Source organism: Arvicola amphibius, chromosome 10 (assembly GCF_903992535.2).
Source record: "Arvicola amphibius chromosome 10, mArvAmp1.2, whole genome shotgun sequence".
Lineage (NCBI taxonomy): Eukaryota > Metazoa > Chordata > Mammalia > Rodentia > Cricetidae > Arvicola > Arvicola amphibius.
Genome location: NC_052056.1, coordinates 95723421 through 96000845, shown reverse-complemented (window position 1 = coordinate 96000845; position 277425 = coordinate 95723421). Strand labels below are relative to the sequence as shown.

Genomic DNA, 277425 nt, shown 5'->3' with positions numbered 1-277425 from the left:
CAGCTCTTCCCAGATGCCCAGTCTCCTGCTCCTTTCTCCCAACTGCACTACTGCCCTGCCCACCCCTACCCTTGTTGCCAGAAATCCATGTGTGTGTGGCCTCTCTAGGACAGCACATCCTCCACTTGATGCTGTGCCAGGGTCTCCGTTAGTTCCCAGTTTACACCATATCTCGTGCCTTCCACAGAGGGCGCCTTCATGTCCCCATGTATACCCTCCTCCTCTGGGTCCCCCTACCTCACCTGTATCTAAGACACAGCCCTCACCTCTCCTGCCCCAGTTTCTTTTTCCCCTCCCTCAGTTCTCTCTTCTCCCTCACGTTCTCACCATGATCAGGTCTTCTGGTCGCTTTACCTCCTCTGTGGCATCTGTGACTTCAGCTTCCACACCGAGTGCTCTCAGGCCCAGCCTAGTCACCGTGTGGACGTTACTCTGGCTACCTGTCACCACTGCTGGGCACTCTCATGGTCATTATACAGAATGACAGAGACCAGCAGAATTTAACCCCGCCCCAGGTCATGCTGGTGACCAACAGACCCCACAAGGACCCTTTACCTCCAAGCGTATCTCAAACAGTAGATACATGGCCTCTGCTGGAGTTCACTCTATTGTTTGCCCCCCCTCTTCTATCTTGATTTTGTAGAGCGTGGATATATAGTGTAAGCATACGTGTGTATATGTGTGTGTGCATGCACGCGCATTAATGTGTGTGTGTGTGTGTGTGTGTGTGCTCACGTGCGCACATATACCCCTTTTTAGCTTAGGAAGGCCAGAGTGAGACACTGGGAATCCTCCTCTAGTAAGACCAACTTTATTCCCTTGAGGCAGGGTCTCTCACTGAACCTGGAGCTCACTGTTCTGGGCTAGGCTGAAGGGCTGCCAAGCTGCATTGATCCTCTTGTCCCCATCTCCCATGGTGTTGCGGTTACGGGTGCTCACATGGCCTGAATTACAAATAATGTGTATGATGTCTGAGGAAGGAACAATAAGGTTAATCTCTGGCACACATGCACACATACACACACACACACATGCACGCACGCACACGCACACGCACCATTATGTGTGTGTGTTAAAATTTAATAAAAATAAATATCTAAAAAATAAAATATAAAATTAACAGCCAGATAATAATCAGTTATTAATTGCATTGCCAGTTCTCAGGGTGCCAATGATAAATGGGTTGTCCCTTCCAGGTAACACCCACCCGCCTCTCCCTGGCCAACCACTCCTCATCTTAACCCCTGTACTGGCTCAGGATAAAGTCCACAGCCAGAACTGACCAGGCCGCCTTACGTCTGCGTTTCCTGTGCCTCCTACACGTTTCCCTAAATGGCCTTTTCTGAAATTTCTGTTCTTCTCAGCCTCCTCCCTTTTCCTCCTTTCCTAATTTCTCCTGGCCCTCGACATAACTGTCTGTGCTTGGTAGAAATCTCAACTTAAGGCAGCCGCGCCCATCTCTCCTTCAGTCAGACACACCATGGTTTCTTCTTTAGCAGGACTTCAGATGGTCCCTGAGGCCACATGCATGCTAGACCAGGGCTCTGCCATTGAGTTACACCTCACGGCCACTACGGGTTCTTTCATCAGTATTTTTGAAATTAATTCATTAACTGAATACTTCTGCCCATTGTTTTTAAAATGTTAAAATTAATGATAAATAGACATTTTTTCTTTCCATCTTTTAAGACAGAGTCTCATGTAGCCCAGGTTACCCTCAAACTTGCTATATACCTAAGGATGACCTTGAACTTCTGACCCTCCATCCTCCACTTCCCAAGTGCTGGGGTCACAAGGGTATGTCACCACTCCTGTGTGTAGTGCCTGAGATGGGACTCAGGGCCTCACACATGCTAGGCAATCACTCTACCAACTGAGCTACATCCCCAGATCCCAAAAGAATTGTGTTTATCCAACCAAAATTCCCACATTTAGTGCAAAGAAATCACAACCAGAGAAATATTTGCAACGAGTATTGATTAAAAAAAAAAACCCTGTGATTGGTTTATTATTTTCATTTTTGCAGCCAAATTCAATAATACTTTCTTTTGCAATTTTTGTCTTTCATGTCTAAGCAAAAAGACCCCTGTGACTTATCTCTCTCTCTCTCTCTCTCTCTCTCTCTCTCTCCTCTCTCTGAATGAATGAATGAAAATAGATCTCTCATGCAGTACATCTCAACCACAGTTTCCCCTCCCTTCTCTTCTTCCACCCCAACATCTTCCATCTTCCCTCTCCCCCAGATCCATCCCCCCCCCCCCGTCTGTTTCCTCTTCAGAAAAGAGCAGACCTCCAAGAGACAACAGCCGAACAGGGCAATACAAGATACAACAAGACAAGGCAAAAGCCCTCCTATCGTGATAGACTGGACAAGACAACCCAATAGAAGGAAAAGAGTCCCAAGAGCAGGCAAAAGAGTCAGAGACATACCCACTCCCACTGTTAGGAGTCCCACAAAACCTCCAAGCTAACAGCCATAACGTATACTCAGAGGACCTGGTGCAAACCCTGATCTGGTTTTTAGATTCTCTTGTAGAACAGCATGTATTTCTGGTCTCTCTATCCCATCCTCTTCCACTGTGTCTTCGTTTTGTTGTACTTCCTGTTTGTGTGCACAGGCACATGGGTGTCTCAGTGGCGGCATCAGAGGACTTTGGGATTCGGTTCTCTCCTTCCAACTTGCTTTGAGGCAGGGTCTCCCCCTGTTGTGTCTCCTCACCATGGAGTCCAAGATGGCTGCCCAGACAGCCTCCCTATGATTCTCCCATCTCTGCCTCCTGTCTCCCCAAAGCAGGGCTGCTGTTGCAGATGCTCACCACATCTGGATTTTTATGTGGGTTCTGAGGGACCAAAAGTCACAACAGGTGTTTTAGCTATTAAGTCTGCTTCTTTACTTTTGTTAATTTTTTTAAATTTATGTGTATGTGCATGCCAGTGTGGTTACATATTTACATGCATGTGTCTGTGTGGACATACATGTGGAGGCCCGGTAACAACCTCGGAAACCTTTCCCTGGGTACTTCTTGTCTTTCAATTCTTTCCCTCTTTCTTTCTTTCTTTCTTTCTTTCTTTCTTTCTTTCTTTCTTTCTTCTCTCTCTTTCTTTCTTTTTTCTCTCTTTCCTTTATCTTTCTTCCATCTTCTTTTATGGAGGGGTGTCTTTCTCTGGCCTGGAGCTCACCAAGTGGACAAGGCCAGCTGACAGTGAGCCCCAGATCCTGTCTTCCCTCTGCAGTGCTGGGATTACATGGAGACACACACAGGCCCCTGGGGATGTAACTCGTGGTCTTTGTGCTTCAGAGGTGTTCTTGTAGGAGTTTCTCTTGTTGTGTTAAACACCGTGATCAAAGCACTTGGGGAGGAAAAGGTTTATTGTGGCTTATATGCCCCTATCACATTCCATCATTGAGAGAAGGCTGGGCAGGAATTCCAGGCAGGAACCTGGAAGCAGGAACTGAAACAGAAGCCATGGAGGAGGGCTGCTCACTGGCTTGCTTTCTAGACTTTCTCAGCCTGCTTTGATTGAAGCATCCAGGACCACCAGCCCAGACATGGTAGCACCCACAGTTAGCTGTGCCCTCCCACATCAATCAAATCAAGGAAATGTCCTACAGACTTGCCTATGGGCAATCTGATGGAGGCATTTTCTCAGCTGAGGTTCCCCTTCCCAGATAACTACAGCTTTGTCAAATTGACACAGTAACTAACCAGAGCACAGGGCAAGTGCTTTCTGGACTGAGCCATCTCCTCAGTTGCTGAGCTGCCTTTTCTCCTCTCAGGACTACACTTTCTTAGTGACTCTAACCTTATCCATGACAGTGGCCGATGAGACTCCTTCCTTATCAGTCATTACTCAACCCTGACATCTCCAACAACTTTGTTTTTTGTTTTGTTCTTTTAGGACATTCTGGGAAAGAACGTGGTATATAAGTGTAGATATATACATGTTTGCCTACACTCCCTGTTAAGATTAGGGCAACAAACAAATTCTTTATATAAAAAATTCTGGAACTGAATAGTAATGATGGCTGCTCTATAAAATGGATGCTCTATAAGCCACTGGACCACAAGTTGCTGAGTTCAAATGATATATAGTACATTCCATACATTTATACCTGAAACAGGGTCTCACTATGTAGCCCTAGCTGGCCCAGAACTTGCTATGTAGACTACACAGACCTTGAACTCACAGAGACCTGCCTGTCTCTGCCTCTCGAATGCTGGGATTAGAGGTGTGCTCCACCAGTGAGATAAGAACTGATTTTTTAAGTGGAGTCGTGCAAACCTGTGATCCTAGTGGAAGGTGGAGGTGAAGAGATCAGGAGTCTAAGGTCCTTAGCTACACAGCAAATTCAAGGCCAGTCTGGGCTACATGGATTCCATCTATAAATAAATGTTAAGAGCAGTGGCTTTGTGATTGTGAGGACCAAAGTTCAAATCCCATCACCCACGGAAGAAGCTGGGTGTCCCTGCATATGCTGTGACACCAAGGAGGTGGAGGCAGGAGGATTGCAGAGTTTGTTGGCTTTCAGTCTAGCTGATACTTGAGCCCCCATTTCACAGAGAGATGCTGTCCCTGAGGAAGAGATGGTGAATGTTGCAAGAGGACACAGAAGCCTCTTCTGTCCCCACATAATATTCAGGTGCACATAATATTCAATATCTTGCATTGAGAATTTGTTCAATAACTCACGTCTAAGGAGCAGCCTTGTTCACCCTAGTGGCTACTTCTGTTCTAACAAGGACTGTTACTAGAAAATGACTGTTGAGATCTGTGTGACTTAGAGATGGCTCTCTGTAAGGGATGACAGGAGCGTCTGAGGACTTTCCTACCAGGAAGTAGAGTTGTCATTGCTCACCCGATCTCAGCCTCAGCATCTATTCCCTTCTTCCTGTGTGAGCTTCTAGGAGCTGTTCCCCATCCCGCATTCCCCAAAGGAGACAGGATACCAGACGCTGCAGTTTCTATGGTCTAGGTCTGGAGTGAGACTCACTGCTCTAAACCAAGAAGACAACCAGGCCTCTAAATTATGCTTCTGGGCTATGCTGTTATCAGTCGTTCTGATCCTGGGTGTTGTGGGTCTTTCTCTGAGTTGCAGTTAATTATTTCTTCTGCTGTCCTTGAGAGTCCTGAACTAAAACCATCAGTGAACCGAGGTAAAGGTGAGCATAGGAGTTAAGAATCTTTTTTTTTTTTTTTTTTGGTTTTTCGAGACAGGGTTTCCCTGTAGTTTCTAGAGCCTGTCCTGGAACTAGCTCTTGTAGACCAGGCTGGCCTCGAACTCAGAGATCCGCCTGCCTCTGCCTCCCGAGTGCTGGGAATAAAGGCATGCGCCACCACTGCCCGGCAGGAGTTAAGAATCTTTGAAGTGGGGTAAAACCAGAGCAGCAGCTTGGGCAGGTGATGCTCTACACCTGGACCCTAAGCCCTGACCAAATGCCTGCTGATAAAGATAATTGCAGGAAGGCAGATCTCTGTGCTTACCTAGGAGAGAGGAACAGGCCTGGCAGTGGGAAACTGTTCTGAACTAGGGAATTAATTCCCAAATATGTAACAGAAGGGAAGCCAGCTACAGTGAAAAATCTATAGCAAAGGACAGTAACTTTGTTCACAAATCAAGAATGCCAAAAGCCTTGCCTTTGGGTTTAGCCTTTCGGGGATCCCTTGGTTCCAATAAGCTGCTCCTGAAAAGATGACTGGGCAATTACTGTATGATGTCACAGCTTCCAGCGCTCAGCTTGACCAGATTGGGAAGAGGAACAACGAGGGCCAGTGACAACCCCCCAACTCCGTATTTAGGATTTGACCCATCCTGACCTGAGGTTTAGGCCTAAATAGAAGGCAAGACATAAGCACAGCCAAGCAGTCCCAGTTCCGGTGTGGCCCCGCCCACAGTGAGCCATCATCCTCTGTCTCCAGTCTCTCCTGCAAGGTGACCTGAAGAGATGTCAGAACGGTGTGAACTCTCTTTCTGGGAGATCAGTTCTTTACTGGCTGGCTCCAAGCTTTGCCTTTTCCTTCTCCCAGCTTGAGATTCCTTGGGTGTCTCCAGTTCCTTGGAATCCATTGCTTCAGTATCTGACGGCAAAGAGTGCTGCAGAGGCTTCTCTAGAATCTACATTCCTCCTGGGGAAGTTCATGCTGACTTCCTTTATCTCTTTCCAGCCCCCACGACCACCGCTCCAAGCCCCACCACTGCAACTTCTGAAGACCAGATGAGCAGGAATCAGACCCTGGATCTGGGAACCAGAGTTGGGTTGGCAGTGGCTGCTGCTGTACTCCTGGCTGGAGTTTTGGGATTGACAGTGTTCATCAGGTGGAAGAGGAGGAAAGGTAAGTGGTCCAGACGGCATCCCCATCACACTTCCTGAGTGTTTCCACAGGACAATCTGCACCAGAGTCATGGAAGGGGATTGTTGACAGCTCAGATCCTAGGGCTCAGGCAAGGGCTCAGTCAGTAAAGTTCTTGCCTCATAGCTTGAGGATCCATCACCACAATCCTTGTAGTCCCAGTGCTGAGCAGGAGGGACAAGATCATCCCCGAGGCTGATGACTAGTCCCACTAGCCTAATTGTTGAGCCTCAGGTCACAGTGAAACACCCTGCCTTTATTTTTTTTTTTTTTGTTTTGTTTTTCGAGACAGGGTTTCTCTGTAGCTTTGGAGCCTGTCCTGGAACTAGCTCTTGTAGACCAGGCTGGTCTCGAACTCACAGAGATCCGCCTGCCTCTGCCTCCCGAGTGCTGGGATTAAAGGCGTGCGCCACCACCGCCCGGCTAACACCCTGCCTTTAAAAACAACAAGGTAGACAGCTTTTGAGGAGCTAAGGGTGGCTTCCGGCCTCCCCAGGGCAGATCCCTGATGGCCTGTTCTTGAGTCCAGAGTCAGGCTCTGAGGCTTCTGCTTAAAGTAGCTGGGGTCTTTTGTTGCTGTTGTTTCAGTTTGGTTGACTGCAGGCCTGCACTGCTAATCCCACTGGGAATCTGCTTTAAGCCGGTTCCCCAAGTGAGGCCTCTGAGGTTTCAGTTTGTGAACCACACAGTCCAGTCACATCTCAGTTCTTCTCTGTTGACTCGGTCATTTCGTCATCAGAGGAGAAAGGGCCTGCCCAGGAGGAAGCCAGGGGAGAGGAAAGCAGAAGGGACTGGAAATCGCCTCAGCTCAGCTGTATTGATTGCTCCACTTCCCAAAGTCTGGCTTGAAACTGGAGGATGCTAAGTAGATGAACATCCAGTTTCCCAGTAACTATGGGTGGTGGGGGAGGCGTCCCAAGGGCTGAGTGTTCATTTTAGAAATAGCTGTGGTGTTGACAGACATGGTCAGAGTAGAGACAGGAGGGTCGAGGAGCTCTCAGAGGAAGAGAAATTACATACAATGTCAAAGAATAAATAATGACAGCCAGAGGCAGTGAGATGGCCCAGGAGGTCAAGACACTGTAAATTCTAGAACACACAGAGCCGAAGGAAAGAACTGAGTCCTGTATGTTGTCCTCTAATACACGCACTCCATGGCCAGTGCTCACTCACACACGTGGTGGATAAATAAATATAACACAATTAAAAGTAAAAACAATGACAGCCACTGTAGTCCACACCTTAGTCTGTGCACGGGGGGTGGGGTGGGGGGGCGGGAGAGCAGGAGGATCTTGACTCCATGAGAATTTATCTCAACCCCTCTCCCTTCCACAGAATAGTCAGGAACATGCTGAGAGTCACGCAGGACACTCTCTGGCCTTCCAGGAAAGGGAAACCGTGTCAGGAACTCTTGAGTAGTATGGTGCTGGCGGAGGACGCAGGAGATGACAAGGGGAACCTTGTAAGTCAGGTCCCCGAGCCTCTGGTACCAGAGGCAAAACGAAGAGGCCACCTCAGCGCCCTGCTATAATGACATCAGCTTGTGTGGAAGGTCTCAGATGGGGTTCAAGAGGGTCACTGAGGCAGGTCACTGGGGAGGAAGGTGTTTACTAAGAGTTATCAATGCCATGGACAGTCAGAAAGGTTGACAGCAGCATGGCAGGAGGGCTAAGAGATGTCAGGCCCCACCAACATGGCAGGGGCTCTAGATAGAAAAGGGGGCTCTTTTTATATCCTTCTGAGGATGGAAATGGTTTCACTGCACAAGCCTGAACCAGGAGGGAGGGAGGAGAAGGTGCAGAATGTGTGGCCACTAATGCCCTCTGACATAAGTCACTCCCGAGGAGAGAAACCCTGGGCCTGGATGGAAGTATGTCAGCTGGAGAGTCAGTGTCTCAGGAGTGAATCTGTGAGAGGTGAAGGGTGGTGCTGCAGCCTGAGCAGCTGCTGGACTCTAATCTTACAGTCGTAGGGTGTAGGGAACAGACTGGAGGTGCCAGGCTGTGTCCGTTACCACTGTGGCTGCCCATGGAGACCAATGGCCAGGACAGGAAAATTTCAAGGCAAAAGCTCTCAGACTCTGAGACTAGCCCATGCGGTAGTGCGTGTCCGTAAGTCCAGCGTGTGGAAGGTGCAGCAGGAGGATCAGCATTCAAAGTCCTCCTTGGGGGCAGAAGATCTCAAACAAACAAAAACTCAGTGATTAGACTGGCGCAGGGACCAGAGAACAGGAACATGTCTCGTTTGCTGAAAAACAGTTTGATGAAACCACCATGCCGTATGGGGACTGAAGGAGGAAGTCTGTCTGAGGGGGTGCAATGGCGGTCACTTTCCTCTGCTGTGATAAAAATGTCACCATCAAAAGTACCTTGTGGAAGGAAGAGGTCATTCTTGTAGTGAGGAGCAGCAGGCTGCGTTCCCGCCGCCCGGCTAGCTCAGTCAGTAGAGCATGAGGCTCTTAATCTCAGGGTCGTGGGTTCGAGCCCCACATTGGGCGCCATTCTGTAGTGGGGAGCTGCAGGCTGTGTTCCCACCCAGCTCCCAGCAGCCTGGCTAGCATATGTCCCAAAATAACAACACACAATCTGCATTCATTTAAACACTGCCTGACCCATTAGTTCCAGCCTCTTACTCACATCTTGATTAACCCATATCTAATAATCTGTGTAGCACCACAAAGTGATGCCTTACCAGGAAGATTCTAGCATACGTCTATCTTGGGCTGGAGCTCCATCGCTTCTGTCTCCCTGAGGAGAGGCACAGCGGTCTAACTTCCCAGCATTCTGTTCTGCTACTCCACCCACCTAAGGGCTGGCCTATCAAATGAGCCAGGAAGCTTCTTTATTAACCAATGAAATCAACTCAAACAGAAGACCCTCCCACATCACATTCTCACTTGCGGCTCCAAAGCAAGGTTAATAATGGCGGGGCAGCTGAAGCAAGACACTGAGCAGTCACATCTCAACCACATGCAGAAAACACAGAGAAAAAGGAACTGTGAAGGAACACTACATTCTCTAACGCACCCCCAGTGACACACACCTCTTCCAGAAGGCTGCACCTCCTAAATGTTCCATAACCTCCCCAATATGACTAAGGGTGCAAACAGGTGAGCCTGTGGTTCAGATTCTTCAGTCAAACCTCCACAGGGGTAGACTGAGCAGCTGAGTCTGATATATTTAAGTGCCTGTGTGGATCTGACAAAGCTCTCCTAAAATATAAATAAATAATAAAATGTGTATTTATAAGTCAAAAGAGAAGACACAGAGAGATGGTTCAGGAGTTAAGAATATGTGTTGCTCTTGCAGAGACCCAAGTTCAGTTCCCAGCACCTATGTGGAGCAGGATCACAACCTCCTGTGAGTCTAGCTTCAGGCATCCAGTGCTCTCCTCTGGCCTCCTTGGGTTTGGGAACGCAGCTGGCACACACAATGGCACAGAGAAACATACACAGTCACACACGCACACATACACACACAAATAAAAATAAATATTTTGAACTATAATGTAAAATGCCTGGGGTAAAAGACTAAACTATGGAGCCAAATGACTTGTTTTCCGAAACACAGTGGGTGACATTGTCAAAGGAAAGAGGATGCAGGTGAGCAGAGAACACCTGATTCAGAAAATGGAAAAAAAAAAAAAAACAGTCAAGAAGTCTATATCAGGGGCTGGAGGGACGGTTCCGCAGTTAAGAGCACTGGCTGCTCTTGCAGAGAACCCGAGTTCCGCTCCCAGCACCCACACCAGGCAGTTTACAACCGCCTGTTCCTCCAGCTCCAGGCCTGCCCGAAGCTCTCTGCTGAATCCACAGGCATCTGCTCTCATGTGCATCTACCCCAAAACATGCACACATCATTTTAAAACTCTAAAACCAAAACGAAACAAGACAAAATGTTAAAATCTACAGTAGCATCAAAGGTGTTGGTGTCCAACCTGGGAGCCACATGGTAGAGGGAGCCGACTCCGGCAAGATGGTCTGTGACCGCAACACAAACTGTGGTACACCTCCTACCATATAATAAATAAGCGGCAATAAAAAGTTATAATAATTAAAAGAGCAGAACAAGACACACAGACCAGTAGAGTAAAATACAATCCAGGAGGAGGCGGTTCCTAAGGGCACGAAAAGGAAGCCAGGAGAATGCAGAGTAGACAAGCAGGTGCAGGGTCAGGGGGACTCAAGGTTGGTGAAGGAACAAAGGAGACAGGGGTGGGGCCTGGACCTGGCAGGGACTTGGGGGAGGGGTGCTGTGTAGGACAGCAGCCCAGCAGAGGTAGTCCAGGCTCTTCTCTGGGGTGGTCTCTTTGCTCCCCTGTCCTCTGAAGGAGCTGAACTTAGAGGACAGCTGAGGGGCAGATGGACGATCAGCACGGACGTCACACTGACACTGTCTCCTCCCCCACAGGCCAGAGGACTAAAGCCGAAACCCCAGCCAGGTGAGCGCCATCCTGTCCTCTGCAAGAGCAGCCCACTGAGCCATCTCTCCAGCCCCTTCAAATGGCATTAGAAGAACAATGGAGAACGCACACAGGGCTCTGCACATCTCCCCACCCCTGACTCATCCTGTCTGCTTTCTCCGTGTCCTCCATGACACCATGCTCTTCAGGGCCACCAGCTTCACTGACAAGGGGTGCAGCAGAATCTCAGGGAGTCTCCTTCCCAGAACAGCGCCCACCCCAGGCCTCATGGAGTCTTTCTCCTCTCCTTCCATTTCCTAGGCTTCCCTCTCTGTGGCTCTGTCTCCTCTCAGCCTTGAACATCTGCCTGGATTCTGCCAGCTCTCCCATCTTTCCCTTTCTTCCCTCTGTCTTTCTCTGTGGTCAGTGAGCCCCGCTCCCCAGGAATGCTTTATTCTAGGTCTTCCACATCTCTTTCCCTTTTCTCTTTACCTCCCAACCTCTCTGCCCTTCTCTCCTGTCTTTTCTTCTGCTGTACATGGCCTGCTCTGAGCCTTCTTTTTTTTTTCTGTGAAAGGGTCTCAGAGAGCCCCCGCTGGCCTTGAACTCACCACGGGGGCCAAGGACAACCTTGAACTTCTGATCGTTTTTTTTTTCCTCCACCTCCCAACTGTTGGAATGACAGGCATCACACCACACCTGGTTTATGAGGAGCTGGAGATAAAACCCAGGACCTTATCAATTAACACAAGCACTCTGAGAGCAACATTGCATCCCCAGCATCTCCCTCTTTCCTCTCCCTGTGGCTTCTTTGGCCAGATGCCCTTCCTCCAGTCTGATCTCAGGTCCCTTCTTCCACGAACTTAGCCTGAGCACCTACCCAGAAGATCTGGAATTTTTCTGCCTTTTAGTTTTAATCAAGGTAGTGAGAGAGGACAGTGTTGGTTCTTTCTATTTCTAGTCTCTGTCCCTGCCCAGCGTAAAAGTTTCCTACAATGACTCACCTTCAGCTAGCACTGAGACCTCAGCCAGGCCCCCGTACCAATGCCCTCTCGTTCCTCTTCCAGAGAAGGCCGAACACCAACATGTCCACCGTGAGTCATTGAGGATGGGAGAGGCCACTCAAAGGGAACCAGCTTCTAGTGTGTGGGCATGTGTGCTCGGGTGTGTGCATGCATGCGTGTGCAACACACATGCACATGCACATGTGTGTGTTGTCAGGTGTCATCCACTTTAAATAATTATTTTTATTGTATTTTACTTATTTGTGTGCATGTGTATATATGTATGTGTGGATATGAGTTTGACCCGGCACACATGTGGAAAACAGAAGATAATTTCTGAGAGCTGTCTTTTACCTTCACCTTGTTGGTCCCTGGGATGACATCAGGTTGTCAATCTTAATGGCATGGCCTTCTCCACGAAGTCATTTCACCTGACCCCACTTGGGTTTTGGGCTTTTGTTTTGTTTTGTCTTGTTTGAGACAGGGTCTCACACTGGTCTGGAACTCAACAATTAGACCTGGTTGGTTGGCCAGTGAACATAAGGAGTACCTCTGTCTCTACCTCCTGAGCACTAAGAATACAAGCATGCACCACATCCCCAGTCCTGTGTGTGTTATTACATGTTCTTGTTTTGAATATATATGTGCAGTGCACATGTGCCCTCTGTATAGAAGGCAGAGATCAACGGTGTTCTTTCTCAGTTTCTCTCCATTCTATTTTGTGTTCTTGCATGTATGTTGTGTTTGTTTGTGCACTTGTGCATGTATGAAGAGGCCAGAGGTCTATGTTATGACTCTCCTCAGTTTCTCCCACCTTTATTTAATGTTTATTTTGAGACCTTTATAGTAAGGTCTCTCACTAACTGAAGATCATTGGTTTGGCAGGACTGTGCAGACAACAGCTTCAGGGATCCACCCAACTCCGCCCCCACCCTCCAGGCACATTGTACCCAGAATATTTTGTTGTTGGTTTGGTTTGGTTTTTAAGACAGGGTTTCTCCGTGTTAACATCCGGAGATGTCCTGGAATAAACTTTGTAGACCGGGTTGACCTAAACTCACACAGTGCTGGGTTTAAAGCCTGCACCACCACTGCCTGACTGACTGTACCCAGCATTTTTAACATGGGTCTGTGAGGATCTAAATTTGCATCTTCGTGTTTGGGAAGCAGGCCCTTTGCCAACTGAACCATCTCTCCAGCCTCCACTTCATCTTCTGAGTCAGGGTCTTTCACTGAATCTAGAGCTCATCTCTTAGTCCAGGCTGACCAGTGAACTCCAGGGACTTCTCTGCCTGTCTCTGCTTCTCCAGCATCCAGCTTTATGTGGGTGCTGGGGTCTGAAGTCAGGACGTCATGTTTATGTGATAAGCACTTTACTAACTGGGCCATCTCTCCAGCCCAGCACCTAATGTCTTAATTCTTTCTTCTCCAGCCTCTAATCTGTTGCCCATCTTGTTCTTATGCAGGGAACTCATTGAAAACACTGAAAAATGTGAGAAAGTTGAGCCTGAAGGTAAATTCTGCCAGCTTCCAGTTCCACACTTGGCTCTGCCTTCTTCTCCCAAGACCCCGCACTTACACAAGCATTCCCTCAGTGTTTCACCTGTCCCTCCCTCACCCTGTCCCTCCCTCACCCTGTCCCTCCCATGGAACCAAGGTCCTCACCTCAGGCTTGGAACTCCCAGCCATCTGTCTCCCTTCCTGTCACACACCTTGACTTCAGAACTCTGTGCTCCTTTTTTCTAGGACAATATATGGATCCCAAAGATAATCCCAAGGTAAGCAATTCAGACTCAGGTCTGAAGGAGTTAAAGGGGTGTTGATGGAGGCAGAAGGTTGGAGGTCAGAGGTGTGGGGGGACACTCAGGCTGCAGCTGCTGCTTTATGGAGCCTCAGTTGCACTGCTGCTATCTAATGCCTTGTCCCCCACCCCCGCAGGACAACATCGTGTATGCCTCCATTGCCCTCTCAAGCCCGACCTCTCCAGGAACACCAGGCTGCCCGCCTGTCCATGAGAACCCCCAGGAAGAGACTGTATACTCCATCGTAAAGGCCAAATGAGCGGGTCTGGGCGACCATCTCAGAGTCACCTTTGCTTCTAGTAGGAAGACTCCCAGCTTCCACTGATACTTGTGGAGTCAGACGTTCACAGGTCACAGATACCCAAGGCCAGGACAGAAATTCACATGTCAGGAACTCAGAGAAACTGAGAAACTCCCAGTTCCCTTTTCTAACCTGCTAGGCCCTTTTCATACAAATAAAAAGATCTACAGAATTTGCCTAAATGAATCTAATTAAGGGTCACTAGTGTGACCCGTAACTTCTGGCCTTCTGAGAACCCCTCCTCTATCACTTTTTTCTAGTGGCCCAAGGCAGGGGATGCTCCAAATGCTGGCAGCTGTCCACACGTTGTGCACCCACATCTGTGAGTGTAATAACCACCACACACTGCTATTGGTCCCCATGCACCACCGCACAGGACATCAGCAATAACCCTAGAGAGATGGTGTGAGACAGGGAACTGAACACCAGGTGGTTACGGTGCTTTCCAAAGGTCAAGTCACTCCCAGGAAGGAGAGCCAGGACTCACAGACATGCTGTCCTGGAAGGTCCCCAGGTCTGGGTCTCGCTGCTGTCCCCAGCCTCCTGTCCCCTCCAGAGCAGGCAGTCTGCCATAGAGACAGGAAAGGAAGCACACCTCACAGTAGCCCAGAGACCTGCTTTATTGACATGGGCTGCACAGCTCTGACTAGAACCACTTGGCAGGTCAACAACTTGAATGGCTGCTCAAGAACGTAGGAAGACCAGAGCACACTACTCCTCAAAAAGGGCCGCCAGGAACTCCTCAGAGCCGTCCCTCTGCTGCAAGTCCCCTCTCTCTGTCTCTCCAATGTCTTCCATGAGTTGCTCCAAGTCCAGGTCACTGGAACCATCATCTTCAGGGGGAAAACTTGCTGCCCCCTGTGTCAGGGGCTCCTGAGGTCCAGGACCTTCCTTTCCCAAAGGACCAACCCCATGCTGAGCTGGTGGGGTAGGGCACTCTGATGCAATTTTAATTTCTTTCTCCTCAGGTAAGTTGATTGCTGAGGCCTTGCTTTCAGGAGCCTTAAATTTCTTTTTAGGGCCTAAAGAAAACAAAGTTGAGAGTCCCTTTATGTTAACCTAGCCTGATGTCTTACAACTAGACTTTTTAATTCTTATGCTTAAAGCACCTGAAAGGATAATTGCCATCAGAATGTGGAATACAGGCTTTCGGGTCACACATGTATTCAACATGGGTCCTGAACAAGTTTGAAATCTCTGAGTCTTAGGGCTTTGTATCTGAAATGTCAAGGGGCTGGAAAGACAGCTCAGGAGTTAAAAGAATGTGCTGCTCTTGAAGAAGACTGGGTTTCAATCCCAAGGCTCACACAGTGGCTCACAACCACCTGTAACTCCAGTTCCAGAGAATATGACACCCTCTTCTGGCCTCTGTGAGCACCAAGCATACATGTGGTGCACAGGCATATATGCAAGCAAAACACCCATACACATAAAATTTTATAAAAAAAAAATAGATGTCAGAAATCTAAGGCCCATTCCATGAGATGGAACCCATACCTGGCACTGTTAAAGGGTCCAAGAACCTGTGTGTAGACAGATCTTAGGCCCTAAGTGAAAATCCAGTACCATTATTCTACTTAATGCACATGGAATTACCACACACCTCTACCCAAGGCTCAAGGATATTTGAGAAAGAAGGGCAAATACAAAAGGTTATTTTCTGAACACAACAGGGCAGTTGCACATATGAACTGTGATTGTGACAGCAGGCATAAGATCTGTGCAAACTTAAGCCAGATACACATCCAATATGGAAAGGGCCTGAACTCTTACTACTGGCTGAAAAGCTACTGGCATTTTTAAAATAAGATTTATTTTTATTTTATGTGTGTGGGTGTTTTGCCAGTGCCCAGGGGGGTCAGAAGAGGGTATGAGATCCCCAGAAACTAGAGTCATGAATGGTTGTGAGCCATCGTGTTTAAGTGTCAGGAACTGGGTCCTCTGGAAGACCAGCCAGTGCTTGATTGAGCTTGATATCTGATGAGAGAGGGAAAGTCAGTTGTCTTTAGTGGTATGACTGACCCCTGATAAGTCAACCACACTCCAAGCCAGGCCCCACTCCCAAGACTGGCTAACTGGAATTGATGGGGTGAGGGGAAGAAGAAAACTCATGTTTGTGAGATTAGGAAGAGAAGGAGGAAGAGTGTAGATATAGGAGAAGTCAAAGGGCGAACACGATCAAAGTACACTGTATGAAATTCTCAAGCTGGGCAGTGCTAACACATTCCCTTTAATCCCAGCACTCAGGAGGCAAAGGCAAGGCACGTGTATCTCTGTGAGTTCAAGGTCAGCCTGGTCTACACAGTGAGTTCCTGGTCAGCTAGGGCTACACAGTGAGACCCTGTCTCAAAAAAAGAAAAAAGAAAAAAAAGAAACCCATGTGGTAGAAGGATAGAACTGACTCCCAAAAGGAGAGCTCTGCACCATGGCATATACACATGCACACACACACACAAACGGTTCAATGTAAAATGCCAAACATCTAGTCATGGAACCACTGAAAGGTGTAGCAGGAACATCATGGCCTGGAACTCAGAGAGCTGCCTGCCTCTGCCTCTTGAGTGATGGGATTAAAGGTTTTCCGTACTATAACCGACCACAATTAAGTTTATAAAGAATGTTCTAGGTTCAATCTTTCATTCAGAATTTCATTTATCCTCCTTCTCCTCTTTCTCTCTTCTTTCGGCATTTTTGAAAAAGAGTCCCACTCTGTAGCCCAAGCTAGTCTCGAACTCATATATAACACAGGACAGTCTCAGCGTCACAAGCCTCCTACTGCAACACAAACACATGAAGAATTGTAGAACTGCTCAGAAATAACCCAGGGAGGAGAGATGCAGACAAGGACTTTAGTCCCCACAGCCTTCAAGTCTCTGAGCCATACCTGGATGGTCCAGGTCTGAATTCTCCTGTTCTTCTTTCCCTCCCAATATGGGTCCAGGAGGGACTGTGGACTCATTGCCTGGAGACTTCTTCACAGTCTTCTCTTTTGGAGTCCCATCTCGTCCTCCTGCTGGGCCTGTATAAGCCCCAGGCCCAAGCATAAAAAAATGTGTTGATATCTTAGCAAGGCAGATGGTGGCCATGCATTTAGCCTCTGCCTTGTTCACATCTCTGGCCCATTCTCAGTCTAGCAGGCTTCCTCAGTGGCTTCCGGTTCTACCCATCTTGACATTGCTGCCCCAGAGTTTTCTCCTCATTATGGTTCTCCTCAGAACCACCCTTCTCCAAGAAATCAACCTTGGTGACCAGCACGGCTGCTGGAAAACACTTGCTCTTGACTTCTGTGGGACTTGTAGTGATATTTCATATGTATTTTAATAAATAAAGGTTGCCTGAAGATCAGAGAGTAAAACAGCCACCCTGGTCAGCCTTAAAGACCAGGCAGTGGTGACACACACCTTAATTCCAGTAGCCACACTAGTTTGCCATAGAAACCAGGCAGTAGTGGTTCATGACTTTAATCCCAAAACTAGAGAGGAATATAAGATGGGAGGAGACAACTCTCAGTCAGACTCATTCTGATGATTCCTGGAGGCAGGATCACCATTTCAGACTGAGGTAGAGGTAAGAGCAAGCTGCTATCTGTTTTGCTTTTCTGACCTTCAGGTTGAACCCCAATATCTGTCTCTGGGTTTTTATTAATTGTGCTACAGGGACTTGCCCCTTTTTGGCTGTCTTCCTTACCTCTTGACTTGGTTTTTTTGGTCTGTATTTTAGCTGGCTTGGGTCTAGGCAAAGTTGGGGTCTTCAAAAGGGAAAGAACAGAAAAAGATAAGTTGAAACACAAAACTCTTTCTAAAAACCGAGGAGGCATTTAGTCATGTGATTCCCATGCCAACACGAAGAACTGAGTTCAATCTCCAGAACACACATTTTTAAAAAAGCTGTGTATTGAGTCCGATGTCAGCCTGATCTACAAAGTGAGTTCCAGGACCCAGGACTGTTACCCAGAGAACCCTGTCTCGAAAAACAAACAAACAAAAAAGGTACGTGTAATGAGGCACATTAGTAATCCCAGTACCAGGGATATGAAAACAGGTGCATCCTTGGGGCTTGTTAGCCAACCTACTAAATGGACAAGCTCCAGACCAATGTCAAATACCAAGGTGGATGGCACTGAAGATGACACCTGAGATTAACCTGTGGCCTCCACATGCAGTTGCACATACATGTGTGCACACCTACATGCACATGCACCTGCACACACTTTCTCTTTTGTGTAGAGGAGGGCTAGATAGTAATAGTAGGCTTCAGAAAATCAGATGAGGTTTGATTGCAGCCTTGTACAATTTAAATCTATAGCAGGACAGAGAAATTATGTGGTCACCTTCCTATTCTCAATGCAAAGACTGAATGCATAAGAAGAAGGAAATAAAGCTGGGGCGGGGAGAGATAAACTAAAGACTGAGACAGCTCAGTGGCTCCAAGCCTGACAACTTGAATTCAACTGGAGGGACTCACGAGGTAGAAAAGGAGAACCAACTCCCTCAAATTGTTCTCAGGAATGCATTCACACGCCCAAGAAAAATTTTTTACCAAAAAAAAAAAAAGGTAAACTAAAAGAGAAAGTGAAAATGTGTGTTTCAAAGTAAGGCTAAGAAAATGGGTGACATTCCATACAGAAGAAAGGAGTGGGAAAGGCAACTAGAGGTTTCCTGAAACTACATGAAGGACCAAAGAAACACAGCACAAACTGAGACTGTGATCAAGGAGTCCCACAATGCGGAAGGAAAGTTTCCCTTCATGGAGATCCTCAGGGTGAGGCCAGGGTCAGTTCCCGAGGCTGGGTGGTTCACAGGGACCGCGAATCTATGCCCCACATCCCTTCAGGAACCCCAGGAGAAACGTCACAAGAATGTCCTCTGAACCAGTATCTAAAGCTTTACTTTCTTCTCTTCTTTCTCCTCCTTCTTCTCTTCTGAGTCCTCTTTCTCCAGACAAGACTCGGGGCTGTTAGACTCATGGAGAGCCAGATCTACAAGAGGGAAAGGATAGACTATGTGTCCAAGAAGCACTAGGTGAGGTAGAGGTGATTCCAGAAAATCCATCTTCCAACTCTGCCTCTGAGTCCTTGGGATGGTTCCCATGTCACCCCAGTCCCACTCATCACTACTTACACCCTGTCTTACCCTCTCCTCACCCATCCGTCCAGGTACAGTCACAAGACCTCCCACCCTACACTCCTACCTTTCCCTTCCCTGGTGCTGTCAGATCCATTGTATCGACTCAGGAAACCAAACAAGTTAACCCGCTCCTGAGGAACCAAGAAACAACAGTGTCACCCACCACCCTCCCAGGCCCAGCTTTTGCCCTGTCTTCTAGATTCCAGTTATGACAAAATTTGCATTCATTTTCCAATCCACTTTCACTTGAAATATTACATTAGCTTTATCTGAACTTTTAATGGAGATTAATTATAACCTCTTTTCTAGTTTATTCATGAAGGAGAAAGTAACTAGAAAAGAGAAATTCACGTTATTCTCTACCCTACCCCTGCTCCTTCCAGAGGAATTTGAGAGAAAAACTGTTTGGGCTGAGAGAAGACACCCCCGTCCATGGATGGGGAAAGGAGTGGCTGGGCTAGGGATCAGGGAAACCTGGCATGAAGGAAAGGGGGAGCTCTAAGACAAGAGCTGCAATGGGGAAGGCGACCAGTTCCCTGTCGCGGCAACAGAAGGAGTGGGCTCCCTTTGGATCCAATGGGACCCAGCATGTAGGCTGAGCACTCGCTCACCTGAATATTGATCTGTTCTGCCTTGTGAGCCATTGTTATGGCTGCCTCCAATTTCTGGCTGTAGTCCTTGTTCCTGCATTTTTTCTAAAATAGAAGGTTAGAATTCATAATAAATACATCTTAAAAATAGTCAACATAGAAATTTTCAAATAACTAGTAATTCCTGAAATCCTTCAACTTAGGGCTAGAAAGATGGCTCATCAGTTAAATAATACTCTTCCAGAGGACCAAAGTTAAGTTCTCAGCATCCACATCAGGCAACTAACAACCATCTAAACTCCAGCCTCGGGTGATCAGAAGCTTTGGACATGCATGCATGTGCACATACCACAATTAAAAATAAAACCTTTTTAAAAAAATAATAATAATATTAGAAGAGTGACCACAGCATATCACTACCCACCAGACATTATCTCTTTTTTTCTTTCCTTTTTTTTGAGACAGGATCACACACTGTAGCTCAGTCTGGCCTGGCACTCACTATAGTCTATTGGCCTCAAACTCACAGCAACTCCCTAGCCTCAGCTTTCTGCATGCTGAATTATAAATGTGAATCACCACACCTGACTTAGACATTATCTTAGCTACGAGTGCTTAGCTGTCAGTTCTGGGTACTGACAGGATACTCTGTTCTTAATCTTTTGGGGCTCAGAAACAATACTCTCCTTCCCAGGAAACCTCTGACATTTCGGTGCCCTCTCTGCAGAGGATCACACAGGAATTTGAAGGAAAAGAAGACCCAAGTTCAGGTGACTTTGCTTTTCAGCTTCTTACAAGTTCCTCTGAGCCCACAGTTTAATGCTCATAGTTCAGTTGAATAGGAGACATACAACAAACATCTCTTCTCCAAGCTCCACGATTCCAAAGATCATCTTGTTAGGTTACAGGATCTCTGCTCACTTTGAGTTAATTAAACCCAAAATGATTAGAGGGATTATATATGCTTCTCAGTTAGGGAAAACTAAAGACAAGGTTTGGAGACAATTATTTGGTTGTCACAACTAGAAGAGGGCAAGACATAGGGTAGAGGATGCTGCAGTGTCCAGGGATCTTGCTAATACCTGCATGCAGAACAAATGTAGCTAATACCTACAAGCAGAACAAGTGCAGCTAACACCTGCAAGCAGAACAGGTGCAGCTAACACCTGCAAGCAGAATAGATGCAGCTAACACCTGCAAGCAGAATAGATGCAGCTAACACCTGCATGCAGAATAGATGCAGCTAACACCTGCAAGCAGAATAGATGCAGCTAACACCTGCAAGCAGAACAGGTGCAGCTAACACTTGTATACAGAATAGGTACAAGCGGGCTGGAGAGATAGCTCAGAGGTTAAGAGAGAGCACTGACTATTCTTCCAGAGGTCCTGAGTTCAATTCCCAGCAACCACATGGTAGCTCACAACCATCCATAATGAGAGCTGGTTCCTCATTCTGGCCTGTAAGCATACATGCAGGCAGAACATTGTATATGACATAAATGTTTTTTTTAAAAAAAAAAAAAAGAATAGGTACAAGCTATTATCTGGACCAAGATGCCCATAGTGCTGGGAATGTAAAACTCTGGGTTAACCTGGGCCTAACAGCTGCAACTCACAAACTGACTCAGAACATGGTATGGTGGGGCTTACCCATAATCCCAGGATTTAGGAGGCTGAGGATAGGAGGATCAGAAGTTCGAGGTCATTCTTGACTACATAGTGAATTCCAGGCCAGCCTGGGATATGAGACCTTCTCTAAAAAAGCAGAAAAAACTCAAAAAAAAAACAAAAAACACCTGTTCCCTGTATCATAACAGATGACCAGTTTGCTCACCACTTTGGGTAGCTCCAGGGACAGTTCCTGGAAGTTCTTCAGCATGCTGACTGAAATCCATGCACGAGAAACTGTTTCTCCAAAATATGTCACATGGTACTTGGACTGTAACAAAAGATAAGACTTGAATTCCTGCCCTCCTCTCAGCTTTTCCCTTGTCAGAAATGGTAGAGAAATATGGAGGTGGGAAGTCACAGGGAAGATGCTGGAGCTCATATCCTCCCTGAGCGCTGGCTCACCTACCCTGTTCACTCCACTGTTCCTCTACTCTGACCTCAGGGATCCCAGGAAACACATACTGGACAAAACAAAGATGCCCTCCTAGGCAGCAAATGGATCTCAACACAAGTTCATTTCTCTATGTGTCTATCTTCCTCCATATCTGTCACTCCTAAGTGTCTGCTTCCATGTGTCTACTAGACAAATCTAACTCTAAACATGTTAGGGTGGCTATGCCACTGCTCGGACCAAAACCAGGAAACTCACCGGCAGGGAATCAAGATGAGATGCAAAAAGAAAATACTCCCCCAGGTCAGGATCAGGTTCTATCATGCCTGGCCACCTGGGGACAAGGAATGGAACGGAGAGAAAGGGGTTACAATCAGAACACAACCTCACCATCATGCACACATGGAAAAGAGCAAGATGCTTTGTAAAAGACCCAAAAGCTATATTCCGTTAGTCCCTACTGGTGCTCACTACCAAATGACTGACATAACTTCCACCAGTATACAAAAGAGCTTAGTCATCCTAGCAAGCCTGTGGACAGAACCAGAAATAGGCTAACCTTCTCTTTATTTTGCATGTTTCTCACATCTCAACATATTTAAATATCTTGAAGCAGGGCTTGGTGGCAGATGGCTTACAACCCAAGTACTAGGGAAGCTTAGGCAAGATTTCAAGCTCGAGGCCAGCATTGTTTCAAAAACAAAGCAGAACAGAAACAAGAAATTGCTTTAGGTCCTCCCTTTTTTCACTCATGGCAGCAGCATCAGACCCATTTTTTCCAGAGATCCCACTCCTACCCAGGAACATAGAGTCTTCCAAAGCCCTCCAGCCCAGTCCTGTCTTTCCCTTCCCTGATGCTCTTTCTAATGAAGGTACCACATCTATGACAAGACTGCCATATCCTCTCCTCCCCTCATGACTCTACCACTCCCAAGTTCAGGAAAGATGTTCTCTGTTATGGTGCCCTACCAGGGGTAACCGTGTTGCTTGGCCCAGATGATGGATCCTGGAATGTAGGAGGCATAGGCCACATCGCTCTCACACCCTGTCCAGGTCTCCTCAGGAATATCACAGCGATTATAATTCAGGTCTGCCAAAAGAGGAGACTAGAAATGAGAGGCTCAAAGGGTGTAACTAGGATGGAGTCCATAGAGGGCAAAGGGAAGTGGTACGGGCTGCAGGTGGGAGAGACTAGAAACCCCGTAGAGGAAATGCAGCTAGAGCCAAGAGGAGTGCTGCCTCCCAAAACAGATTCCTGCTCACATCCCAGAGTGACTCTGCCCCCTCTGTGGAGCAGTGTGGGGTTGTTTCTCGTCTGTAAAATAAGTACACTGGACAAGATGGTCCTAATCTGTCCAAACCATTTCAAACATTCTAGAATGAATGCTAAAATCATTGGGTCTCTCTTACTTGCTTCTTCCCACATGCCATATATCCCTCTCTACCCACAATCCAACACCAACATTCCAGGAGGCACTGGTACAATCAGGCAAAGCTGACATACGTGGAATTCACTCGGTGTACACATAAAGTTTCCCAAGCTACCTATGCCTTCCTCCCACAGAACAGTAAGATCCTCTCTCCCAGTCCCCACAAGGACCCCTCAATGCCAGCTACATCTAAGTTGTACCTAAATGAAAGGAGACATGCTGGGGAAGAAAGGGAGAAGCAATAAAAAACTGGGGGAAAAACATTTCCCTTCCTTTGTACCTGGATTCTGGTCACAAGACCAATTATCTGGGAGCACTGAGGGATCAATGTTTCCACGTAGCTGCCTCCATTTCTCACACTTTGGAAAGGAACACTGGACCCAGATGAGACACTGGCCTGTGAGAGGAGACAAACTAAAGTAAGACAAACAAAGCTCTTCCTTCTTCAATCCAACTAAATTCAATATAACTTTCTCTATGGCCCCTGGATCGTGTCTCAGCCATAATAACTAGTCGAGTCTGAATTAAAGCGGCAGAGTGAGAGCTCAGGGAAAACAGCCTAACTTGGTGACAGAGCTGGCCTTAGAATTCAAGCCTTACACTGCAGTCTCTCTCTACCAGGCACAAGTGATGCTCTTCCTGTACTGACACCAAACAGAAAGGCTGCTTTAGCCCAGCAGTTCAGAGCATGTACTGTTTTCCCAGTGTTTAGTTCCCAGCACCCACATGGGACAGCTCACAAATGCCTTAACTTCCCCTCCCGGAGATCTGACACTCCCTTTGGGCCTCCATAGGCATTTGCTCATGTGCACAACGCCCCACACTCTGACACTCACATACACAATATTAAAACTTAAAAAAAATTTAAGGGGGCTGGAGAGATGGCTCAGTGGTTAAGAGCACTGCCTGCTCTTCCAAAGGTCCTGAGTTCAATTCCCAGCAACCACATGGTGGCTCACAACCATCTGCAATGGGGTCTGGTGCCCTCTTCTGGCCTGCAGGCATATACACAGACAGAATATTGTATACATAATAAATAAATATTTTTAAAAAAAAGAAAAAAATTTAAGGTTGCCGTAGGGCTGGAAGTGTACCTCGGTGTTCTGTAGAATACTTTCTTAACATTTGCAAAGCCCCAGGAATCCATCCTTGTTATTACAAAGATACAGAAAGCTTGGGGCTAGGAAGCTGCTTCCTTGAAAGCAGGAGAACTGAGTTAGATCAAAACACTCACACTATCCATGTAAAAATGCTGGACACAGTGATGGGTGCTTGTAACCGTGGCAGTGAAGAGACAGAGACAGGCGAATCCCTAGGGCTCACTAGCTAACTACCCAAGTCTATTTGGTAAATTCCAGACCAGTGAGAGACCCTGGGTCTAACTCTGACATCACACTAACATTCCCTAAATACTGATCAGCACCTCTTCTGTGCACAGTATCTGTAATTGTAATTCTTACCCAAATCTCAACTATTTATCTTTCTGTTATCAAATTACAACCTTGTGGGGCTGAACAGATATCATCAATGATGAGGGCTGGAGAGATGGCTCAGCAGGTAAAGAGCACTGACTGCTCTTCCTGAGGACTCAGGTTCAATTCCCAACACCCACATGGCAGCTCACAACTGTCTGTAAATCAGTTCCAAGGGATCTTACACCTTTACACCAACGCACATAAAATAAAGTTAAATCATAAAAATCCTTAAAAATATATAAATAAAAAAGATATCTCAATGATTAAGATCAGAGCACATACCACCCGTACAGAGGACCCCAGTTCAGTTCCCAGCATCCACCTAGGGCATCTCACAACTGCATGTAACCCCAGCCCTAAGGATTGTCTTAGTCAGGGTTACTGTTACTATGCTGAAACACCATGACAAAAACAACATGGGGAAGAAAGGGCTTATCTAGCTTACCTTCCATATCACAGCTTATCATTAAAGGAAGTCATTAGAAGAACTCAAACAGGTTGGAACCTGGAGGCAGGAGCTAATGCAGAAACCATGGAGGGGTGCTGCTTACTGTCTTGCTTATCATGGCTTGCTCAGCCTGCTTTCTTATAGAACCCAAGACCACAAGCCCAGGGGTGGCACCACTGACATTGAGTTGCCCCCCCCCCATCAATCACTGATTGAGAAAATGCCCTACAGGCAGGCTTGCCTGCAGCACATTTTATAGAAGTATTATCTCAAATTAGGTTCCCTCCTCTCTGTGTCAAGTTGACATAAAAATAGAGAGCACAGGATTCTACTTCCTCATTGGCCTCAAAAGCCACTGCACTCATGTGCACAAATCCACATATAGACACACATACATAAACATAATTAAAAATAAAATAAATCTTTAAAAAAATGACCAAGTTGCATCCTTTAGGACCAATGCCCTGAGTTCATTCTCCTCCACAAGATACAAGTCTGGGCCCAGCACCCTTCTCTTAACCATTTACTCTGCTCCTCACAAAGGCCATGGCTTCCTTTTATTCATTACTTTTCAAACCTCCACTTATATCTACTCAAGGTTTCCAATATGTTCTATGAAACTTCACAAACTTGAGAAACAGCTATTCACACATCATCATGCCAGTGTGTGTGTGTGCATGTACACACGTGTGTGTACATGCATGTGTGTGTGTGCACGAGCATGTGTAGAAAGAGAGGTCAGAAGTTGATGATCAACATCTTCCCCTATTGTACCCCATCTTATTATTTTGGGGGGTATGTGATTTGGGGTTTATGAGTGTATGTGTGTGCATGTATGTACACAGATGCACATGAAGCAAAGAAGTTTTACTTGCTTATTATTTGGGCGGGGTGAGTGAGGCAAGGTTTCACTGTGTAGCTGGCTGGCCTCAAGCTCACAGTGCCTCTGTCTCCCAAGTGCCCCGGCTAAAAGCATATACCACCATGCCTCGTAACATTGTTACTTTTAATTGTGTTAACGTAGGAGTGTGTGTGTGTGTGTGTGTGTGTGTGTGTGTGTGTGTGTGTGTGTGTGGAGTGCAGTGCTCATGGAGAAAGACATGGCCATTGGATCCTCTGGAGATGAAGTTAAAGTCAGTCGTGAGACACCTGACCTGGGTGCTCTGAACTGAACTCAAGTCCTACAAGAGCAGTAAACCACTAAGACATCTCTCTGGCCCCCTTCACCTTATTTATAAGGCAGGATTTCTCTGAACCTGGAGTTTCCTGATTCTGACAGGGATCTTCCTGCCTCTGCTCCCTACGCATTAGGCTTACAGGCACACGTCACTGCACCTTGCTTTTTCATGTGGGTATTAATAAAGGCTCAAACTCAGATCCTCACGCTCGATCGTCAAGCACTTGACTGGCCGAGCCATCTCCATGGCTCTCTATCTTCATCCTGATCCCTGGACACTAATGGCACCGCCCCACTCAACCGCAGCATCAGATGACTCAGTGGAGTCTGTTCCTTCTCACACTCCCCACATCTCTCCAGGTAGAAGGTAGGGCAATCATCTTTACTCCCACCAGCACTACGCCTCTCCTGCAGAAACCCTCTGTCTCTGAGGTGCCCTCCACTAGGCACTATCTTGCCCTATTGTCTCCTTGCAAAGACGGTGGCATCCTGCTCAGTTTTTACCTCCCCACTTCAAGCCTTCAGTTCTGATGACAACAGCGTCACAGGACTGCCTCACAAGCACCCCACTGGTTTCTTGGCCTGTTCCACACACCTCCTCAGCAGCCTACTCCCACTTCTGCATGACCCTGCCAATCATGTCAGAGCACACACAGCCTCTGAGTCATATGTCCTGATATCCTCTGACCACCCTTTCCTCTCCACCTCGCTTGCTGGAAGAGTCCTGCAGCTCTTGCTTCATCTCAGTCTCCAGCCCACCAGGCTGCCCCATCCAATCCAAAACCAGGAGGCCCTGAGTCTGATCTCCAGCGTCATGTGAAATCTAGGTACAGCAGTGAACACCTTTAAGCCCAATGCTAGAAGGATAACGGCAGGATCCCTGGAGTCCATTGGCCAATCAGCCTCACTGAATCAGTGATGTCCAGGTTCAGTGAGAGAGACCTTATCTCAAAATATACGATCGAGTGTGACTGAGGAAGACACCTAAGGTTCATCTCTAGCCTACACATTCACACGCATGCACACCCACACAAGCACACACATGCACACATACATATAAACAAAAAAGATTTAATATCATCAAACAATGTTTCACCTGTAAGTTTGCTGTGTTAAATTTTTACCTACTGCCAATTTTTACCTTAAAACATCTTCAAACACAGGGATATACCTCACCCATGTCTAATCATATTCCACAAAATTATTGCTTAGACTTACATTTGGGTCCTTTCAAAACATCATACATATACATACTATGTATGAAACATTTCTTTAGTATTTTATCCAAAAACAAAGTACTGGAGGCTGGAGAAATGGCTCAGTGGTTATGAGCACTTGTTTTTCCAGAGGGTCTGGGTTCAATTCCCAGCACCGACATGATGGCTCACAATTATCTATAACTACAGTTCAAGAAGAGTTGACCTCTTCTGTCTTTGCCAGCACAGGCATGGTCACAGTGCACAGACACACATGCAGGCAAAGTACCCACACACATAAAATTTAAAACTAGACAAAAAAATTCTAGTTGGGCATGATATGTTCATTAGAAATGACAGTTGCTGGGGCTGCAGTGAAAAAAGCTCAGTCAGTTGAGTGTTTGCCTAAAACAAAACAAAGCAAAACCAAACAAACAAACAAACAAAAATCACCAATACAATTGCCCCTAATGGTCAGGTATTTACAGAGGTGACCTGGCAAGACTAGAAAAGAGAGCTTCAGTCTTAAAGAAAACTGTCTACACTCCAATGGAAAGCCACACGTACAAGAGTTTTCTGCACTTGACAAGTTTCAAAACCCCAAGAGAGAACAAAAGGTTGTGAGGGTAGGAAAGTAGAGGTGGATCAGGAGGTGTTGAGGGAAGAGTGAATATGATAAAAATACATTATAAAATTCTCAAAGAACTAATAAAATGAGAGGGGGAATCTGTTTGCTGCTCACCACGTGCAAGTGTGTGGCTGCATGGCGGTGGAGACTGTGCAACCAGCACCCATTCAGAGCGCTCCGATGACTGCTCATTCCTGAAAGGCTAGCTCCCTGTCCCCTGGGATACCTCATCTCCTGTGTCCTCGCATCTTCCTGGCAGTCTCCTTCTCAGTTTCCTTCACTCACTTCTTTTTGTTCTCCATCCAGTCTCAAAAAGTCAGGGTTCCAAAGCTCAGCCAAAGGTTTTCTCTCCTCACACCGCACTTTCCTCTAACCCAAGCTCATCCACCCCACAGTTCTGAAATCCACTTTTCATATTTGACAATACACAATCGTATACTTTTGGCTTCTGTTATGAATTAAGTGCCACTTTGCTCTTTGACACCTGTATTATGTCTTGTATACACCTGTATAGTACTATCATATGATAAAACTATACTGTACTGATTAATGTTTGTGGTGCTGAGGACAAAGCCCAGCACCGTGTACATGCTGAGCACAAGCTCCCCCACTGAGCTTCTCTCCCAGGCCTAACTCTATATAGATGTCTCATACGGGTCTCAAATTTTTGCACCCAAACCAGAATGTTTAATATTCTCCTACGGGGGGCTGGAGAGATGGCTCAGTGGTTAAGAGCACTGGCTTCTTTCCAAAGGTCCTGAGTTCAATTCCCAGCAACCACATGGTGGCTCACAACCATCTGTAGTGAGATCTGGCACCCTCCTCAGGTGTGCGGGCATACATGGAGGCAGAATGTTGTATACATAAAAATAAATCTTAATATATATATATATTCTCCCACAGTTTCTTCTGCTCCTTTCCCATTTCCTCTGTCGTAACTGATTGTGCCAGAGACAATCTTTTTTGATATTTTTCTCTCTTATACTCTCTGCCAATTATTAATCATTACCTAGTTCTTATGATTTTATCTCTAAAATATTATAAAACCATACACTTCTATCTCTGTTTTCATAGTCCTAATCCAAGATGACACTATACATTCTCATACTGGCATTCATTTATTAATGGGTTTGTCCTCCTTCATACTTGATCATTTTCAAACATTAATTTGAAGATGTCGTTCACCTGGATACAGCCCACCAATGGCTTCTCACTGCCCTTGGGATACAATTTTTACTACATACTATTTTCCTTTCAAAGATTTTATTTTTATATTTATATATATGTGTACATATATGCATTGTGTGTTTACACATGAGAGTAGATGCCCATGAAGGGCAGAAGAGGGCATCAGATCCCCTACAGCTAGAATTATGAGTGGTTGAGAGCAACCTGACCTGGGTGCTGAGAATCACACTCAGGTCCTCTGCAAGTGCTGAACCATCTCTCTTGTCTATGGTATTTTCTTTTATTGAGTTACTGCCTATCTCTATTGTGGAATATTGTTTTAACTAGGTAAAGATGTGTTACATTTGTTTATGTCGCATTTGTTTAACAATGTAAGGATGTGTGTTTAATTATAAAGATGTATTTGTTTCATCTTGCCTGCCTAAGGCACCTGATTGGTCTAATAAAAAGCTGAATGGCCAATACCTAGGCAGGAGAAAGGATAGGCAGGGCTGTGGAGCAGAGAGAATAAATAGGAGAAATCTAGGCTCTAGAGAGGAGGAGAGAATGAGGGAAACACCTGGGGCCAGCCAGCTGCCAACCAAACAGATACAAGCCGTGAAAGTAAGATATACAGAAGGAAATAAAGTTAAAAAGCCCCAAGGCAAAATGTAAATAAACAGGTTAATTTAAGTTAAAAGAGATAGCCAGAAAGGAGCCTAAGCTAGACCAAACATTCAAAACTAATAATAAGCCTCCATGATTTAGGAGCTGGTTGATGACTCAAAAAGCGTGGTACAATTTTATTTTTATTTTATTGAGTTATTGCCTATCTCTTTCCATTTTACCAAAGCTACTCCCCATACCTCCTACCCCCGATCTCAGAACTCCAATAAGAATATAACAAATCCTATCTTACCTAAAACATTTTCCTACCCTCCTCTAGACAGTTTTCAGGTTTTAGCTCAAGCACAGTTTCCTGCGGAATGCTTTCCCTGGCTGGCCTGATCTTACTTAGGGCTCCACTGTTGCCTTTCGTGACATGATGTTCTTTTTCTTCACCACAAGTATTACAGATTGTATTTATGATAGTCGGTCTCTTTCTACATCCTAGACCAGGAGAGCTCTCCTCCTCTCCTCGGCAACTGCAAGAAACAGAACAAACTTCTTAGTTCTCCTTTTGAGAAATAATCTATTCAGATCTTTCCTTTAGGTGATTTAAGCCCTACACAAGCTGATTGCCTGAAAAGATCGCACTTCCAGCTCCTCCTTTACCATGCAATTGCATCAAGTCCAGGTTGACTACCGAGCTGGTGCTTGCATAGTCTTTCTAGAGTGTCTCTCTAAGTATATGCCAACCAATTTATGCTTTTATGATTAAAACAATATGTAAATACAGGGATGGGGGATGACTCAGTCAGTAAAATACTTTTCTTTGCAAGTTCAATCTCCAGAATCCATGTAAAAAGAAAAGGAGCACAGGGCTGGTGAGACAACTCAGTGCATAAGCAAACCTGCCTCCAAGCCTGATGATCTATGTTTGATCCCTGAGATCCATTCCACATGGCAGAAAGAGAGAACCAACTCTTGCAAGTTGTCTGTGACCTCCACACATGTCAAGAGCATGTATACACACACACACACACACACACACACACACAAACAGTAACCTAAAGTTTCATTAAATTCTGGGCACAGGGGCAACTATTTGTAATCAGCATTGAGGAGACGGGGCAGAGGGATTCCTAGGGCTCATTGGCCTGCCAACCTAAGCCTACTTTGGGAGCTCCAGGCTAATGAGAGCCCATGTCTCAAAAAATGACAGGTAACTCCTGAGGAACAACAGCTGAGGTTGCTTCTGGCCTACACGCACATATGAATAAGCATGTTCCTGTACACACATGAATAAATACAACACGAATACACATATGTACACACATATTAAAATTTAAACTATGGCTTGGCAGTGGTGGTGCATGCCTTTAATCCCAGCTCTCAGGAGGATCTCTGTGATTTCGAGGCCAGCCTGGTCTACAGAACTAGTTCCAGGACAGTTAGGAATGTTACACAGTGAAATCTGGTCTCGAAAAAATAGAAAACAGAAATTTATTTATTTATTTTGGTTTTTCGAGACAAGGTTTCTCTGTAGCTTTGGGGCCTGTCCTGGAACTAGCTCTTGGAGACCAGGCTGGCATTGAACTCACAGATATCCACCTGCCTCTGCCTCCCGAGTGCTGGGATTAGAGGCGTGCACCACCACTGCCCAGTGAAAACAAAAATTTTCATACATACATTATCATATACATACATTATCAGACACTGGATGAATTTTTATTCCACTGGTCCTTATACTTACCATTCTAAGTTGCTGTTTATTTTGGGGGACATAATCTCAATATGTATCTTTGGCTGATCTGGAGTTTACTATATAGACCAGGCTGGCCTCCAACTCAAGAGATCTGCCTGTCTCTGCCTGAGTGCTGAGATTAAAGACATGGACCACCACACTCAGCTCACTTTTATTTTAATGTATGTGAGCTTGTTTTCTTCCAAATTATTATTTATTTTTAAACTTACTGATAAATTATGTGATCTATTTCTTATAACCCAATTTCTCAAGGTCATCATTATTTAAAACATCTATTATTTATCTGACACACTAAATTGTAGTTTCTATGACAGAAGGAGTATCAGATTGGTTAACCTTTTTTTTTTCTTTTGGGGGGGTGTTTGCTTTGTTTTGTGTTTTTGTTTTTGTTTTAAGATAAGGTTTCTCTGTGTAGCCTTGGCTGTACTGGAACTCACTTTGACCTGAATGAAATTCACAGAGATCCACCTACCTCTGCCTCCCGAGTGCTGGGATTAAAGGTGTATGCCACCATACCCAGCCCAGTTCATCATTTCTTTTTATTTGATATTTTGTTTTATCTTTGTGTATAAATATGAGTACAAGCATGCTATGGCACATATGTAAATGCAGGCCATGTACATGCCACAACATGTATGTAGAGGTCAGAAGACAACTTCACCTTCTTTGAGACAGTCTCTCATTTCTTTTCCTTTCAGTGTATGCCAGGCTAAGTGGCTGGTAAGCTTGCAGAGATTCACCTGTCTCCACCTCCTACCTCCCTGTAGGTACACTTCATTTACATGTGTGTGCTATTGTGTCCAGTTCTATGTGAACTCCAGGGATTTAAACTTAAACCTTCATACTTGTTTGGAAAACATTTTATCAACTGATCCACCTCCTTCGCCCTTGTGCATCATTTCTTGCACCTATACTGGGCACATCATATAGGTCACTAATAACTGCTATGAAAGAGTAAGTTGGTAAAGTAACTCAGTGGCAGACTGCATGGTTAGCACATACACAGCCTTGGGTTCAATCTCAACCCAATAACAGAGAAGAAATGAGCTCCTGTCTATTCCACCCTTACCTTTGTTCCATCAAAGACTTCAGCCTTCCAGATGAATAAATCTCTGGCTCTTCCCAGGCTATCTCTTCATCCCTCTGCCTATAGATACATTTTCTTTGGCATATAAATATGTTTGAGTGTCTGCCTTCCACTGGGGTCATTGCTCTTATTTGCCTGTGTTATTATCGCTGTATTGTTTTTCTACTTTTCACTGTGGTGGTGTTGGTGAAAACATACCCAGGCCTTTGTACAAACTAGGAAACTATTCTACCACTGAGCTGCCTTCCTAGACCTCTCTCTTATAAACCACGCATGGCAGGATCCGGGATTTAAGGGCATCCTCAACTACATGGTAAGTTCAAAGCTAACCTGGACTACATGGAACAGTCTCAAAAAAAAGGAAGGTATGAAAAGAAAAACCATACCATAGCTCTCACTTCACTCCCTTTTATCGACCTTTTCCCCACCTCTTACTTTTTAAGTCTAAACTAATGGTGGTGGTGGTGGTGTTTCTGTGTGTACGCATGTATACATGTGTACACAAGCATGTGGAGGCTACAGGTCAACACTGGCTATCTTCTTTTAAGATTTATTTATTATGTATACAGTCATCTGCATGCATGTATGCCTACAGGCCAGAAGACAGTACCACATCTTATTATAGTTAGTTGTGAGCTACCATGTGGTTGCTAGGAATTGAACTCAGGACCTCTGGAAGAGCAACTAATGCTCTTAAACTCTGAGCCATCTCTCCAGCCCCTTGGCTGTCTTTTTTTTTTTTATTGCTTCTCCACCTTGAAAAGAAGTTTCAAAGCTGGGCATTGGGGGCACACACCTTTAATCCCAACATTCATTTAGGAGGCAGGCGGATTTCTGTGAGTTCGAAGCCAGCCCAGTCTACAGAGTGAGTTCCAAGACAGCCAGAGCTACACAGAAAAAACCTGACTCAAAAAAACAAATCAAAAAATATTCTCTCACTGTACCTGGTATGCACTGATTAGTTCTGACTGTCTGGCCAGCGAGCCCCAGGGACTCTCCTATCTCACCTCTCTGGGACTAGGACTACATAAGTGTGCCATTATGTGGGTGCTAGGAAATCTGTCACAGATCCTCATTGCAAGGCAACACTTGAACAGCTTAGCCACCTTCATGCCAATTCCTAAACAACGACAGCCTGCCAGTCACCTTGACTAACCCATACAGCAGCCATAGCTGAGACCCTGACAGCTTACTAATTGGGATGTACTGAACATCCTCTGGCTTCTCTGTGGTTGTATTTGACAAGATGGGGTGCTCTCTCTTTCATGAAATTCTCTCACCGCCTGGCACTGTTACACAACCTTCTAACTGTTCTATTTACTCTTATGGTCACACATTAGTTTTCTTCCTGGACACCACCTGAAACACCAGGAAGAGTGTGGACTGTGTGGATAAACAACCAAAAAGATGAGATCTTCCTATTTCTTCCTCTTTCCTTATCTTCTCAGACTGAAAGATAATTACAGTCCTGAGGTTTCCTTTTAGATCCTAGTCGCTGCTTATCCCCTCCATCTTGAGCTTTCCACACTCAGCTGAGCTCACCAAAACCACCTTCCTCTTCTTTCTGGCCCCGGATCTGAGAATGGTCCTGAGTCATTGTCTTCTGCTTGTCTTTCAGACTGCACTCACGTCCATCTTGGATTGTCTCCATTTTCTCATCTTCTGGGAATAGAAAACATTGTGAGGTAGGGAGATAAGTAGATCTCTGTTGGCAATAAAAAACAGTGAAAGAATCACCAGAAAGTTCCAAGCCAGAGGCAGAAAAATCGTAGCCTGCCGACTATCCCATCCTCTGATTTCTTGACAAGTACCAGGTTTCAATGACAACTGACTTGGGCTAGCAAGATGGCCGCCCCAGAAGCTGCAGTGGAAAGAGAGAACTGACACCCAAAATTTGTTCTCTGACCTCCACATATACACCATAGTATGTGCATGCTCTCCATTAATAGTAAATAACATCTTTTAAAATGTAAAGGATATCTGGGAGCTACAGAGAGGACCCCAGTTTGGCTCCAAGGGCCCACTCTGGGCAACTTACTACCACCTAAAACTCCAGCTGCAGGGGATCCAACATCCTCTTCTGGCTTTTCTATGTACCCATATATACATGGTACACATTCACACAGACATACATACTTACACATAAACAGAAAATCTTTTTAAAGGTCATATAATGATACTTACCAGCTTTCTTCTTTCTTTTGCTTAAAGAAATTCTATTAAATTTCTTCTTAGAGGGTTCAGTAACCAGCTGGCCTGGCTTAGATGTCTTTATCTCAGCGTTCACTTCCTCTTCTAGAGAAGATGCTGTCTCTGGAGTACCAGGCCCTATTACCTTCTCCCTGAAATAATATTTTTTTAAATATTTGTTATTTATTATGTATACAATATTCTGTCTGCGTATATGCCTGCAGGCCAGAAGAGGGCACCAGATCTCATTACAGATGGTTGTGAGCCACCATGTGGTTGCTGGGAATTGAACTCAGGACCTTTGGAAGAGCAGGCAATGCTCTTAACTGCTGAGCCATCTCTCCAGCCCCGAAATGATATTGTTTAAATAAAAGTTTTCAAAGAGATAGTTGCCACTCCAATCCTTTGAAAGAGATTCCAGGGGCTAATAGTAAAACAGGAATTCTCGATTGGTTTGGGAGATGCAGCTCAGTGGTAGAGCATATACTTAGCATGCACTAGGAACACAGTTCAATTCCCAAAGGATACATACAAATCCCAGGTCTCCTATGGTCTCCTGAGGTCATTTTATCCAACTCCTTGCCCATTTCCTAACTCTAACAGGCATCTTTCCTGAGCTAAGAGAAATCAACGTGAATATAACAGATGACCAAATAGACAGGAAGATGGGTCACCATTTACCAGCCTCATGTCCATCCTTGTCCCTCTGGGATAAACTTACCCATCAGCATTTTCATTCTCAGTGGCAGAAGGAGCAACTCCTGGTTCTTTGTCTGACTTGGTGGGTATCATGGGTTGGACACAGGAAGTCTCTGCAAAATTAAGTCCAGACCCCAGCCCTTCCAAAACAAAGTATTATAAGCAGAGAGGAGACAAGGGAAAACAACCAAGCATTCCACCCAAATATCTTACCTTTGTGCTTCCAAGAGTCTACCTTTGGTATTTTGTCATATGATAGAACTTGAAATCACTAAACTCAAGAAAAACTAAGATCTGTATCTTTCTACAAGCCTTTCCATATTGACCAGCCTCATTCCACAACAGCCGAGTGATTTTATTGTGTACGTGTACCATATTTTACCTTATTTCTCCTCAAACTTTTACACCTACAAAAAGCTTACATGAGACCATTCTCCTTAATCACATTACCTTATAGAAAAGGCTCCTGAGCCTATATGCCAGCCCTTTTTGTCCTAAAAAAAAATCAAACCAAGGGTTGGGGAGATCACTCAGTCAATAAAGTGTTTGCCTCACAAGTATGAAGACATAAGTTCAATCCTCATAACCCGTGTAGAATCAAAGCAAAACAAATCCAGTGTGGGGCATGCACCTGTAATCCCTGCACTGAGGCACCTGGGAAAGCAGATTCCTGAGACGCCCAGCTGCTATTTAGAGGAACTGGCTGGGCCCTAGGCTAGTGAGTGGCAGTTTCAAAACACAAGGTAGAGAGAGCCTGAGGAATGACAACTAAGGCTGACTTCCAGCCTCAGTCCACATGAGCAGACACATGCATCTGTACATGTACACATGTTCACTTACATACATTAGCACAGACACACATGAACCTGTGCATACACTTAAACGAATTCTAGGACAGGCTCCAAGGCTACACAGAGAAATCCTGTCTCAAAAAATAAAATAAAATATTTTCTCAGATGGGAGCGAAAGAAGCTGTCAAACTTATAGTACCCCTTAGATGACAGTCACTCTCCCCTTTTCTCTTCACACCACACCATACCCAAGCACTCCTGCAGGGACTTCTGTAGTACATTCTGGAAAATCTCCTCAAATTCTGCATTGGTAAGAGTTGTTTTTTCCTGCAGAGACAAGGATAAGGAAGGAAAACTGCTTGTCTAGCACACATGGGGTCTTGGATTCATTCCTCAGTAACATCCCCTAAACACACACACACAAAAATCCCTGATGTGGGAAATTCTTCTGTATATGTGTTGCTTTTATTGGTTAATGAATAAAGAAACTGCCTTGGCCTGTGATAGGGCAGAATAAAGCTAGGCGAGAAAACTTAACTGAATGCTGGGAGAAAGAAGGCGCAGTAGTGAGAAGCCATGTAGCCTCAGACATGCTGGAATCTTGCCCGAAAGCCACAGCCACATGGTGGTGCACAGATTGATAGAAATGGGTTAATTGAAGATATAAGAGCTAGCGAGAAATATGCTTAAACTATTGGTCGAACAGTATTGCAAATAATATAGTTTCTGAGTGATTATTCTGTGGTCTGGGCAGCTAGGAATGAACAAATGGCCTCCTACCCCCAACACAGAAAGATCTGTTTATCTAGATTATCTGGTACAAAACAGGAAGGACTGTCCTATCAGAGTGTGATGCACACCTTTCCTTTCTTCTCAGCCGGCTTGTTCTCCTGGCCCCCACCTGGACCATGCTCTGTGGCTTTCTTCTGCTCCTTCTTTGAGTTGGCTTTTGGCCTGCTTGTCTTGGCCTCTGCCTCTTGAGAACTGGTCCCCAGGGTGTCCTTCTTCCATGAATTAAGCTGTTTCACACTATGTGACTTTTGTGTAGGTGGAGCAAAGGTTTTCTTTGTTCCCTTTTCATATTCTGAGGAAATATGATCAAATGAAGTTTAGGAAATAAGTGTCTAACTGAGATCGCCAAACAACTGCCTATAAAGTAGTCAGGTCAGCATTAGAAGAAAGAAGCTTTTAACAAATCCAGATTTCTCAGTTCCTCCCTGCATATTCATTCGCTAGCCCTGAGACTATTTTAAAACAGTTTAGAGACCTAGACATTTGATAAGATTAGTTGGTTCTAACATACACCGGGTTTTGTACCATCAATTCAAAATGGTTAATACAACCATGTAGGAAGGTGAATTATTCAAGTGTAAATTTTTTTAAATAGTCCCATTTTAACTCCATGAAAATAAGCTTTTAAAAAAACTATTGATCATTTAGAAATGACTCAAGGTTTAATGTTTTTTTAAATCTATTTTTTAATTTTAACTGATCAAAATACATATAGGAATATCTCTGAACTAAACAAAACACAATAGAATTCCCAAGGCCTAGTCCGATGCCATCTCCTCTATGAAAATTATACTAATCCCACCAGGTATAAGTGATAACCTATTTCTTCTGAGCATCTATAACACTTTGTACTTCTATAGTGGCATTCAGCATATTTAACTTCATATTATAAATACTTAGATGTATTTTTCCCCGTGAATTCATACATTCCTGTATGTATGCATGGCTGTGTAAAAGGTTTTTATATTTGTGTAAATGTGTGTGAACTTTGTACATGCAGGTGCCCACGATGGCCAACAGGCATCCAATCCCCTGGAGCTGTAACTGCCTAATGTGGGTGCTGGGAAGCACCCCTGAGTCCTCTGGAGCAGCAAGTGCTCTTAACCACTAAGCATTTCTAAGAACTGTTTCTAAGTAATGTGAACAAAGTGAACAGAAAACATGGGACCAGAATTCCCCTTTGAAGGAAAGGATGGATAGAAGGGAAAAGGGAGAGAAATGTACTAAGTGAATGTCTCTCAACCTTGGCTCACCTTTGTCATTCTGTAATGTTGCCATCATTCAATTCAGAAACTACACTATCCTTGCCTCTGTTAGAAGAAAAGAAATTGTTATACTTTGGTTAGACATGTTTAAACTTTCTTTTTTACCCTGTCTTCTTGGATTTAAATTTCTTTGTCCGGGATCCAGGACAATGCTTCTGCCTTCTTCACCCCGTTCCTACCCTTGCATCAGTACTGATTACGTGCCTGGGCAGAGAGTTGCTGCTTTGGAGATAAGCAATAATGCTTGGTTTTGTTTTTCTAGTACTGGGTATTAAACCTCGGCCTTTGTACATGCTAGCTAGGCAAGCACTTTACTACCGAGCTATATCCCCAGCCCTTTTGTATTTGAGATAGGGTCTCCATAAATTGCCAAGACTTGTTTTGAATTCTTCTGTAAGCTTTGAACTCACTCTGTAACCCAGGAAAGCTTTGAATTTGTAATCCTTCTGCCTCAGGCCTCAAAATAGCTGGAATCCCAGGTCTACAGCACAGACCTGAAGTAAGGCAGGCACTATAACTAGACAGACACAACAGCAGTGATGGAAGCAGAGATGGTACTGGAGTCGTGGTAAAGGGCATAGCAGGGCTGGGAGTGAAAAGATGCTCTTTTCATTTCAAAGTTCCCCCACATACTTAGGACACAAATTATTCAGAGGTCCTATGCATAAGGAAATTTGTCTTTCTGTTATTTCAATGTTCAGACCAAAAAAATTCTCAAAATACTGGATTCTACTATTGTAGCTCAGAAACATTTGGTAACCAACAAGGGTCCCCATAGAACCTAAATTAGCATCTTCTATCTTAGTCTTTTACTTTAAAATCTAGTAACAAGAATATCTTTGATCAACTCAGCTCATCCTCAGGAATGCACTCTCAGCTGCTCTACTAAATCAATGTTTTGTCTTACTAGTGACTGACACATGTTAGCATCGATGTTTTTCTTTACCATTTATGCATCATCGCATTTAATTCTCACCACCAATCTGTGAGATGGATTCCAAGGTATAAGGTACCTTCCATTAGATCACCAGATGAGTTCAGAAGATACTGGCCACATTAAGCTAAGTGAAAACCACTTTTTAAATTATCCTTTGGCATTTTCCCACTCTGTCTCATGTATGTATATGTGCACACATGCACATATATGAGTAATTCAGGCACACTGTTCTGGAGCGATTACTTTTCTTCTATAGTAAGAGCATATTTTCAGTTTCCATCTTAATTCATCATCACTAGTTCCCACATACATGTGCTCCATTAAAAAAAAGATAAGTGGTGCCAGGCGGTGGTGGCGCACGCCTTTAATCCCAGCACTCGGGAGGCAGAGGCAGGCGGATCTCTGAGTTCGAGGCCAGCCTGGTCTACAAGAGCTAGTTCCAGGACAGGCTTCAAAGCCACAGAGAAACCCTGTCTCGAAAAACCAAAAAAAACAAACAAACAAAAAAAGATAAGTGGAAATTGGGAGGAGAAACAATAATTTGTTCTTTTTTTCTTGCCTATAACCCTAACTAGAAGCTTAAAAATTGAGTAAAAGGCTGCAAAATGAGTATTAATTTGGCCCCATATGACAAATATTTCTTCTCCCAACTCCATAATTCCAAAGAGTATCATGAAAATTCCTGTAAAAAGAGAAAGGGCATAGTGAAAAATCTGTGAACTTGATGTGACATTTGGTTATTTAAAATGCATGCTTACATGACAGGCTATGTATTCAAAACTAGTTCCAGGAACTACAAAGAACTGATCAAAATGTCTCTGAGGAGCAGTCTAGGTAGGTGTAAGGTGTATGTACAAAGCTAGCCACTGTGCTCGCACACACACAATTTTTTAAATACATAAAAGAATGCTCTCCACAAATGGCACGCTTTAGAATATTTAGCTTCAAAATCTTATTTAACACTTGGGAGGCAGAGGCAGACAGATCTCTGTGAGTTGGAGGCTAGCCTAGTCTACAAAGTAAGTTTCGGGATCACCAGGACTACACAGTGAAACCCTGTATCAAAACAAAACAAAAAAAACAACTTATTTAAAACTATACAGATCAGCCGGGCGGTGGTGGCGCACGCCTTTAATCCCAGCACTCGGGAGGCAGAGGCAGGCGGATCTCTGAGTTCGAGGCCAGCCTGGTCTACAAGAGCTAGTTCCAGGACAGGCTCTAGAAACTACAGGGAGACCCTGTCTCGAAAAAAAAAAAAAAAAAAAACTATACAGATCCCCCAGGCTAATATGTTTCTGGAGCTCCAACTAACTAGGAAGAACTACAGATCACAGGGCTGGAGAGATGACTCCGAGGTTAAGCGATCTGGTGCCCTCTTCTGGCCTGCAGGGATACATGCAAGTAGAACACAGTATACTAAATGAATGAATGAATGAATGAATAAATAAATAAATGGTAAATCTTTTTTTAAATTAACAATCCAGTACAACAATCTTTAGTAGTCCTCCTATCTCCAGTGTAATCCAGCAAAATATTCAAATATTCACATGGTAAGAAGTTCTAAGTCTCAAACTGCAATTTATCGTTTTGTCCTAAATGGTCTACAGGTCCAGGGAGCTTTTCTGAACCTCAGTCCTCACAACTAACAACAGAACTTAAGTCACTGGATCAGTCATTGTCTGAATGCCAGGGACCAATCCTCCATTCCATCATGTTAGCTCTCTGAGCTTCCCAGTTCTTAAAATTATCTTACTGGAGTGATCAGGGCTTTGGATTTTTATGAGATCTAGTGCCCTCTTCTGGCCTGCAGGGATACATGCAGGAAGAACACTGTATTCATAATAAATAAATTGTGCTTGTGGCTCTTCTACATCAGGCAGCTTACAACTGCCTGTTACTCCAGCTCCAGGTGACTGGGCCTTCTGGCTTCTGCAGTCACTGCACTCACATGCACATATACATAAATAAAAATACAAATTATGAATTACAGCAGGGCTTGGTGGCACATGCCTTTATTCCCAGCACTCAGGAAGCAGAGGTAGGCAGATCACTGAATTTCAGGCCAGTTTGGTCTACAGAAGCAAATTCCAGGATAGCCAGGGCTACACAGAGAAGCCCTATCTCAAAACTACAAAAAGGAAAAAAAGAAAAAATAACCTTACAGATGTGCCAGGTATGGTGGCACACACTTTAATCCCAGCACTTGGAAGGCAGACATAGGCAGATCTCTGTGACTAGAAGAGCCTGGTGTGAGTTCCAAGCCAGTCAGAGCTACAAAGTATGACCTTGTCTAGCACACATGCACACACACACACACTGAGGGAGGGAGGGAGGGAGAGAGGGAGGGAGGGAGGAATAGAAGGAGAGACAGTTCAGCAGTAAGGAACATCTGTTGCTCCTGCAGAGGACTGAGACTCAATACCCAGCACCCACACAGTAGTTCACAACCATCTGTAACTCTAATTCAGGGGATCGGGTGCCCTTTTCTGACCTTGGCAGGTACCAAACACACAAATGGTGTACATACATAACATTCAGATGAGATGCTCACAAGTAAAATGAATCAATCTAATTAATTTTTTGTAAAGGGAAAAGTTATGGACTACTACTACATAAATAAGACATCGCAACTCTATAAGCAGTGATGTATAGTAAATAGTTCCCCTTAATCTAAAGTTGGGGTGTGAAGAACATTACTTTCAAATTTTCTAACCCAATCAATAGAGAAGAGAAAGTCAAGAAGTTACTTTCTAATAAGTCAAGCTGCTGCTCCCTGTCTGAGATGAATTTGCTTCCTCTACTATAGCAAATACTAAAAAGCTGACTTGGAGGGAGAAAAAAATAGTTAAAAATATGCAAAATACCAGCTTGCACTTGTTAGAGTGTAAAGGCAGAAGCAAATGACATGAAGTCTCTTTTTGCTTTCCACGTTATATTTTTGAGCAGAGTCTCTCAGTGAACCTGGAGCTTGCCATTTCAGATAGACTGGCTGGTCAACAAGTCCCCAATATCCATCTGTTTCCACCTCGCAGTGCTGAGGCCACAGACCCAGAGCACCATGTCCAGTTTTCTGTGTGGGTGTCAAGGTGATTCTCTACTTGTGCGGTAGGTATTTACTTGCTGAGTTATCTCCCCAGTCTCCATTTGAGTTTTTTTTTAAGATTTATTTATTTATTATATATACAATACTCTGCCTGCATGTATCCCTGTGGACCAGAAGAGGGGACTAGGCCTCATTACAGATGGTTGTGAGCCACCATGTGGTTGCTGGGAATTGAACTCAGGACCTCTTATCCTCTGAGCCATCTCGCCAGCCCTCCATTTGAGGTCTTAATTTCTCTTTTCTCTCATATGAAATGGTTATGAGGAAAACAGAAAAAAAAGAGGCAATCCCACCTGGAAAGGTAGCCCTGATGTTAAGGGAAAGTGCTTGTTGCTCTTCCCGAGAACCCAAGTTCAGTTCTCAACATCCATGGGTGGCTCACGACTGCCTATAACCCCAGCTCCCTGGGATCTGACACCCTCTTCCAGTCTCTGCAGGCATTCACTTATTTGTGGTTTGCACACATACTTAAAAAATGATTATAATAAAACTTCTTGGACTCCTCCACAGATTTTTAATTGTATAAGAGACCAAATCTGGTATGCTGGGAATGATGGCAGAAATGTCTAATAAGGATGAGAAATTCAAGGCCAGCATGGGCTACACGAGACCATACCCCAGTGAATAAAATAAAAAAAATAATAAAAAAAATTAAAAAAAAACAGGGATAAGATCAGAAGGCAGCACTAGTTGCTGAGGAAAGAAACATATTCAATGGTGAAGCTACTGGTAAGATGGGAATAAGAGAGGATAGTTGTGTGAATATGATCGAATTATATGCATGTGCAAATTTATCACAATGAAACCATTACCATATATAACATATGCTCGTAAACTTAAAATATGTTTATAAGTAAAAGTTTTAAACAAACCTGGTATAGCGAACTAATTTAATTTAGCGCTGTCAATATTTGTCAAAAAAACATTAATTATCCACCTTATGATGTCCCCCCTCCTGAATATGCTATTATTCCCTCTTTATATTGATTCTCTGTTCCTTAAAAAAAAAAAAAGCAGCCCCTTCAGTACTGCCTATTGCCATAGATTCCAAGATTTTCTAAAAAAATCACAAAGATTCTATTTAATACCAGCATTCATGAGGTTGAGGCAGGATTTAAAGTTCAAATTTGAGGGCTATAGAGCAAGACCCTGTGATTTAAAAGGACTATTTTTAACCTCCTGTAAGCTAGGACAGTGAGTCATGTCTGAATTCCAGCTATAGGGACACTGAGGCAGGGGAGTGAGCTCTAGTTTGAGACCTACAGAAAACTCTTGCCAAATAAAGAAAAAGGAAAAACCTCCTGTATTAAAGTTTTTCATTTAAGACAGTCAGGGGCTCATGGCTGTAATCCCAGCACTTGAGAGACTAATGAATTCTGTTGCTGGAACTTTAAGAGTCCAGCCTAAGCTTAAGTGACTTCCAGAACAGCCAGGGATACAAACAAGACCCTGTCTCTGAGAACAGACAGACAGACAGACAGACAGACAGACAGACAGACAGACGAGATGGCTTAGAGGGCAGGGATGCTTGCCGCCAAGCCTAAGGAGCTGAGATTAGTTCCAGAGCCCACATGGGCGGGTGGGGGAAACAGGTTGCCCTCTGGCCTCCACATGCTGTATGATATGTGCACACGTGAACACACAAGCACACCTCACACAACAAATAAATAGATAAGGGTAATAAAACCTTTTAAAATAAAATTCATTTAAAATTTTCATTTCCTTTAAGAAGGAGTTAATGGTCTTTTGACATTAATGTCTAACAGCCTATGAGTGCCTGCCTAGTCTCATGATTTGATTAACTGTTATTTTTGAAGTTCCCTTTGTGAGCACGCACGCATGCATGCTCTGCAAACTTTTTTTGTTTTGTTTTGTTGTTTGTTTTTCGAGACGGGGTTTCTCTGTAGCCTTGGAGCCTGTCCTGGAACTAGCTCTTGTAGACCAGGCTGGCCTCAAACTCACAGAGATCCGCCTGCCTCTGCCTCCTGAGTGCAGGAATGAAAGGTGTGCACCACCACTGCCCGGCTTCTGCAAACCTTTTAAACATTTAACAAGTAAAGAAAGACTAGAAGTCCATCTACCCTGACCAAATTGGCTTTCAGAAGCCATTACCCAAGCTAAACTTTCCACAGAAAATTTCAAATAAAACCCATGAGTGTATTATTATTAGTTCAGGGTGGGGGCTGGAGGAGAAGAAAGAAGCCGGACGGTGGTGGCGCGCGCCTTTCATTCCTGCACTCGGGAGGTAGAGGCAGGGGGATCTCTGTGGACAGCCTGGTCTACAAGGCCAGTTAAAGGGCAGCCAGAGCTACACAGAGAAACCCTGTCTCAGGCAGAGGAAAGAAAAGCAGAGACAGGGAGAAATCCCAAAGAAGTGGTCACTTGTGGGGAAAGCAGTATTCTTCGGGGAGGGGGGGGCGGGGAGGGCTCGAGACAAGGTTTCTCTGTGTAGCCCTGACTATCCTGGAACTCACTCTGTAGATAGACCAGGCTGGCTTCGAATTCACGGGGATCTGCCCGCTTCTGTCTCCCGAATGCCGGGATTAAAGATGTGCACCACCACCGCCCAGCGCAAGTTTCTTTCACCACAGTTGATGTCATTTCTACTCTTGACATCAGTCTCTGGATTGCTGCCACTCGTGTCCCTCCCCGCCTTGTCCCAGACCTGAGGCTGGCCCTCGGGGATGTTCTCACTTTGAGCAGCCTGAGTCCTATTCCTTGGCAGAGCGCGCGCCCTTTAGGCTTCCAATGTATCAGGATGCGGTGCCATAAACACCGAGCCCCACAGAGAAACCCCAAAATAAGAACCTTCACTGGTCCTCTACCTGTCCTTCACCAGTTCTCTTGGGGACAGACATTAAAAATGGGTGCTTTCAGCCCAGCGGTGGCGGCGCACGCCTTTAATCCCAGCACTCGGGAGGCAGAGGCACGTGGATCTCTGTGAGTTCGAGGCCAGCCTGGTCTACAAGAACTAGTTCCAGGACAGGCTCCAAAGCTACAGAGAAACCCTGTCTCGGGGGGTAGGGGGAGGAAGGCGGGGGGAGGACTAAAATATGGGAGGTCTCACCCAGTCAAAGCACCCTCGTCTCCCGGTCTCCCCTCAGAGCATCAGCGGCGGTTCGCCATTCCCTCATCCTGACCAAGTATCCCACCCTAAGAGCCTCTTGCCCTCAGCTCACGCTTGGCCTCACTGTCCCTCAAGTCCTCATTTCCCGCCACGACACGGGGCTGTCTTTGTGGCGAGTGGTTTGAAAATCAGCGACTCTGAGGAGAAAGGGTCGGCCGTGGCTCTGAAGAGAAAATTCCTCCTCGGCCAACCTAACACCTTCCTCTGCGGCTGGATAAAAGCCAACTACCTTCTGAGGCGACGAGGACCTAAAGAGGAGGCGCAGCCTACGCTGTCGCAGCCATTCTGCACACCTTCTCCACCGCAACCTACTTTTCCCGCCACCTAGAGAAGGCGCGAGGACACGGACCAATGCCGCCGCCAAGCGGCACGCGCTCGAAGACGATGCGCATGCGCAGCTGGAAGCCTCTTTGCGTCTGCGCAGCTGGGATTTACCTCCATCTTCCATACTAAAGCCTCGTGAAACTACAAGTCCCAGAATCCTCCTCGCAGGTGCCGGTCTCCCCCCCCCCCCCATTAGGCAGCGAAGCGCCGGGGGCACTTCGTTCCCGTATCTGTCTCAAATCGCCTCCTTCTTCCTGTTTTCATGCAATAACCCTTATCTTTTCGTTTCCTTCACGTTTCTGCATTTTGTTTGAGACCGTCTTGAGCTCCACTCTTGCCTGTCCAGAGACAGAGGAACTGCCTGCCATCACTGTGGGGACTCGGCATCGGATCAGTTCTTCCCATTGGCCGGGGCAGGGGGCCCTAAGCGAGCGCTTAGCCTTTCCCGCCCACACTCGCGCGTGTGTAAAGTGCTGCAGGAGCTGCACTAGCGGGTGGGAACGGATGCGCAGGCGCCCGAGTCCAGACGTAGGTGCGGGGCGGGAGGAAGGCGTGGTTCGCTAGGTGTTCGCTATTGCCGGAAGGAGGAGGATTGCGAGGACGACGGGCCTTTCCCGGAGACGGGGAACCTGGACAACGTCGGATGCTTTAGTGCTTTTTGTTATTGTTTTCAATTCTGAGGCTATTTTAAATTATGTATTGCCTTTTTTATTGATAACAGTTCTTGAGGGAGTGTGCTTAATTCCTTCGCCTCCCCCCAGCTCCCACAAGTCCTCCTAATTCTAACTAGACGGCTGGAAGAGGGACGGAGACCAGGCCGTGAATAATTCACGACCCCGCCCCTTGCGCTGGGGGAGGCACACCCCCTCGGGAGCGTGCTGACGCACGCTGCGTGGACCTAACCTGAGGAAGCGACGTCACGCTCCCCGCCCCTAGAGCTGAAGGGGCGGAGCATCGCCTCCAGCACGTGTCGCCCCTTCTCCCCGCGCAAGCCCCGGAGGCTTGTGCGCAGGCGCGCCCTGGGAGGGGCGGGATGGGGGAGGAAGGAGGCGGGGCGGGGAGGTTGTTGGGTTTAGAGCCGGGCGGAGACCGCGGAGCCCCATTCCTCGGGAACCAGGGTCGGGTGTCAAGGAGACCTTTTCACGGCGGCTCCCGTTCCCCGCCTCCGGTGGGTGGGAGCGCACGGCAGAGACAAAGGCTAGCAGTAGGGCTTGGACGTGGCGGCGAAGGGAAGTCGGGTGTCCGTGTCGGGCAGTGGGCGTCTCGGGCTGGGGGAGGGGGAGGCGGTCGGGGAGGGGGGCCTGTGTTTAAACTCTCGGAGCCGTTAAGTTGGTTCGCACTCCCCCGTGCGCGCGCAGCCCGGGTGGTGGCGGCTTGCGCATGCGTGAGTCCTGGCCGAGCGGACCGCGCGCCCGTCGTGCGCGCTCGCGGCGGAGTGGTAGTGGCGGCTGCGAGGGTGGCGGCGCACGCGCAGTTGGCGCCTCGGCTTGTCCGGGTCTCGCGGGCATCTTGTTTTGGTCTCGCGGGCGAGTGGGACGCGCTTGGTGTGTCGCGGGAGGGAGGTGGAGGCGCTTGGGCGCGAGGCAGAGCTGCGCGCGCACTCGGGGAAGGGGCGGGAGGGAGGCGGGCTTCGGAAGGGTTTGCAGGGGGCTTCCCCGTGATCTCGTCTCAGTCCCCTCGCCTGGGAAGGGGGAATTAAACAGGGGGAGGAGATGATCGAGATGGCGGCGGAGAAGGAGCCCTTTCTGGTGCCGGCCCCGCCGCCGCCGCTCAAAGAGGAGTCGGGCGGAGGGGGCGGCCCCGAGGTGCGATCGCACCGAGAGGCTGCCTCCGGGGAGCCCCGCGACGGGACGGAACGCGGGCCGGGCCCACGCGCGCACTCGGCCGGGGCCGCAGCCAGCGGAGGGGGCGGCCCCCAGGCACAGGCACATGGGGAGCCCCACGGGCGAGCCACCGCTCCTGCGGACGTGGAGGAGGAGCGACGGGGAGGGGGCGGGACGGACCTGGGTGCTCCGGCACCTCCTCGACCTCGCAATGGCTACCAGCCCCACCGACCCCCCGGGGGTGGCGGGGGCAAGAGAAGAAATAGCTGTAACGTGGGGGGTGGGAGCGGTGGAGGCTTCAAACATCCGGCCTTCAAGAGGCGCCGGCGGGTGAATTCGGACTGCGACTCGGTGTTACCCTCCAATTTTCTTCTGGGGGGCAATATATTTGATCCACTGAACCTGAATAGCCTCCTGGATGAGGAAGTAAGTAGAGCGCTCAATGCGGAGACCCCAAAGTCATCCCCACTTCCGGCCAAGGGGCGAGACCCTGTGGAGATCCTCATCCCCAAAGATATCACTGACCCGCTCAGTCTCAACACTTGCACTGATGAGGCCCATGTAGTTCTGGCCTCGCCACTCAAGATCGGTCGCAAGCGCCATAGACACCGTGGACCGCACCACCAGCAGCAGCAGGCGTCTGGAGGGAACGATAGCCACGCCGTGCTGCCCGCTGACCCTCTCACCCCCTCACTCCAAGGGGAGAGTGCCACGCAGCAGCAGCACAGAGGCCAGAACCGCGATGCCCCTCAACCCTATGAACTCAACACAGCCATCAACTGCAGGGACGAAGTTGTGTCTCCCCTTCCATCTGCCCTGCAGAGCTCCTCAGGCTCCCTTTCTGCCCCTCCAGCTGCCTCAGTTACCTCTGCACCCTCATCTTCCTCCTCCCGACACCGCAAACGCCGCAGGACTTCCAGCAAGTCGGAGGCAGGGGCTAGGAGTGGAAGCCAGGGTTCCAAGGAAAAGGGCAGAGGGAGTGGGGGAGGCCGCCATCACCACCCACCACCTGCAACTGGCTTCAAAAAGCAACAGCAAAAGTTCCAGTATGGGAACTACTGCAAATACTATGGCTATCGCAATCCTTCCTGTGAGGACGTGCGCCTTAGGGTGTTGAAGCCAGAGTGGTTTCAAGGCCGGGACGTCCTAGATCTGGGCTGCAATGTTGGCCATCTGACCCTAAGTATTGCCTGCAAGTGGGGCCCAGCCCGCATGGTTGGGCTGGACATTGATCCACGGCTTATCCACTCTGCCCGCCAAAATATCCGACACTACCTGTCCGAGGAGCTTCGTCTCCAAGCCCAGACTTCTGAGGGTGACCCAGGGACAGAGGGGGAGGAAGGGACTGCCACTGTCCGAAAAAGGAGCTGCTTCCCAGCCTCACTGACAGCCAGCCGGGGTCCAATCGCTGCACCCCAAGTGCCCTTGGATGGAGCGGACACATCTGTCTTCCCCAACAATGTTGTCTTCGTCACGGTAAGAGGGTCCAAGTGTGAAGATGAGATTAAATAGGAATGTGTTGGGGGGAAGGTCATGACCTAGAGGTTTATTCCAGCATCTGTTCCTACAAGAACCACCTCCTGGAGAGAACAGTATGGATTGGCAGAGAATCTACTGGGTGTGTTGTCTCTCCTATAACCTGGAAAGTGGGATCTCTACCTTCAGGCTCTAACATCTGGTATTTTCTCCTGAATCCAAGGATCTCAGCCCCAATATGGGGACTGACATGCCCTGCTTACAGTGGGGACTATAATCCAGACAGTCCACCTTCCCTTGAGAGTAACCTCTACTGCTCTGTCCAGGTAGAACCTTGTCCTCACATCTGAGGGAGCATGAGATTGGGTGTCTTTGGGGGAGACTGGTGGCACTCCAATACTTGTAGTTTGGGGCCTTTGATAGGGGCCTCATTTGCATCAGCTGCTTTTTGTTTCCCTAGATACAGCACACACTGCTTAAGTTACTGGTCAGGAACCAGCAGGCTTGGCTTTCGGTCTTTTCCGTGCTGACTCTGAATAGCAGGAAAGGAGAGTTCCCAGCCTGATAGAGCATGTGTCCCTGTCTCCACTAGCTTTCTCCACTAGCGGTTGTTAGCCCATCCAGAGGAATGTGTGCGCATGGCTTAGCCTGAAAAAATGCCTTCCTGGAGAGTATTGATGAGTTTACCTTCCAGAGAAGGTTTCCTAAGTCTCTCTTCATTGGAGAAAGAGTAGGCCTGAAACATTAGAGCCTACTGAAGAGCCTATATGGAGCCACCCTCAGTCTTTAGAACCACCGCCTGTGTATATGAGGTCCCCTGGGCTGGGGTCTTGGGAGCACTCCAGTATTCCCCAGTTACCCTCAGATGAGTAGTTTGATTTAAATCTGCCCAGGCTCCCTTTTAGGTGTGTTTGGTTTGGCACCAGGAAAGGGAGAAGAGAGAACGAGACTGACAGAAGGCGCTGGCAGGAGGAGCCTCAGAGAAGAGGGCCACCAGGGCCCACGTGAGGTTGTGTGTAGGACTTTGTCTCTGAGTCTGTAGGTGGTTGTGGGCCAGTGGTCTTCGTCCCTCCTCCTGACCTCTTTGCCCTCCTCTGGCCCTCAGGGTAACTATGTCCTGGACCGAGATGAGCTGGTGGATGCCCAAAGACCTGAGTATGATGTGGTGCTCTGCCTCAGCCTCACCAAGTGGGTGCACCTGAACTGGGGGGACGAGGGGCTAAAGCGCATGTTCCGACGGATCTACCGGCATCTGCGCCCTGGGGGCATTCTGGTCCTGGAGCCCCAACCATGGTCGTCCTACTGCAGGAGAAAGTCTCTCACGGTGAGTTGGGTTTCTGTGGAGATGGGATAGTCATGTTTTTTTTCTTTTTTTTTTTTTTTTTATTTTCCTGGGGGTTAAACCCAAACCTTGCCCATGGCAGGGAAAGTGATCTCTCAACCAATGAGCTACAGCCCCAGCCCATTTGTTTTGGGGGTTCGATTTATTTTGTTTTTCTAGACAGGGTTTTTCTGTGTAGCCTTGACTGTCCTGGAATTTGCTCTGTAGACCAGGCTGGGATCAGAGGCATGGTGCCAGCAACCACCTGGTCAGCCCTTTTTTTATTTTGATCCTAGCTAAGCTGCTGGCCTGAACTGGCTCTGTATTGCAGGCTGGTATTGAACTCTTCATCCTCCTGCTTCAGCCTCCTAAGTACCTGAGATGGCTGGTGTGGACCACCATACCCAGCTCAGACTTGCTGGGCAAAGAGAAAAGGATGTCATTCTTGGCCAGGGAAAGAGATGGTGAGCTAAATGTGACCCTCCACTTTCCTGTTTCCCCAGGAAACAATCTATAAGAACTACTTTCGAATCCAGCTGAAGCCAGAACAGTTCAGTTCCTACCTGATGTCCCCAGAGGTGGGCTTCTCCAGCTATGAGCTTGTGGCCACACCAAGTAACACCTCCAGAGGTAAGAATGGCTCACTTTTCGTTGGGGGAGGTGCTAGCCCTGTGGAGACTCTGAAGGTCCTACCCACCTGCCTTGTGTGCTCCTTTCAGGCTTCCAGCGTCCTGTGTACTTGTTCCACAAGGCCCGGTCCCCCAGCCACTAAGTGGCCTGAAGAGAAGGTGTGAGGAGGCTGCCCTTGCTGCTCCTGAAGACCTGGGGGAGAGGAAATTAGCCCAAGGTCTTTCCTGTCTAACTCCAAAAAGTTTCTTTCCTTGGATCTGTAAAGAACTTTTCTTAAGTTGCTTCCCCAAGTCTTCTCCCTGACACCTCTGGCACTTGAGTAAGCCCAGCTGTGCTGGAGTTACATCAGCTTCCTCTCTCCGCCTGCTGGGCTGGATGGCATGGACTGTTTGCTGACTCTGTCCTCCTAGGGCATGGGAAGGGGGAATGTCAAATTATCTAGCCCTTCCTCCTATTCTCCAAAGGAGATTCCTGCTTCTCAGCCTCTGTTCCTAGCTGCACTTAAGTGGACCGTGGATGGACTAAGGGTGTTAGAGGGGAAGTTTGGTAAGGAGACACACAGGTACTGTGAAATCCTTCCTTCTGCTGTCCCCCGGTGGGAGAGGGAGCTGGGTTTGGAATGTGAGAACAGCACAATAAACTTGATAACTAGGGCAGTGGCCCCTGCACCTGTGTCTGGTGCTTTCTGGTGGGATGGTACCTCTTAGTAGGAATCTCGGGTGAATTTTGCTGGTTGTGGTACAGGCAGGCTGATCTTGAGGTTTGAGGCCAGCCTGGGTGGGCTACATAGTGGAGCTGTCCTGTGGGGTGGGAGACTGTTGGTCCTGCTTTGGTCAGGGTTGACGCTGCTGTGATGAAACACTGTGGCCAAGGGAACTTGGGGAAGAGTTCATCCATTTCTACGTCCGCATCTCAGTTCATTGTCAAGGGAAGGTAGGGACCTGGAGGCAGCTGATGTAGAAGCCCTGGAAGGATGCTGCTTACTGCCTTGTTCCTCAAAACTTGCTTAGCCTTTCTTATAGACTCCAGGACCACCAGCCCAGGGATTGTTCCACCCACCATGGGCCAGGCCCTAGCCCATCAATCACTGTGTCCTACATACTTGCCTATAGCCTGGTCTTATAGAGCCATTTTCTCAGTTGAGGCTCCCTTCTGATAACTTGTGTCAAGTTGACATAAAACTGGCCAGTACCCTTACTGCTGAAGAAAGGGGGTGGGGGGAAGGGTAGAGCAAATTTTGGTGTGTAGCTTCAGTCCAACTTAGTTTCCTTCTAAAGAAACCGCAGACAAGTGTTTGCATACGGGAGTGTGAGGTGGAAGGCTGAGGGCTTGGCAGCAGGGGTAAAATGGAGCTCGAGATGGGTAATAGTCCAGAGGCACAAACCTGCTTCAGGACCCCTGTTGGAATGAGATGTTGGGGTGGTTTGCAAAGTGAAGGTCTCCATTGCTTTGTCGAGGGTTCCTGTAACCTTGGACATTGAACGCTCAGCACTGTTCTGTTGGACAACGTGGGTAATATACAAATGAAGCCCAGACAGTCTCCTGTGGAGCAATTATTTAATGATAAAACCCACATTTGGGTAAATACTTTTGTTTAGAAGTGTTTGAATAGCCAGATGTAGAGATGCAGACCTTTAATCCTCTGCCTGGGAAGCAGAGGCAGGCAAATCTGAGTTCAAGGCTAGCCTGGTCTAAACGAGTTCCAAGACAACCAGAGCTAAACAGACATATATTAAAAATTGTTCTTATAGTCGGGCAGTGGTGACTGACACCTTTAATCACAGCACTTAGGAGGCAGAGGCAGGCGGATCTCTTGAATTCAAGTCCAGCCTGGTCTACAAGAGCTAGTTCCAGGATAGGCTCCAAAGCTACACAGAGAAACCATGTCTTGAAAAATAAAAATAGCCAGGCTGTGGTGGGGCACACCTTTAATCCCAGCACACAGGAGGCAGGGGCACGTGGACCTCTGAGTTTGAGGCTAGCCTGGTCTATAAGAACTAGTTCCAGGACAGGCTCCAAAGCTACAAAGAAATCCTGTCTAGAAAAAAACAAAGAAAAAGAAATAAATGGAGCAAAGTGTGTAAGGGGGTGCATTTTGTTGTGGTTTTTGAGACAGTATACTCTAACTTAGGTGGGCCAGGAACTCCTGCTCCTGGTGTGTCTTCCTCACAAGTGTTCGTCACCATGCCCAGCCAAAGTGGAAACCCAAAGTGCTTTGACTAGTGTGTGTGCACATTGCACACACACTCTGGGCATTGAAGCCAGGGCTTTGTACATACTTAACCAAATGCTACCACGGAGCTGAACCTACCCAGCCTGAAACGACATTAAAGGAAATAATTTGTGTAGCTCAGACTCCTTGAACACAGGATTCTTCTGCTCGGCCTCCCAAACCCTAGGACTTGGCACCATAATGTAAAGCTAAGTCTCAAATTCTAATTACAATCAGAAGACAGGTGATTTAAGTCTGACCCCACTTAGTGCTTTCCACTTGCCATCACTGAGGGGGGAGAAAATTCTCACCTAAAGGCAGCTTCCAACTAGGAGCAAACTTGTTTTTTGAAAAAAAAAAAAAAAAAGAAATAACTTTATTCTATGAGGAAACAGCTTTAACAAAAGTACAGACTAGCACTAGGAGAGTTGAGGGCTACGCTTCCCAGCGCCTCAGCATCCGATGCATGAGAAAGGTATCTTCTGAAGGGCGGGGCCGGGCTTGAAGCCTTAGCGGGGGCAGTCCATCCACTGTCAAGTGCGGAGCCTCATAATACAGAGACTCTGGGTTGCACAGCATGGTCATGTCTGGCCCGGGCCCGAGCGCCTCCTGTGGGAAGATGAGGCCCAATGCAAGGTTACACTCGGGATAGAGTAAAAACCCAGGGAGAGGAGCCCGGGTCCCTGGAACCCTTCCTTCACCTTGGGCGGCGGCGGGGCTCGAGGCTGCGGTGGCAGCAGGGCCAGCTTCTCCCTCAGCGCCGCGTTCAGAACCTGCTCCTCCGGCACCTGCAGACTCACCAGGTCTCGGTAGAGCCGCTTAGAGCGCGGCACGTTCAACCCTGCGAGGGCACGAGAGGCGGGGGGTGAGCAGCGCCCTTCACCCAGACCACCGCCACCGGGGCCGGGCGCCCGCCCCCCTCACCCTCCGCCACCGTCTCCTCCACGACGCAGCGGGTCTGGAACGACTTTCGCAGCTGCTCCTCCACCGCCTTAGCGGCATCAAACTGGCCGCCGGCGACGGCGGCGCGCGCGCTCTGCAGCTCCAGACTCAGGGCCAGGCTGCTCTGCGGGGCCGCCACCTCCAGCGGCTGCGGCGCCGCGGGATCGTCACTCGGGGCACCGGCCGCGAGCAGCGGCTCGGAGCGAACCGGGGAGGGCGGGGCCAGGTGGAATCGAACCTGAGAGCAGAGGGCGGAACGGTGAGCGGCGGAGTCCGGGACGCTCGGCCAGCGGGGGGCCGGGCCACGCCGCCGCTCACCTGCCGCCCCTTCCGCCGTCCTGGGCTCCCGCCCCGCCGCTCCGGACTTTCGGGCAACGGGCTCGGGCTCAGGCTCAAGTCCAAGCCCGGCTCGGGCTCTGGGGCTCGCGGCTCCGGGGCTGGCCCCGGGGGCTCCACGGCCTCTTCGCCCTCCATAGATTCCAACTCGGACGCCCCGTAGCCCAACATCTCGCCGTCGCTGCTGGGGTCCCGGTGGCCTCTTCCCTCCGACCCCTAGGGGGGCTGCCACTACCGGAAATCGTTAGCCCTTACCCACTGGAGTCAGACAAGCCCGCCGCGACACCCCATTGGTGCTCCTGGGTGTCATTCCCGTCGCTCCACCCTCCAGCTTCCGGGAACACTTCCGCCCTCACACACCGACTTCGCCCTTAAGGCGAGGCGTTAGGGCGCCGGTGCGTAGCTGCCCTACGGATCCCCAGCAAGTCTACTTGTCCTTTCGGGAACGCGGATGTGGCGTTCTCACCTGTCAGAGTCGTCCTCGCGTTTGTTCTGGGATTACAGTGTTAGTCCTTTCACCGAAACAAAACGGTCACGGCTCTCGTATCTGGACATCCTGTGCGGTGTCCCCACAGCGTTCCTGACGGCTTCGGTCACTTCTGAACACCGATCGGAGCGGGCTTCGTGCAAAGTCCCTGAACTCGTGTATTTGAGTAGGAAATACTATAGGAATTTGGGAAATAGCACCATAACTTTAAGTCCACATCCTGGTGGCCGGAAAGATGGCTCCAATGTTAAAGGCGCTTGCCACCAACCCTGACAATCTGAACTCAATTCCAGGCTCACACAGGGTGGAACGAGAGAACTGACACCCACAAGTTGTCCTCTGACCTCGCACTTCAACACACACTAGTAAAATCCACATCCTAATCCTCCCACGCATGACAAAAGACCTGAGAAGCAATGACAGCTTGGGAGTCGAAAGCAGAAACGGATCAGAAATTCAGGGCTAGCCTTGGCTACATAGGGACTTGGTGGACACCGTGGGCTATGAGAGACCTAGTTAACTAAAACCCAAAATTGTGACCTCTGAGTCTCTTCTGATAACTTGTACACACATGTTCACCTCCCCTTTCTCACAGCCCCAGACTAGTAATATCCTTCAACAGATAAAGGGTTAAAACGTGGTACATAAATATCAATAATAAAATAGCAATAGTAGCAATAATAGGAAATGAATTATTGGTACAGGGCAGCTGCTAGAGTGGGCGATCCTCTTGCCAATCTGCAAAGGGCATACAGTGTATAGTTTCTTTTACACAGTTCAGAAACAATAAAAGTTTAGCTGTGGTAATACAAGACTGTAATACCAGTAAGTAGGAGGCAGCACAGGAGGATCCGGAGTTCAAGGTCATCCTCAACTACACAGAAAGTCTGAGGCCAGCCTGAGCAAAAGAGAGAGAGAGAGAGAGAGAGAGAGAGAGAGAGAGAGAGAGAGAGAGAGAGAGAGAGAGAGAGAGAGAGAGAAGAGCTAAGGGGACAGGGAATGTAGGAGAGTAGAAACCTTTCTGTATTAATTCTTTAATTCTTTGCTTATTTATTTGCTTGAGACAGGGTCTCAGTACGTATCTCTGACTGGCCTGGAACTCACTCTATAGAACATGATTACCTCAAATTCACAGAGATCCTACTACTGCTTCCTGGGTGCTGGAATTAAAAGTTGGACTGCCTTGCCTGGAGACAATATGATTTTTTTTTAATCTTCACATTTAATTCTCTTATGAGACAGAGAAAGGAACCGCCAGCTACAACATCGCCTGGTTCTGTGGTTCTTTAACAATAAAACAGCAGAGCGTTCATGTTCACGGAGGATCTAGATGGTCATAAGTTAAACACTGCTGAAGGCTGCATCCCTTGAGCAGGGGTAGGAAGCAAGCGTAGAACTCAGAGAATTCATGTTAAAGGGTTGCTCAAGGATCTACCCAAAAGGCCATCAGTAATGAGCCCCACTGCAGCTTCCTAGAAAAAGCAGGCATGCTGTAATCCAGAGGTGACACCCAGAAGGAGACAGGAATGCCAGGGGTGGAGCGCACTGGGAGGTGGCTCATGGATAAAATGCTTGCTGCACAAATGTCAGAATCCGAGCTCCAAGCCGGACGGTGGTGGTGCTCACCTCCCAGCACTCGGGAGGCAGGCAGATCTCTGTGAGTTTGAGGATAACTTCTACAGATTGAATTTCAGGATAGCCAAGGTTACACAGAGAAACCTTATCTAGAACCCTCTCCCCACCAAAAAAGAATCTGAGTTTGGATCCCCAGCATCTATGGAAAAGCCAGGTGCAATGTCTGTAACCCCAGTGATGAAGGCTGAAGACAGATGGATCTCAGGGGCTCACCAGCCGGCCAACCTACCCAAAACATTGAGTTCCAGGTTCACGTCGAGTCCCTGTCTTAACAGAGAAGATGGGCAGTGACGTGATAAAGACATCTGGTGTTCATCTCTACACACATACACACACACACACACACACACACACGCACGTGCATGCACACACGCGCGCATGTTGGACCTGCACTTGAACACACAGGTGCACACACATGCATGTGGTACCAGCACCTGAACACACAGGTGTAGCGACACTTCAATTGTATTCTAATAACTAAAGACTGCCTGAAGATATGAGACTTAAACATTCTTACTGGTCAGCCTTACAGACCAGATTATGGTAACACGCACATTTAACCTCAGTAGCCATAATGATGCGCACCTTTAATCCCAGTGATGCATGCCTTTAAACCTAGCTCTAGAGAGGAATATAAGACGGGGAGAGACAGCTCTCAGAAACACAGTCTCCTTCTGAGATTCCTACAGGCAGGATCGCCATTTCAGACTGAGGTCAAGGCAAGAGCCAGTGGCTGGCTGTTTCACTTTACAGATATTCACATTGAACCCCAATTTCTGATCCTGAGTTTTTATTAATCATGCTTCACACAGGTGCACACACATTCGTGTGGCACCTGCACCTGAACACACAGGTGCACACACACATGCATGTGGTACCTGCACCTGAACACATGGGTGCACACACATGAATATACCACACACACACACTGAAAGACAAACTAATGCTGATGGCTGTGACAGCAGGCTGCTCAGTGCACATTGTCTACAGTTGAATAATTCTGTGACCAAAAGGTTGCCCCTTAATGCACAACACAGCTCGCATCTTAAAGGTAATGGGGTGCTTTGTTCTGAAACCAGAAAAGGAGTAACCATGGTCCAGAGTCAGATCTACGTTACCCCCAAACACCACGTTCCAATGTGGCAACAGTGACATCAAGTTTTTATATTAACAAAGAACAAAGAAAGTCATAAATCCAGGTATTTCTCAAGTACCTGGGTGGGAACATCCAGTAATGGAGTCGCAGCCAAGAGAGGCCACCTCTGCCACAGAGCTCAGATGTAATCCAATGACGTTCTCAACCTTCAGGTCAGTGCAAACTGCTTGTACTTTTATAAAAAGATTTTATAAACAGTCTCCAGGATGTTAGGGCAAACACAAGAGGTGGACAATAACTGAGTTATTAGGAGGGCTCAAGATCGTTCGTGTGTATCTGTGTGTGTGCGCGCGCACGTGTTATAGATATTTAATTTGTTTTACTTTCCACTTTTTTTTTGATTTTTCAAGACATGGGTTCTCAGTGTGGCTCTGGCTGTCCTGGAACTAGCTCTGTAGACCAGACTGGCCTTGAACTCAGAGATCCACCTGCCTCTGCCTCCAAAGTGCTGGGATTAAAGATTGCTCAGCAAGCAAAGGTGCCTGCTGCCAAGACTGACAACCTGGATTTGATCCCTGAGAACCACATGGTGGAAGTAGAAAACCGACTCCAGCAAGTTGCCCTCTGACTCACACACACACACACACACACACACACACACACACACACCATAGGATGAGCTAGCCCAAACTCACATCTAAAAATAGATAAGGTAAATTAAAATTTAAGGAAGGATGCTGTGATGTTGCCACCCACTGCAGAGCATTTTCCCAATACAACAAAAAAGGTGCCCACCAGGATGTACTTGGGCTGCATCTTCTCCCTGTCTTCCTTCCCTCACATCCTGGCTCTCAACCTCTCTCTCCTCCCTTGCATGTCCTTTGCAACATCCTGCCCAGTTCCCATTTCACTGTTCCAGCATCAGATGAAAGACGTGTCAAGAATTCTGACAGACAAAAAACACCATGTATTTGGAGGAAGGGGTGTCTGTCTCCAAAGACAAGGTTCTCAGTCTGTCCAGACTCCAGACCATACCACCTAATCTTGTACACACTCCTTCCAAGCCAACCCAGGCCCCAGTCGGAGCCCCAGCTTTGTGCAATGGGGGAAAGAAGACAGGTCAGGAAACCTGGCCCCCCACAAGGTCCTAAACCCATAAGGCATGCCTCCTACTGATTAGCCACACCTGCTGTCTGTAGAAGTGTGGGAATGAGGAAGGCCATTCAGAGAGGAGCCCAGGGAGTGGGGGAGGCAGGGTGTGAGCATTCATGCATGTAATCCCAGTTGGGGAGGCTGAGGTGGGAAGATCACAATTCCAAAGCTAGCCTGGGCTATAAGAGAGACTCCGTTGGAGGGTGGGAGTGGGGCCTGGGATGTCATTCAATTGGTAGAATGCTTAACTAGAATGGGTTTGAGTCCCTGGGTTTCATTCCCAACACCTCACAAAACCAGGTGTAGTTGTGCATACCTGGTCTCTTAGCACCCCAGAAGTGGAGGCAGAAGAGTTGACAGTACCCCCTGCTATATAGGAAGTCGGAGGTCATCTTAGATACATGAAACCCTGTCAAAAGGAAGGAGGGATAGAAGGGAAGGAGCCACATGGTGATACACAGATTAATAGAAATGGGTTAATTTAAGGTATAAGAGCTAGCTAGCAATACACTTAAGTGATTGGCCAAGCAGTGATTTAATTAATATAGTTTCTGAGTGGTTATTTCTGGTCTGGGCATCTGGGAACGAACAAGCAACCTCTGGCAACACAGGGCACAGTGATTAATAGTAAGAACTGTGTTGGTCTGAGGTGAATGAGTTAGTCACTGGGCTGAACATGTCATATGGACATTTTTTATAAGGCTATGATATCTTGTTTGCAAGCTTGTGGTTCTTGCTTTAAAATTTGGGGGTGAAACCAGGCATGGTGATGCACACTTTTAACCTCAGCACTCGGGAGGCAGAGGCAGGCGGATCTCTATGAGTTCGAGACCAGCCTGGTCTACAGAGCGAGTTCCAAGATATCCGGGGCTATAGAAAAATCCTTTCTCAAAAAAACAAAACAACAACAACAAAAATTGAATGAGACAGACATAGTCTCATTGTGTATATTCCTGGCTGGTTTGGATCTCTGTGTAGACCTGACTGGCCTCTGTTTTAAATTTTAATTGTGGTGTGTGTGTGTGTGTGTGTGTGTGTGTGTGTGTGTGTGTGTGTGTGCCACTAATACAGTCATGTGAAGGTCGCAGGACAACTTTCCAGGACTTGGTTCTCTCCTTTCACCATATGGGTAGATCACACTCAAGTAATCAGTCTTTTTGGCGAACACCTTTATCTGCTGAGCTGTCTCACCATCCCAAGCTCGTGGTTCTAAGAGGCTCTCTGATGATAATTGCTATCAGGAGTCACACATTAACCCTCCATTTATAGCCTCCCAACTTTCTCATTATCCGCCCCCCCCCACAAGCATCTTGCCTCATGGCTCACACTGGTCTTGAACTTGTGACTTTGTATCCCTTCTCTTTTCAGCCTTCTGATGGCTGGCCTTAGAGGTGACTCCCACCTTGATTTATTGTCAGTGTGTATTTTTGCGTGTGCAAGCAGGTGCACATGTGTGTGAGAGCAGGTACACGTACATGGGTGTGTATATGAGCAGGTGTACCTGTGTGCATGTGCCCATGCTCACACATGCGTATTCCTGAGGGTGGAGGCCAGAAACAGCCCTGGGTGTCATTCCCCAGGAGGTAGCACTCACTATTTATTTGGACAGGGTGTCTCACTGAGCTGCCACTCACCAATTGACCTAAGCTGGCTGTCTCAAGCCTCAGGGATGCTCCTGTCTCCCCCACCCTGCTCCAGTGGTATTACAGGCGTGTGCTACCCACCCCTGGCTTTTGCTGCTGCTGTTGTTGTTGTTGCTGCTGCTTCTATTTTGCTTTCTTTTTTTTAATTATTATCTTTTAAAATTTATTTACCTTATTATATAAACACTTGCCAGGAGAGGGCACCAGATCTCATTACAGATGATTGTGAGCCACCATGTGGTTGCTGGGAATCGAACTGAGGACCTCTGGAAGAGCAGCCAGTGTTCTTAACCTCTGAGACATCTCTCCAGCCCTTGTTTTCTGTTTTCAACATGAATTCTAGGTGTGGAACTCTTGTCCACTTTTCCTTTTTTACGGCTGGTACCAGTGACTCCATTTTCTGTCTGGAAAACCTAATTTCAGATATGTTACATACCATGAAAAACTAAAGCCCAGTCGGGGGTGACTCTGAGGTGGACCTCTTTCCTCTTTTTGTTTGTTTGTTTGTTTGTTTTTGAGACAGGGTTTTTCTGTGTAGTCCTGGCGGTCCTGGAACTCTCTCTGTAGACCAGGCCAGCCTCAAACTCACAGAGATCTGCCTGCCTCTGCCTCCCGAGTGCTAGGATTAAAGGCGTGTGCCACCACCGCCCCTCTGAGTTGGGCTTTTCTGATCACTGGATCACACATGGTTTAGGAGAATTCATGAAGAAGAACTAGCACCCGGATCTGAGAAAAGGGCTTTAATTTAAAAAAAAATTATTTAATGAGCGTGATTACCTTGCTAGGATGTACACCAGATGTGTGTCTGGTGCCCCGGACAGGACAAAATGGTGCCAGACCCCCCGGAACTGGAGTTGTAGTTGGTTGTGAGTGGCCAACGAACTGGGGAACGAACTTGCATCCGCAGTTAAAGCAGAGGATGCTTGTAACTGCTGAGCCTAAGATTTTATTTTTTTAATGAGACAGGGCTCTGCTTTGTACCCTAAGCTGGCCTTAAACTTACCAAATAGCCCAGCACGGTCTTGAACTTACAATCTTCTTTCCCCTCTCAAATGTTGAAATGACAGGCACTGGTCACCATACCGGGTGGGAGAGGATGTTTTGGACAAAGATATTCTTTGGATTCCGCCCCCCCCCCAACGGATGACAGACAGCTACTGAAAGATTTAAGCCCACAAGTATGTCCAACCTACAGTCTACATGCCAGATGCATTCCAAGACAGCCAGGAACGTGGCTCAACACATCTGTAGATGACAACATCACAAAGTCAGAAGGTTAAACACACCTGGGTAAGCAGAGGAGTGGTCGGTGGACGGTGGAAAATCTTAAGGAAGCAGCAGGGGAGCTTTTCAGGTGTAGTGGTGCATGCCAGTAGCCCCAGAAGTGGGAACACTAAAGAGGGCTGCGAGTTTGAATCCAGCCTGGGATACATGGGGAGACCGTGTCTGGACAGGAATGGGGAGATGTTGGGGAGTAGCTCAGCTGATAGGGTGCTTATGGAACATGCATGAAGTGGTGGGTTCAGTCCAAAGCACAGCGTTTAAAAGCCAAGCGTTGTATTCCTTACGTGCTTGTAAGGTGGAGGCAGGAGGATCGTCAGGAGTTCAAGGCCAGCCTGGGCTACAAGAGACCTGATCTCAAAAATACACACATAAAATTTTATTTACTTTTTAAAAAGAAGGCAGTAGAATGAGGGAGGGGGAGAGGGGACAGAAAGGGTAGCTTTCTTTCTATCTCTGCAGTTAGGAGACCCAGGATGTTCTCCCTCCTGTCAACCCTCCTTTGATAGGGCTCTGCGCCTGGAAACCAACTAGGCAGCCTGAGAAAAAGCAAGTTCTACACACGGGACCCATCCATCCCCACCCCCCGCTGCTCTCACAGCCTCCCTGACCCTGCTTGGCCAAGCTCAGACAGGACTAGGGAAGGAGCCAGATGAGATGCACAGAAGCTCGCAAGGCTGCTGGCTGGGCTGACCGTCCTTCATCTGCCTCCCACTCTTGATGCTGAAGGACGAGTGAGGATGGTGTTCCTTTCCACCAGCCCACGGCTGCTGGCCCAAAGCCAGTTCCTGGGCCTGTGGTTACCTGCGATGTTATTTACCGCTGATTGTCTGGGCCTGCCTGTTTGGCCCTACTGGACCTTCCGTGTAGACTCTGAAACTGTTTCTCTCTCTCCCTCCCTCCCTCTTTCTGGGTTTAAGCCCCTTGCCTCTGGAACAGCTGAAATTACAAGAGCTACCACCCAGACCCAGGTAGCTGTGGCACTTAGGGGGTCCCAGAGATTGGAGTAGTACTCTATATGAGATCTGGGATCAGCCACAATGTCTTAGACACAGCTTCACTGGGAACCTCAGGTATCAAGAGTGGAGAGTCCCGAGACTGAGGGCGTGGCTTAGGCAGGTAGACTCTTACAGGGTCAGAAAGGAGTTTAAAGTCATCCTGTTTCCATAGTGACTTTGAGGTCAGCCTGGGCTACTGAGTAAGTTCAAAACCAGCCTGAGCAATTTAGTGAGACCCTGTCTCAAAATAAAATGTGAAAGGAGAACCTGGTATATAATCTCTATGATCCCTATGATCCCACCACCAAGAAGGCTGTGGCAAAAGGACTGGGAGTTCCAGGCTAACCTGAGATACAGTGAGACTGTCTTTTAAAAAGTATGGGGCTGAGTCGGGTGCTGGTGGCGCACCCCTTCAATCCCAGCACTTGGGAGGCAGAGGCAGGAGGATCTCTGTGAGTTTGAGTCCAGTCTGGTCTACAGAGTGAGTGCCAGGACAGGCTACAAAGCTACAACAGAGAAACCCTGTCCCCAAAAAACAGTGTATGTATGTATGTATGTATGTATATATATTCACACACACACACACACACACACACACACACACACACACACACACGGGGCTAAAGAAATGGCTCGGTAGTCAAAAGCACGGACTACTTCTAGAGGGCCTGGGTTTGGTTCCCAGCATTCTGCAGCAGCTCACAACCATCTGGAGCTCTGATCTGGGTACCAGGCATGCACGTGATGCACAGACAAAAGCAAGCAAAACACCTTTATGCATAGTATAACATTTTTTTAAAAAGTATGTGTGTGTTGGGGGTGACTGAGGAGATGGTTCAGTCGGGGAGTAAAGGGTTAACTTGCTGTGCAATCGTGAGGACCTAAGTTCAATCCCCGGCACCCACATAAAGAGCTGGGTGTGGTGACATATGTTTGTAATCCTAGAGCTGGGGAAGAAAAAACAGGTAGGACCCTTAACGGTCACCCAGCCTAGAAAAATGGTCAAGCCCCAGGCTCTAGAGAAAAAGGTGTGCTGGGCCGTGGTGGTGCACGCCTTTAATCACAGCACTTGGGAGGCAGGGGCAGGAGGATCTCTGTGAGTTCAAGGCCAGCCTGGTCTACAGAGCTAGTTCCAGGACAGACTCCAAAGCTACAGAGAAACCCTGCCTCAAAAAACCAAAACCAAAATCAAAATGAAAAAAAAAAAAAAACCCAGGTGGGGCATGGCTGATGATGATACCAGAGATCTACTGCCTCTACCTGCACACGTATGCTCATGTTCCTGAACATTCACATGCACGCACATACATACACATGGGGAGCAGGTAGAGAGCTTGGGAGTGTGGCTCAGCTGTTATGAACTGTAATGTAAATATCTGATATACAGGAGATCTGATATGTAACCCCTCTGAAAGGGTCATTCGACACCATCCCTCCCCTAAAGGAGTCGAGACCCACAGGTTGAGATCGGCTGGGGTGTCTAGAGCCTGAGTTTTCTAATGAGTTGATTCTATCAAACCATCCCTGCCTGCTACTCGTTATGTTTCCCTTGCTGTGTGGTGCCTTTGTGTGTGTGTGTGTGTGTGTGTGTGTGTGTGTGTGTGTGTGCAGATGTGTATTCATAGTGTTTGAAGGCCAGGGGATGACGTATGTCTTCCTCAATTGCTGTCCACATTAGACTATTTTTACATTATGTGTTTCTCTGTGTGTGTGTGTGTGTGTGTGTGTGTGTGTGTGTGTGTGTGTTAGCATGCACAAACCATAAGCATATGGAAGTCAGAGGACAGCTTGTATTGTGGGGGTCATTTCTCCTTCCACCATGTGGGTCCCAGAAATCATACTCAGGTTGTCAGGCTCAATGGCAGGTGCCTTTACCTGCTGAGCCGTCTCCTGGGCCTCCGCCTTACTTTTGGAAACGGTCTCTTGGTGAATCTGAAGCTTGCCCATTCTGCTGGATCGACTGACTAATACGTGCCACTCTGCCTGGTATTTTACATGGGTGCTGGGGATTCAGACTCAGGTTTTCATTCTAGGTAGTCTGACCTTGACCCTCTCATCTTCCCACCTCTGCCTCCCTTGCCTAATGTGTACAGAGCTGGGTACTGATCCCAAGCCTGTGTGCACTAGGTAAGCCTTCTACCAACTGAGCTGCAGCCCCATCCGTGACTTTCTGGATCGCTATCCAGCACAGCTTCCAGCCTTCCTTGTCTCCTCTCTTCCCTTCTCCCCTCTTCTCTTTTACCCAAGGAACATGCTGCTCTTTAGCCCCAAGCCCTTTGAACTCTCAAATCCCTAATGTTTCTAGCTGCGTGTGAGCGGAGGAGCAGAGAGAAAGGGGTGGAGTAGAACTGTGACCCCAGGGTGCCATGCCGCCTCTTATTTCCTCCTGCATCTTTCTCTCGGTTTCTATGCACCCCCTCCACAGGATAGCCCACCATCTCAGCTAATGGCTCACAGCTCCTACTTGGCCTCCTCAGTCTGTCCTGACCCCCATCCCTCCCCAACCCTGCTCAGAGCCCACATGGCTTCCAGACAACTCTGGGAAGCATTGCTGTCCAAGGATCTCAGCAGGGCACAGGCAGCAGGACCAAAACTTGTCCCAGCATCCCAGCAGATGAATCTCCTACAGCCTCAATCGGGCATCCAACGTCCAAGCCTGGTATGACGTCATGTTCTTGTCATCACAGCACACAAGAGGCCAGTCTCTTCTCTGGCAGAAGGACCAGGCAGCTCAGGTCATCTTCAGGCTGCGCGTTGAGATGGAGCCCAGCCTGAGCAACAGGAGGGCCTCCCAGGCAGAAGCGCCTGCCCCGAAGCCTGACAACCTGGATCCACGCCTGTGATCTACACAGTGGAAAGAGAAAACCCATCTCTCCTAGCTGACATCCAGTCAGGGGCACGCCATAGCACACACCCACACGCACATGATGCCAACAAAATAAGGAAGTACACGTGTAACAAAAATAATTAAAAAGCGGAGCGGGCAGCTGAGGATGTGGCTCAGTTGGCAGGATGACTGTCTCATCCCACATACATAATGGGCGGCCAGATGGGACAATGTGAGACTTCATCTCAAGGACAAAGCTGGAGACTGATCAACAGTTAAGGCACTTGCTCCTCTTGCAGAGGATTGGAGTTTGACCCCCAGCACCCACACTGGGTGGTTCACACCTGCCTGTAACTCCAACTTGAAAGCACACAGCACCCTTTTCTGGTACCCCCACCCCCCCCCCACATGGACATCCTTAGCTGGAGGGCCTTGGATGGATTCCGGGACCACCCTATCTTATGGAATTGCTAGGGAGAAAAGCCAGGGTTGCTGCCCTGTGGGCATAGCTGCTGCTCCATGAACAGATGCTGTTGCTATGGTTACTGGCCAGGCAGAGCACTTAAAGGCAATTCAGCTCCTAGGAGAGGTGCGGGGATATAAGAACAGGACCTGTCCATCTCTGACACATGCAAAAAGAGACCTAGGATCTACTCCCAGGCACAACTGTGCCCCCCACTCAGTGGGTGTTTCTCTCTACCGCGCCCCAAATGCCCCTTATGAGCCTCTTCTCCTTCATGAACACAAAGTCCACCTATTCAGAAACATCCGATATTTATTTCTCAATATTTAGATAATCTTTTCTCTCACAAATCGAATAAACAGAGAAGGGGAGTATGTTCGACCCCAGGCCTGATCTTGGGCTTCCGATGAGAGGTGACAGTATATGGTCAAACGTCTCCTCACCAGCAACTCTGGCCCAATGGCCTTGAACCCCACCTGCCAACCTTCCTTAAGAGTGAGTCGGGGGCTTTCTAAGGATCTGGGGCTCCCCTGCCTAGAGGGGACTTCGGGCATCCTGTTTGAGGCCCTGCACTGGATCGGACTGCTGGGATGTGTGGGACGTATGAGACCGCACGCGGCGCCGTCTGCGCCTCTCCTGCCTGCGGGCCAGCTCTCTCAGTTGTTTGCGAATGACCCAGAGTACCAGATACACTTCCCGCAGCATCTCAGCTTCGGGCGTCTCCAAGGCCGACCCGCTCCTCATTCGAGAGGAAATTGACGCAGAGCTCATAGAAGACTGCAAAACAAAGAGACGTGGAGACATCAGAGGGCAGAAGGACGGGCAAATAATAAAGGGTTCAACTTGTTCTACCTCCTCCATCAGATTAGGCAGGCACCGCCTGCTCCGGGAGGTCTTCTCAGCTTGCATTAGGGACGGTCCTTTGTACCCTGTTTGCCTGTGTTCCACGCTTCTTTCATTCTCTTTCTTTCCTTTCTCCCTTCCTCCTACCCTTCCTTTCTTTTCATTTAGAGGTAGGAACTCATGTATTCCAGTCCAGACTTGAAATTGCTATGTAGGCAAGGGCTAGAGAGATGGCTCAATGGTTAAGAGCACTGACTGCTCTTCCAGAGGACCTGGGTTCAATTCCCAGCATCCACATGGCAGCTCACAACTGTCTGTAACTCTGATTCCTGGGGACCTGACACCTTCATAGCAATGCACATAAAATAATGTTAAATTAAAAAAAGAAAGAATTTGTTGTGGCTGTGTAGCCAAGGGTGGTCTTAAATTCCTAATCCTGCCACCCCCTACCTCAACTACCACGTGGTGCTGAGGATGGAACCCAGAGCCTCATGCTAGGCAAGCACGGTAAGAACTGAGCCACATATCCAGCCCTGTGTTGGTTTTTGACAGTCTCACATAGCCCAGGATGGGTTTGAACTCATAATCCTCCTGCCTCTGCCTGTGAGCCCTGAGATTTTAGGCACGCACCATTAGTTCAGCCTTGTTTTCCCTTCTCTTCCCCTCTCTCTCCTTTTCTATCACTCACATCCTCTTCCCTCTCTTCCTTAATCCATTTTTCCCCTTTCTGTTTTGTTTGCTTTTGAGACAAAGTCTCAACTTGTTGTTAACCCAGGCTGGCCGGGAACTCACTTTAGAACCCCAAATGGGCACCAGAGTTGACGCAGTCCCGCCTGCCTCTGCCTCCCAAACTGTGGGATTACAGGTGCAAGGCACCTGCGCTTGCTTTTTTTTTTTCTAAATTAAACTTTAGATGCTAATAGATTGGAGCTCAATTTTATACACACGTGTGCATGTATGTATATATGTATACGTATGTATTTTACACACATGTGTGTATGTATGTATACGTATGTATTTTACACATGCGTGTGTATGTATATATGTATACGTATGTATTTTACACACATGCGTGTGTATGTATGTATATATGTATACGTATGTATTTTACACACACGCATGTGTATGTATGTATGTATACGTATGTATTTTACACACACACACACACAGTCTAAGACCCTTCACCTATTTTATTTCAGTAGGAAAATTTTGTGCAACTTCGGAGTAGAGGAAATAGCTTAGTGGGTAATGTATTTGCTATGTAAACATCAGGGCCCGAGCACTGATCCCCAGCACCACACAATAAACTGAGCGCGAGAGTGCATGCCTGCAACCCAGTGCTGGAGAGATGGAGATGGGTGGACCACAAGGGGACTCTCTGGCCAGCCATTCTGGGGGCCATCGTAAGCTCCGGATTCAGTGAGAGATGCTGTCTCAGAAACTAAGGTGGAAGCCGGGTGTGGTAGTGCACAGAGCCCCAGCAGTCGGAAGGCAGATCTCTTATGAGTTTGAAGCCATCTTGGTCTACATGGAGAGTTCCAGGACAGCCAGGGACACAGTGAGAGCCTATCTCAAAAGGAAAAATAAAAACAAACAAATAAACAAAAAAACAGAGTAATAGAGGAAAATACCCAAAGTTAACCTTTGGCCTCCATACAGGTTAGTGCACCTGCACACATACAAGGGTACTCTTGCCCCCTCGTGCGTTCACAAGCACATACAACAGCAGCAGCGTCAATTATATTACAGATGGAGAGTGCTGGGGTCACACCTGAGCAGGTGCTATGCTATCTATGTATGAGACACTCAAAATTATGAAGCCTGTAGTTTATCCGTAGGGTATTATTATCCCTAGGACTTTATTCAGAAATCCCATGTTTGACGAGATCCCGAGTTTGTTTCTCTCTCTCTCTCTCTCTCTCTCTCTCTCTCTCTCTCTCTCTCTCTCTCTCTCTCTCTCCTCTCTCTTTGGTTTTCAAGACAGGGTTTCTTCGTGTAACAGCCTTGGCTGCCCTGGAACTAGCTCTTGTAGACCAGGCTGGCCTTGAACTCACAGAGATCCACCAGCTTCTGCCTCCAGAGTGCCTCTAATCCCAGCACTTGGGAGGCAGAGGCAAGAGGATCTCTGTGAATTCAAGGCCAGCCTGGTCTACACAGTGAGTTTTAGAACAGCCAGAGCTACATAGTGAGACCCCCCCCCACTTTGAACAAAACAAAAAACCAAAACAACAGGGGGTGTAATATGCCCATGCATGCAGTACCCACAAAGGCCAGAAGAGGGCAGTGGATCCCCGGAGTTACTGAAGGTTGTTAGCTGCTCTAGGTGGGTGTTGGGAACCAAACTGGGATCCGTGCAAAAGCAGTGTGCGTTCCTTAAAAAAACATTCATTGTTTATTTTATGTGTATGGGTGTTTGCCTAGATACATATGCATGTGTACCACATACCTGCCTGGTGCCTGAGAAAGCCACAAGTGGGCATCAAATCCCCTGGGACCGAAGTTAGAGATGGTTATGAGTCACCATGTGGGTGCTGGGAATCAAACCCAGGTCCTCTGGAACCAGGCAGTGCTCTTGACTGCTAAGCCATGCCTCCAGTCCACAGACATGCCTAGAGCTACTTGGATTTCCTTTCTGTGTGTTATGTATATGCACACATGCCTGCTTAATTCGACAAAATTTTATCACATATGCAGAACTGAAATCGAGATCACCACAAGAATTACTATCATTGGGGCTGGAGAGATGGCTCAGAGGTTAAGAGCACTGGCTGTTCTTCTGGAGGTCCTGAGTTCAATTCCCAGCAACCACATGGTGGCTTACAACCATCTGTACTGAGATCTGGTGCCCTCCTCTGGCGTGTGGGCATACATCGAGGCAAAATGTTGTATACATAATAAATAAATAAATCTTTTAAAAAAGAATTACTATCATTACCCTTTCATTGTGAAAGCAACCTCAAATCAGTGGGCTTCTTCCCCATCATTGTCTCCTCCCTCACTACTCCCAGCAGGACTAGAGATTAAACTTGAGGCCTCCACATGCTAGGCCAGCACACACTCCTGGCCTACAGCTAATGTCCCTTCCCAACATGGCACCTGTACCACTAAGTTACGTGTAGGTCCTCAATTTCTACATTCTATTCATTCATTCGTTTTTGGTTTTTTTAATATTTATTTATTTATTATGTATACAATATTCTGTCAGCGTGTATGCCTGCAGGCCAGAAGAGGGCACCAGACCTCATTACAGATGGTTGTGAGCCACCATGTGGTTGCCGGGAATTGAACTCAGGACCTTTGGAAGAGCAGGCAGTGCTCTTAACCGCTGAGCCATTTCTCCAGCCCCTCGTTTTTGGTTTTTTAAGACAGGGTTTCTCTGTGAGGCCCCAGCCATCCTGGAACTCACCTTGTAGACCAGGTTGGCCTCGAACTCACAGAGATCAAATTCTACAACCCGGCCATCTATCCTGCCTTGTCAAAGTCCGTCCTTGGCTCAAGATCACTGCATTCTCTTCCATAACGTAGGCAACTCTCCTCTCCCACCCCGACTCCCATGCCCTCATCTCTCTGCCTCTCTCCACACCCTCACCAACGCACAGTTGATATTCTCTCTTCCTGGAACAGCCATCCCCCCCCAACTTCTTCCAACTTCCCCTTAATTCTCCTCAAGAAAAAAAAAAAAGCAAAAAAAAAAAAAACAAAAAAAAACCCAACTCCTTCAGGCCTCAGTTTCCCCATCTCTTCACCGCTGCCCCATGCCCAGTTCTTCATAGGATCCTCTCCTTTGCCAAGTCCTCTCTACCTGCAATCTTACTCTCCTCAGGGATTCAAACCAAGGTGACCGGTTACGCTGTCTGTGGCCTCCCTGGTCTGGGTAAGCCTTGCTCGCCACTGTCTCTTCAGGGCTTTACGGTAGAAGAGGTGCTGCAAATGACTGAACAAGGGGGTGGAGGAAGCCGGGGACGCAGCTCAGTTCGTAGAGCACTTGTCTAGCCTCCATGAAGCGCCGGGTAGCACTTGCCAGTAATCCCAACACGGAGGCGCTGGAGGCAGGAGGAGTCCCAGGCCAGGAAAGATGGCTCCGTTGGTATAGAATTTACCGTGTGAGCATGACACCTGAGTTCAGATCCTCAAAACCTACGTTGAAAACTGGGACCGCAGCACGTGTACCTGTCATCCTAGCACCCCAACTGTGACATGGGAGGACACAGAAGATCCCCAGAAACTCTTGGGACAGGTAGGCTGTCATCTACAACAGTGACAAGAGACCCTGTGGAGGGGCTGGAGAGATGGTTCGGTGGTTAAGGACACTTGCTGCTCTTCCAGAGGACTGGGGTTCAGTTCCCAGCACCCACAGTGGGAGGCTCACAACCGACTACAGGGATCTGACTTCCTCCTGGCCTCCATGGGCACCTGCACACACATGGCATGCATGCGTATAAATAAAAATATATTAAAATAAACTGGAAAAGACGGAGGCCCAAGGTTGTCCTTTGCTTTCCACATGCACGCTAGGGCACAGGTGTGGCTATACTCACACACAAAGAAATTTTTTTAAAAAGAAAAAGAAAAGGAATTTGAGGATTAGGGTTTAGGGGTATACACTTTTAATCCCAGCACCCGGGAGGCAGAGGTAAGAGGATTTCTGTGAATTCAAGGACAGCCAGGGTACATGGTAAGAACCTGTCTTTAAAAAACTAAAGTAAGTCGGGTGGTGGTGACGCACACCTTTAATCCCAGCACTTGGGAGGCAGAGGCAGGTGGATCTCTGTGAGTTCAAGGCCAGCCTGATCTACAGAGCAAGTTCCAGGACAGGCTCCGAAGCTACAGAGAAACCCTGTCTTGGAAAAAAAAAAATCTAAGATAAATAAACAGAATAGAAATCTTGAGACTGGAGAGATGGCTTAGCAGTTACAAACATTTGCTGTTCTTGCAGAGAACCCAGCACCTGTACCAGGTAGCTCACAGCCACCTGCAACTCCAGGTTCCAGGGGCTGACAACATTTTATGGCCTCCTCCAGACAACTGCACATGCATGGTGCACATTCAAAGAAACAGGAATACACATATACACATAAATAACATTTTAAAAGATAACCAAAAATAAATTTAAATAGGAATTTCTGGCTATCCTCAGCTACATAGCAAGTTCAAGGCAAGCCTGGGCTACACAAGACCCTGTCTCAAAAAAATGGTGATGGGGCCGGGTGGTGGTGGCGCACGCCTTTAATCCCAGCATTTGGGTGGCAGAGGCAGGCAGATCTCTGAGTTCGAGGCCAGCCTGGTCTACAAAGTGAGTGCCAGGACAGCCAGGACTGTTACACAGAGAAACCCTATCTCAAAAAAAACAAAAAGACACAAACAAGTGATGGAGGGGCTGGAGAGATGGCTCAGAGGTTAAGAGCATTGCCTGCTCTTCCAAAGGTCCTGAGTTCAATTCCCTGCAGCCACATGGTGGCTCACAGCCATCTGTAATGGGGTCTGGTGCCCTCTTCTTGCCTGCAGTCATACACACAGACAGAATATTGTATACGTAATAAATAAATAAATAAATAAATAAATAAATAAATAAATAAATAAATAAATGCAAGTGATGGAGGAGGGATGGAGGGAAGAATGAGACTCAGGCTGGGGGTGGAATGGTGCTCACCTTCCACTTACACAATCGCCAGCCAGACTGCAGCGCCGAGACCATCAGCGTAGACACCGAATGGACTACAGTCTGGGACAGCTGCATCAGGGAGCGACTCTTGCGGGGTTCAGCGGGCATGTCCTTGACAGTGGCCAACACGCAGGGTTCAAGCACCCCTGGGCAGACATCCAGGTCAGAGACCTTGGGCTCTTTGTGGGGTTTGACCAACTTTGAAGGGTCAAAGTCCGAGGCAGCCTTCTCCACGCCCTTCAGTGAATGTTTCTTGGGCTGATTGGTCATGCTTGGCTTGGTTTTATATTTCCAGAACCGGACCTGAGAAAGAAGACACAGGGTGGGCTAGACACCTCAGCGGGTGAAAGCTCCTACCAGGTAGGCTTGACAACCTGAGATGGGGCCTTGGCTCCTACAACGGAAGGAGAAAAACAAATCCCCAAAGTTGCCTGCTGACTTCCACACTCCATGATATGTGTGCAACCCTCTACTCAGAACAACAATAGAAATAAGACACAGAGGAGAGAGAGCAGACCCCACGGTAAAGACGGCAAAGCTAGACATGACTGTCCCACCTCCATGTGGGACACCTCAAAGCCCCTTCCCAGTCCTCTTAAACCCCTACTTCCTGCCCTGTCTTGTTTAGCCATAAGAAACTGAGTGGGAGGGACAACGTGGTGAGGGTTGCTACGCCCCAGATACCATGAACCAGAACGCCCATCTCACGGCCACGGTGTGTTTGTGGAACTCACCCAGCCAGTCATTTTTCGCCAAATTCGCCTAACCCATTTCAAGAATCTCCTGACCACAGCCATCTCTCCAGACACCACGCGTCCAAAGTACGGTGCCGAGCCAGCATTTGGGGTTTGAAAGGGAAAAGGTTATAGGCCGGCGGTCACCACCAGAGAGAATCTGTGGGTTCTGAGGAGTTTCAGGCACAGTACTAAAGGAAGAAGTAAGAAATCCAAAGGGGGTGTGCCCCCCAGTGACTCATGCCCGGCCCTTCCTCAGGGAGAGGAGTCAAATGGATGAGAACTTAGAGTCAGCGAGTGTTCTAGATCATTGTGAGAGCTGTCTGACCCCAACCCCCCAACGACCTTCCAGGGCCTTCCGAATCAGTCATTGATGACTTTGTCCCTCTGGCTTGAGATCCAGGATACTGAAATCGACGCTGATCAAGAGCCCAGATACATTGTCTGCGGAGTTTGCTGGTTGATCATTACAACAGTAAGTGCCATGGATAGGGAATACGAGCTTCACAAAAGTGGAACTGAGAGGGCAGGAGAGGTGGCTCAGCCATTAAGAGCACTTGCTGCTCTTCCAGAGGACCCAGATCCCAGCCCGCATCATCCACATGCTAAGTTTACAACCATCTCGAACTCCTGTTAGAGGGAATCCAGCGCCCTCTTCTGGTCTCTATGGGTACCATACAGCCACACAGTGCAGACGTACGAGCAAGCAAAACACCCAACACACGCACACACACACACACACACAAAGATAAAATAAAAACCTGAAATAGGCATGGTGGTGGTATATGCCCAGAATCCCAGCACTTAGGAGATGGGGTGGGAGGAGAAAAAGTTAAAAGCCAGTTTCAGCAGGTTAGGGTGACGGCTCTGTTAGGAAAAAGGGACCACATTTGTGTTTGGTTCCCCGGCATTCTGCGGTGAACTAGTGGGGGTCACAGAGACAAAAGGACTCCTGGGGCCAGTCAGTCTAGCTCCATCAGTTAGGACCAGGTCCAATGAGAGAGCCCACCTCAAAAAATACCGTGGGCCAGGCATGCTGGCACACCCCCTTTGATCCCAGCACTCGGGAGGGAGGCAGGATCTCTGAGTTTGAGACCAGCCTGGTCTACAGAGCGAGTTCCTGGACAACCAGGGCTGCAGAGGAAAGAAAGCCTGTTTTAAAGACAGAAAACATAAAAACTGTGGGGAAGTGATTGAAAAAGACACCAAAGGTTAATTTCTGGCCTCCACATGCATGTGTACATACACGCACATGCGTGTGCTCACAGATGCAACTCAAAATCAGCCTCAGCTACACAGTGAGTTCAAGGCCATCATGGGCTAGGTGACATCCTACGCCAAAACAACAAAAGACTGAGGTGACAGTTCAGTAGGGAAAGCACCGACCATACAACCCCAGAAAGCCGAGTTGGGATCCCAAGAACCCAAATACAGTAGCACACATGTCTGTGATACCAGTGCTCCCAGAAGGAAGCCAGCAGCAGGACAGCCAGCCTGGCACCCACAGCGGTGAACAGAGAGACCCCGTCTCAGACAAGGTCAGAGGTGAAGACTCCACGTGAATGCCATGTCACACACAGACAGACAGACAGACAGACACACACACACACAAACACAAGGACCAAAGCTTAGCTCAGCTCAGCACAGTGATGAACACCTGGAATTCCAGCACACAGGATTAGGCAGACATTCAAGATCATTCTCAACTGTATAGCAGGCTGGTCTCGACTCACTGAGATCTGCCTGCCTCTGCCTCCAGAGTGCTGGGATTAAAGGTGTGCACCACCACTACCAGACTGAGACCCTGTTTCAACCAGCACACCCCCGACTCAAAATAAGATATGGGGTCCAAACCGGCTGGGCTGCCTCTAAGTGCTCCTGGATGGCCTTTGGCAAGACATTCTCCCTCCAGGCTCTAACTGCTATTGCCTTTCTCTCCACTAGATGGGGTCCTTCTCCTTGGCGGCCTCCATCTGACTGGGCTAGAAGCCCAGGCAGTCCGGGAGGAGCCTGCTCACCCACTGGGCCGAGTTCTCATCCAGCCAGGGGTGGGGTGGAAGCCAAGGCGGCCTGCCAGTCCTGGCAAGGGCACCATGTGCCCAAAGAGCCTGGCCCACACCCAGCCTTAAGACAAGGGGCCCATTCAAGGTTCCCTGCCCTGCCTCCAAGCAGCTACCGGGATCCAGCCCACAAGAGGGGACACACTGGGAAGCTGGGGGTGGATCCTCACACTCACCAAAGACTTCATTGTTATCCCCCCCACACACACCGCCAACCACCAGCACGTGGGTAGACACCGCCTCCTACCTCTTTCCTTAGGCCAGGCTGCCAGGCCTTTCCAGGGACCAGGACCATTCCTGCGTTTTCAGCCACCTTCTCCAGTGTGGACCTGGGATCTTCAGGGACACTGTGTGTGTGTGTGTGTGTGTGTGTGTGTGTGTGTGTGGTGTGGTGTGTGTGTGTGTGTGTTGAGGGGTCTGGACACAAGCAACACCACACCAACCTCCATATTCAAGTTTCTTCAGATTTTTTTTAATTATAATTATTATTTTAATAACAACCTGAATCCCAAAAGTTGAAGATACTGTCCATACACCCTCCCCTAGGCAGAGGAGAGGGGCGCTTGGAGGGGACAGGGTAGGGTGGGAGGGTAGAACCTGCCAGGGAACCTCCATCTTCCCAGGCCATCTACTGCTGGGGGAGGGGGTCCCCAAAACACTGATACCTAGGGAAGAAGGTGGACTGGGTTCTTTCATGGATGAGGGGCTCCCGATAAGCACCCTCCTCCTGAGCTGTCCCTCTTCCTAAAAGGCCTGGGGACTCTGGGGAGGAGGACCAGGTGGGACGGGACAGGCCAATATTGAGCCTTGGACTCCCATCCCTGGGCGTTGGGGTTGGGTGTGGGCATTTAAAGCTACATAGGAAAAGGGGGCAGGCAGCTGGCACAAGGCCCAGCAGCCAATGGCAGCCCCCCAAAGGCACATTGTAAGGGAAAGGAGGCTCAGATGGAAGGCCCGTTAGGTGCAGAGGGCCCGAGCCGTGGAAGTCCCGAGGATGGCAGCTGGGCCAGCTGCTCCGGGCTGGCCAGGGCACGCAGCAATCCATTCTCCTGCTCCAGTGCGGCGTTCCGTTCTGCCAGGTCTCGGATCTGCTCCTTCAGTACCTCTACCTCTTCGCGCACGGCAAACATGAGGTGGGACTTCACCAAGTCCTGGACCCCAGGAACACACAGACCTTAGCAGGCCTCCCAAGTCACCTCCAACTGCGTCTCCTACCCAGGTACCTCGACAGAGTAGTTATGAGATATCCAGTCCCCTTCCCCCAAAGGAGGGGACAGAAGATAAAGGAGGACAGGGACAGGACTCAGGCAGGGATGGAGGGTGACAACAGGAGTTTGTATTCCTGGGTAAGGGGAGAAGAGAGATGGACAGAAGAGCTGCCTGGGACCCAAGCATCTTTTCTTACCATGGCTTGTTCAATCTTGTTGTCAATGCCAACCAGGCTTCCGGAACCACTGGAGAAGACACAGGGAGGTACAAGTTGAAGAGGAGGAGCCCCAAGTCAGCTCTGCTACTGCCTTCCAGGTACTCCTTGCTCTAAAGGCCCAGCCTACACCCACCCCACACCCGAGGTACCTGTGACAGTAGAGGATCAGAGGAAGGAGGCTCTTGTCCATCCCCCGGCGGGATGAAGGTCTCTGCCCAGATCCCCCCAGGCCCTGGTGGGAAGGAGCTCCCAATGCCCCTCGGATGGGGGACGACCCCCGTGGGGAGCATGGGGAAGACACACAGCCCCTTTTTCGGGGTGCCCCTGGCGCCATCCCCACCACTCGAGTCTCATACGATGATACCAAGGACTTCACAGAGACCCCAGGCTGGGACATTCCTGAGGTAAGCATCGGCATCCACTCCCAACCACAGGGCTGTGTCAGAGGGAATGCCTGGGGGGCTCAGAGCCCCCCTGGGCAGAGGAGCGTCTGTGGATGCCAGGCAGGCAGAGAGGAGTCAGGACCCACCAAGTGCTGGCCTGAGAGATATACACCCTGCCCTCCCCTTCAGGGCAAGGCGCAGCTGCTATTGGTTCCTCAGGGACACGGGGACCCCCTCCCTTGGCTCCACAGTGGGCGGGAATTCCCAGACACACATGGTCTGTGCCAGTGTCCCCTTCTCACCCTGGCACCACTCCCAGACTAGAGGGGAAGGGGAGGTGAAGTCAGCTGGTAAGCCTTGGGTGGGGGAGGGGTTACGGGGCAAGAAGGCGGGCATGGGGAGGGGCTTGAAGGTGAGAGCCTAGAGACCTGTCCCCTACCTATGCCTTCCCTTCTGTCCCGTCTGGACTAACCATGGCCCGCCTCAGCTTTCCCTTAGGGAAAGCAAATGGACAGGGGGTTGTGTGGGAGTGGGGAACACATCCCACCTAATCCAAAATATATACATCCTGGGTGTCTCTTGCAACCCGGGGCAGAGGGCCCCCACTTCCTTTAGTGAAGGAGAAAATTAGGAACAGATTCCATAGCAACAGAAAGCCCTTCCTCCAAGCCCCCTGCTAGGAAGCCTGTAAATCAAAGGCAGTCTGTATAGGATCTGAGACTTGGATGTGGAGGTTTTCTTAAGTCCTGACTTAAGAAAAGAAAAAAGGAAAAAAGGCTGACACAGGACATTGGATAGAAGAGCAGAAACCTAAATCAGTAGTAAGGCCTGGCTGCAGTTCGGTCTGTGGCCACCAGAGGGCAACTCATGACTGGCTCAAACGCCCCAGGGCTCAGGCTCCCGACTGGCACCAGGACAGAAAATCTAGTATCTAGTTCTCTCTCAAGCCCCTCTGGTCACCCAGGACTTTCGAGGGTCCCCTTGCTCTGCTCTGGCCTCCAATATCTCCTCTTTGACCACCAGAGTCGGGGAGGCAGGCTCTTGTTTCGGTTACCTAAACCTCCCTTCTGCTTCCCCTGGGACGCAGGGGTCTCCAACCCTGCTCCCTCCAAGAACCAGGGTGCCACTTTGTTCCATTCATAGATGGCTGGCTCTCTTGTAGTCCTGTAGACACTGGCTGTCAGGCTCCAACCTGCTTTCTTACAGGGGAATCTATACCAAGTCCAAGGTGACCCTTGCATGAGGCCCTGCTATCAGAAAGGGAGCTGGGAATTTTCCATTTCCTGGCCAAGCTCTGAGTGCAGGAGGTGCTGACGGAACAACCATGGGGGTGACCAGGCTGGGAAGAGCTGAATATTAGTGACTGAGGACACCTGGAGCCCCCAAAGGGACAGAGGACATGTGTAAGAATGGAGCAAGATGAACAGAGGGCTCATGGGTAAAGGCTCTGGCCACTACCCAACAACCCGAGCGCCATTCCCAGAACCTGCATGGTGGAAAGCACGAAGAGCAAGTTGTCCTCTGAGCTCCACGAGCCTGCCATATTGCACTTGGACACACACGAGCGTGCGAGCATATATAATCACGCGCGCGCGCGCGCACACACACACACACACAGACAACAGAGGGGGAGTGCCAACTCGCCTGTGTCAAATTTGTTCTCAAGCCACGTCGACCCCCACAGTACCTGGGAGGAGAGCAGGCTATAGGAATTAAAAACCCGACACCCTTCCTCCAATAGAGACGCCAAAGATGGACAGATGTACCAGAAGAGAGGTGTCAGCCCTGCTTGGCGGACACTCAGGCAGAGGTGCCAAGTTAAATCTTCTGCCCTTGCCAGAAATAAAGGAATAATACAACCAGCAACATTTGTTGGCTGACTGATGCCTATCTTGTGTTTGTCTAGCGCCGTTTTTTGAGAGCACTTCCCCTATGCCGTTCTAGCCCTAACGACTTGCCGGGATGAGGGCTCTGGCAAGGGCTACCCTGGACTTCTCGGGCACGGCTGGGGGCAGGAAGGGCAAGCGCTACAAGTCGCTACACAACTTTGTGTGCATGAGAATGAGACAGCCCCTTCCCCAAGACACTTCATTGTCACAATTTCCAACACAGGCCTGGCCGTGACTTCAAAGGGAAATGGCGCCCCCTGGGGGTTTTCTGGTGTACAGTGTAACTGAAGACGGGCAACCTCACAGGGCCCTTGGGAAGAGGGCAGCTCTTCAGGCGGGTCTTTGCCTCTGAAGGTCAAGTGTTGGGGACATTCAGATTCTGGGGATATTGGCCAGTTTAGCTCCCCACGTATGTTCTGGGAGCATTCAGAGTCTGGGCTTGAGGCCAAAAGAGTGGTATCCAGCACTCCTGTCTATACCCTCTCCTAGATCCAGTTCTGTGGTGCCTCTGGGGGCAGGCAGGGCAGCTCTGGCAGGGAAGGAGAGGGGCTGGCTGCCTGCCCCAGTTATTGAGCTGCCCCTGCCTCTGTCTCAGCAAGAGGACATCCTAAGGACCGCTGCCACCGCCTGTTCTCTAGGGACACACACATTCCAACAGGAGACTGTGGTTGTAGAGCGAGATCCAGGTTCACTGAGTGACCTTCTGACAGCTAACAAAACCCCTTTCCTCTCATCCCATTGCTTTCATCTGCAAAATGAGGGATCACGGGACTGCTTTTAAATTCATGAGGTAAGCATGAGGAGGGGTCACCCAGATGGCTCAGCCGGTAAAGATAATAATTATCCACAGATAATAATGACCTGATTTGGACCCTCAGGATCTAGAGGGTGGGAGGGGAAAACAGACTCCCACAAACCGTTCTGACCTTTGACCTCTCCATCCACACAGTGGCACGCATCTACACTAACGTGTACATATACACACACATTCACAGATAAATACGTGAAAAAAAAAATTAAGTTAGCGGGGACCAGGGAGATGGCTCTGCGGGTAAAATGCCGCGATAAAAGCACAAGAACCCAAGTTTGAGAAAAAAAAAAAAAAAACAAAAAACAAAAAACAAAAAACACAACAGGGGTAGTGACCCATGGTTCATCATCTCAACTCTGGAGTGACAGAGAATCCTTGGGTCTCGCTAGTAAGCCAGACTGGCTGATTCAATGGGACCCAGGCCAATAACACACACACACACACACCCCACACGCATGCACGCACACAGTGCCTGAGGTGTAATCAACAAAGTTGTCCTATGTGCACCCACACATGTGCGCACTCGTGTGCACACAAATGAGCACACGAATGCACATATGCAAAAGAGGAGCACTGGAGAGGGCCCGATGGGGCCATGCGCCTGTCATCTCGGTTCCTCAGGAGGCTAAGGGAAGAAGACGACATTAAAAAGCTCAAGGCCTGCCTGGGCAACTTAGTGAGAGACCCTGTCTAAAAGTTAAAAACCAAAAGCCCGAGGAAAAAAGGGAGGGGTAGGGCTTTGGCATGTAGCTCAGTGGTTGTCTGTGCTCAGATCTCCAGGACAACAAAAAACTAAAAGCAAAGCAAGATAAGAAACAAACAAACAAACAAAAGGAAGCACTAGACCCAAAATAAAACATCAGACAAAACAATGGGGCTTTTCTGCCTCGGTCTCTGGGATTCATCTCCTACATGGCCTTGAACCATTAACTAGACCTCTGACCGCTCATTCACTCTAACTACCATCTCCCATCTGATATGGGATCACAGGTCTTCCAAGCAGAAACACAGTCTGAATTCACCAGCACCCTATTTTCCCATCCCAGACAAAAGCACCGGGAAAGCACCGCAGCCCCTCAGCTTGCTACCCCAGTACTTAACACCATAACCCAGTCTTCCCTCTGTCACTTGGAACCTTGGTCTCCTTGAAGGTGAGGTGGGGTCTACCCGCCCCATTCCTAGGGGGTAGAGGATGGCCCAACCCAAACCCGCTGGCCCAGCAGGGTGAGGCATGAGGGGCTGGGTTGGGCCAAAGCCCCAGAGCCTTGAAGGCTGGGAGCAACCGGTCAGACTAGGGTGTGCAGAGGGGGTGGCACAGAGACGAGAGGAGGGGACCAGTCAAAAGAATGGTGTTATGGCCGCTTCAACAGGTAGAACCCTTTGTGACAAAGAAAGTCAGAGGCTGGGGGGGGAGGGGGTAGAGGAGGGACATGGAGCCTTTTTGCCAGGGAACTTCCAAATGGGGGGGCAGCGGGTGGGAAGTGCTGAGAATAGCATCCCAGGGGGGCAGGTGACTCTCTGGCCCTGGCTGACCTCACACCTCACACATTCCTGAGCCAGCTGGAAGGCAGTTTAGGAGCTACCCTGCCTGCCTAGCCCTGCCCAGCCCAGCCCAGCCCCAAGCCCTTGTCCCCCAGCTTACCTATTCCTGGCCACCCCTTTCTCCTTCCCTTTACATTCCAACTCTCTCACTAGGCCTCAGGCCTCTTTTCTTTCCTGAGCCCGGGTCTAACTCTAGAGTGTGGCAGCACCGAGGGAGAAGGGGAGAAGCAACGACCTGCATCTACCATAGGTCTTCTGAGACACCAGCTCACTTAGTACCAGCCCTCACCGCCTTTGCAACAGGAAGTCCCTCCCTTCAAGGGACTCCAACAGGAAGTCCCATCTCTCCTGGAGCTCCCATAAAATTGGAGGCTTGCTAGGTCTTCTCCCCTGCTCCTAGCTATGACTACAAATATTGGAAGCAAGAGTCGGCCCACCATGCCACCAAGTGAAGCACCCACCCCTAACAGAGCCAGCAGAGCTGCTCTTCTCTCTGCTGCCCCTTTGCCTCCCGAGAGGATGTGGATGTGGTTGGCATGCTCCTCCTAGACCTCTTCGTCACATCCTCTGAGAGAACAGAGCTTTAGATCAATTCCTTCTTCCCTTCCTTCCTCCCCTCCCACCACCTTCTCTCTTTCTTCTTTTCTGTTTTTTGTTTGTTTGGTTTTTGCTTTTTGGACACAGCTTCATATGTCCTAGGCTGGCCCCTAGGCTGGTTATAGAGTTGAAGATGACCTTGCACTTCTGATATTCCTGCCTCCACCTCCACCCCAGTGCTGGGATCACAAAACATGCACTATCAACCTAGCCAATGCAACCGCCGGGATCCAGTGCTTCACACAGGCTAGGCCAGTTCTCTACCAAGCAAGTGACTTCCCAGACCCCAGGATACAATTTGGTGTTGCTGTTCTGTTATGTTTGCAGACAGGGTGGCACTCTGTAGTTGAAGCAGCTCTGGAATTTACTATGTAGCCCAGGCTGGTTTTTTTTTTTTTTTTTTTTTTTTTTTTGCTTTCTCTGTGTAGCCCAGGCTGTCCTGGAACTCACTCTGTAGATCAGGTTGGTCTCAAATTCAGAGATTCGCCTCTCAAGTTACTTCAATTAAAGGCATACACTACTATACCCTGCTCCAGGCTGGTTTTAACCCATGCTGATCCTCTTACCTCAGCCTCCCCAGTGCTGGGACTACAGGGTTGAGGTACCATACTTGGTGTCTCCCACCATTTTGTTGGGACAGGGTCTTCTATATAAGCCCAGGTTGGCCTTGAAATCCCACTCCTCATTTCTGAATTTTAGATCACAGATGTGCACCAAGGGACCAACCACACCGGGCAGGCAAGGCTTCCTTGGAATTAGATATTCTTGGACCCTAATGTGGTCTGCGTAGATTATAAGGATGTCATGTCACGGTCCTAAAGGACACTAAAGCATCCTTTTCACATTGGAGATGGGAGCAAAGGGAGATGCAAATGAGGAAGGTACCGATTGTCTATTCATTATATATATAAATATATATATATGTATGTATGTATATGTATGTGTGTGTGTGTGTGTTTTGAGAGAGGGTATTATATTGTCTATACGGGCCCCAAGGGGTTTGTGCAGCACTGGAGATTGAACCCAAGGCCTTGGGCACGCTCAGCAGCAAGCACTCTACCTGCTGAACCACACCCCCAGCTGTCTCCGCCTGCCCCCTCCACATTTTCTAGTTTTCGTGGTTGTTGTTTTATCTTGTGAGGCAGGGTCTCACTATGTAGCCCTGGCTGTCCTGGAACTCGCTCTGTAAACCAAGCTGTCCTGGAACTCATAGAGATCCACCTGCCTCTGCCTCCCAAGTGCTGGGATTAAAGGCACGTGCAGCTGCCGCTGCTGCCACCACCACCCTCCCCACCCCCGCTTTCTAATCTTGTCTCAGTACAAGGGCCAATGGATTTGATTCCCAAGGCTGGGAGATGACCTCTAGATCTGCAAGAGCTCTGAAGTCTGACAACAATGAGTCCTTCTAACTAAAAACTCTGCCGTAACAGTCCTGAGCCCAGGAGAGACCACCCAGCTCTCTCCACAGAAAGGAACTGGGTCCTACAAGAACTTCACCCAGTGATTATACCCTTGCAAGGTCTGTTTGCCAAGTCCCTGTCCAAGTTCATCTAAGGAGAGGGATATATACCAAGCAGAGTCCTTCAGGTATGACACTGGGCATCACCCTCATGTCTCCCACGACACGGAAAGAGCCCACCTACCTGTCGTCATCACTGTCCAGGTGACCACTGATGGCCAACATGGAACGAGCCAGGCTGAGGCTCTGGGCTGCTGCGGCTCCAAAGGGGTCTGGTGACTTGTGGACCAGGCTGGCATCGAAGTAGAGGGCTGGGGAGTTGGGGCGGGAGTCGATCGGAGGCACCTGGAGGCAGAAGAATGGGAACCATCACATGGGGTGAGTGCCGGGGCCACAGCTCTGTGGACAGAGTGCTAGCTTAGCACAATGGGTCTCATCCCCACTGAAACAAAAAGGAGTGAAACGGGAAGGGGGACACTAGGGACATAGTTCAGTGTTGGGGGAGGAGGAGCTCTTATCTAGGTGTCTTCTTCCCTTTCCACTCTTCCTAGCCCTAAAGAAGCCCTCCCATCTTCCAGCCTTGCTAACGAAACAGTCAGGTACTGGGGAGGAGGGGAGACAAGGGGTATCTAAAAGGGACACTCTTCTCACCCTCAGCCAGGAGTCCCAACAGAGGACACTGTACTTAAGACAGTGAGCATCTTTTCTTTTTCTTTCTTTTCTTTTTTTGGGGGGGGTTGGTTTTTCGAGACAGGGTTTCTCTGTAGCTTTGGAGCCTGTCCTGGAACTAGCTTTTGTAGACCAGGCTGGCCTCGAACTCAGAGATCCACCTGCCTCTGCCTCCCGAGTGCTAGGATTAAAGGCGTGCACCACCACAACCCAGCGAGCATCTTTTCTGAAATAAGGTCCCCTGTAGCTCAGGCTGGCCTCAACCTATTCAGCTGAGGATGCCCTTGAACTACTTAGCTTCCTGTCTCCGCCTCCCAGAGGCTGCAGTTGTAAGCACGCACCACCAGATGCTAGGACCAAACTCCTCTGCGCATGCTCAGGCAAGCGCTAGACTAACTGAGCCGCATCCTCAGGGCCCCTCCCGCCCCAACCTTCTTTTCTGTGGCAAGATCTCACTCTGTAGCCTAAGCTGACCCAGAACCTGCTAAGTAGGCCAGGCTGGCCTTGAACTTGTCTTCCTCCTGCCTCTAGCTTCCCCCAGTCGTGTGCCTTCTGAAAGCCACTCCAATGTCAGTTCCTTACAGAGACACTTCCTCACTGCTTCCTGATCCACTGAACAGTTTCATTTTTTAGAGCATCTAGTGGGATTCGAAAGTTAGAGGTATTTATTGTGTCTCCCCTGCTGGAAGGTGAATTTGCTCTGTGGTCTGCAGAAATGAATGAATCCTCAGAAACTGCATCTCCACGCCCCCCCCCCCCAACTTCTAGGACTAGGGATGAGGTCCAAAGAGTCGACTCTGCCTTTCTGGGGGTGGGGTAGGAGCTCTGTGAAAATGGGAGGGGAGAGAGGGGCCTGGGTGTGGGGTTCCTGAACCCAACAGGCAGCAGCTGGTAGCAGCCGTCAAAGGACAGAGGTGACGGGAACTGGACAAGAGGCCTCTGTGAGGGCCCAAGAGTCTCCACCCCAGGAAAGCCAGAGAGCGAACAGTGGTTAGAGGCGCAGAGTACAGGAGAGGGGGCACCGTTGCCACTCACCCCTTGTCCTCCTCAACCCCCCTCAGTTTTGTGAGACCATGGGACCAAATGAAGGACAAACTCTGAGGCAGGGAAAGAGCGGCAGTTACAAGCAGACAGGAAATGATCGGGGCAGATTGGGAGGAAGGAAGGGGGTTGGAGGTACTGTGGTGAGAGAGACGGGGTCTACAAACCTAAAGGAGGCTCAGCCCAGGCTTAAAAGTAGAGCAAAGAGGGCCGTCGAGACGGCTGAGAAAGTAGAGGGGCCTGCTGCCAAGTTCGACAACCTGAGTCTGATCTCACACAGCAGGACCTACATGGCGGGAGGACTGACCTGACCCCCAAGTTGTCCTCTGACCTCCACGCACACGCCAAGGCATGCATGTGCCCACACACGCTCACACATACATTAAATAAAAATAAATAAATGTAATGAAAGTAACATAAAGAGCCACTGACAAACTTGCCCTAAGAGAGTAGGGGCATGGACCAGGCCACCGGCAGTTTATCCAGGAGCACCCCCCTCAAAAAAAAAAAAACAAAAACCAAAACCAAAAAAAAAAAAAAAAACTACCCATTTCGATCATGAAATGGCAAGCTGAAGGCCAGGAGAGGGTGGGAGAGCTGGTCCTAACCAGTTCTAACAAGGCTCGGGCTCAAGATATTTTTACACTGTGGTTTGAGCCCATGGCCAGGAAGGGACAGAACCTTCAACCTCACACCCCAGCCTCCTCCTGGCAGCCAAGGTGTTATTTTCTCCATAGCAGAAACATCCAACTCTCTCATGCCTAAGTATTCACCCAACCTCCTACACACACACACACACACACACACACACACACACACCAGGGAGTCAGGCATCCTGCCCCCAGCCCAGACTTGCAGGCAGCTTCCTCTTTTGGAGACAGGAAGCAGAAACAGAGGATTTAACCCCTTCCCTTCTGCTTCCCCACCTCCCACCCCAGGGTTGCTGAGGTCACCCCATCTGTCACTCCTGGAGAAGGCCAGGTGCAGGTGCAACTGAGATGACTAAGTTTACGTGCTTCCCCGACCCCAATTCCTCAGAGAAGCTGCGACAAGGCAGAAAACGGGGTTGGGCTGGTGGCTGGTGGGAAGAATAAAGACCAGAGGAATGCCTACCTTTTATGGCTGCCCCAAAACCCTGCCAGCTCCTCCCCTCCAGTGCCCAGCCAGTCACCCAGCAGGAGCCTCCACCCTCATCACCTGGAGCCAGAGGAGGGAAAGGCTCAAGTGGGCGGCCACATATGCCACAGGCTTTATGGAAACAGTCAAGGCCGAGGGCAACAATTTAAAGGCCACAGGGAGGGAGGGAGACAGAGAGAGAGAGAGAGAGAGAGAGAGAGAGAGAGAGAGAGAGAGAGAGAGAGAGAGAGAGAGAGAGAGAAAGAGGGAGGGAGGGAGGGAAGGAGGGAGGGAGGGAAAGAGAGAAAGAGAAGAAGAAAAGAGAAAAGAGAGGAAGGGATGCAGAATATAGAAGGGAAGCTGGGAAAGAAAAGAAGGTTTTCAGTGTACAAAATGCTGAAAGGGAAAAAGGACTTTCTGCCCTATCCAATAGGTGACAGAGGAGGGAAGAACAGGATGGAAGTGGAGGCAAGGAGGCCCAGGACAGAAGTCAGGCAACAACTGGGTACAATAGGTCCCGCCCCCTTCCGGGGTCTCCCTGACCCTGAAAACCCGTTCTCTTACCTTCCCCGTCTCCTCTGGACCAACTAATTCCATTCTCAGCCGAACTGCTCCATCTCTTCTCCGCGACAGTGGAGGGGTTCCGGCTGCTGAACCCCCGGACTCCACTTCTACCCTCAGAGAGGGTTGGGGCTGAGTACTATCTCCAGTCCCAGGCCCTGGGGGGTGGTGCTGGGGTGGAGAGGCCGACAGCGGGGGGGTCTCCACCTTGGCCTTGCCAGGCCCTGCCAGCTGGCCCAGCCCCCCTGTGAAGGAGCGGGCCTGTGGTCCAGGAGAAGTGGGGGGCGGGCGGAGCCAAGAGGTGGGGCCCTGAGACAGGCCTGGCTGTGGAATAGGGGTGCTTATGCCCAAGCTAGCCAGCTCCAACCTAGAATCCAATGATCTGCCTCCGGTGCCTCCTGAGGCCCCTCGAATTCCCTCCAGAAGCCGGCCGAAGCTTGGGGGCTCCAAGTCTCTCTCGTAAACATCCACACACGTCCACCGACCTCGACGATAAGGCTCTCCCAAGCCTTGGGGCAGCTTCACCACCCGGAAACGGGAGGCAGGGGCTCCAGGTGGTGGGGAGCCATTCCGGGGGGTGCCCCTGCCCCCTGGATCAGGGTTGGGTTCCCCATTGGGGAGGCGGGGCGGGGGCCCAGCAGGAGCTGGTGGGGCAGGGGGATCCGAAGCCCCTGGGCTTCCTGGGCCCTCATAGTCCGTGGTGACGCTGGTGATCTGGAAACTACTTTTCTTCTTGCCGCCACTCATGGTCCCTGGGGCTCCGGACTAGGCTCGGGTGGGGGAGGGACTGGGCTCCTGCAGAGGGGCTCAGGCACCTCTGGAACAAGGGGGCCACATGGCAGGGACATCGGGGCCCCTGGGGACGTCTGGGTCCGACATGGCAGGAGGGCCTTGTGGGAACTGGGGGTGCCTGGTTAGTGACTGGAGTACAGGGGAGGGGAGGTGGCGGGAGGGGGGAGGGGGCAGAGGCAGGTTTTTCCTGCTGCTGTCGCTGCCGAAACCCCAGAGCTGAGCTTGCAAACTAGAAAAAGAGAGAGACAGAAAAGAGTGTGAGAGAGTGTGTGTGTGTGTGTGTGAGAGAGAGAGAGAGAGAGAGAGAGAGAGAGAGAGAGAGAGAGCGTGAGCAAAAGAAAAGCAGGGGCCAAACCCCTTCGGGGCTTCCTCTCGGGGGAGCAGACTGGGGGAGGAAAATGAAAGTCACTAGAGACCCAGAGACAAGTAGCGATGACAGACTAGAACAGAGGGGACCGAATTCAGAGCACCCAGAACAGGAAGAAGCAGCTGGGACCCAAAGTTGGACATTTCTTGCTTGAGATCCAAAGTCGTCCCCAATACGGGTCTCCAGGACAAGGGGCAAAGGGGTGAACCGGCTCCTCCCCTGAAAGGGCCACCCTGAGGCCTCGGCTGGGCCTCAAGCCCACCCCACCCCCACCGGCTCCCCCATCGCTGGTTAGGCACTGCCCGCCAAGCCAAGCGCCCCGCCCAGCCCGGGAGTCCTACCTACCTCTCGGGCCTCGGCCACCGAGCTGAGCTGGAGAGAGGACCTGGGGACTAAAGACGTCCTTTTTTTCCCCTAGGGCCTCTTGGGCCCCTGGGCAATGCAGGCCGCGGCAGACGGTAATCAAGGGCTACCTAGTACTCCCCGGCGTCTGCATCTCACTCTGCCAGGCATCTCCGTGGAAAGTTTGCAATTGAGACGAGAAGAAACAGGCGCTTCCACGGCGGAGCCCAGGCTCGGCCTCGGCTAACACTCCGCGGGTCTTCCCGGTCGCTGTGGGAGGGGGCGGCTCAGCCCCCCGTCGGCTCCAGGTCCCTTGAGTGGCTCGCTCAAGGCTCCTCCCACGTGGCCCCACTGGATGTAACTCTGGGCTCCTCTGCTCCGCTCCGTCTCTGTCTCGGTCTTGGCCTCTCTCTTTCTGGGCTGTTGACAACCCCCACACCAGGAAGTCCTGCCTTCTCGGGCCTGCTCACTGCTCCTCTCCTCCTCCTTCCCCTCTTCCTCCTCCCTCCTCCCTCCTGAGGCTCCCTGCCAGCTGGCCCGGAGCCAGGCCTGCCACAGCCGCAGCCGCAGCCGCAGCTTACAGTTGCTGCTGCTGCTGGCTGCTGCTGGCTGCTGCTGCGGCTGCTGGCTGCTGCTGGCTGCTGCTGCGGCTGCTGCCGCCGCGGCCCCAAACTGGCTGCTTTAACCCTACACCTGCCAGGACCCAGCCAGCTCTTCCTCGGGAGGAGGGGCGTGGAAGGCGGAGAAAAATAGGAGGAGCCTGCGGGAGGCCAGGGATTCCCTTACTTGTGGGCTGTTGCTGCCATTGGTCCGCAGGCTCGCCGAAAAGAGTCGCGGGGAACGTGCCAGACGAGTCCTAGGTACCTGGCGGTCCTTAAATACCTAGTAAATATTACCGAGTGGCTGTGATTCTCAGAGTCACTGGTTTTCACCGTAACTTCACGAGAAACTTCCTCCCTACTCTTTTTTCAAAAGCGGGTGGTTATGAAAATTTTCAAACATGCCCCAAAGTAGAGGAAATAGGATAATGAACGCCCACACGCGCCATCATGGACTTGTGACATTTATCAGCTCTACCTAATCGTATTTCATCCCTCCAATACCTTTTTCTCGGATTCTGCTGCAGTCTTTGACTTTTTGTAGTGTGTGTGTGTGTGTGTGTGTGTGTGCATTTGGAGGTCAGCTTGCAGGAATTGGTTCTTCCCCCATGTAAGTCCCAGGATGGAATAGTGCCAGTCATCTGGTTTAGCGGCAAGTGCCTTTACCCACTGAGCCATCGCGTCTATACTGTTCCTGTATTTGTCTCGTTGTTTTGTTGAGGGGTTCACGACAGGGTTTCTCTAGCCCCGAGTGTCCTGGAATTCGCTTTGTAGACCAGGCTGGCCTTGAACTCACAGATTGGCCTGCCTCTGCCGGGATTAAAGATGTGTACCACCACAGCTGGGCTCTGTCCCTGTGTGTATGTATTTGAAATCCAATCTCTGATACAGTGTTATTCCCTTTCTTAGACCAGGAAATGGAGAAGCAGAATATCCAAAAAGGCTGTTGGTAGTAGGACGGAGGCGTCTGTGGCATGTGTGCGCATGCGTGTGCCACTGCACACACCTGTGTGTGTGTTAGCTAGAGGACCACAATGGGTGTCCTCTATCACTCTCCATTTTATCCCTCTGAGATGGGAAGAGCTTGGCTGGCAGCCAGCAAGCCGCAGTAATTCTGCCATCTCTCTCTTCCACAGCACTGAGGTTATAGGCTCATATGGCCATGCCTGGCTTTTTACTCGGGTGCTGGAGATTTGAACTCAGGTCCTCACACTTGTGCAGCAAGAAGTTATACCTGCTGAGCCATCTCCGCAGCCCACAACGGGTATCACTACAGAGTCATCTATGTCCTTATCTGTCCGTCAGCTAGACACAAAGGTAGGTCTGAAGATGAGCTTACTCGACTGTATTTCCCCACTATGGTTGGACACGCATCTGTGACCACAAAACTACCCCCACAGGTGTCCCTGAGGACCACTCCCAGCTGGCCACAGGCATAGACCCCCTCCCCACCCCCTACCCTTTCCCTCCTCTCCCATACTATCTATCCCTTGCTCATTATGAAGGAGAATTCACACACACAAAGGGTCTGCTCGGTGCCTGGCAAGAAGAAACAAACTCCCAACTGCCATTTTTCTGTCTTGGCACTCATAACTGGCATTCTGAGCAGGAGCCTTTCAGCCAAAGCAGGATCGAAAGGCGGCATCTGCTGTCACTCAGGAGTTTGGAAGGAGATGGGTTCTAATTAATTTTACTCAAACAGAACAGTTAAGTCCTAACTGGGTGTGGCGGTACAAGTCCATAAACCCCAGATCTTGGGAGGTGACCTAGAGGCAGGTGGGTGAGGATTTCAAGGCCAGCCGCAGCGATGTGAGATCCTGTTTCAATAGCAGCAGAAAGACAGACAGATGACAGACCGAAGGAAAGAAGGGAGAATCCTTGGTTAGGCTGGGGGTGTGGGTTAGTAGGGTGCTTGCTTCATATAAATGAAGCCTGGGTTCCATCTCCAGCATAAGTTGGCCATGTGCAGGTACACACCTCTAATCCCATCATTCTAAGAGGTTACTCTTGGTACAGAATGAATAAGAGGCTAGCCTCGGCTACACAAGACTAAGGTAGTGGTGGTGGCATACACCTTTAATCTCAGCATTTAGGAGGCAGAGGCAGAAAGAGCTCATGTAATTTCTTTTTAAAGACAGGGTTTTGTTTTTTGTTTTGTTTTGTTTTGTTTTTTGAGACAAGGTTTCTCTGTAGCTTTGGTGCCTGTCCTGGAACTAGCTCTTGTAGACCAGGCTAGCCTCGAACTCACAGAAATCCGCCTGCCTCTGCCTCCCGAGTGCTGGGATTAAAAGCATGCGCCACCACCGCCTGGCTAAACGCAGGATCTTCTATAGTTCAAGCGAGTAGCCAAGTGAATGCCTACCTGATCTTTCTGCCACTATTCAAGAATTACAAGTATAAGCCGCACCTGACACCCGTGGAAAATTCCAACCACTCTTATTGTGGTGGTAGTGTTGGTGATGGTGCTGGCTATGGAACCTAGGCATGCTAGGTAAGTACTGTACTGCCAAGCCACATTTCCACCCTCTTTTTACTTTTTTGGTTTGTTTGTGAACTTGCTTTGTAGACCAGACTGGCCTTGAACTCACAGAGATCCACCTGCCTCTGCCTCCCGAGTGCTGGGTTAAAAGCTTGCAGCCACCAAATATTTTTTTTTTAAATTCCTAGCTAGGTGTGATTGCACGCCTTTAATCCCAGCACTCCAGAGGCAGAGGCAGGTGGGTCTCTGAGTTCAAGGCCAGCCTGATCTACAGCGTTGAGTCCCAAAATAGGAAGGGATGCCCAGAGGAACCCTGTATTGAAAAACCAAAAGTGGTTCTGGAGAGATGACTCCGTAGTGAAAAGCAATGCTTCTCGTCCAGAGGACCTGAGTTCAATTCCCAGCCCCCACCCACAGGGCAGCTCACAACTGCCTGCAACTCCCTCCAGTTCCAGCAGATCTGACACCTCACAAAGACAGGCGTGTACATGCCAATGCACATAAAATAAAAATAAAAAATTATAAAAAAAAGCAGTTCCTGTTTCCCACCCCCTCATCTATTTATTCTTTATCTTTGTTTGTTTGTTTGTTTTTTAAGACTGGGTTTCTCTGTAGCTTTGGAGCCCGTCCTGGAACTAGCTCTTGTAGACCAGGCTGACCTTGAACTTACAGAGAGCCAACTGCCTCTGCCTCCAGAGCAGCTATTCTTTACCTTTTTGTCTGTCTTGCCTTAGCCGTAGTAAACAAAGGCGGTAGTAGCCAGGTCCTAAAGTCCAGGAAACGAGTTTCCCACGTACTCTCCCTCCTCCAGATCTGATCCTTATTATGAGCCTCTTAAAAAGTGCTCACAAAAGCCGGGCGGTGGTGGCGCACGCCTTTAATCCCAGCATTCGGGAGGCAGAGGCAGGTGGATCTCTGTGAGTTCGAGACCAGCCTGGTCTACAAGAGCTAGTTCCAGGACAGGCTCTAGAAACTACAGGGAAACCCTGTCTCGAAAAACCAAAAAAAAAAAAAAAAAAAAAAGTGCTCACAACCCCTCTCCCTTCCTAAGGACTTTTTATTTAAGAGTCTCAAGTAGGCCACATTGGCTTTGAACTTGTGTAGCTAAGGATGACCTTGAACTGAAGAGCCTCCCACTTCCACCTGAGGAATGCCAGAATCACAGGTGTGTGCCATGGCGTGCCATGCCTCCAATAATGTTATTGGAAGCAGGTATGAAATGAGTCACGGATCCGACAAGTAACGAGATTTGCTTGAGGCCACACAGCACACCGGCAAAGACTTTGCCGCATTGCAAAGCATCCACAGGTACCAAGGGTTAGGGTGTGCAGACTGCAGGAATCCCATTTTTCAGTTAGTGGAGGGTACAGCTGAGGTCTTCTTGACACTAATTTACCCAACCACAGAGCTATGTGTCAAAACTGATCCAAGCAAGGAATTTGTCAAGGGGTTGATGAGAAAAGGAGGGGTGAGATCACATCCCTCACTTCTCCCAGGCTGTGCCCGGGGTGGTCTCCGGTAGAGGCCAACCTGGTGCGCCCAGATCCTGACGGGCGGCGCCCACGGTGTCAAAGGTTAGTAGAGGATGACTTGGACCGCGGGGGCGGACGTGCGGGAAGACTTTGAGCCCCACACGATGGAACAAGGTCCGGGCGCCTGGGAGGCTGCAAGGGGAGGAGGCCCAGCACCAAGCCAGCCAGCTCTCGTGCCCTCCCCTCACCTAGGGCGGGGGCACCGCGGGGACTAGGCCAAACGAGCACGCCCCCTGCTCAACAGATGCCTTGATCTCCGGGCGGCCGACTCGGAGCCCCTCTGCCAGCCTCACCGCTTGGCAGCACCCTGGAACCGCAGCCGCAGCCTCCCACCCTGGAGCGCTAAGGCGCACCGGGCTCCCGGGTGGGTGCGACCTCCAGACTCCCGCTGGGGGGCGCCGCTGAGCACCCCGCTCCTCTTGGGGTTTGGGAGACCCAACTCAGCACCGCCCGTCTGGGCAGGGGGCTCGGGTCGCTTAGGACCAGACACCCGAAAGCTGAGGAGCGGGACTCCCGCACCCCTAGATCTGCCTCTCGAGCTCCCTTGTCCGCTCCGCGGGCCCTGTGCTCTCCACCCCAACCTGCTGGTGCAGCGCCGCACCGCTGTTCCCGCTCTGTCCTTGGAGGGTGTGGAAGGGTGGGTTTGGGGCCGGGGGCGGGTCTGGGGGCGGACCCGGAGGCGGGGCTGTCTCTGCGGCAGGGCCCAGTTCGGCTCCCCCGGTCTCTCTCTGTCTCTCCTCCTCCTTCCTCCTGCTCCGGGCGGAGCCCGGCATGGGGGGGCCGGCGCCCGGCAGGCCAGGTACGGTGATGTAGAAACTGGGGAGGCTTCATGCGGGGAGGTGGTGATGGGGGGGACTAGGGGCAGGGAGGATTGGCGGGGCGAGAGGCGGAGACACCCAGGATAGCAGGACAAGGGGAAGAGGAGGGGGTGCCCCGGGAACCTGGGGCCTTTGGATGGAGCGGGGCGGGGGGGGGGGGCGGAATGAAGCAGGCCAGGTTTGGAACAAACTGGGGAAGGAGGAGGACGGCTGTGAGGAGGGGCTCCAGGGAGGAGACGTGAGGCTGAAGGCGAAAGGGAGAGAGTGTTTGGGGGAAGGGACGCAAAAGCGCAGGTAAGGAGGCCGCAGCCCAGAAGGTTGCCATGGGGCCAGACTGGAGACCCCCGCCCCCGCCAGGGTGGGATTCAGGGGCGGGACTACTTAGGGGAAAGCCGGGGTTCTCCCAAATCCTGAACAGAAAGAAGGTAGATTTGATTTGGGCCATCAGCAAGAGGAGGGAGGCAGAAACCATTGCTGAAGGACCAGGGTGCTCGAATAGAGGTGGACGGAGGTCCAGGCCCAGGATTGGAAAAGCAGGCACTCCAGGGAGTGAAGGTAGATGAATGGGTGGGATTTTAGTTGCCCGACTCAGTATCACCATCCTTCCTTCTGCATCCCCACCCTGTCCTGACGATCCCCCATTAAGCCTCAGGGCCCAAGAGAGGGTAGCAAACCTAACTGCCCCCCCCACTTCCCTAGCTGGGTGCAATGTACGCAAGTAGGCCCTGGGCACAACTCCTTGTCTGTAGGTGTGACCAGTTCCACAGCACATTTGTGTGCTAGAGGTCTGTGTGAATCGGTGGGTGTGTCGGTGGGTGTTTATGTCTGTGTTCGCTGTTCCTGGGTTTGTGTTTACCTATGCCCCTCTATGTCTGGCCCTGTGTGTGGGTATATCTGTGACTGGGTGGTGTGTCTAAACGTACTGTGTGCCTACAGAGTTGCTGTATGTTTGTGTGGTCTGTCTGTCTCTGGTGGTTCAGGATGTGAATCGGTGTTAACCTGATCTCTCCAGAGTGGCTCTGAACACCTTTGTCAGGGTGTGTGACTCTGCACACACACACACACACACACACACACACACACACGCTCCTCTGTCTGTCTGTCTGTCTGTCTGTCTGTCTGGGAGGGGTCCCATAGACTGTACTGTATATTCTGCGCCTGTGTTTTCCTCTTCGGGAGACCCAAATCATGTCTCTGCTCCTTCTCCTCCCTCCCCAATCCTATCTCCCCTTGTCTCCTTCTCACCCGTTCCCCTTATCAAGTGGATCCGGGACCCAGGGAGGGCCGCCCCCCGGGCCTGGTGGCATTAAGCAGGGCCCCTCAGCCCCCACCTCTTGCCCCACGACATGAACCTTCTCTACCGAAAAACCAAGCTGGAGTGGAGACAGCACAAAGAAGAGGAGGCCAAAAGGAGGTAAGGCCCTAGCCTGTCCCTCGGCCTGTTGCACAGTCCCCTGGGCCACAACCCCTCCCCTCCTGGAGCCCATCGGCCTTGTCACTGATGAGAGTTCTTTTCCCCAGTTGATTTTTGACTTAGCACAGAATGGCTGCAAGTGTCCATGCTTGGTTCCAGTCTTGTTCCTGGCTCCCCGAGAGAGGGGTATAGCTAGGGCATGCCTTCCAGCTTTGGAGAGAGCCCTGTTGGCTTTTCTTTATGCCTATGGGCCCCAAGTCCCTCCTTCCCAATTCTCTTTTCTGTTATTCTAAGGCTGGCTGCTGGCTTTCCTCTGTCACCTGATCTTGGAAAGGGCAGGCACCACCGTCCTTACAGGGTCTAGGGAGAGGGTCATTTTAGGGGCCTCAAGACTATTCATGTGTCTCACCCAGTCTCTTCTCTTGGAGGAAGTGACTGACTAAAGAGGTGTGTGTGTGCGTGTGTGTGTGTGTGTGTGTGTGTGTGTGTGTGTGTGTGTGTGGCCTTAGGGGATTTATAGGCTAAGTCCTACAGAAGAGCAGGTGGAGACCCCCATACCCCTCACTCTTGCATCCCTCCCAGGGCCCCAGGCCTAGCCTCTCTCAGCTTCCTCCTTCTCTTTTCCCTTTGACTGCACAGCTTCTTGGAGCTTGAGTCAGAACCACCTCCCAGTTCCCTTCTCCCTCCTCGCAACTGTGGAGTTTAATTCTTGTTGTTAATTAGATTAATCAGAGCGATCACTACAGCGATCTCTCCCTAATGAAGGGTTAGTAGACAGGGCCTTAATGGGAGCCCACCCCACAGCAGGCAGCGCTCCCCTCTTCTCTGCCAGCCGCCCCCCCCTTCACTCACCCAGGACAGAGAAAGGGAATAGGAGTGAGCTGGGGAGGTTGACAGAGAGAGAGAGAGAGAGAGAGAGAGAGAGAGAGAGAGAGAGAGCAGCAGCAGAGGAGGAGGGGAGTGGGAGGGAGAGAGAGCGCCCAGAGAGGCCACTCTAGTGATTCAGGCATCACACCCTGTGTCTGGGAGAGATGGCCTGCCTGTAATGTGACAGGCCATAGTAGCTGGGCATGAAGGAAGACCGGAAGCCAGGTGTGGGCTAGCGTGTGAGGGGAGTCACAGGGGCAGGTGTGTCTGCTTGTCTGTCAGGTGGCTGTTGCCTGGATTGTATCTTTCTCCACAGAAGAGACTGTGTACCAGTTAGGTGGTCGGTCGGTCAGCCGCAGGGAGATCATCTTACACATACACCATTTCTTTCGTTTCTCACAGCGTATGCTGCCCCCACCCCCCAGTGCCTGGCTTTTCTTAAATCCAAAGAATCTGCCTGGGAGCATTCCTGCCTTAGACCTTCAGATGTCCCTATCCCAGGCTTCTGTCCTCACTGGGGAAACAGTTATTCTGCTCTTGAAAAGCCATCTCTTCCTGAGACAGAAGAAGGGAAGTTGGAGGCCTGCTGTCTAACTTCTGTTCCATCTTGTCTTCTTTTCTCCCCAGCTCCAGTAAGGAAACAGCCCCCACAGCCCCAGTGGGGCCTGGGGCTGTCCCAGGGCCTGGGGTCCGAGTGCGGGACATAGCCTCTCTTCGAAGGTCCCTCAGGATGGGCTTCATGACGATGCCCGCATCCCAGGAGCACACCCCTCACCCCTGCCGCAGCGCCATGGCCCCACGCTCTCTCTCCTGCCATTCAGTGGGCAGCATGGACAGTGTAGGGAGTGGGCCTGCAGGAGGCGGGGGAGGTCTCACAGAGGACGGTAGCACCCGAAGACCCCCGGCTAAGCCCCGGAGACACCCCAGTACCAAGCTCAGCATGGCAGGATCAGGGGCAGAGACACCACCAAGTAAGAAAGCAGGTGAGACACCCACCCTGTTCTCCTAGTCCTCTTTGGAGGAAGCTGGCAGCCGGTAAGATCCATTCCAACGGGGGGGGGGGGCGGCTCTGGGAGGGTTCATTCAGGCAAGAGCCAAGGAAGTGGAAGGTTCCATTCTCAAAAGGAATAGGGGGTTCCTTTTAGGTGGACCTCAGATGAACCATTCAAGGGCAGGAGACACTCCCTCAAAGCAGCTCTTAGGAAAGGACAGAAGGGTGGGTAAGAATTGCAGATCCTGGGGTTGGTAGGGGGCTGAGGTAGGATGCTTCAGGCTAGTCTACATGATGAGACCCAGTTTCGAAAAGCAAACAAACGATCAAAAACCTGAAGAAAAGACAAAAAGCAAACCAATAAAATCTTAAACATGATGGCCCACGCCTCTAATTCCAGCACTCAGGAGGCAGAGGCAGGAGGATCTTTGTGAGTTCAAGGCCAGCCTGAACTATATATTCAGGCTAGCCAAGGCTACAGAGTGAGACCCTATCTCAAACAAACAACAAAACAAAACAAAAAGAACGAGAACAAAAAAGAAAGCAGAGAAAAAGACTGGGAACTTCCTTGACGAAAAGGAACCGAGTGGGCTCTGAGTGGAAGGTGTGGGAAAGGTACCTAGACGGATATGTCCTTGAAGGTCAAGAGGTCAAGAGGTCGGAAAGAAATTCTCCCCCTTTACTGTAGAATGAGTTCAAGGTCAGCCTGGGCAGCTTAGAGGCCCTTTCTTAAAAGAGAAAAAAAATTATGTGAGAAAAATGCTGGGGCGTGGCTCAGTGGTAGAGCCCCTGCCTAGAATCCCCCAGTGAGGGGCTGGGGTGTGGCTCAGTGGTAGATAAGCTGCCTAGAATCCCCCAGTGAGGGGCTGGAGGCATGGTCAGTGGTAGAGCACCTGCCTAGAATCCCCCAGTGAGGGGTGGGGTGTGGCTCAGTGGTAGAGCCCCTGCCTAGAATCCCCCAGTGAGGGGCTGGGGTGTGGCTCAGTGGTAGAGCATTACCTGGCATGTTAGATGCTCTGTATTCAATAATCTGCATTTCTTTTTCTCCTTCCCACCCTTCTTAGGCTCTCAAAAGCCAACCCCTGAGTGCCGAGAATCTAGCCGTAAGGTTCCGCCACAAAAACCCAGGCGAAGCCCCAACACCCAGCTGTCTGTATCCTTCGATGAGTCTTGTGCCCCAGCCCCATGTCCTCGAGGTGGGAACCTGCCCCTGCAACGCCTCGGCAGGGCTTCTCGAGTAGCTGGAGACCTGGACGCAGGTGCTCAAGAGGAAGAGCCCGTGTACATTGAGATGGTGGGGGATGTCTTTCGTGGAGGAGGACGAAGTGGAGGAGGCTTGAGCCGGCCTCCTCTTGGAAGTGGAGGCCCAACCCCTCCAGCTGGTGCCGATTCGGACTCTGAAGACAGCGAGGCTATCTATGAAGAGATGAAGTACCCCCTGCCTGAAGAGGCAGGAGATGGCAGAGCCAACGGGCCTCCTCCATTGATGGCGCCCTCCCTTCCACAACAGCCTCACGTCCTCCAGCCCCACCCCCACCCTCACCGCCGTCCAGCTTCAGCCCTCCCAAGCCGGAGGGATGGGACACCCACCAAGACCACTCCTTGTGAAATCCCCCCACCTTTTCCCAACCTCCTTCAGCACCGGCCTCCACTCCTGGCCTTCCCCCAAGCCAAGTCTGCTTCCCGAGCCCCTGGCGATGGGGTCTCAAGGCTACCGGTCCTCTGCCACTCCAAGGAGCCAGCCGGTTCCACCCCAGCTCCCCAAGTGCCTGCACGAGAGCGGGAGACGCCTCCCCTGCCGCCTCCGCCTCCTGCTGCCAACCTGCTATTGCTGGGACCATCAGGCCGAGCCCGGAGCCACTCAACACCATTGCCACCCCAGGGCTCCGGCCAGACCCGGGGGGAGCGGGAGCTCCCCAACTCTCACAGCATGATCTGCCCCAAAGCGGCAGGGGTACCGGCAGCCCACCCTGCCCCAGCTGCCTTGCTCCCCGGCCCCTCTAAGGACAAGGCTGTGTCGTACACTATGGTGTATTCTGCGGTGAAAGTGACCACACACTCCGTCCTGCCAGCTGGTCCACCCCTGGGTGTTGGGGAGCCAAAGACGGAGGAGATCTCGGTTCTCCATGGGATGCTTTGTGCCAGTTCGAGGCCCCCTGTACCAGGGAAATCCAGCCCCCATAGTGGGGCTATGGGTTCCGCAGCTGGGGTCCTGCACCACCGTAGCTGCCTGGCCTCCCCCCACAGCCTTCCGGATCCAACTGCAGGCCCCCTGACTCCTCTCTGGACCTATCCAGCCACAGCAGCTGGCCTCAAGAGACCCCCTGCCTATGACAGTCTCAAAGCTGGGGGGGTGCTGAATAAGGGCTGTGGAATGGGAACACCATCTCCCATGGTCAAGATCCAGCTGCAAGAGCAAGGGACTGATGGGGGTGCCTTTGCCAGCATCTCCTGTGCCCATGTTATCGCCAGTGCAGGGACACCAGAAGAGGAGGAGATGGGCGCCGCATTTGGGGCAGGCTGGGCTCTACAGAGGAAGGTCCTGTATGGAGGGAGGAAAGCAAAGGACCCGGACAGTGAGTGAGGAGTGGGGATTGGGTGTGGGGGTGTTGCTGGTGGTTTGGGGTTGGGGGTTAAGTATTGAGTATTTAGAAATGGCAGGTCTATTGTCCTGTCCAGGGAAGTTTTCTGGGAGAGCAGATAGATGGGTAGGGAAACAGAATGAATGGGTGGGGGAGGGGGAGACATCTCTGAATGTGTTCAGGAAAAGGTAGGAAGGTCTGGGATAGGGGCTAGGGGGGTGATCCAGCCTCATCCCACTCCACCCTCTGCCCCTCCCTTCCTTGGGCTGCAAGGGTGTGTGTTTGTGAGTGTGTGCACACTAGGAACTAAACACAGCTGCCTCCCAGCTATTACCATGGCAACCCATCCAGACAGGAGTGAGAGGAGAGGGAGGCCCCTACCGTTGCCAGGCAACGCAATGCTCTGCCAGGCCTGCTCTCAGAGATGGGCTTAGTTCACACACAGCCCTTCCCCCAACTCTATACACTCAATGTAACCCCCCATACCCTTTTTCTGAGATCAGGATTTGGGATTCTCCCCACTGAGAGACAGCACCCCTGTTTTCCAGGGTGTTCATTCTGACCCTGTCTGGTCCTGGAGAGGTTTAAAACCAAAGTTAGGGTCGAGAAGGCCCCTCTGGCCAGGGGAAGGGTTTTCTGAACAGAGCACATATATGATTCTGAGTCCCAGTGACGGTAACAATGGGGAGAAAGGAAGGTGACAGGGCTGGGTCTGGGGTGGGTGTGTGTGTGCGCATGTGCATGTGCTGAAGTGTGAGGTCGAGCCTTTGCCATTCCTGCTGGGATTCACTGAAGGGCGACCCAGGCTGCATTATTTGTGCCTGCTGGGAATAGAAAGGCCCCTCCCACCTGCAGGCACTGAGTTTTGTTTTTTTGTTTTTTTTTTTTGTTTTTGTTTGTTTGTTATCCCAGCAGAAGTCGAAGATGGTGCCCGGGCCTGGAATGGCAGTACAGAGGGTCCCGTCAAAGTAGAACATGAGGCATCAGGGATTCCTGTGAGGAGCCAGGGGGCAGAGGGTCTACTGGCCAGGATCCACCATGATCGAGGAGGGAGCCGCACAGCATTGCCAGTCCCTTGCCAGACTTTCCCGGCCTGCCACCGGAATGGAGGTGACACCTTGCTCTCATACTCTATACAGAGATGGGTGGGTCAGGAATCTGCCAGGGTCCAGCCTGCCTGACTTCCTATCAACTCCATGCCTATAGTCATTAACCTTTGAACAGTATTTCTTGTACTTTGAATGGAACCCAGGAGTTCCCTCTTGCAAGGCAGGTGCTCTACCCCCAGCCACACCCCAGCCCCTCACTGGGGGATTCTAGGCAGGGGCTCTACCACCGAGCCACACCCCAGCCCCTCACTGGGGGATTCTAGGCAGGGGCTCTACCACCGAGCCACATCCCCAGCCTAGATCCCTGAATCTTGACACTGTATCTCCATCTCCTTTCTTTTCATGAGGCAGGGGACAGTTTGGCCTACAGCCTCTTCAGGGAGCAGAGGGACCAGACTTCTGTAGGTCTCTCTTCTCATTTCTGGTTTTTGGGCCTAGATTTCACAGGAGGGTACCGCCTGGGTCGCTCTGCCTCCACCTCTGGAGTCCGTCAGGCTGCGCTCCATACCCCTCGGCCCTGCAGCCAGCCCAGGGTTGCCCTGAGCCAGGTGAGATCTGGTCTTTGTTTTATCTTTGAAGGAGCAGCAAGAGAAGGCTTGGGTATGGAAAGAAAGGATAGACCCACTCACCCACTCACTCACCCTTGTAATCCAATCTCTGACCAAAAAAAAAAAAAAAAAAAAAACAAAAAACAACTGAGGAAAAAACAAATAATTCATCTGGAGTTAGTTGGGCTACATTAAAAAAGAATCCTGCCTGGTGGTGGTGGCGCACACCTTTAATCCCAGCATTTAGGAGTCAGAGACAGGCAGATCTCTGTGAGTTCAAGACCAGCCTGATCTACCAAGTGAGTTCCAGGACAGGCTCCTACAGAGCCTACAGGGAAACCCTGTCTCAACAAAACAAAACAAATCCTGTCTGAAAACACCAAACACCAAATCACACAGGCACATACACAAATGAATGAAAAATCTTAGAAAGAAAGTGGGCTGGGAAATGGCCCCGTGGGGCAAGGTGGTTGCCACCAAGCCTAAGAACTGAGTGAGTTTGGTCCTCAGAAGCCACGTGGTGGAAGGAGGGGACCGACACCCAGAAGTTGTCTCCTGACCTCCGTGAGCTGTGGTGTGGGCCAGCCTCTCCAACAGGAAATAAATGACATAAGCCTTTTAAATTTCTTAGTAAATAAATAGGAAAGGAAGATAAATGGAAGAAAAGGGAGAAAAAAAAAAGTCAGACTGGGACTAACCAGTTGGCCCGCACAGGCTGAGGGGAACAGGAACTAAACACAAAAATAGACAGGAAAGGATGGGGCTGGTAAGCATGGTCACTGAAGCAGGGTCCTGGGTGGTGGCCAGTCTGGGCCGTGACTGTCTACGGGGTACCCTTAGTGGTTTAGAAAAGACCCCCTTCAAGGACAAATTTGAAAAATGCCTGTCTGGTCTGGGATGAGTAGTATTTTTGTTTGTTTGGTTTTTGGCTTTTTTGTTTGCTTGTTTTTGGAGACTATGAAGGATCTCATGGTCTTCTAGAACAAGATCTTTTTTTATTTTTTGTTTGTTTGTTTTGTTGGTTTTTCAAGACAGGGTCTCTCTGTGTAGCCCTGGCTGTCCTGGAACTCACTCTGTAGACCAGGCTGGTTTCTTAGGGCCAGGCAAGCCTAGTCTAACACCAGAGTGCATCACTGGAGACCTGTCCCAGCACACCCACAACCCAGGAGAGAGGACCCGATGCCGGGCCTGGGGGAGGGTTTGTTTCTACAGGAGGTCGTTGGTTTGGGCACAAGGTCCTTGACATTCCCTGTCGCACATATCTTTCTTTCTCTGGGGTTCCTGGCACAGACCCACCCTGTGCTGCCTCTGCCCCTGCCGCCCCAGCCCGCCCGGGAGCGCGACGGTAAACTCCTAGAGGTGATAGAGCGCAAACGCTGTGTGTGCAAGGAGATCAAGGCGCGTCACCGTCCGGACCGGGGGCTCTGCAAGCAAGAGAGCATGCCCATCCTTCCCAGCTGGCGGCGGGGCCCTGAACCCCGCAAGTCCGGCACCCCACCCTGCCGCCGGCAGCACACGGTCCTGTGGGACACTGCCATCTGAGGATGCAGGGGCTGCTTGGGACGCCTGGATTGGAAGGGGAGGAAGCCTGCCCAGGTCTATTTGAGACTTGAGAGATGGAGGAATTAGGAGAGAGGGTTCTTACTAGGCCCATCGTGGGGACTTGAGGTGCCAGTAGCATCCCAAGAAATTTGGGGGAGGAGGAGGGTTTGCTTGATGTTGGAAGGAAGGGTTTGAGCGTGTAGACCCCTCTTCTTGAAGCGAAGGCCAAGGTGGAGATCACCATGGGAAAAGGTGGGGTTTGGAGGAAGTTGGGGGTGGGGCATATAGGAGATTGACTGGAGCAACAGGGAAACTAGCTCTTTTATTGAGAGCCGGGGGAGCGGGGAAGGGTATTTATTTTGTTATTTATTTTAGTCTGGAGGGCAGTTCTGGGCCCTTCTGACCTACTCCTGAGTAGGAGGTAGAGAACCGAGGCTAAATTTGCACTCTCCCCAAGGCCAGTGCCTAAAGACCTCCGCCATCCTTGCCCAGCTAAAGTGGGGGGATGGGTCAGCTTGGGGAGCAGTCAGAAGGCAGAGGTTCAGACAGTGACAGTATTTCTAGTTTTCCCAGAATTTGGTAGTGAGTGTGGTCTGCTGTGAAACAGGCATTTTATTTAGTTCTGGGGTAAGGGTCTAGCCAGGGATGGGTTGGGACGATGGGGAAAGAGGGAAGACTTAAGTGGGTGGAGGGGGCGGGGTATTTATTTAAATTAAAAAAAAAAAAAGCTGTCAGGAACTTTTTTTAAATTCCTTTCTTTTCAGAATAATATATTAAAAGACTCATGATCCAAGAGCTGGCTTCTTATATTTCCCCGTGTGCTCTGTCTTGTACACGTGCTCCTTTTCCCACGATGCCCCGGGTGGGTGGGAGTCCAAGGTGCCACTGGGAGCCGCCCTCATCCGTCACACGGAAAGGCAGAGTTTCAGGTAAGTGGGAAGTCCCTCATGCTGTCCATCACTTAGTTTGTGTGGGTGACGAGTGCAGGTGTGTGTGCCCCAGCGTACGCACGCATGTGTTTGTAAGTATGCACCCATGAGTGTGGAAGTCAGAGACTGCTCTCAGGTGCCTTCGGGAATCTTTCTCAGTGAACTGATTCCGATAGACTAGCTGGCCCGGAAGCTCCAGGCATCTGCCTGTGTCCACCTGGGATCACAGGTGTGAATGCCTGCTTTTCGCTTGTGAGTCTGGGACTCAAACTCAGCTCCTTACACTTGCTCGACGAGAACTTGATCAGTTGAGCCATCCCCGCCGTCCCCCACCCCACCTCGGTCACTCCATTCTTCCTGAGCATTGCTGTGTTCTGGCTGCGCACTGATGCGGAAGGAATGCTCAGACCCAGGGGGTTTGCGCTCTGCTGACCTTGTAGTCTGCCCTGGGAGCTGAAACTCCCAAACTGCGATAGATTCAGCTGCAGGACTAACGGAGAAGAAGAGGGCTGTTGGTCATGGGACAGGTGAGGATGCTGGGGTTGTAAATTTGCAATAGAGCATTTGATCAGAATCTCCCAGGGAAGGGGTTGGGCCGTGGGTTAGCAGCAGAGTTCTTGCCCAGAATCTCCCAGTGAGGGGCTGGGGGTGCAACTTAACATTTGTCTACATCCGTTCCACGCCTAAGGCTCAATCACCTACACCACCAGTAACAAATAAATAATGGTGCGATTATTAAAAAATTAAGACAGCGCTGTGAAGGTTTTCAGAATTGAGGAAACTCCAAATAGAAATTAATGGCCTGGCAATGGTGGCGCATGACTTTAATCCCAGCCCTCAAAGACTACTCAAAAAAATAAAAAGAAAGAAAGAAAAAAAGAAAAAACAGAAAAAAGAATTAATGCTAGTTTGAGAGGGGCAATGGGGTGCAATCCTATAATCCCAGCCTTTGGGGAGGTGGAGGGAGGAAGAGCCAAAATTCAAGGCCTGCCTGAGCTATGTAACAAGACCCTGACTCAAAAATGCCTAGCTAGAAAATGAGAAGTCAGATCTGGTGGTGCAGGCCTCTAATCCCGTGTTAGAGAAAGGCTGGAGGGTCAGTGCTCAAGGTCAAGGCCAGTCAAGGCTCTCGGAGGCCCTGCAGAGAAGAACTGGACAAGACTGGAGGCGACTCAGGGGTTAAGAGCACTTAGGGCTCTTACAGAGCACCTGGGTTTGCTTCCTGATACCCACATGCCGGTTCTTAGCTGTCTATAACTCCAGTTCCAAGAGATCTAATGCCTTCTCTTGGAATCCAAAGGCACCAGGCATGTATACAGTGCATATACATACATACAACTGGGCAGTGGTGGGGCATGTCTTTAATCCTAGCACTCAGGAGGCAGAGGTAGGCGGATCTTTGTGAGTTTGAGACCAGCCTGGTCTACAAAAGCTGGTTCCAGGACAGGCACCAAAGCTACAGAGAAACCTTGTCTTGAAAAAACAAAACAAACAAACAAAAAAACCCACAAAAAACATATATACATACAGTCAATATTCATATATATATACAATATACACACATATATTTTACATTGTAATATACATAGTATTTTTATTATAAATTTATTTATTTGGAAAATAAAGGGGCCTGGTAAGGTGGCTCAGCAGGTAAAATGCCTTGCTGCCAAGTCTGATGGCCTGACTTTGATCTACAGGACCCCCATAATAGAAGGAGAGAATCAGCTCCCACAGGCTGTAATAGGACCTCCAAGTGCACATTATACACCACACTCACATAGCTATAGAGCGAAAGAAAAAAATGAAACTAAATAGTGCATTAATAACACCATCAAGAGTCATAATGTAGGACTGGGCATAGTGGCACACACCTTTAATCCCAGGACTCAGGAGGCAGAAGCAGGCAGATTTCTGTGAGTTTGAGATCAGCCCAGTCTACATAGTGAGTTCCAGACCAGACAAGGTTCCAATAGTGAGATCTTGTCTCAAAAAATAAAAAAAAATCAGAATATGGGCCTGGTGATGTAGCTCAGATATAGAGTGTTTGCCTCATACATCAGAGCCCTGAGTGAGGCCATAGTGAGTCTGAAGCCTGTAATAAAAAAATTATTATACAGCTGTGTGATAACTGTCATTATTGTGTTATATATATATAAAGTAACTTGAATAACAAATATATTAAAATATATTTAATAAGAAATAGATTAATTAATAAAATCGACATTTTGTAGAGTCATTTTAAAAAGGAAATCTAGAGAGTAAATTCCTGTTTATAACACACACATTCATACCCCCCAAACTCCATACCCCCCATACACCTATATGCTCCACATACACTCATACCCCCCCACACACCCAAACCCCCACACCCATGCCCATACATACACCCATACCCCACATACACACACCTATACCCCCACACCCATACCCCCAGCCCGTACCCCCACCCCACATACACTAATACCCACACATACACACACCTATACCCCCACCCCACATACACTCATACCCGCACATACACACACCTATACCGCCCCCACCCCGTACCCCCCACCCCACATACACTCATACTCACACATACACATACCTATACCCCCCACACCCATACCCCCCACCCCACATAACTCATACCCACACATACACACACCTATACCCCCCACACCCATACCCCCACCCCACATACACCCATACCCCACATACACACACCTATATCGCCCCCCTCACACACCCCATACCCCACACAGCTCCCACACCAGGCTGGAAAGTGACTCAGCAGATAAGGGCACTGGTTTCTCCTGTAGAGGATCCAGGTTTGGTTCCTAGCAGCAGCTTCATGGTTCACGAACATCTGTAACTCCAGTTCCATGGCACGTGATGTCCTTCCTCCTCATGTGTGACCTCATGGTAGACAGGACATAGGAGGCAAACACTCATAGATAAAATACGTAAATCTAAAACTCAAATTCACTAAATTAAAAAACAACAAGCACCTGGTGTGATGGCTCAGAAGGTAAAAATGCTTGCTGCCAAGCTCGATGAACTCCCTCCGATCCCCAGAACCCACACAAAGGTGGCTGGAGAAAATGGACTCTACAGAGTTGTCCTCTGGCCTTGACAGGAACACTGTGATCAGGATGCACACACACACAAAATAAATATCTTAAGATAAAAAGGTAATTTATTAGTTTGAATAAGCCAGGAGTAGGGACTTGGCCGTACATTTCAATAGCTTAATAACAAAAGATGACAGTTCTCAAATGAATTTCCCATAGCCCTAAGGGACTCATTTATGAAACCTGATAAAATTTGAAAGTTCATCCAGAATGATAATGGGGAAAACCAGAACATTCTGAAACAGAATAACAGGGTGACCTGCCTTCCTGAACACTAAAACATAAAATCGGAACATGTCGGCCCTACAACAGAACTCAAATATCACATAACTCGTTGGAATAAGAAGCCCAGAGAGACCCTAGCATCCGGCACTTACTGAAAAGGGGGCCATTAGAAAGTGGTTCAGAAGACAGTAGTGTGTCTGTCATCCCAGCACTCAGGAGGTAGAGGCAGGAGGATCAGAAGTTCAAGGTCATCCTCTGCTACATCATTAGCTTCAGGCTAGCCTATGCTAGAAGAGATACTGTTTCAACATAAAAATTATGTCTTGAGCAATTAACCAGTCAGGTGGGAGATGCTAAAGGTTGTAGCTCTCAACTAATCCATGAATTTGGCCTACAGAAATGATTCTGCAGCCTATGGATATAGTCCCTGCCTGAGGGAGCTAATTGCAGCAGTGTTTGAAATAAGGAAGAAAACAGTCCCCAAGGTTTACCCGGATGGCATTGACTAAAGAATTTATGATAACGATGGACAACAGAAGCTGCTAAATAGACTGCAGAAGATACAGATATTCTGGTCATGAGACACAGTTCCCGATATTAGCAAAATTAAGCAACCTATAGGCAAGACATACAGAAAGGAGCTCTCTAGAAAGCGTGATTATTTGTAAATCTTGACAAAGGACAGGGTCCGGAGGAAGTATACCAAATATTTTAACTGTGATTATTTTGAAGTCTGGAAGAAGAGGGACTTAACTAACTTTTTTTTTTTAAAAAAAAAAATATTTATTTTTGCCAGGCGGTGGTGGCGCACGCCTTTAATCCCAGCCTTCGGGAGGCAGAGGCAGGTGGATCTCTGTGAGTTCGAGGCCAGCCTGATCTACAAGAGCTAGTTCCAGGACAGCTAGGACTGTAACACAGAGAAAGCCTGTCTCAAAAAAAAAAAACAAAACAATTAATAGGTAAATAAAAAGAAAGAAAAGAAAAGAAAAAGAAAGGAAAATAAATACAAAACTGACATGAAGTAGGGTGCCGGTGGTACAACTCTTAATCCCAGCACTTGGAAGGCAGAGGCAAGAGGATCTCTGAGTTCAAGACCAGCCTGGTCTACAGAGCGAATTCCAGGACAGCCAGGGCTACACAGAGAAACCCTGTCTCAGACAAAAAAATAAAATAAAAAAAAATTAAGGGTCTATGAGGTGGCTCAAAGGATAAAGGTGCCTGCCACCAACCCTGACAGTGTGAATATGACCCCTTGGGCTTGAGCAGTAGAAGGGGAGAATGGACTCCCACCAACTGCCCTCTGACCTCCACAGATAGACTGTGACGGGCGTGAATCCCTCGCTGCACCCACTGTCACACAAAATAAATAAAATGTAATGATTTTTAAAAACAGGATATGAAGACAGCTCAATTCTGTAAAGTGCTTATTGAGGGAGAATGGAGACTGAGTTTGGCCGGGCGGTGGTGGCGCACGCCTTTAATCCCAGCACTCGGGAGGCAGAGGCAGGAGGATCTCTGTGAGTTCAAGGCCTACCTGGTCTATAGAGTGAGTTCCAGGACAGACATGGCTATTACACAGGAAAAAAAAAAAGATTGAGTTTGACCCCTAGAACCCTTGTAAAAGCTGCGTGTGTGTATATGGGGGGGGGGCAGGGTTCGTACTTCTAATCTCAGCCCAGAGGAGCTGAAGATGGGGATCCCTAGGGCTCACTGCTGGCCAACCAGCCTAGCTGAGGTCATGGCTCCAAACTGTTGAAGAGACCATCTCAAAAGACAAGGTAAAAGGCACCCAAGAGGTGGCACCCAATGTTGACCTCTGGCCTCCACATGACTTTGCACTCACACCCACATATGCTGGAGTACAAACATACACAGACACACGACATTAATTTTATAAGTCTATGTTGAGGCTCACATCTGTAATTGCAATACCCGAGAGGCTGAGAAAGGATGCCGTGAGTTTGACGCCAGCTTGATTTACATAATGAGTTCTAGGATAGCTTGGGCCGAAGAAATTAAAAACACATAAAAGAGAAAGAGAGGGGCTGGAGAAATGGCTCAGTGGTTAAGAGCACTGACTGCTCTTCCAGAGGACCAGGGTTCAATTCCCAGCACCCACATGGCAGCTCACAACTGTCTGAAGATCCAGTTGCCAGGGGATCTGACACCTTCACACCAATGCATATAAAATAAAGTTAAATAGACCATAAAAAAATTTTAAAAAAACAGAGAAAGAGAACAAATACCACAACAGTGAACAGGACCAAATCTAAAATTGTAATTTTTTTAATTGTGTGTGCGTGTGTGTGTGTGAGAGAGAGAGACAGACAGACAGACAGTCAGACAGACAGATGTGTGTGCACATATTGAATTCAGGCATGTGTGTGCCAGGGTGAGTATCTGAAGGCGGGAGAACTACTATAGGTACCTATCCTTGCCTTTTCCCTTGCTTGATTTATTTATTTTTATTTTATGCTCATTACTGTTTTGCCTGCATGTGTCTCTATCTGTATGAGGTTGCTGAATCCCCTGGAGCTGAAGTTACAGACAGTTGTGAGCTGCCATAAGGGTGCTGGGAATTGAACCTGGGTCCTCTGGAAGAGCAGTCAGTGCTCTTAACCACTGAGCCATCTTTCCTGCCCTGACTCTTTCCCTTGCTTGAGATGGGGCATCTTTGTTCTTCATCTCACATAGCCCAGACCAAACTCAAACTAAACTTGGGTCCTCTGCAAGAGCAGAATGTGCTCTTAACCACTGAGCCATTTCCCCCAAACACCTAGAAAAGTTAATTTAGAGTCAGGTGGTGGGGGTCCATGTCTTTAATCTAGCACTCAGGAAGCAGAGGGAGGCAAATCTCTGAGTTCAAGGTCAGCCTGGTCTACAGAGCAAGTTCCAGATCAGCCAGGGCTACACAGAGAAACCTTATCTGGAAAACAAACAAATAAATAGATAAAAGTTCACTTAGGACGAGGGAGATGGCTCAGCAGGCAAAGCAGGTGCTTGCTGCCCTGAGTTTGATCCCTGGAACTCACAGGTGGGAAGGAGAGAATCAACTCCTACAAGCTGTCCTGTGCCCTCTACACACAAGCTGTGACATGCGGGTGCCCACACGCATTCTCACACAAAATAAATAAATGTAATAAAAATCTAAAGTTTCTTTACGTCATGTGTAGTGGCTCACTTAGCTGGGACTTTGAATGCTGAGGTAGGAGGATCACCTTGGGTAAGGCCAGCCTCGACTACATGTTTCAGGACAGCATGTATTATAGAATATGACCCTATCTCAAAAGAAAAAGTGTTTTCTCACTCTGGCAGCATACATACTAAAAATGAGAACGACACAGAGGAGATTGGCATACCCCTGTGCAGAAAGACACGCAAATCCATCAGGTGTTACATATTTCTTTCCCTTTTTCTTTTGTCTGCTTTGGCTTTTTGAAGCAGAGTTTCTCTTTGTAGCCCTGGCTGTCCTGGAACTCTAGAGATCTACCTGCCTCTGCCTCCTTCCTGGGTGTTGGGATTAAAGGCTTGAACTACCACTGGGCAGAGCTGTGTTCTATATTTTTCAGCTGGGTCTTGGCAGATGCATCTGGAGGCAGGCTATTGCTCTGTAAAGACATTTAATAAAATATTGCCCAAAGAACAAAACAAACATTTACCAGGCAGTGATGGCGCACACCTTTAATCCCAGCACTCAGGAGGCAGAGGCAGAGGCAGGCGGATCTCTGTGAGTTCGAGGCCAGCCTGGTCTACAGCGTGAGTTCCAGGACAGCTAGGGCTGTTACACAGAGAGACTCCTTCTCAAAAACAAAACAAATAAACAAACAAAGAAAAGACAACAACTAAAAAACTACCCACTGGGTTGGGTATCTGATATTACGGGATTTTATTAATTTGGGGCATGATAATATATTGTGGCCATGCGTCCTTAAGAGCCCTAAAACAGCTGGTGCTGAGCTATGGACAAAATGACTTGTACGCGGTTTGGCATTTGCTTCAAAATAAAATGTGAATAGAAGATGCCCGTGGTGGCCATGAGTAATCCCTGGAGGGTGGACAATGGGCACATGGGTGTTCACTGAAAATGTTTTGTCTGAAAATGAGTCTGTTTGAAATTTTCCACAATCTTTAAAAGGGTTTAAGTCAGTATGATGAGTCAAACTCTTTCCTCCTCTGGAAAAAAAAATGAGGGCTGGGAATACAGAGTCTAAGAAGTCCTTCTTGTAATAGACAACACTGGTTCTAAAAATGCCCCCTCTCCCTTTTTTTTTGAGACAGTCTTAGGTAGCCCAGGCTGGCCTCAAGATATAGCCCAGGATGACCTTGAATGTCTGATCCTTCTGCCCTCATCTCCCTCCTGAGCACTGAGAGTATAAGCCTCCATGACCAATTTATGTACTGAGGGGACTGAACCTAGTGCTCCGTGTGTGCTCATTAAGCACTGTGCCAACAGAGTCATTACTCAGCTTCTAAAAAAAATAATCCCCTTCGTGTTTACAGAAGCAATGTCTGCGAGAAGCAGAAAATGTCCGGGTGCTGAGAAGCAGAGCTACAACAAGCTATTTCTACCACCCACAAGTTACAGCTTACTGCATATGACAGAAAACATCCTCTGCATATGTATATGTATGCTAAAACCAAATATGGCCACTCAGCATGTTTTAAGATGTGTTTATAGTCGGGCAGCTGCATGCCTTTAATCCTAGCACTAGGAAGGCAGAGGCAGGAGGATCTCAGTGAGTTCGAAGTCAGCCTGGTTTACAAACCGAGTTCCAGGACAGCTGGGGCTACACAGAGAAGCCCTGTCTCGGAAAAAAAGAAAACGTATTTATTTGTTAATATTGTGGAGGAGAGGGGCTTGGTGGCCAGGGCATTGGTGTGGAGGTCAGCTCTCTCCTCTCACCTTGCTGGAAGAATGCAGTCTGGGAAGGACTTGGGGAGGGGCGCTCCATCTATACATCCCTGGGGAGGCGTCATCCACATGTGGTGCCGACCTTCCAGGGTAGCTGCCTTAAGGTGACGCACACTCCTGTTCATAACCTCCACTGCTGTGTAAGGAAGCGCGAGAGACTCGCTGGTTCCCACGTGAACGCTGGAATTCTATCTCCTTCCTTGGTTGGCTTGTTTACATCTCTCCCAGGGAAGGAATTTTCTGCAATACTTCACACTTTTGACTCTCACACCTCTGTGGCAAGCACTTGACCCACTGAGCCATCTCTCCAGCCCCTCCATATTCCTTTGGTTTTAGTATTTATTACATCACTTATTTACTTTTGTGGACGAATAGGTGTGTGCAGGTGCACACGTGCCACGTGTGAATGGAGGTCAGAGAGCACCTTGTGGGAGTCACTCCTCCCATCATGTGGGCCCTGAGAACCAACTCAGGCCATCAGCCGTGATGGCAAGTGCCTTAACCCCTGAGTGACAATGTTGGACCTGTCTGATTTTAAGACCAAGTTTCATGCAGCTCAGGTTGGCCTTGAGTTTCCAAAGTAGCAAGGATGACCTTGAATTTCTGATCCTCCTTCCTCCACCCTCCCCAGTACTAGGATTACAGGAATGAACCACCGCGTGGGTTATTTCCATTGCCCTAACCAGTGGAATAGCCTGGGCTAGTTGCGTTGGAGAACCTAGAATCCTAATTGGGCATCCTCCAAACACCACCTAACGTTCACACCTAACGGAAGTGGGAGCTAGAGGATCCCAGCACCTCCCGATCTTGCCTGGTGTCCCTTGCGTGTGTACCGTCAGAGTGATAGCCCACTCTGTGTGTCCAGCTTCGGGTTCTCTGTCACCTTCATGAGCGTGCATGTTGTCTGAGCTCATGCAGCCCACTTTGTCCTCCGTCACCACTCTGGGGCAATCTCTGGTTACCAAAAACAGCCAGAACTCACAGGTCTCAAGTCCCAGAGATGGCGCTGCCACCATATCAGAAACTTTCCACTGACCAGATGGTGACCTTTGTGTGTGGCATTCCTTCCTTAAAGCTCAGGGAGGGGTGGGACGGGATGGGGACAGGCACACGTTCCAGAAACGTCAGTCATAAGGGGGAAACCTGGAAAAATTAGAACCAGAGGGGAAAGTTTTAAATATATGCATATTTATTTCACGGCCCCTTTCCTATCTGTATTGACTGAGTTCATCTAGTAACTTAAAAGAAATGTTTGCGTTTGGGTCATAAACTGCCATGGTTGGTCTACTAAAGACATAAAAGTAAAATAATGTTGGGAAACACTCCCTCTTCCTCCTTTTCTGCATTTTAAGGTTGGGCTGGGTGAGCAAAAAGATCTGGAGTAAAAAAACCATCCATCTTCACCCACCGATTTCTTCTTTCTTTGAGACAGAGTCTCACATATTCCAGACTGACTGCCAACTCACTATGTAGCCAAGGATGATCTTGAACTCATGACCTTTCTTCTTCAACCTCCCAAGTACTGGAATTAAAGTGTGTGCCGTCATATCTGGCTTCCATTCCTTACACCTTCCCTTCTTGGGTACTACTGTATTTGGTTTGAAGCAAGGTCTCGTGTAGCCCAGGCTGGCCTCCATCTTGCTATGTAGCCAAGGATTACCTTGGTCCTGATCCTCCTGCCTTCACCTCCGGGGATCTCAGATGTGCGCCTGGACCACATCTGGCTCCTTTGCTTTCCTTTGTAGCTGAGTCATGCGAGCTCTGAATGGAACCGTTCTTTTTTCAATATTTGTTTGTGTATGTGTGTTTGTGTGTGTGTGGAGAGAGAGAGAGAGAGAGAGAGAGAGAGAGAGAGAGAGAGAGAGAGAGAGAGAGAGATATATAGAGAGAGCTCTTTGTGTGTCCGTGGATGACACAGAAGGGTGTTATATCCCCTAGAGCTGGAGTTCGAGACAGCTATGAGCCCCTGAACACGGCTGCTGAACTGACCTCAGATCCTCTGGAAGGGCAGCAAGTGTTCTCAACCACAGAGCCGTCTCTCCAGCTCCTGGAGTTGTTCACAGAGAGCACTGACTAGAACAAAGAGGGCTCCGAGGCGACAGCCGCGGCCCATGACAAGTTTACTCCTAGAATCCTGGGGTGGGCACGGTCTACTCCCTTCCCACGTCCACTGGCTTCCCTCGCAGCCTGCTGTCATGAAGAGACACAGCACAGCAATGGAGAAAGGATTCCCTTTCTTTGATTCTGCCTAAGAGCAGGTCTTCTGATGGAGAAAGAACAGTGGCCTGCCTACCATTAAACCTATACACCCTCTCTCCATTTATATTTAATTTTTCAAAAATTTTACTTTACGTCTATGTGTTTTGTATGTCTGGGTGCCTCTTATTGCCTGGTGCATCACACCCCCTGAACTGGAGTAACAGATTGTAGTGAGCTGCCTCGTGGGTGGTGGGAATCGAACTCAGGCCCTACATGGAAGAGGAACTAGGGCTCTTAAGCATTGAGCTATCTCTTTAGTCCCAGCCTGACTGACTTGAAACTTGCTGTGTGGATCAGGCTGGCCTAGAACTCACAGAGATGGGCCTGCTTCTGCCTCCTGAGTGATGGAGTTGAAGGTGTTTACCACGCCTGTTTATATTCTCATTCTCTCTCTCTCTCTCTCTCTCTCTCTCTCTCCCTCTCTCTCTCTCTCTCTCTCTCTCTCTCATTTATTTCTATTTTTATCAGATTAACTGCTTTCAAAACAAACCCAAATGACAGCGATTTAACAAAGTAGCCAGGTGTGGTGGTTCACACCTGTCATCCCAGCACTCAGGAAGCAGAGGCAGGCTGATCTGAGTTCAAGGCCAACCTGGTCCACAGAGAAACCCTGTCTTAAACAAACAAACTATCTGGGTCATGTGTCTGTGTTTGGGGCATAGGTCTCTTTTTGTCGTCCCCTTCCTTGATAGTCTTTCTCTGTCACATTGTCTTCCAAGCTCAGCCGGTCCTTCCACATCTTTGCTGTGTAATCGTCACACATAAATAAATCTCGAGTCTTTTCCTAGTCACTGCACACATTTAGTAGTTTGATCAGCCCCGCCCTTAATTTAAAATGCAAAAGAACGGAATGCCCCAGCACTCCACCTAAATCTCATTTCCACCAAATCACACCTTGCCTGGCCTCCCAGTTAATCAATTAGTTTGTATATTTGTCAGGGTAGAAGTAGGTAAGCATAGGTTTAAAAGCCAGAGCATGCTGGAAGGTTCAGCACAAAGGGCTCCACCTCTTTACACTTCTGACCTGCCTCTCAGATTGCTAAGTTTTTCAGCTGTGTTTTCGGTCGGGTTCCTCCCTGTTCCTAAGTGAAATGTTTATGCATATGTTTCTTGATATCTTAGTGTTATATGTGATCTGTGAGTTTTCAAAACAGAAAATAAGCCTGGTGGTAGTGGTGCACGCCTTTAATCCCAGCACTTGGGAAACAAAGGCAGGTGGATCTCTGTGAGTTCAAAACCAGCCTGGTCTATATACAGAGTGAGGTCCAGGACAGCCAAGGCTACACAAAGAAACCCTGTCTCAGGGAGGAAAAAAGAAGCTCAAGGTAGTCTTCAGCTAAATAACAACATAGCAAATTCTGGATCAGCCTGGGCTACAGGAGATCCTGTCTCTCTCAAAAGAAGACAAAACATTAAAGCTGCAGTTCCAAGATTTTGCTAATAAAATACCAATCAATAATGTTCCCACCTGGAGTAGTCAGTGTCCTAAACTGACCATCTTCAAAAGTGTCTTGTGTTGTTTTGGGGTCACATGTAGCTCAGGCTGGCCTTGAACTCACTATCTAGCTGACAGCCTTGATTTTTTTTTGTTGTAAAGAAATACTAGAGAGATGCATAGACTTCCTTAAAGTACTATTTTATTTATATGTGTGGGTGTTTTTCTTACATGTATGTCTGTATACTACATATGTGTCTAGTGATTGGGGAGGGCAGAGAGGGCTTTGGATACCCTAGAGCTGAAGTTACAAACAGTTGTGATCTACCATGTGGTCCTCCGGAAGAACAACCAGTGCTCTTAACTGCTGAGCCTTCTCTCCATTTATTGACTCTCACTGTGCAATTCTCACTAGCCTCGAACTCTCTCTGTAGACCAGGCCAGCCTGGAACTTGTGATCCTCATGTTTCAGCCTCCTGAGTGTTGGGCTTAAAGTGGATATCTCCAAATTCAACTTCCTGTCTTTTTTTTTTCAAATCTAGATCCTACATAGAAAATAAGACATGCAATATTCATCTTTTTTAATAAAAACAATTAATAAATTAATTAATTAAAATTGTTTATTGATATGTGTATGTGTGTGTATGCCTGCTTGCAGGCCATCAGCCCTGTGTGGAGGTCAGAAGAAAACTGTGAGCCAGTTTTCCTTCTCCACCTTTGCGTTAGTTCTGAGATTACAACTCAGGTCCCTAAGCTTGAGTCAGCTACCTTCCTGACAGACCAACAATTCTCTTCTTATTAACATGATGGTGCCCAGCTGTATCTAATTTCTTGACTGAACAATAATACAATACTGATCATATATATATAGTGTGTGTATGCGCGTGTGTGTGTGCGTGTGTGTGTGTGTGTGTGTGTGTTTTGAGACAGTCAGTCTCACTCTGCAGCCCAGGCTGGCTTCAAGCTTGCAGCAATCCTCCTGCCTTATCTCCTGGACTATTAGAATTATAGGCACAAGCCATCTATATAATTATTATGACTGTATTTTTATATTATCTATGACTGATCCATGTAATAGACTATGGTTATATTTTTTTTCTCTTGGGGTTTCTTTGCCTGAATTGTTCCAGTTTTTTTTTTCCTGTCTCTGTGTATGGTGCTTTTGTGCTTATATGTGCATGTTCCCATGTGTACACATCTGTGCACATGACCTGGAGGCCAGAAGTCAACCCCAAGTGCCATTCCTCAGAACTTGCCAAGTAGGCCATACCAGTGGGTCAGAAAGCCCCAGGGATTCTGCCTGGTTCTGGCTTCCCAGTGCTGGGATTGCAAGAACCCACCACCAAATCCAGCTTCTTGTTTTGTTTTAGATTGGTTTTGTTTTGAGACAGGGTTTCTCTGTGTAGCCTTGGCTGTCTTTGTATAACAGGCTGACCTCGAACTCATAGAGATCCCTCTACCTCTGCCTCCAGAGTACTGGGATTAAAAGCATGCGCCACCACTTCCAGACTAACCTCAGCTTTTATGCATGAGTTCTGGGGCAAGAACTCTGGCCCTTAAGCTTGCATGACAAGCACTTTCTTCTCTCCTTTTTTTGAGACAGGGCCAGCAGGTCTCACTATGAATCCTTGGCTGGCTTGGAATTTATTATGTGGACCAGCTTGGCCTTAAACTGGTAGAAATCCTCCCACCTCTGCCGCCTGAGTATATGACGAAAGATGTGTGCCTCCTCACCTAGTTGACCTTCAGTTCTTATCCTCCTGCTTCTACATCCAGGGATACAGGTGAGGATCACTAAGCTTGGTTTGTGCAGCGCTGGGGACTAAGCCCACAGAGTCGTATATTCTAGGCAAGTGCTCTGCCTACTGAGCTACTTCCCCAGAACTCCACCTCCTGAGTTTTTTTCCTTCTTGTTTGTGTTATACAGTCTCATGTAGTCTAGGCTAGCCCAGAACCACTATAGTCAAGTATAACCTTGAACCCTCATACTCTTCCTTTCAACCTCCAAATTTTTAGATTAGTCGTTCAATACAAGCCAGGAGGTAGTGGTGGCGCACACCTTTAATCCCAGTACTCGAGAGGCAGAGGCAAATGGATCTCTGAGAGTTTGAGGCCTGCCTGGTCTACAGAGTGAGTTCCGGGACAGCCAAGTCTGCACTGAGAAACCCTGTCTCTAAAAACAAAACAAAACAAAACAAAACCCCCCAAAACAGATGTGCAACACAAAGCTTTCATGTTTATTTATTTTATGTTTATTTATTATTATATATTCATGAAACATTCTCACTACATCTCATGCCAATTTGGAGCTCCTTATACAGCTGATGGGGTATATATATATATATATATATATATATATATATATATCTGTGTGTGTGTCTGTGTATATATATATATATATATATGTGAGAGTGTGTATGTGTATATGTATGTGTGTGTATATGTGTGTGAGTGTGTATGTGAGTGTGTGTGTATATGTGTGTGTTTGTGTATGAGTGTGTCCGTGTTTATGTGTGTGTGCATGTGCTATATTCGTGAGCACAGAGGCCAAAGGAGGACATCAGGTGTGCTGCTCTCTCAGTCTCTGCCTTCCTGCCTTGACTCAGGCTCTCCCACGGAACTGCAGCTCGGCTGGCAGCCAGCAAGTCCCAGCAATCCTCCTGTGTCTGCCCCTCACCACCATGAAGTTACAGGTTCACTGAGACTCTCACCTGGCTTGTTACATGGGCACTGGGGATTCAAACCCAGGTCCTCACCCTTGTGCAGCAAGCCTCCTTTCCCACTGAGCCACCGCCCGGCCCTGACTCTCCCTTTAAAGCCGACATTTCTACTTTTCAAGAGCCGTTTTTGTTCTCTGCTGCTTCTTTCTGTGGCTTGGTACTGGCTTCAGGGCGGAAACATCTATTCTTATCTAGTCCAGCAAGCAACAATATTAATCTTTTAAAGCCTTTCTTCCGTTTTTTTGCTCCTGCTTCCCCCAAGGTCACTTTTGTCTGTGTCATTTTGGTTCCTCTCACACCAAAAGCTGATTTGACCTTTGGTTCCCTATTTATATATCAATACCCTTGCGCCAGGTATTTCTTCCAGAAAGGACGCCATCAATCATACACAGGGCGTGGAGGAAGAAGACGTGGGAATCCTGGCTTCTAGAATTTAAGAGGGTGCTTGAACTCAGGGAGAGGACAGGTGAAGGTCTCACCTTGTTAAACCCCCCCTAGCCTCAGCTGTGTTCTGTTCTCTGGGGTGGAGTCAGCCTCATTTAACCATCCCAGAAGGTCACTATCACATCTTGAGCTCCTATTGGTAGGAAGTTCGTCACCTTTTTCTTGGTAGGAGACTCTTTCTCACACCCTCCCGGGCTGGGGACGGAATTCAAGGTTTTGTGCACGTTAGGCGAGTGTGCTTGCCCACAGGAGCCTTGCTGGGGGATTCTAGAAGGTTCAACCACCGAGCCACACCCTCAACCCCTTGCTGGTGGGGTCTGGGCAGGTTTTGTACTGCTGAGCTGTGCACCCCCACGCCCTACCTAGGCTCTAGAATCCCCCAGTGGGGGGCTGGAGGCGTGGATGTGACTAAGCAGTAGATTCATTGCCTATCATACAAAAATCCTTAGCAACACACGCGCACACGCACACGTGCGCGCACACAGAATACAGAGAACCTGCCAGACCCTCCAAATTAAGCTAAGTACCTGTTCTCTGTGTCCCCTCAGCGCTGAGTGTACATCTGTTCCCATTGTGTCAGTTATCTTGGCTGCACTACAAATTACTTTGAAGCTTAGCGTTTTAAAATGACAGCTCTCATTTACTGTCTCGTGGCTCTGTGGGCTGGGAGCGCGGGGCACGATGGGATTGACTTGGCTTTGCTCCGCGGTGTCTGGGGCCTCAGCTGGAAGTCCTGAGGCAAGAGGGCTGAAGTCACCTGCAAGCTTGACTGAGGCAGGCTGTGCAACAGATGACTCACCTGGCAAGCAGGTTGGGACTGGCGGTTGGCAGCCTGCCTCTCTTCCCCCTGGGTGGCCCTCTCCCCAGGCTGTCTGAAAAGTCTCCATGATATGGCAGCTGGCTTTCCCCAGAATGGATGATTCAAGACACTGTGGTGCCAAGTACACCTATCCCCCTTCATGTGTGTGTGCGTGTGCATGTGTGTGTGTGTGTAAGCCAGAGTTCAATGACAGGTCTTTCCTAATAGTTTTCTGCCTTATTATTTATTTATTCTTATTTTATGAGTTTGCCTGCAAGTTTATGTAAGCGCACCGTATGTGTGTCGTGCTGGCCAGAGGAAAGCGTCAGATCCCTGAACCTGGAGTAACACACAGCTGTGCGTAGCCATGTGGATGCTGGGACCCAAACCCGAGCCTTCCACAAGAACAGCAAGCGCTCTTACCTGCTGAGCCATTTCTTCAGCCTCCCATCCTATTTATTTGATCATATATCCTTCAGTACATTTCATACACCAATAGGATGTATCTGGATCTTATCCACCCCTCATTTCTCCCCTCCGGCTCCTGCTGGACTCCCCATTCTCCTGCAGATTTCCTATCTGCTGCTGCAGTTAGTAACCCACTGAGTTCTCTGGTAAGGGTAGGTTCTTGTGAGCCCTTCCCCTTCACCTTGGTTTTTGAGACAAATTATGCCAGGCCCTCTTGCTTGCCAAGTGTGATGATTGATAGATTCTAGAGTCAGGTCTTAGATGATCCTCATCACACCAGTGAGGAATAGTCTAGTTTAGGTTGGCCTCTGGGCATGTCTGTGGGGATTATCCCTGCTCAGTTCGTAGATGTGGGGAGGGCCTCCCACTGTGGGTAGCACCATTCCCTGGCCAAGAGTCTAGGACTATATAAAAAGGAGAAAGTGAGCCGGGCAGTGGTGGCACATGCCTTTAATCCCAGAACTCGTGTGGCAGAGACAGATGGATCTCTGCAAGTTTGAAGCCAGCCTGGTCTACTGAGCGAGTTCCAGGACAGGTTCCAAAGCTACAGAGAAACCCTGTCTTGGAAAAAAAAAAAAAGGAGAAAGGGTGGCTTGGTGAGTCAGCTTAATGCAAGCTCAACCTTCCTAACACAGCAAGCCTTTAATACAAGTTCCTCATGCTGTGGTGACCCCCAATCATAAATTATTTTCATTGCTACTTCATAACTGTAATTTTGCTATTGTTATGAATTGTAATGTCAGCATCTGATATGTAGGATGCCCACGAGCTGAACCTTGTGGGGGTCACGACCCACAGGTTGAGAACTAATGGCTTAATGGCTAAAGGGACTTATCACCAAGTCTGAGGACCTGGGACTTGTCACCAAGTCTGAGGACCTGGGTTAGATCCCTTAGACCCACAAAGTGAAAGGAGAGAACCAATTCCTACAAGGTATCCTCTGATCTCCATTTGTGCATGCTCCGCACACAAAGTAAAAATAAATAAACAAATGTAATTAAACAGTATTTTTTTTTTTTGAGAAATAGACGGTTATTTATTTAGGAGTAGACTCACAAATCAGAATCCTCTGCTGGAACGGATATCAGAAACCAAATCCCATGTAAACAGTATTTTTATGAGAGAAAGTGAGCTGAACACAGTGTTCTTGCTTCCTTCTTCCTGCTGGCGACATATGGGGACCGGCTACTCCAACCTCCAGCCGCCTTGGCTCCCAACAGCAGTGGGCTGTGCTTCACACTTGAGGCCCAAACAAACCCTCTCTCCCCTAAGTCTCCTCCTTCACAGCGTTTTATCATGGTGACAGGAAAAGAAACTGAGGTGCTCAGCAGACACAAGAGGGACCCGCCAGTTCCAGGTGCAGCTTCCTTGATCACCTAACATCTGATGACGCACACTCTCATTTCTGACATACTGCTTGTTGGAACTGAGTCTTGAATTCTCACCCAAAGCTGAGAACTGGTGAAAGAAACTCTGCTTTGCAGGCCGGGGATGCAGTTAGTGGGGTGCCTGCTTTGCCTGCACGAAACCTTGGGTTCCTTTCATGGTGCTATATAAGCTGGGCACATGGTGTATGCCTCTGTTCCAAGTGCTTTGTCGGTGGGCGTGGGAGGACCAGTAATTGCAGATTGTCCCTGATTGTATAGGGAATTCGAGGCCAGGCTGGATTTAACCAAGACCCTATCTCAAAAATAAAATCTATACTAAACTTAAAAAAGAAATTAGCCGGGCGGTGGTGCTGCACACCTTTAATCCCCAGCACTCGGGAGGCAGAGGCAGGTGGATAACTGTGAGTTCGAGGCCAGCCTGGTCTACAAGAGCTAGTTCCAGGACAGGCTCCAAAGCTACAGAGAAACCCTGTCTTGAAAAAACTCTAAATTTTGGATGGAGGCCTCTTGCAGGCTTGGTGGGCGCATTTGAAGATCACCATGCTATTAGCATGACATTATATTGAGTTACATGCTTTCCTTTGCCTCTGCCTATTTTGTAGCACCCCCATAAGGCCAGGCTCTGACACCCGGCCACTACTACAGGTACTACGTTGTCAGTAGACACCTGACAACGACTTAATGTAAGAGCCCAATTGTGCTGTGTGTGTAGATCAGAGGTCATTGTCAAGTGGTATCTTCTATCTATTCTCCATGCTATTTTTTTTTTGGTCTATTTTTATTGTTGTTGGTTTTTTCTTTTCTTTTCTTTTTTCTTTCTTTCTTTCTTTCTTTCTTTCTTTCTTTCTTTCTCTCTTTCTTTCTCTCTCTCTCTTTCTCTCTTTCTTTCTCTCTCTTTCTCTTTCTTTCTTTCTTTCTTTCTTTCTTTCTTTCTGTTTGTTTTTTGAGGCAGGGTTTCTCTGTAGCTTTGGAGCCTGTCTTGGAACTCGCTCTGTAGACCAGGATAGCCTCAAACTCACAGAGATCCTCCTGCCTCTGTCTCCCAAGTGCTGATGAAAGGTGTGAGCCACTACCACCCGGCTATGCCAGGCTTTTTACATGACTGTTTTGGATCCAACTCAGGTCCTCTTTCCCACCATGATGGACCGTGCACCCTCCAACTGTGAGCCAGGATAAACCCTTCCTCCTTTAAGTGGCTTTGCAAAGAGAGACATAATGAATACACTGACTGAGTCATGCTTACCATCACAGCAAAGGCTGGCGAGGTAAGGCACCTTTATATATTCTCACCTCCAGTTTCCCCAGCAACAGCTCAGGTAACTCTCCTTTTGATGAGGTTAGGAACACAGGGGGGAAGCCAGTTAGTGCCAGCAAATATGTGGGCCTATGAGCACACAAGCATTAATTATGGAATAAATTATATGTTTCTTGTATAGAGAGAAAAAGAGTGTGTCTGTTTAAATAAATGTAAATAACAGATTAAGGGAAATGCAAATTCACTGAAAAGTAATTGCGGTTGCCTTCCTTTTTTTGGTCAACACAGCTATCTTTATGGGGATCATAAAAACCTTTGTATGTTAAAAGAGATCCAGGGGCTGGAGAGACGACTCACCAGGGAAGAGTGCTTGCTGCTCTGACAGAGGGCCTGAGTTCAGTTCCTGTCATCCACACGGCAGTGCACAAGCATCTGTAACTACAGTCCCAGTGAACCCAAAAGCACCAGGCACTCATGTGGTGCACTGATATACATGCAGACAAAGCACTCATATAGATAGATAGGTAGATGGGTAGATGATATATAGATAGATAGATAGATAGATAGATAGTAGATAGATAGATAGATAGATAGATAGATAGATAGATAGATAGATAGATGATGGAGGAGGGTCATCTGTCTATGTGTTACTTTCATTGGTTAATAAAGAAACTGCCTTTGCCCTTTGATAGGACAGAAAATTAAATGGGCTTCTAAGCTAAACCTGCATATATGTTCTAAAGGTATCTTGACTTCAGAATTTGGATCTAAGGATATCATGCTTTGGAAAAGAGTTTCTTCTTTTGTTTTCACAGAGAATGAGACCCTGTGGATTGCTTCTATCCCAATATGGTATGATAGATCACACCCTCCTGAAAGGTTGCCGTGAACACCCTAAAAAAATTACTTCACTCAACTGCCGACTGAGATGAACCTGGCACACAGGTTACACCATGAAAGACCTAAATAACAGTGCCCCCATACAGCAGGAAGCAGTTTGGAGAGAAATAATTGCACCCATATTCCCAAATATTGTTTACAAATGTTCTTTTACATTTAAAGGGGGATATGATATAGATATGAATAATTTGCATTGGTATGGATTTTAAGGTCAATTTTGTTATATGTATATGTATTTCTGCTTTTGATTAAGGTATTGTGATTGTGTTGTTCATTTTAAAAATGTATAATTAGGAAATATAGGTTGTTAATAGATAATCATCTATAATAGTCAAGTTTGTAGTCATGTTAGTTAGATTTTCTAGATGTACATAGATATATTTCAGATAGGCATTCTTCATATCTTTCAAAGACTGTAGAATATGGCATTTAATGTTTTAATAATTTAGGCTTTTCATGACATTGAGACACGTCTGCTCCTGGCAGCACCAATCTACTTTAAGAGGAAGATGGGCATCGAAGAGCCTCCTTATGGAGTTTGATAGCCATTTGGTCAAGAAACTGCTCTTGCCTGGACTGTTGCATAAACTGGACACAGAGAACCCTCAGAGAGAGGACTGCTGAACTTGCCTAAAGGTGAGATGGTCTTTCGGGGTTCCTGATTCATGAAAGAGTCTGTGAGACATTCTGCAGGACACAGGAGATAGTGACTAAACTGTCTTTAAAATTTCCTGCTTCGGGGGCTGGAGAGATGGCTTAGCGGTTAAGAGCAGTGCCTGCTCTTCCAAAGGTCCTGAGTTCAATTCCCAGCAACCACATGGTGGCTCACAACCACCTGTCATGAGATATGGTGCCCTCTTCTGGTCTGAAGGCATACATGCAGACAGAAAACTGAAAATACTGTACACATAATAAATAAATAAATCTTAAAATAAAATAAAATAAAATTTCCTGCTTCATGAAAATGTCTCTGGATACTATGGGCCTGAAAGCCAAAGATGGATGCCCCAATGGTACAAAAGAACTTTGGGTGAATATTCAGACAGCGAGATGTCTCTGTGATTTCTAGAGTTTTGAAAGTTGCTTATTTCTTGTTTATTTAGGTAATATATCCTTCTGGAGTCTTTTTTTGTTTTGTTTTTCAAGACAGAGTTTCTCTGTGGCTTTGGAGCCTGTCCTGGAACTAGCTCTTGTAGACCAGGCTGGCCTCGAATTCACAGAGATCTGTCTGCCTCTGCCTCCTGAATGCTGGTTTTAAAGGTGTGCACCACTACCGCTCGGCCCCTTCTGGAGTCTTTGATGGTGTTGAAAAATGGATAGTTATAGTTATAGTTTTCCATTGTTATGATAAAAGATAAAATAGATATAAATATTGTAACTGTAATTCTTGCTTGATAACTGTTTTGTTATATGTAATTTTACTATGTTAAAGTGAAAGCCTTTCTTTTTTGTTTAAACAGAAAAAGGGGAAATGATGGAGGAGGGTCATCTGTCTATGTGTTACTTTCATTGGTTAATAAAGAAACTGCCTTAGCCCTTTAATAGGACAGAAAATTAGGTAGGCAGAGTAGACAGAACAGAATTGTAGGAGAAAGAAGGCAGTGAGGCAGTCACCTCAGGCAGACGCCATAGCTCTCCTCTCTGAGATGGACACAGGTTAAGATCTTTCCCGGTAAGCCACCACCTCATGGTGCTACACAGATTATTAAATATGGGTTAAAGCAAGATGTGAGAATTAGCCAATAAGAGGCTAAAACTAATGGGCCAGGCAGTGTTTAAAAGAATACAATTTGTGTGTTGTTATTTCAGGACATAAGCTAGCCAGGTGGCCGGGAGCTGGGCGGGAACGCAGCCCGCTGCTCCTTCTACAGATAGATATAGATAGGTGGTGATATATAGATAGATGATAGATAGATAGATAGATAGATAGAGAGATAGATAGAGAGATAGAGAGATAGAGAGATAGAGAGATAGAGAGATGATAGATAGATAGATAGATAGATAGATAGAGAGATAGATGATAGATAGATAGATAGATAGATAGATAGATAGATAGATAGATGATAGATAGATGATAGATAGATAGATAGATAGATAGAGAGATAGAGAGATAGAAGATAGATAGAGAGATAGAGAAATAGATAGATAGATAGATAGATAGATAGATAGATAGATAGATAGATAGATGATAGGATGAAAAAGTCAAACAAACAAACAAAAGAAGATTGCCATTCCAGGCATGATGGTTCAACATTTGGGGAGGTAGAGGTAGAAGGATCAGAAATTCAGTGTCATCCTAACTACATGCCGAGTATGAGGTCAGCCTGGGTCTCAAGTCAACAAAGAGAACAAGAGAAAGACAGCGATCTCTAAAATTAGCATCCTAGGTGTTTTAGTGTATATGCAAACTGTGATCAATGCTAGAATGTCGATACAGCACTAAGCGCCTGAAGAAGGATGGAGAGACTCCAAGGACTGACACAGAATAATTTCCACCATAAACTAACAGTTAAGAAGTGAATTGAGAGAGCTGTTGGGCTAAAAGTTGTGCATTTGCTTATGTTCATTCATGAAAAATCTCATGACTTATCTTTCCCTGGAGTAAAGAGTGGGAGGTAAAACACAAGAAACCAACCATCTGCAAACTGGGGTAAGGAGAGATCTTCTGCAATGCAGCCTTCACAGGTTCTGGATTTTGAATCATAAGACTATTTTGCTCATGTTTAAAAATGAAAGCAAATTCTGTGTGTGTGTGTGTGTGTGTGTGTGTGTGTGTGTGTGGTGTGTATTTTGCAGGCCTAGAAAGTAAGAGCATGAAACTAAACACTAAAAATAAAGAATGTGGCTGGTCTATGCAGCACCTGCCTAGAATCCCCCAGCGAGGGGCTGGGGTGTGACTCAGTGGTAGAGCACCTGCCTAGAATCCCCCAGTGAGGGGCTGGGGTGTGGCTCAGTGGTAGAGCCCCTGCCTAGAATCTCCAGTGAGGGGCTGGGGTGTGGCTCAGTGGTAGAGCACCTGCCTAGAATCTCCAGTGAGGGGCTGGGGTGTGACTCAGTGGTAGAAAGTTTCCTTAGCATGTACACGGTCCACGGTTTGATTCACAGCATCACCAATAAAAATAAATTAGGTAAATAAATATTTGTTTTTTATAAAATTATTTATTTTATATGTATTCGTGTTTTGTTCACATATATTTCTGTTTAACCACATGTGTTCCTGGTGCTTGTGAATGCCAGAAGAGGGTGTCAGATCCTGTAGAACTGAAGTTTCAGATAAGTGTAAGCCATCATTTGGGTGCTAAGAATGAACCCTAGTCTTCTGCAAAAGCAACAAGTACTTTTGTTTAAAATTTTTTTTTTTTTAATTTTTTTTTTCTTTTGGTTTATTTTTTTTTTATTTAAAAATTTCCATCTCCTTCCCTCCTCCTCCCCCCTCCCTCCCCTCCTTCTCCCCTTTCTCTCCCCTCCTTCTTCCCCTTCCCTCCCCTCCCCTCCACCCATACCTCCCCTCCCTCCCTCTCAAGGCCAAGGAGCCATCAGCGGGGGCTGACAGAGAAGCAAAGGACAATGGCTCTGGGCTCTGATTGTTTAAAATTTTTTTTAAAATTATTTTTATTTTATGTGTTTTAACTACAATGTATGTCTTGTGAAAGTGTCAGATATTAGAGTTGCAGACATCTGCGAGCTGCTCTGTGGTTTCTGGGAAGTGAACCCTGGTCCTCTGGAAAAGCAGTCAGTGCTCTTAACTGCTGAGCCATCTCTCTTGCATTATATCCCAAATGCAACTTCCCTTTCCTCCATCCCTTCCAGTCCCTTCTCATGCCTCCCCTTTCACCTAGATCAGTTCCTCCCCTGTTTCCCTTAAAAAAAAAAAAAACAGAGAGAGAATCCACAAGAGTGACCCTGGCAGCAAGTACTCTTAACCAATAAGCCAACTCTTTAGCCCTTATTTTTATGGAAGGGGGTGGGTGGGAGGGTGTGTGGAGGGAGTGGGAGGAGGGGACGGAGTGGGAATTTGGATTGGTATTTGTTTAAGTAATAAAATAAAAGTGTTATTCTTTAATAATGTCTATTTTTTATTTAGTATGTTCATATGTGTATGGGTGGGAGCATGCCATGGCATCTGTATGAAGGTCCAAGGACAACAGGACAACTTGTGGGCTTTTCTCCTTACACCACCTTGGTCCTAGAACCCAAACTCAGGTTGTCAGGCTTGGTGGCAAGCACCTTTCCCACTAAATCTTTTTTGACCGTTTCATATACGTATGTAACACAGTTTGGTCATTCTCCGCTTTTTGGAACCATTTCACACCCAGCAGCTCAGTGCAATACCGCTCTTCTGCTCCGGTCTCTTCCAGCTTAGCTCTGCCGTCTCCTGCCAGGGCTGCTACCCCCACTCACTCCACAGTGGGTCCAGTCCCTCACACAGCCATGACATTGCCAGCATCACCTTCCAACACCCAAGCCACTCACTCATGCACTTTCCTGAAAAGATTCCTTGCCACCAGGGCAAGCAAGAGTGTTCAGAGGGTGAAGGCACTTGCTGCCGAGCCAGACTGCCTGAGTTCCATCCTGGGTGCCGTGTGATGAGGGGAGAGGACTATTTGCTGGCCCTCCCAGAGATGCTATGGTACACATTCAATACACATATATATCTAAAAACATAGCCGCCATGCAGGTGGCTTTTTTTTTTTTTTTTTTTGGACTGCCAACCAGATCCCAAATAAAGAGACAGACTTATTAATCATGAATGCTCAGCCTTAGCGTAGGCTTGTCCCACTAGCTTTTTAAACTTAATTTATCCTGTTTCTATTCAGCTGTGTTTTGCCTCAGGCCTTTTTACCTTTCTTTCACTCCATATGCCCTACTTTCCTGCTTCCTCTGAGTCTGACTGGCTACCCCTGTGTCTCTTTTCTTTCTTCTTCCTCCCACTGACTGCCCCTGCCCAGAAGTCCCGCCTACACCTCCTCCCTTGCTATTGGCCATTCAGTTTTTCATTAGACCAATCAGGTGCCTCAGGCAGGCAAGGTAAAATGTCAACACATCTATATGTACTTAAACAAATGCAACACATCTTTGCATAGTTAAACAAGTGCACGCCTTTTAATCCCAGCATTTAGGAGGCAGAGGCAGGTGAATCTCTGTGAGTTTGAAGCCAGCCTGGTCTACAAAGTGAGTTCCAGGACAGGCTACAAAGCTACACAGAGAAACCCTGTCAAAAAAAGAAAGAAAGAAAGAAAGAAAGAAAGAAAGAAAGAAAGAAAGAAAGAAAGAAGGAAGGAAGGAAGGAAGGAAGGAAGGAAGGAAGGAAGGAAAGAAAAGAATTCTGTAGCACTACCAGTTCTGTCAAAGGGTCCTTTTAGATGTTACAGACACAGAGATTAAAGGACAATCCTGTATGTGCTGTAATGTTTGCCAGGCATGATGGCATCTGCCTATATTTCAGCACTGGGAGACTCAGACAGAAGGATTGTGAGCTTGCCAAGGATACATGTCACCCCATAGCCACTGATTATAAGAAAATAGGAAGTCGGGTGTGGTGGTACATACCTTTAATCCAGCACTCAGAAGGCAGAGGCTGGAGGATCCCTGTGAGTTTGAGGCCAGCCTGGTCTACAGAGCAAGTTCTAGTACAGACAGGGCAGTTACACAGTGAAATCCTGTCTAGAAGAAAAAGAGGTGGAGGGAGGAGAATTGGGAGTTCAGGGCTATCCTGGGCTACAGTGAGCTCAAGTTTGAAAGCAGAGTGGAGCCGGGCAGTGGTGGTGCACGCCTTTAATCCCAGCACTCGGGAGGCAGAGGCAGGCGGATCTCTGAGTTCGAGGCCAGCCTGGTCTACAAGAGCTAGTTCCAGGACAGGCTCTAGAAACTACAGGGAAACCCTGTCTCGAAAAACCAAATAATAATAATAATAATAACAACATAAGTCCAGCGAGATATCAGCATGCAGAGAAGCTTGCCTTGCCATCCTAGTGACCTAAGTGCAGTTCTCCAGATCCTTGTAAAGATGGAAGGAGAGAGACAACTCCTCACGCTTGCCTCCATCACACACACAATGAATATATTGTAAATACAAAGATTTTTTAAAACGTCTGATGTGGTGACCCATACGTGTAATCCCAGAACTCAGGAATGTGATGCAGAAGAATCAGTTTGATGACTAGCCTACATAGGGAAACCCTATTCCATGTTCCCACTCCCCCTCAAAAAAAAAAAACAGACATAAAAAAGAAAATATAAAACAGATACAAAGTCGGGTGCTGGTGGCACAAGCTTTTAATCTAAGCACTCAGGAGGTAGAGGCAGGCAAGTCTCTGAGTTCAAGGCCAGCATGGTCTACAAAGAGACTTTCAGGACAGCCAAGGCTACACAGATAGACCCTGTCTTAGGGGGAAAAAACAGATCAAATCTAGACTGGAGGATGAAATCAATGACATCCTGTCTTTCTATGGCGTCTTCACAGAGCCTAAGCCCGCAGACGGAAGTCAACTGTAGTGTGACATTTTCTCTCAACCAACTAGACTGTGTCTACCCAGCTCCGCTGCCCTCCTGGTACACCGCGCGCACACGAACCAGTGTTATCACGATGCCAAGACAGAACCCGATTGTCTGTTTTATCTCTCCAGTCAGGCGATGTCTGCCAAGACCAGGGAGTGTGGGCTTTGCATTCAAAACGTTACATGAAGATGGGATTAGAATCAGACCTTGAAGAATGGAGATCATTTTAACTGTTGCTGTGGATGTGAGGAGGCTCACGGACATCCCACTGTGAGGCAACAAGAGTCAAGGAGACTGGGATAAGACCAAAGAAGACCTGCAGTCTGTGGCGGCTGCAGTGAAGGACTTGGGTGCGCATACACGGGGGTGGGGGGGAGCCGGCTGTGTGAGACGAAGTGGGTTTGGCTTCCTAAAAGGTTTTGTTGCTGTTTAGTTATCCCACGCAATCTAGGGTAGTCTTGAAATTGCTATATAATCTTTTCTTTATTTATTATTTTATTTTGTGTGTGTGTGTGTGTGTGTGTGTGCGCGCGCGCGCGCGCTTGTGCATGTGCGTGCACGTGCACGCATACTGGGGATTGAACCCAGTGCTTTTAAGCAACCAAGTGCTCTACCCCTGAGCCACACTCCAGCCCCTCACTGGGGGATTCTAGGCAGGGGCTCTACCACTGAGCCACGCCCCAGCCCCTCACTGGGAGCTTACTGAGAGAAGTTAGTCAACAGTGGCGTGGTGGGTCCTGGAGACTCTGCCTTGCAGATCCTCCTTCTGTTCCACTTGCCATCCACCAAGAAGTGGAACATGGAAGGTGCAGAGAATGCTCAGGGGTCCAGAGCCCACACTACTCTAGGGTTCAGTCCTCATCATGCACATCCTGCAGTTCCCAACTGTCTGCAAATCCCACTCCACGGGACCTGACACCCACATGCAGGTAGGTGCACAGACCCCACACACACATGTGCATTCAATATCCTTTGACGATCGTATTCTGATTGGTTATGTGTGTGTGTGTGTGTGTGTGTGTGTGTGTGTGTGTGTGTGTGTGTCCATGAGTATAGGTATACACAGAGGCAGAGGATCCTCTGAAGCTGGAGTTACAGATGGGTGTGAACCACCTTCCATGTGTCCTGGGAACCGAACTCTGGTCTGTGGAATAGCAGCCGTCTCCTCAGCCTCCATAATATTTAAGTGAAAAGCAATCTTAGCCATATGTTCTAGATGTCTTGGGGTTCTGTCCAAGTATGTGGGGACAACTGACCCATACTGAACCCTCTGAAACCACGAATCACAATAAATCTTCCCCCTTTTTTTGAGACAGAATTTCTCTCTGTATCCCTGACTATCCCAAAACTCACTCTGTAGACCAGGCTGGCCTCAAACTCACAGAGATCCACTTGTCTCTGCCTCCCAAGTACTGGGATTAAAGGGGTGTGCCACCACTGCCCAGCTTTAAAAGATAATTTTATCACATTCTTTGTGTGTGTCTGTATGCGTGTGTTTTACATGTGAATACATGTGCCATGCTACACATGTGGACATTAGAGGACAACTTTCAGGAGTCAGTTCTTTCCTACCACCTGGATTCCAGAAATCAAACTCAGGTCATCAGGCTTGATGACAGCAAGCACTTTCACCCAGTGAGCCATTTTGCTAGCTGCTGTTCGAGAGATATTCTAGGAGAATAATAAGGAAGTTGGAAAGCTGGCTCAGTGGGTAAAATGCCTGCCAAACTTGAATGAGATAGACTTTTGGCATTCATACGCATATATACTCTCGCACGCACAGCTGCACACACGCGTGTGCACAGACATATATACTCACATATTCCAAATCCAAGAATCAAGGAGATGGCTCAGTGGGTGAAGCTCTGGTGCCCAAGGGGCAAGCCTGAGAACTGGGGTGTGGAACCCAGAGCCCACAGAAATGTTGGAAACGCCAGGTGGAAGTGGCAGCTGCCAGGAGTCCCATCATTAGGAAGGTGGAGACAGGAAGCCGGCTAGCTAGATTGCCTATACAGGTCAACTCTGGGTTCAGCTGAGAGACCATGTCTCAAGGAGGAAGGAGGAGCACAATGGAGGAAAACTCCCGATGCAACGTTAGGCTTCCAGACAGACAGAGACAGACATCAGACAGGCAGGCAAGCAGGCAGGCACGCACGCACGCACGCGCGCACACCAAAACAAAACAAGCTGGGCAGTGGCGGCGCACGCCTTTAATCCCAGCACTCGGGAGGCAGAGGTAGGCGGATCTCTGTGAGTTCGAGGCCAGCCTGGTCTACAAAAGCTAGCTCCAGGATAGGCTCCAAAGCTACAGAGAAAGCCTGTCTCCAAAAACCAAAAGTAAAATAAAATAAATCCTCAAAGCAGAAATCTAAGAGAATGACAGGAGTTTAAAGCCTGGGTTGGATGAACATTTCCCACATGATCGAGTGATTTTCATTAGGAGTGATTCAGGCTGATGAGATGGGGTGGGCTGCTTCCTGCCAAGCCCGATGACCCGAGGGCAATCACCAGGACCCACGTGGTAGAGGGAGAGAACTGATTCCTGCCAGTCATCCCGAGCTCCACACATGTTCCACAGCACTCCCCACCCTTATACACGTGTACATGTGTGCATATGAGTATATATGTGTATATATATGTGTGTGTGTGTGTATGTGTATATATTCTACAAAATGAACAACTTTGTACTGTGGGTTTGCCTGACAGTCAGGAGGCCCTCCCCAGCACTGCGCAAACCAGGCATTGTGGGACACATCTTGAACTTCCTATGAAACCAATGATGACCCCCATCTCCTAAGTGCCGGGGTGACAAGCAGGTGTCTCCACATCTGGCTTTGTTTCTGTGCGTCATAGGTAGCATACACAGTATACTTCTTGTTTTGTTTTGCTTTGCTTTTGTTTTTTTCAAGACAGAGCCTATCTGTGTCACCTTGGCTGTCCTGGAACTCACTCTGTAGACCAGGCTGTCCTCGAACTCACAGAGATCTGCCTTCCTCTCCCTCCCAAGTGCTAGAAGTTAGGGTGTGTGCCACCACCACCCAGCTCAAGGTGTATTTCTTTATATCCTTTCAAATCTGCTACAAATATCTCTGCTAAACGGATAAAATCATGACTGATAGTTGCCAAATCACAACATTTATTAAGGTCACAAATTCACACGCTTCTGTGGTTCAAATGAAACGTCTTGGGTAGCAAAGACTGGAGTTCTGGGGGCTGCATCTTGAGGGGAGGGCAATCCCTGGCCTCCTCAGAGTAATCTCTACTGCATTCATGGTTATCAAGCAAACACGGTGAATCAGTGCCAAAGAAGTCACAGGATTTGGACATACCAGGCAAGCAAGGAGGGTATGCAAAAGGCAAGCAGAGAAAAGTGGAATCATGGCGAAAGTTTCTAGGGAGATTTTTTTAAGCGTGTGTGTGTGTGTGTGTGTGTGTGTGTGTGCGCGCGCGCGCACGCGCGCGTGCATGTGTGTGTGTTTACCCTTGGAGGCCAGAAGACGACATCAGATCCCCTAGAGCTGGAGTTACAGGCAGTTGTGACACACCTGACATGAGTGCTAGAGACTGAATCCACATCCTCTGAGAGAGCAGCAAGTGCTCTTAACCACTAAGTCATCTCTTCAGCCCCTACTTTAAAAAAAAAAAATAGTACGTATACATATGAATGACAATGTCATAAGTTTCTTGCCTCCCGCCTTCTTTGAGACATGACCTCTTTGACATTTTTTTTTCTACTACATATTCTAGGCTGGCTGGCCCACAGCCTTCTGGGTATTTTCATGTCTTCACCTTCCGGGTCTCCCAATAGATGTTCTGGGCCAAACTTACTGTGGGTTATGAGGATTTGAACTCACCTCCTCCCTATATGAATGCGCTTTTCCAGCTGATTCTCCCCCAACCCCACTCCGTCTCTTTCTGTTCTCTCTCTGCCCTGACGTCAGCTGACTCTGGTTCTTTGAGCCACTCATTGCTTGTGGTCTTTTTGGCTAAGATCCTGTGTTGGTTTGCCCAGCTGCTGCTGAAGAACTTGATAGCTCCCAGCACCTCGCCGGTAAATAAATATTAAGACTGAAGGACAAAAGGAATTAATTTGCCAACAATGACCCTGCTTGCAGCTGCCATTCCCCACCCATCCCCTCTAACGCCATGTTATTATTTAGGACACATAAAAAATTAGCAGTGAAGAAAGACTAATTTGTTAAGCTCATTGTAGGAGGAAGTTACCTAAGCCTGGGACAGGAAGGAGGGCAGTTAACCCATATCATATTCGGTTTCTTTTTGAGACAGGGTTTCTCTGTGTAGCCCTGGCTGTCCTGGAATTCACTCTGCAGACCAGGTTGGCCTTGAACCAGAGGTCTACCTGCCTTTGCCTCCCGAGTGATGGGATTAAAGGCACGTGCTGCAGCTGCCGCCACCAGCACCTAGCCATAACATATATCAAATACCTTTAAATTATATGTGTGTGTGTGTGTGTGTGTGTGTGTGTGTATAACACTCTTGTGAAGGTCAGAAGACACCTTGTGGGAGTCAGTTCTCTCCTTCCATTATTGTGGATCCTGGGGTTTGACCTCAGTCTTGCTGGAAAGTTCCTTCACTCACTGAGCAATCTGTAGACTCTCATATAGAATCGCTGATGAGACACAGGAAAAGTAGGGAAATGAGTGGCTAGACCCAAGAGGAAGAAGGGACAGAGCATTCCATGCTGGGGCTTTCTTGAGGGCAGACTGACACACCTCCAGGGTCCTGTCCTGGGGACTGTGACACTGTAAAGCTCATGTCAGTCAGTAAGGGCTGGCTGGGGATGTGGCTTCGCTGGTAGAGTGCTTGCTGTGCTAGCACGTTTGAAGCCCTGGGTTCCATCAATAACCAATATGGTGGCACATGGCTACTATCCTGGTACTGGGAGGTAGAGGCAGGAAGATCAAAGACTCAGCATCATCTTTCACTGTGCAGCGAATTTGAAGCCAGCCTGGTCTACATGAGTCTAACACACTCTCTCTCTCTCTCTCTCTCTCTCTCTCTCTCTATATATATATATATATATATATATATATATATATATATATACATATATATACATATATATGTGTGTGTGTGTGTGTGTGTTTTATATATTATAATATATACATTGCTGGCAAGGTTGTTTTTTTCAAGACTGGGTTTCTCTGTAGCTTGAAGCCTGTCCTGGAACTCATTCTGTAGATCAGGATGACCTTGACCTCACAGAGAGCTTCCTGTGCCTGCCGCTGGGACTAAAGGCACGTGCCACCATTGCTGGGCCCTCACAAGGTTTTTTATTTTTTTTTTTTGGTTTTTTGAGACAGGGTTTCTCTACAGCTTTAGAGCCTGTCCTGGAACTAGCTCTTGTAGACCAGGCTGGTCTCGAACTCACAGAGATCCGCCTGCCTCTGCCTCCCGAGTGCTGGGATTAAAGGCGTGCGCCACCATCGCCCGGCTCACAAGGTTTTTTAAATGCCCCACCTGCCCTTAACCACCTCCTGGCCACCAGACCTCACCCTTAGTACCAACATAGTGGTAGATCTCCAAGAATTTGACTCTCTGCTAAGGCAAGTGTGTGTTCGCTAGGACTGTAGCCATGTAGAAGCCAGTCACTAAATATTTTGAATACCACCCCTAGTCGGGGTCATGAAAAAGCAAAATCCAAGCAAGTGTGATAAATGGTTTGTAGAAAATGATCTAACATCGAGCCGAGGTTTTGGCTTCTCCTTGGAGTATTGGCAGGAGTTATACACATAGGCGGGCCAGTGTTCTGCTTGATTTGTGCAGCAAAACAATGGCTTAGCTTAAAGAACAAAGGTCTAAGTCAGGCCAGCACATTGTATACAGGTGTGAGCTCTCTGGCTGCATCCATTCTGGAGTCAGCCTCAAGTCCGTTCCACCCCCACCCTACCCCAGGGACAAGGAGAGTGAGAACTTGGAACGAAGCCTGCTCAGATGTCATGCAGGTCTCTGGAGTGGTTGGTAACAAAGATTGACAAGCTTTGCAAAGCAACTGAGGAGTTTGTTGTGGTGACACACGCCTTTAATCCCAGCTCTCGGGAGGCAGAGGCAAGCGGATCTCTGTGAGTTTGAAGCCTGCCTGGTCTACAGAGCAAGTTCCAGGACAGCCAGAGCTACATGGAGAATCCCCGCTTAAGAAATAAAACAAAACAAAACAGATCAGTGTTTATGGGGACTGAAGAGATGGCTCAACAGCTAAGAGCACTGGCTGTTCTTCCAGAGGACGTGATTCAGTTCCCAGCACCTACATGGAGGCTCACGAGCATCTATAATTCCGGTTCCAGGGACCCTGTGCCGTCCTCTGCACTCCACAGGCACATACACACGTGCAGGTGAAGCACTCACACACAGCTGTCTTTTGATTTACTATTTGTTAGGGTCCATGTTAGTACTCATCCTATGCTGTGTTTTAAATCAGAGCACAGACAATAAAATTAATGCTTTTGTTGCTGTTGTTTGTTTATTTTCTTTTTCTTTTTTGTTTTTGTTTGTTTTGTTTTGTTTTGTTTTTGAGACAGGATTTCTCTATAGCTTTGGAGCCTGTCCTGGAACTTGCTCTGTAGACCAGGCTGGCCTCAAACTCATAGAGATCAACCTTCCTCTACCTCCCGAGTGCTGGGATTAAAGTCATGCACTGTCTTTATGCAGCTGTTTATTTTTAAAGACTAGATCAGGCATTGTGATGTACACATTTGATACCAGCATTTGGGAGGCAGAGGCAAGTGAATCTCTCCGAGTTCAAGGCCAGACTAGTCTATATAGTGAGATCTTGTCTCATAGATAGATAGATAGATAGATAGATAGATAGATAGATAGATAGATAGATGGAGATGCGCTGTGCATGTTCGGTATAGATTTAAGTTTCTACCCTCCTCCTCTTTAACTTAAAAGAAAAGGTAATTTTATGTATATGTAGTGTATGTGTGTGCACCATGTGCTTGCAGGAACCCTTGGAAGTCATAAGAGGGTGTTGGATCCCTTGGAGCTGGAATCACAGATGGTTTTGAGCTGCTATACCACCATGTGGGTGCTGGGAACTGAGCCTGGGTCCTCTGGAAGAGCAGCCTGTGCTCTTACCCACTGAGTCATCTCTCCAGCCCTGCACCCACTATTTCCACCTCACAGGTGGTCAAGTTTCTAGGAGCGGAACTCACAGGTGTGCAGACTTCTTTAGGGTGGAATGACAGCCAACTGTAAGTCCGGGTCACATCTGTCTCGTTCTATGATCTGCTGGCTGACGGACTTTGGGTTGTTCCTGTCTGTCGTCTATTGAGACTACACTGGTGTATGAGCGGGTTGTTCCTGTCTGTTGTCTATTGAGACTACACTGGTGTATGAGCAATTGCAAGAATGCATTTATTAGAATGGCTGCTGTCAGTTCTTCTGGACATAAATTTTAGACAATTCTATATCTGAGAATACGCAAGGACTTCCGTTTCTCACTATCCTCAATGACAATTGTTATTTTTCTCCTTCTCCTTTTCTTTTTTTCTTTTCAGATGGGATCTCACATAACGCACGCAGGCTGGCCTCAAACTTTCTGTGTAGCTGAGAATGACCTTGAACTTTACATCCTCCTGCTTCCACTTCCTTCCTGCTGGGATTAGGGATTTCAGGCACACACTGTACTCCCAGTATATTTTGTTTTTGTAGATAGCTTCTATTATGAATTCGTAATGTTTTATTGTCGAATATGTTTTCAGTCCTATCCATTCTACTTTTCATTTTAGACAATACGTTTCATTTGTTTTCGTCTTTGTTTTTGTTTGTTTGTTTGTTTGTTTTGTCTTGTTTTTTTGGAGACATGGTCTCATATCCCTGAGCCATACCTTGAACTACCTGCTCCACCTCTTGAAGGCCGGAATTACAGGCGTACATCATTGCGTCTGTTTTATGTGGTCGTGAGAATCAGGCCCCGGCTTTCTGCATGTCAGAAAAGGACTCAACCGAGTGAGCAAGCTATAGCTCCGGCTGGGTGCCATTCTCCTCGGAGCGTGCATTTAAGCTTTCTTAGTGGAGGCCAAGCCACCTTTGGTCTGGAGTTAACTGGCTGCACCTCAGTCTGTGTCTCTGGGAGCCTCAGCACTCTGGCTGCGAGGAACGTGAGCTATCCCCAGCCCTGCTTTCCCACAGCACATTATCTGGAATTCGGTTTCTGTGCAACACACGTGCTGATAAGAACACAGCTGACCACCGAGAGGAGGCTCAGGAGTGATTAGGGATCTCTACTCTTCTCTTCTCTTCTCTTCTCTTCTCTTCTCTTCTCTTCTCTTCTCTTCTCTTCTCTTCTCTTCTCTTCTCTTCTTCTCTTCTCTTCTCCTCTTCTCTTCTCCTCTCCTCTCCTCTCCTCCCCTCCCCTCCCCTTCCTTCCCCTTCCCTCCCCTTCCCTCCCCTTCCTCCCCTCCCTCCCCTCCCCTCCCCTCCCCTCCTCTCCTCTCCTCTCTTCTCCTCATTGTTCTCCTTCCTCTTCTTCACCTTCCTCCTCTACTTCCTCTCTTTCTCCTCCTTCAGTTCCTCCTCCTCCTCTTCTTTCCCTCACCCATCTATCTCCCCTCCCTCCTCTTTTCCTTCCTCCTCACAATTCTCCTTCCCCTTCTCCTCTTCTTTTCTTACCTTGCTCTGTAAACTTGAACTGTCTCAGCTTCCAAGACTCAGGTGGGGCCTATACAGCTTCTGAGTTTCTCTGTCTGTAGAACAGACTGGAAATGGCCTACAGGCAGTAAATTTCCACAGTGTTAGAGTTGACCTCATTCGTCAACCCTTTCTTTAAAAGCATGGTTTCTAATTGTGTGTGGTGGCTCAGGCCTGTGGTCGAAGCATCCAGGAAGCTGAGTCACTACAAGCCTGTGTTCAAGGCCAGTTAAGCCTATATAGTAAGTTTCAGGCCAGCCTGTGCCATAGCAAAATACTTTGTCTCAAAAATAAACCAATAAGGGCTAAGGGTAGTGATGCACACCTTTAATTCCAACACTTGGGAAACAGAGGCAGGCAGATCTCTGTGAGCTCTAGGCCAGCCTGGTCTACAGAGTGAGTTCTGGGACAGCCAAGGGTATTACACAGAGAAACTTTATCTCAAAATAAATAAATGAGTATAAAAATTAATAAGTTAAAATAATTTAATTAGGCACCCCTCTTTCCTTGTCCCGCGCCAGCCTGGTGGTCCCTCTGCTCTTTCTTCCCATGGCTCGTCGCCCACACCGGCTGTCCAGCCAACTAACTTTTGGACCATGGCCAACCTCGAGCATACCTTCATTGCCATCAAGCCAGATGGCGTGCAGTGCGGCCTGGTGGGCAAGATCATCAAGCGCTTTGAGCAGAAGGGGTTCTGCCTGGTGGCCATGAAGTTCCTTCGGGCTTCTGAGGAGCACCTGAAGCAGCACTACATTGACCTGAAAGACCATCCTTTCTTCCCAGGGCTGGTGAAGTTCATGAACTCGGGGCCTGTGGTGGCCATGGTCTGGGAGGGGCTCAATGTGGTGAAGACAGGCCGAATGATGCTAGGAGGGACCAATCCAGCTGATTCTAAGCCAGGCACCATTCGAGGGGAGTTTTGCATTCAAGTTGGCAGGAACATCACTCAGTGATTCAGTGCAAAGTGCAGAGAAAGAGATCAGTCTATGCTTTAAGCCTGAAGAACTGAGTGACTACAAGTCTTGTGCTCATGACTGGGTATGAGTAGAGATGGATAGCTCTGGGTACTTTTCAGCGTTACTGACGGATCCCTGGGCACAGCTCTTCAGTCCACAGAACGGATCATCTTTTCTAAAACAGTAAAAACTTTGGAACTGGAAAAAAGTAACAATAATTTAATTAAATGTCTGGGGGAGTGATCCGCGTCCAGCCTGGTTCAAGTGCATGGACCTTTCTAGGGCAGTGACGTAGTACAAGGCAGGCGCAGACAGAAAGCTGGGACCGATGGTCTGGGGCCTCTGCTGGGGACACCGTAGCACCCTGGATGGTCTGGGGCCTCTGCTGGGGACACCATAGCACCCTGAGTGGTCTGGGGTCTCTGCTGGAGACACCGTAGCACCTTGAATGGTCTGGGGTCTCTGTTGGGAACACCGTAGCACCTTGGATGGTCTGGGGTCTCTGCTGGGGACACCGTAGCACCTTGGATGGTCTGGGGCCTCTGCTGGGGACACCGTAGCACCCTGGATGGTCTGGGGTCTCTGTTGGGGACACCGTAGCACCCTGAATGGTCTGGGGTCTCTGCTGGGGACACAGTAGCACCCTGGATGGTCTGGGGTCTCTGTTGGGGACACTGTAGCACCCTGGACGGTCTGGGGCCTCTGCTGGGGACACCGTAGCACCCTGGATGGTCTGGAGACTCTGCTGGGGACACCGTAGCACCCTGAATGGTCTGGGGTCTCTGCTGGGGACACAGTAGCACCCTGAATGGTCTGGGACCTCTGCTGGGGACACCGTAGCACCCTGGATGGTCTGGGGCTTCTGCTGGGGACACCACAACAACCTGGGAGATCAGTGTGTTCATGACAGAGTTGAGCGGAGAGGCGGAATCAGTTTGTTTAGCTAAACACAAAGTAGGGTTTACAGTATACAGCTGGATCAAGGAGACAGGATTAGCTCACCTTGGTAGGAGCAGTCTGTATTGGGGAGCAGTCTTCAGGCTGTAGACACACAGGGAAAGAAAGAGATGGTGGACATTTTCTGCACACGCTGTCAATGTTCACACATGGACCAGAGAGAGAGTCTGACATCTCTCTGAGCCTGGGGCTATGAGTCCTTGACATGGCTGTGCCCACAACTAGCAACCTTCACCTAGGACTTCTCTTCCACAGGGCTGTCTCCACTTCCCATAGCTGCCTAGATGGAGACAAGTCTTCTGTTAATCTTCTACTTTCTAACCCCTTCCAAGACAACACAGAGCTGAGGCAGGGGGATTACACACAGCTTGGGGCAGGGGATGGTCACAAGAGTAGCTGGAATCTCAGGTGAAGAATGAATTCATCTCTTTACCTACTCCTTCTAAGAGGGAACATCAACAGCTTGACGTTGTTGGGGGTCTCATGCAGGTAGCTCTGACTGAGATGGCAGTGGCTATTATGTTCACGGCTGGACCCGCAGGCGGGGGTCCAGACAGGTCTGGGTCTCCAACTGCAAACCTTGCTCCTAAGGGAAAGGAGTCAAGGACGGGAGAGATAGCTCTGTTGGCAAGGCACTTGTACAAGCATGGGAACCTAATTTCCATCCCCCTCGTCAGGTATAGTAACGGAAGTTTGTAGTTCCAGCCCTGGGTCACAGAGACGGGGATTTTTGGGGCTAACTGCCAGCCTAGCAAAAGCAGTAATCTCCAGGTCAGTGAAAGACTCTGTCTCAAAAACAAGGAGCATGGCACCTGGGGGACAACACCCGAGGGTGACTCTGGTGTGAACACACACACACACACAGAGAGAGAGAAAGAGAGAGAGAGAGAGAGAGAGAGAGAGAGAGAGAGAGAGAGGCTGTTGGCCAGGCAAGGCCCTTATCATATTTCCTATGCACCAGAAGCAGCTGGACAAATAATGACAGTAAAATGGTCCCTGAAAACTGATCTCGTGGTGTCTGGGAGACCACACCTGCGAGGCTGGACTTTTCTCCTGTTGATGGGGATATGTGATCCAGTAACTGACATGACGTGCCAGTTCATCCCCAGGCAAGACAGAAATCGAGTAACAAAGGCCGGGGGAGCGCTTACTGTTACTATTCTGTGTGTGTGTGCGTGTGTGTGCGTGTGTACGTGTGCGTGCGTGTGTGCGTGTGCGTGTGTGTGCATGTGTGTGTGTGTGAGCACGCGTGCCCACATGCGGGCCAGTCCCTGAGGACAGAAGTCATTGGATGGGTCCCTTGGAGCTGTAGTAACAGTGGTTATCTATCAGCTAGTATGGGTACTGGGAACTGAACTTGAATCCTGTGAAGGAGCGTCAAGTGTTCCAATTGCTGAGCCACCCCTCCAGCTCCCACTATGATACTTTTTGAAAAAGTTTGCTTTCCACCCACCAAATCACCCAGGTTCCGTCGACTTAACTCCCCAAGCACAAAGGTGTAGAAATGAGCTCCATCTACACAAAGGGCTCCTACCAGGGAAGTCACCAAGGCTTCCACCCAGCCACCGGGGCAATAGCAGAGGAGGGTGACCCCAGGCTGCCTGTGCTCTTGCTGATTATGAGGGGACATAGGCTTGTTACTCCCTGATAATGACCTGGGTGGAGCAGAGACAGGAGGAGGCAGCAGCCTTTGGTTGACTTGCGGACCACACCCTGTAGCAAAAGAACTGACTGACAGCTGTCAGAGTCCAATCATCCTAATTTACTCTTCGTTTGCTATTGGTGGTGGGCAAGTGGACTGGTTTGCTTACCATTCCGAGAGGCGAAGAGATGCCTGTCGGCTAAAGAGAAACTGCAAAAGCAGTGGACGGCACAGGTGAAACTCTAAGCTCTGAAAAAAGTACAGATGGCTTTTTTTTTCTTTTCTTTTTTCTTCTTTCTTCTTCATTCATTATTTATTTATTTGTTTGTTTTTGAGACAGGGTCTCACCATGCAGCCCTGGATGTCCTGAAACTCGCTACGTAGACCAGGCTGGCTTCAAGCTCACAGAGATCTGCCTGCTTGAAATTCAAGCCACGAGCAATCAAGCCATGCAGGCAATGTTTTAAATGGACAAAGATGCTACCCCTGCGTATCCGGACGGGACTTGGTGTAACCTCCTTCTGGGGATGAAGCACATTTGTGGCTATGACAGTTGGAGAGGTGGAGTAAACTGCCTACTCTCTCTTACATCTGGACAACTGTATTCTTTCTTACTGTATGTGTGAGTAATTGTGTATGTATGTATGCATATATGTGTATGTATATGTGTGTATGTGCATGTATCTACATATGTATATATGTATGTATATATGTGTTTATATATGTGTATGTTTGTGTATATATGTGCGTATATATGTGTGTATGTATATGTGTGTTTATATGTGTGTGTGTTTGTTTATATATGTGCGTATATATGTGTGTCTATGTGTGTATGTATATATGTGTGTGCATGTATGTATGTGTGTATGTGTTGTGTATGTGTGTGTGTATAGTTTCCTGTCCTGGAGATCAAATACTGTTCCCACCTACTGATTCAGCAGTGTATGTGTGTTTGTGTATGTGTGTGTGTGTGTATGCGTGTGTGTGCTCATGTGTACAAGTATTTGAAAGCCAGAAGTTAACACCAGGTTCTCAGTCATTTTTCACCTTCTTTTTTTGAGACAGGATCTCCAGTGGTCTGGAGCTCACTGATTTGGTTAGACTGGTTGGCTGTCAAGTCCCAGGGATCCCCGTGTCTCTGCATCCCCAGCTCTAGGATTACAGGTGGTTCTGGGGATCGAACTCAGGTTCTCAAGCTTGCCTGGCAAGCACTTCACTGCTCCCAGCCCTGGACTTTCTAGTCTTCATCTCTATGTAACACCTAAGCAACTTCACCACGTCAGTGCCCCTACATGACTCCCTGTACTGATGACTCCGCAACCTGTCTCTCGGGTTCTTTTCTCTCCTGGAATCAGCCCGCTGGAGGGTTCAAAAGGTATCCCATTGACACGTCTGCAACAAAACTGTTGGTTTACGGTGGTCAACACCCCAAAATCTCCTCACTTCCAGCCTTTCCCTTTCCAGGCAGTGACCAAGGACGACTTTGAACCTCTAAAGCTCCTACCTTCACTTTCCAAATGCTTGAATTACAGGCCTGTGTCGCTATTACGGGTTGTATGTAGTATTAGGGGTTGAACCCAGAGCTCAGTACTTGCTAGGCAAGCTTTCTACCAACCGAGATACATCCCTGGTTCCAGAGTGGAGTTTTTAAAATCAGAAGACTCAGGTTCAAACCAGTTCTGTGATATACTTTATTCAACATGTTTTCTTGAATAATTTTTACATACATTTGTGTGTGTGTGTGTGTGTGTGTGTGTACACTCTTTAAGCTCAGAAGACAGCTTACAGGGGTCAGTTTTCTTACAGGAGTGAGCTCCATGGATCAAGCTTGGGATGTAAGGGTTGGTGGCAAATGCCTTCGTCCCTTAAGCTATCTTTGGCATCCCACCTCAAGTTTTTAAAGTGGTGGCTCCACCTATGGCATGGGTAAATAAGACATCTTTTATAAAGCTTCACCCTCCCCTTCTCTGCCTTTCCCTTTCCCCTTCAGTCCCTCCTAGGGCCACTTCTTCTCTGCCTTGCACGTCTCTTGGCTCAGCCTGGAACAAGCCTTTGAAATTTGGCGGGAATTAGTGCCAGGCCTGAGGGTGAGCACTGCGCGCGCGCGGACCACCTCCTTTCTCTCGCACGCTAATTTTGCAATCTTAATAACCAATAAGAGTCAGCCTAGGAACCCGTGGCGAGAGGGGGCGGGGACAAGGAGGAGGGCACGCGCCGTGCTTGCACGGTGGGGGGGTCTCTGTGAACCAATGGAAAAGGCGGGAGGCCCGTTGGCAGTGGGGCGTGGCTGTGGAGGCTCCAGCAACCCGAGGCCGTCCCGAATCGGGCCAATCAGAGCGAGGAGGTGGGAGGGGACTAGCTAATCAGCGTGCAGAACGAGACGAGGAAGGGGGCGGCGGAGTCTGTCGCGGTCGCGGTCGGGGCTGCAGGAGCTGGTGTCAGGGTTGCCGGGCGTGCGAAGGCGGCGGAGGCGGGAAAGGCAGCGAGCGGTTGAAGGGGAGCAACCGCAGACTTGCAGAGGAGCTCGGAGGAGAGATGGTGATGGCGGCTAAGAAGGGCCCGGGCCCGGGTGGCGGGGTCGGAGGGAGCAAAGCGGAGGCTGAAGCGGCTTCGGAGGTGTGGTGCCGCCGAGTGCGGGAGCTGGGCGGCTGCAGCCAGGCCGGGAACCGCCACTGTTTCGAGTGTGCCCAGCGCGGGGTCACCTATGTTGACATCACCGTGGGCAGCTTCGTCTGCACCACCTGCTCCGGCCTCCTGTAAGTGGATCCCGGGAAAAGTGGGTTTGGGGTGAAGGGAATCGGCAAGGAGCTCGGAGCGATCCGGGAGGCCAGGGGAGAGAACCCAGGCATTGGACGTGGTGGTGGAAGGTCGCCTGCTGCAGAGATGTGTCGTGAGGGAGAAAAGGGAAACAGCGCGGGGGCACGGAAAGGCGAGGCTGGAGTCGCGCTGCGGAGGGAAGGGTGGGGGCTGTAGAAGGACACGAGGAGAAGATTGGAGAAACTCCCTGAGGGAGGCGAAGGCGAATTGCAGGTGGGGGAGAGAGAAAGTGTGGAGAATTGAAAGGAACTGGGGTGGGGTGGGGGGAGGGATTTAAAGGGCCAGAAATTGACATAGACCTTTAAAGGGAACTTTAGTTGGGGATGCATTGTGTCTCCGTTGGTAGAGAGCTTGCCTAGCATGCTCCGAGTCCCGAGTTTCCATCCACAGCACTGCATCATACCGAGCACCGTGGCACTCGCCTGTAATCCTCAGCAGTTCAAGGCCAACCTGTGATACCTGAGACCCTTTCCCTTCTACAAAAAAAAAGGGGGGGGGTGATGAGGGGAAAGGGGAAAGAAGTAGGGAAGTCAAGCTTAGGATAAAAGTGTCCCGTTCCTTCTGACTTGTTTGCCTCCAGCAGTGCGATGTAGCCGGGAATGGAAAACACGACGCGGTTTAGCCCAGGTTGACAGCCTAGAGTGGCAGGTGCGATGCCAGGGATCAGGTGCAGATCCTAATCTTCCAGAGCTCTGGAATGCTAGCTAGAGGGTAGACGACTTAGGAAATCTAATAAGGGCAGAAAGCCAAAGGGTTATCCTGGCAGACGGCTCAACTTTCCTGAAGAGATGAGGATCAGAATGGGATATTCTTTTATTTTTTCCTTTTCCTATCCCCACTTTAAAGTTCCATTTTGTTTCTCTATTTTGTACTGTGGGGGCATGTAGGTTCCATGACTTGTGTAGGGACCAACAATTTCCCTCCAGGATGTGGGTCCTGGGATCGGACTCAGGTCCACGGGCATGGCTGCAAACTCCCACACTTACTGAGGTGGCTCACTTTTTTTTTTCTTAAGAGATGGAGCCTCATACAGGCCAGTCTGACCTTTTTGGTTTGTTTGATCTTTTGAGACAGAGTTTCCCTTGTGTGCTGCCCTGGCCAGACTGGCCTCAAACTCCTGGCAGAGATCCTCCTGCCTCTGCCTCCCAAATAGTGGGTGGAATTCAAGGCGTGCACCACCTCTGCCCAGCCCAGGCTGACCTTTAATTCACTGTGCAACTCGGACTACCCGTGGAAGCCCAGATCCTCCTGCCTCCACCTCGCAGGGGCTGGGATTACAGGCATGCACTGCCATGCTCAGCGTGGGGTCATTCTTAAGTGCACTAAGTCTCATCTAGTAAACTGTAAACTTGGGGGACAGTTTAATATTTATAATGATTTATAATGAATAATAATGGTTGTATCCAGCACGGACACTGTCATTCCCTGCTACTTCTTATAACAGTGCTTGCCCAGATTTCATATATAATAAGCTCCCCTTCTTTAGGGAATTATTTGACTAACATCAGGTACCAGATCTTTGGGTGGTTTTATTATTAGTAGTAGTAGTATTTTGGTGTTGGGTTTTTTTTTTTTTTTTTTTTTTTTGGTTTTTCGAGATAGGGTTTCTCTGTAGCTTTGAAGCCTGTCCTGGAACTAGCTCTTGTAGACCAGGCTGGCCTCGAACTCACAGAGATCTGTCTGCCTCTGCCTCCCAAGTGCTGGGATTAAAGGCATGCGCCACCACCACCGGCACTCTTTGGGTTTTTAGGGAGTTATTTTGCCCAGTTTTCTAGTATTATTTTAGTACACTGCTATTTTGGCTTTTTTTTTCAATAAGGAAAGTTATCCTGCTCTTATATGCATACCAGCCTTAAAAAAAAAAGCAAGGAGTATTGTTCTCATGTGACAGATGGGAGATCAAAAGCAGAAAGGGGTTTAGTAATTTACCCAGTGCCATATGGAGGATTCTGTTTCCAGCGCTTGTTATTTAGTATGAGTTATGATCGTGGGGAGACCAGAAATGAAGATCCAGGTGTCCTAGGAGACAGTTTGGAATTGTGTTTCTACTCCATTGTCACCCTCTTTTTCAAATTTCTATGGCTTTTTTTTTTTCTTTTTTGAGGCAGAGTCTCCTGTAATCTGGGCTAACCTTGAATATGTAGCTGAGGATGTCTTTAAACTTCTGTTCCTTTTGCGTCCACCTCCTGGGTGCTGGGATCACAGGTGTGCACCACCAGCCTGGTTTGCAAGGTGCTGGGGTCCAGCCCAAGCCTTTAGGAACGCTTAGGAGGGCATGTGGGTGAGCTGGAAACATCCCCCTCCCTCCCCCTGTCCTCTCTCAACTGCACTTCTGCATTGTGAGGCTGAAAGTGATTGGGGCCGGGCAGTGGTGGCGCACACCTTTAATCCCAGCACTCAGGAAGCAGAGGCTGGTGGATCTCTGAGTTCAAAGCCAGCCTGGTCTACACAGCAAGTTCCAGGACAGCAGAGTCTACATAGAGGAACCCTCTCACCTCCGCCCCCCCCCCCAAAAAAAAAAGAAAATGATTTTGGTCTAAGTAAAAAGCGTTGTGGCCGGGCGCCGTGGCTCGTGTCCATGATCTCAACATTGGGGCGATTGAAGCAGGATAGTCGTGAATTTGAGGTCAGCCAGGACTGTTTGGCTAAACCACCCACCCACCCACCCACACACACACACACACACACACACACACAGGAAAATGCCAGCATGAGGACCCGAGTTTAGATCCACAGTACCCAGGTAAATGCCAGGAGGTCATAGTAGCTTGCTTGCAATCCTATCACTTAGGAGGTGGGTGTAAGGGGTCCATGGCCAAGCTGTCTAGTAAGACTGGCTGAATCAGTGAGCTTATGGTCCAGGAGAGAGGCATTGAGCAACCGAAGAAGGCACTCAGTGTCAGCCACTGGCCATTGCATGCACTGGCACTCACACACATGTGAACATGCATATACACGGAATACCCTCCCTGACCCTCAAAGGGGAATAAGTGTATTATAGCATATGGTAAAAAAGAAAGCGTGAATCTTGGAACGTTTTGAGAAGGGAGATCTGCTTTGTTTTCCTGATACTTGGGCCTGAACTCAGGACCTTATACACAATAGGCAAGTACTCTGTGGCTGAGCCATGCCCCCAGTCCTGGAAAATCAAATTATAGCATTGCGTAGAAGTGAAGAGAAGCCATAATGATTCCTCAGAGCCAGGTCCTAGAAAGAAACTGCCAGGAGAACTATCAATTAGTTCTAATGGTTAGTGGTGATGGCGTGAAGATAACAATCTCGTGGTGGGCTGGGGCTGGAGAGATGGCTCAGCAGTTAAAAGTACTTGTTTTTCATAAGATCCAGGGGCAGCCCCCTGCACCCATAAAACAGCTCACAACTGTCTGTAATTCCAATTCAAGGGAATCCGGCATCCTCTTCTGGTCCCCCAAAGCACTAGGCATACATGCGTACAGGCGTACATACCGATAAAACAGTCATATACATATTCTTTGTTTCTTTGTTTTGCTTTTTCTCGAGACAGGGTCTCACTATGTTACTCTGACAGTCCTTGAACTCAATCTGCCTCCTGAGTGCTGGGATTAAAGGCATGGGCCACCACCTCCCAGCTCATGCATGTATTCTAAAAATAAGTAAATTAAAACGAACAAACAAACAAAAAAAAAACAGGGCATTGGAGAGATGGCTCAGCAGTTAAGAACACTGGCTGCTCTTCCAGAGGTCCCGGGTTCAATACCCAGCACACACATGGCAGCTCACAACTGTCTGTAACTCCAGTTCCAGGGGATCCAACACCCTCATACAGACATACGTGCAGGCAGAACACCAATGCACATAAAATAAACCTTTAAAAAAAAACAACAGTAGCAACAAAACCAGAGCCCAATGATTAATAATAACAATAATAATAATAATAAACTAAACACATACCTTTGGCAGGGGGGGTGTGTATCTCACTTGGTAGAGAGCTTGTTTAGGTTGCACGTAGCCCCAGCTTCAATCCTTCGATCTGTGTAAACACCCCCCTGCAATCCCATCACTTGGGTTGACACAGGAGGATAAAAAAAAGTTCAAGGTCATCTTTAGCTACTTAGTGAATTTGGGGTCAGCCTGTGATCCAGGGAACCTTGTCCTTAAAAAGAGATAAGCGATGGCTCAGCTGTAAAAGTGCCTGCTGCCAAGCCTGATGACCCGAGTTCAGTCCCCGGGACCCCAACGGTGGGAAGAGGAGAGCTGAGTCCCCCAAGTCTAAGTTGTCCTCTGACCTCTACACACAGGCTGTGGCACAGACACACACACACACACACACACACACACAGAATAAATAGGTGTAATTAAGTTGAGGGGCTGGGCAAGGCCGTGTAGACCAAGCTGTCCTCAAGCTTAGGGATCTGGCTACCTCTGCCTCCCAAGTGCTGGGACAGAAGGCATGCACTACAACGCTTGAAAAGAGAAAACCCTGCATAAGCAGTAAGTGCTGACTTTGTTACCATTATTTTATAGATTTTGGTCTCAAGTATCCCCTGATAATCTTCATCTTCTATAATGAATATCCCTCAACCAGGACAGAAGGGAGGCCAAGGGATCTAGGCCACAATAAAAACCTGATTTCCTTTGCTGGCAAAGTTAACTGCTTCCGCATCAGTGCAGAATTTGTAGAAACTTATACCTCTCCCTCGAGGTCGCTGTCCCAGCTCTTGGTCTCGCTACTGAAGAGGCTGACACCTGGGTTGGTGAGAGGAGTCGGTGGGTAAAGGTGCTTGCTACCACCTCTGATGACTGGAGTTTGACTCCCTGGACCCCCATGGCAGAAGGAGAGAGAGAATTGACTCCACATTGTCCTGTGTCCCCCATCGGAGGACCAGGGCGCATACAAACTGTATACACATGCACACGCACACACACACACATGCACACGCACACACGCGTGTTAAGGACTAGACTGATGACTCGATAAGAGCACTTGATGTGCTGGGTGGTGGTGGCGCACGCCTTTTTTCCAGCACTCGGGAGGCAGAGGCAGGTGGATCCCTGTGATTTCGAGACCAGCCTGGTCTACAAGAGCTAGTTCCAGGACAGGCTCCAAAGCTACAGAGAAACCCTGTCCCAGGAAAAAAAAAAAACAAAAAACACTTGGTGTCTTGCAGAGGACCAGGGTTCAGTTCTCAGCACCCACACAGTGGCTCTCAGTGACCTGTTAACTTGAGTTCCAGGAGAGCCAGTGCCCTCATCTGACTGAGGATACCAGGCATGAATGTGGAATATATACACACACTCAAGCAGAGCACACATAAAAAATAAATTAAAAAATCTTTAAAAAGTTTTTAAAATGTACTTAAAGAAGTTGACTCTTGCCAGGCAGTGGTGGCACACGCCTTTAATCCCAGCACTCAGGATGCGGAGGCAGGTGGATATCTGTGAGTTCAAGGCCAGCCTGGTCTACAGAGTGAGTTTCAGGACAGTCTCCAAAGCTACAGAAAAACACTGTCTCAAACATCCCCTCTTCCCCCCAAAAAAAGTTGTTGCCCCTTGTAAGCAGTGGGTGTAAGTTGCTGTGGCGGGCTTTGTGCCTCAGACTGCGTGGGCTGCTGAGGATCTTCTGTGCCCACAGCACTCAGTTCTCAATGGGTCATCTAGGTGGCTCAGTGCGTAAAGATGCCTGCTGCCAAGGTTGACAGCCTGAGTTAGATACCCAGGGCCCTCGTGGTGGAAGGAAAGAACTGATCCCAAAAGGTCAGCCCTTCTTATGCAGTCCAGGCACACCTGCCCAGGGAGGCACCTCCCACAGTGCACTGGGCTCTCCCACATCAATCATTAATCAAGAAAATGTCTTATTCCCTCTTGCCAGAAGACTTCTGTCAGGTTGACCGACCAACCAGGACACGTACCTCAAAGCACGATGAACCGAATTCAAATGCTCAGTGCCTGTCAGTCGTGGCGCACACCTTTAACCCCAGCACTCAAGAGGCAAAGGCAGCCGGATCGCTACAAATGTGAGACCGGCCTGGTCTACATAGGGAGCACCAGGCCAGGCAGGACTAGAGATGGTTCCTTGTGCGTCTGTAGCTCCAGGGCTGTAGGGAAGCAGAGACAGGAAGATGCTAGGGTTTGATGGCTCCAGGTTAGGTGAGCGACCCTGTCTCAGAGAACAAGGTGGAACAACACACCTAACACCCTCCTCTGGCTTCCGGAATGCCACACGTGGGTGTGTGGGCCCATACATCCCCCACACCGCACAAGATAAAAATGTCGTCTGTCTCCATGTGTGTCTCTGTATTACGTGCATTCGATCCACTGGAACTGGAGCCTCCATGTGGGTGCTGGAATCAAACCTGGGTCCTCTGGAAGAGCAGCCAGTGCTTGTAACTGCTGAACCACCACTCCATCCCCATGTGTTTCTTTTTTCTTTTCTTTCTTCCTTCCTTCTCCCCCGCCTCCCCCTCCCCTTTTTTTTTTTGAGTCAGGGTTCCATGTAGCCCAGGCTAGCCTCAGACTAGCTACAGAGCCAAAGGTAGCCTTGAAGTTCTGGTCCTCCTGCCTCCATCTCTTGAGTGTTGGGGTTATGGATATGCATGCCCTTCTCTACCCAGCTCAGGAGACTTGAACCTAAGGCTTCAGTCATGCTAGCTAGCAACTCTACCAGCTGAGCCGCATCCCCAACTACCAGAAGAGCAGATCAAAGAGCAAATGCTACCCTCACCACCCTAGTTAGAGGAGAGAAGTGGGGGATAGGTTTTTATCTTAAAAGCCATCTTTCCCTTTGACTCTCTTACAAACATGGCTGCCTTTTAGAGACGGAGCCTTCTGGGTTCAGTGTTGTGGAACTGCTAGGGTTCCCAGTTGGCCAGATTGGCTGACGCGATGGAACTGTTTGTTCTAGCCAAAGCTTAATTCCCTAAGGTTTGAGGAAAGAAAAAAAAATCACATTTATATTTGTCATGTTTATTGCGAGTGTGTGTGTGTGTGTGTGTGTGTGTGTGTGTGCGCACGCGCACATGCATGCCCTGTGTGGTCCTGGCTGTCCAGGAGCTCTCTCCGTAGACCAGGCTGGCCTTGGACTCAAAGATCCGCCTGCGTCTGCCTCCTGAGTGCTGGGATTAAGGGTGGGCGCCACCACCACCCGGCACACTTTTTTTTTAACAAGGTCTTTCCTCAGCTGTAGCTGTAGCCTGCCACATTGGTGTTCCTGGGAGAACTGCTAGTCTGTGTAGTTTCTAAATTTACATGTGCCTGCATGCGGGCTGCCACAAATGTGGTTGCCGAATCTGAGCTAGTTTTGATCATTTTGTTTTCCGATACCTAACTTCTGCCTTTGGCAGTAGTGGGGATTGAACTTTGGACCTCATGCATATGAGGCAAGCGCTCCGCCAGTGCGCTACAGCCCCAGCCCCCTAGTGATTTCTTCAACCAGAATGTAGATGTTTTGGATTTTCCCCAACATACATATATGCTTAAGATCTTTCTTTGTGACTGCATGTATTTATTTATTTGTGTGGAAGCCAGGGGGGGGGGCAGCTGTAGGCATTGGTTCTCTGCTTCTACTATGTGGGTCCTGAGGATCCAGTTCAGGTCAGTAAGTTTTGACAGCAAGTACCTTTACCTGCCAGGCCATCTCACAAGCCCTTGTATTGCTCTCTTATTTTGTTTGTTTGATTGTCTGTCTGTTTTTCTGAGACAGGGTTCCTCTGTAGCTTTGGAGCCTGTCCTGGAGCTAGCTCTTGTAGACCAGGCTGGCCACGAACTCACAAAGATCTACCTGCCTCTGCCTCCTGAGTGTTGGGATTAAAGACGTGCACCACCACTGCCTGGCTCCCTTATATTGCTTTTGAGACAGGTTCTCATGTAGCCCAGGCTAGCCTCGCACCCCCTATATAACCAAAGCTGGCTTGCTACATGTCACATGTAACCCGGCACTCCTGAGGCTTAGGTGTGATGTGATGTACATGTCACATGTAATCCAGCACTCATGAGTCTTAGGCAGTGGGGCACAGTTTAAGGTCAGCCTGGGGAACCTACTGAGACCCGTCTCAAAGAAAAAGCATCTACCGAACAAAACCTTAATGTTTTATGTTTGTGTACATGGTCCTGCACACATAGATGGGGCCAGGTTGAACCTTGTGGGTCAGGTATCACCCACCTTGGCTTTTGTTTTTGTTCTTTTTTTAAGACAGAGTCTCTCAGTGACCCGGATCCCACTGGTGAAGCTAGGCTGTCTGACCAGCAAGTAACGGGGAGCTGTCTATTGCCACCTCCCTGGTGCCAAGATTACAGTCCCATGCCACCACATCCAGCTTTCTTTATGTGGATTCTGGGGTTCGAACTAGGGTCCTTGTGCTTGTTCCGCAGACACGTATAGACAGCCATTTCCCTGATCCTTGATCTTTCTCAGGCTTTCTTAAAAGCCACTGTGGGATAAACCACTGTTTGGAAAGAAAACAGAAGCCGGTCAAGGTGGCCCATGCCTGCAGTCTCAGCACTCGGGAGCTGGAGGCTGCAGGACAGGAGTTCAGAGTCATCTTTAGCTGTGTAGCAAGTTGAGATCAGCCTGGCCTGCGTGAGACTCCTGCCTCAAAATGTCCTCTCCCCCTGAAAGAAAGGGAGGGCGGGAAGGATGGAGGAAGGAAGGAAAAAAGAAGGGAGGGAGGAGGGAAGTAGCTTTGATGCTACTTCTTTTTTTTCTTTGCAAAGCAAGCCCTGCTTCTGTGCCCTTCGTTGTCAGGTTCTTATTTAATCTTATTTATTAATTAATTATTTAACTAATTAATTAATTATTAATTTAATTATTTAAGTGACTAATAGACACTGTTTAAATTATTTATTTATTTATTTACATTGGTGTTTTGCCTACATATATTCTTGTGTGAGGTTGATGATATATAGCCAGTTGTTAGCTGTCATGTGGTTGCTGGGAATTGAACCCGGGTCCTCTGGAAGAACAGTCAGTGCTCTTAACCACTGAGCCATCTCTCCAGCCCTCTAACAGACACTTTTTACTCCCTCAGTGAGAATCCGAGGACATGGGAGCACTCCAGGCGGTGCCTCAGTTTCCCCCCCTCTGGCTTGCTAGAAGTGGTTGCTGGCTGAAGCACCCTGCCTCTGTGGAAGGCAGGTGTAGCTGGCTGTCCCGTCATTCAGTACTTTTCCGTCTGTTTGAATTGGAAAGTACACATGTACCTTGCCCTGTTTATTTCCTTTTGCTCCCTCGCCTCCCTCGGCTCTCGTAGTCACCTTTACCAGGCAGAGGTAAATGACAGTTTCATTTACTTATTGATTCAGGCTTTGTGTGTGTGAGTGCATGGGGTTGTGGCTCCAGACTAAGGGGGTGTGTGGGGGTGTGGCTCCATGCTGTAGGGGCGCATGGGGTTGTGGCTCCAGACTAAGGGTGTGTGTGGGGGTGTGACCCCATGCTGGTGGTGTTCCTCAGGGATTCTCCTCCGGTTTGGGTTTTTGTTTGTTTGTTTGTTTTGAGACACTGTCTCTCTATGTGGCTCTGACTATCCTGGAGCTCACAGAGATCGCCTGCCTCTGCCTCCCTGGTACTGAGAGTAAAGGCCCCAGCCCTATTGTGCCCTAACACTCATTCTCCTTCTGGTCTGGAGCTCACCAGCCATGCATAGCCTTTTTTTCCCCCTGAGACAGTTTCCCTATGTAGCCCCGGCTAGCCTGGAACACACTCTGTAGACCAGGCTGGTCTTGAACTCAGGGATGCCCCTGCCCCTGCCCCTTCCTCTTGGGTCCTGGGATTAAAGGCATGTGCCACCATGCCTGGTAGCCTAGCTTTTGGTTCTGAACATCAAACTCAGGTCCTCGAGCTTGTGAGATAATCCCTTTGCCATCCCAAAGTCCCTGGTTTATTCATCTTAATGTTAGAGGTCAATGAATAACTTGAACAACCTCTCAAGATGGGGCGCCTTTAATCCCAGCACTCGGGAGGCAGAGGCAGGCGGATCTCTGAGTTCGAGGCCAGCCTGGTCTACAAGAGCTAGCTCCAGGACAGGCTCTAGAAACTACAGGGAAACCCTGTCTCGAAAAACCAAAAAAAAAAAAAAAAAAAAAAAAAAAAAAAAAAAAAAAAAAAAAAAAAAGAAGTAATTTTTAAAAAAAAGGGTCAAAGAAGCCAGGCATGGTGGCATAGGTCTGCAGTCCTAGCCCTGCCTGAGAAAGGATGATTTGAAAACCCAAGGCTAGCCTGGGCTACATAGACCTGATCTAGTCTGAGGTACATAGTCTGTCTCAAAAAGCAAAAGAAGAGCCAGTGAAAAGGCTCCTGAGGTACAGGAGCCTGCCACCAACCCTGGTGACCTGAGTTCAGTCCCTAGACTCCACGTGGAAGGGGAGCACTGACTCCCTGAAGTCGTCCTCCGGCCTCCACAGGTGCTCTGTAGCACGAGTGCCCCCGCACACCTAGACACACACATAAATAAGGGAGCCCGTGAGACGGGCCAGTGCGTAAAGGTGCTCGCTGTCCAAAATAAATAAATAAATAAACAAACAAACAAATGTGATTTTTTGAAAAGCAGAACAAGAGAAGAAAAAAAAAAAGCAGCTGGGGATGGTGGCACACACCTGCAATCCCGGCCCTTGGGAGGAAGGAAAAGGAAATAGAGTGAAGATAGAAACAGGAGGGAAATGCATCAAGGCTTGAGAGTGGAGAGGAAGCCAGCAGGCGCATTCCTGGCTCTGCACAATACAGTGTTGTTTATAGAAGCTGGGCAGGGGGGAGCGAAGTGGGTTGACGCAGAATTTAGATGAAGGAGATTTTTTACATTGGTGAAATTGACCGTGAAGCAGGGTGACAGGGACCTTCCTCAGGACTGTTGAATCCCTTAGCCGGGACTTCTTGGGACTCCTTGGCATGTGTCAAAGAAGATGGCTCCGTGGGCAAAGGCCCCAGCTCGGGAGCCTGATGGCCTGAGTTCAGTCCCCAGGACCTGACTTCCCCATGCATGCTGTGGCACACGCACACGTTACATAAATCACTGAAAAAGGCTTACTTATTTGGGTTGGGTTTTTTTTTTTTTTTGTTTTTCAATTAGAAAAGAGATAAATAGGTTTAGCCACTCCTTGATCTCAAGTAGCAGACTGGCGCTTCTAGCAGTAAAGAAACCCAGACCCAGGGTGTTGAATCTGAACACAAACATTCAGAGGAAAGGAATTCCCAAGTTTGAATCTGGCACCGACAAGAGGTGACACTCGATGCTGGGTGGGACTGGGTTTTTCCACTGTTGACCTGGCAGAACCTTCTGATCTCAGCCTCAGCAGGTTTGCGGCCCTCGCAGATTGAGATCGAAGCAGAAATATAGGCCGGCATGAGGGTGATGAGGTGTGGGAAGGTGGGGAGACTTGGGTCTTCAATAAAATCAAAGGGGAGGAGAGGGAGGCGGGGAGAGGCCTGCAAAGACTCTGGTGTCTGGGCATGCAAGAAGTTGCCTTGGCAGAGGACTTTCGAGTATTCCGAATGCTATTAGGAGCCTGTTTCTAAAAAGAAAGTAGAGGCTGGGGACGTGGCTCTGTGGGTGGGATGCTTGCCCAGTGTAGGGGAAGGTACTGGTTGGTCGCCAGCAGCTCATCCGTCGGGCATGGTGGCGCACAGGTCTCCTCCCGTCATTGGGAGGTGGAAGCAGGGGAATCAAGAGTCCAGCACCATCCTCAGCTATGGAGGAAGTTCAAGGTCTAGCCTGGGCTTCGTAGTCCAGAAAGAAGTAGGGAGGGAGAAGAAGGAAAATAAATGTGACACTGGCTTAAGGTGGAAGCCATTGTAGTCCCTTTGCTCTCTGTTGCTTTCCCCTGGGGCTGCAGAGATGCCACATGGGTAAGAGCTCCAAGTTCAGACCGCCAGCACCCATGTTTAAAGCTAGGCATGGACATGTAATAGCAGGGACGTGGGAGGTGGAGGCAGGAGGATGGCTGCTTTCTCTGACCTGCCACGTGCACACATGCATGCACACACCACAGGCACATTAATTAATTAATTGAAAATTATTGCCCTATTCAGGCTGGGCAAGAAAATTTAATCTCTGAGTTTGTCTGGCATGAGTTTGCCGTCACGGAAAGGCAGCCCCTTCTAATTTGGGGGTGTGGGTGGAGGGGAGAACCTGAATTTTGTTGGAGACACTGGGTGTGAGCCAGAGGGTTGGGTCTGTTTCGTTCCAGGCCAGTGAGTCACATCTGGCCCATCACATGACCCTGGCACTCACATGACCCTGGACCGAACCCAACCAAATGCCAAACACCTAGGCCTCTCTCTCAGCTGCTGGCAGGAGAGGGCCCTGTTTCTACATCTGTGTTCTCAGCCAGCAGTGACCTCCGTATGATTCAGAGAGGCAGAGTCTGACTCAGGCCCTGCAAGGAGAAGGCCTCTTCCCAAGCTGCAGCCTCCTTGTGGAGAGTTCGTTCTCCCTGTAATCTAGTCCCCGGGCATCAAGGTCAGAGCTGTGTTCTCCCGCACAGCACACTGCACACTGTCCGATAGAAACATCCTGTCCTGCGCCCTCCCTCCCTCCGGAGACAGCCCTCCTGTCCAAGCTCCGGCAGAAGGTCTGCTGTTCTTTGTCAGCCACTTTTGATTGATGCCTGCCTCAGGTCTGCCTCCTCCTCCTCCTCCCCTTCCCCCTAACCAGGAAGCGCTTCTGTGTTTACAACTCCTAACAGTTCCTGGTTGTCCTTTCAGGAAATGTCAGTGACCTTCTTATGATAGGCTTCAAATCTGTTTTTCTAATGTAAACATAATAAATTTCACCGTTCCCATGACCTGGCCAGTTCTCTTCCTTCCCCACTGCTAACATCCTGAATCGCATTCTCTCTAATCCATCAGTGTCTGGATGGCATCTATGGCAATGAAAAGTACACTGTACAGGCTTCTCGAGTCCCCACCCTTGGTGGGGTTTTCTGTTGGTTTGGTTTTTGGTACCGAGAAGTGGAACCCAGGGCTTTATGCAGTAGGCCACTGGGCTGCATCACTCTACCCGTGTCTGTGTGTGTGTGTGTGTGTGTGTGTGTGTGTGTGTGTGTGCGCGCGTGCGCGTGCACGCACGCGTCTGTGTGTGTGCGTGGCGTCTGTGTGTGTGCGTGGCATCTGTGTGTGCGCGTGGCGTCTGTGTGTGTGCATGGCGTCTGTGTGTGTGCATGGCGTCTGTGTGTGTGCATGGCGTCTGTGTGTGCGCGTCTGTGTGTGTGTGTGCACGTGTATGTGTCTGTGCATGTGTGTTGTGCATACGTGTGAGTGTCTCTGTGTATGCATGTGTTGTGTGTGTGTGTGCATGTGTACATTCTTGTGTGGAGGCCCCCCATCAACTTCCGGTGTTGTTCTCCAGTGCTGCCCACCTTGTTTTTTGAAATAGGGCCTCAGTGAGACCTAAGGCTTGCCGTTGGCCCAGGCTAGCTGTTAAAAAGCCGTGGGAATCCTCCTTCTGTCCCTGCCTCCCCAGCCCCGGAGTTGCAAGCATGTATTATTACAATATTACATGTGTTTGCAATACAGTACAAAGCACGTATTACAAATGGTTCTGGGAATCAAACTCGGAATCTCAGGCTCACGCAGCGAGCACTATATGGGCTGAGCTGTCTCCCCAATGTCTTCTCCCAGTCTTTTACTTCAAGGCGGGGTCTCACCAAGTTACCGAGGCTGGCCTTGAACTAATTGTGTAGCCAAGGCTGTCCTAGAATTTACGATTCTCCTGCTTTGGCCTCCCAGGTAGCCGAGATTATAGGTCTGTGCCATGCCGGTGAATTCCTTGGTCATTGGATACACTTGGTCACAGACTATGTCCTTTCGTTTGTGTACCGCCCCCCCCCCCCCAAGCCTCTATTATAATGCCTTGTACTTTGGCCAGGTGAAGACTTGTTGGTGGCCTCGTGTAGTGATGCAGGCCTGAAATCTCAGGAATTCAGTGGTGAGATGAAAGGTTCTGGGCCATCCTAGACTCCATAACAGGCCTGAGGATGTGGCTCGGTTTGTAGAGATTCAGGAAGGCTTGGTGTCTGTCCCCAGCACCACATAAAACACCCTGCTGGCACGTGCACACCTCTTTCCTTCGATTTTTGATTTTTATGTGCATTGTTGTGAGGGTGTCGGTTCCCTGGAACTGGAGTTACAGACAGTTGTGAGCCGCCATGTGGGTGCTGGAAACTGAACCCTGGTCCTCTGGAAGAACAGCCAGCGCTCTTAACCGCTGAGCCATCTCTCCAGCCCCGCAGGCAGGCCCACCTCTAAGGCTAGAACTTGGGAGATAGAGGAAGGATGGTCAGAAGTTCAAAGTCATCCTCGACTCCTCCTAGTTGGAGGCCAACCTGGGCTATAAGAGAGCTCACCTAAAAAGACAAACAAAAGGGACTTAGTTGTGGGGGGACAGCAAGGTGGACTCGGGCCAGTATGCAGAAGGCCCCAGTGGTCTGGACAGGGAGAATCCTGAGGTTAAGGAGAGCAAACAGTAGGAGGGGTTTATTAAAAGCAGGCTGGAGTGGCTGGGATATAGCTCAGTTGGTAGAGTGTTCATAGACCATGCGTGAAGCAAGCCCGGGTTCGACCCCCCAGCATGCGTAGAAAGGGACGTGGTTTTTACCACTTGTAATCCCAGCACTTGGGAAGTGGAGGCTGTGGGATTAGGAGCTCAAGGTCATCCTTAACCACACAGCGAGTTCGAGGCCAACCTGGACTATTTGAGACCCTGTCTCAAAATAACGAAGGGGAAAAGCAGACCAACTCAAAAACCAAATCAAGCTGTGAATGAGCAGATGCTCAGCGGAGGCTGACTGCCTGGGGAACCGGATCCTGTCTAAGAGCTGTCGTTTGCTCCAGGACCCAGCTCTGCTGTCTGGTCCCCTCTCGTCTTTCCTTGGACGTCACGCTCTTGGATACTGCTCTCTGGAGAGCCCTGACTCAAAAGCCCAGCAGCAGGATGCCTGGAGATGACCTCGTCTGCAGTGTCCGGGCCTCGAAATGAGCAGGTTCATCCCCCAGCAGCCGCCGCCCTCACTGCCTGCTCTGTGGCTTGGCGTCTGCCCCTCTCCACACTCCGCCATCACCCGTGATGGCGCGTTAACGGCCGTTCCTCCAAACTTGGCAGGGAGACCTTTGTGCTGGGCACACACCTGCAAGTGCAGATGTGCGATCCTCACTTAAATCCTTTTAATTTTATTATTTGACACTTGTGGATATCCTGCCTGTATGTGTATGTCTGCGTACCTTGTGGGTACAGTGAAGTCATCAGACCCCCTGGAACCCCCTGGAGTGACAGATGGCAGTGACCCACCGTGTGGTTGCTGAGAATCCAGCGCAGGCCCTCCGCAAGAGCAGCCGGTGCTCTGAACTCCTGAGCCACCTCTCCAGCCCTTATCTTTATTCATTTACTTTTTTGAGACAGGGTCCATAGTCCTGGCTAGCCTTGAACTTGCTGTATAGCCAGGGGTGGCCTCCTCCACCTCCCCAGAGCTGCAGCTGCGGTTCTCGGCCACCACACCTGGGTTCTGCAGGGCTTCATGAAACATTCTACCAATGACTTATGGTCCCAGAACCTACCCCGTGTGTCAAAGCCAAAGAGGCCTCAGTATCAGAGATGCTCTCATCGTGTGTCTGCGGTCTCTTATTTCCTGGTCTGATTTATTTGTTTTGGCTTGGCTGGCTTTGCTTTAAGATGAGGGCAATAAGTCTACCCCCAGAGTAAAATTTAAAGTAGAAAACAAAACAAAACAAGGAGGACTCGAGAGGGCTGGGGAGATGGTTCAGTGGGTAAAGGCCACCAAGCCTAACGACCCGAGTTGGATCTGTATGGTAGAGGAGAGAACTGAGCCCCGCAAGTTGTCCTCTGACCGCCACGCATGCACCGTGTAATATGCGTGCAATAAGTAAGTAAATAAATAAATTTAATTTGAGAAAGGGAAGCATGAAGCCCCCGCCAGGTCAAGCCCCCTGGTTTTCCATTAGGACCTCTCCGCACCAGAAGACCAAGTGAATAGGAGGAAGAAATCCTTCTATTCTATTGTAATCCCACAGGGTGTCTGTGGGTAGACCTGACTCTCCAGGGAGAAGCATGGCTTTGAGCCCATGTCATTCTATTTCGTGGTCACACTTGACTCCTTCCTGCTTGATTAAAAGATCTTAGAGGAAGAAAGCCTGGGCTGTTTCTTTATCCAGATATGGCTTCCCGAGAGGGGGCAGGGTAGGGGGGCTGTTCTCTCCCACCCACGACCCCATCCTTCTGCTGAGGGAGCAAGGCCGCTCGACGTGCGCCTGTCTCTGACGTATGCCTGTCGTCTCTGGTTGTGGACATCAGCTCTAGTCAAGGACCCCACTCCTGCCTTATCTTGTGCTTGGCGGAGTTCACGGGACCTCAGGTTATGCCGCCTTAGATGAAGAACGCCAGCAGGAAATGGGATGTGGCTAAGTATCTCAGCTCCCAGAAGTCACCCCTCGGCCTGCAGACTGAGCGAGGCTAGAAGAGATGTCCAGATGACAGGCTCCCTTCTCAAGAGTCATTGACAGGGTCACAATGTGTCTGTCTCTCTTCTTTGTCTCTCATTCAAAGTGTACAGAATATTCTCACTTATGTTTTTTCCCTGATATAAGGAATTAGCTTTTAGTAGAGCTTTTTAAACTTTTCATTACATTTATTTATTTAGTGTATGGGACACAAGTGCCCCAGTGCGCATGGAGGTCAGACACGAATTTGCATGAATCATTTCTCCCCTTCTATTGTGTGAGTCTCGGGTTCTCGGGTCAACAAGCGCTGCAACAAGCTTCTATACCCACTAAACCGTCTTGCTGGTCCTTGGCAGAGCTTACTTGGCAGAATTCCCCCCACCCCCATATTAGGGATAGACCCTAGGGCCTTGTGTATGCTAAGCCAACCAATTTTCAAATGATAAACCACACCCCAGCCCCTCACTGGGGGAGTCTAGGCAGGGGCTCTACCACTGAGCCACACCCCAGCCCCTCACTGGGGGATTCTAGGCAGGGACTCTACCACTGAGCCATACCCCAGCCCCTCACTGGGGGATTCTAGGCAGGGGCTCTACCACTGAGCCATACCCCAGCCCCTCACTGGGGGATTCTAGGCAGAGGCTCTACCACTGAGCCCACCCCGGCCCTGGCATGGGCTGAGACTGTCTTATGTGCTGTTGTTTTATTTCTCCTTCCTAACTCAATGCATATACCGCCCTGGCTCACCTCTCTATCTCTGCCCTACAGGAGAGGCCTGAACCCCCCACATCGAGTCAAGTCCATCTCCATGACAACCTTCACTGAGCCTGAAGTCTTGTTCCTCCAATCTCGTGGGAATGAGGTGAGCAGACGCCACCGAGAGAGGAGGTAGCACACTGTGACTTAGCCACTTGCTAGCGAAACTTTGCCTCAGGATGGTTGGAAAACCCAGTAGTTTCCCTTGAATTTCTTTTACCTTCATCTATTTAGAACGTGTGTCTGTCTATCTGTCCGTCCATCTGTGGTAGGGGGAAGACAAGGTTCTCTCCCTTTACCATCTGGGTCCCAGGGATCCAGCTCAGGCCATCAACTTACCTTCCCAGCCTCCAACAGTTTCTTCTGGGATGAATTTCTCTTCATAGTTTTAGTATATGCTATCACTTGCTTTACATAGGTTGTATTTTATGTACGGCCCGACCTACTTACTACTCGTGTATAAACTGTGTGGCAGGAGCGCGGTCTGATTTGTAGGTGCCTGCAGAGCCCCCCATAGTTGATCTTGGAAGACTTGGCCTGAGGTCACTAGCCAGAGGTCCACCAGCTGTGTCGTTCATTCACACCGATGCCGTTCACACACGGATGCGTCCATACACTCCACCGGTTCCGTCCTTCCAGGTTTGCCGCAAGATCTGGCTGGGTCTCTTTGATGCTCGGACATCGCTGATACCCGATTCCAGGGATCCTCAGAAGGTGAAGGAGTTCCTCCAGGAAAAATACGAGAAGAAAAGATGGTAAGGAGGAGGGGGAGGCCCAGGTCCGAGGCACCTTGTTTGGCAGCCCTGTTTCCAAAGTATTGCTGGCGTTTTTAAGATCCCTCTCCCTGACTCCCAGATTCAGTTGGTGTTAAATTCCAACTTCAAATAACAAATTGAAGCTGAGCGTATTGGTTCATGCCTGTAACCCCAGTTCTTGGGAGGGTGAGGAGAAGGATCAGAAATTTCAAGTCATAGCTGGGCAGTGGTGGCGTTTGCTTGTAGTCTCAATAGGCAGAGACAGGTGGCTTTCTCTGAGTTCAAGGCCAGCCTAGTTTACAGAGCTAGGACCGCCAGAACGACACAAATAAGCCCTGTCTCAAAAAACCAAACAAATGAAAATGAAATTCAAGGTCATTGGCTACTTTGTGAGCTCTGAGCAAGCCTGGGCTACATGAGACCCTGTGTCAAAATAATAAAATGTCAAATTGATGTGAAAAAAAAAAACTTGTTATGTGTGTCACTAACCCTGCAGTTCTGTTTGAGACGTGGAGCCCAGGCTAACCCTGAACTCTCTACATTCCAAGGATAACCCTGAATTTTAGATCCTCCTGCTGCTGCCTTCTGAGTGCTGGGATTACAAAGTGTGCACCACCACAGTTGGCTTATGTGGTGTCGAGAATCGAACCCGGGACCTCATACCTGTTCGGTGGGTGTGTTACCCACTGAGCCAAATCTGTAGCCCTAACCCTGCGGTTTTGATGTCCTTCTTGTTGAAAATGATCGGATTGAGCAGGTAGATCTGTCCACATGCACTAGTTTCTACAGCTCAGTAGATCTTGTCTACACATGTGTGCATGAGTGTGCCAGGGTGCTTGTGTAGAGGTCAGGTAACAACTTTGTGGAGCAGGTTCTCCTACCAGGTGGATCTCAGGGATCGAACTCAGGTCATCAGTCAGGCCACTGAGCCAAGTCCAGCCCTCCATCTCAGTTCTTACGGCAGCGTAACCCGTCACCGGCTGTCTAGTGAGCCCCTGGGACCACTCGTCTCCACCCCTAGAGCTGGGGTTATAGATATGCTTGCTACCACGCCTAACCTTACGTGGATGTTGGGGGTCTGAACGCAAGTCCTCCTGCTTATACAGCAAGCATTTTACCCACTGAGCCTGAGACCACTTCCTTGGGGTGTCCTGACATTAAGATGCTTCCAGAATAAGGGTTGTATGCAGGGAGTAGGAAGGAGCTAGAGGTCAGGACAAGCTGAGCTCCTTGCTGAACAAGGTACAGACATTCTCTTTGGGATTGAGAGGGAGAAGTCAGGAAATCTGGTGTGTGGATGTTGATCCTAGCTGCTCCAGAGGGAGGTCAGGGCTAGCCCGGGCAACGTAGTGAGACCCTGTCTCAAAAGAAAAAGTGCAGAAAAGGCTTCCGTATAACCTGTGGGAGGCCCTGGCTTCACTAGTGCTGAGAGAGAGACAGAGACAGGGAGAGCCCCAGAAAGTAAAGGAATGAGGCTCAAGAAGGAAGTCGGGGGGGCGGGGGCTGGAGAGACAGATAGACCCAGCAGTTAAGAGCACTGACTGCTCTTCCAGAGGTCTTGAGTTCAATTCCCAGCAGCCACATGGTGGCTCACAACCACCTACAATGAGATCTGGTGCCCTCTTCTGGTGTAAAGGTATATATACAGATAGAACACTCATATATACATAAAATAAATAAATCTTTTAAAAAAAAAGCTGGGGGCTGGAGAGATTGCTCAGAGGTTAAGAATGCTGACTGCTCTTCCAGAGGTCCTGAGTTCAATTCCCAGCAACTGCATGGTGGCTCTCAACCACCTACAATGAGATCTGGTGCCCTCTTCTGGCGTGCAGGCATACATGGAGGCAGCATGTATACATACTAAATAAAATCTTTAATAAATAAATAAAATAAAAAAGCTGGAAAATAAGAAAACTGTTCCATCTGTACTGTTGTGTATATGATTACCTAAAACCAAGATAGTTTGAGATGTCAAAAGAGGGAAAGAGAAATTCTGTTTTGTTTTTGGTTTTTTTAAACATGTACAATGTTTTGCCTGCAGGCCAGAAGAGGGCACCAGATCTCATTATAGATGGTTGTGAGCCACTATGTAGTTGATGGGATTTGAACTCAGGACCTCTCCAGTCCCTTTTTTTTTTTATTTTGGTTTGGTTTGGTTTGTCAAGGCAGGGCTCTTTTGTGTAGCCCTGGCCATCCTGGAACTCAGTTGTAAACCAAGCTGGCCCTGAACTCAGAGTTCCTCCTGCCTCTGCCTTCATGGTACTGGGATTAATGGCACGTACCACCACCTTGTGAAATTCATTTTTTAAAAATATTTTATTTATTTATTATGTATACAGCATTCCTTCCATGTATGCTTGCATGCCAGAAGAGGGCACCAGATCTCATTATAGATGGCTGTGAGCCACCATGTGGTTGCTGGGAATTGAACTCAGGACCTCTGGAAGAGCAGTCAGTGCTCTTAACCTCTGAGCCATCTCTCCAGCCCCAAAATTCATTTTTTTATAAATAATTTATGATAATTTAAAAATTCTTTAAAGAGCCGGGCGGTGGTGGCACACGCCTTTAATCCCAGCACTCGGGAGGCAGAGGCAGGCAGATCTCTGAGTTCGAGGCCAGCCTGGTCTACAAGAGCTAGATCCAGGACAGGCTCTAGAAACTACAGGGAAACCCTGTCTCGAAAAACAAAAAAACAAAAAAAACAAAAAAAAAACAAAAATTCTTTAAAGAACAGCCGGGTGGTGGTGGTGCACGCCTTTAATCCCAGCACTCGGGAGGCAGAGGCAGGCGGATCTGAGGCTAGCCTGGTCTACGGAGTGAGTTCTGGGACAGCCAAGGTTACATATTAAAGACTTGTCTTGAAAAAACAAAACCAAAAAATGTTTTAAACTGGACATTCCTGAAGGAAATATTTATCAAATTCTGGACACGGTAGTATACACCTGGAATCCCAGCTCTCTGGGATTGAGGCAGGAAGATCGGTTGAGTAATTTATGGGTACATTGTGACACCATGTCTCAAAAAGCCAAAACACTGATGGCAAGATAGCTTAGCAGGGCAAGGCACCTAATAACCTACCTGAGTTCAGTCCTTGGGACCCACATGGTGGAAGGAGAGAACAGATTCCTGCAAGTTGTCCTGTGACCTTCAGTGGCACACATGCCTGTACACTTGTACTAGCACCTGTGACACATGCGTACTCACACACATAATAATAATAATAATAATAATTTTTAAAAACTTTAACATAAAGAAAGATGCATTAAGATACCCGGGGACAGCTGAGTATGGTAGCTCATGTCCAAGCAACCTGGGGGTGTGGCTCAATGGTAGAAAATTTATCTTAGAATCCCCCAGTGAGGAGCTGGTGTGTGAATCAGGGGTGGAGCCCCTGCCTAGAATCCCCCAGTGAGGGGCTGGGGTGCGGCTCAATAGTAGAGCACTTACCTTGCATGCACAAAGCCCAGCTCACAGAAGAGACATACTCAAGAGAACATTGTTAGGTCACTAAATACTTTTTATTCATACTTTAGGTGAAGCAACAATAAAAACTTTGACCTTGTAACTTGTGTTTCCTCAATCACCTCAGCTGAGCACGATCCAAGATTTTCACTCTTTCATTAGGATAACTGTTCTTTCTCATAGGTACGTCCCCCCGGAGCAAGTCAAAGGACCCTCTTACGGCAAAGGCAGTGTCTCTACACCTGTCCAGGGCTCTGTACAGGAAGGGAAGCCCGTGCGGACACTTCTGGGAGAACCTGTGCCATCTCTCTCTGATGCTGCTTCCTCCTCGAGCCAGGTAAGCCTCTGACCTGATCCTCCCGTTCCCACTGAGGTTTGGTTTAGATTATGTGGAACTGGGCATTGCTTTCCAAAGTCAGATCCTCTGGGTTTAGTAAACCATCAAGAACTTTTTAGTAAACCAGCTTCCAGGAACTGGAAGCTGGCTCTCAGCCCTGCTACCACCTCTAATTGGTGTCTGGTATCCGGGGACCCCAGCAGGAAGTGGTATTGAATGACCTCAGTCCTAACCCTCCCTTCTGAGGAGCTAGGACAGTGCTTCCTTATCTGGCAAAGACCTGGAATTGAGAGCCCCTGGACACTGAACAGCCCATTGCCGCGCGCTTTAGGGCTACCTTTATGGGCTCTCAAATACCTGGTTTTGGGGGCCGATATTCTTTTTTTTTTTTTTAAATATTTATTTATTTATTTATTTATTTATTTATTTATTATGTATACAATATTCTGTCTGTGTGTTATTTATTATGTATACAATATTCTGCCTGCACGCCAGAAGAGGGCACCAGACCCCATTACAGATGGTTGTGAGCCACCATGTGGTTGCTGGGAATTGAACTCAGGACCTTTGGAAGAGCAGGCAATGCTCTTAACCTCTGAGCCATCTCTCCAGCCCTGGGGGGGGGGGGGCGATATTCTGAGAGGATCAGCTGAGTTACAAGAGGTACTTAGAGGTCTGAGGAACCTGACACACTCTTTCGGCTCCCACAGGCACCAGATACACACTTGGTATACTTATATAAATGCAGACAAAGCACCCATACATATAAAATTAAAAGAAAGAGATCCAGGCAGTGGCAGCACATGCCTTTAATCCCAGCACTTGGGAGGCAGAGGCCAGTGAATCTCTGAGTTCAAGAACAGCCTGGTGTACAGAGGAAGTTCCAGTACAGCCAGAGCTGAAACAGAGAAACCCTGTCTCAAAAAAACAAAAAATTAAAAGGAAGGAAAGAAAAGGTGGTAAGGGAAGGGGCACTTAGGTGATTTCTGCATGGGAACCCTCAGCCCATGCCACCACCTTACCCTGCCTTCTCTCTGCTTGACCTGGGGCAGCCTGGGAAGCTCTGGAGGGGACCAGGTCACGGTGGGATTCTGACTGTCACAACAATTCTTCCCCAAGTCTGCCAACCAGTCCCAGGCTCGTACAGCCCAGGCCAGAAGCTCCCAACCTCCTTCCCAGTCGTCCACCAAGAAAGCCAGCACTGACCTGCTGGCCGATATCGGCGGGGACCCCTTTGCCGCTCCCCAGGTGGCTCCAGCCTTTGCCGCCTTCCCAGCCTTTGGAGGTAAGTGTCACCTGTGCTGAGAACCTGTCTTCACCATATGTATTACTACGAAGATATTCAATCCACTGGGGCCTGACCCTTCTGTGGGTCTGGAAGAACAGGGGTGGAGAGACAGCATGGGCTCTATTTGGAAGTTTAGCCATAAAACATATGAGTGGGGGGGGGAGGGGTCCCAAGTACCTCTTTAAACAGTCAAAGGACCCATTTCATGACTTTATCCCTGCTACGGTGGGAAGAAGGGAGCCAGGTATAGTGGTACCTGCCTGTAATCCTGATACCCGGGAGGCTGAAGCCGGAAAATAAAAAGCTGAATAATTTTCCCCATGTTTGTGTGTGTGTGCATTTTCACGTGTGTGCACTTGGTAGCCAGAGATCTACCTTGCCTGTTGTTCCTCCGCTACCAGCCATCTTTTTTTTTTCCTTTGTATTATTTTTTAAACTCTGTGTGACTGTTTCACGTGTCTGTGTACCTCATGCGTGCCTGGAGTCCACAGAGATCAGAAGAGGACTTTATAGTCTCTGGGACTGGAGCTACAGACGGCTGTGAGTCACCGTGTGAGTGCTGGCCAGCCATCCCCAGTCCTCTGCAAGAGCAAGTGCTCTTCACCATTGAGCCATCTCTTTAGCACCGGCCTTTTTAATTAAAATAAAGCAAACAAAAATCAGTTTCTCACTGGCCTGGAACTTGCCACGTGTGCTAACCTGGCTACCCAGTGAGTCTCCAGTGCTGGGGTTATAAACATATCACATGGGTTCTGAGGCCTGAGCTACCCTCTAGCAGAGAGGGAAACAGACAGACAGACATTCTGTGTCTGTTTGGAGACAGGGTCATGCTATGTAACTCAGGCTGGTCTCGAACTCACAATTTTCCCACTCCAGTCTCCTGAGTGCTGGGGTCACAGGTGTGAGCCACCGTGCTTGGTATCTTCATTAGGTTTCTATTGCTGTGATAAACACTGACCAAACCAGTTGAGGGAGGAAAGGGTTGCTCGGGCTGACTTATCCTGGTTCACAGTCCCTTGGAAGAAGTCCTAGCAGGAACTCAAGGCAGGAACTGAAGCAGAAACTCGGGAGAAATCTGCTTGCAGGCTTGTTCCTTATGGCTTGTTCAGCCTGCTTTCTGTTTTCATTTCGTTTTAAAATTTTAAGGCAGGGCCGCATGTATAGCTCTGGCTGGCCTGGAACATGCTGTGTAGACTGGTCAGCCTGCTTTCTTATATAACCTGGGACCGCCTGCCCAGGCTGGCACTGCCTTCATTGGGCTAGGTCCTCCCATATTAATCAAGAAAATGTCCCCACAGACTTGCTTATAGGTCAGTCTGATGGAGGCACTTTCTCATTTGCTTTTGGTGGTGGAGTGGGGAGTCGCTATAGAGCCTTGGCTGTCCTAGAACTCACTATATTGACCAGGATAGCCCAGAACTCACAAAGACCCCCTGCCTCTGCCTCCCAAATGCTGGAATTTAGAGCGTGCACCACCATGTATGGTGGAGGCGTCTTCTCAATTTGAGGGTCTTCTTGCTAAATGACTTTAACTTGTTTCAAGTTGGCAAACTAGTCAGCTGTGGTGGTTTGAAAGAAAATGGCCCAAGGGACTGGCACTATTAGGAGGTGTGGCTTTGGTGAGGTGGGTGTGGCTTCGTCAGAGGAAGTGTATCACTCTGTGGGCGGGCTTTGAGGTCTGCTATGCTAAAGCTACTCCCAGCGAGACAGTCCATTTTCTGATCCAAATGTAGCCAGTGCCAGGTCTTCCAGCGTGCCACCATGCTCAGCACCATGCTGATAATGGACCGCACCTCTGAACTGTAAGCTGCCACCTCAGTGAAATGTTTTCCTCTGAGAGTTGCGGGTCACGGTGTCTGACTAAGACATCAACACATCTGGCTGTGTATATATTTCCTGCATGCAGCCTTTGTGTTCCCTCCGCCCATAGGCCAGACTCCTTCCCATGGGGGCTTCGCCAACTTCGATGCCTTCAGCAGCAGCCCCGGCGCTTCGGCCTTCGGGAGCCTCCCCGCATCGGTCCAGACTCCGTTCCAGGCTCAGCCAGCCCCTGCAGGTAAACTCCTTACCCCTTTCCTGCCTCTCTTCCGGTAGCATCAGCATCCGCTTTCATGCATCACCCCTGCTTCCTTCCCTCCTTCACATCCCCACTGGTCGTAAAGGAGGCTTAAAAAACTGCTTCTCTTTGAAGGGCAGAGCCTGGGGCTGCCCTGTCACAGACAGAGGGCGCTGTGGTCCTATTTTTCACATAAAATCGGTATCAGCACAGATTCTACCCCAAGACAGTTTTCTTTTTTTGTTTTTAAAAATATTTTATTTTGCCAGGTGGTGGTGGTACACTCCTTTAATCCCAACAGAGGCAGGCGGATGTCTGTGAGTTCGAGGCCAGTCTGGTCTATAAACCGAGTACCAGAGCAGGCTCCAAAGCAACAGAGAGAAACCCTGTCTTGAAAAACCAAAAACCAAAAAAAAAAAAAAAATTGATTTTGTATATTTGTTTGTGTGTGCACACACTCAGGCAGGTCCGTGTGTGCCGTGGCACTCATGTAGAGGTCAGGTGACAACTTTCATGAGTGCTCCCGGGACTGAACTCAGGTCTTCAGGTCATATAACAAATGTGTTACCCGCTAAGCCATCTCACTGCTCCTCCGACCCAGTCGGAAAGTTTCTGGGAATCCTGGAAGCCTGAGTCCTATTACAATGTATACATCCTGTTCTTATTGTCTGTAATATCCTGCCCCAAAGGGTCAAGTGGCTAGGTCAAGTTGGAGGCAATCCCCAGGCATCCACACATACCCCTTCCAACATCAAAGGTCTTTAAAACGGAATGTTGTATTTTTTAGGAATCACAGGAGACTTTGGGGTCCCTTTCAAGCCTCCAGTTCTTTCCAAAGCCCCCATATATCCGTCTTCACAGCCTTAAGCTGCCTCTCTTCCTTCGGCTGTTCTGGACACCAGGAGTTGGCAGCTGAGGGCCGTAGAGACCAGCTGTCTAGGGACAAGCCAATGACTCACGCTCTTTTCCCTCCTCTGCCCTCCCTCTCCCTTCTCCACCCTCATTAGCAGCCAGTCGGATGCTAACCGGAAGTTACAGCTTTGGTGAGTCCTTTGCAGCCCTAAGCCTACTCAAGGTCCTCTGAGCCACACCCCAGCCCCTCACTGGGGGATTCTAGGCAGGGGCTCTACCACTGAGCCACACCCCAGCCCCTCACTGGAGATTCTAGGCAGGGGCTCTACCACTGAGCCACACCCCAGCCCCTCACTGGTCTTGAACTTTCAGTCCTCATGCCTTCACCATTTTATACTGATAAACGTGAAAATCCAGACTGACGAGATTGTCTGTTAAAGGTGCACACTGCCAATCCTGACCTCACAGTCCAGTCCCAGAAACTCATAGGTGGAAGAAAAGAATCAGCTGAGGAACGTTGTCCTCAGAGCTTCACCTGGCATCGTGCTCTCCCGGACACACGCTAATAATCACATAACGGAGAAAGAAAGTTACCTTAAAATCTGTACAAAGGTTCCCATAAGTGTGTACTGAAAGTAACTGGCAGTTCAACCTTGAGACTGACCGAGCACAGACTACTAGACATAATGAGAATTTTTAATTTTCTTTTTCTTTTGTTTGTATGTTTGCCAAGACAGGGTTTTCTTTGTAGCCCTGGGTGTCCTGGAACTCACTCTGTAGACCAGGCTGGCCTGAAACTCAGAGATCTGCCTGCCTCTACTTCCTGAGTGCTAGGAGTAAAGGCATGTGCCACCATCGCCTGGCCCAACACAATGAGAATTTAATAAGCCATGCAGTCTCCCCTCATGGGAAAATGGGTTCAGTGCAGAAGGGAGCCAGCTGAGGGTGACCTGAGGAACTATTTAGCATGTTTTCTCTCTAATAGAAGCAAGGTTTTGTTATCAACTGACAGAATCACCTCCCAGAATATATTTTCCCTTCTTTTAATAAGTTATTATTATTATTATTATTATTTGCACATTATGTTTTGCCTGCATATATGTCTGTATGAGGGTGCCAGATACCCTAGAACTGAAGTTTCAAGATAGTTGTGAGCTGTCCTGTGGGTGCTAGGAATTGAACCCAGGTCCTCTGGAAGAGCAGCCAGTGCTCTTAACCGCTGAGCCATCTCTCCAACCCCTCTCCCCCACTTTTAAGGATTTATTTTATTTTTATTTGCGTGCATGAGTGTTTTAGGCCTACATATATGAGTATGCCCCACGTATGGAGACCGGAAGAGGGCATTGAAGCATCTGGACCTGGAGTTAGGTGGCTGTGAGCTGCCACATGGGTGCTGGGAACCCAACCTGGTTCCTCTCCAATAGCAGGAAGTGCTCTGAACCACCGAGCCATGTCTCCAGCCCCAGAATGGAGATTTTTCAAACACGATCCTTTCATGGTTGGACTAGGAAACACAATTTCCTTAAATTCCTACAAATAAGAGTTACATATATTGGGCTTGAAAGACGACTCAGCAGTTAAGAGCACTGGTTGCTCTTCCAAAGGACCCAGGTTTTATTTGCAGCCCCCACATTGGTGGCTCCAGACATCTCTAACTTGACTTCCAGGGGATTTAGTACCCCCTTCTGGCCTCTTTGCACCAGGAATATGATGTGTGTGTGTGTGTGTGTGTGTGTGTGTGTGTGTGTGTGTACATATGCGTGCAAGGAAAACACTCATACAAGTAAATTTTTTTTTAAAAAAACAGTCTTTAAAAGCTTTCAATTTTATCTTACATTTACTTATAGTTAGGTTGGTATGGTGCTTGCCTGGCTTGTCCAAGACTCTAGGTTTGGTCCTTATCACCACACAAATCAGGTGTGGCAGGCCAGGCCTGTCATCCGGACACTTGGAAGTTTGAGGTCCTCGGCTACATAGTGGGTTTGCGGCCATCCTGGAATATGTGAGACCCTGCCTAAAAGAGACACAGAGAAAGGCAAGGGTTGGGGAGATGCCTGCCTGTCGCACAGCTGATTGCATTCTAGATAGTACTGTAAGTCCCGAGACTCCCAGCCTTCCCAAGACATTGGTCCTAGAGTCTCTAACTGCAGACAGTGCGCACCCTCACCCCCATCCTGCCACTATGGGCAGGAAGATGCTTACTCTATACACTTGGCTAAAATGAGTGGAGCCACTCGATGGAGGGTGTAGCTCAGGTAGATGGAGCTCGCTCGATGGAGGGTGTAGCTCGGGTAGATGGAGCTCGCTCGATGGAGGGTGTAGCTCGCCTAGCACATGAGCGGTCCTGGGCTCCATCCCCAGCAACACAAGAGACAAGGGATCTGTTGGACTTGGTGAGAGCTTTTGACAGGTGGGCCGGTAGGCTGATAGGCTGGGTTTTATTTGTGTAGGTCAGAGGAATGTGGAAAGGGGAGGTTGCTAAACATGCAGCTCCTTGAGGCCAGCGAGAGAACTCATTTGTAGCCAAGCCCGATGACCTGCGTTTGATCCCTAGAACCCACATGAATGATGGAAGGAAAGAACCCAGCTACTGCGAGTCCTCCCTGTGCGCCCCTCTATGCCAGAGAATTAAGAAATCAATACTAAACTGCTGCTTTGGAGCTGGAGATGACTCCGTGGGTGAGCTGAGTTTTTAAGCCCAGCCCTGCCCTCTAGTGTCCAGAGGGAAACACTTCCCAGACTGTGAGCCCCCTAGGGCAGAAAACTCACTCAGGGGACGCAGCTGGGACTCAGAGACCCAGGCAGTACCCAAGAGTTGACTCATTCCTGGAGTAGCTGCATTAGCTCAGAAACCCCAGTGCTCTGAGTCAGGCAGGCAGGGGAAAAGCACGACCCAGGTCTACCTGCCTCCCGTCCTGTGGTTGGAAGCCTGAACGGGGGCTGTCGAGCTGACTCAGTGGGTAAAGGCGCTTGTAGAGCAAGCCTGATGACCCGAGTTCGATCTCCAGAACCTCTGTAAAAAGCACTTGCACCCACACACAAATAAGTGTTTAAAAAAAAAAGATAAATACAGCCTTTGGAGGATGCAGGACATAGAAATTCAAATTACAGTGTTGGAACATTTGAAAGAAGCCAGAACTGAACTGGAATGTGGCTCGGTGGCAGAGGACTTGCCTAGCATGGGTAAGGTCCTGGGCTCTCTACCCAGCACCCCTGGGGTGGGGACAGCAGGGGAGACACTGAGCATGGTTATCTCCCGACACTCAGGAAGCTGAGGGATTACTGCCAGTTCAAGGTCTACATAGTGAGACCCTGTCTGAAAAAAAAATCAAAGATTTGGGACATAACCCTGTGGTAGGGCACTTAGCTAGCATACACAGGATTCTAGATATGATTCTTGGTACAGTTAATAAACTAATTCTTTTGTTATTGTTTGGTTGGTTGGTTTGGTTTTTTGAGACAAGGTTTCTTTGTGTAGCCCTGGATGTCCTGAAACTCTCTGTGGACCAGGCTGGCCTCAAACTCAGAAATTCATCTGCCTCTGCCTCCTGAGTTCTGAGGCAGTGCCCACTTTCCTAATTAATTTTTAAACTGAATTAGGAGCTGTCGGGGGGGTGGGGGGACGGAGCTGGAGAGATGGCTCAGAGGTTCAGAACACTGACTGTTCTTCCAGAGGTCCTGAGTTCAAATTCCCAGCAACCACATGGTGGCTCACAGCCATCTATAGAGATTTAATGTCCTCTTCTGGCCTGCAGGTGTACATGCAGGCAGAATACTGTATACATAATAAATAAATAAATCTTTAAAAAGTAAAAACCAATTAGGAGCTAGGACTGTAGCTTGGTTGTTGGAGTGTTTATCCTATATACACAAAAGTCCTAGATCCGCTCCCTAGCCCTGTGTATTCCAGGCATACTTGTAACCCCAACACTTGTGAGGTTGAGACGAGGGGAAAGAGGAGAATTCAAGGCCAGCCTGGGCTACATATTGAGACCATCTCAAAAGAGAGAAAGGACAGGAGGAATGCTGAAGTATTGCTGAAGAGAAAGGCATCCACTTAGGACATACAGGTCCAACTACACGACATGAAGGAAGACAGCCAAGATGAGGGTGGCGGTTTACCACGCTGGGGAGCTCAAAAGACCTGGGCCTCTGGGCCTTACCCAGCACTTCAGGAGATGAAGTCTCCCACGCTGGGTGGTCATGGGAAAACTGGGCTGGCTTAGCGAGTCCAGGGGGTGCCTTACCCGTCATCTCTCCACCCTCCACGGTCACCCCTCACCTCCATCTCCTCCTCTGCCCCTTGCCTCCGGTCTCACCCCGGCTTCCTTGTTTTATCTCGTCATCCAGGGAGCAGCCAGATGTCTGCATTTGGTGCTGCTCCTCTTGCGGCTGGCACCCAGCCCAGCAGCCTCGCAGATGTGGGTGGCCTCCTGGGACCCAGGGTGGCAGCTGGAGGTCTCCCTGGCAGGTGGGTCCAGACGTGAAGGTTGGTGGCGTTGTCCCGGGCTGATAGCGTCTTATGGCCTGCTTGTCTTCCCCTTGGCTTCCCGGCCTGATCTGGGGTAACACAGTGGGCTTGCCTCCTCGGGCCCCCTTGCTCTGTTTTTCCTGGACAGTGCCCATTCCCACCTCTCTCCCTGTGCCACAGTGTTTTCGGGATACCCAGCCAGGTCCCTGCATTACAGTCGTCCGTGCCAGGTGTTAGTGGCAATGCAGCGCTCACCTTTGGAGGTGAGTCCTACCCGTGGAGACCTGGAAGGGGGGTGGGAGAAGCACCCCCAAGATTGAGAGAACTCAGACCATCTTTTTTTCTCCAACCTCTCTGCGGTCTGCAGCCTTCACCAACCCCTTCGCCACCCCTGCCCAACCCCAACTGCCTTCTACCAACCCATTCCAGCCCAATGGCCTGGCCTCAGGTAAGTCCAGAGCTTCCACCATTTCAGAGAGCAGAGTCCTCTAACCCTGTGGTTCTTGCTCCCCAAGGAGTAGTCAGTCGCCCACTCCCCCCACGCACCCCATCTGTCCACTAGCCCAGGCTAGACCCATCTGTAGGTCCAAGCCATCTAGTGATCTGAAAGCAGAAGCATCCATGATAACAGAATTCCCCAGAAAACTCACACAGGTCAACATGGTGGTGCCCCCTCCCAGCCCCATAGTTCCAATACTGCCTAAGGAAAAGGATCACAAGTTCAAGGACAGGCTGGGGTGCGTGGTATGGTACAGGCCACCCTGGTCTACGTAGTGAGACTCTGTCTCAAAAAAGAAATAAAAGAAGGAAAGGGTGGGTGGAGAAGAGGGAGGAAAGGGGAAGAAAGGCACGCCTTTTCCCCAGTCGGTTCCAATTGGTGACCATGTCGTGATGCTTGTTTTCAGCCCCTGCCCGGATCCCCGAGGGATCCACCCTGTCTCCCATCAGTGCCCCTAGAGCCACAGTGAAATCAGAGATGCTTATTCCCTGTCCTTGTGGTGTCTTCCCACCTACCCTCCACAGCCTCTACAGCGTCCTTCTGACTCCTCTGACCCCCTTAGCTTGATGGGGCCAGGAAGACAGGAAACCACCTAGGGAAAGCTGAGTCACATTTATACTGGGTGCCACATCCATTAGCTGTCACAGTGGCCCCGTGAGGTGGGTACCACGCCCACTTCAGGAAATTCAGCTGGGCAACTGAATCGCTTTGTGTATTCAAACAAGTGACCCCATTCCCCACAGAAGGGGCTGTTGTCATCTCACCTGCCTGAAGGTCACCTGAGTGTCCCATCTCACCCCACAGGGCCTAGCTTCGGGATGAGCGGTGTTGGGCCTGGTCTCCTTCAGCCAGTGCCACCCACCGGGGCGTTCTCCAGCCCCTTTCCTGCCCCGATGTTCCCCACACAGGCTGCACTGACTGAGCAGCAGAACGGTAAGAGGCCCACTTGTGAAGCCCCTTTCTGTGGTTCCCAGCGGGCGTCAGGCAGCACAGCCCCTGAGCATGTGTGTGGTCTGTCCAGGACTCCAGGCACACAGGACCCCGCAGGTGCTCTTGATGTAAATGGTGTATCATTTCCACAGAACCCCTGCACACTTGGTGTGCACACCCAGCTTCCCAAGAGGCTAAGGCAAGTTCAAGGCCTGATTGGACACTTAGACTCCATCTCGAGGACTGAAGAGGGCAGGGGTGTAGCTCACTGGTAGAGCTCTTGCCTAGCATGAGCGAGGAAGCTAGGCTTCATTCCCAGTACAGAAAAGAAGGGAGGAGTCTACATGTGTGCTCCCGCGCGCGCGCGCGCGCGCTCACACACACACACACACCTCTCCATATATATATTCTTTTAAGAGGAATTTTATTTTGTATTATTTTACTTTGTTTTTCCTGTGTGTCTGTGTAGCGTGTGCCTGCCGTACCCGAAGAGGCCAGCAGAGGGCATCAGATCCCCTGCACTGGAACTGCGAATGGGTTCAGCCTTCATGGTCCTACTGGGATTTGAACCCTGGTCCTCTAGGAGAGTGGGCCTGTGTTCTTGTACTTTTTGTTGTTTTGTTTGGGGATTTATTTATTTATTTATTTATTTATTTATTTTCGAAACAAGGTTTCACTGTATTTCTCTGGCTGTCTTGGAACTCACGCTGTAGACCAGGCTGGCCTCAGACTCACAGAGATCCGCCTCCCTCTGCCTCCCTGAGTGCTGGGATTAAAGGTGTGCTCCACCACTGTCCAGTTTTTTTGTGTTCTTAACTGTAGAGCCATCCCTCCAGCCTTTGCTTTATTGTTTGTTGTGGTTTTGTTTTCGAGACAGGGTTTCTCTCTGTAGCTCTGACTTAGGTTTTACCTGAGAGAGGTTTGCAGTATTTAACCCAGGCTAGCACTAAATCATGATCATCCCACCTCAGCCTGCCAGGTGCTAGGGTTGCTGAGTGTGCTGCTACACTTGGCTGTTTATCATCTAATGCAGCAATGCTATGTAAATAGCAGTTAAACTGTATTAAAGACATGACAAGAAATTGGGGGGGGGGTCCAATGCATGTTAGACGTAATTTTTATCTTTACGTTTGTGTGGTTGGTTTTGCTTTTGTTTGAAACAGGATTTCTCCCTCTGTAGCAGTCCTGGCTGGCCTGGAACTCACAGAGATCCACCTGCCTCTGCCTCCCGAGTGCTGGGATTAAAGGCACATGCGCCACCATTGTCCAGAGGTGTACTTTTTAAATTGAAGTTTCTATTTTTATGTATGTGTGTGTCTGTGTGAGTATGTGTGGGTATTCCCAAAGGCCAGAAAAGGCACCGGATGCCCTGGAGCAAGTTACAATCTGTGAACTATCCAATGTGGGTGCTGGGAACCCAACTTGGGGTCTCTCAAAGAGCAATGTGTGCTCTTAACCAGTATGCACACCCATACATGCACGAACACCCTCACATGCATGCGCACACACATAAATACAAATTTAAAAAATTTTTAAAGTATGTATGTGTTTGTTTGTTTGTTTGTTTGTTTGTTTTGAGGCAGGGTCTCTACTCTACACAGCCCTGACTATCCTGGAACTCACTCTGTAGACCAGGCTGCCCTTGAACTAAAAGATCGCCTGCCTCTGCTTCCTGAGTGTTTGGGATTAGAGACATGAACCACCACAGCCTGGCCAAAGTATTTTTAAAGATATTTTTTCAGTTCATAGTTACTTGAATCTTAGGAAGACAAACTTATTGCCGGGGCAGGTGGGGTGTCGCCTGAACTGTACACACAGAGACTCTTCTGACCAGTAGGGGGAGCAGATGAGCCACAGACCTGCCTGTGTCCCCTGATGGCTCCCTACTTTTCTTCCGAGAATTCTGGAAGGGTCCCCCCCTGGGTGTCCACTAGAAATGTAGCAAGTGGCTCCCCTCCAGGAAGGTGACAGACACACTCAGCCAAATTATTATCCTTGCCTTCCAGGCTCTTCCTTTGGTGACTTGGGAACCTCCAAACTGGGGCAGAGGCCTCTGAACCAGGCGACTGGGATCTCCACTAATCCTTTCATGGTGAGCACCACACTGTGGCATCGGAGATACGGCTCTGCAGAAGGCTGTGACATGGGGTGTAGCTGAGATGCCATCCGTGGGGCATGTGTGTCTGCCATTGTACTCACAGAGGCCAGAGGAAGACTTGAGGGGTCCTCCATCGCCTGCCACCTCCTTTTCTGGACCCGGACAGCCCGACCGGTGGCCAGCAAGCCTCCTGTTGCCGTCCCCATAGCACTGAGGTTGCAGGCACACCAGCTTTCTTCTTGGGTGCTGGAAACTCCTGCTCAGGCCGCCATGCTTGTACAGCAAACGCTTTTACTCCTAGAGCCAACACCGCCCCCCTCGTTTGAGACCGAGTCACACTTTGTAGCTCAGGCTAGCCTAGAACTCATGATCCTCCTGCCTCTGCCTTCTGAGTGCTGGGTTTTCAGGTGTGCATCGCCACACCCAGCTCTCAGGTCCTTACTGTGCCCCCCTCCCTTCTCATCTCCCCCCCATCTCCATTGCTCTCTGAGCCTCAAGCACAGTTATGTTCTGTGGCCTCCAGCAATCTCCCCGCCTAACCTGTTAACCTTCTGCTTTCTTTCCAGACTGGATCCTCAGCATTTGCCTCCAAACCTCCAACCACAAACCCATTCTTGTAGCACTGTGTCCTTGGGGGAAGAAGGGGCTCTCCCCTCCTTTGCGGAGGAGGCTCTGACATCCCCTGAGAGCTCTCCTGACCGTCTGCCTGTGGGGCATCTCTGTGGGTCTGAGGCTGGGGTTGGGCCTGCTTTGCAGAGTTAGGGATCTGGGAACAGGGGAGGTACTGACGCGGGGCTTGTGGATGAATCAGACCACGGCCTCCTGGCCTGCTGCCCAGAGGCTTCCTCCCTGCTCGCTGTCACCTACCCAGGAAGGAGCGAAGACACCCTTGCCAGGAGGCCCCAAAGTGGATATTTCTGTCAAATCATTGAGTATGAAGACGGCCCTCTATCTTGTCCCTTCTGGGCTGGAGTGAGCAAAGTCAGGCACAGCCCCCACGGCAGCCTTCACCCCCCCCCCCCCCCCAGGGAGCAGCTGCTCCAGGCCTAGCTTCCAAAGCTGCCTCACTTCTCCAGATAGAAGCAGCACCGGGAATGTAGGGTAAAGATGAGGCTTGGTGTTGACAGCCTCCAGACAGTCCTGGGACTGGGAAGCTTCTCATGTCCAGTCCTTTTGTTTTCCTGGCTCAGCCACACCCTCTTTTCCCACCCTCATCCTCCCTCCCAGGCGGCCCCTGTGCTGGCACTCAGGACGGAAGCTTTACCCACAGAGCACGCGTGCCCGGCTCCTGTCAAGCACTTTAGTTAGCCCTGTCGTGTTTGGATACCAGTGTTTTATATTTATAAATAGAGAATTTTCTAATATAGCCTATTATATACATACATATATATATATATATGCACACACATATGTAAACAGATAGACACCCAGTCATTCTTCCTCTCCCAAACAACCCTTTAACTCGGGTATGGAGCTGGGCTTGCCGCAGGCCTGTAATCCTAGAATTTGAGGGACTGAGATAGGAGTTCAAAGCTAGCCTGGACTAGAGAGTGAGTTGAAGGCTGGTCTGGCAATTTAGCAAGACTCTATCTCAAAGGTAAGAAGTAAAAAAGAGGGCTCAGGATATTGTTGGGTGGTGGAGCCCCAGCCTAGAACCCCCCAGTGAGGGGCTGGGGTGTGGCTCAGTGGTAGAGCCCCTGCCTAGAATCCCCCAGTGAGGGGCTGGGGTGTGGCTCAGTGGGAGAGCATAGTGGTAGAGTAGGATTCTCCTGCAAACTTGAGGAATAGCATAACCGTCTGTGCCTGGATAATAAAACCTGGAGCCCAAGGGGTAGAGGAAGGACAACCAAGTGTCCTCATTCTCCACAACACACACACACACACACACACACACACACACACACACACACGAAGAGTGCCCAGGGCCTAGGTTTTTCCAGTGGAAGGTCTGGGATTGGCTGGGGCGTTTGTTCTTTTCTTCCTCCACATTCCTCCCACTGCTCCCAAAGATCTGCACCAAAGCTTTGTTTGGAGGCAATGTTGGAAAAGTCTGCATTTGAAAGAAAAAAAAAAAAGCCGGGCGGTGGTGGCGCACGCCTTTAATCCCAGCACTCGGGAGGCAGAGGCAGGCGGATCTCTGTGAGTTCGAGGCCAGCCTGGTCTACAAGAGCTAGTTCCAGGACAGGCTCTAAAAAAGCTGCAGAGAAACCCTGTCTCGAAAAACCAAAAAAAAAAAAAGAAAAAAAAAGTGGCTCTCGGTGTCTTGCTTTGTGCCAGCTGGAGTGGACACAGGTCAGTCAACACGACTGATCCTTGACTTGGCTCTTCCGATCTGCAGTGCCTGGGCCGAAAAACATGTGACCTCTACCGGAGGCTGAACTGTGTATCCTGTTAGCGAGAGTCCGGGATGGGTGAGGGTCCCCATCTGGGGTTGGAGCCCCGTGGCCACGGGGCAGGCAGGTAGGCGGGCGCCACAGGGAGGTGGATTTGTGAGTAAACAGGACCCCACCCCCACCCCATAGTGTCCTCGGCACCTCCAGCAGTTCCTTACCTGGGGCTGTGGTGTCGGCAGCCAGGTGTTCGCAGGGGATAAATACTGCCTCCAGCGGAGAAGAGAGCTAGGCCTTGGCCTTGCTGTTTACCCCTGGAGGCCTGCGCAAGCCCCTCCCTGCAGACCTCAGCCAAGAGTTCCTGGCCCTTTAAACTGTTCTTTCTTAGGAATTCTCTGGGCCTTCCGCAGGGACTGGCAAAGGGATGTGGAATTAGGTTATCAGTTTCTTTGCTTTATAGATTTTTCTGGAAAGATTTCTAGCTCCTGCTATTTGCTAAGCCAGGCTTGGCCTTCCCTCTTTGCAACAAGATTCAGTCCCTCACAGTTTCTTACTAGCCTAGCCTCTTCCCTCCTTCCCCCTCTTGGGAGGGGGGAGGAGAGAGGTCATCCAGCTGGCCCCTAGCCTTTGTACCAGATTTTTCCGTATTTACTGTTTTCCCTTCTGATTTTTTTTTTGGGGGGGGGGGATCATCTTTAGTATCACCCTACCCCACCAGCACCAACCGTGTGTAGCTTAGGCTATCCTTAGTGTTTGGGAGCTAAGGTTCCTGGTGTGTACCGCCCCCCCACGACCCATGCCAGGCTGTCCTTCTTGCTGCTGCTGCTGCTGCTGGTGGTGGTGGTGGTGGTGGTGGTTTTGAGCCAGGATCTCGCTGTGTAACCCTGGCTTGCCTGGAACTCACTACATAGCCTGGGATGGCCTCAAACTCACTGGGTAACCAAGTATGACTGGATTTTTGATGCACTTACCACACAGGTTTACGAGGTGCCCGGGATCAGGCCCAGGCTTCTCACATGCTGGGCAAGCACACTCCCGAAAGAGCCACGTCTCCGGGTGTGTGCTTCCCTTTCCCCTCATTCTGCCTTAAGCCAGGAGTCCCAAGCTTATTTTACCCGGCTTCCCTGGCTCTGGCTCCAGATCACTTGAGTTTTAAAAGGCCCTAAAGCGAGGCCCCGTTTGCCCTCTGTGTAAAGTCACACTGTGCCTTATCCCAGGACCTCCTAGCCGCCATCCCTCCGTCCTGTCCTGTCCGACATGGACCCTGGCCAGCGTTCTGGGCAGGGCTGGATGACTGGGCTGAGAATCTGCCTGGAGTCAGCCTCAAACATTCCCTGGGCATGGGCTGGGGCTGAACCATTGTCCTTGGCAAGGAAGGGCCCAGCACCCTCATCCATCTAACCTCAGACCAATGGCAGAAAAACGGAGGCACCCCTGATGGGGTGTGTTGCCTTCTTCATACAGCCTCACCTGACTGCTGTGAATCCAGACGTGTGTGCGCGCAAGCACGTGCACACATCACACACACAGACGGGAACAATGCATTTGACTCATACACTCTGGCCAGGTCCTCTCTGTACGGGCCCTGGCCAATGCTCTATCCGTACCATGCACGTGACAGCCCTCTCTGGCTCAGGTCTGTCTGTCAGCCATGGGCAGCCTCTGTGGGTAACAAAGCAGAAGCTGAACCTCTGGAATTTCCTCCCTGTGAGAGCTAGAAGGTAGGATGATTGAGGGAGCTCACTGTATAGCTTGGTCCCATACCCCCATCCCCACCCGTCCACCCCCACTCCTGTCCACACACACACCCAAAGAATAAGCCTTCACAGGGACCATCCACAGCCCCTACTAAATGGACTCCTACCCCTGCTAACAAAAGTCTTCCATAGACGTCATGTGCCCCCAACCTAGCAAAGGCCTAAATATGCCACTTCCTGGGTTGCTGGGGTTTCAGACTATAAAATACTGTGCTTAAGTAGTACCAAGAGCGGAGTTGTTGCTATGACAACTTGAGATAAGCCAGGCTTTCCCTGGTACTCAACAGACCAAGTCACCTGGCTTCCGTCCCCTTGTTCTTGCTAGTCTATACCCCGGGTGCTCGGGTGGCTGTTGTTTCCTGCTTTGTCTTTTACCCAGCACCCCAGGGCTGAGTGACAGAGTGTTTAGAGCCGTCTGTGACAGCAGCTGTGATTTCACAAGGACAGATGTTTGCGAGATGACCAGGCTCAGGGATCAGGAAGAAGATAGGGAAAGACCCTTCCTGGACAGCTTCAGTCCTGAGGGAGTGAGACTCTTTCCTTTGCCATGGAGTCCTGCTCGCTAACTGGCTAGAGAGCTGGGGTCCCCACTGCGCGTCCCACTGGGGGCTCTGGGGTTACAGTTGTGTGTGACCACGTCCAGCTTTGGGGGCATCCTGAGGACCCAGCTCAAGTATCAAACTTGCACAAATGCTTTACCCACACACAAGGCCATCTTCCAGGGCCTGCCAACTGAACTTTGAGCATTTCTTTCAGCCCTGCCTGGGTGGGGCTCTGGCAGGCTGGGAAGCCCCTGGGGCAGGCCTCAGGTACTAGGTGCCCGTATGTATGATGATGGTATTAGCTAATTGCTATCAATGCGGTGTTTGGAAAGGTGCCTAACGAGGCCCAGCTTCATGATCAGGGCAAGTGAGCTCCCCGCTATCCCAGGTTACAAATGGGCATGAACCTCTGTTTGGGCCACCCTTGGACTAGCCTGAGAAAAAGACCCACGTTCCCCTGCTTCTGTTTACTTGTTATATGGGTGCCTTACCTGAGGGAGCCCCTCCCCCAAGTACCCCAACAGGGTCCCACGGCCTAGCCTTTTCTCTAGACCTTCAGCTTCCCTCACAGAGATTTTGATTGCCACAGCATTAGGGAGTCACCATGTCTGCTTGGGCACCACTAGTTGTCAACTAAGCTTTGACAAAAAGTGCCGTGCCGCTCCCACCCCCAGAAGAACAAAATATCCAAGAGGCTGGGGACATAGCTCAGATGGTAAATGCTTGCCGTGCAAACCCGATGGCCTGCTTGATCCTCAGAGTCCACATAAAGAGTGGGGATCACGGCATGCTTTGTAATCCCAGTACTCCTTTAGCAAGATAGATGAGCACTAGCCAGCCAGAGGTGGTCCACACCTTTAATCCCAGCACTCAGGAGGCAAAGGCAGGTGCATCTCTTAAGTACGAGACTAGCCTAGTCTACAGAGTTCCAGGACAGCCAGGGCTACCACTAACCAGCCTTGAAGATCCCAGGCCAGCATGCCTGGAGTACACAGCAGCACAGGGGCACAAAGGGACCCTGCGTCAATTGGATGGAAGGCAAGAACCAACTTCCAAAAGTCAGGCAACCTGGTTATACACATAACAAATATTTTAAAAGCTGGGTGTAGTAGTATGCCCTTGTAATTCCAGTGCAGGGTAAGTGGAGTCCGACAGATCCCTGGGGCCTCCTGGCCGGCTAGCCTAATATACTAGTCGAGTACCAAGCCAGTGAGCCTGTCTCAGAAACAAGGGGATAGCGCTTGAGGTTGTCCTCTGGCCTCCACAAGCATGTGCACTCAGTCTGATCTCTGACCCCTCCCAAAAGTCTCAGGATGCAAAGGGTCATGAGGCATCTGCCACAGAATCCGGGCTTCTGTGAACACAGCCACCATCAGGTTCAGGTCAGCTGTTCGGCTCCAAAGCGGTGAGGGGCACTTGGAAGGTGTCCCTGAGAAATGACCTCTTCTTTCGCGTGTCTCTGTTGCTACCTGGATGCATGGGAATCTGGAGGGTACGGTACAGCTCGGGACCGGGGATCAGTATACTAGTTTCCCTATCCTGGGATATCCGTCGCGCCAAACTCATTGAGGAACCGCTGTCAGAACCTCTGCACAGTGTTCAGCAGCCAAGTTCCCTGAGTGTGCAAAGGCACAAAAATCACCTCTGGGTGGGAAGGAGAGGGACACTGAGGACCTAAGGGTAGAGGCTGAGCGGCGTGGCTGCTGTCAGGATGGCCGGCTAAGCCGTTCTTCTAATTACCAGTCCCATCACTGCTAACCACAGCTGCTGCAGCACCCTGGCTTTCTGGCTTTCGGGATTGCCCCAGGCTGCCCCTGGCGGTACTCCTCCACCCCCATATCCAGTCAGCTGATTGGTGGAGACACCCCCCCACTCCCCGCCCCTATGAAAGTTTGGTCCCAGCGGTGAGGATTCCTACTCTAGCCTATGAGTCCCTAACTCAATTCCTGCACTCGGGCGTGGGAGGGTTAACTTGAAGGGGTGGAGATTCTAACAGGGAGGCTGACCCGACTGAGGTTGACCCAGCTGGGTCAGCCTTCCTTAGATCTAGGAGTCCTGGTGTCACTGGCCACTGGGACGCTTGAGTACGGGCTCCTTGCTCACTTCAAGTCGGGAGAGGGCGTGGGGAGATGCAGGGTAGCTAGAACGGTTGCCATCTCCCAGGTCTCTGCTACTCGTCCCAAGCTGGTGGTGGCTCAGGGGACTAGACCTATCCAAATCAGTCCTGCCCAGGGCACTTGATTGCCTTTGGTTGGAGATGAATCCGGCAGGTAGGGGTCCTACAGTCTCCCCCGGGGCCGAGTCCACCGACGCGTCACTTGGCCCACCATTTCCCTGGCCCTGCCCACCCGACGTGCGGCTCTGTGGCCACCTGCGGAAGCAAAAGTCCCAGCGCCGCCGCTTTTTCGTTCTGCGCGCCGACCCTCCGCGCCTGGAGTGCTACGAGAGCGAAAAGAAGTTCCTCGCCAGCGGCTGCCGCCCACCTCGACCCCGGCGCAGCGTGAGCCTGGAAGGCGCCTGCACTATCAGCAAGCGTGCGGATGCCCGCCAGCGCCACCTGATCGTCGTCTATACCAGCGACAGCAGCCTGGGCGTAGCGGCGGCCAGCGAAGCGGAGCAGCAAGCATGGTACAGCGCCCTGCTGGAGGTGCGCGCCTCTGCCGCTGCAGCTGCTGCCACTGCTATGGGTGAGCCCTGGGACACAGGGAAGGCAGGGGGTTGCCGACTTAGCTTATCCAAAACTCGTCTCCCCCAGATCACCAAAGGTTCAAATTTTGAGCTTTGTTTCACGTCTTGGTTTCTTGGGACACGGTGACCCCAACCCCTGCCTCTCAGTGACTTGCCTATCCATTCTCTCCAGGTCTCAGTCCCCAAGAGGCCCCCGAGTCTTGGATCTTTGCCCCGTTCCAGGACGTCTGGCCTGTGACACTGCGGTCCAAGGGACTGGGGCGAGCACCAGGCCTGAGTAGCGGCACCTATCGCCTGTGCCTAGGTTCTGGGGCTCTAAGCCTCCTGCGGAAGCCAGGAAGCAAAGGCTCCAGAGACAGTCGGGCATCACCACCACCGGCCCTGCGCCTATCCTTGCTCAGTGTGCGCCGCTGCGGCCATGCAGACTCGTTCTTCTTCCTGGAACTCGGGCGCTCAGCGCCCACGGGTCCCGGGGAGCTGTGGATGCAGGCGCCTGATGCAGTGATAGCCCAAAACATCCATGAGACCGTCCTGGCTGCCATGAAGAGGCTGGGGAGCAGTGCAGTCAGTGGCAAGGATGAGCCACCGTCCGGAGATCCTCCAAAGAGTGCTTCTGCAGCCCCTACCCGGGTACCGTATGAAACCCCTGTTTCTGCAGTGCAATCAAGAAGCCCGGGTGAGAGAGCAAAGCAGGGCTACCTCAAAACCTTGGAAAGGATGGGGCCCACACCCTCCTGCAAGGGGCTAGATCTGGGCGGGGACTATATCACCATGGGAGTCAGGGATGACTACGTGCACATGGCAGGGGGAGAGGTTGGTGACTACATGCTGATGGCACCTCCAGGCCTTCCCCCCACCGCTGCCAGGGTAGCTCCTGGCAAATCGCTCCAGGATTGTGAGAGCACAGAGTACATGCCCATGAGCAGACTCTCACCGGGGCCTTTTTACTACGAGCTCAAGGAGCCTGAGCTGGGCCATCAAGGTGCCCCCTGCAGCGTTAGGGACAGATGGAGACCCACAGAGGCTCGGTCCTGCTCTTCCCAGCTCTCAGAGGTATCTGGGGACTACATGTACATCCCAGACTGTGTAGGCATGAGCGGTGCTAAGCCCGGGTCCCTGGACAACTGCCTCAACTACGTGGACTTGGACCTAGTCCCTCCCCTGGAAGTGCCTGGAGCAGCCCCTGGGGAGAGTCCACATAGCTATGCCAGCATCAAGTTCTAGAACCTTCTGGGAGATGGTCAGGGAAGATACAAAAAGAAGAGAAAAAGTTGCTAGTGTACAGCTCGGCTCCCGCAAGGGGCCAAGGCCCCTTGTTCCCTGTCAGGTGCTATGCTGCCCCCTTGCCTGCTGCCACTTCCAGCCACACACCACCTACAAATAGGTTCTCCCAAGAAATTAGACCTTTTTTTTTTTTTTGAGACAGGGTTTCTCTGTAGCTTTGGAGCCTGTCCTGAAACTTGTTCTGTTGACTAGACTGGCTTGAACTCACAGAGATCTGGCCATCTCTGCTTCCCAAGTACTGGGATTAAAGGTGTGCGCCACTTCTGCCAGCGAATTTAGACTCTTTTGAGAGAGAAAGTTCTAGAACCTCTCTCACCCCAACCCAAAAAACCAACCCTAAAGCCTTAAGAAGTTGTGGGCCTTCCCAAACGAAACCCAGATCCTATCTGTCTCAGGCTAGTTGTGGCCAAACCAGAGATGAGGATTCCCCACCCCAATTTGGACAGCTCTGTCCCCTAGATGTTGACAGCTAGATGTCACTGTGTCCCCCCCCAGCCCAAAGTTATCCTCACCCAACTTTTTCAAGTCAGAGAGCTACTCCTAGGGCCCCAGCTCAAAAGTGATGGGAGCATCGGGGATCATGTTTGTGCTCCCCAGCAACCTGGCCTTCTGAGCCATCCTCCTGTGGTGCCAGTCAAGCTCCCCTGACTGTTCCCTGGGCCTGGCCAAGCCAACCAAGTCCTTGCTTCCTACAGCACAGCCCATCACATCCTGTGGACCCAATCACCCATTAAAGGTGTTCTGCACCCTGACTGTCTCGGCTCGATGGATTCCCTGCCCCAGGTGGTGGGTGACGTGAAGGACAGGCAGGCAAGTAAGTGTGGTGGCATGGAGGAGCCAGCCTGCCTCCACATCCCACACCCAACTGCGGCACCTGCTACACAGAGCCTGGTTCACAAACTAACTCTGGTTTATTATCAACAAAACAGCCTGGGGGAGAAGCCAGCACTCATGGAGGGAGGGCACTAGGGGGGGTATCTGGGGTCTGTGTGGGACATGTGTCAGTGCTTCCAGAACAGCTCTGGCCACCGTTGGGGCCTGGGTCTTCAGAGGCAGAGACAGGGTCTGGGCAGCTGGTGGAGGTCAGAGGGCTTGCCAAGGAGTTAGAGCTCAGCTCGCCCTGGCTCATCTGCAGCAGACCAGCGAGGGCAATCATCTCTGCCTCGCTCAGCCAGGTGGAAGCGCAGGCCTGGGATGAGGAGGGATGCACAGAAGGGGACATGATGGCAGGTGGGAGCAGCAGCTTCCGAGAGCCCATTGCCTGAGAAAACAGGAAGGGAAGTTTGTCTTCCCACGCCTTGCATGGAGAGGAAAGGGAAGCCTGGAGGGAGGCTCCCTCTTACCTGCTGAGGGGGCTTGGACAGGTACAGGGGAACACGCTGCCCACAGGCGAGCAGAGGGTCCAAGAGAAAGACATCTTCATAGTTTGTCACGGGGAGCCCTGAGGAGGAGAGCCTGCTAGCTTGGTGGCCTCGGCCTCCCATCCTAGTCCTTACTGCAGCTGCTGCCCCAGAAATATCCCAGCTGAGCTGAGGAGCCAAGTACCTGTATCCTTGGACACTTGCTCTTCTTCTGGATGCCCTGAGGTAGGGATCCTGCCCCAGACATCATACATAGGCCAGGAAGGATGACACAGTGTCCTGCTGGACAAGGATACGCCTGACCCACAGCTGGTCCCCTGCGGAGAACAGGAAGTGACTGAGCTCATCTTTTATGGCATCTCTGCTACCTGGAGACAGAGCCACAGATCCCCAACTCACCACCAGCTGAGGTCTTACATTAGCCTCGTGGCCGGGATCCAAAAGCGGCAGTGGGGTCATCCTTGAAGGGGTGACCTGGGAGGTCACCTGGGAAGAAAGAGGTACTACGAAGGATAGAGACAAGATTAGAACAGGTTCTGAATCTCTGGGGCCTTGTGGGTAAAACCAGCAAGGCCTGGTCCCTACCTGGGGCTTCCGTGGTCGTGGTCGGCTCAGTAACCAGATGATTGGAGGCCAGCGGCAGCTTTCTTCCGGTCTCAGATGGGCTGAGGGCCTGGGGCTGTGGGCTGTGTGAAGGGAAGGACATGCTCTTCCACTTCCCAGGGCTGACCTGAGTCAGTCACAGAGCCAGCAACCCAATTCCGGCACCGACCTCGGGGATTTTCTCAGTTTCGGAAAGCGCCCGTGCCGCCTCCTAGCGGCCCACACCAGGCCCTCACCTGTCCGGCACGGGCGCTCCTGGCTCTTCCGTGGTTTCCTCTCCAGAGCTCCATTCCCCACCGTGGTCACTGCCCGTGGAGAGGCCTGACTCCTCTGTGGCCTCCTCCCGGCCTGAGCCCCACGGCCCAAGCCAGGGCAACATTCTGTGCCTGGTGGAGCGCCGGGCAACACCCACCACTGTGCCCGCGTGTGGTCCTGACTACATAGGCGCCCAAGTCTTAGCTACCTCAGAGGTGTCGCCACGACGCCTGCGCGCCAGTTTCTACAGCCACGTGGTGCGCTCCTGCCAGCTTCTCAAGGGCTCCCCCTGGCGGCAGAGCCACGGGGCACTTGCGCCCTTACAGCCCCTCTACCCAGCACGGGAAAATCACCAACATCACGGTCTACCCTGGTACCCACCGAGAGGACCCAGATCCCCAAGAAGCTCGCACACTCACAGACAGGCACACACCTGAGGGCCAGCCTACAGGCCTTTGGGCTTTTCTTTATTGTGTTTGACACAACACTCTTCACCCTGACCAGGGGCTGCACTCGAAGCAGTCCAAGGGCAGGGGGATACGCAAGCCCAGTGCTACACACAGGGCCGTGGTCACCAAGTCCTTGTTAATTGGCAGGGCCCAGGTGTCATCTGTTCCCAGGTCAGGTCCAGTGGGAGCTGGGGCCAAAAGCCCCAACCTCTACCCCTACGACTGCTCCAGAAGGGCGTGAAGGACAGCAGCGATCTGAGGGAGGCCCCTTCCAGGGGCCCCCTCCTCTTCCAGGATGTGGTGGGGCTGGCACAGGGACTCCTGGGGGGAGGGGCCCAGGTTAAGTTTTCCTCTGGCATTCCCCAAGCAAGGTTGGCGGGGTCAGGGTGGGGGTGGGGGCGCTTCTGGTAGACACTGCCCCATGCCTGGGGGCAAATGACACATGGAAGCAACACAGAAGGCTCAGGGGCAGGAGGGGTCTGTCATTTCCAAAGGGAAATGCTGTACAGGCAGACTGACATACATGGAGCCCAGGCAGGACAAAGCCTGGCTGCAGCAGGAGCTCACATAAGCACACACGGAAGAGACGGTCTATACAGTTTATACACAGAGCCAAGGCCCATAATGGGCCCACATCCCCTACAAATATAGAATTCTCTCTACAAAATAGAGATAATTTAGCTCCCCCATAGCAGCCAGTAGGGGGAGAGAGGAGAGAAGGGAAACAGCCAAGGTCTGTCATCCTCTGGGGGACAGAGGGGCTAAGGGAGGACAGGAAGGCACCCTCAGCACTAGTGGAGGAGAGGGCTGCTGTGGGCATAGAGTGGGGCTTCTGAGGTCAGTGTTTGTGGGGTACACTAGTGTCTTTGGTAGGGCTGAAGGCACCACCGGTGGGAACATGGTTGATCAGGACTTATAAATAGAAGGCGGGGAAGGGAGGGGCAACGTCGGCCTAGGAGCCCAGGAGCCGAGTGCAGACGACATAGAGCAGCAGCATGGAGGCCACGTAGAAGAGGAGGAAGCCAGCCAGACCAGAGGAGGGCTGCGCTGGGAGAGGGGCCCGGCCCCCCACCAGGACCACAGCCTCCAGTATGGTCCGCAGTCCCTGGGTGGTGCCCTGGAGGAGATCCGAGGGCGAGCACAGGTCAGCCTGGGAAGGGAGGGCAGGGCAGATGGACAAGGACAAATCACAGATGTTAGCAGCGTCAAGCCACAGACCTTCCCACCCTCCCTCACAAACCAGGAGCACAGCCAGAGCGGTACCGACATGCAGACATGCAGGACAGGGAGGCAGGAGCTGTGAGGGGTGGGCCCAGGATGCATGCTCTCTGTAGAATTAGATACCCCTGTGGATGGAGCTCCGCCCCTCATGCACGCTATTCAGCTGAGCCCTAGAGACCAACATCTCCCAGAGCAAAGAGCAGGCCCCATACCTCAGGCACACCCATTTTTCGACAGGCTTCTAAGAAACTTTCCACGTTCTTCCGAGACTTGAGGGCACTGAGCTTTGGCTGGAGGTGGAGGAGGATGAAGAGTTTGCACAGGCAGAGTCACACACCTGTCCCATCCCCTCCTCCTCCTCCCGGCTCTCACTGACCACAGCAGGTGAGGGCACATGAATAAACGGTACAGAGCGAGGCCGCAGCTGGTTGGCCAGCTGGCAGAGGATGACCCCATTGGCTAGAGCCTCTGCCAGGTCCTCAGGCAGGGGCTGCTGTAGCCGTGACTCAAGGACCTGGAGGCAGAGATAGGAGGAGCAGGTAGGGTCAGCAGGGAGCTCATTCCATCCCTTCCCCTCCTTGATGACAGTTCTAGGGCAAGAAAGAAGGGTCCTGAGGAAAGAAAGGGGAAGGAGGTGCCAGGCTGGGTCAGGCCTCTGCCTACATAGATCTCACTCCGCTCACCTGGCGAAGTTGGGAAATCAGTTCCTTCTCGTCTACAATCTGAGGAAATGGCCGAGATCTCAAACTTGACTCCGGAGAGGAAGGACCTAGGAGGAAAAGGAGGATAGGGATAGTTTTGCTTCACGGATAAACTTTGGAGCCAGCTTTCAACAGTCTTGTATCAATACCACCTCCTGCCTGTAGAGTCTCCATGAAAAGGGACAACACCCTGAGAGACACAAGTCCCAAGAGACAGGGGTCCTGAGGTTAGTGCCAGAAGGACAAAGACTCACCTGAGCCACTCTGAGAAGATGAACGGAAGAGGAAGCTGTTTGGTCTCTGAATGGAGCCCAGTGGCCTGGGAACAGGAGCTGTCACGGGGGAGAGGTGGTGGGGGGAAGCCAGGGACAGGCGAGAGAGACATCCTCTCAGTGACCTGCTCTTCCTTCAGGCCTCTATGTCCCAAGCACCCCCAAGCCACCACCTAGAACACTGTCCTACCTGGTCCAGATGATGGAATGGAGTCCTGGGAGATGGGGGATGGTGTGGGAACTCCCTGCCCCCCTGAAACTCCCAGCTGGGTAGCACTGGACTTCGGTGGGCCACTGAAGGAAAAGAAGGGGCTCAGAGAAGGCCATGAGGAAGGCGTAGGGAAATGGATCTTGGGAGGACACCTACTTGGAGGTGGCCTGCGTGGATGAGGCCGAAGCACCCGCGGCTCTGATCCCCCGCTTCAGGACACTGGAAGAAGCAGGCAGGCAGGCATGAGCTCTGCAGTCAGGCCACACATTCAGAAGAACAGAGATGGAGAAGTCTGCATCTGCCTGCTGTGCAGCAGCCCCAGGCCCTCACCTGTCCCTCCTGGGGGATCCCCATCCCCCACTCTGTTGCTGTTGCTGCCGCCGCTCCCGCTCCTGCCACAACTGCAAAGTGTCTGGACGCCGCCTCTCCTCCCCTGCAGGCTCCTCCCGCCTGGCAGAAGACAGGGCAAGAGAGACCTTCGTCAGGTGAAGGGGAGGTCTGCGGGCTGCTGAGTATGGAGCAGGTGTGTGAGCGTGGGGGTTGGAATACCTGCTGCTCCACATCCTCTCCACATCTCCTGCTCCGGGGCTTATTTCAGAAGGCAGCTGCTCCTGAAGAGAGACCAGCAGAGGCTGAAGAAGGCTGGTGCCCCAGTTTGCAGTGACTTCCTTATTCAGTGCCCTTCCCCTGGACAAGGAACATAACTGGGTCCTCACCTCAGCTGCACTCCGCTCTTCATCTTCCCCGGGAACATGGCTGTCGATAAAGTCAATCTGCTCCATGTCTCCATCGCCTGCAAGGCAAGGGTACGTCAGTGAGCAAGCAGGAGGGGGCTTCCAGGCCCACACTCACCCCTCACCCTCCTGGGCAGACTCCCTTGCCCACCAGAGCCATCTTCCCTCTGTTGTCTAGGCCCCCGGGGCTCCCGGGCCAGCTCTGAGATCCGGAATGACAGCTCTGAGAAATCATCTGTGGACTTGAAGGCAGAGAGGCAGAGATGGGACATGGGCTCTGCAGGGCTGAGGACCACATGGGTTCAAGCCTGCAGAGTCTCAGACTGGGGTCAGGTAGAGAGCCAGCCTTTTGGGGATAGTAGGGAGGAGTCCCACCATGACCTCTTACTGGGAGGTACCTCTTAAAAGGTATTAGGTACAGGGTCCCCAGTACCAAGACCCTCCCAGTGATGACATTCCCAAATGTCCTTTAAAAAGAGGTCCTTACCTCATTTCCTGACCACCTCTTGCTGCCGCTGTCAACGCTATGGAAGCCTGAGTCCAGGCCACCATCATATCGACGTCCCGGAAATAAGTCTTCTGCAGGGCTGGAGCAGCAGGGAGACCTCATCAGTCCCAGGCTGGCAGCACCCCTACCCTCCCACTAGAATCCAGGAATGGTCTCTGGTCCCAAGAAGGGGATTCCTTCCCCTTATCAAGGGCCTTACCAAGGACTAAAACTTGGGGGACGGGAAGGGACCAGGTCCCCAAGGGCAGCTCCTCGCCGTCCAGCCTCCATCGTTAAGTACTTGAAGATATGAAGCTTCCCCTTCAGACAGATCTGTGTGAGGGGCACCTGCGTAAGAATGAGGTGGCTCCCCAGGCCTTACTGGACCCTCCTATGCTAACAACATCACTGTCCTCAAATTCACCCAGGCTGCACTTTACCTGGGCAGGTGGACTCTGTAGGGGGTTGCTATCCAGCAGAATGACCTGCAGGTGCCTGAGGCGGCAGAAGGAGACCGGAATGCGGGAGACACGGTTACAGGAGAAATCCAGGCGGACCAGAGGAAGGTCCCCCAGCTCTAGGGTTGGGCAAGGGGAGAGTTAGGAGAAGCCCAGGTCAAGGTCTTGAGTTCTCTCCCTTGCCCTTGACTCTGACCAGCCAGTCACTCCATCACAGCCTCCACCCTGGCTGGCTCAGCTCATTTCCCAGAGATGACCTGCTCCTCTCCACACTCCGATCTGAGCTGAGCCCTGGCTACTTCAGCTGCTGCTCAGCCCTATGCATCCTCCTCCCCTGCCTGCCCCCACTGAAATCCACTGTGCATACTTCGCTAAGCACAAACCAACTGGTGATTACTACACAAAAGACTCCCATACCACATAGACATGACTGCAGACGTTGGGTGGGTACAGTGTGCAGGAGGGCACACAGTTCAAAGCCAGCCTCAGCTATATAACAGTTCAAGGCCATCCTAGGCTACATTAAGAGCCTGTCCCAAAAACCCACAATCAATCAATCAATCAATCAATCAAGAAGCTGTTTTCCAATCCCATGTCTTCTATGAATCTTCCACACACCTCAGGGTCTTGGGATTCACTGTTCCTTGGTACGCAAGAAGCAATGTGCCTGGATCTTTTAGGCTCTAGGAAGAACTCCCTGTATTTATGCCCCTATAACTATGACTAAAGTTCAGGTATTAGATAATCACCAAATCCCTGAAAATGGTGTTCAGAGGTGGGATCTACAGGAGGTAGCTGGGCCATGGGTCTGTCTCTACGAATGGAACGGGCTAGTCCATGGATGGATTCCTGGATTAATGAACCATCAGGAAGCGGCCTTCTCTCTGGCACTTTTGAACTGTAGTGCCCAGTGATGCCCTCGACACCCACAGACATGTGCTACCTGCATAGAGAGGTGTGTAGGTGTTTAAACAAATCCTGTGACTTGGACCTCAAGCCCCAGTGCTGGCTCACACTTACAGCACCAGCACTCGGGGCTGAAACACAAGGAGCACACAAGTCAAAGGCCAGCCTGGGCTTTGGGGAGACCCCGTCTCAAAAGACAAAGATGAGTGCTGGTATACAGCTCAGCTGGCGGAATGCTGACCCGCAATGCATAAAGCTCTATCGGTCTGGTCCTCAGTACTGCAGGGACTAGGCAAGGCGGTGCATGCCTGGAATCCCACCACTCAGGAGGTAAAGGCAGGAGAAGCAGGGTTCAAGTCCATTATTGGCTACATACTGAGCTCTAGGCCAGCCTAAACTACAAGAGACCGTCTCTCAAAGAACAAAATAAAAACAAAATTCCCACTGGGTTGTGGTGGTGCACGGTTTTAATCCCAGCACTTGGGAGGCAGAGGCAGGAGGATCTCTGTGAGCTCCAGGCCAGCCTGGTTTACAGAGTGAATTCCAGGACAGCCAGGGCTAGATAGTGAAACCCTGTCTCAACAAAACAAAACAAAATCCCTTAGCTTCAGTTATTTTCTTCCAGTAACAGAAAATTAATGAAGACACTTAACGGACTTGGAAAGCAGAGGGCAGAGGCAGAAAGGGGGAGAAGGAGGCAGGGAAAATGGGTGCCCATTACTCTCGTTCTTCACAACCAAATATGCACCCTTCCTGTTTGTTCTTCTAACTGCATCCCTGCTACATCACGCTCCCACTGCCTCCACGCTTTGACTCTGGTGCTCTTCTGCCAGGACCACCTTCTTCCAAGGTAAGCTATGTCTGAGCTTCTGGGGGATGTCAGTCACTTCCCAGGCTCCACCCTGCTGCCCCCTCTCACTCTCTGGGCTCCCAAGCCTCCTGCTTTAGCAGTTCCCTATGAATGTCTGTCTCTCGTCCATGAAGCCACTAAACCTTTGAGGGCTGGTCTCAGATCTCAGTCACATCTATTGGGGTAGGGGAGACCCCTCACCTGATACGCAGGAAGCACACACCCCAGAACAATGCTGGCTGAGCACAAGAAGATATGCCTGCTTCCCAAAAGAGACTATCAAGTGTTGGTACATCATAATTACCCCCATTGAACAGGGCTGCTTAGATACTCATGTCAGGACACCCCCCACCCCGAGATTCAAGAGCATCACCTGGTTAGTGTTTTGAGAGCTCTTACTGGGGTGAGGTGGGTGTTGGGTGGGCCTTAAGGTCCATTCCAACTTTAGGATTCTACAGCTGACTGACTTTCCTCCTACCCTTCTTTCCTAGCCTGCTCCCACATAAAAACAGAACTAGGAATCCACGCCTTCCCAGCCTCAGAAGGTTGCCATGGTCAAGAGCAAATACCACTGTTTACTGTTTGCTTTAGATACTGAAAATCACTGAGCAACGAGGCAAGGTCATTTTAAAAAGATTTCTTCTTGCCTGTGACTTCTCCAAGGGAGCAGCATTATTTCAAATTCAGTGTTTGTGCCCCTCCATTTCATATGTTGAAGTCATAACCTTCAAAGTGATTGATACTAGGAAGTGGGGCCTCTAGGTGGCAATTCAGGTCGAGAGGGCGGAGTCCAGAGAGGATTAGTGTCCTTATAAAATAGAGCCCAGAGACCCCAGGAGCTCCTTCCGCTCTCTGTGAGATGAGGAGACGGTTTGTAATCCACAGAGGGCCCTATTACCACCTGACCACATGGCAACTTGATCTAAATGTGAGAACGTTAGTGGCCGTCTGGTCAGAAGCCCCCATCTATGGATCTCCTGTACAGCAGCCTTGCTGATGAAAGCACACACAAGCTCATCCATCCTCTGGATTTCATCTTCCTTACCATCAGGCAGGGTACTGAGCTGGTTCCTCCGAACATTGAGATCCCGCAGGGAACGGAGGCTGCACAGCTCCACGGGAAGGGACTGCAGCTCATTGCTGCTCACGTCCTAGGTCAGAGAAGGCACTATAAGCCTAGAATCAGCAGAAATTGCTCTGCTATTTCTCTCTGGCTACTTGCCTTTAGTCCAAGCCTTTTTTCCCAAGGGTGCTTCCTACCTTTCTCTAGCTCCCCCCCCACCCCAGAAGTCCCTGGAGCCTGGCTCAATAGTCCCTCTTCTGGCCCATGCCCTTTATTCTCACAAGCTGCCGCAGGCTTCCTAAGGTGCTGATGTCTGGAGGCAGGGCTCCTAGCCTGTTGTTGCTGACAATAAGTACTCGAAGGGGCAGCTGGCAGATGTAGGGTGGCAAAGATGACAGCTGGTTCCGGCTGTGAAAGGGAGAAAGGCAGCAGCCTCACTCCTCAGGCAGGGCACCCCAGCACTGGGCCTGCTCTGGGGAACCAGGAGGACCGCTCAGGGCCACAGCTCTGGTCTCTGAGGCCTACAGAATAAGTTCCCACTACCTGAGGTTGAGGTAGGTGAGGGCTGTAAGATTTCCCAAGGCTGGGTTCAGGCATCTCAGGCAATTGTGGTAGAGGCTCAGGCCTTCCAGGGACACCAGCTGGCACGCTGCCTCGGGCACCTCGGGAAACCGGTTCCGAGACAAGTCTAAGGAAAATAAGGGTCAGGAAAGAGCTAAGGAAAGAGTCAGTCTTGCACAAAGAGACTGAGTGTCCCCTGAACCAGCTACCCAGCTCCCTATCCTCCGCTGACTGAAAGAATCAAGCCCACAGGGCTGAGGAGATAGCTAAGTGGATAAAGTGCCCGCCGCACAAGAGTGAGGACCTGCATTGGATTCCCCAGAACCCATGGCTAAAAAGGCGAGTGTGGTAGTATTCACTTGCAATCCCACTACCGGGGAGTCATAGCTCAGTGGCTCCCTGGTGCTCACTGGCCAGCTGACCAGAGAGCCTAGCTGATTCAAGTGACCAGATCAATGAACAGGCTCTGCCTCAAACAAGCAGTGGGTAGCACCAGAACAGCTGAGACTGACCCCTAGCCTCCACAGGTGTGTGCATACATAGACATACGATCATAAATGTGGGCTCCCTGGGGAGACAAGCCTTCTACACACTGAAGCACATACAAGCACGACCAGAAAGTCAAAGAGAAGGCCAGACTTGGGAGGCTACCGACAGACCATAAACACTACTTTTAAATTTACAAATGAAGCTCCGTGTGGCGGCTCACGCCTGTAACTCCAGTAATCAGAGTGCTGAGAGAAGAGAATCCAGAGTTCGGGACTAGACAGCTAGACTTGACTCTGTCCCCCGCCCCATTCCAAAACTAAGACAAATGCTGAGCTCTCCCAGCAGTGTAGCAGCACTCTATAGCGCTGTGCTGCTCATGTCCCGAGATGTCAGGAGAGGTGAAAGGTCACAAGAGGGGGTTATGCTCCTGAGAAAACAGTCTGAGGGATGAAGAGAAGGCTCCATGAGGGAGTACAGTCACTACACAAGCGTGAGGACCTGAGTTCAGATCCCAGCACACATGTAAAGAGCTGGGCACGTATGTACTGTGACCTCAGTGCTGAGGATAGGGTGGGGTCAGAAGAAATGAACTGGGCTTGTGGGCTGCCGGCCTAGCTCCAGGTTCAGAGAGAAATGCTGTCTCAAGACAATCAGGTAGAGAGTGAGGGAACAGCACACCCGACATCCTCTGCAGGCTCCATACACACGATGAACTTACTCTCCCTCTCCCCACCAAAAAAAAAGAGCCTGGTCAGGGCTGGCTGTGACTCAATGGGTTTAGCACACAGAAGGCTCTAGATGTGATCCCAGCACACAGAAGAGAAGTTGAAAATAACAGTGAGATGATGGGCAGGAAAGGTCAAGGGGTAACACAGAAACCTCGGGGGACCACAGGGAAAGTCCTTCCTCCCAGCTTCAACCTGTTTTCCACACAGGGACAAAATCAAGGACAAGATATATCCTGGCTCTAGGGATTAAGTAAGGCCCTAACACTTGGCCAGTTTTCCATCAGCATCCAACCCCAAAGGATTATGAACGTCTAAGTTCAGGAAGTCTAGGAGGGAAAGGAAGTAGGCTAAGCTGGGCTGGGAACCAGGTTCTCAGAGTCCTCGAGGTTCTTCCCATTTGGGGTTCCTTTGTCCCCAGGCTGGCTGTCCTATTTCCAACCCCATCAGTCTTCCTCTGCTTCCTCTCTGACCTAGGCCTCAGGTTCAGCATCTTTGCATTTACCTTGAGCAGAGCAAAGAGTGAAGGTGAGAACAGAGGGAGGACCTTCACCCCCTTCTCTCACAGTGGCTCATGGCAGTGCCAGAGGCACTGTGGTTCCTTCCAGTGTAGAGATGCAGACCAGACCCCTAGAAGCCTGTGTTTCTGTTTGTTCTGTTCAGCATGCCTTGGGAGGTGTCTGGGCCTTTTAGGGGAAATCCCAGGCAAAAGACGTTGTGAGCTTCTTTAAGGGCCCTCCTTCAGAAGGGGCAAAAGCTAAGAGGAGGGGAAGCTGGGGAATATTCCCCAAGGAAACGCATCTTGTGACAGGAAATGGAGCAGAAACAATCCATTGGGTTGTGGCTTGTAGGATCTGTTTCCCAAGGGATATTAGCCTGATGCTCTACAAACTGCTCTCTTCCTCGCCCCAGCCCTAGTGAACAGACAGAGCTAGTGTGGGAAAAATGGTTCCGGAGAGGGTAGAAGGCCTGCATCGGGTCCTCCACTCATGCCCGACACCTGCCTGTTTTCTTTGTGCCCACAAATGTATAAGTAAGGGGGGGGGGGTAGTGGGTGTGCCTGTATTCATGGGAGTGGAGGCTACGCTGAGATGGGGTAAGGACCTGTAGAGGGGCAGAAGTCAGGGGCGGAAGGAGCCCAGGCTGGAGGAGGCAGGGCTCAGGGGCACAGGATGTGGTCTGTGGGAGAATGATCTACACTTCTCCTTTGCTAGAAGTTGCCCTCCCCCAAACCAACCCAGCTCTCTACTAGTAGGCCAAGGGAACACCGCCCTTGGGTGTTAGGGGCATCCACAGAGGGAACACTCATGGGCACAACAAGCAGGAGAGGGTTCAGAATAACTCAGCAGCACAATGCTGAAGCGCTTGGTCTGGGCTGGAGAGCAAGGGATGTGGAGGACAGGGCACCAGGCAACTCTGGGCTTCTGTCACACACACACATACACACCTGCCCCAGGTTAGGAGTACCCAGCTGGAGAGAGGAGACAGAGGACAGCTGGACATAATGGAACCCACCTGCCTAAAACCTGGGCTCCGAAGAAACTGAAGAAGGCAGAGGGAGGCTTTCAGGAGGCTGGGAATTCCCCACTTTACCACACAATTGAACCTGTACCCAGGGGAGCCCTAGCTGCACCCTCAGTCGGAATGCTGGAGGAGGAGGCTGGGCAAGGGCAGGAGCTGGGAGGAGCTACGAGGAGTGCTTGGTAGTTTTCCCCCAAGAGTCCACTCACTGAGACAGAGCCCTGAGGAAGTAAAGAAAAACATTTGGTCTTTGTCAAAAAACAAGCCAGGGGGGAGGGGAAAGGGAACAGACGGCCAGTGTCACACAGCTGCTGAGGTCAATCTGGAGCTTGGGGGTTGGGGGGACCTGGGAGGGGTAAGAAGGGCTCGGGGCTCACCCATTCCCAGGACTCATTCAGCTGTATAGGGGAAAAGAATTAAAACACAGGCAGATTTAAACTTTTTCTCTCCAGAGCTGAAAGGGGAGAGTGTGCCCCGGTCAGTCGGGGTGACCGCAGGTGGGCAGGCACCTGCTGCAGCAATGCGCTCTTTGATCCCTCGACCCTGGAGATGAGAGGAGCAGGGGAAGGGGCCCTCGCACTCCAGCCCAGACTCGGGTGGGGCTCTGGGAATGCAGTCCTGTGTTCTCATCCCCGCCCTCAGCTGCCAGCCCAAGTTCATAGGCTGCTCCTAAAGCAGCTGAAAGCCTGACTCACCTGTCATAGTACAGTCCCCAGGGCCTGGCCAGCAACAGACACAGGGTAGAGGGTACATGATTAGAGGAATCCCAAACATACACACAGCAGGGCGGAGGGGGCATGATTACAGGGATCCTGAGGGCGGGGACTGGAAGGAGCGTCTCCAGGAGGTCAGCACTCCTAACTAAGAGATCCAATTTCCTTCCTTTCTGCAAACTGCCTCAAGTTCCTCCCCTAAGGGAAAAGCAGAACCTGAGATGGTAATTCTAGGGTTCCTATGAGGTCACAGGCTCCACAGTGACCTCACAGAGGCAGGAAGAAGATAAAGGGGACAGGGATAATGGATGGAAAGTTTAGTGCGGGAGATTCACTTCTTTCACACAGTCGGGCTCGGGTGGACAGTGGGGAGGGTCTGGGACTTGTGGAGACTATACGGAAAAGCAGAAAAAACATAGGGTTGTTAGGGGCGACCTTTGGGAAAGAGATAATTTGGGGCTGCTGGGAGCGAGGTGGAGGAGTGTGGAAAGGAGTTGGAAAAGACCAGGAGGAGGCAAAATGCAGTGATTATTGAGATTATAAATGGGGGGCTTGCTTTAGGGGCCGATCAGGTCTAGGACTGCAGAAGCCAACCAGGTGAGGGGCGGGGCCCCACTACAGGTGCGCAGTATGCAAATAAAGGGGAAAGTCACAGAGAGCTCGGCCCAAAGTGTTGTGTGCAAGCTTGAAGCGAACTCATTGTCCAGCGGTTCTTTCAGCGGGGAGGGGAGGTCGCAGGCTCGATGCCAATCCCGAGGGGCGAGCACTCAAGACTGCCAGGTGAAGGGGTGGGCCTGATTCGAACGCGAGGCGGAGCTATGCAAATGAGGGTCGCGGTCCCGTGAGGGTCCCCTCCTCTCTTTCTCTCTTTGGGCACCGGCGCAACTCACCAGCCTGGGTGATGTCTGACAAGTCGTAACTGCGGGCCGCGCCCCGGGGGAAGTGCTTCAAACGCCGGTTGGACAAGTTCAGGGTCCCGGTGGCCACTGCCTCCTCTAGGGCTCGTTCTGCGCTGCGGCTCCCGGGTAGACCAGGAGACCCTGGCGCGGGGACTGAAGCTGCAGCTTCCTCACCCCCGGCGGCGAGTGGGCCCGCTACCGCCGCCGCCATCCGCTCCCGGCGGCTCCCGCTGCCTGACTGACGGCACCGGCCGGCCCTCCTCGCCCCTCCCCCACCTCAGAGCCGCCGTAGTCGCCTCTGGAGGGCGGAGACGACGGTCCGGGACCCCGCGGACCAATCATGAGCCAGAGACGCGTTAGAAATGCCCAATCAGGAAGCGCCAAGGGGGTGGAGCTTCTCAACTCTAGACGCCACTGAGGGACGGGAGGGGTAAGAGCGGAGCACTCGCCAACGGCCGCGGCTTCTGGCCGGCCCGCCCCTCGCGGCGACATCCAATCACAACCCTTGAGGCTAGAGATGGAGCCAATGAGGCCCACCCAGGAGGCGGGGACAACAGCTCTCAACTTTAAGCGATTAAAGACTCAGAGACCACAAGCCCGAGAGTCAGGCCCTCTTTCAAAGAAGACCAATTGCAAGCTAGATCCAGGTGAGTGACTGTCAAGATGACCAATTAGAACCTGGAAAGGGAACCTGTCCCGGCCTCTTCTCTGAAAGACGGCTCTGTCTACCAATAGCATAGGCGAGGAGATGGCCCTTTCACTAGACAGCAGACGGGGGAGCTAGAATCTTTGCGACCCAGGTACAGACCGTGAAGGCGCCGTGCTGCGCGGGATCACAATGCAGTGTTAGAGCCGAGTCCTAGCTGAACTTGCTGGGGAGCAAGCCGGCTTCCGGGAAGAGGAAGGGAGAGGGATGCCCCGGGCCAGCGCGCAGGCAGGCTGTCTCAACCGAAGGGACCATTTCCGACTGTGCAGGCTGAGTCCCAGCGGGGGACTCCTGGGTTGTCCGGTGAGGGGGTTTCCAGCCCAGACAGGGAAGGTCGCCAGAGCTGCCAGCTCCACCAGAGTGGATGCCCAGACCATAGTTTAGAGACTACGAAGGATCTCATGATCTTCCAGAACAAGATCGTTGTTTTTGTTTGTTTTCTTGCTTTTTAGAGACGGATTCTCTGGGTAGCCCTGGCTGTCCTGGAACTCGATCTGTAGACCAGGCTGGCCTCTAACTCAGAGGTCCGCCTGCCTCTGCCTCCTGAGTGCTAAAGGCACTAAGAGACTAAAGACGTGCACTACCACTGCCCAGCACACAAGGGAGGAAGAAACTGAGGTTGAGCAAATATCAGGCCTCCACGTAAGACTCTTTCCCCCACTTTCATAATGAACTTTGTCTGTTTCGAGACAGGGCTTCTCTGTAGCTTTGGAGCCTGTCCTGGAACTAGCTCTTGTAGACTGGGCTGGCCTCAAACTCACAGAGATCCGCCTGCCTCTGCCTCCCGAGTGCTGGGATTAAAGGTGTGCGCCACCACTGAACGGTTTGTTGGAAACCTCTTATTTGAAGCTGGGTGTAGTGGCAGGAACCTGCCATACCAGCATTTGGGAAGATTCTAGGAGGATCAAGACTTTGAGCTCAGTTCCAGGTCAGCCTGGGACATGAGATCCTCAGTCTCAAAACTAAAGTTTGTTGGGATTTTTGTTTTATTTTATTTTTCTTTTTCTTTCTTTTTTTCTTCTTAAGGTGAAATGAAGTACAGAAAGGGCCCCAAATGGGAGAGGTAGTAAGAGAATAGTTTTTTTAGAGATTTATTTTTTAAAGAATGTTAGCATTTAATGAACCTCCCTGTGTGGCTTCCAGCCACGGGAAAGACACCCCCAACACCCTTGATCCCCTCAGCTCTTCTGTTGCAGAGTCTGGTTGTTGTTGACAGGCTGCTACAGCAGCCTCCATCCCCAGAACTCTGCAGCATCCCAGTCCCATCGCCCAGGTGACAGGAGCAGCTCCTGTCCTGGTTTGCAGCAGCCTCACCAGTGTCCGCTGACTGCTCAGTGTCCACGGTTTATCCAGGTTGCCGGTTCCTCTGGTTCCTCTCTAAGTGGTAATGACTCATACCAGCTTTGCCAGAGTCACCTCGATGATTCTGACCCTGTCATGAGGCATGCCACCAACATCCCCTTCCCCCTCCTGGGCGCTTCCAGTCCTTACCAATGTGGCTCTAGCTGTGGCTCACATGGTCCCAGAATTTCAATCTTTATTTCAATCTGAGTGGCACGGTGGCCTAAAGGAAAGAGGAAGACTGGCTTTTTGAGACCAGATTTCATATAGCTCTGACTGCCTCCAACTGGTTACGTAGCTAGGAATGGCCTTGAACAACTCCTGTCACAGCCTCTCAAGTGCTGGGGTTCAGTTGTGCAGCTTAGAAAACCTTTTGTAGTGACCCAAGACCCCAAGTCAGCTTCCTGTGTCTCCAGACCACCAGCAACTGAAGTTGCTGTCTCATAAGTCATGCCTGCTATGCGAGCATGCCTAAGCATTTATTAAATTATTAAAAGTTGGGAGAGCCGGGCGGTGGTGGTGCACGCCTTTAATCCCAGCACTCAGGAGGCAGGGGCAGGTGGATCTTTGTGAGTTCGAGGCCAGCCTGGTCTACAAGAGCTAGTTTCAGGACAGGCTCCAAAGCTACAGAGAAACCCTGTCTCGAAAAAACCAAAAAAAAAAAAAAAAAAAAAAAAAAAAAAAAAAAAAAAAAAGTTGGGAGAGAGTTTAGCTGGTTAAGAGTGCAAACTTCGGGCTGGAGAGATGGCTCAGTGGTTAGGAGCACTGACTGCTCTTCCAGAGGACCTGAGTTCAATCCCCAGCATCCACATGGCAGCTCACAGCTGATCCAGCTGCAGGGGATCTGGCACCTTCACACCAGTGCACATAAAATAAAGTTAAGTAAATCATAAAAAATATTAAAAACCATTAGGTGGAGCTCAGGCAACCCTGCAGAAGAGGAGGAAGAAGGATTGCAAGAGCCAGAGGGATCAAGAACACCACAAAAAAAAAGTGTGCAAGCTGTTCTTGCAGAGGATTCTAGTTCCGTTTGAAGCACCAATACAGCAGCTCACAGTAGCCTGCATCTCCAGCTTGGAAAGGGGCACGTTCATTGCTATCCCCGGCTACCACAGGCACTGTGCTCACATTCCTCCACACATACACAATTACAAAGGAATGATATCTTCGGGGGCTGATCGTGCAGAGGACCTAGGCTTTGTTCCCAGCACTCACGTGGTACCTTATAACCATCTGAAACTCCCAGTTCCATGGGATCCAGGAATGTACATGGCATACATACATACAGGCAAACACACACACACTCACACACACACACACACACACACACACACAATCTTTTTAGTTACAAAGTAAATGTTTAAATAAAGGCTGGACATGATGGCCCGTGCCTTTAATCCCAGCACTCGGGAGGCAGAAGCAGGTGGATCTCTGTGAGTTTGAGGCCAGCCTGGTCTACAGAGCGAGTTCCAGGACAGCCAGGGCTACACAGAGAAATTGTTTTAACCCTGCACACACTGAAGAAAAAAAAGCTGATATTGGAATCCAAGGCTATGCACAAGTTAAGCAGATGCCCTACACATGAACTCTATTTCCTAGTTACCACAGATAATGGAGACGGTTTTGAACATCTGGCTAGAGTGGCCAATGAATGGACCTGCTGGGCACTTATGCACTGGCTTTCTAACAGGATTCAATCCCTTTGCGCTCCTGGCAAAGCCATAGTCTTACATTTTGTTGTAGTCCTTCCCCTGCCTATCACGTGCGACCTCCTCTGCTGTTTCCCCGAGACAAAGTCACTCCGCAGAAAAAGCTAAGTGCCTAGGCTCTGGAAGGTGTCCCAAACTCCAGGAAAAGTTCGCCCTTGCCACCACTTTAACAGCTTGCCCTTTGCACATACGACGATGACAGCCGTCCCCAGGAAGCAGCATGAGATTCGGGGCTTGTTTTCTGTGAGACTGGAAAGAAGCCGCCTTCAGTTCTCGCTTGCATCTCGCCTTTGTGATGTTAGATCAGGGTCCCCTTTGCTCCACTGCCATTGTCTGCCAATCTTTTTTTTTTTTTTCTGAGACAATGTCTCATGTAATGCAGTCATGTAATGTATTATGTATCCAACAATGGCCTTGGATTCCTTTCTCATCCTCCTGTCTCCACTTCCCAAGTGTTGGGATTGCAAGTGTGCACCACCATGTTGGCTTTTCTCTGGTGCCGGGGATCAAGCCCAGGGCTTCATGCGTGACAGGCAAGCACTCTACCAACTGAGCTTCCATCTAGCCATATACTTTTTTTCCTTTTCTGACTTTGGACTCTTGAGATACAAATCCCTGCAGACCGAGGACTACTCAGGAGGCCCCGTTTTTCTCTTCAGAGTTAAAAGTAAGGAAAATCCACTACTGCTTCCGAAGAGAGAAGGACTTACCATCTGCCAATAGTTCACTCTTTGTGTCTCCAGTAAAACATGTTATCCCTTGAGCCGCCTGGTGACTGGCTCTGAGCTAGAACCCAGAAGATAGCTCTGGGGTCAAGTTAAGGAAAGTAGGTCACAGTCGCTGGACAGTGAGGTCACAAAAAGGTTTTATGTGCCTGGGGACATGGTGTGGGAAAGGCAGCGAGGACAGGGGCCTGGGGCCTGGGGAACCAAGGGGCCTGGAGAGATGAGGGCAGGAGCAGGGAGGGGACAGTCAGGATGGTGAGGAGAAGCCGGAGACAGAAGCTGCAAAAATTGACCAGGCTGTGCAGACAGGAGGAGGGGCTCAGGGTGAGGGGGTGGTAAGGCAAGGGAAGGGCAGGGAGTCACCTGGCTGCAAGAAATCCGGGGACAGGGCCGGGCGGTGGTGGCGCACGCCTTTAATCCCAGCACTCGGGAGGCAGAGGCAGGCGGATCTCTGTGAGTTCGAGACCAGCCTGGTCTACAAGAGCTAGTTCCAGGACAGGCTCCAAAGCTACAGAGAAACCCTGTCTCGAAAAACCAAAAACAAAAAAAAAAAAAAAAAGAAATCCGGGGACAGGTCAAGGACCAAGGCAGGCAAGGGAGGGATGATGGCCAAGGTCCTGGAGAGAGAAGGGATGGCTGGGTTTGCTAGTGGAGAGACAGAGTCAGATGAGCCCCAAGGTGGAGTTTACAGAAACACAACAGTTTGACAGCGGAGAAGAACCTCCCCAGAATCCCTTTTCTCCCCTTTCTCCTCCGGCAGGTGAAGCGCAGCTGCCCCTCAGGTGGTTTGGAGGCTGGGAATGAAAAGGAGGGAGGGAGCCCTATTTCTGTCCAGCTGTTCCCCCCAGAGCTGGTGAGTCTTTGGGGTTTGGCGAGAATGGTGACTGCAGGGCTGAGGGCTGCCTGTGACTCCCCCACCTCCTCCCTCCTGCTCCTCCGCAGGTGGAGCACATCGCCTCCTTCCTCCCAGTCAGAGATGTTGTCGCCCTCGGCCAGACCTGCCACTACTTCCACGAAGTGTGTGACGCTGAGGGCGTGTGGAGACGCATCTGCCGCAGGCTCAGTCCACGCGTCCGTGACCATGGCTGTGCTGCCCGGCCCTGGAAGAGAGCTGCCATTCTTAACTGTACACTTCCCCTCAGTAACTTCTCCTTGCCTCTGCCCTTCCTTATTCTGGGAACTTCCTTCTCAGTCAAGTTGCCTGGTGATCCCCGCACCCCCTGGCCACCTTTTCTCTAGAAGAAACTTGTTACGCTCAAACGTACTTCATGGTTCTCTGGCCACCGCTGGCAGACATCCGGTTCACAGCTCTAACGCCATTCAGCCAGGTCTCCCTGCATGCACCAAGGCTTCCAGATCTTACCCTAGAGAAGCCCCTACTCCCCAGATCTGGAGTTTCTCCCTCATTTAATCAGAGTTAACTTTTGTCAGCTTTTGCAATGTGTTATGTGTGTCTTGCACCAGCTAGTGCACTCGCATGTAAAAGCCAGAGGCTGACATTGGTTGTCTTCCTCTATCCCTCTCCACCTAAAATTTTTTTAATATTTATTTTTATTTTATATGTATAGGTGTTTTGCCTGCATGTATATCTATGCACAACATGCATGCAGTGCCTGTGTATGCCAGAAGGGGGCATCAGATCATCTGGACCTGGACTGCCACGTGGATACTGGGAATCAAACCCAGGTCTTCTCTCTGAAAGAGCAGCCAGTGCTCTTAACTACTGAGCCGTCTCTAGCCCTGCCTTATGTTTTTAAACAGTCTCTCACTGAAACCTGGAGCTTGCCATGGCTAGACCAGGTGGCCAGCAAGCCCCAGGGATCCTTCTGTCTCTGCCTCCCCCCCACCCCGCTCCCCTTCCCCAAACCAGCGCATGCTAGCGTTAAAAATATCCATACCAGCTTTTCCACGGTGTCAGGTCCTCATGCCTACACAGCAGACACTTTACACATGAAGTCATCCCCCAGCTTTTTGTCACCTTGTGAAAGTAGAGGTGAAGTAATTATTTTTCCTCCCATGGTTGTGTATGGTGTGTGTGTCTATATGTATGCATGTTTGCATGTGTATGGACACGTGCACATTAGGTATCTGCATGAAGAGACCAAGGTTAGTATCAGGAATCATTGCCAGTCACCCCTCCACTGTATTCTGTGAAGCAGAGTCTCTCAGTCAAGCCCAGAAGTCTCACTAGCTCTGAGGATCCCATCTCCCACTTCCAAGGCCAGAATTACAGATAGGCCAAGAAGGCCACCCAGTATTTATGCCTCAACCCTGGTCCTCACGTTTCAAGAACTTAAGCACTGAGCCATCCCCCAACCAGAGATGAAATGATTCTTTGTTGTGGTGGCTGTCCTATTTACTGTGAGATGGTAGCAGCGCCAGCTCCTGCCTGATGACAGCCAGTGTCCCTGAGGGACACAATCACCCCAGCTTGAGGACAGTCACCCAAATGCTCCACTTCAGAAAGGTGCTACCTAGTGACTTCTTTCACACATGCATAGAGTTTAGGGAAATGGTCACAGCAGAGAAGAGAGGAGATGCCTGGCCTGCCTTGGCCATCCCTTTCCCTCTCCTTTCTGTAGCACGTCTGTGTCTGTCCTTAGACTTCCCCAGTGTCTGGTACAAGGTGGTACTGAGAAGCACCCATGTGGCCCTGGGACACAGTGGGACGGATGTTGGGCATAGATCAAGGTTTCTGTGTTGCCCCAGGAAGGAGTCTGATCTCTAGTCCTGGGGATGAGAAAAGATTAATACCAGGGTGTCTGGGAAAGACCAGTCAAGCTCACCCTAGCCCTGACTCTTCCCACTCTTGTGGCCTCAGCCTTGAAACCATTTCCTTCTGACCCTCAGATACAAAGGGCCTGTACTTCCAGGCTTTCGGAGGACGCCGCCGATGTCTCAGCAAGAGTGTGGCCCCCATGCTAGCCCATGGCTACCGCCGCTTCTTACCCACGAAGGACCATGTGTTCATTCTTGATTATGTGGGGACCCTCTTCTTCCTCAAAAATGCTCTGGTGTCCTCCACCCTTGGCCAGATCCAGTGGAAGCGGGCCTGCCGCTATGTGGTGTTATGTCGAGGTGCTAAGGATGTGAGTAGCGGAATTCTGGGTGCTGAGAACCCACCTCAGTGGTCCTGAGTGGCCTCTCCCTTAGGGAGCCTAAAAGCAATTCATTTCTCTGTCATTTACTTGATTTTTGTTTGTTTTTTGGTGCTGAGAATTGAACCCAGGACCTTCTACATGCTCGGCAAACATTCTATCACTGAGTTAGATCACCAATCCAAAATCAGCCTTCATTTCTTAGCCCTGGACCCAATCGTCTCATTTCCCATCCCATGATCCACTTGCTCTACTAGCCTTAGCCCATTCAGATCGCTAGATCCCAGACAGCCTCATCTTGTTCCACAGTTCGCCTCCGACCCAAGATGTGACACAGTTTACCGTAAATACCTCTACGTCTTGGCCACTCGGGAGCAACCGGCAGTGGTGGGCACCACTGGCAGCCGGGCCTGTGACTGTGTGGAGGTCTATCTGCAGTCCAGTGGGCAGCGGGTCTTCAAGATGACATTCCACCATTCCATGAGCTTCAAGCAGATCGTGCTGGTTGGCCAGGAGACCCAGCGGGCTCTGCTGCTCCTCACAGGTGCGGCCTACAGAGTAGCGGTTTGCAAATATCTAGCAGATTCTTCAGGATCTGCGCCAAGGGAGAGGAAGAGAGGAGTCTGTTAAGAGAGGGTTCTACCTTCCTCCTGCTCCAGCTCTGAACCTCCAAAGTTCTAGAATTCTGCATAGAATTTCAGATAAAGTTCCTTCTCAGGCTGGAGGGTGTGGGTCAATCTACATGAAGCAACAGGTTCAACTCCCAGCACCATATAAAGTAGGTGTAGTGGTCTATGCCTATACTCCCAGTATTTGGAAGGTAGAGGCAGGAGAATCCTGTGTTCAGGGTTATTCCTAAGATACACAAAGAGTTTGAGGCCAGTCTCCATAAGATCCTGTTTGAGGGGCTGGAGAGATGACTCAGAGGTTAAGAGCATTGCCTGCTCTTCCAAAGGTCCTGAGTTCAGTTCCCAGCAACCACATGGTGGCTCACAACCATCTCTAATGGGGTCTGGTGCCCTCTTCTGGCATGCAGGCATACACACAGACAGAATATTGTATACATCATAAATAAATAAATAAATAAATAAATAAATAAATAAATAAATAAATATTTAAAAAAAAAAAAAGATCCTGTTTGAAAAATAAAACCAGAGTGCGGAGTAGATGGTACAGCGGGTAAAAGACTTGCAACAAGCATGAGGATGTGAGCTTAGATTCCCAGAGCCAACATAAAGGCCGGACGTGGGTGTGCAGGTCAGTAATCCTAGCATTCATATGGTGAGATTCAAGGAGAAGACAGGAGACTCCGGCATGGTAGTGATAATGGGGAGGCTCTAACTCAAACAAGGGAGTTGGTAAGTACCAACGCCCAAGGCAGGCCTCTGCCTCCTGCCTGCGCATGCGGTGTGGCGTGTGAGCGTCTGGAGAACACCGCTCCAGTGAAAGTCTGATTCCCCTCCTAACCTCATGCCAGGCTCTTCACATTGTCCCCGAGTTGCCTCCTCCCCACCCTCCCAGTGTCCTCCATAGCTGTCTATGAGAGTCGACTTTAACGTTCACGTTGAAAGCCTGTGGACTTCCGAATGCCAGACAGAAACCTAAATGCCCAGGCTCTTCATTCTTCCCAACACCAAATTAAGAGTCTGCAACATCTAATCACTAGGTTTGCTCTCCGCTAGACCTCCCTGTTTTGTTTTAAGAGTTGAATGTTGGGGGCTGGAAGCCATTTATTTCTCTCTGTCTCTGTCTCTGTCTCTTTCTTTCTTTCTTTCTTTCTTTCTTTCTTTTCAGTTCTTTAAGTCAGGGTTCCTCTGGCTGTCCTGGAACTTGCTCTGTAGACTAGGCTGGCCTCGAACCCAGAGATCTGCCTGACTCTGGGCATGAACTACCTCCTTCTGGCTCTCTTTCTTCTTATTTTATTTTATTTTTGTTGTTGAGACAGAGCCTCACTACGTAGGTCAGTCCTGGCTGGCCTGGAACTTACTATGTAGACCACACTGTCCTTTAACTCATAGATGTCTGCCTGCCTCTGCCTCCCAAGCATGTCACCATACTTTATTCCCCTCCCTTGTATATGAGTGTGCTTGTGTGCATGTGTTTGCGTGTGTGTGTGCATGCGTGTGGCATGCACATGTGGAGGTCAACTTTCAGGAGTCACTTTCTCTTCCTAGCATGGTTTCAGCAGTTGGAGTCAGGCTGTCAGGCTCACACATGTGCTTTTACCCACGGAGCCATCTCATCGGGCCCCTCCCCTTCTTCCTGCGGTTCTAGAGCAGTGGCTGTTTCTGTTGAGTGTCCCGTGGGTGTTAATCTGGGTATTGACAAATCCCTTCCTCTGTGGAATTACATGCTTCCCTTCATATCCCCAGAGGAAGGAAAGATCTACTCCTTGGTAGTGAATGAGACCCAGCTGGACCAGCCACGCTCCTACACGGTACAGTTGGCCCTCAGGAAGGTGTCTCGATGCCTGCCTCACCTTCGTGTGGCCTGCATGGCTTCCAACCAGAGCAGCACTCTCTATATCACAGGTAAGAAACACTCCCATGGTGAGGGAGATGGCTCCATGGGTACAAGTGCTGGTTATCTAAGGCTGAGAATAAGTTCAAGTCCCCAGAGCCCACATAGAGGTGGGCCCAGTAACACGTTTGCAGTCCCAAAGGCAGAGAAGGTGATTCCTTGTAAACTGGGCCAGCCAGTCTGGCATCAAAACAGCAAGAGACCCTACCTCAAAAAAGATGGAAGGCACAGACCAACAAAGTTGCCCTCTGATTTTGATATATATGCTGTGGTACATACATGCCAATACCTATACACATGCATCACATATCACACACAGAGAGAAAGAGAGAGGGAGAGAGAGAAAGAGAGAGAGAGAGAGAGAGAGAGAGAGAGAGAGAGAGAGAGAGAGAGAGACTGAAAAATTTAAAAAAAAGAACTATATTCCTATTCCTCTCTCTCAAGACTGCAATCTTAGGCAGACCCCTCCACACACTGACACTGCTTACGCATGCTGGTGAATATGGCTGGTGTGTTGATTGTATGAGACTCCCTGCAGTCTCTAGAGGGGTCTTATCCCTCGGAAATGGGTGCCCAAAGCTGCTGAGCTGAGGGCTCCCGACCCCCCAGACCAGGGGGGAGTGTATTTTGAGGTGCATACCCCAGGGGTGTATCGTGATCTCTTTGGGACCCTTCAAGCCTTTGACCCTCTGGACCACCAGATGCCGCTTGCTCTCTCCCTGCCTGCCAAGGTAGGATGGTGGTGTGGAGGACGGCGGGCAGTTAGCATGGTGCAGAGCAGAGGGCTGGGCTCTGCGAGTTGGAGGAATAGATCTGGGTGGGCCAGAGGGATTCTGGGAGAGGGCAGATGGGATCAGTTGGGCGCAGTCCTGGAGCTGAGTTTCCTGGGGACAATGTGCTCCCATGCTCTTGCTGTCCTAACCTCCCTAGGTCCTATTCTGTGCTCTTGGCTACAACCATTTTGGCCTGGTGGATGAATTTGGCCGGATCTTTATGCAGGGAAATAACAGATATGGGCAGCTGGGAACAGGAGACAAAATGGACCGAGGGGAACCCACACAGGTGAGACTGTTTCCTGACAACGCTCATCCAGTCTCCTAACCCAGCACCTAGCTACTTTTCCATATTTCCTAGAGAGCACTTTCTCCTCCCCTAGGCAAGGCTAAGCCCTTCATATACAACACCTGTGCTGCTGCTGCAGGGCTTCCCCAGGGCTGGTCACAGGTTTGATCTGTGCAGTGCACACTGTGTGTGCAGAACAATTCAGTGATGAGTGGGCTAGGGACCTGAGTGTGCTGAAGTCCTAGAAAAGGAGATGCAGCCTGAGAAGAGGGCGCAGAGAGCAAAATGCTTGACATGTGAGCATGAAGACCCGAGTTCAGATCCCCAACACCCATGTAAAATCTGTGAGTGCCCAGCACTGGAGGGGAAGACCGAAGGCTCTCGCCAATCGGTGAGCTCCAGTGCAGTGGGAGGCCCTGCCTCAAGTAAACAAATAAGGTAGAGGGCACGTGAGGAAGATAGTTACCATTGACCTCTGGCCTCAATAGTCACACGCATGGATGCACATTCCCTAAATACATACGTTTTTTAAAGGTAGTATGGTAACAGGGCCTATGGGTTTGAGGGGATTCAGGTGAGGATAGGGAAAGGCATTTCATGTAATGAGGACAGGGCAGTGATGAGACTTACACATAAGACGGTAAAAAGACTGCCCCAGAAGGGCTGGAGAGATGGCCCAGCAGTTAAGAGCACTGACTGCTCTTCCAGAGGACCTGGGTTCAATTCCCAGCACCCACATGTTGACTCAAAACTGTCTGTGACTCCAGTTCCTAGTGATCTGACACCTTTACACCAATGCACATAAAATAAAGTTATACACACACACACACATACACAAAGACTGATTAGCTGGGTGGTGGTGGTGCACGCCTTTAATCCCAGCACTAGGGAAGCAGAGACAGGCGGATCTCTGTGAGTCTGAGGCCAGCCTGGTCTACAAGAGCTAGTTCCAGGACAGGCTCCAAAGCTACAGAGAAACTGGCCAGATGGACTAGATGAATCCCAGTGTAGCCTAGCACATACAAGATCCTAAATTGACTCCCTAGTAGGAAAAAAAAAGTAGACCAGGAAGAGGAGGAGGCAGAATAGAACAAGTTCCAGGCCAGCCAGGGCTACACAGAGAAACCACACACACAAAACCAACCCAACCAGAGACTGAGAGGAAGATGTAGGCAATGTCTATCCATCACTGTCGCAGAGGAAAGAAAAGAGATGTCCTTGAGTTGGTAGAACGCTTGCCTAGCATGCGTGGAGTCTGAGTTTCATCCCAGCATTTCACACGTTTGGAAAGGAGGATCAGAAGCTGAAGATCAGGGCTGGAGAGATGGTTCAGTGGGTAAGAGCACTGGCTGTTCTTCCAGAGGACCCGTGTTCAATTCCCAGCACCCACATGGCAGCTCACACTTGTCTGTAACTCCAGTTCTAAGGGATCTGATACCCTCACACAGATAAACATGTAGTTAAAACACCAATGCACATAAAATATATAAATCTTTTAAAAGAAAGTTGAAGCTCCTTCTCAGCTGCACAGTGAGTTCTAGGCAAGCTTAAGTTACACGTATCCTGTCTCAGTTACTGTTCTATTGCTGTGAAGAGACACCATGACTAGGACAACTTTTTTGTGGTTGTTGTTGTTTTTGGTTTTTCAAGACAAGGTTTCTCTATGTAGCCTGGGACTATCCTGGAACTTGCTCTGTAGACCAGGTTGGCCTCGAACTCAGAGATCCGTCTGCCTCTGCCTCCCAAGTGGTGGGATTAAAGGCGTGTGCCACCACCGCCCAGACAAAGGCAACTCTTAAACAAGAACATATTTAACTGGGAGCTTGCTTACAGTTTTGGAGGATAGTCCTTGACCATCATGGTGGGTGGCGCAGCAGCTGGGAGCTTTACATCCTGATCCACAGGCAGCAAGCAGAGAGAGACAGAGACAGAGACAGAGACAGAGACAGAGACAGAGGGAGGAGAGAGAATAGGCCTGGCATGGACTTTTGAAACCTCAAAGCCCACCCTCAGCAACACACTTCCTCCAAGGCCACCCCTTTTAATCCTTTAATCCTCTCAAACAGTCCCACTCCCTGGAGACCAAGCATTCTGATTATAAGCCTGTGGAGTGGAGGCCATTCTCATTCAAACCACCACATGAGCCTTCCCAAAATGAACAGACCTGGAAATGGCTCAGCACTTGCTATCAAGCCATTGATCTGAGTTCAGTCCCAGGGACCCCCAGGGTGGACCGGGAGAATATGCGGATCTCAACTGGTAGGTGACCTTCCCATGAGTGCTGTCCACACTGCATCACATACGAACAAATGCAATAAAAAACCTAACAAACAAAAAATAGTTTTTTTTGAGACAAACTCTCAGCATGTAGCCTGGATTGAACTGGAACTCACTTTAATCCTCCTGCTCTCCTGTGCCTGGCTGACTTTAATTGTTACTTGTTGGCTTTTTGTAATTAAAGTTTATTTTTTACTGTGTGTGTATTGCACGTGTAAGAATACACATGTGTGTCCACACAAACATGTGTGCAGGTACCCAGGGAAGCCAGAAGAGGGCGTCAGGTCTTGTCCTTAAGGAAGAGAATATTTCATGAGGCGTAAGACACCAAGTTTTTACCAAGGACCAGAACCCATGTCGTCATTCTTTGGGGTTTCTATGGACACAGGAAGGGGGACAGAAAGCTGCCAGTTTGTAGAGCAGGACAGATGACCTGGAAACAGGACCCTCTTTCTTCTTCCAACTCCAAGACAGCAGTCTGCTCCAAGCCTTCCAGTCAACCCTCCTACCTTAAAGCCCCTGGCCATACTGTCTGTCTGCCCTCAGGTTCACTATCTACACAGTCCCATCGCCCTGTGGTGTGGCCTCAACCATTCTTTGGTGCTGAGTCAGACCTCGGATTTCAGCAAGGAGCTGCTGGGGTGCGGCTGTGGGGCCGGAGGCCGCCTTCCTGGCTGGCCTAAGGGGAGCGCCTCCTTCGTCAAGCTGCATATCAAGGTCAGAGCAGAGTCCGGCAAGCGAATGGACAAAGGGACGGGGAGGGCAGAGCAGTAGAGCCAGGTGGCCCTCAGGACCATAGCCAGGACTTAACTGCCTTCTCTCAAAAAGTCTTTAAAAACTGGTCGGGGAGGGCCGGGCGATGGTGGCGCACGCCTTTAATCCCAGCACTCTGGGAGGCAGAGGCAGGCAGATCTCTGTGAGTTCGAGACCAGCCTGGTCTACAGAGCTAGTTCCAGGACAGGCTCCAAAGCCACAGAGAAACCCTGTCTCGAAAAACCAAAAAAAAAAAAAAAAAAAAAAAAAAAAAAAAAAAAAAACTGGTCGGGGAGGGGCCATGCCACAGTGCGCCCGTGGAGGGCTGAGGACAGCTGGTGAAAGTTGGGTCTCTCCTTCCTCGACGTTGGTCACCAAGCTTGGCAGCAGGGAAGCCATCTCACTGGGCTCCTTTTTAAGGAGATTCTCACTGTGAAGTCCAGGCCTGGCTTAAACTCTAGATGTTCCTGGCTCTCCTGTGTCACCATGCCCAACTTACACCTGGGACCCCTCAAGGGACCCATTGGTTCCATTTCCCCTGTACCATGTACTCTCCCTTTCTTAAGCTCCCTGCTCTCTCCTTTGCTGACTCTGCTGGTTTTACCCACGTTCACATGGTCCTGGAACATAGCAAGCTCACTTGCTGGTTCAGGGCCTGTCTGAGAGGGATCAACATGGCATCAGGCTTAGCCAGCTTCCTGGAAGGCCCTGGCAGGGTTCAGCCTGCCTCAGCCCCACCCCTTCTCTCCTCTAAGGTCCCCTTGTGTGCCTGCTCCCTCTGCTCCACCAGAGAGTGCCTCTATATGCTGTCCAGCCACGACATCGAACAATGCCTGGTCTATCGAGACCTGCCAGCCAGCAGGGTAGTGGGAAGCCCTGAACCTAGCCAGGGGACCGGAGCCTTCCAAGACCCTAGAGGGACAGCCCAGGCCTGTGAGGAGTACCTCAGCCAGATCCACAGTTGCCTCACGTTGCAGGACCGAATGGCGAAGATGAAGGAGATTGTGGGCTGGATGCCTTTGATGGCCGCCCAGAAGATTTCTTCTGGGAGGCACTGGACATGCTGCAGAGGGCTGCTACTGGGAGTGGCCCAGGCACCTCAAACCCTGAGAGCTGACCCCCTCCTCCTAGCCTGTATTCCTGAAGGAAACTGGGCACTGGGCTAGGGGCTGAGGAGAGATGGAGTGGCAAACAACATTGTATTGTGTATACACTGGGGTGGGGGGGGGGTGGGGGGCGAGCTGTGGAGAGCAGTGCTGGACATGCCAGGGTAGCGTAGGGTGGTAGGGTAGGGAATATTTTTTAAATATTTAGGGGGCTGCCCAGGAGGGGCCCCCAACCTGACTATCATGGACAAGAAATGTGATGGACAATAGAATAAAAGGCTGAAGGAAGGCCTCTTTTGAAAAACCTGGGCCTTATGGGAGACAAGGGATGGAGGGGGCCCTGGCCAGTGAGGGAGGAAAGACAGAGGAGCCCAACCTGTCAGTTTACTGAAAAGTGTCAGCACCCAGGCTCACTCCAGAAAGTTCACTGTCCTGTGGGAAAACCCAGTCAACAAACCTTACTTCCCCAGTGTGGAGCCTGCGCTGGGTCTGGACTTTAACTGGAGTCTGCTCATTTTGTTTGTGACAGAGTCTCACTGTGTGGCCCAGGCTGACCTCTTCAGTCATCCTGACTCCATCTGCAGAGTGCTAGGACTGCAGGTGTGCTGTCATCATGCCTGGATCAGCCCAGCAGTCCAGTCTCTACACTTCTTGGAAGTGCCACGCCCTAGCCCCGAGTCCCTGAAGTCAGCTCCCGTTCTCTCCTCTTCCCATTGGTTTTCAGTGTGGGGCAATATTATACAGGCCACACGTTTCTGCATTGTATTGGCAGCCGGGCTCTCAAACCACATGTCGCACCTGAGGTCACAATAGGCACGTACAGACTGGCTGTCTCCTGGGTCAGGGATAGCTAATGTTCTGCTCCCTTTGTAATTACGGGGATCGCTGGGAAGAGGTGTTACTCCAAGCTGGTGACTTTAGTCCGCTGGCTACTAATGATGCTAATGATGTTGATGAACCTCCCCTCAGATTACCTTTGGAGATAAAAGCTGTTCTGAGAATAACGCGGGTGATCTTCAGGATTTGGATGGACCCTGAGACTCCCTTCTGACATTGCTGTGTGAACTGTGTCTCAATTATTCCCACGCCTCCATACCGGTCCGGAGAGATAATTTATGGGGGTTGGACCTCAGCATTCCAAGCCCAGTCTTTCTTGTCCATTCCCTTACTTTCTGCTCCTTCCCCTCTTTTGCTTAAGGAAAGGGATACTCCATGCCTCCCATAGCCCTTCTCCAGTACCTTAAAATAGTTGGAAGAGAACTTTCCTCCTTGGCCCATTTGCCCAGTGTTTAAAGGGAAAGTCATAAGCAGGTGCAAAAGAGCCTGGGTAAGGGTGCAGGCCTGTAATCCCAGCACTTGGGAAGCTGAGGCAGGAGGATTGAAAGTTCTGGCTAGCCAGGACTTCATGGCACTTAAGCAATAACGAAAACCATCAGAAATGTGCAGTGGGACGGTGAATGGCCAGGAGACTCAAGAAGGACATCCTCTCTGGATGCTGAGAAAGCAACAGGTGAAGCGGTCCAGTCTGCCTGAAAGTCTCCAGGAAAGACCAGGCTCTCAGGCACAGGGCAGAGTGGAGTTGCAGATGACAACATCATTTGATTGAGATGATGTGTTCTATCTGCCCCTTGTTGCTCCCAGCATCCCTTAGTCCATCAATACATGTCCAGACCCTAGAGAGGCCCCTGCAGGGACTCACCACTCTGTCCCAGCTGTCTCCCTGTCCCGCCTCCCCTGCCGCCCGCCCAGTTGGCCAGTCCCCACGCCCACACGCCAGAGCTGCCTCATCTGGTACTGATTATCCTGCTGCTGGTGGTGCTGCTGCTGCTGCTGGTGTTGGTGCTGCTGCTCTGTTGCTGCTGCTGAACTCAGCTGCTGCTTCCAGTACTTCCCCCTACACAATGCTGCCTGCTGCCCTAACCTCCTTCCTGGGGCCATTCCTTGTGGCCTGGGTACTGCCCCTTGCCCGAGGTCAGACCCCCAAACTACACCAGGTAGGTTTCCTATCTTTCAGATGGCTTCCAGAGGGAGCTGCAGAATGCTTGTGACTTCCTGGGAGGGCTGCGCCTGTGGGTCTTGCGAGCTCTTCTGCCAGCAACCCCTTTGTATCTCATCTTCCTTAAGATTCCTGGTCTCCCAGTCTGCTGCAAAGCCATGCTGGTCTGCAGACTGCCACTGTTCCAGTCCTTCAGTACCGTCCTCCTGCCCTAAATCTCCCTTTCCACCCAAAGCCATGCCACTCCGTGGAGTTTGAACCCAGAAAGCCAAGACCTTGAACTTCTTTTAGCTGACATTCAGGAAACGAGACTGGGGGAAGGGCAGCAAGCAGAAAGTCAGAGATACTGGTCCTTAGCTGGAACCGGAAGCAGGGTGAAGGTGGGAGCCCCTAACTGTATGCCCACTGGTGCTCCCTCATCTCTCTGGCCCCCTCCCCCCCATGGCCTCATGGCTTGTCACATCTGGAAGTACTTAGGCGCGGCTCCTGTCCTTGACTGCCAGGCAGGGCAAGGAGGGGGGTTGAGAAAGCGAGGGGGGGGGGAGAGAGACTGAGGAGGATTCCGGGAATTCCTGTCGGCATGGGGGTGGAGCCTCTAGGGGCTGGAGAGATGGCCCCGTTGCCTAGCCCCACTTCCCCCTGGTCCTTGGGCAGGAGTCCCTGTCCCACAGGATGGGGCTTTTCCCGGCACCATCCTCCTGTATTGCCTGGGGCTTCATATTCTCGTGAATTGTTCACTAGCGGTTCTCCCTGACGCCTCTTCTGTCCTCCAGACCTGTGTTCCTGTGTGGAGGGGGGACGTGACAGGAGAGTCGGGTTACGTGGCAAGTGAGGGTTTCCCCAACCTCTACCCCCCAAATAAGAAGTGCATCTGGACAATAACGGTTAGATGAGAGGGTCCCCCCCAGCCATCAGTGCCCTTCATCAGTCTCCCTGGCACAACCCTGACAATCAGGACACCCTCCCCACGGCCAGGCATCACCCCACACGGGTGTCAGGCTCCACAGTAATATGCTCTGGACATATCCTGACCTTCCCATCCCTTTGTCCTCCCCCGCTACCGGAAATGGAAACCCTCAGATTTTCAGCACGTTAGGTCAAAGCTTGTACCAATAAGGTACATCCCAGCCATTGATTTCATTTAGGTTTTTTTTCAAATGGCTTGTTCCACTAGTTAATCACATATTTTTTTTAAAAATTACTTATTTATTTTATATACACTTGCCAAGAGATGGTGCCAAATATCATTACAAATGGTTGTGAGCACCATGTGGTTTCTGGAACTGAACTCAGGACCCTCTGTAAGAGCAGTCAGTGCTCTTAAACCTCTGAGCCATCTCTGCAGCCCTCATTTAGGTTTTTTGTTTGTTTGGTTTTCTCTTTGTGTGTGTGTGTGTGTTGTGCATGCGTGTGCATTCTCATGCATGTGTAACAGAGGTCAGAGTGGTATGTGGGGTGTTCCAGAGCTCCACCGCTCTCCACCTTATTTCCCTGAGACAGTCCTCTAAAGCTAGAGCTAGTCTGAAGGTCAGCAAGCCCCAGGGCCCTGCTGCCTCTGCCCCCCACAGGGCTGGAGTCCCAGGCCTAGTGTGGAGCCTTTTAAATGTGGCCTTTTCAAGGCCAGCCTGGTCTACAAGAGCTAGTTCCAGGACAGGCTCTAAAAAAAGCTGCAGAGAAACCCTGTCTCGAAAAACCAAAAAAAAAAAAAAAAAAAAAAAAAGTGACCTTTTATATGGGTTCTGGGGATTTGAACTTGAGCAAGCACTTTTACCCACTGAGCCATCTCCCTAAAACCTCTTCACCTTTATTTTGAGACAGGGTCTTTGTAAATTATGGGCCTTGCATGTATGACCCCTCCTGCCTTGGTTTCCCCAACAGCTGTAATCATGGACCACACACTCATGGTGCTGAACCTTAATTCTTGTTTTGGGAGTCGGGGTCTCATTGTGTAGTGTAGGCTGAGCTTTGAACTTTGAGGCAGTCCTCCGATTCAGCACGGTAAATCTGGGATTACAAATGTGGGCTGCCAAATAGCTTAAGGCCTCTGGGTTTTTTTTGGGTTTTTTTTTTTTTTTGTTTGTTTGGTTGGTTGGTTTCTGTTGTTTTTTAATGGTAGCAAATGCTGAATCTCTACTCCTAACTTGCTCCTGTTCTCTCCCTTCAGAGACCACGATAAGCCTGGGAGTAGAGGCCAGGTCCTCTGTGTTGTACTGGCCTTTCCTGCTACCGCTATTGCTCTAGAAGTACTTGGGGGAGGGAGTGATGCCCACTGTTAGGGTTGTTTGAACCTGATTTGGGGCGTCCCCAGCATTCCCCTTCTGTCAGGTGCCTGAGGGCCAGACTGTGTCCCTTGTCCTTCCGAGTCTTCGATATGGCAGCTCCACCCTTCCTGCCGCTATGATGCTCTGGAGGTCTTTTTGCTGATCTGGGACCTCAGCCAGCGACTGGGACGTTTCTTTGTGGCACCTTCCGGCCTGCACCTGTAGTGCACCTGGGCAATCAGGTGACTTTAAGGATGACAAACAGACGAGGGCACTGGCGGACGGGCTTCCTGCTCTGGTATAGGCGGTTCGGGGCCACCTCAGGCTCTGGTTGAGTCATCCTTACCTCCTCTTTCCCCTCTCTTGGCCCCACCCCGGTTCAAGGTTCCCCACCCCTGCCCTAACTTCGTTCGACCCTCCCCAGATTAGTCCCAAGAGTTAGGGCCACCATTACTCCCGTTCCTTCTCACTAACCGCCCCTCACGTCCTCCTCCTGGTCCTTCTCCTCCCCTCCCGCTCCACCTAAATCCTACCCCTCTTCCAGGGCCTCCCCCAGGTGCGAGGCGGAAATGGGTCATGGACCCGCGGGTGGAATGGGCCCGGCCCTGGGGTTACTGGGACGGTGAGTAACTGCCAAACTGCCCGCCCCCTCCCGCAATCGGCTCCTCTGACAGGAGTAAGGGGGTGGCACCCTGAAGCTGGGGGACTAGAGATTCCATCATCTGAGCCCCCTAGAACCCAGTTCTGGGATCCCGATTGCGGTCCCATTCACCCCCTCCCGGCAGCACAAGGTCTCTCGGAAATGTTTCAGGCAGAGACCTCATCAGAGGGGGAGGGCGCCCCTCCCAATGTGAGAGCTTCCTCTAGTCCTGCTTTAGGAGGATTCTTCTGCAAGCCCTGGATGGAGAGATGGGATCTCCTAGGGGAAGAGGCGTGTGTGGCGGCGGGTTGGGGAGGGGGCAGAAGGGATGCCATTTAATCGTTTCCTCTCTGTTGGGCGCCCACCCTCACCCCCCCCCTTCCCAGCTGTTTGTTGACCCGCCCCCTCCGCTGTTCCCCTTCTTGTCTCCTCATCTTGAATCCAGACTTCCTAGTCGGCCTGAAAGCTCCAGTCTAGGAGCTTTCACTCTAGCTGACCTCGGGTCTCCACCGCCCCCCACCCGGTCCCTCTCTCCCCTTCTCAGAGCACCAGTTTTGCGGGGGGCGATGGAGAAGGCGCAGGGAACCCTGACTACGCCCAACTGGCCTGAGTCGGATTACCCCCCAGGCATCAGCTGTTCCTGGCACATCATTGCACCCGCAGACCAGGTACTGACCTCCTCGCTAGGCTGCCCACCAGCACCCAGGCAGCATCCTTAAGAGCCGACAGCCAGCAGCATTGTATCGAACATCTGTGTCCTGAATCTCTGAGCTTGCCATGGTAGAGAGCAAAACCAGACCAGACCAGTTTACGACGTGCAAGCAAAGTGCAACTACTGGCCTTAGGGGAGGGAAGTACTGGGTGGAGTAGGAGGAGCTAAGATGCACTTGAGACCTTGCCCACCAGGGCAAAGGATTTGCCCTGTATGGTATAGGTGTGTGTGTGTGTTGTGTGTGTGTGTGTGTGTGTGTTGTGTTGTGTGGTGTGGAGAGGAGAGAGAGAGAGAGAGAGAGATAGAGAGAGAGCCTTAGGCTAGGCAGTGTAAGAACATTGAGAGGAACAGGGACGGGACTGACTATCTGTGTCTACGCCAAATACTCCCTGGGCCTGGAGAGGTGCAGGGACACTATTTGGTCCACCTTGACCTGGTCCTGCTACGCAGCCAATGCCTCTCCCAGGTGATCCTGCTAACCTTTGGGGAAGTTTGATGGTGGAGCCCGACACGTACTGCCGCTATGACTCTGTCAGCGTGTTCAGCGGGGCTGTGACGATGACTCGAAGATGCTGGGGAAATTCTGCGGAGACAAGGCCCCTAGGTGAGGGATGGGTCCTTGGCAGGGCACTGTTGGGCGCTAAACCACTCCTCATCCCCTCCTGAGCAGTTGGTCAAAGGCCATGCAGGGTTCGAGGGGAGGCTCGGCGGAGCTTTAGGATTCCAACCATTGGTCTGAGCAAGTACAGGAGCTGGCAAAAGTTCAGCGTATCTTCTGGAGTCCACAGAGCCTCAGAGGACTCTGATGTCAGAGGACGAGTTTAAGGTTGACCACTGGAGGACAGAATAAGGGTACACAGTCTGCCTTAGATGCCTCAGCCAGTTCTCCTCTGCCCCCTGCAGTCCCATCTCTTCTGAAGGGAATGAGCTACTTGGTACAGTTTGTATCAGATCTCAGTGTCACCGCAGATGGCTTCTTTCGGCTTCCTACAAGACCCTGCCACGGGATGCCGTGGAAAAGGGGCCAGCCTCAAGCCCAGGGGAAGATGTCCAGCCTGGTCTCCCATCCCGCTCTGACCCAAGACAAGGAAACTGGGCCCAAAGTCAAACCACCCGCCAAACCTAAATCCCAACCTGCAGAGAAACCAGAGAGGCTCCCCAATACACAGGAACTCCAACGGTCCTGGGTGAGTGTGAAAAGGTGGGGAGAAAGGTACTAGAGAAATGGCTCAGTGGGCAAGAGCACTGGCTGCTCTTCCAGAGGACCCAGGTTTGATTCCCAGCACGCACAGGGCAGCTCAAACCATCAGTAACTCCAGACATAGATGCAGGGCAAAATACTCATACATAAAAGTAAAAAGTGGAAGAAGGGGCATGAAATAAAGGAAGCACTAGCTCTTCCTTGGGTCAGCATTCATTCATTCATGCAATGCAATTCATTCAGAGTGCATTCAACACTCATGGTGCCGGTCTCCTGTCAGTGTCTGGAACTGGTGCTGGGAAGCAACGCTCTGTGGAGCTTTGAGTTTCCATCTATAAGGCTGTTGCAATTTCACAGTGATGGCTAGGGCAGGGTTTGCTAGAATTTCCCTAGGGAGGGTCGAAGGGTGTGGCTCAGCTCTAGAGTTTCTTGCCTAGCATGCACCAGACTCTGGCTCCATTCCTAGTGCTGGCAAATAGGCTGATGTAGGACAAATGGTCCCTCCTGCCCTCCACAAGCAACCCTGTCTCTTCTCCTAGATGCATCCAGTGTCACCTTCCAAAAGCAGTACAAAGCGGGTGGGCACCTTACAGAGCAACTTCTGTGCCAGTAGTCTGGGGAAGTACCCTCCATCCTGCCCTCCTGACTCCCCAGGCCCTCATCCAAGCCCAGCTCCAGCCACCTGACTCTTGTCTCTCACTCCACGCCCTTCCACAGTGGGTGACTGGAAACGGTGAAGACCATGGTCCGCGGCCCAGGTGAGGGCCTCACCGTCACCAATCAATCTCCTCGGTGTCTACAAAGCGGAGGCCTAGATCTGCCCCTCTCCAGCCAGGGACACCCCTCTGAAGTTCTATGTGCCCTGCAGGCAGATGCCCCCCATGAAGAAAGGTAAGGGGCAATGGGAAAGGATTGGGTACTGAGTGAGCACCACTGGAGTCATGAAGGTGCCAGACCTGGTCAAGAAGGTGTCACCAAGCTCTTAGTAACTCTCAATCTCCTCTCTCCCGTTTTCAGGAGCCAGTTACCTGCTGATGGGCCAGCTGAAGAAAGCAGAGGCCCCGTCCTCCCTCCAGAGAGCTTTGTGGTTCCCTACAAGCCCAACCAGGACCAGATCCTCAATAACCTAAGCAAGAGGAAGTGTCCCTCCCTCCTAGGCCAGCTGCATGAGGTCCCAGCCAGATGCAGCCTGAGTGTGGTGCTCTCAACTTAATAATGTTTCGTACTCAGGAAGGGATCGTATATCAGTTCTATGGTTGCGTGGGGGGGTGTGCATCTTGGATTTCAGAATACCTTTTTCCTTGGGGTAGAAGGGAAAAAGTACTAGAAGATGAACTCGGACTTCCACATGCTAGGCAAGTAGTACTCTACCACTGAGCTCCATCTTCGGCCTGCTTTAGGAACACAGGGTAGGGGGCCAGGAGTGGTGGCACACACCTTTGATAGCAGCACTCAGGAGGCACAGGCAGGTGGATCTCTGAGTTTGAGGGCCAGCCTGCCTCTACAGAGCAAGTTCCAGGACTAGCTTCATAGCTACTAGGAAACCCTGTCTCAGGCTGGAGAGATGGCTCAGAGGTTTAAGAGCATTGCTTGCTCTTCCAAAGGTCCTGAGTTCAATTTCCAGCAACCACATGGTGGCTCACAACCATCTGTAATGGGGTCTGGTGCCCTCTTCTGGCCTGCAGGCATACATACACACAGACAGAATATTGTATACATAATAAATAAATAAATATTAAAAAAAGAAACCCTGTCTCAAAGATCTGGCACCCACATGCTCACAACATTTTGTAACCAGTTCCAGGAGATCCAATGGCCTCTTTTGGCCTCTGCAGGCAGCAGCATATATGCAGGCAAATCATCCAAATGCATTAAAAAAAAAAAGTCTGGGGCTGGAGAGATGGCTCAGTGGTTAAGAGCATTGCCTGCTCTTCCAAAGGTCCTGAGTTCAATTCCCAGCAACCACATGGTGGCTCACAACCATCTGTAATGAGGTCTGGTGCCCTCTTCTGGCCTTCAGGCATACACGCAGAAAGAATATTGTATACATAATAAATAAATTAAATTTAAAAAAAAGTCTTAAACACCAGCCGTTCCCCCCCCCCCCCCCGCCGGGCTTCCAGATCCTAACTAGAAGCTGAGTGTGTGCCACCTTTAATCACAGTACTTGGGAGGTGGAGGTAAGGTGATTAGGAGTTCAAGCCAGCCTGGGCTATATAGTAATTGGAGGCCAAATCTTATATATATATATATATATATATATATTATATATATATATATATATATGATTTAAGAAGTTAGAAGAGCTGGCTATGGTGGCTCATGCCTTTAATCCCAGCACTTTGGGGCAGAAGCAAGCAGACTCTGAGTTTGAGGTCAGCCTGGTCTACAAAATGGGTTCCAGGACAGCCAGGGCAACACATAAAAACCCGTCTGGGAAAAGCAAACAGAAGTTAGAGGAATGTCAGCTAGGTACTGCCACTCCACTGCTCCAAATATTGGAACTGGGCCACAAAGATGGGCATGTTGCCAACCTGACGACCTGAGCTCTGTCTTCAGGACTCACACAGTGCTCGAAGAGAGAACCACTTCTGCAAGTTGTCCGTCCTCATAATTTGTACAAATGCACAAACACACACCATAAAATAAACAGGGCTGGAGAGATGGCTCAGTGCTAAGAGCACTGGCTGTTCTTCCAGAGGACCCCGGGTTCATTCCCAGCACCCACATGGCAGCTCACAACTGTCTGTGACGCCAGCTCCTGGGCTTCTGACACCCTCATACCAATATACATGCAGGGCAAAACACCAATGCACTGAATAAATATAAAGTATTAATAAATAAATAAATGAATTAATTTGTAGCATTCTGAGGATGGTTCTCCAAATAGAACTCAGTTTCACCTGGGTCTTTTCTCTTTCTGGCCTCTGTCCTCCCTTTTATCTCTGGTGACTCATCATTCCCCATTCATTCCTCTTCCTTTTATTATTATTATTTTAAACAGGATCTCATTTCCTGCCTAGCATGGCCTTCAACTTACTGTGTAGCTCAGGCTGGCCTTTAATTTGCAATAGTTTCTGGAGGACTGAAATGGCAGGCGAGTGCCACAACAGCAGTGCTCTCTCTCTCTCTCTCTCTCTCTCCCTCCTCTCATCTCCCCTCTCTCCTCTCTTCCTCTCTCCTCTCTCCTCTCTTCTCTCTCTCTTCTCTCTCTCTCTCTCTCTCTCTCTCTCTTATCTTCTCTCTCTTCTCTCGTCTCCTCGTGTATATGTATGCACACGTGTTTAGAAAGCCAAAGGACAACCTTAGGTGTCATCTTCAAAATCACCATCTACCTCTTGTTTCTTTTGATATTATAATTTAAAAAAAGTGTGTGGTGTGCCCAAAGAGGCCAGAAGAGGGTGTTGGGTCCCCTGCAGCTGGAGTTACAGGTGGCTGAGAGCTGCCTAACATGGATGCTGGGAACCGAACTTGTGTCCTCTAGAAGAGCAACCCCTGAGTCATCCCTCCAGCTCCACCCTCCCTCCCCTGCCCTTGTTTTGAACAGAGCCGCTCCTGTGGGATTCTAAGAATGCACTGCTGTGCTCCACGTTTTTGCTTAAGGATGACAAGGGTGCTTGCCAGCTGTCCCCACCTCCAGGACAGTTGGGCTTCAGGATTTTGCTATCCCTCCTTCTGGAATTCTTTCCCATAAATACATTTGATTTCTTCCTAAGTCTAGTCAGACCTCTGCTCAAAGGTCATCTAATTCATTCCTTTGTCCTGACCAAATGGCAGATTATGTTTTAAGTACTGAAAATACATCAGAAAATAAATGCCCCTGTTTTTGAGAGGAAATTCTCTGGAGGAAGAGTCAGCAAATTATGATGTAAAGTATCAAGAAGTGTGCTAGGAAAGAAAGCAAGACAAAGTCAGGCGGTGGTGGTGCACGCCTCTAGTTGCAGCACTCAGGAGGCAGAGACAGGAGGATTTCTGTGAGTTCAAAGGCCCAGCCTGGTCTACAGAGCGAGTTGACAGGACAGCCAGGGCTGCAGAGAAACTGTCTCAGAAAAACAAAAACACAACACAACAAAAGCAAGACTAATATGCCAGGTGTGGCTGTTATCCCAGCTACCTCAGAGGACAGAAACTGATCTACAAATTTCAAGGTCAGTCTAGGCCATTTAGCCCTAGTCCTCATAATACAAATTTAAAAAGGACACAGTGGGGACAATGCTCTTGTACATTGCAAAGATTTGTCACTTGTACTGGTTTAATAAAACACTGATTGGCCAATAGCCAGGCAGGACGTATAGGTGGGGCAACCAGACGAGGAGAATTCTGGAAGAGGAAAGGCCGAGAGGTAGTCACCAGCCAGATGCAGAGGAAGCAAGATGAGAATGCTTTACTGAGAAAAGATACCAAGCCACACATTGCTAAACATAGATAAGAATATGGGCTAATTTAAGTTGTAAGAGGTAGTTATAAGCCTGACGCAATAGGCCAAACAGTTTATAATTAGTAGAAGCCTCTGTGTGTTTATTTTGGGATTGAATGGCGGCAGGACTGGTTGGGACAGAAACTTCTGTTTCTACAGACGAGGAATGTAGCTCAGTGGTTGAGTACTTGTCTATCAGAGTAAGACCCCCGGTTCAATCCTCACAACAAAAAAATATAACAAAACAAAGCACGATAAAAAGGAAAAAGGAAAAGGCTTTCCATAAAAACACTTTAATTTTTTGGACTTATCACATATGCACACATGTACACACATGTACATTGTACATTTGCATATATGCATTTGGCTCAGCTCATGTAGAGGTGCTTCTCTTCTCCTACCATTTGAGTCCTAGGAATCCAACTCAGGTCTTTAGCTTCACAGAAACTCTTGTACTGGCGAGTCATTCTTGCCAATCCAATGTCGTTGGTTTTGTTTTTATTTTGTTTTTTTTTTTTTTCTGTTTTTCCAGACAGGCAGTCCTAGCTGTCCTAAAGGCGTGCACCACCACCTCCAGGCCCAATGTGTGTGTGTTTTTAAAGATTTATTATGTATACAACATTCTGCCTCCATGCCAGAAGAGGGCGCCAGATCTCATTACAGATGGCTGTGAGCCACCATGCGGTTGCTGGGAATTGAAACTCAGGACCTTTGGAAGAGCAGGCAATGCTCTTAACCACTGAGCCATCTCTCCAGCCCCTCAATGTGTGTGTTTTTAAAGACAAGGTTTCACTATGTAGCCTGGCTGGCAGGGAACTTCCTACAATGTAACAGATTCAGGTTAGTTTCAAACTTGTGGCAATCCACCTCGCCCTGCTTTAGTACCTGGGACTTACACGAATATGCCTGGCTTCTTCTAGTTGTTTTTTTTCTCTTTGTTATTCATTTTTTCCCCTAATCATCATACTAACTACTGATAATTTTATATAAATAAAATGATCTCATCATGGCATTTTTATACATTTGACACATTCACCACCACTATGTCTCTTGTCCCCCACTTCTGGGGTCCTTTCCCCTTCCCAGGTAGTTCTTCTGATTTCTTGGGGTTTTTTTTTGTTTTCTTTTGTTTTTGGTGAACAAGTAAGTTTTATTACTGCTGCTTCCAGGAGCGCAGGCCACTTAATAGTGGTTGTACCAATGAAGAAAATGTCTCTCCCTAGCAATCATTAACTACTTATAGGGGTGGGGCCTTGTGGGAGCACCACTTGGAAGGCAAAGGCAGGTGAATCTCGGTGAGTTCAAGGACAGCCTGAACTGTTTCACAGTTCTCAAAGAAAAACAACAAAAAAGAAAAGAAAGAAAGAAAGAAAGAAAGAAAGAAAGAAAGAAAGAAAGTCTCTTTTAAGTCTTGAGAGATATCTCAGAGGTTAAGAGCTTTAACTGCTCTTTCAGAGGTCCTGTGTTCAATCTCCAGCAACCGCAAGGCTGGCTCACAACCATCAACAATGAGATCTGATGCCCTCTTCTGGCCTGAAGGCATACAGGCGGACAGAAGACAGTATACATAACAAATAAATCTTTTTTAAAAATCTCTTTAGGCAGGGCGGTGGTGGCGCACGCCTTTAATCCCAGCGCTCTGGAGGCGAGGCAGAGGGATCTCTGTGAGTTCAAGGCCAACCTGGGCTACAAGCGCTAGTTCCAGGGCAGGCTCCAAAAACTACAGAGAAACCCTGTCTCGTAAAACCAAACAAACAAAAAACTCTTTAGATTTATTCATGTACGTCGAGACATCGAGTGTCTGGTCTGCATGTATATATGAACCACAGGTAGAGGTCAGATGAGGCCGTCCGATCCCATGAAACGAGTTACAATTGATTATGAACCCTCTGAGTGCTGCAACCGAACCTGGGTCCTTTTAGCCGCTGAGTTAACCCCTCAGCACCCCACTCCTCCCCCCCTTTTTAAAGTGTAACCAGAGCTGGTTGAGATTCTTGCTTCATCCAGTTCTACTTATTGATTACTATTAACCTTACGTCACTGTGCACACATGTTTTCCCAGGCCCGAGTAGGAAGGAGAGAAAGCAAAAAAAAAAAAAGAAGAAAGAAAAAGTCTAGTAACGGCTGAGCTCAGAAAAAGACACAGTTCGGAGGCCAGACCCGCCTCCCCGAGTTACTAACAGTCTAGAGTTGGCGCTCGGGACCCTTAAATTACTTACCCTAGATGAAGCCAATCATTAGCACCGAGGGAGGCGGGTTTGGGTCACTGACGAAAACCAATCAACGTACGGTTAGGCGGAAGCGAGGCAGCATTGACCAATGAGAGAGACCGTACGGCGGAAGTGCATCAAGGAACTTTCGGGAAGATGGCGCCCTCAGCCTGCAGACGATTGACTGGAGGAAACGTTGACTACCAGGTGATTATCGTAGTACAAGCGGCCATCCAGAGGCGGAATGCAGGAGAGGGCTCAGGCCGAGCTTAAGGAAGGGTTGGAGACACAATCCTGTGGCCTGGCTATCAGGAGAACAAGGGGGTACCGAGTCCGTCGGGAGACCGGCACGGGAACGCCCGGAAGGGGCGGGGCTTACTGCCCGTACCGGAAAACCCGGATCGGGAAGCGACAAGGCGGGCCAGATTTGAGCCGAGTGGGCGTGGCCACTGCGGTGCGGTTTGGAGGCGGGACCTGTAGGAACCTGGGGCCCAGCTGGAAGGGGAAAGGGTTGAGGAACCGGGCCTGGGACTGGAGGATCCACGTCTAGCGGGGTACTGAGGCAGCGGGGACACCTGGCCGAGCTCTGCCACCATCTCGCTCTGCCCTCCTTTCGTTCCTCGCGCCGCTAGCCCTAGACTCCAAGGCCCTCTTATCCTTGTGAGCTCTGCCCTCGGATGTCCGACCGCCTAGAGCCTGCATGCGCCGTGGGGCGCCCCAGGACCAGGAGGGTGGTGGGGGTCCGGGGGCCCCTGGGCGGGGGTCCCGGAGCTCCTCTCCTTCCTCGAGGACCCGTTGTCCCGGTGCTCGTCTTTCCCCCCGATCTAGTATTTAGAGCGGACCAAAGGGGAGTGGACCCCGGACAGCTGCTGACCCTCTACAACACCCACGGAAACTGCGCTTCGCTTCCGAGGTGAAGAGATGGGCATCTGGAGCTGGGCTCTGGGGATTGATAGGAAGATATGGCAGGGGGATTTTGTGGGCTGGAGGAGTTAGTAGGTAATGTGCCGTCTCTGGGGTGGCTGACAGAGGGGGCTCTGGTAACCCACCATAAGCGAAAACTTTCTTCAGGTCTCTTCGTGTGTCTTTACGCCGCAGTTCTGTGTACAGCAGCCTGCCCAAATATAGCGGTATTCGATGCAGAAGGATATGTGAAGCCGCAGTCTTGCATTGACATGTTGAGTGGGGAGGTTGGGGAAGCAGCCCTGGCATTTTCTGCCATCTGTTGCCTTTGGTCTGAGACCTTTTCACCAGCTGGCTTGCAGTCACTCTGGGAAGTTTCTGGGGAGGAGAACTGGATTCGCTTGGTTGGCCTTGGCTTCTCACTTAACTTCCTCCCAATGGTCAGTGTGATCCGGCATGTGCCCCCAATCCCCAGCCACTATGATGTCCAGGACCGGTTCCGAATTGATCTGTCAGAGGAGGGAGCTGAGGGACGTGTGGTGTGGCCGAAAAGACATCACCTCTGTTCTTCGGGCACCAGCGTACCCCCTGGAGCTTCAGGGACATTCTGAGCCAACGCCCAATCCATGGGCCTCCTGTGTGGACAGGACCAACCCCAGCCAGACACCTTCAGAGGAGTGAGTCGAAGGGATAACATGTGTTTGTGGTGTTGTGTATATTAGGTGACTATGCGCGTGTGGGTGCTTGTGCAGACCAAAGGTTATTTCCTCAGTCGCTCCTCCAACGTTTAGTTTTTTGGAGACAGGGTCTCAAGCACATTAGTTTGCGAGGCTGGAATTCCCAGTTTACTTTAGAATCCAGTATCTCAGCAGGGCGGTGGTGGTGCACACCTTTAATCCCAGCACTGGAGGTGTGGGGGGGCAGAGGCAGGCGGATCTCTGTGAGTTCAAGGCCAGCCTGATCTAGAAGAGTTAGTTCCAGGACAGGCTCCAAAGCTACAGCAAAACCCCGTCCCTAAAAAAAAAAAAAAAAAAAAGAAGAATCCAGTATCTACCTGTCTCCACCACCCAAAGAATAGGATTCTAGGTGCGCAGTACCATGCGTGCCCAGGTTCTTCAGTGGGTTTTGGAGATCTGAATTTGGGTCCTCATGTTTGCACCGTCAGCCCTTTACTGGCTGGGCTGTCTCTCCACGTTTCTTGTTTTTCTGTACTACTGGGGATTCACCTTGTACCTAAGGCATACCAAACAAGCCCTCTACTGCTGAGCAATATCCCCAGGCCTGCCGTGGGGACTCCTGAATTCTGTAAGGTGAGAAGAAGTAGCATTACTCTAGAAATGAACTAAATGGGGTTTGAAGAAGTCCCTGTGTGCAGATGTTCCTGGCTGAGGTTTTCTTTTGGGTGAGAGAGGAAGACGACTTCGCACTTGTCGTTGGCTTCTAATCAGGGGACAAGCTCTTCCCTGGCTCCAACTGCAGTGGCTGTTATCAGGCGCCAGCTACCTTCAGTTCAGTAAGAGGCCTGTACTGAGCAGTCGCACTCCTGTGTGCTGGGCATGGGAGATAGAGAGGTCCCTGCCTGTCAGCCCAGGACACTGAACACAGTACTGAAGGCAGGGCACCCTTGGAGGGCAATAAAATGTAACCCGAAGGCCAGCATGATGGCACAAGCCTGGGATACCACCCTTGGGGGACTACAAAGAAGGAAGGAGGATTGCAGGTTCCACGCCAGCCTGGGCTACATGGTGCGGCTTTGACAAACGGGGGTGGGGAGGAGTGTTGTGGACACAGATCAGTTGGTAAAGTGTTTGTTACATACGAGTGAGGACCCGAGTTCAGTCCCCAGCACCCATGACACGGCTGCATTGTGTTTGGACTTCCAGTTCTGAGGAGGCAGGGACAGGCAGATCCTGGGGCTGGCTAACCAGTTGGCCATTCTAACAGACAAGGCCGGTCCATTGAGAGACCCCATTCTCCAAAACAAATCAGATGGTTCCTGAGGAACCGCACTTGAGGTTGATTTCTGGCCTCTGTACACATGCACACATGTGAGTGTACCCACCCACTCGCATCTATCACACACTTAAGAGAGATAACCAAAGCCGGATATGGCATTGCATACCTAATCCCAGAACTTGAGAGCTAGAGGCAGGAGGATCAGGAGTTCAAGACTACCCTTAGCTACCTAATGAGTCTGAGATATTCCTGGACCACATACACGTGAGTCCCTGTCTCAAAATAAGTAAATGACCTGTGAATAAACCCTAGTCAGAGTTGCTGCCTCTCCGTTGTTCATCCTGGTCCCTGGTACTCACGTCTCCTCCTTTCGCAGGTCCCCCCCAGCAGCTGGCCACCAGCTCTTCCTGCTCTTCTTGCTGACAGGCATCATCTCCGTGGCCTTCCTGGCTGCTAGCCCCTGCAGGACGAGCTTGGGCAAGCCAGCTGCCTCAGGTTACTTGCATGTGTCCCCTGGGACAGAAGCTGGTGGCAGCGTACATTCTTAGTGGCATGGTAGAGGAGCACCTGGGCCCACCTCCAAAGGAAGGACGGGGAGGAAGGCTCCTGCATGGACTCCCTTCCTTTTCCCTACCCGCAGGCCTCCTCACCATGGTGTTTCCTCCGGACCTGAGCTCCCAGCTGGACCCAGCCCACCCACCCTCCTCCTTCGCAGGCAGGGACCTGAGGCAGCCACTGTGATGTGTGCACCTTGCCCCTTCTCCCTCTTTTCTACCCATCCATCAGGTTTCATCCTGCCCGGCACCAACACCCAGGGATTTATACTCATTTTCCAAGTTGAATAAAATAATTTTTAAAATCAAAATGCGAAATGTAGGGTGCTTGTCCTGGGCTTGTCAACCCTTATTTTATTTCAATTTAAATTGTGCTCTGTGTGTGTGTATGTGTGTGCTTATGCATGAGACCAGAGATCTCTATGTCAGAATGTCTTCCAAGTGCATGTACATGCAAGCACAGAGATGGAAAGAGCCTTCAGAGTTGATTCTCTCTTTCCACCATGGGCATATTCCAGGCATCGTTCTTGGGTCATCAGGACTTGGTGGCAAGTGTCTTCACCCACTGAGCCATTATGCTGGCTCCTACATCTTATTTTTGGAGGTAAGGGACTCTCACTGGACCTAGAGCTCATCGATTGGCTGGGTTCCCTCAGCAGTAAGCTCCACCTCCCCAGCCCCGAGGTCACACATTCAGGTAACCTGCACTGTTAATTATCAACTTGACAGCTCCTAGAATCACCTGGGAGAGGAGCGCCTGGGCATCAATAGGGTGATCCTGATTCGGTTCACTGGAGGAGGGATGACCCCCCCCCCCCCAGCACCCGTATGTGGGCTGCACCATTTCTTGGATTTGACTCTGGGATGATGAACGGGAGGAGAGGGAACTGAGCGGTGGCATTCATTTGACAATAGATGTAGTAAGTGTGACCAGCTGACTTCAAGCTGCTTTGACTTCATGAACTGTGAGCTAAAACAAACCCTTCCTTAACGTGGCTTGTGTTTGGCGTATGTCATCCACAGGAGCAGGGGGAAGCTAAGACAGCGTATGTGGCTGGGGCTCTGAGCTCAGGATCCTCAGGCTTGCATGACAGGCAAGCAGGTGGCTGACCCGTCTCCCTAGCCCTCCACACTTGATCTTTTTAAGATTGCTTTTAATATTTATTTTAAACTTTGGTTTTTTGACCAGGCTGGTCTTGAACTTTCCACTTGAAACTCTCCTGTCCTACCCCTGTTGTGGCGATTCATTTCACCATAGCTTTGGGGGTACTGGCCTTAGGACCGTGGTTTCTTAGGACATGATCTCCTAAAAGGGAGAAGAGGGGCCTCTCTCACTCTTTTGGAGGGTCGGAGCAAGCTTGGTACATATAGTTAGATTTTTCTTTGCTTGGTAATTAAAAAAAAAATATTGTGTATACAGTGTTCTGCCTTCATATACACCTGCAGGCCAGAAGAGGGCACCAATCTCATAGATGGGTTGTGAGCCACCATGTGGTTGCTGGGACTTGAACTCAGAATTTTGTGTTTCATCATCCCTAGCACCGTATAAATGGGGTGTGTGGTATTGCTTTGCTTCTAACCCCAACACTCAGGAGGCAGAAGCAGGATTAGGGGGTTCAAGGTTGCCCTCAGAGACGTAAACGATAGAGGGCTAGCCTGGGCCACATGAGATTCTTTCACAAAAACAAACATAATAAACAAAGTAGGTCCAGGGCTGTCAGTGCTAGCTCAGTGAGGAAGGTGCTGATATGCATGATGACCTGAGTTTAACTTCTAGAAAAACACTGTAGAAGTAGAGGTGGAGTCCCCCCCGAATTGTCCTCGGACCTTCACATGAAGGCCATAGCATGCTTATGCCAATTCTTCCTCAGCAAAATAATGTTAAAAACAATGACAACATTGCTTCAAAAAGCCACTAAAAAATTACGAAGCGGACTGGGAGATGGCTCAGAGGTAAGAGAACTGACTGCTCTTCCAGAGGTCCTGATTTCAAGTCCCGCAACCACATAGTGGGGTTGCTCACCAGGTACACTGTGCCAGCTTTAAGAGATGCCCCCAAGAAGTAGGTAAGAGTCTCTCTGCACATTGATGATGCTTGCCATGTCTGCCATGAGGAAGGCCCTGTTAACTGTAAGTCCAGAAGCCTTCTGTTTGCTGTTCTATTTTACTGTTGGTTTTGTTATGTTTTGTTTTGTTTTCCAAGACAGGGTTTCTCTGTGTAAGCTTGGCTGCCCTGGAACTCACTCTGTAGACCAGTTTGGCCTCGAGCCAGAGATTCCACTGCCTCTACCTCCCAAATGCTGGGGTTAAAGTGTGTGCCATTACACCTGGCTATTTTATAACTAATTGTCAGTATTTAATTTTATTTTATTATTTGTTGTACGTGCTGTGGGGGGGTGTGATGGTGGAGGTCAGAAGAAAGGCCTCAATTCCCCTCCCATCTTTCTCTTGCCAGCAGCAGGAACACCATGACCAAGGCAACTTAGAAACAAAGCTCTGTTTGGGGCTTTTGGCCTTCAGAGGGTTAAAGTTCACTGTGGCAGAATGAAGATGGGCAGGCAGCAGGCAGCTGGAGTAGCAGCTGAGAGCTCACGTTCCTTGAAACACAAGCACCAAGCAGAGAGCACACTAGGGAATGACGTTAGTCCTTTTGAAACCTCAAAGCCCCCCCAGCCCACCTTGTCCAGTGAGGCAACCACCACTAGGGGAGGCAAGTATTCAAAACACCTAAGACTTATGGGAGACGGCTCATTCAAAGCAACCGCACCCCACCAGATGGAGTTAGAGGTGTTGAAAACCCCTTGATGTGGGTGCTGGAAGAACAGGTGCCCTTAACAGCTGAGATATCTGAAAGTAGGGTATTGCTAGTGTCTAGTCCCGGCTGTCTGGAACTTTTTTCTTCCTTTTACTTCTTCCTTCTCCTTGTCCTTCTTCTGAGACTGGGTCTCACCTGCAACTCTGGCTGTCCTGGAACTTGCTCTGTACAACCTCGAGCTCACAGTGATCCATCCGCCTGCCTCTGCCTCTGCCTCTCAAGTGTTGGGATTAAAGGGTGTGCACCACCGTGCCTGGAAATGGAGCTTTCTTTTCTTTTCTTTTTTCTTTTTTTTCCTTTCTTGGGGGCCAGAGAGATGGCTTAGTGGTTAAGAGCTCTTGGTGTTCTTGCAGAAGGCCAAGGTCTGGTTCCCAGAAAACCCACACAGCGGCTCACAACCATCCATAAACTCTAGTTCCAGGGGATGTCATCTTCTCCTGGCATCCCTGGGCACCAGACATGTTACTGGATGAATATATGTGCATTCAATATAAATAAGTCAAATAAATCTTCTAAAAACATATAAATAGCATAAAAGTCCATTCTGCCTGGCAGATGCTACCATGGTTGGTTAATTCTTCATTTTGTTGTTTGTTTGTTTGTTTGTTTTGGTTTTTCAAGACAGGGTTTCTCTGTAGTTTTGGAGCCTGTCCTGGATCTAGCTCTTGTAGACCAGGTTGACCTCGAACTCACAGCGATCCTCCTGCCTCTGCCTCCTAAATGCTGGGATTAAAAGGCGTGTGCCACCACTGCCCGGCTTCTTAACTTAACTTTAAAAGGCCTTAGACTTATAATATACTCTGTGACCCTAACACTCAGGAGGCTGACCAAGCAGGGATTTTGAGTTCAAGGCCAGCTTGGGCTACACAGTGAGCCCTGGTCTTCAAAAGAAGTCGGGTGATGGTGGCACATGTCTTTATTTAATCCCCACAGTTAGGAGATAAAAGATAGGTGTATCCTTGAGTTTGACACCAGCCCTGGTCTACAGGGTGAGTTTCAGGACAGCCAGGGCTATGTAGAGAGACCCTGCCCCCCCCAAAAAAAACCAAAACAACGACAACAAAAACCCCTATATCTACATCATCACATTCTGAAGTGCCGAGAGGCAAAGCTTCAGTATATGCTCTGGGAAGGGAGGACACAGTTCAGATCTGTAATCTCAGCCAGGCATGGCCGTACATGCTTTTAATCTCAGTATTTGAGAAGTAAGAGGCACGAGACTCAAAAGCTCATGGTAACCCCTTAGAGAATTACATACAGTATGAACTAACACGAACTGCCTGCAAAACAAAAGGGAGGGGGAGGGGAGGACGAAGGAGAAGGAAGAGAGGGGAGAAGGATGAAGGAGAAGGAGGGAGGAAGAGGGAGAAGGGGAAGAGAGGGAGGGGGGAAGAGGCCTTGAGTTGCAACTGCAAAGTCCATGCTGCCAATTAGATGACATTTATTGACATGTTTGGGGGATTCCAATGTGGACATCTTTGTGAGTACCATTCTTTTGTCAACACAAGCAGCTGGGCAAGGGGAGAAGGGCCGTGACACCCACAGGAAGATGTGCTGTCAGAAAGATGACAGTTGAGGTTTCTGACTCCAGTTCATGCCCAAGAGCCTGTCAGTCTTGGTGGGAGATGGGAAAGGCAGAGAAACAGTGGTTTCATCTTGAAGTTCAGAACCTGGGGCATCCCAAGCTTTAGATGAAGAGATCGCCCCTTCCCAGTGCCCAAGGAGCTGTGTGAGACCTCCCAAACTATGTTGGGGGCAAGAAAAGAACAAAAAGATACCAACGTCATTTTCGCCACTGCCAGCAAGTAAAAGCCAGGCTGCAGCTCTTAAGCCATGATTAAAGAGAAAGAGCTAGGCCAAGGAGTTGGTCCAGATATCTGCTGCTAAGGGGGCTGGAGAGATGGCTCAGCGGTTAAGAGCACTGCCTGCTCTTCTAAAGGTCCTGAGTTCAACTCCCGGCAACCACATGGTGGCTCACAACGATCTGTAATGAGGTCTGGTGCCCTCTTCTGGCCTGCAGGCATACAGATATCTGCTGCCAAGCCTTATCTGCTGCCAAGCCTTAGTGACTTGACCTCTGCTCCAGAGCCCCACAGGATGGAAGAGAGAGCTGCCTCCTACAGGTTCTCCTCTGCCCTCTACACAGGGGCTGTGGCACAGACATGCACACATGAAGTAAAGGAGAATATAATAAATTTTTCAGTGGGAAGAGAGTGACCATCATTTTTCTCCTTATCTAGAGTTCACATTTAAGGTCTCCATCCTCATCGGACAAAGGTTGGCCCTAGGGCATCCCAGAGGAAATGTCCTGGACATAGTCACCCTAAGAGGTTTGTGACCAGTACAGTCTTACAGGGGCCCACACTGTGTGTAAGGGCATGTGTGTGCACAGTCATGTGGAGGCCAGAGGTCAACCTTGGGTATTGTCCCTCAGCAAATGTCCACCTTACTTTACATTAAGATACTTTTTTACATTTGTTTATTTCTTGTGTGTGTATACACTTTGCTTATCCACGAGCTCGCATGGGGAGGAGCTGACTCCTCCCACTCTGTGACCAGGCCATCAGGCTTGGGGGCCAGTGCTCCCGACAGAGAGCTGGAGCGGCTCAGTGGTTTAAGAGCTCTTGTTGACTCGTTCTTTCAGGGACCCAGCACACACAATCAGGTGGCTCACGGTCACCTGCAACTTTAGCTCCTGTAGTGATTGGGAGCGGCAGGCTGTGTTCCCACCCGGCTCCCGGCTGCCTGGCTAGCTTTACCCGAAAATAACAACACACAAATTGTATTCTTTTAAACAGTCTGCCTGGCCCATTAGTTTCAGCCTCTTACTCACATCTTGATTACCCATATCTAATAATCTGTGTAGCACCACGAAGTGGTGCCTTACCTGGAAGATTCTAGCGTACATCCATCTTGGGCCGGAGCTTCATCGCGTCTCTCTCAGAGAGGAGAGGCATGGCATCTGCCCCAGAGAGCCAAGGCATGGCGATTATTAACTTTCCTTCCCAGCATTCTGTTCTGTCTACTCCGCCCACCTAAGGGCTGACCAATCAAATGGGCCAGGCAGTTTCTTTATTAACCAATGAAATCAACTCAAACGGAAGACCCTCCCACATCAAGCTCCAGAGGATCCATCATCCTCTTCTGGATGCCAAGGGCACCACAGTCACGTGTGCAAATAATTACACACATACACGCAAAATTTCAAAAGGCTTTCCACAAATCTTTGTTTTGTTTGGTTTTGTTTTTTCTTTAAACTAAAGGCAGGGTTCCTCACTGGGGGCTGAGGTTCCCGGATTAAGCTAGGCTAGTTGTCCAGTGAGCCCCAAATGCACCTCCCCAGCACCGGCACTGCCAGTCTGTGCCAACACAGTTTACATGATTGGACCCAGGTCCTCAAGTCAGGCACTTTACCCACTGAGATAGATTTCCGCCTCCTGACCTTGAACTCTCAGTCCCCCTGCCTCGGTCTCCCAAGTGCTGGGATTACCCCTGTGATGTAGAAGGGAGCAGCGGGCTGTATCCCGCCACCTGGCTAGCTTTACCCAAAATAATTACACAGAAACTGTATTCATTTAAATACTGCCCGGCCCCTGGCCCATTATCTGTAGTTTCTTATTGGTTGATTCTCATATCTTCCTTTAACCCATATTTAGTAATCCGTGTAGTACCACGAGATGTGGCTTACCAGGAGAGATCTTAACCTGCCTCCATCTCAGAGAGGAGAATCATGGCGACTCACTATGGCGACTGCCTGAAGCGTCTCCCCACTGCCTGCTACCCCTTTTCCCACAATTCTGTTCTGTCTACTCCGCCTACCTAATTTTCTGTCTCTTAAAGGGCCAAGGCAGTTTTCTTTATTAATTAACCAATGAAAGTAACATAGACAGATAACTCTCCTCCATCACTGTGAGCCACCACGTCTGACTCTGCTCATGCTTTTTTTTGTTTTGCTTCATTTTTTTCAGACAAGATTTCTTTGTGTATCCACGGCTGTCCTGGAACTAGCTCTGTGGGCCAGAGATCTCCTGCCTCTGCCTCCCGAGTGCTGGGATTAAAGGTGTGCGCCGCCACCCGCCTCCCGGTTCCATTTTTTGAACGAGAGCCTTGTACTTTCACTCCGCACCAACACTTTTTTTACTCAGGGTCTCACTGCGTAGCCCTGGCTGCCCTAGAATCTCTGTGTAGACAGTCTGGCCCCCAACTCACAGAGATCCATCTGCTTCTCTCTCGGCCCCACTCCCCCAGCCCAGTGCTGGGATTAACAGTCTGCGGCCTCCGAAGCTTTGCTTGTTTTGTTTGTCTGTTTTGTTTTTACGCTGTGAGTGGGTATTTTGCCTGCAGGCGTGTCTGTGGAAGACAGAAGAGGGCGTCTGATCCCTGGAACTGGAATTACAGACGGTTGTAGGACTCCACGGAGGTGCTAGACAGCTCTGGAAGGGCATCCAGTGCTTTTAACCACAAAGGCATCTGGAAAAACCTGGGGGAACTGGTTCTCTCCTTCCACCATGTGCGTCCTGGGGACTGAACTCAGGTCGTCAGGCTTGGCAGCACGCACCCCTTACTGATGACCCCCTTCTCCCTTCCATTATCTTTAGGCTGTTTCCTTAGGCAACAGAACGGCTATTTTCCCCACAGAGATAGCATCTTCAGGCATGCTGTCAGGTGCCTTCCATCCATCCTAACCTAGGCCTCAAGGCTGGTGTGAGGAGTGGGGGTGGCATGAAGAGGAAGCCAAACCGCTTACAGACAAGAGATGTTACAATTTGTTTATTAACATCTAATTCCCTTGGGCCTCCCACCAGAGACCACCCACTAAGAGATCCAGACAGATCCCAGCCTAGGTAGTCTCTAGATATGGAGGACTTTGCTCCTGAAGGCAGAAGGACCAGTAATGGGAAGACAGCCACTTTCTGGATAAGAGACAGTATGACGGTCACACTGAGAAAATAAGGCTCTCCTACACTGCAGGGCCAAGGGTGTTGATGAGAGGTACATGGGGCACCTCCTTTCGCCTGCACCACTCAAATAGGGAGAAAGGAGAATCATGTCGGACCCAGGTAGGGCTTTGTGCCTCAAAAGTTATTGTCTATGTTCCAGACAATCGCCGCTGAGCGCGTTGGCTGCCCCCTGCAGCGTCCACGTGAGCAGCGCCAGCTGGCGCCGGAAACGACTCTCTTGGAAACCCAGACCTGGTGCCAGTCCGGAGGAGTTGGCCTTGAAGCCGTCGGAGCGCAGCATCCGCAGGTGGTCGAGCAGGGCACCCAAAGTGTGGTCGCCTTGGCCCAGGAAGATGTGGCGGAATGGGGAGTCAGCCGGCGACACATACTGGGACAGGCAGTAGAACTCCACCTGCATGAAAAAGTGAGCGCGCGTCTGGACGCCAGGGTGTCCGTGGCTGGAGGCTTCAGTCACCCCTCCGACCAAAAGGTCCTAACCCACCCCGAGGCCCTCTGGTACCTGCTTCGCGGAGGACATCTCTCGGGTGTGCATGTATGTGTGGTTGAGGCCAAGGCCAATAGCTAGCAAGTCTTCCTCAGTCACGCTCCACAATGTTTTTTGAGACAGAGTCGCTCAATGACCTGGAATTTGCCAATCTGGCGAGACTAGCTGGCCAGCAAGCCCCGGGCTTCTCCTCCGCCTTCCCAGTTTGAGGTCCAGGCACCCACCACGGAGACTTTTACATAGGTATTGGTGCATTGAATTCAAGACCACATGCTTATATGGCAAACACTTTACCTACTGAGCCCGAGCCCTAGCAGCCGTTTGCTTTCCTTGAAACAGAGACACACTATGTAAGCCCTGGCTAACCTGTAATTCACTACATAGACCAGACTGGCTTCAAGCGCACCTCACCATTTTCTTCTCTCTCTCTCTCTCTCTCTCTCTCCTCCTCGCTCTCTCCTCTCTCTCATCTCTCTCTCTCTCCTTCTCTCCTCCTCTCTCTCTCTCTCTCTCATCTCTCTCTCTCTCTCTGTCTCTCTCCTTTCCTCTCTCTCTTACTCTCTTTCATTTCTCTCTTTCTTTCTTTTTGTTTTGTTTTGTTTTCCGAGACAGGGTTTCTCTGTGAAACAGTCCTGGCTGTCCTAGAACTTACTCTCTAGACCAGGCTGGCCTTGAACTCACAGAGAACTCACACCTGCCTCTGTCCCCCTCCCCCGTGCTGGGATTAAAGGGGTGTGCCACCATTTTCTTTTCTTTCTTTCTTTCTTTTTTTTTTTTTTTTTTTTTTTTTTTTGGTTTTTCAAGACAGGGTTTCTCTGCAGCTTTGTTAGAGCCTGTCCTGGACCTAGCTCTTGTAGACCAGGCTGGCCTCGAACTCACAGAGATCTGCCTGCCTCTGCCTCCCGAGTGCTGGGATTAAAAGCGTGCGCCACCACCGCCCGGCGCCACCATTTTCTTGACTCAGCTTCAGGAGCCCTGAGATTGTGGATTTATAGGCGAGCAGCATTTATACCATTTAAAATGTCTATTCAAGAGTCCATGTGTGCCCATGGCTTTGACCAGAACTTCAGTGGACACAGCTTCCAAGTCACTTTGCCAAATCACTCATAGGCGCCTGCTCTACAGACTTAGGAGCTATCTGGACATAACCACACACATGCCAGCATCAGTTTCTTAAACATGGGATTCAGAGGCTGGGGGAGGGGTGGACAAGGTCTCATCATGTAGCCCAGGCTAGCTGTCTCAGCCTTCTAAGAGATGGGAGTACAGGCACCTCCATGCCTAGTTATTTGGTACTAGGGATGGAGCCCAGGGCTTCACGCAGACCAGAAAGCGCTCCCATCAACTGAGCTGCAGCCCTAGCCCGTTTTATTTCTGCCTCTTTCTCTTTCTTTTCCCTTCTTTCCTTTTTTCCCACCCCTCTTTCTCTTCCTCTTTAATAGTACTTAGCACAGACTACGGCCTTAGAGTCCCTTGTCTCACACTTTGGCTCTACCACTTACTTTCTGTGTGATCTTGGGTAAGTTACTTAGCTCCTCTGAGTCTTAGCATTGGCCTACACTCCTGCCAACCTCACGGCGTCATAGGAAGTCCTGCTACTGAACAAATGAAGTAACGTCGCTGGCCTCTGGTAGTGCCCTACAAATGTCAGCTGCTATTATCCTTATCCAACTCATCTGTTTTCCACACTCTGCCCATACATTTTTCCTGCTAAACGACGCCCGTCGGTCCAGGCGCCCCCTACAGGCATTTGTGAGCACCTGCGGCTGGTATCCAGGACACAGCCTTCATGAAGTCCATTTCCTCTGCAGGCCGTTAGTACTCCCGCCAGAATCCTTTAAACACACTCCGTTTGCCACCTTACCTCCTTGCAAGAAATTTTCATGATGCCTAGACATACAAAATCCAACCCCTCTGCCTTGCCTATAATCCCGGTTACTTGGAGGACTGAGGCATGTGGCTACAAAGGTCGGCTACGAAATGAGATCAAGATTATTCTGGGCAATTTAGCAAGACTTTCAAAATGTAAAATGAAAAGCGGGTTGGAGGCACAGCTCGGTGATAAAGCCCCTGCCTAGACTCCCCCAGTGAGGGGCTGGGTGTGACTCAGTGGTGGAACCCCTGCCTAGTGAGGAGCTGGGGGCGTAGCTCAGTGGTAAGGCATTTATTTAACATGCACAGTACCCTAATTTGATCCCCACTACACGCAAACCCCCAAATTTTCTCAGCTATGCAAAGGTTCCCCACATTGGTCCCTGTTCAGTGCTCCATAGGGTCTCTGGGTCACCTCACAAGAAGGTGAGGTGGCAAAATGGAGTTTGTTTAAAGGATCCATTCACAACTCCCAAGAAAGGCGACGTCCATTTCCCCGCCTCACCCTCCACCCTGAAAGGTCCTCTTTCCTTTGCATCAACCGCACCAACCCGGGTTTTGCCTGCTCTTCAAACCACATAGTCTAAAGCAGAGGTCAGCACACTTTTGTTTCTGCAAAAAGCCATGGAGTAAATACTTTAGGCTTTGCAGGTTAAACGGGAGACAGCAAAGAGGCAGGCTTTCCTATCCATTTCATCCCCTGGCAGCGCCTGCGAAAGTGACGGGTCTGCTCTTCTAGCCTGGCTGGTTTAGGAACCCTGTATATCCGGTATAGTACGCCCAGAGGACAGGGAAAGGATAAGGGACAGAGAGCTTTAGAACGCCGGGTCCTGGGGAAAGGGACCCCAGGCCAGAAGGGGGCGGGCGGGAGCAGGGTCTCACCCTCATGATGCGCACGTTGTACATGCGCATCAGACGCTCGTCGCTCTGCTCCGAGCTGTAAATCTCCTTCCGCAGCTTCTCCGCCGCCCGGATGTAGTCCCCCCTGGCGGAGTACACCCACTGCAGGGTCAGTCCGCGGGCCTGTGGGTGAAGCACAGTCTGAGACCGACAGATTGGTGCCAGCACCGATGCCTAGGGTGGGCTCAAAGAGCTGGCAGGAAGGGGGAAGAGATGCAGGGAGGCCATCAGGCCTTTGACATTAGAGAAGGCGGATCCCAGGGACTTGGGTCGTACTGGCTGTGTCCTCCGGGATTAGGTGACTGGAGGTAGAAATAAAAAGGGCCAGACTGCAAGACAGGACCTAGATCTCAGGGCTGGGGAGAGGAGACGCCAGCCACCCCTAGAAATGACGCGCGCCCTGAAGGCTGGGAGCGGGATTGGCATCTTGGACCTTGAGATCCCCAGAGAACTCGTTGAGGTTGCCGATGTGCCTGAGGACCACATCCCCATAGCGGCCAAAGTCGAGCGGCAGCAGGTGATCGTGGCTCAGTCGGATGAGGAGCTGGCCCGCGAGCTGAGCCACTGCCTGGGCCACGGCGGGCAGGCGACCTCGCAGCATCTTGTGCAGATTCTCATAGGTGTCCTCCTTCGTGTGCAGGAACGGGTACTCCCGATCATCCTGCCGGGACATGGAAGGGCTGGGCACAGGAACGTGGTGCTGAGAGGCTGGGGGCCTAGTGTCCTGGGGCAATGGCTCAGGAATCTCACCTCCATGAAGGAGAACTCCACAGCCGGGACCCCCGCAAAAGCCGTGAAGGAATATGCACTGCTGTCCATGGGCAGGGGCCGAATCCTGGGGGCAGGCAGGTTGGAGGCCTCTGAGGACTCAGTTTCCCCTCAGCCTCCGCCCCCAGTCTTCCTTTCAACTTACACTTCGGCATCCCAGTTGGGATTGGTGAGCCGCACTTGCTCATAGAGCGTCTGTCCACTGTGGTTAGGGGAATCTACCTGTGGCAGCAGGATGAAGGGCACAAGTCAGGCTGTGTCCCCTTCCGGTTGAACTCCCACCATCTTATCTGCCATCCCCTGTCCTGATCCTGTCTTGCCTGCTTCAGGATATTCTCAATGAGGCTGATCAGAAGGGGGCTGGTCTTGGCGTGAAATTTGCCATCTCCTGAAGGAAGGGAGGAGGAGGAAAGACAGGCTCAGGGAGAGAGTCAATGACATACATAGGTGGACCGGCGGGAAGGCCAGGAGGTAACATTGCCCAGCTCACCCAACACTGAGTTGTCCAGGCTCAGGTACACTACGGCTTTGAGGTGTAGCACGCTGAGGTAGCCCTGTGGGTCGGGCAAGAACGTGAAGAAGGAAGGTTCCTCCCTCCACCCCTCCCCATTACCTGGTTTCCTGCCCAGAGCCCCAAATCACCTCCAACCACTCCATGGATCCCACGCTGCCAAAGTCTCCTCCGTCCCAGCTGATGAACAAGAGACTTCTTCGAGGTTTGAACCCTACATGCAGAGGGAAGAAACTCCCTTTTGTCCTTCTCCACCCCTGCCCCCAGAGGACCTCTCTTCACCAACCCAGCATCCTAGCCCTTCTTACGTTGGATCCACCCTGACTTGATAATAATGCCTTGGGGTGACTTCTAAAGATGCCATTTCTTGCTTAATTGACACTCAGACCATTGACACTTAACACATTCCAGTTTTTATTTAGTTTTTAATTTTTTAAAAAATTATTTGTGTGTGTGTGTGGGCGCACACCCACCACAGAGAGGGAAAGCGGAGTTCTGTGGGCACTTGCAGGAATCTGGTCCCTGCTACCACCATGTGGATTCTGGGACTCCAGCTCAGCCTCAGGCTTGGCGACAAACACCTACTGTTGCCATCTTGCTGCCCTTATTTGTTGTTTTAAGACAGGGTCACACGTAGCCCAGGCTGGCCTCAAACTCCCTGTATTAGGTAAAAGATGATGCAATAACAGGAGTGGACCACACATCTGGCCTAGTCAGTGCCTGAGGTCAACACGCAAATGGAGTTTCCTTCGGCATCCTCACACTTGAGGGTCATTGTGCTTTGTTCTAATTAGTCCCCTCCCCCACCGTGGGCTTGGTTGTCCCCTCAATAGCCTGGCACCTTTCTCCCCCTCCCTCCTTTCTTCCCTCTCTCCCTTCTTTCTTTCTTTGCAGTGCCAGGGATTAAACCAAGGACCTTTTGCATGTTAAGCAAGTTCTCTACCACTAAGAGAAGCTATATATATACCTCTTTTAAAAAAAATTTTATTTTTTATGGTTTTGTCTTGAAACAGGGTCTTGCTATGTAAACTCGACTGACCTCAAACTCACAGGAACCTTTCTGTAGAATACTAGGGATAAAGGCATGTGCCACCATGCCTGGCTTTTTTTTTTTTTTTTTTTTTTGGAGGGAGTGTTTTTGGGTTTTTTTGTTTTTTTTTTTTTTTTTTTAAAGATTTATTTAGGGGCTGGAGAGATGGCTCAGTGGTTAAGAGCATTGTCTGCTCTTTCAAAGGTCCTGAGTTCAATTCCCAGCAACCACATGGTGGCTCACAACCATCTGTAATGAAGTCGGGTGCCCTCTTCTGGCCTGCAGGCATACACACAGACAGAATATTGTATACATAATAAAAATAAATAAATATTTTTTAAAAGATTTATTTACATTGGGGTTTTGCCTGCATATGTCTGTGTGAGAGTGTCAGATCTGCTGGAACTGGAGTTACAGACAGTCGTGAGCTGCCATGTGGTTGCTAGGAATTGTACCCAGGCCCTTTGGAAGAGCAGTTAATGCTCTTAACCACTGAGCCATCTTTTCAGCCTGTCGTTTGTTTTTTGTTTTATGAGACATAGACTCACGTAGCTCCAACTGGCCTAGAGTTCACTCTGTCTTTGAGAATGACCTTGAAATCTCAATCTTCCTGCCCTAGTCTCCTGAGGGCCAGACTTACAGGGATGTGTGGTCAACTCATTTAAAAAATTTAAAATATTTTTGTGTGTATTGTGTGTGTGTGTGTGCACATACATGTGGTGGCATACATGTGGAAGTGAGGGGACCACTTTGGGAAGCTGAATCTCTCTAACATGTGACTTCCGGGGAATCAAACTCAGGTCAATGGACTTGGTAAGAGTGTCCTTGGTCACTAAGGCATCTTGTCAGTCCCCCAGGCTAACACGTTGATGAGGAAATAGTATATTGGCAAAGCTACTTGTCCAGATCCACACACTGGATACTCCAGTCGTGGGACTCGGAGCCAAGTGACCTCTCTCCAGAATATGCTGCCAACTACCTTTGACCTAGGCCTAGCTCAGGCACGACACAGCCCCAACTTACGCAGGTCTTGGCTCGGATCTTACCGTTGCTGACCATGGAGGAGAAGGTCCGCACCAGCTCCAGCAGGATGGCAGTCCCCACTGCAGACTTGGCTGCTCCTGGGCCCCACGCGTCCCTCTGGGCCCCAATAACAACATAGTGATCTGAGGAAGATGTGTGGAGCCCACGTCTTAAACTGACAAGGTCTCCCCATGTGGCTCTGGAGGCTGGGTGCTCCCAGAGCCTCACTCGTTCCTCTCCAGCTTCCCCCCCCCAGCTTCCATGCTGTAGCCCCTCCCATTTCCACACCGCAGCTCTCTAAACCCTGCTGGGTCAGAAGCCCATGCCCATCTCTCTCGGCCCTTGCCCAGACGGACTGATCGATCCATCAATAGACTGATCGATCCATCAATAGGCATTTGGAGATTCAAACACACAGGTCCCCCCTCCCCTCTTGCTTCCGGAGACAGGATCTCAGGTAACAGAGTCTGACCTCAAACTCATGATTTTCCTGCCTCCACTTCTTCCCAAGTGCTGGGATTACAGGCATGCACCAGCATATCAGGCTGTACGCGGTGCTAGCATGAAACCCAGAGTTTCTTCCATGCTAGGCGACCACTCTGTCAGCTGAGTGACTGCTGATAGAGGGGGACATTCTATTCTGCTGGAGTTTTGGGCTGTTTTTTGTTTGTTTTTCTTTGTATTTTACACTGGCCTTGAACATCTGATTTCCAGTCTCTAGGTGTGTGCCATCACTCCTGGCTCCTTTCTCTGCTTAATACAGGCTCTCTCGAGGCCTAGGCCACGTAGACTAGACTGGCCTTGAACTCATTAACCTCCTGCATCAGACTCTTGAGTCCTGGGATGACAGATGTGGGCTCTCATGCCCGACTAACCCTAAAGCATCTGGGCTCCCTTCTCTCCCCGGTCAGTCAGGTTCTGTACCTTCCCTCGCCTGCTTTCCTCTCCCCAGCTCTTCTGTGCCCAACTCCCACGTCCAACATCCTCCTCCGGGTGTCCCCCGGGTCTCTGCTTCTCCCTTGACACCTGGGCGGTCAAGGGTTTCCCAGGCCTGCCCCACCCCACCGGGTCTGTTCAGCAATCTTTGATTCCCCAATACCAGAGTCATCTGTCCAATCTGGCCTTTGCTCGAGGACTGGATACCTAGTATAACATCCTCCAACACACGCTTGCTCACACCCAGAGTGTGGGGAGCTCACTATTAAACAATACTGCTCATTCGGAGGGCTCCTCACTGCTACCCCTCATCAGTCCCCCCTCGGCCTCCATTCCCTGGACATCACTCCTGGCCTTCTTCAGGGCCTCCTGTGCCAGTCTTTTCTGGTTGGTTAGGAGCGGAACCTCCTAAGCTGTGGGGGATGCTGGGCAGACAAGCCCACCTGGCTCTGCGAAGCCCTCGATGCAGGCAAAGATGTTGCTGATGGGAGTCGAAGCCCTGTGGTTGTTGACAGCTAGACGCAGGTGTGGCCCAGGTCCCAGCCGATAAGGGGAGCCTGGAAGGCGGCCTTTCCATTCCTGGGGGGCCACAGGGCCTTTGAGTTTCCTGGAAAGCAGCGGAGCAACAAAGTGTTGCAGGGATACTGCGGCCTAGGCCGCATGAGAGCCTCGAGCCCCCTTTCCTCCTCTCCTATTCCCGGGATCTGGCTCAAGACCTTTGTCTCTGTACCTTACCCAATAGGACAATGCAGCCTGGGGCTGCCACGGGCAGTGGCATAGGCTGTGCCCTGAGTGAGAGTCCTCAGCACTAGTGGGTGTACCAGATGGTGAGGCCTGGTAAAAGGAATGCCCACCTAGAGGGTCACCTCTTCCTTTCGGGTGTGTATGCAGGCACGTGTGTGGAGATGTGTGTTCCCATGTGTGCAGAGGCCAACCTCACATCTTGCCCTCGAGTGCTAACCACCTTTTTGGTTTTTTTTTAAAAAAATATTTATTTATTCATTATGTATACAATATTCTGTCTGTGTGTATGCCTGCAGGCCAGAAGAGGGCACCAGATCCCATTACAGGTGATTGTGATCCACCATGTGGTTGTTGGGAATTGAACTCAGGAACTTTGGAAGAGCAGGCAATGCTCTTAACCTCTGAGCCATCTCTCCAGCCCCCCCTCTTTTGTTTTTATTTGTGAGTTTATAACACACCCTCTTGTGTGTGTGTGTGTGTGAGTGTTCAGGACGTGTGCCACAGCGTCCATGTGGAGGTCAGAGGACAGCTGCGGGTGTCCATCCTCTCTGAGTATGTGGGGCTTGGAGGTGGTTTTCAGGCTTGCTGGCAAGTGCCTTTACCCATTGAGATATCTAACTAGGTCATTTGTGGAGGGGGGGGTCAGGATCTGCACTTGGCATGAGGCTCACTAAGTTCTCTTAGTTGGATGCCAGTGAGCTCCAGGGACCCACCTGCCTTTCCAGTGAGGGACTGCATGCACACACTTAGATTTTGTTTGTTTGTTTTTGTTTTGTTTTTGAAATAGGATTTCACTGTGTAACAGTCCTAGCTGTCCTGGAACTCACTCTTGTAGACAAAGCTAGCCTCGGACTCACAGGGATCCACCTGCCTCTACCTCCCTAGTGCTGGGATTAAACCCGCGTGCCACCATTGCCTAGCTGGTTTTGTTTTTTTTTTTTTTTTTTTTTTTTTTTTTTTTTTTTTTTTTTTTTTGGTTTTTCGAGACAGGGTTTCTCTGTGGCTTTGGAGCCTGTCCTGGAACTAGCTCTTGTAGACCAGGCTGGTCTCGAACTCACAGAGATCCGCCTGCCTCTGCCTCCCGAGTGCTGGGATTAAAGGCGTGCGCCACCACCGCCCGGCTTTGTTTGTTTTTAATACAGGTTCTGGTGATGGAAATCAGGTCCTCATACTTTAGCAGCAAGCCCTTTACTGACAGAACTATCTCCCCAGTCCCAGGGTCATCTTATTCACCCAAGGAACTCTTTAGTAACCCCACCCTCCCCGACACACACAAACACACACACACACACTTTTCATCTCTTACTTGAGCAAGAGGTCAGCAACGTCTGCACTGATGGGCTGGGCGGGGATACTGGGAAGGCCTGATGATTCTACGGGAGGGAACTGGGTTTGATTGAAGGAAGGGAAGCCAGGCGTATAAGGGTCTCCAGTTCCCAGGTGCACCTAAAGAGAAAGGGGTACCAACTCTGAAACTGGGCTGGACAAGCCCCATTTGTAGAAGGTGGTTCAGCTTCCCCTGAGACTCACATGTCCATACACAGCCTGGTGGCTGGATAGGCCTGGCTTGTGAGGGTCCTGGGAGAAATCTGCTGGGTCCGGGTATATCAGCACTCCATGGGCCCCAAAGTCCTGGGCAATGGCTACCTGAGGGGGGCACAGAAAAGCGAGGGAAGGCAAACTGGCTCTTTCATCTGTCGCTGTCATCCTGGAGGGACCGTGAGTAGCTATCATTGGCACTCACATTGTAGCCCTCCCTCCGTGCCTCTGTAGCCTGCGTGCCCAGGGCTGGAGAGATGGAACACGGTTAAGAGCGCTCACTGCTCCTCCAAAGGACCTGGGTTTGATTCCCAGTACCCAAATGGCAGTTCACAACTGTCTGTAACTCCAGTTCCAGGGGATCTGACATCCCGTCTGGCCGCCACAATCACCAGACACATATGCAGTGCACAGACATATATGCAGGCAAAAAACACCAATACATTTACTACAATAATTTTTTTTAAAAAAACTGTGCAAGCCAGGTAATGGTGGCGCACACCTTTAATCCCAGAACTCGGGAGACAGAGGAAGGCAGATCTCTGAGTTTGAGGCTAGCTTGGGCTACAGAGCAAGTTCCAGAACAGCCATGGTTATACAAAGAAAGCCTGTCTCAGGAAAAAAAATTGAGACAGGTTCTCTCTGTGTAGCCCAGGCAAGTCTTGAATTAACAATCCTCCTGCCTCAGATTCCTAAATAGCTGGGGTTACAGGTTACATCCTGCCTGTCTTCTGACAACATTTTCTTAAAATGTGCCTGATTTTTCTTTTCTCCCTATGACAACCTCCTAGATCCTTCCCGTGGAGACACGCCCACTCCCCAGACCACTCGCGCCTCACTTGACACGCTGTCCTATTTGGGACCCTCACCTTCTGGGCAAAGCTGGTAATCCCAACGCGCACTAGCAGGAGGCTGCCGGCCAGCTCCACACCCTTGGCTCTCAGGTCCTGCAGATCCTCCTGCCGCCCGTAGTGGGCGTACACCAGCTTGCCCTGGGAACGGATGGATCTTTGAGGCACAGTGCCCGTATCCCGACTCGGCTACCCACCGAGGACGTGATAGGCTCCCCATGCCAGGAGCCGGACCCGAGGCGCTCACCGTGGCGTTGCCGGTGGCGCTGTAGGGACAGTAGACTTCCGGATCCTCCAGCGGTAGCTGCTCCTGGGCGCTCCCGGCTGCATCCACCCAGTGCAAGGTGTTGGGGTGAGCCCTGAGGACGGGGAGGGTGAGCACCCCTGGCTGTGCAACCCCGTGACATGTCCCCTTGTCGCGTTCCCAGACTCACGGGTCCGGCAACTGAAGCCCCACGTAGTGCGTGTCAGTCCACACGTGGTTCAGCTTGTGGCTCGAGAATTGGTCGAGGATATCTTGCACCAGAGTGGCCATCCTGGCTGAGCCGGCCATGCGTTCCCGGAGGCTGGTCAGCCTGAGCAGAGAAAGATCGCACTGGGAAGAGGGGGGGAGCGGTGAAAGAAAGGGACCCCCACGTACCCATAGAAGTAGGAAAAACGCAGGCCTGGAATGGTATTTAATGTGTCCCGGACTAGCCTCAAACTCAGGTAGAAAGCATTTGGGAGGTGGAGGCAGGAAGACGGGGCTTCGGGACAGGACCTCACCCTCTCTGCTTCCATGGTCTTCACCCAGCAGGAAATTGTCACCTAAACTCCACCTAGTCTGCCTTCTCACCTAGGCAGGCGTGTGCTGCCCTTTCAGGGTTTGTTACTAAGGTCTATCTGTTTATCTTTGTAGGGGAAACAAACTACCTTCCCCGTTTATCACAAAAGTGTGGCCTTGACAGAGACCTGGCCTTTCCCAGGGTGGCCACATCTCCCATGGGTCTCTTGGGTTTCCCGACCTCCAGTCTTGGGATGGAGGTGCTCCTGTCTCTCTAACTCTACTCCCCCACCCCTCCTTCCCTTGTGGAGGATTCTAGGAAATCACTCTAGCACCGAGTCACAGGGGTCACTCCAAAACACCTTTACTTTTTTTTTTTCTGTTCTATTTTTAGACAAGGCTATGCTGAATTGCCAAGGCTAACCACAGGCTTGCTTGAAATCCAGGTAGGCACAGAACTTCTCTGTTTTAGCTTTTGGATAAGTTAGAACCTGGTTCTCGCCTCCATTTCTGGGACCCCGGGGACTGAACTCTGGTTGTTGGACTTGGCAGCAATCACCTTTACGAGGTGAGCCATCTCACCAGCTCTGAGCTTTTGACATCATTTTTTTTACGACACCTTTTGAGGTTCCGGTGTCCTCCCTTCATCCTCAGTGTATTTACCAGTCTGTCTTGGGAGGAAACATTTACCCTGGCTCACATCTCCAGAGCTTTTGAGGTGTTGTCTTTTTCATCCCTTACTACATGGTAGAGGGCATGAACTTAGGGAAACTTGGCAGTAGGTAGCCCTACCCATGTTAGCTTTCATAAGATTTGTTTGAGAGTAGGGGGGAGTTCAAGGACGGCCTTGAACTCCTGATCCTCCTGCTCTTGCCTCCCAGGTACTGGGATCACAGGTGTCAACCACCACACGTACTTCATCCCACTTGAGGGATCAGAATGAGTACTCTGTCACCGAGCTCTAGCCCCAACCTCAGACTGGGGGTCCTCTAGGAAGACAGAGCCATCTATGGGATCAAGCTCCCTACTGTGGGTCAAAAGCTACACCACGAACAGGCTTGGGAAGGAAACACGTGGATCCAAATGGCTGAATAAACATTAAAGACAGGACTAGCTCAGCTTTGATCCTCAGTGCAGAGGAGGAGGAAGACCCAGGTACACACCTGTAATTCTAGCACTTGGGAGAGGATCTCAAGTTTGAGGCCAGCCTGGGCTACATCACAAGACCTCATCTGAACAAAGCTAAAAGCAAAACAAATGAAATCAAGCGAAATAGGGAAAAGGGCTAGTGATGTAGCTCGGTGGCAGACTCCTTGTCGACGAGCACGCGAGGCCCTAGGTTCAACCCCAAGGGCTGTAAATGTGATGGCTCAGTAGGTAAGTGGTACTCGTGGCCAAGCCTGAGGACCTGGGTTCAAATCCCCGGGATCTATTTGGTAGACGGAGAGAACCGACTGCTGCAAGTTGTCCTGTGACCGCCACACACGCACAGCAGCACCCAAGCACCATGCCCTGACAATAAATAAGTAACGGCAAAAGAAAGAAAGAGGGGCTGGAGAGATGGCTCGGCGGCTAAGAGCACTGGCTGCTCTTCCAGAGGACCTGGGTTCAAGTCCCAGCACCCATACGGCAGATCACAACTGTCTGCAACTCCAGATCCAGGGGATCTGGCACCCACACACAGACATACATGCAGCCAAAACACCAATGCATATCAACTAAATAAATGAACAAATGTTAAAATAAAAGAAGGAAACCCAAAAGAGGAAAAAAAAAATCATGTGGTTGTCTCAGTACATGCTGAAAAAAAGTTTTTTTTTTTTTAAAAAAATTCAAACCTTTATTACCTGATCATTACATAAACTAAACTTAAAATGTCATTTAACGGGGCTGGAGGGATGGCTCAGAGGTTAAGAGCATTGCCTGCTCTTCCAAAGGTCCTGAGTTCAATTCCCAGCAACCGCATGGTGGCTCACAGCCATCTGTAATGGGGTCTGGTGCCCTCTTCTGGCCTGCAGGCAGACACACAAGACAGAATATTGTATACATAATAAATAAATAATTTAAAAAAAAATGTCATTTAACTTTATAAAATATTTATTTATTTTTCGGCATGGGTCTCATGTGTCCCAGACTAGCTTCCAATTTACTATGTAGCCATGGTAAGGATGACCTTGAATTCCTAATCCTCCTGCATCTACCTCCTCTGATCTGGGAGTATGTGCATGTGCCACCTCTGTTTTCTTTTGCTCAGCTGCCTGTCTCCTAAATAAACCATCCTTAAAGTCTCAGGTCTGTGATACTCAGGTCCTAGTATCTGCCATCCTTCCAAGGATGACTGAGCAGGGAAGCCAGAGAGAAGGGTGGGAAGACCCAGACGGGACTTGGGCAGCATGAGAACTGACAGGATCTCCAGTCTGAATTGGACTGGACCCTGGGCTGGGCTTAGGAAGCCAGGCTACTCTTACCTGATGGTGTCCTCCAGATGCCCCTCTCCAAGGAACCGAAGAAACATGGTCCGCAGGTCACTCCAGTACAACGTGCCCAGGCCGGAGTCGAGGCCAAACTCAGAGTTGACATCCTCGCTGACCACCAACACGGAGTCCCCGCATGCCTGGCAGGACCCTCGAAAGGCCACATAGCCCAGGAGGAAGGCTGGCAGGTGGTAAGATGTGGGTTCTCTCGTGCCCTCTTCTACTGGACCCCAGAAATGCCCCCAAGCCCAGGCCTTTCACTGTGGACCGGGGAGGGGTGGTGAGGACGGGGACGGGACCCGGGGACCAGGACACACACACCGACAGGGGACTCACCCCCAGTGAAGATCAGCAGGGCCGTCAGGATCAGATAGGGGGCAGCCTTTCGACCCACTGCAGCCCAGGGGATGGGAGCTGATCTCCCGGGACTGGAGCCTAAGGACTCTGGGCCCTTGAGTTCCATGGGGCAGAACTGGGCAGGCAACTCGACCTCTTCCTCCCTGTCTTCCTCTTCCTCCTCCAGGTGGCCCAGATCAGGGCCTTCCACACGTTTATAGATGGTCTGAGAGGGTCTTGGGGACCAGTGTTGCTGTGTGGAGAGGGGAGGTAGGCATGAGATTAGGGAAGGGGCCTAAGAGTTGGGGAAGGATTAGGCAAGAATGGTGCCACTGACTTGGGCAGGGAGGGACCCAAGGGGGATGGGGTGGGGCCAGCCTTAAGCATTAGGGAGAGGCCTGAGAAACGTGAACAAAACCCAATGTGTATAAACCCACCCCCGCATGGTCTTACCGCTCTCTGCAGTAGACCCCAAAGTTGCTCCATGCTTGCGCCCCCTCCTGAATCCTGCAAGTAGTCCCCCCCCCACAATGATAAACCGTTTGTGGGAGCCCCAGAGGGCCCCTTATCAGCCCTGGCAGGCAGTCTGAGCCTAGGCTGTTCTTCACCCCCCACAGGGTGGGAGCACAGTCTGGCCTTGGTCCAGCCTTCCAGACATCACCCCCGCCACCGCCCCGCCCCCCCAGTTCACGCCAGAGGACAAGGGGTTGTACCTTCCACAAACCTCGCTGCTGCCGGCTAACAGCAAATCAATCAATTTTTTTTTAAACCTCAGGGCAGACTTTGACCACCTTAGTTCCGGTCACAGGTGGGGGGAGGGGGCTTAAAGTGAGGGGGAAGGAGAGATACGGACAGGTTCCCGCCTCCCACATTCCACCCTCTCTCAGTGTCCTTGCGGAAACATCCCTAGCCCCCTTGGAAACTTCATCATGAACATTTCTGCTCCTCCCCACCCCTTGCATCTGGCTTTTAGGCTCCCCAACATACAGCCCTCCAAATAACACGTTAGCTGATCTTCCTGCTCCGACCCCTGCCTCAGGTAGATCCCAAACTAGCGGCACCCTAGTGGGGTGACTTGGTGGTTTAATCTGACCATAAAGTTGTCCGTCTGTTTGGAATCTGGCCTATATTGATTTCTAGGGAGGAAGGGCTATAAGTGAGCTAAAGGGGTTAAAAGGAATCGGTGAGTGAGTGGGTCGTGGGGTCAGGAAACTCTGGATTTGCGTCCACTTCACCATCAGGGGAGGCAGAAAACGTCCTGACCAAGCCACCACAGCACTAGCACCTCTTGGGTCACTTTAATAGGGACTTAATTAGGTGTTTCTCCCTTTAGGGGTCTTCTGCTCTCTAAGAATTTGATGAAGGGCTACAAAGGCAGTTTATCTTCCAGTTTCAAATCCAAGCCGCGCCAAAGACGCCGGGACCTGAAGCTCTGAATTGGAAAGTTCAGGGTCCACCTCACCGTCACTCTCGATCCGGGTCTCCCCTGGGAAACTGCAGATCCTAACCAGGTACAGAAAGATCTGAGCGGTAGGGGCTCACCAGTACCCCAGGCCCTGCCTCGTGCCTGTCAAAAGCGGAGTCCTGAGTAGGAAGACAGCAGCCAAGCTCGCTTTAGCAACAGGTCCCTGGATTTCTTGGACCACGGTCTCAAGGAGACCCAAAGCCTGAGCTGAGGCCACACCCACTAGAGCACGCCCCTGGGATAGCCCTACCCCCGTATGTCCTTTTTTGGGGCTGTCCGGAACTCAACCCGCAGAGTCCTCCGGTTTTGTTACTTCCCGGGTCTTGACCCCCTGAAATCTAAGAATTTCGTGCTCAAGCATAGCATAAATGTAGCTGTGACCTTTCACCAGATCCCCGCGACCCACTCTCTATCCCCAAGAAGATCAAATTCTTTTTATTTTCTTAAAACTTTTTTTTAACTTATTTCAACTCGGAAACATTACAGTCTAAGAAGATGTAGGTAAGAGAGAAGGGGGCAATGGGAGATGGAGGGTTCAGCGCTTTTGGAGGTCTGGCTGGTAGAACGCCCCTCTGGCATCGGTCTCCCCACAACGCTGTGGAGGGGGGTGGGTGGGTATATGCGGAGGGGGAGGGGTCGACCTCAGGGACACTTCCGCTCCACGCACTGCTTCCCGCCCTCTTCGTATTCCTGCTTGGAGATCCACATCTGCTGGAACGTGCCCTGGGAAAAAGCGGCAACATAGCTGTCAGGATAGCCCTGGCGTCGCCCCTCCACACTCCCACGCCCGTTCTTCCTACTTACCTGCATGCATTTCTCGCCTACATTCCTCCTCCTTACTGGAAGTAATTTTAGGCAGCTCTAGCACGGTGGAGCTACATCTCCAGCCGCTCACTGGGGGATTCTAGGCAGGGGCTCTACCACTGAGCCATACCCCAGCCCCTCACTGGGGGACTAAAAATTCTTGGTTCGTATGCACATGTGCATGTCTTTGCATGTGCGATGACTGGCCTACATGTACATATGGAGAACACCTTTCCTTTCCCCTTTGAGGCAGGTAGGTCTCTCCTTTGTCACGCTGTTTGGAGGCTAGATGACCTGTCAGCTTCGGAGTCGCTCCTGCCTCCTCCCATTTTGCGAGAAGAGCGCTGAGATTATAGACAAATGCTCTCACACTCTGTCCTACGTGGGTTCTAGGGATCTGAACATAGGTCTCTACCCACTGAGCCATCTCTTTAGCCCTCGCCTTTTATTTTGACGAAGGGTCTCACTGAGTTCTCATGGATGGCTGCTGTGCTTCCAGCTCACGGAACAGCCTTCCCAGGTGACCTCATTTGTTCCTGCCGCTCCTGGGTCTCTTATTCTAGACTCAGACACCCAGCTGTCTCTTGGCTACTTCCTGCTGAATATCCTTGACCTTAAACTTTCTATGCCCATAACGGAGCTCACCATCTTCCGGTAGGCTTTGCCCAGGTCTATTCTCCTTTGGTCTTGCCCCTCCCATCCTCTCCCTTCCTCTCCAGTCTCCTCCCCTCCCTCCCCTTTCTTCCTCTATTTTGCCATCCTTTCCCATTACCGCCCTCCCCCTTCCTTTCCCGTTACTTCTCTCCCCTTCCCTTCATTTTCTTTTCTCTTTCCCCTTCTGTTCCCATCCCCCAGCCCCCCTCTCTTTCTTTCAACAGGCTCTCATATAGCACAGGCTGACCTTGAACTCTGAGTAGCTGAGAACATGAATTCTATCCCCCCAACCCACATTAAAACAAAACAAAACAAAACAAAACAAAAAACCCCTGGGCATCCCCAGCATTAGGGGGGGGGCAGAGACAGGCACATCCCTGAGGCTCACAGGCCATCCAGCCCACTCTGTCTAGTGCCCTTGGTCATGCCACAGATTCCAGGGCATACCATGGGAAGAGTCATGCGTGACACACCTGTCATCATTGAACCATTCTTCTATCCCAAATTCCAGGATGTCCCCGCTGCTCACTGCTGACCATGGCTGCCTCACCAAAACCATATCCTCACCAATCTCTCTGCCTTCAGTCCCTCTGCTTCCCAATTTGTACCCCAAGGAGGCCCCCAGACTTTGGGGAGCACTCATTGATAGCACTCTCCCCCAAAACAATTTTTTTTTTCTTTTTCAGGGCTGGGGTTATGTCTCAGTCAGCCAAGTGCTGGCTTTACAAGCACAAGGATCTGAGTTCGGTCTCCAGAACCCCTGTAAAAAGTGTCTGTGCTGTAATCCCGGTGGCAGGATATGGGACAGGATTCGAGTCTACTAGGTAGCCAGCCCAGTTGAATCAGTGACTTCTGGCACAGTGAGGTTCTCAGCCTCCAAAAACAAGGTGGAAGGCACCTGAGGACTGAGAGCCCAGTTTGTTCTCTAGTGACAGGGCCTTGCTATGTAGGCCAGGCTAGCTTGAACTTGAAATCCTCCTGCCTCTGCCTCTCTAGTGCTGGGATTACAGGTGTGACTAGGTACATGTTGTTGAATAAAAATGGACAACCCTCAGAGTCTTCTCTCCAAATACTCAGTGGCGTGCCCCTTCCCTCTCTCACCAGTGAGGCCAAGATGGAGCCCCCGATCCAGGGGCTGAACTTGCGCTCCATGGTGCTGTTGCTGGCGATGAGCTTCAGCCGCATGCTCTGGTGGGGGAAAGGGATTGGGGAAAACAGGCATCTAGATCCTGGGGACGGACAACGTAGGCAGGAGGAAGCCACAGAGGCAGGGCTCTGAGCATTCCCATGTAGGGGAATCAAGAGGGATTTGGGCTTCGAAGAGCTAAGCCAGGGTTGGAATCCAGGTGCCCTGAGTGGGGTGGGGAAGGGTGGGCTCTTACCGGTGGGGTCTTCTGGGAAAGCTCCCGATTAAGCCTGTCTGTGAAGCCCTGGAGCAGAGTGTTCCCGCCGGTGACAATGACACTGCCATAGAGACCCTGGGAGCAGAGAGAAGGTGAGCCCGAGGATATCATCCTTCCCTTTCCCCAGGTCAGCCCTTGGCCCCTTCACCCAGCCTTAGGTCCTGGCCTCACCGGGCGAATGTCAATGTCACACATGCCGATGCTGGTGGTAACCACGTGACCCACTCCTAGCATGGTGTTCCCAGACAGGCCCTGTGGACAAAGGTGATGTGAACTCTGGGGACTCTGCCTCCATTTCACCTTGACCCCTGTCATCCTTCCCAGATTCCCCCGCCGCATCTCTGGATTCAAGATTCCAGCTAGCCCCAACCCAACCAGCACCTCGCACCCAGCCAAACCTTGACATTGGAAGGATCAAACAGGCCCTCAGGGATCCGAAGTCTCTCAGCACCGTAGTCTGTGTTGTAGCCATTGGGCATTTCATAGTGCACGGTGGGCATTTGTGCGGCCACCCTGCCCAAGAGAGAAAAGCAAGGCTGTCTGGCATGCTCATGCAGGTCTGCCAGGTGGGCGCTCTAGAGGCTCCCATGAAACCCCTGCCCCTCCCCATCTTTGAGGCATCTCATATAGCCCAGGCATGCCCCCAACTCAGTAAGTAGCAGAGGCTGGACTTGAACTCTTGTTCCTCCTGTCTCTGACTCCCAAGTGCTGGGTATCAAGCTTTTACCACCAAGACCCGTAGATGTGGTGCTGAGGATGCAACCTGGAGCTTTGTTTGTACCAAGCAAACTGAGCTATAATCCCAGCGCCCCTCCCCCTGCTCTGTAAACCAGGCTGACCTGGGACTCTCCATCCTCCTGCCTCGACCTCCCTGAGTGCTGCCATTACAGGAACTGCATTATGCCCAGTACCAGTTGTGCCCCCTTTCCCTCCTGTAGTCAGCTCTACTCACTGCTCATCGTAAGGGGAGTCCGACACCTGCAGCACAGAGGCCTGGAAGTCTTGGATCACCTCCTGAGAAGCAGGGAGGGGTGAGGTCTGACTGCCTTCTGTCTCCATCTCGAGCCCCCCACCCCCGTTTCCCCAGCTCCAGCTCCACCCACGGTCATGCCCTCCCCTCCTCTAGTGATGTAGCAGAGGACCAGGGGCTGGCGCGGGGTGGGGGGGAGGGGACTTTTTTCAGCTACAGCCTCACATTGCACATGTAGTTATGCCAGGACTTGGAGACTTGGGGTAGCTTCTCCTTCTTCTTCCAGTTTGGGGGAGCTCCCTCCCGCACAGGCTCCTGTGAGGACACAGTCTTTGAGCGTCCTTCCCCAGCTGGCACTTGTCCAGCCCGTTGGCAATCTGCCTCCCAGCAGCTGCCCGCCCTCTCTGCAGCTGACCGGCCATGAGGGGACAGAGACAGGGAAGTGACGGTAGGGAGAAGCTGTCCCCTACGTGAAGCACACACTACAGACGTGATCAGAAGGACCTGCCTGCATCGGGGCTGGGGATGGAGCGCAGGGGGTAGAGTGTTTGCCCAGCCTGCAGGAAGCCCTGGGTTCCAGCCCCAGCCCCAGCACTGAGGAGGGAGAGGCAGAAGGACTGAGAATTCAGAATCATCCTTGGTCACAAGGTGAGTTTGAGGCCAACCTGGGCTATATGAGATCCCACCTCAAAACACTAGTTAATGGAGCTTTCCTTCCTCATCCGGGATGCTTTTAAATGATGCTCTGGGCCTTGTGGCTCTTCCCTGGCAGAGGAGTGACTTCAACCTGGGGTTTTATTTTTGGTTCAGATGTTTTGTTTTGTTTTTGAGATGGGATTCATGTCATCCAAGCTGGCCTTCATACATACAGCCAAGATTGATGTGGTGCTGGGGATTCAAGTTAAGACTCCTTATATGTCAAGGCCTTGTTAACTGAACCACATCCCTGGTCCCTGTTTGTTTGTTTGTTTGATTGCTTTTTGAGAGAGAATGACTTGTATAGCTCAGGCTGGCCTCCCTTGGTCAGTTCCCAAGGCTGACTTTGAACTCCTGACCCTCCTCCCTCCATCTTTCAAGTGTTAGGATTATAGATGTGCTTCACCACATCTGGCTCAAGAATTTGGATTTGCCAGACTCTAGAACCCACCCCACGGGCCCTCATGCATCTGCATCTCAGCTGACTGCAGGGCCTCAGCCGTGACCTGAATTTCCCAATTTCCAGAAAAAGAGGACCTGGATCCATGATCCTTCTGGGGAACTTGCTCCACTGTCTTGTGGGTCAGGGGACTGATGGGTATAAGGCCAATGCCAGGGCCGTCGATGGCGTCTCTGGGCGCAGCAGAGGTCCTACCTTAGCTGCAATCATGTAAGGAGGGATGATATCAATGGCCATCTCCTGGAAGAGTTCCCGGCACTGCATGGAGATGAAGTCCCCTGCCAGGGGTGACTTGACAATGCCTGAAAGAAGAGGCAGCGTCAGAACCAGGCTTCCCCAGGCTGCCCTGGAGCCCTGACAAGGTCCTACCTTGCTGGAGGACATAGCCATCGTGGACTGGGATGGCTGTAGTATGGGTGGCCCCACTGTCCAGCACCAGGCCTGTGGAACGTCCATTTGCAAAGCTGCCATGGGATGGGTTAGTCAAAGAGACAGTAGCATATGTGAGGGAGTCCGCACCTGGGTCAGGCCTTGGTCCTTCCCTGTTTCCTCAGGGTAAAATCAGTCCTAGTCTGTAAATACTGCCTTTGATTTACTTTTATTTTCTTTTTTCATTTTTTGCATATGGGCCCGCGCGCGTGTGTGTGTGTGTGTGTGTGTGTGTGTGTGTATGCACATGTGCACATGTACATGTGCGTGTTTATGCAGAGGCCTAAGGTTCAAGTCAAGAGTCATACTTGATCACTCTTCCACCTTATTCGTTCAGAAAAGTGCTCTCAATTAAATTCGGAGCTCCCTGATATGGCTACTCTTGCTGGCTGCCACCTCCTGAGGCTGTATTTACGAGACTATGTCAGTCATCATGCCCACCAGGCATATATGTGGGTTCCTGAGGACCCAAACTCTGGTCTTCATATTTGGGTGGTAATTGCTTTAATGGCTAAGCTTTCCCATGTGGGTACTGGAAATCAAACCCACGTCCCCTACAGGAGAGGCATGTGCTCTCAGCTGTCAAGCTATTGCTCCAGCCCCCCAACACACACACACTCACACACACACACACACACACACACACACACACACACACACATCTCACTATGTAGTCCAGTCTAGCCTGGAACTCATTATGTAGCTCAGAATGGCCTTAAACTAAAGACAATCATCCTGCCTTGGTCTCCCAAGTGCTGGAATTACAGGTCTGTATTTCCTAATCCAGTTTCTGTGGAGCTGGGGACCAGGGCCTCTGACATGCTAGGCCAACTGGGCTACATCCCTAAGCCCCTTGTTCTTGGTTTCAGTAGCACAGGCCTTGAATATTCATCCCTTTAAGCCGTTTGACTACTGGGATTCCAGGTGTATGTGGTCCTGTGTCCTGTGGACTCCTTGAATTGAGGTCCCTGTTACCCCATACCTAGCAGAGTTCGGTGTACCACTGATTCTGAGAAAAAAACAATGGCCCAAACAGGCCATTTGGGAAGAAGCCACCTCCATGCCACATGTCCTTTCCCTCTGTCCAGTCCCAGTGAGTCCCTGATGTTTACTTGGCCCAGCTCCTCCTGCTGAGATTGGCCTATGGAACAGGGAAGGGCCATTGACCTGCTCTCCTTCCCCAGCCCCAAGCCTTTAGCCTATGGGGCTTTCGGCACTGAGACGTGTCCTCCCACCCAAGATAGTGATCTCGAGGGAACCAGGCCCAGCGCCACACCGCTCAGCACATCTCACACACACCCCACCCTGGCCCTCCACCCAGCAGAGCTGTTCCAGCCATAGGATACGCGGTGAGCACAGCTGTCTTGCATAAGAAGAAGGCAGGAATGTTGTACTGCTCAAACATCAGCTCCGTCAGCTTCTCCCGCTTGGCCCGAGTGTTCCACTGTGAAGAGAGCACAGGGGTGGAGGAGAGCAGATGGAGACACTGCCAGAATGTCGCGTGCGTGTCAGTGTGAGTGTGTGTATACATATGTGCACAGCATGCCCAGCATCAGATACACTCAGAGGAAAAAACACACATAAACAGATATTCCCACACAGTATGTATGTGAACCAATACATGGATTCACAGATACAAACATGCACAGGGATGCAAACACTCCCATACACATATTCACATACATTTCACACATACGTATGCAAACCTACATACACACATGCATGCACATAAATATATACAGATAGCTTAGGCTAGGAAACAGGTCAGGGACCTTGGTCCACATACAACTTTACGGTGTAAGACTATAAGGAACTTTATCTGATTGTTGTTTGTCATTCTGGGGCTAAAACCAGGGGCCTGGTACATGCAAGACAAGCACTGTATGATTGACTTGTGGCCTCAGCCCTCTTTTGTTTCATGCTTTATTTTGACACAAGATCTAACTGTGTAGCCCAAACTTGCTTCAAATTGTTGATCTTCCTGTTAGGGTCTTCCAAGTGTTGGTGTAACAGGTACACCCCGCCATTCCTGGCTAAGAATGTGATTTTCCCACTTATTTATTATTTATTCCAATATTCCCATTATTATCTATTCCAATATTTATTTATTTAGTGTGTGCATGTGTGCGTGGATCTGTCTGTCCGTCTATGCGTATGCATGGGGAGGCCAGAAGTAGAACAAAGTGTCCTCAACTTCTCTCCACCTTAGGTTTTGAGGCAAGGTCTCTCATTTTTTTTCGGTTTTTCGAGGCAGGGTTTCTCTGTAGCTTTGGAACCTGTCCTGGAACTAGCTCTTGTAGACTAGGCTGGTCTGGAACGCACAGAGATCCACCTGCCTCTGCCTCCCAAGTGCTGGTATTAAAGGCGTGTACCACCACCGCCCGGCAGGGTCTCTCATTGAACTTGGAGCGCACCAATTCTGCTAAGCTTGCTAGCCAGCAAACCCCAGGGAATCTCTCATCTCATCTCCCCAGAGCTGGGGTTACAGGTCTCTGTTGCTGCACTCAGCTTTTTACATGGGTGCGGCAAATTGAAGTCAGGTCCTCAGGCTTCTGGGGCAAACACTTTACCAACTGAGCCACCTCCCTGGCTTTTGTTTGTTGGTTGGTTTTCAGACAAAGCCCAGGGTGGCCTTGAACTTGACACTTAGTTGAGGACGTTCTTGACCTCTTGATCCTCCTGCCTCCATCTCCTGGGTACTGGGATTCTGGGTGTGCAGTTTTTGTGGTGTCAGGAGTGGAAGCCACAGTTTCCTGCATGCTAGCCCAGTCTCTATCAACTGAGCTACAGCCCTGGTCCCACACGGGAGTTCTGGGCAGGGCTGGATCCGGAGTCTCCATCCTTCCCTGCCCTCCACACCTCAGCCGCTTCCAGGCTTCCACCCCCATCCTAATTACCTCAGACGCAGGATGCAGGAGAAGATGGTTTCTGGGGAACAACGGGAGACTGAATACAAATATCTAATTTTCCACTTCCCAAGATCGCAGTGAAAACAGAGCCATTTTTAAAAGACAGAAACCTACAAAAGCCACCAAGCACAGGGAGAGAAGCGCCACTAGGGAAATGCAAATCCGGCATCATTAGTCACTGGAGAAATGCTAACCAGGAGCATAATGAGGTCCTGCTTCGCACCTACACAGGCAATGTTGGTAATTAAAAACCAGAAAGGCGGGGCTGGTGAAAGTGCCTGCTGCCAAGCCCGGTGGCCTGAGTTCAACCCCCAGGATCCACATGGCAGATGGAGAACCCATTCCTGCAAGCTGCCCTCTGACCTCCACGTGTGTGCCGATGCACACAGGTTCCAACAGACATACACAATATACAATTAATGACCCCCCCCCATGTAAAAACTAGAAAGCAGCAAGCTATTGACAAATTGGAAAGTTCTCATCTCTGGTAGGGCTTGTAAAAGGGTTCAGCCATTGCAGAGTGTAGTTGTTGGTCCCTTAAAATACACAATAGAGAAGCTCCACAAGACCCAGTGAGTCCAGTCCTGGTTATATACACAAAAGAAATAAAAACAAGAGGTCAGGTCAAAGGATCAGTTGATAAGCACACTTGCTGCTCTTGCTGAGGATACAGGCTTGCTTCCCAGCACAAACGTGGAGGCTCACAACGATCTATAGGGATCCTACCATGGCTCACAATGATCCATAGGGTTCCTGTGGAGGCTCACAACGATCTATAGAGATCCTATGGAGGCTCACAATGATCTATAGGGATCTTATGGAGGCTCATAATGATTGATAGGGACTTTACGGAGGCTCACAATGGTCTGTAGGGATCCTATGGAGTCTCACAATGATCCATAGGGATCCTATGGAGGCTCACAACGATCTATAGGGATCCTATGGACGGACACACAATGATCTATAGCGATCCTGCAGAGGCTCACAATGATCTATAGGGATCCTATGGATGCACACAATGATTGATAGGGATCTTATGTTCCCTTCTAACATCCACAGGAACCAGGCACGCCCATGATGCACACACATACATGTAGGCTAAATGCTAATAACACATAAAATAAGACAAATAATCTTTTTTAAAAACATGCACACAAGTACTAGAGGAAATCTTGGCACGCAAATGCCAACAGCAACACCTTACCCAAGAACTGGTGGATGGACATGTGAATGGGTGACTGGTTATGTAAACTGTGGTTTGTCTTTGATGTTATTCACCCACAACAAAAATAAAATGCTGATAAGTATTACGGCATGGATAACATAAAAATATGCTAAGTAAACAAACAAATATAGGTGTATACAGCAGACATTCAGCTCCATGGTATAAGGCATGCTTAGCATGCCAGCCTCTTAGCATCGATCTTCTCCCCCAAAGAATAGTGATACAAAAGTCATATTGTGTGATTCTGTTTTCATGGACTATCCTGAGAAGCTATCTGTATAGGGACAGAAGCATCCAGGTGTAGTGGTACATTCCTGTAATCCCAGAACTGAGGAAACTGAGGCAGGAGGATAGTGACTTTGGGCCTAAATCAGGTTACGTAATGAGTTCCAGATCACACAGTAAACTATTTAAGTAATAAGTCCCTAAACTGTTTATCAGATTCTATGTCCTCGGGCTGTTGTCCACCTAAGCTCCCTAGGTGATTCTTCAAAGAGTCAATCTGAGGGTTCCTGAACTGGTGGGACCCTTGACAAACATCATACTGAGAACTGAGCGATACCATGGATTTTGAGAACCCCCTACCCCATGCCTTCACGAGGACCCAAGAAACAGGCAACCAGAGACATCTCTGAGGTAGAAATAGGTGACATCACATTAAAAAACAGGCTGGAGAGATGGCTCAGCTGTTAAGAGCGTCTGCTGCTCCTGCAGAGGACCCACGTTTGGTTCCCAGAACCCACATGGGACAGCTCACGGTGAGCTATAACTCCAGCTCCAGGGCATTTGATGTCTTCTGGCCTTCATGGGAATTTGTACACATGTGAGCCTACCCAGACATGGACACATTTGCGTACATATGATTTAAAAATAATGTAAATAATCTTATAAAACAAAACAAATATTTTAAAAATCAAAATAATAAATAAGCTGGGCAGTGGTAGCACACACTTTTAGTCTCAGCACTGGGAGGTAGAGGCTGGTGGATCTTTGTGAGTTCAAGACCAATCTGAACTACAGAGTGAGTCTAGGACAGCCAGGCCTGTTACACACTGAAACCCTGTCTCAAAAAACAAATTAACATGGGGCTAGAGAGATGGCTCAGAGGTTAAGAGCACTGGCTGCTCTTCCAGAGGTCCTGAGTTCAATTCCCAGCAACCACATGGCGGCTCACAGACATCTGTAATGAGATCTGGTGCCCCTTCTGGCCAGCAAGCATACATACAGACAGAACACTGTATACATAATAAATTAATAAATCTTAAAAAAATCCCAAATCAACAGCAGCAACAACAACAATAAATTAACTTAACTAAAATGTAATTTAGGGCTGGCGAATTAATTCAGCATATAGAAGCACTTGTTCTTGCAGGGGCCCTGGATTCAGTTCCTAGTACTCTCATGGCAGCTCACAACCAGTGGTAACTCCAGTCTCAGGGGATCTGACACCCTCTTCTGACCTCCAAGGACACCAGGCACACATGTGATACACATACATACATACAAACAAAACACTCATACACATAAAATAATTTTTAAAAATCTAAAATTTTTTCAATTTAGTTAAAAAAATTTGTAAAGATGCCAAAGCAGAGATTTCCCTCAAAAGCTCCCTGTAAAACAGTCCCATAGCAAAGAACACAGCAAGCCCCATACTCCTCACACGGGAATTGTCTCTCTCACTTTTTTATAACATACCACTTTTAAACAACAGCAGGCAACCCACTTGCATCTTCCGAAATAAGATGGATGCTTAAACATGGCAGGAAAAGCAGTGTAGGAGAAGGAAGATTCCTAACAACAAATTAGTGATATCTTTAGTAAACGAACATGATATTGGACTCAAGAAACAAGAACAAGATGCTCCAAAGAAGAACATTCACAGAGATGTGTCCCAGTGGTAGGGCTTTTGCCTAGAATTTTTGAGGCCCTAATTCCAATAGCCAACATCTCCCCAGGACAATAAAAATAGCCTTCAGAGGTTTTCAGACCCCAGCCATCTAAAAAGAGGAAAGGAATTAAAAAGAATATTCATGGAGAGTAAAGGAGCTTTGTAGAGATTAAGAACACAGGAGCAGATAGGATCAACACAGTCAAATGGTTGGACGAGGCATAGCCTTGGAAATTAGAGGAAAGGTCATGATGAAGAAGAAAGGAAGATATAAGGAAATTAGGGGACCCGTTCAGGGACTGCAAATGATAAGTAACGGGTTTCCCAAAAGTGGAAACAAAGGCAATGGAGTAAAAGGAAATAGTAAAAACATAATTTAAAACTTCTTATTCAGTGGGCGAGTGGGTGCTTACCACCAAGCCTGATGACCTAATTTGATTCCCAGACCCTACGTGGTAAAAGAGGAGAACCAGGTCCTACAAGTTGTCTTCTGATGTCTAATATGACACACACACACACACACACACACACACACACACACACACACACCACAGATACACATAAAGGTAAGAAAACAACATAATTTCTTTTCACTTAACTGAAAGCCAAAGGTTTCCAGAATAATTTTTTTTCTGTGTTTTTGTTCGTTTCTTTGTTTTTTAAGACAGGGTTTCTCTATGTTGCCCTGGCTGTCCTGGAACTCAATCTGTAGACCAGGCTGGACTAGAACTCACAGAGATCCACCTGCCTCTGCCTTCCAAGTGCTGGAATTAAAGGCATGGGGCACCACCGCCCTGCCTAATGGCTTCCAGAATAATTAATGAAATATTAATTTCATTCATTCATTCATTAATGAAGTAAGCATTATTGCATATCATGGTGAAGTTTCACAATACTTAGAATAGTTTTTTTTGGGGAAAAAACCCCCCAGTAAGATGGTTCTAGGTGTCTCAATAAAACAGTAGATGTTCAAGGACAGTAGAAGGCAATGCTTTGAAGATCTGAAGAAAAGTGTCTTCCAACTTGGAGTATGATACTAGCTAAACTATCAATACAAAGTCTCAAAAGAAATGTTTCCTGTGATCTAAGTGGTTACTGAGGGACCTGCTCTATGAGAACAAAGAAGTGAATCAAGAAGAGGACTCAATAGATAGACATACTTTCTCAGAAGACCCTCCTAGGTAATGTGGAAGGAAGATGTTAGTATTACAGCTATTTTCCGTTTTTTTTTTTTCCAAGACAGGGTTTCTCTGTGTAGCTTTGGAGCCTGTCCTGGAACTCGCCCTATAGACCAGGCTGGCCTCAAACTCAGAGATCCACCTGCCTCTACCTCCTGAGTGCTGGGATCAAAGGCGTGTGTCACCAATACCTGGCTTTATTTCCCGATTTTAAGCCAAAGTGGAATGGGCTCTGAAAGAGAATTCTTCAATAAGACTAAATTAATAGAATATATCATGGAATTAGTGTTGAGAAAATACATAGATATCGGATGGGTAAATAGAAATTCAAGTAAAATAAAAACCACAATATTTCTTAGATCCGGGGAAGACAAAAGTTGCATAAGAAAGCAAAAGTAACCATGGTTTTATTCCTTACTCAGCCATTTTAGCCTGCTATAAAAGAGGATAAACTCAGATTCTTTTTTTTGTAAAAATTGAGACAGAATTTCTCTGAGTTACAGCTCTAGCTGTCCTGTAACTTGGTTTGTAGACCAGGCTGGCCTCAAACTCAGAGAGATCTCACTGCCTCTGCCTCCCAAATGCTGGGATTAAATACGTGCACTACCTACCCTGCTGGGTTTTTTTTCTTCGTTTGTTTTAAGTATAAAATGTAATTGTACTTAGATGTGTGAACACACTTATGATATAACCAGTTGGGGAGAGAAAGGGCTAACTATTCATCTTCCATAGTAGGAAACCCGTGGATGATGCATAAAACAATCACAGAGTAGACATGATGGTCCAGCACAACAGGCTGAGTTCAGTCCTGGAGACCTAAGTGCTGGGAGGTGGGAACTGACTCTTTGCAAGCTGTTCTTTAACCTTCACCGTGACACTCACTTCCCCCATTCCTAAACACACATGCGAAATGAAAACAATAAAATGTAATTTTAAAATGCACAGAAAGGGATTGGAGAGCTGGTTCTGGGGCTAAGAGGACTTGCTGCTGTTGGTGGGGCCCTGAGTTCAGTTCCCAGCACCCACAATGGACGGCTCACAGCTGCCATTAATTCCAGAGAATCTGATGCCTTCTTCTGGCTTCCATGGCACTGCATGCATGTGATACATACACAGAAAAGTCGATGTACGCACAAATGCATAAAAATGCATTAAATCATTAGTGTCATTCAAGTGTGGGGTTTAGAGATATGGAAGGAGTAGATCCCGATAGTGTCCGCCAGTAAGCTCAGCATTCAGGAGTCTGAGGCAGGAGGATATCAAGTTTGATGCCAGTATGAGCTACAGAGGGAGACATTGTCTCAAAAGCAAACAGGGCTGGTAAGAGGACTCAGTATGTAAAGACACTTGCCACCAAGTCTAACAACTTGAGTTCAGTCCCAGAGCTCACATGGTGGAAGGAGAGAATTGAATCTTGCAGAATCTTGCAAGTTGCCTTCTGACCCCCCCAACACAAGCAAATAATAAAATAGAAAAGCAAAATATATATAAAAAATATATGAAGCAGGGTAGTGGTGGCACACGCCTTTAATCCCAGCACTCGGGAGGCAGAGACAGGTGGATCTCTGTGAGTTCAAAGACAGAGAAAGTTCCAGGACAGGCTCTAAAGCTACAGAAAAACCCTGTCTCAAAAAAATACCCAACATATGAAACAAACAAACAAACAAACAAACCCCTAAAGTCAACTGAAATTCCAGCATGGCTGAGGGGGTGACTCACAAAGCCCCACCCCTAAATTGTTGATTGATGGTTGTGGGCAAGGGAGAGACAGCTTTCTTCAGGGATGAGGCTCGATGGTCTTACACTCATGCACACAGAGATGCTACTGAGTGGACTTAGTCATTTTTGTTTGTTTGTTTGGCTGTTTGTTTTTTTAAAGCACAGGAATTTGGGAGACAAAAGTGGTAGAAGAAACAAGGGAAGAACTGGAGGGGAAAAGGCATTATATGCATGGATGAAATTCTCAACAACAAAAAATAAATACAAGGAAATAGGTGTATTTTTGAAACTGAGACTCTTTATGTGGTCCTGAAACTCATTATGTAGTTGAAGATGACCTTGAATTGCTGATACTTCTGCTTCTACCTCCTGAGCACTGGGATTACAGTCTTAACCTTTTTTCCTTCAGTAAGTAGCAGGGTTTGAACCCAGAGCCTTGTACATGCCAAGCAAGTACACTCTACCAACTGAGCTACATTGGAGATATGACCAGAAATTTTACTCTGCGTGAACAACAATGGGCAATGGAGTAGATGGAGGTGGAAGAGAGGAGGAGAGAATGGAAAATAAGCCAGGGAGGAAGGCATGTGGTTGAAGATGACAGGGGGAGAAAGAAAGTTCTGGAAAGGAAGGCGAAGTGACTGAAAGTGACAGCTCCAAGCTAGAGTTGATGGTGGAAAGAGTGTGTCACCAGGGACCCAGGGTCGGATGTGGTCTGGATGAGCCACTCACCGGAGCCTCCGACATGAGTACTGGGTGCAGGTTTGGCTCGGACTTGACATGTTTGCTGTAGGTATGATCCAGGATGGCTCTGAAGCACTCCCAGTCCTCAACTAGGGACAGAGGACCAGCGTGGAGAGATAGATGGGAAGGTAGGAAGGAAGGCAAGGGTCAGAGACAGGAAGTAAAGGAGGGAGGGAGGTCAAGTCTAGAGGTGGGTGAGTCCAACTTCACCTGACAAGCACCCCCCTCCCTTAAATTCTAGGGGGCCCTGGTCTGAGATCCCTGTAGGGAGCCATGAGGAGGTTCTTGGGACTTGGGCAGGAGCAAGCAAGACTCTTTGGGTGTGGAGATCTGTAACCACGTGTGGGGTGGCTCCCAGGTGGTGGGTGGGGCCCTTACTCATGCCGTTCTTGAGGGGAGACATGACCTCTGCTCCATCCCGAGGCACGTGCAGGGCATTGGTGTCGATGTGAAATATCTTCCCTTTCTTCTCTTTCTCCCCCTCCAGCTCCAGCCCGCCCCCCTCTTCTGCGGCCAGCAGCCCCACAGTGGTGGGGAAGTCAGCCTGGTAATGAGGAACATGAGCGGGCAGCCAGGTTACTCCCTCCTTTTTTGGAGACAGGGTATCGCTATGAAGCAACTTTCTATGTAGACCAGGCTGATCTCAAACTTATAGAGATCCGCGTGTCTCTGCCTCCCGAGTGCTGGGATTAAAGGAGCGCTACCATGCACAGCTGGATCACCTCTTCTAGTCCTTTGTCCAACTCCGTCCAACTGCACTCAATGCCCTCAGCCACCCTTGGGCTTCCTCCCCTGGCTCCACTCAGGTGAGCTATTTGGAACGAACTGTGCAAGCTTGTTTGTAGGCCGACCCGCCCAGCAGAGGGTGTCCCAGCCCCAGGGATTTGGAGAGGGGACTGGAAGGCTCACCTTGGGGCAGTCCTCCCCAGCGTACCCAGCTCGGACTGAGAAGGAACCAATGTCAAAGACGAGCGCTCCCACCTCATCTGTACAAGGAGACAGGTGTGTGAGGAGCTTCCTTCCCAAATTGTCCCCCTAAATAGCTTGGAGAGGAGTCTGGGGGTATAGCCACAGTTTGAACTTCAGCATGGAGTAGGTGGGAAATCCACCTGGACTTCGGGGCGTTCTGGAAGTGAAGGGTCAAAGCCACCAGAGTTCTCTCTTGCCTAGTGGCCTGGCAGGGAAAAGAAAGGTCCGGGGGCCGGGAGGCAGTGCACGCTTGGGAACCCCAGGAGGATGGAAAGCAGAAGTAGTGGGAGACCCAAACCTCAGGCTGGACCTGATGCAGTACGGAGGTGACAGGCCCAGGGATGCTCAGGGCTTGGGACGCGCGGGTTCGGGATGCAGGGCTGTAGACCAGGCCGAGAGCCCGGTATCCCAGGCCGGCTCACCTCCGCCGTAGACGCCCCCGCTCATAGTGCCCTCTCTACGCGGCTCGCGGCCCGTGGGCGGCGGCGGGATCAGCACCGAGGCGGCCGGACAGCTCCCGGGATCTCGGGCGGGGCGAAGCGCAGCGGCGGCCAATCAGGAGGCTGGGTCCCCGCCCCCAACAGCGCGGCCGATTGGTTACGGAGAGAGACAATAACCCGGCTGGGGGCCGTTGCTTTAAAGGGGCAGCGGCTTCTTCGTGCCGAGGTTGGGAGGGGTTGAGGGTCAAACATCTAGAACCCTGGAGACCGGCTCAAGACACAGAGAAAGCAGGAAAGACATGGAGACTCGGACTCCACAGGGTGACGGACCCCGTGATGGCATGGGACACCCGTTTCTTTAGTGCTTTTTATTTTTTAATTTTTAAAAAGAATGCAATTGAAGGAGGGGTCGCCAAAGGTGTTCATCCCCCAGACTCCTGAGCCAATGTCTACCACATTCAGCCTAAATGCAAACATAGTGAGATGGGGAGATGGGAGGATAGAGGGACGGACCAGAGGAGTATGTCTCTCCATCTCTCCCCGACTTTCCACCTTTGTCTTTGGGCTTATTGATTTATTTTGTAGAGCAGGCTGGTCTCAAACTCCATAGACCCACCTGCCTCTGCCTCAGGTGTCATAACAACGGGTTTATTTTCTCCTATTTGGGCCAGGGTCTCATGTAGCCCATGCTAGGCTCAAACTCACTGTATCTGAGGATGACTTTGAACTTGTGATCTCCTTCCTCGACTTCCTACCTCCACCTACCAGGAGTGCTAGGATTGCAAAGTCTATGCTAACTAACAGCCCAGTTTGTGAGGATCAGGGGATAGAACCCAGGGTTTTATGCATATTAGACATGAACTCTGCCAACTGGTCCATGTCTCCAGCCCCTTCCCTTTTGTCTTTTCCTGCCACCATCTCTCAGGTTCTGACCTTGTTCATAGCAGACAATATAGCATGTGTGTGCACACGTGTACATGTAGGCCCTTGGCCAGCCAGCAAACCTATTTTTGTTTCTTTTATTTTTGAGATTCTAATACATTGCATCCTTTCCTTTCTCTCTTTCCAGACCCTTCCCTATACCTCTCCTTGCCCTTTCAAATCCATGACCTCTTTTTTATGTACATAAGTATATATTCCTAAATATAACCTGTTCAGTCTGTATATTACTTGTACGTACATTTTCGGGGTTGACCATTTGGTAATGAATAACTAGCCGGTTTGTTCTTACCTGGGAAAGAAAGATTATTTCTCCTTCTCCTAGTACTCTAGTGAGCCGTGATCCACCTCCCTATCCAGATGCCTGTTGTCTAAAATCATTCACCGGGAAATCCTGCTCTTTGCCAGGGGTAGTGGCAGATACCCGTCTTGGCAACATTTTGGAGGTGGTGGCAGGATAGTGAGTTTGGAGTGAACTGTGCTATGTGGGACTCAGAGAAACCCTATCTTAGAAAGAAAGAACGAAATCACAGAAAAGAGAAGTTGACACAGTCCACTTGGCAAAGCACAAGGACCCGAGTTTGGATCCTTAGCTCTCATCTAAAAATCTAAGTGTGGCAGCTTGTAACCCGACGGTGGGGGGCAGATAGACAGAGGAGGATTCCAAGGCACTTGCAGGCTGGCCAGTCTCACTGAATCCATGCTCCCTAGGTTCAGTGAGAGATCCTGTCTCAAAAAATACGGTAAAAGATGACTGAAAAAGACATTAGACTTTGACCTGTGTCCTCTATACACATGCGCACGTGCGCGTGCGTGCACACACACACAATGTGCATGTGCACTTGAACACTTGAGTGCATACACACAGAACACCATACATGCACATGAAATCCATTTTCTTGAAAGTCCCTAGGTTCTTGTGGGTCCCTGGAGCTACTGATGTATTAATTTTGAGATTCACAGTTAAGGAAGGACCTTGATAGCTCAGAGTGGCGTAGAGACTTCAGGTGACCCATGTTTCTGGGTGTATGTGTGTACATGTGCTAGTGTATATGCACATCGGTGCAATGAATGCATGTGAGTACTGGACACACTGCCACCTGCTGCCGGAGGTGCCACAGGAAGAGGGAACTGTGACGGTCATGGAGATGTCTCCCCTTCCTAGATGCTCACTGTGGAGGACTGAATCACATGTCCGCCATTTGGGCATTTGAGTACTTGTTCCTCCGCTGATGGCTGTTTGGGGAGCATTAGGAGGTGTGGCTCAAAATAAGTCTGTCTCCGGGAGGAGGACTTTGAGATTTCCAGATGTGAGCTCTCAGCTGCTCCTGGCTGCCATGGCCCTGCTCCAACATCACGGTCTCTAATCCTGTGGAAGCAAAAGCCCAGCATCTTCTCTAAGCTGCCTTCCTTGTTTATCACTCTGTCTCAGGAGTAGAAAAGTAACCAAGATAGCCACTTGGTGGTGGTGCACACCTTTGGTCCCAGCACTCAGGAGGCAGAGGCAGGTGGATCTCTGTGAGATTGAGGCCGGCCTGGTCTACACAGCGAGTTCCAGCACAGCCAGGGCTACATAGAGAAACCCTGGATCGAGAAACAAAAACAAGCAAACTAACACAAAAGTAATGAATACACTCACTCTGAAAGAGACCTCACCCTTCCCAGCCAAAAGGTAGATGGGTCAAACTGCCTGATTGGTTCTGCTGGTGACAGACACTTACCACGGCCAGCTGTGTCAGATCCAGATGTCCCTGGGAGGTGGGAAGTACAGGGAAGAGGGGTGACTCAGGAGCTGGGAGACTGAGATTTCCTTAAGTGACCCCTCGGGTTGTCACTGTGCTCTCTAAATAGAGGACATCGCTCAGAGCTAGTATTTCTTCATGCTCCAAAATGCAGATGTGAGGATAAAAGGAAAACTGGGGATGGGGGCGGGGGGTGGGGAGAGAACGATTCTTGTGATGGTTTACTGATATCTCCACCCCCTTCTGTTGGTATTGGAGATCAAATCCAGACAAGTACTCTACTACTGAATCAGCGGGGGATTCTAGGCAGGGGCTTTACCACTGAG

The 277425-nt window shown here is 49.8% G+C and overlaps 16 protein-coding genes, 1 non-coding gene and 1 pseudogene across 28 annotated transcripts in view; 10 read left to right on the top strand and 8 right to left on the bottom strand.

Annotated features, from left to right (window-relative positions):
* The window catches only part of Pilra (paired immunoglobin like type 2 receptor alpha), a 15058-nt gene extending 1067 nt beyond the window's left edge, over positions 1 to 13991 (top strand). The window contains exons 3-7 of the mRNA XM_038346497.1: positions 6166 to 6333; positions 10761 to 10791; positions 13223 to 13269; positions 13503 to 13534; positions 13695 to 13991. Of these exons, the coding sequence (XP_038202425.1) occupies positions 6166 to 6333; positions 10761 to 10791; positions 13223 to 13269; positions 13503 to 13534; positions 13695 to 13817 (401 nt within the window). The 3' untranslated portion in view covers positions 13818 to 13991. The remainder of the gene's footprint in view (positions 1 to 6165; positions 6334 to 10760; positions 10792 to 13222; positions 13270 to 13502; positions 13535 to 13694) is intronic.
* A 469-nt stretch (positions 13992 to 14460) lies between these two features.
* On the bottom strand, positions 14461 to 46345 carry Zcwpw1 (zinc finger CW-type and PWWP domain containing 1). 5 transcript variants are annotated; one of them, XM_038346677.2, is made up of 17 exons: positions 45953 to 46345; positions 38339 to 38395; positions 37154 to 37377; positions 36542 to 36620; positions 35525 to 35615; positions 34798 to 34955; positions 34156 to 34275; positions 23348 to 23464; positions 22607 to 22727; positions 21896 to 21971; positions 21410 to 21514; positions 19597 to 19680; positions 19050 to 19116; positions 18749 to 18837; positions 17547 to 17607; positions 16744 to 16878; positions 14461 to 14881 (listed from the first exon to the last, which is right to left on the bottom strand). In XM_038346677.2, exons 2-17 carry the CDS (start codon positions 38364 to 38366, stop codon positions 14571 to 14573), a joined length of 1866 nt encoding a protein of 621 aa, XP_038202605.1. In that variant the 5' UTR covers positions 38367 to 38395; positions 45953 to 46345; the 3' UTR covers positions 14461 to 14570. The 5 variants fall into 5 exon arrangements, with proteins under 5 accessions (XP_038202605.1, XP_038202604.1, XP_038202606.1 ...); XM_038346676.2 differs by having other exon boundaries at positions 46114 to 46345; XM_038346678.2 differs by having other exon boundaries at positions 45867 to 45980.
* Positions 46346 to 47108: 763 nt separating this feature from the next.
* Mepce (methylphosphate capping enzyme) lies at positions 47109 to 51759 on the top strand. Of its 2 annotated transcripts, XM_038345302.1 has the most exons (4): positions 47114 to 49140; positions 50246 to 50464; positions 50965 to 51091; positions 51181 to 51759. In XM_038345302.1, the coding sequence occupies exons 1-4, from the start codon at positions 47554 to 47556 to the stop codon at positions 51231 to 51233; spliced, it is 1986 nt and encodes a 661-aa protein (XP_038201230.1). In that variant the 5' UTR covers positions 47114 to 47553; the 3' UTR covers positions 51234 to 51759. The 2 variants fall into 2 exon arrangements, 1 of the variants encoding a protein (XP_038201230.1); XR_005287144.1 differs by lacking the exons at positions 50965 to 51091; positions 51181 to 51759 and having other exon boundaries at positions 47109 to 50149; positions 50246 to 50387.
* Positions 51760 to 53645: 1886 nt separating this feature from the next.
* Positions 53646 to 54861, bottom strand: Ppp1r35 (protein phosphatase 1 regulatory subunit 35). Its single transcript, XM_038346000.1, has 4 exons — positions 54529 to 54861; positions 54228 to 54487; positions 54005 to 54144; positions 53646 to 53912 (listed from the first exon to the last, which is right to left on the bottom strand). Exons 1-4 carry the CDS (start codon positions 54750 to 54752, stop codon positions 53739 to 53741), a joined length of 798 nt encoding a protein of 265 aa, XP_038201928.1. The 5' UTR covers positions 54753 to 54861; the 3' UTR covers positions 53646 to 53738.
* An 11836-nt stretch (positions 54862 to 66697) lies between these two features.
* Positions 66698 to 73465, bottom strand: C10H7orf61 (chromosome 10 C7orf61 homolog). The gene is made up of 3 exons (XM_038346042.1): positions 73403 to 73465; positions 72657 to 72971; positions 66698 to 66940 (listed from the first exon to the last, which is right to left on the bottom strand). Exons 1-3 carry the CDS (start codon positions 73463 to 73465, stop codon positions 66698 to 66700), a joined length of 621 nt encoding a protein of 206 aa, XP_038201970.1.
* A 2588-nt stretch (positions 73466 to 76053) lies between these two features.
* On the bottom strand, positions 76054 to 88942 carry Tsc22d4 (TSC22 domain family member 4). Its single transcript, XM_038346041.1, has 5 exons — positions 88461 to 88942; positions 86960 to 87977; positions 83754 to 83914; positions 76868 to 76916; positions 76054 to 76613 (listed from the first exon to the last, which is right to left on the bottom strand). The coding sequence occupies exons 2-5, from the start codon at positions 87701 to 87703 to the stop codon at positions 76404 to 76406; spliced, it is 1164 nt and encodes a 387-aa protein (XP_038201969.1). The 5' UTR covers positions 87704 to 87977; positions 88461 to 88942; the 3' UTR covers positions 76054 to 76403.
* A 4830-nt stretch (positions 88943 to 93772) lies between these two features.
* Nyap1 (neuronal tyrosine phosphorylated phosphoinositide-3-kinase adaptor 1) lies at positions 93773 to 103555 on the top strand. Of its 3 annotated transcripts, XM_038345977.1 has the most exons (7): positions 93773 to 93866; positions 95148 to 95299; positions 96794 to 97149; positions 98222 to 99733; positions 100652 to 100849; positions 101287 to 101396; positions 102687 to 103555. In XM_038345977.1, the coding sequence occupies exons 2-7, from the start codon at positions 95232 to 95234 to the stop codon at positions 102936 to 102938; spliced, it is 2496 nt and encodes an 831-aa protein (XP_038201905.1). In that variant the 5' UTR covers positions 93773 to 93866; positions 95148 to 95231; the 3' UTR covers positions 102939 to 103555. The 3 variants fall into 3 exon arrangements, with proteins under 3 accessions (XP_038201905.1, XP_038201906.1, XP_041911842.1); XM_038345978.1 differs by lacking the exon at positions 93773 to 93866 and having other exon boundaries at positions 94892 to 95299; positions 100655 to 100849; XM_042055908.1 differs by lacking the exon at positions 93773 to 93866 and having other exon boundaries at positions 94892 to 95299.
* Positions 103556 to 110500: 6945 nt separating this feature from the next.
* On the top strand, positions 110501 to 110610 carry LOC119825810. The gene has a single exon (XR_005287279.1). It is a non-coding gene; the product is annotated as a U6 spliceosomal RNA (small nuclear RNA).
* A 28921-nt stretch (positions 110611 to 139531) lies between these two features.
* LOC119825371 lies at positions 139532 to 139979 on the top strand (annotated as a pseudogene).
* Positions 139980 to 144888: 4909 nt separating this feature from the next.
* On the top strand, positions 144889 to 180107 carry Agfg2 (ArfGAP with FG repeats 2). 3 transcript variants are annotated; one of them, XM_038345686.1, is made up of 13 exons: positions 144889 to 145246; positions 162493 to 162586; positions 163120 to 163235; positions 166881 to 167034; positions 168154 to 168319; positions 170253 to 170378; positions 171389 to 171421; positions 175581 to 175701; positions 175882 to 175964; positions 176069 to 176149; positions 177005 to 177133; positions 179137 to 179222; positions 179795 to 180107. In XM_038345686.1, the coding sequence occupies exons 1-13, from the start codon at positions 145026 to 145028 to the stop codon at positions 179846 to 179848; spliced, it is 1464 nt and encodes a 487-aa protein (XP_038201614.1). In that variant the 5' UTR covers positions 144889 to 145025; the 3' UTR covers positions 179849 to 180107. The 3 variants fall into 3 exon arrangements, with proteins under 3 accessions (XP_038201614.1, XP_038201613.1, XP_038201616.1); XM_038345685.1 differs by having other exon boundaries at positions 171386 to 171421; XM_038345688.1 differs by lacking the exon at positions 171389 to 171421.
* Positions 180108 to 183256: 3149 nt separating this feature from the next.
* On the top strand, positions 183257 to 188582 carry LOC119824895 (insulin receptor substrate 1-like). Its single transcript, XM_038345469.1, has 2 exons — positions 183257 to 186544; positions 186718 to 188582. The coding sequence occupies exons 1-2, from the start codon at positions 186115 to 186117 to the stop codon at positions 187767 to 187769; spliced, it is 1482 nt and encodes a 493-aa protein (XP_038201397.1). The 5' UTR covers positions 183257 to 186114; the 3' UTR covers positions 187770 to 188582.
* A 139-nt stretch (positions 188583 to 188721) lies between these two features.
* Positions 188722 to 190342, bottom strand: Sap25 (Sin3A associated protein 25). 2 transcript variants are annotated; one of them, XM_038346218.2, is made up of 6 exons: positions 190030 to 190342; positions 189776 to 189876; positions 189590 to 189693; positions 189375 to 189507; positions 189173 to 189270; positions 188722 to 189090 (listed from the first exon to the last, which is right to left on the bottom strand). In XM_038346218.2, exons 1-6 carry the CDS (start codon positions 190170 to 190172, stop codon positions 188779 to 188781), a joined length of 891 nt encoding a protein of 296 aa, XP_038202146.1. In that variant the 5' UTR covers positions 190173 to 190342; the 3' UTR covers positions 188722 to 188778. The 2 variants fall into 2 exon arrangements, with proteins under 2 accessions (XP_038202146.1, XP_038202147.1); XM_038346219.2 differs by having other exon boundaries at positions 189608 to 189693.
* Positions 190343 to 190482: 140 nt separating this feature from the next.
* Lrch4 (leucine rich repeats and calponin homology domain containing 4) lies at positions 190483 to 202555 on the bottom strand. Of its 2 annotated transcripts, none has more exons than XM_038346216.2 (18): positions 202300 to 202555; positions 197944 to 198088; positions 197682 to 197808; positions 197383 to 197488; positions 194564 to 194700; positions 194344 to 194456; positions 194124 to 194223; positions 193788 to 193878; positions 193619 to 193695; positions 193452 to 193513; positions 193233 to 193352; positions 193059 to 193121; positions 192882 to 192985; positions 192674 to 192751; positions 192402 to 192487; positions 192095 to 192232; positions 191931 to 192008; positions 190483 to 191647 (listed from the first exon to the last, which is right to left on the bottom strand). In XM_038346216.2, exons 1-18 carry the CDS (start codon positions 202517 to 202519, stop codon positions 191450 to 191452), a joined length of 2043 nt encoding a protein of 680 aa, XP_038202144.1. In that variant the 5' UTR covers positions 202520 to 202555; the 3' UTR covers positions 190483 to 191449. The 2 variants fall into 2 exon arrangements, with proteins under 2 accessions (XP_038202144.1, XP_038202145.1); XM_038346217.1 differs by having other exon boundaries at positions 190483 to 190818.
* Positions 202556 to 206946: 4391 nt separating this feature from the next.
* On the top strand, positions 206947 to 217616 carry Fbxo24 (F-box protein 24). The gene is given in 12 exon segments (XM_038346680.1): positions 206947 to 206985; positions 206988 to 207113; positions 207550 to 207642; positions 207732 to 207915; positions 209640 to 209878; positions 210197 to 210431; positions 212260 to 212418; positions 213017 to 213138; positions 213338 to 213469; positions 216293 to 216463; positions 217255 to 217531; positions 217534 to 217616. Coding segments are annotated over 12 exon segments (1860 nt in total).
* A 1779-nt stretch (positions 217617 to 219395) lies between these two features.
* Pcolce (procollagen C-endopeptidase enhancer) lies at positions 219396 to 225585 on the top strand. Its single transcript, XM_038346682.1, is given in 24 exon segments — positions 219396 to 219584; positions 219586 to 219599; positions 220375 to 220393; positions 220396 to 220485; positions 221927 to 221950; positions 221952 to 221975; positions 221977 to 222057; positions 222060 to 222192; positions 223047 to 223064; positions 223067 to 223170; positions 223681 to 223704; positions 223707 to 223767; positions 223770 to 223818; positions 224118 to 224145; positions 224147 to 224191; positions 224194 to 224304; positions 224306 to 224390; positions 224943 to 224986; positions 224988 to 225037; positions 225133 to 225193; positions 225195 to 225306; positions 225433 to 225456; positions 225459 to 225563; positions 225566 to 225585. Coding segments are annotated over 24 exon segments (1404 nt in total). The 5' UTR covers positions 219396 to 219506.
* Positions 225586 to 231198: 5613 nt separating this feature from the next.
* Positions 231199 to 234642, top strand: Mospd3 (motile sperm domain containing 3). Its single transcript, XM_038344472.2, is given in 10 exon segments — positions 231199 to 231823; positions 231825 to 231926; positions 231928 to 231955; positions 232141 to 232219; positions 232391 to 232487; positions 232489 to 232572; positions 232574 to 232622; positions 234278 to 234301; positions 234304 to 234350; positions 234352 to 234642. Coding segments are annotated over 10 exon segments (882 nt in total). The 5' UTR covers positions 231199 to 231742.
* A 7383-nt stretch (positions 234643 to 242025) lies between these two features.
* Tfr2 (transferrin receptor 2) lies at positions 242026 to 258126 on the bottom strand. Its single transcript, XM_042055897.1, is given in 20 exon segments — positions 242026 to 242372; positions 242374 to 242622; positions 245470 to 245610; positions 245921 to 246148; positions 246238 to 246322; positions 246401 to 246477; positions 246576 to 246643; positions 246746 to 246809; positions 246898 to 246980; positions 248843 to 248962; positions 250199 to 250362; positions 251806 to 251945; positions 252030 to 252146; positions 252908 to 253030; positions 253137 to 253248; positions 253324 to 253464; positions 256121 to 256307; positions 256463 to 256715; positions 256916 to 256969; positions 258030 to 258126. Coding segments are annotated over 19 exon segments (2412 nt in total). The 5' UTR covers positions 256949 to 256969; positions 258030 to 258126; the 3' UTR covers positions 242026 to 242345.
* A 443-nt stretch (positions 258127 to 258569) lies between these two features.
* Actl6b (actin like 6B) lies at positions 258570 to 274425 on the bottom strand. The gene is made up of 14 exons (XM_038345946.1): positions 274401 to 274425; positions 273919 to 273995; positions 273388 to 273553; positions 272998 to 273098; positions 264690 to 264787; positions 263284 to 263378; positions 263110 to 263216; positions 261984 to 262073; positions 261741 to 261802; positions 261187 to 261301; positions 260960 to 261040; positions 260768 to 260863; positions 260487 to 260573; positions 258570 to 258650 (listed from the first exon to the last, which is right to left on the bottom strand). The coding sequence occupies exons 1-14, from the start codon at positions 274423 to 274425 to the stop codon at positions 258570 to 258572; spliced, it is 1281 nt and encodes a 426-aa protein (XP_038201874.1).
* Between the last annotated feature and the right edge of the window lie 3000 nt (positions 274426 to 277425).

What these genes read in the sequence shown, in the direction of transcription:
- Mepce (XM_038345302.1), top strand. Translation starts at nt 47,554, where the DNA reads ATGATCGAGATGGCGGCGGAGAAGGAGCCCTTTCTGGTGCCGGCCCCG. An exon ending in ACAATGTTGTCTTCGTCACG is followed by an intron (nt 49,141 to 50,245) that starts GTAAGAGGGTCC and finishes TCTGGCCCTCAG; the next exon opens with GGTAACTATGTCCTGGACCG. An exon ending in GCAGGAGAAAGTCTCTCACG is followed by an intron (nt 50,465 to 50,964) that starts GTGAGTTGGGTT and finishes CTGTTTCCCCAG; the next exon opens with GAAACAATCTATAAGAACTA.
- LOC119824895 (XM_038345469.1), top strand. Translation starts at nt 186,115, where the DNA reads ATGAATCCGGCAGGTAGGGGTCCTACAGTCTCCCCCGGGGCCGAGTCC. An exon ending in AGCTGCTGCCACTGCTATGG is followed by an intron (nt 186,545 to 186,717) that starts GTGAGCCCTGGG and finishes CATTCTCTCCAG; the next exon opens with GTCTCAGTCCCCAAGAGGCC.
- C10H7orf61 (XM_038346042.1), bottom strand. Translation starts at nt 73,465, where the DNA reads ATGGCTGTGGTCAGGAGATTCTTGAAATGGGTTAGGCGAATTTGGCGA. An exon ending in GGCGAAAAATGACTGGCTGG is followed by an intron (nt 72,972 to 73,402) that starts GTGAGTTCCACA and finishes CTTCTTTCTCAG; the next exon opens with GTCCGGTTCTGGAAATATAA. An exon ending in GGCGATTGTGTAAGTGGAAG is followed by an intron (nt 66,941 to 72,656) that starts GTGAGCACCATT and finishes TTTGTTTTGCAG; the next exon opens with TCTTCTATGAGCTCTGCGTC.
- Lrch4 (XM_038346216.2), bottom strand. Translation starts at nt 202,519, where the DNA reads ATGGCGGCGGCGGTAGCGGGCCCACTCGCCGCCGGGGGTGAGGAAGCT. An exon ending in TACAGAGTCCACCTGCCCAG is followed by an intron (nt 194,457 to 194,563) that starts GTAAAGTGCAGC and finishes CCCCTCACACAG; the next exon opens with ATCTGTCTGAAGGGGAAGCT. An exon ending in CATTCCATCATCTGGACCAG is followed by an intron (nt 192,752 to 192,881) that starts GTAGGACAGTGT and finishes CCCCCGTGACAG; the next exon opens with CTCCTGTTCCCAGGCCACTG.
- Tsc22d4 (XM_038346041.1), bottom strand. Translation starts at nt 87,703, where the DNA reads ATGAGTGGCGGCAAGAAGAAAAGTAGTTTCCAGATCACCAGCGTCACC. An exon ending in CTGGACAGTGATGACGACAG is followed by an intron (nt 76,917 to 83,753) that starts GTAGGTGGGCTC and finishes TGTCTTCTCCAG; the next exon opens with TGGTTCCGGAAGCCTGGTTG. An exon ending in ACAAGATTGAACAAGCCATG is followed by an intron (nt 76,614 to 76,867) that starts GTAAGAAAAGAT and finishes CCTGGGGTCCAG; the next exon opens with GACTTGGTGAAGTCCCACCT.
- Zcwpw1 (XM_038346677.2), bottom strand. Translation starts at nt 38,366, where the DNA reads ATGATGGCAACATTACAGAATGACAAAG. An exon ending in AGAAGAGGAAGGTGGTTTTG is followed by an intron (nt 23,465 to 34,155) that starts GTGAGCTCAGCT and finishes CTCCTCTCACAG; the next exon opens with GCCAGTGTCTCATCTGGGTC. An exon ending in CTCATCTTGATTCCCTGCCG is followed by an intron (nt 21,515 to 21,895) that starts GTGAGTTTCCTG and finishes CTTTTGTTACAG; the next exon opens with TCCAAGTACCATGTGACATA.
- Actl6b (XM_038345946.1), bottom strand. Translation starts at nt 274,425, where the DNA reads ATGAGCGGGGGCGTCTACGGCGGAG. An exon ending in CTTACATGATTGCAGCTAAG is followed by an intron (nt 262,074 to 263,109) that starts GTAGGACCTCTG and finishes GTGTCCTCACAG; the next exon opens with GAGCCTGTGCGGGAGGGAGC. An exon ending in GACTCCCCTTACGATGAGCA is followed by an intron (nt 261,302 to 261,740) that starts GTGAGTAGAGCT and finishes TCTCTTGGGCAG; the next exon opens with GGTGGCCGCACAAATGCCCA.
- Ppp1r35 (XM_038346000.1), bottom strand. Translation starts at nt 54,752, where the DNA reads ATGTTGGGCTACGGGGCGTCCGAGTTGGAATCTATGGAGGGCGAAGAG. An exon ending in GGAGGAGACGGTGGCGGAGG is followed by an intron (nt 54,145 to 54,227) that starts GTGAGGGGGGCG and finishes GTGCCCTCGCAG; the next exon opens with GGTTGAACGTGCCGCGCTCT. An exon ending in GAGCCCCGCCGCCGCCCAAG is followed by an intron (nt 53,913 to 54,004) that starts GTGAAGGAAGGG and finishes ATCTTCCCACAG; the next exon opens with GAGGCGCTCGGGCCCGGGCC.
- Nyap1 (XM_038345977.1), top strand. Translation starts at nt 95,232, where the DNA reads ATGAACCTTCTCTACCGAAAAACCAAGCTGGAGTGGAGACAGCACAAA. An exon ending in ACCACCAAGTAAGAAAGCAG is followed by an intron (nt 97,150 to 98,221) that starts GTGAGACACCCA and finishes CACCCTTCTTAG; the next exon opens with GCTCTCAAAAGCCAACCCCT. An exon ending in GGCCTGCCACCGGAATGGAG is followed by an intron (nt 100,850 to 101,286) that starts GTGACACCTTGC and finishes TTTTGGGCCTAG; the next exon opens with ATTTCACAGGAGGGTACCGC.
- Sap25 (XM_038346218.2), bottom strand. Translation starts at nt 190,172, where the DNA reads ATGTTGCCCTGGCTTGGGCCGTGGGGCTCAGGCCGGGAGGAGGCCACA. An exon ending in ATGTAAGACCTCAGCTGGTG is followed by an intron (nt 189,508 to 189,589) that starts GTGAGTTGGGGA and finishes TGTTCTCCGCAG; the next exon opens with GGGACCAGCTGTGGGTCAGG. An exon ending in TGTCCAAGCCCCCTCAGCAG is followed by an intron (nt 189,091 to 189,172) that starts GTAAGAGGGAGC and finishes CTGTTTTCTCAG; the next exon opens with GCAATGGGCTCTCGGAAGCT.
- Agfg2 (XM_038345685.1), top strand. Translation starts at nt 145,026, where the DNA reads ATGGTGATGGCGGCTAAGAAGGGCCCGGGCCCGGGTGGCGGGGTCGGA. An exon ending in CTGCTTCCTCCTCGAGCCAG is followed by an intron (nt 167,035 to 168,153) that starts GTAAGCCTCTGA and finishes TTCTTCCCCAAG; the next exon opens with TCTGCCAACCAGTCCCAGGC. An exon ending in TGCAGCGCTCACCTTTGGAG is followed by an intron (nt 175,965 to 176,068) that starts GTGAGTCCTACC and finishes TGCGGTCTGCAG; the next exon opens with CCTTCACCAACCCCTTCGCC.